Source organism: Typha angustifolia, chromosome 14 (genome assembly GCF_048772165.1).
Source record: "Typha angustifolia cultivar Huaian chromosome 14, ASM4877216v1, whole genome shotgun sequence".
NCBI classification, from domain to species: domain Eukaryota; kingdom Viridiplantae; phylum Streptophyta; class Magnoliopsida; order Poales; family Typhaceae; genus Typha; species Typha angustifolia.
Window position 1 is genome coordinate 402,678 of NC_133252.1, and position 218,625 is coordinate 621,302.

The 218,625-nt window shown below is 38.2% G+C and overlaps 39 protein-coding genes and 1 long non-coding RNA gene across 70 annotated transcripts; 20 read left to right on the forward strand and 20 right to left on the reverse strand.

Annotated features, from left to right (window-relative positions):
• The first annotated feature begins 3,497 nt into the window (after positions 1 to 3,497).
• LOC140776749 (uncharacterized) lies at positions 3,498 to 8,507 on the forward strand. 12 transcript variants are annotated; one of them, XM_073120582.1, is made up of 11 exons: positions 3,498 to 4,033; positions 4,130 to 4,264; positions 4,399 to 4,465; positions 4,818 to 4,914; positions 5,006 to 5,102; positions 5,200 to 5,283; positions 6,023 to 6,063; positions 6,708 to 6,773; positions 7,536 to 7,595; positions 7,681 to 7,745; positions 7,848 to 8,507. In XM_073120582.1, the coding sequence occupies exons 1-10, from the start codon at positions 3,874 to 3,876 to the stop codon at positions 7,714 to 7,716; spliced, it is 843 nt and encodes a 280-aa protein (XP_072976683.1). In that variant the 5' UTR covers positions 3,498 to 3,873; the 3' UTR covers positions 7,717 to 7,745; positions 7,848 to 8,507. The 12 variants fall into 12 exon arrangements, with proteins under 12 accessions (XP_072976683.1, XP_072976680.1, XP_072976682.1 ...); XM_073120579.1 differs by having other exon boundaries at positions 7,536 to 7,591; positions 7,848 to 8,313; XM_073120581.1 differs by having other exon boundaries at positions 7,839 to 8,312.
• A 275-nt stretch (positions 8,508 to 8,782) lies between these two features.
• On the reverse strand, positions 8,783 to 11,573 carry LOC140776748 (probable clathrin assembly protein At4g32285). Its single transcript, XM_073120576.1, has 2 exons — positions 11,234 to 11,573; positions 8,783 to 11,071 (listed from the first exon to the last, which is right to left on the reverse strand). The coding sequence occupies exon 2, from the start codon at positions 10,897 to 10,899 to the stop codon at positions 8,953 to 8,955; it is 1,947 nt and encodes a 648-aa protein (XP_072976677.1). The 5' UTR covers positions 10,900 to 11,071; positions 11,234 to 11,573; the 3' UTR covers positions 8,783 to 8,952.
• Positions 11,574 to 17,359: 5,786 nt separating this feature from the next.
• Positions 17,360 to 22,950, forward strand: LOC140775890 (protein spotted leaf 11-like). The gene is made up of 4 exons (XM_073119373.1): positions 17,360 to 17,885; positions 20,542 to 20,658; positions 20,789 to 21,220; positions 21,298 to 22,950. Exons 1-4 carry the CDS (start codon positions 17,550 to 17,552, stop codon positions 22,456 to 22,458), a joined length of 2,046 nt encoding a protein of 681 aa, XP_072975474.1. The 5' UTR covers positions 17,360 to 17,549; the 3' UTR covers positions 22,459 to 22,950.
• A 6,337-nt stretch (positions 22,951 to 29,287) lies between these two features.
• On the reverse strand, positions 29,288 to 30,760 carry LOC140776064 (dof zinc finger protein DOF3.6-like). Its single transcript, XM_073119622.1, has one exon. The coding sequence runs from the start codon at positions 30,624 to 30,626 to the stop codon at positions 29,742 to 29,744; it is 885 nt and encodes a 294-aa protein (XP_072975723.1). The 5' UTR covers positions 30,627 to 30,760; the 3' UTR covers positions 29,288 to 29,741.
• A 4,459-nt stretch (positions 30,761 to 35,219) lies between these two features.
• On the reverse strand, positions 35,220 to 37,939 carry LOC140776452 (uncharacterized). Its single transcript, XR_012106888.1, has 3 exons — positions 37,581 to 37,939; positions 35,928 to 36,725; positions 35,220 to 35,778 (listed from the first exon to the last, which is right to left on the reverse strand). It is a non-coding gene; the product is annotated as an uncharacterized lncRNA (long non-coding RNA).
• A 3,399-nt stretch (positions 37,940 to 41,338) lies between these two features.
• LOC140776611 (heat shock cognate 70 kDa protein 2-like) lies at positions 41,339 to 44,507 on the forward strand. The gene is made up of 2 exons (XM_073120362.1): positions 41,339 to 41,642; positions 42,596 to 44,507. Exons 1-2 carry the CDS (start codon positions 41,429 to 41,431, stop codon positions 44,329 to 44,331), a joined length of 1,950 nt encoding a protein of 649 aa, XP_072976463.1. The 5' UTR covers positions 41,339 to 41,428; the 3' UTR covers positions 44,332 to 44,507.
• A 261-nt stretch (positions 44,508 to 44,768) lies between these two features.
• On the reverse strand, positions 44,769 to 48,448 carry LOC140776612 (beta-glucuronosyltransferase GlcAT14A-like). The gene is made up of 4 exons (XM_073120363.1): positions 47,767 to 48,448; positions 46,929 to 47,004; positions 46,647 to 46,762; positions 44,769 to 45,484 (listed from the first exon to the last, which is right to left on the reverse strand). The coding sequence occupies exons 1-4, from the start codon at positions 48,278 to 48,280 to the stop codon at positions 44,976 to 44,978; spliced, it is 1,215 nt and encodes a 404-aa protein (XP_072976464.1). The 5' UTR covers positions 48,281 to 48,448; the 3' UTR covers positions 44,769 to 44,975.
• Positions 48,449 to 50,089: 1,641 nt separating this feature from the next.
• LOC140776745 (vacuolar protein sorting-associated protein 2 homolog 1-like) lies at positions 50,090 to 52,761 on the forward strand. Its single transcript, XM_073120572.1, has 5 exons — positions 50,090 to 50,260; positions 50,504 to 50,634; positions 50,963 to 51,067; positions 52,087 to 52,347; positions 52,459 to 52,761. The coding sequence occupies exons 1-5, from the start codon at positions 50,224 to 50,226 to the stop codon at positions 52,594 to 52,596; spliced, it is 672 nt and encodes a 223-aa protein (XP_072976673.1). The 5' UTR covers positions 50,090 to 50,223; the 3' UTR covers positions 52,597 to 52,761.
• A 2,426-nt stretch (positions 52,762 to 55,187) lies between these two features.
• Positions 55,188 to 63,137, forward strand: LOC140776499 (uncharacterized). The gene is made up of 6 exons (XM_073120227.1): positions 55,188 to 57,177; positions 57,953 to 58,094; positions 58,812 to 59,046; positions 59,445 to 59,554; positions 59,921 to 59,995; positions 60,122 to 63,137. Exon 1 carries the CDS (start codon positions 55,444 to 55,446, stop codon positions 56,971 to 56,973), a length of 1,530 nt encoding a protein of 509 aa, XP_072976328.1. The 5' UTR covers positions 55,188 to 55,443; the 3' UTR covers positions 56,974 to 57,177; positions 57,953 to 58,094; positions 58,812 to 59,046; positions 59,445 to 59,554; positions 59,921 to 59,995; positions 60,122 to 63,137.
• Positions 63,138 to 65,077: 1,940 nt separating this feature from the next.
• On the forward strand, positions 65,078 to 69,011 carry LOC140776500 (ubiquitin-conjugating enzyme E2 13-like). Its single transcript, XM_073120229.1, has 6 exons — positions 65,078 to 65,298; positions 65,399 to 65,501; positions 66,664 to 66,761; positions 66,848 to 66,948; positions 67,804 to 67,881; positions 68,787 to 69,011. The coding sequence occupies exons 1-6, from the start codon at positions 65,250 to 65,252 to the stop codon at positions 68,862 to 68,864; spliced, it is 507 nt and encodes a 168-aa protein (XP_072976330.1). The 5' UTR covers positions 65,078 to 65,249; the 3' UTR covers positions 68,865 to 69,011.
• Positions 69,012 to 69,239: 228 nt separating this feature from the next.
• Positions 69,240 to 70,059, reverse strand: LOC140775609 (uncharacterized). The gene is made up of 2 exons (XM_073118990.1): positions 69,935 to 70,059; positions 69,240 to 69,543 (listed from the first exon to the last, which is right to left on the reverse strand). Exons 1-2 carry the CDS (start codon positions 70,057 to 70,059, stop codon positions 69,240 to 69,242), a joined length of 429 nt encoding a protein of 142 aa, XP_072975091.1.
• A 607-nt stretch (positions 70,060 to 70,666) lies between these two features.
• Positions 70,667 to 75,724, forward strand: LOC140776604 (uncharacterized). Of its 5 annotated transcripts, XM_073120355.1 has the most exons (6): positions 70,869 to 71,009; positions 71,454 to 71,656; positions 72,231 to 72,444; positions 72,896 to 73,232; positions 73,648 to 74,571; positions 74,659 to 75,724. In XM_073120355.1, the coding sequence occupies exons 3-6, from the start codon at positions 72,367 to 72,369 to the stop codon at positions 74,799 to 74,801; spliced, it is 1,482 nt and encodes a 493-aa protein (XP_072976456.1). In that variant the 5' UTR covers positions 70,869 to 71,009; positions 71,454 to 71,656; positions 72,231 to 72,366; the 3' UTR covers positions 74,802 to 75,724. The 5 variants fall into 5 exon arrangements, with proteins under 5 accessions (XP_072976455.1, XP_072976454.1, XP_072976452.1 ...); XM_073120354.1 differs by lacking the exon at positions 70,869 to 71,009 and adding an exon at positions 70,667 to 70,780 and having other exon boundaries at positions 71,454 to 72,444; XM_073120353.1 differs by lacking the exons at positions 70,869 to 71,009; positions 71,454 to 71,656 and adding an exon at positions 70,722 to 70,780.
• LOC140776606 (cysteine-rich repeat secretory protein 55) lies at positions 75,588 to 76,619 on the reverse strand. Its single transcript, XM_073120357.1, has 2 exons — positions 76,267 to 76,619; positions 75,588 to 76,175 (listed from the first exon to the last, which is right to left on the reverse strand). The coding sequence occupies exons 1-2, from the start codon at positions 76,590 to 76,592 to the stop codon at positions 75,734 to 75,736; spliced, it is 768 nt and encodes a 255-aa protein (XP_072976458.1). The 5' UTR covers positions 76,593 to 76,619; the 3' UTR covers positions 75,588 to 75,733.
• Positions 76,620 to 78,466: 1,847 nt separating this feature from the next.
• On the forward strand, positions 78,467 to 83,911 carry LOC140776177 (UDP-glucuronic acid decarboxylase 6-like). Of its 3 annotated transcripts, none has more exons than XM_073119793.1 (13): positions 78,467 to 78,611; positions 79,018 to 79,118; positions 79,328 to 79,414; positions 80,036 to 80,123; positions 80,721 to 80,812; positions 81,556 to 81,620; positions 81,698 to 81,786; positions 82,201 to 82,278; positions 82,403 to 82,496; positions 82,666 to 82,732; positions 82,827 to 82,890; positions 83,003 to 83,043; positions 83,334 to 83,911. In XM_073119793.1, the coding sequence occupies exons 2-13, from the start codon at positions 79,029 to 79,031 to the stop codon at positions 83,523 to 83,525; spliced, it is 1,047 nt and encodes a 348-aa protein (XP_072975894.1). In that variant the 5' UTR covers positions 78,467 to 78,611; positions 79,018 to 79,028; the 3' UTR covers positions 83,526 to 83,911. The 3 variants fall into 3 exon arrangements, with proteins under 3 accessions (XP_072975894.1, XP_072975896.1, XP_072975897.1); XM_073119795.1 differs by having other exon boundaries at positions 78,566 to 78,716; XM_073119796.1 differs by lacking the exon at positions 78,467 to 78,611 and adding an exon at positions 78,738 to 78,881.
• Positions 83,912 to 84,353: 442 nt separating this feature from the next.
• On the forward strand, positions 84,354 to 88,473 carry LOC140776175 (glutathione hydrolase 3-like). Of its 3 annotated transcripts, XM_073119788.1 has the most exons (7): positions 84,356 to 84,565; positions 84,630 to 84,952; positions 85,992 to 86,510; positions 86,798 to 87,033; positions 87,199 to 87,463; positions 87,841 to 87,978; positions 88,097 to 88,473. In XM_073119788.1, the coding sequence occupies exons 1-7, from the start codon at positions 84,460 to 84,462 to the stop codon at positions 88,379 to 88,381; spliced, it is 1,872 nt and encodes a 623-aa protein (XP_072975889.1). In that variant the 5' UTR covers positions 84,356 to 84,459; the 3' UTR covers positions 88,382 to 88,473. The 3 variants fall into 3 exon arrangements, with proteins under 3 accessions (XP_072975891.1, XP_072975889.1, XP_072975892.1); XM_073119790.1 differs by lacking the exon at positions 88,097 to 88,473 and having other exon boundaries at positions 84,354 to 84,565; positions 87,713 to 87,851; XM_073119791.1 differs by lacking the exon at positions 84,356 to 84,565 and having other exon boundaries at positions 84,812 to 84,952; positions 86,009 to 86,510.
• A 385-nt stretch (positions 88,474 to 88,858) lies between these two features.
• Positions 88,859 to 90,593, reverse strand: LOC140776178 (ATP synthase small subunit 6-A, mitochondrial-like). Of its 2 annotated transcripts, XR_012106845.1 has the most exons (3): positions 90,384 to 90,479; positions 90,249 to 90,291; positions 88,859 to 89,079 (listed from the first exon to the last, which is right to left on the reverse strand). XR_012106845.1 is itself a non-coding variant. In XM_073119797.1 (2 exons), the coding sequence occupies exons 1-2, from the start codon at positions 90,502 to 90,504 to the stop codon at positions 90,245 to 90,247; spliced, it is 168 nt and encodes a 55-aa protein (XP_072975898.1). In that variant the 5' UTR covers positions 90,505 to 90,593. The 2 variants fall into 2 exon arrangements, 1 of the variants encoding a protein (XP_072975898.1); XM_073119797.1 differs by lacking the exon at positions 88,859 to 89,079 and having other exon boundaries at positions 90,245 to 90,291; positions 90,384 to 90,593.
• Positions 90,594 to 91,668: 1,075 nt separating this feature from the next.
• LOC140776176 (ACT domain-containing protein ACR9-like) lies at positions 91,669 to 95,333 on the forward strand. The gene is made up of 6 exons (XM_073119792.1): positions 91,669 to 92,368; positions 92,695 to 92,907; positions 93,008 to 93,113; positions 93,548 to 93,887; positions 94,537 to 94,821; positions 94,921 to 95,333. The coding sequence occupies exons 1-6, from the start codon at positions 92,164 to 92,166 to the stop codon at positions 95,068 to 95,070; spliced, it is 1,299 nt and encodes a 432-aa protein (XP_072975893.1). The 5' UTR covers positions 91,669 to 92,163; the 3' UTR covers positions 95,071 to 95,333.
• Positions 95,334 to 96,366: 1,033 nt separating this feature from the next.
• Positions 96,367 to 100,787, forward strand: LOC140775596 (serine carboxypeptidase-like). Of its 2 annotated transcripts, XM_073118977.1 has the most exons (9): positions 96,367 to 96,706; positions 97,563 to 97,731; positions 98,223 to 98,342; positions 98,430 to 98,573; positions 98,865 to 99,015; positions 99,166 to 99,254; positions 99,333 to 99,591; positions 99,916 to 100,049; positions 100,345 to 100,787. In XM_073118977.1, the coding sequence occupies exons 1-9, from the start codon at positions 96,384 to 96,386 to the stop codon at positions 100,465 to 100,467; spliced, it is 1,512 nt and encodes a 503-aa protein (XP_072975078.1). In that variant the 5' UTR covers positions 96,367 to 96,383; the 3' UTR covers positions 100,468 to 100,787. The 2 variants fall into 2 exon arrangements, with proteins under 2 accessions (XP_072975078.1, XP_072975079.1); XM_073118978.1 differs by lacking the exons at positions 99,916 to 100,049; positions 100,345 to 100,787 and adding an exon at positions 99,719 to 99,891.
• A 1,460-nt stretch (positions 100,788 to 102,247) lies between these two features.
• Positions 102,248 to 105,713, reverse strand: LOC140775597 (THO complex subunit 4B-like). Its single transcript, XM_073118979.1, has 5 exons — positions 105,386 to 105,713; positions 105,116 to 105,250; positions 104,302 to 104,370; positions 104,039 to 104,223; positions 102,248 to 102,590 (listed from the first exon to the last, which is right to left on the reverse strand). Exons 1-5 carry the CDS (start codon positions 105,584 to 105,586, stop codon positions 102,434 to 102,436), a joined length of 747 nt encoding a protein of 248 aa, XP_072975080.1. The 5' UTR covers positions 105,587 to 105,713; the 3' UTR covers positions 102,248 to 102,433.
• A 1,095-nt stretch (positions 105,714 to 106,808) lies between these two features.
• LOC140775910 (ADP-ribosylation factor GTPase-activating protein AGD7-like) lies at positions 106,809 to 110,286 on the reverse strand. Its single transcript, XM_073119402.1, has 3 exons — positions 109,401 to 110,286; positions 108,715 to 108,804; positions 106,809 to 107,502 (listed from the first exon to the last, which is right to left on the reverse strand). Exons 1-3 carry the CDS (start codon positions 110,175 to 110,177, stop codon positions 107,035 to 107,037), a joined length of 1,335 nt encoding a protein of 444 aa, XP_072975503.1. The 5' UTR covers positions 110,178 to 110,286; the 3' UTR covers positions 106,809 to 107,034.
• Positions 110,287 to 111,644: 1,358 nt separating this feature from the next.
• LOC140775821 (elongator complex protein 1) lies at positions 111,645 to 117,863 on the forward strand. 2 transcript variants are annotated; one of them, XR_012106817.1, is made up of 7 exons: positions 111,645 to 111,915; positions 112,385 to 112,708; positions 113,137 to 116,237; positions 116,801 to 116,896; positions 117,089 to 117,404; positions 117,485 to 117,654; positions 117,765 to 117,863. XR_012106817.1 is itself a non-coding variant. In XM_073119266.1 (6 exons), exons 1-6 carry the CDS (start codon positions 111,754 to 111,756, stop codon positions 117,500 to 117,502), a joined length of 4,017 nt encoding a protein of 1,338 aa, XP_072975367.1. In that variant the 5' UTR covers positions 111,645 to 111,753; the 3' UTR covers positions 117,503 to 117,741. The 2 variants fall into 2 exon arrangements, 1 of the variants encoding a protein (XP_072975367.1); XM_073119266.1 differs by lacking the exon at positions 117,765 to 117,863 and having other exon boundaries at positions 117,485 to 117,741.
• Positions 117,852 to 118,564, reverse strand: LOC140775822 (probable histone H2B.1). The gene has a single exon (XM_073119267.1). The coding sequence runs from the start codon at positions 118,497 to 118,499 to the stop codon at positions 118,032 to 118,034; it is 468 nt and encodes a 155-aa protein (XP_072975368.1). The 5' UTR covers positions 118,500 to 118,564; the 3' UTR covers positions 117,852 to 118,031.
• Positions 118,565 to 119,191: 627 nt separating this feature from the next.
• LOC140775823 (actin-depolymerizing factor 7-like) lies at positions 119,192 to 122,015 on the forward strand. Of its 2 annotated transcripts, XM_073119269.1 has the most exons (4): positions 119,192 to 119,351; positions 119,981 to 120,246; positions 120,343 to 120,527; positions 121,780 to 122,015. In XM_073119269.1, the coding sequence occupies exons 1-3, from the start codon at positions 119,349 to 119,351 to the stop codon at positions 120,491 to 120,493; spliced, it is 420 nt and encodes a 139-aa protein (XP_072975370.1). In that variant the 5' UTR covers positions 119,192 to 119,348; the 3' UTR covers positions 120,494 to 120,527; positions 121,780 to 122,015. The 2 variants fall into 2 exon arrangements, with proteins under 2 accessions (XP_072975370.1, XP_072975369.1); XM_073119268.1 differs by lacking the exon at positions 119,192 to 119,351 and having other exon boundaries at positions 119,945 to 120,246.
• A 1,551-nt stretch (positions 122,016 to 123,566) lies between these two features.
• On the forward strand, positions 123,567 to 132,360 carry LOC140776397 (uncharacterized). 2 transcript variants are annotated; one of them, XM_073120099.1, is made up of 22 exons: positions 123,567 to 123,787; positions 123,898 to 123,969; positions 124,059 to 124,354; positions 125,383 to 125,527; positions 125,643 to 125,711; positions 125,813 to 126,011; positions 126,097 to 126,190; positions 127,119 to 127,301; positions 127,501 to 127,575; positions 127,652 to 127,733; positions 127,822 to 127,881; positions 127,981 to 128,033; positions 128,154 to 128,320; positions 129,133 to 129,310; positions 129,437 to 129,497; positions 129,597 to 129,653; positions 129,745 to 129,984; positions 130,694 to 130,752; positions 130,852 to 130,920; positions 131,133 to 131,226; positions 131,724 to 131,864; positions 132,007 to 132,360. In XM_073120099.1, the coding sequence occupies exons 1-22, from the start codon at positions 123,608 to 123,610 to the stop codon at positions 132,085 to 132,087; spliced, it is 2,655 nt and encodes an 884-aa protein (XP_072976200.1). In that variant the 5' UTR covers positions 123,567 to 123,607; the 3' UTR covers positions 132,088 to 132,360. The 2 variants fall into 2 exon arrangements, with proteins under 2 accessions (XP_072976200.1, XP_072976201.1); XM_073120100.1 differs by lacking the exon at positions 129,597 to 129,653.
• A 1,470-nt stretch (positions 132,361 to 133,830) lies between these two features.
• LOC140775930 (arginine biosynthesis bifunctional protein ArgJ, chloroplastic) lies at positions 133,831 to 138,650 on the forward strand. Its single transcript, XM_073119429.1, has 17 exons — positions 133,831 to 134,036; positions 134,117 to 134,245; positions 134,391 to 134,514; positions 134,716 to 134,789; positions 134,931 to 134,975; positions 135,094 to 135,144; positions 135,225 to 135,293; positions 135,477 to 135,535; positions 135,637 to 135,706; positions 135,813 to 135,893; positions 135,987 to 136,073; positions 136,464 to 136,586; positions 136,886 to 136,948; positions 137,236 to 137,313; positions 137,442 to 137,587; positions 137,896 to 137,966; positions 138,222 to 138,650. The coding sequence occupies exons 1-17, from the start codon at positions 133,980 to 133,982 to the stop codon at positions 138,302 to 138,304; spliced, it is 1,410 nt and encodes a 469-aa protein (XP_072975530.1). The 5' UTR covers positions 133,831 to 133,979; the 3' UTR covers positions 138,305 to 138,650.
• Positions 138,651 to 139,294: 644 nt separating this feature from the next.
• LOC140776292 (probable histone H2A.5) lies at positions 139,295 to 139,991 on the forward strand. Its single transcript, XM_073119953.1, has 2 exons — positions 139,295 to 139,558; positions 139,643 to 139,991. The coding sequence occupies exons 1-2, from the start codon at positions 139,346 to 139,348 to the stop codon at positions 139,883 to 139,885; spliced, it is 456 nt and encodes a 151-aa protein (XP_072976054.1). The 5' UTR covers positions 139,295 to 139,345; the 3' UTR covers positions 139,886 to 139,991.
• Positions 139,992 to 140,406: 415 nt separating this feature from the next.
• On the reverse strand, positions 140,407 to 142,323 carry LOC140775687 (small RNA-binding protein 11, chloroplastic-like). The gene is made up of 4 exons (XM_073119093.1): positions 142,184 to 142,323; positions 141,995 to 142,063; positions 141,816 to 141,922; positions 140,407 to 140,718 (listed from the first exon to the last, which is right to left on the reverse strand). Exons 1-4 carry the CDS (start codon positions 142,257 to 142,259, stop codon positions 140,665 to 140,667), a joined length of 306 nt encoding a protein of 101 aa, XP_072975194.1. The 5' UTR covers positions 142,260 to 142,323; the 3' UTR covers positions 140,407 to 140,664.
• A 50-nt stretch (positions 142,324 to 142,373) lies between these two features.
• Positions 142,374 to 143,093, reverse strand: LOC140775686 (histone H2B.9-like). The gene has a single exon (XM_073119092.1). It carries the CDS (start codon positions 143,025 to 143,027, stop codon positions 142,560 to 142,562), a length of 468 nt encoding a protein of 155 aa, XP_072975193.1. The 5' UTR covers positions 143,028 to 143,093; the 3' UTR covers positions 142,374 to 142,559.
• A 676-nt stretch (positions 143,094 to 143,769) lies between these two features.
• LOC140775684 (uncharacterized) lies at positions 143,770 to 148,221 on the reverse strand. Of its 3 annotated transcripts, XM_073119090.1 has the most exons (10): positions 146,002 to 148,213; positions 145,834 to 145,925; positions 145,681 to 145,738; positions 145,491 to 145,579; positions 145,345 to 145,403; positions 145,141 to 145,263; positions 144,968 to 145,042; positions 144,792 to 144,857; positions 144,630 to 144,677; positions 143,770 to 144,132 (listed from the first exon to the last, which is right to left on the reverse strand). In XM_073119090.1, exons 2-10 carry the CDS (start codon positions 145,910 to 145,912, stop codon positions 143,989 to 143,991), a joined length of 741 nt encoding a protein of 246 aa, XP_072975191.1. In that variant the 5' UTR covers positions 145,913 to 145,925; positions 146,002 to 148,213; the 3' UTR covers positions 143,770 to 143,988. The 3 variants fall into 3 exon arrangements, with proteins under 3 accessions (XP_072975191.1, XP_072975190.1, XP_072975189.1); XM_073119089.1 differs by having other exon boundaries at positions 145,345 to 145,579; positions 146,331 to 148,221; XM_073119088.1 differs by having other exon boundaries at positions 145,345 to 145,579; positions 146,002 to 148,221.
• A 3,424-nt stretch (positions 148,222 to 151,645) lies between these two features.
• On the reverse strand, positions 151,646 to 152,499 carry LOC140775685 (uncharacterized). The gene has a single exon (XM_073119091.1). The coding sequence runs from the start codon at positions 152,445 to 152,447 to the stop codon at positions 151,779 to 151,781; it is 669 nt and encodes a 222-aa protein (XP_072975192.1). The 5' UTR covers positions 152,448 to 152,499; the 3' UTR covers positions 151,646 to 151,778.
• Positions 152,500 to 154,414: 1,915 nt separating this feature from the next.
• LOC140775499 (uncharacterized) lies at positions 154,415 to 160,099 on the forward strand. Its single transcript, XM_073118841.1, has 9 exons — positions 154,415 to 154,572; positions 154,744 to 156,333; positions 156,664 to 156,890; positions 156,986 to 157,318; positions 157,924 to 158,170; positions 158,624 to 158,752; positions 158,830 to 159,045; positions 159,166 to 159,289; positions 159,528 to 160,099. Exons 2-9 carry the CDS (start codon positions 154,771 to 154,773, stop codon positions 159,764 to 159,766), a joined length of 3,078 nt encoding a protein of 1,025 aa, XP_072974942.1. The 5' UTR covers positions 154,415 to 154,572; positions 154,744 to 154,770; the 3' UTR covers positions 159,767 to 160,099.
• A 176-nt stretch (positions 160,100 to 160,275) lies between these two features.
• Positions 160,276 to 164,903, reverse strand: LOC140775500 (type I inositol polyphosphate 5-phosphatase 8). The gene is made up of 11 exons (XM_073118842.1): positions 164,652 to 164,903; positions 164,002 to 164,072; positions 163,813 to 163,888; positions 163,650 to 163,733; positions 163,435 to 163,528; positions 163,213 to 163,320; positions 162,337 to 162,820; positions 162,036 to 162,235; positions 161,837 to 161,945; positions 161,593 to 161,741; positions 160,276 to 161,194 (listed from the first exon to the last, which is right to left on the reverse strand). The coding sequence occupies exons 2-11, from the start codon at positions 164,038 to 164,040 to the stop codon at positions 160,888 to 160,890; spliced, it is 1,650 nt and encodes a 549-aa protein (XP_072974943.1). The 5' UTR covers positions 164,041 to 164,072; positions 164,652 to 164,903; the 3' UTR covers positions 160,276 to 160,887.
• A 3,620-nt stretch (positions 164,904 to 168,523) lies between these two features.
• Positions 168,524 to 169,466, reverse strand: LOC140776453 (zinc finger protein ZAT4-like). Its single transcript, XM_073120165.1, has one exon. The coding sequence runs from the start codon at positions 169,336 to 169,338 to the stop codon at positions 168,769 to 168,771; it is 570 nt and encodes a 189-aa protein (XP_072976266.1). The 5' UTR covers positions 169,339 to 169,466; the 3' UTR covers positions 168,524 to 168,768.
• Positions 169,467 to 176,070: 6,604 nt separating this feature from the next.
• LOC140776269 (transcription factor MYB59-like) lies at positions 176,071 to 177,382 on the forward strand. 2 transcript variants are annotated; one of them, XM_073119917.1, is made up of 3 exons: positions 176,071 to 176,331; positions 176,450 to 176,579; positions 176,692 to 177,382. In XM_073119917.1, exons 1-3 carry the CDS (start codon positions 176,208 to 176,210, stop codon positions 177,059 to 177,061), a joined length of 624 nt encoding a protein of 207 aa, XP_072976018.1. In that variant the 5' UTR covers positions 176,071 to 176,207; the 3' UTR covers positions 177,062 to 177,382. The 2 variants fall into 2 exon arrangements, with proteins under 2 accessions (XP_072976018.1, XP_072976019.1); XM_073119918.1 differs by having other exon boundaries at positions 176,096 to 176,273.
• A 120-nt stretch (positions 177,383 to 177,502) lies between these two features.
• On the reverse strand, positions 177,503 to 183,441 carry LOC140776268 (receptor-like protein kinase THESEUS 1). Of its 2 annotated transcripts, XM_073119916.1 has the most exons (3): positions 180,614 to 183,441; positions 179,011 to 179,761; positions 177,503 to 177,736 (listed from the first exon to the last, which is right to left on the reverse strand). In XM_073119916.1, exon 1 carries the CDS (start codon positions 183,123 to 183,125, stop codon positions 180,627 to 180,629), a length of 2,499 nt encoding a protein of 832 aa, XP_072976017.1. In that variant the 5' UTR covers positions 183,126 to 183,441; the 3' UTR covers positions 177,503 to 177,736; positions 179,011 to 179,761; positions 180,614 to 180,626. The 2 variants fall into 2 exon arrangements, with proteins under 2 accessions (XP_072976017.1, XP_072976016.1); XM_073119915.1 differs by having other exon boundaries at positions 179,011 to 183,441.
• Positions 183,442 to 184,153: 712 nt separating this feature from the next.
• On the forward strand, positions 184,154 to 187,425 carry LOC140775413 (E3 ubiquitin-protein ligase CSU1). The gene is made up of 2 exons (XM_073118689.1): positions 184,154 to 184,498; positions 186,472 to 187,425. The coding sequence occupies exons 1-2, from the start codon at positions 184,260 to 184,262 to the stop codon at positions 187,145 to 187,147; spliced, it is 915 nt and encodes a 304-aa protein (XP_072974790.1). The 5' UTR covers positions 184,154 to 184,259; the 3' UTR covers positions 187,148 to 187,425.
• A 202-nt stretch (positions 187,426 to 187,627) lies between these two features.
• LOC140775412 (vacuolar fusion protein MON1 homolog) lies at positions 187,628 to 195,656 on the reverse strand. The gene is made up of 14 exons (XM_073118688.1): positions 195,027 to 195,656; positions 193,829 to 193,908; positions 193,602 to 193,673; positions 193,446 to 193,485; positions 193,074 to 193,175; positions 192,793 to 192,914; positions 192,189 to 192,321; positions 191,363 to 191,454; positions 190,328 to 190,409; positions 190,085 to 190,149; positions 189,649 to 189,939; positions 189,474 to 189,565; positions 188,243 to 188,307; positions 187,628 to 187,924 (listed from the first exon to the last, which is right to left on the reverse strand). Exons 1-14 carry the CDS (start codon positions 195,462 to 195,464, stop codon positions 187,829 to 187,831), a joined length of 1,770 nt encoding a protein of 589 aa, XP_072974789.1. The 5' UTR covers positions 195,465 to 195,656; the 3' UTR covers positions 187,628 to 187,828.
• Positions 195,657 to 196,096: 440 nt separating this feature from the next.
• LOC140776039 (photosynthetic NDH subunit of lumenal location 1, chloroplastic) lies at positions 196,097 to 199,277 on the forward strand. The gene is made up of 8 exons (XM_073119584.1): positions 196,097 to 196,315; positions 196,405 to 196,501; positions 196,848 to 196,931; positions 197,106 to 197,179; positions 197,296 to 197,418; positions 197,692 to 197,763; positions 198,204 to 198,300; positions 199,027 to 199,277. The coding sequence occupies exons 1-8, from the start codon at positions 196,274 to 196,276 to the stop codon at positions 199,128 to 199,130; spliced, it is 693 nt and encodes a 230-aa protein (XP_072975685.1). The 5' UTR covers positions 196,097 to 196,273; the 3' UTR covers positions 199,131 to 199,277.
• A 422-nt stretch (positions 199,278 to 199,699) lies between these two features.
• On the reverse strand, positions 199,700 to 207,738 carry LOC140775315 (ABC transporter B family member 20-like). Its single transcript, XM_073118535.1, has 11 exons — positions 206,892 to 207,738; positions 205,827 to 205,881; positions 205,569 to 205,744; positions 205,232 to 205,432; positions 204,810 to 205,069; positions 204,428 to 204,738; positions 204,100 to 204,320; positions 203,676 to 204,016; positions 201,942 to 202,732; positions 201,600 to 201,841; positions 199,700 to 201,308 (listed from the first exon to the last, which is right to left on the reverse strand). Exons 1-11 carry the CDS (start codon positions 207,279 to 207,281, stop codon positions 200,079 to 200,081), a joined length of 4,218 nt encoding a protein of 1,405 aa, XP_072974636.1. The 5' UTR covers positions 207,282 to 207,738; the 3' UTR covers positions 199,700 to 200,078.
• Positions 207,739 to 210,281: 2,543 nt separating this feature from the next.
• On the reverse strand, positions 210,282 to 215,683 carry LOC140775672 (protein-tyrosine-phosphatase MKP1-like). Of its 3 annotated transcripts, XM_073119064.1 has the most exons (5): positions 215,537 to 215,683; positions 213,394 to 215,467; positions 213,087 to 213,261; positions 210,806 to 210,986; positions 210,282 to 210,684 (listed from the first exon to the last, which is right to left on the reverse strand). In XM_073119064.1, the coding sequence occupies exons 2-4, from the start codon at positions 215,412 to 215,414 to the stop codon at positions 210,921 to 210,923; spliced, it is 2,262 nt and encodes a 753-aa protein (XP_072975165.1). In that variant the 5' UTR covers positions 215,415 to 215,467; positions 215,537 to 215,683; the 3' UTR covers positions 210,282 to 210,684; positions 210,806 to 210,920. The 3 variants fall into 3 exon arrangements, with proteins under 3 accessions (XP_072975165.1, XP_072975163.1, XP_072975164.1); XM_073119062.1 differs by having other exon boundaries at positions 213,087 to 215,467; XM_073119063.1 differs by having other exon boundaries at positions 210,770 to 210,986; positions 213,087 to 215,467.
• Between the last annotated feature and the right edge of the window lie 2,942 nt (positions 215,684 to 218,625).

Below are 218,625 nucleotides of genomic sequence, written 5' to 3' on the forward strand. Positions count from 1 at the left end.
TAGCTCATCGACTCCCGATCCCTTGTGCTCACCGGAAGGTGACCCTATGGCACCTAATAGTGTGGCTTCTCTTCGAAGACCCCAACCCAGTCGGTCAGCCAGCCCGGGCGGGCAGCTGGGAATCGGGCAGGCGTCAGAAAATTTAGGAGAATAATTTTTTCAGGGTCTCCTCCTGAAGTCCAATGTCTCTATTGGCGTTTCCCTCACTCGATTCTCTCGCTATCAATATTTTAACAGATATTACCTTTTATTCTTTTTATTATATCTTTATTTATTTATTTGTCATCTTACTCGTTTTTTGAGAGTATATCTAAACCTTCTTTTATAAAATTTAATCAAACTAAAAATCGAATTTGAAGTCGTAGGATATTTGATAGAAAATTTCAACACATCTAAAATTATACTTATTAATTTTTAGATAACAAATGTATATATATTTATTAAATATAATTATTAGATCGATATTATTTTACATGCGTTAAATAATTTATTCAATCATTTGATATGTGAGTCGGTTAAATAGGATAAAAAAAAAATAACAATTGTACTCTTGTTTAGGCTGGAAAGGAGTAAAGTAATACAATTAGGAGGAAATAAAGTAAATTTAAACTTAACCTAGGGGAGTAAAAATATATTCCCTAATATTTTAGCAAAAGAGATGTTTAATTTCATCTCCCTCGCCATCATTCCAATGTGGGCATAGAATTAAATAGATTATAGGGAGGATCTTTTGTCTTACAACTAATCCACCCAATCACCAAAGAATAAGTTATCTCCCAAAAGAATAGTGTTCCTTCTATTATTGAAAAATAATTTCTTAGCTGCTTAGAAAGCTCTTATAGGTATTGGATGCTGATAGAGAGCGTTAATGTGTAGATCATGCATGTTTGATAGTCACGATTATATTATTTATCTCTAATGCATGTTGTGAGACTCATGTATTTAATTTTGGGCATGATCTATAGATTGACATGACTTATTTATTCAATCAATATAAAATTTTATTTAATATATTGATTGAATAAATAAGTCAATACTATTAAAAAAATAAGCTTTAAAAAAATCAAATTGTGCATATAGGATAGTACAAAGTGAAGAGACAAATTATTAAATATCAATACTAATATCTACTTGAGAACTTAAGGGAACACTAAAATGTATACATATCATTTATCATCTAGGACGTAGAATTAGACTTATAGTACTCAGCGCTGAAACCATCAACCTCTGCACCCCCAGAACTCCAGAAGAGATGAAAAATGAGAGGAGAAAACTTTTGACTCTCTCTCTCTCTCTTGTATGATCCAATAAAGGTCCAAGTTGCAGAGATGCATCCAAGTTGTGAACAGTATACTTCTCTGAGGCCGAAGCATTGAAGATTAAAAATGTCGGTGGCTGCTGCAAAGCTATTAGATGGACATTCTTTGCACTCATCCATGCATAAGTCTTCAGCTTTGGGCTTTGTGGCTGCCCATCACCTTCTGCTTCAAGGAAGACCCCACTGTGAGGATGTCAAGATCTTCAAACATTTAAATATATATATTCTTCTAATATTGATATATCTTTTAGTAAAGTGAGAATGTAATCATATTCTCTTAAATATCGATACCAATAGAATTAGAACTCGAAAACTCTTATACAACATGAGCCTTAATCTTTAACCAACTAAGCACTATTCTATATATTGACTCCTTACGAGTTATATGTCAAAGCATGGGATACATCATGGATCCGCTAAAGCTTTTTAAATTTGTTAGAGTATATAAAAAAAAAACTAAAATTATGTTAAGTTTTTTCAATAAAAAAATAATCATTAGTTTATACCTGCGTTGGAGTTCAATGAGACATATTTTGTCATTCCAAGTCACTTGCTGAGCATATCAAAATGTCTTCATTTCTCTAACAACTTAAGTTATGTAGAAACAAAGGTTAGTTAGCAGAATAAAAATGATAGAGATTATTTAACTGATACACAAATGAAATACAAAATTGGAGGGCGTATAATTTCTTGAATAGTTGGTGCAGTTGATATATAAAATATATATATACAACAAGCAAGCATTACCCAAAGGTGCAGTGCACATGGACATGCATGGTCTTCAAAAAACAATACAAGATAAGTCTGGACTTATTTAAACTTTTCTTCTCATATTTTAATAATACGTGCAGAGAAATAATGAATAATTGTATGTATACAACTGGACGAAGATGAAATAACTATGACTATAACTATATATATATATATATTGAACTTGAGAGTACTTCCTACTCTTATCCATATATTTCAGTGAAAAAAAGCCCCTCAATGGTGCATTAGACTCATCTTTAATGACCTATCTTATATGCTTAATAGCTTATCTCATACTCCCACTCACTATTACAGGAAGCTAACTGATATGCAAATTGGCTAACTACTTCAGAAACTTTTTTTTCATCATTTTCATTCTTCTGGGTGGATTCTATGTCCTTAGCTTTACTTGAATTTATGTAGATAGATAACTCTGGTGTCCTTAAGAGGCCTTTTGGCCCTCTTTTGAGGTAATATAGTTGTTATCTTTTTAAACAAAAAGGAAAACTTGAGAACTTTTATTGGGCCAGGCTTAGAGGAGAACTTTCATACTTGGTAAGCTTACTAGATGGTCTCAAAGTTTATGTCCCAAGAATGAGAATGGTATTGATTCTTAAAAAGAAAAGGTTAATTAAACTTAAATTAATTATGAGAGTACTAATCCTTGCTTGTTTAAAAGACTAGGAAGCCTTAGCCTTTAATAAAGTACTAAGAGCTGGGCAACAATTTATGCCTTTCTTGTTGGAGATCAATATTTTATTGATGAAGCTAAAAGAGGAAACTTTTAGGCGTTGAGTATAATGTGATACTTGTGATCTTATAAGTCCTCTTAAAAATAATGTGATATTACTTTATCCTTTAGAGAAAGCATAGAATGATAGACATACAAGTACAAGAATATCTTTAAATATCCTCTTTCTTATATTCTCCACAGATTACAAAAACTTGCACAAATATCATATCATATTATTCCCAATATATACATCTAACTTTAATCTATAGATAATTATATTCAAACCCACTAAAGTATTCCCATTTTCAATGCACCCCTTATTTATTAAGAAATATCTTTCACTTTCTGATTGACTGAATTAATAGGAAAAATTAAATAATTTATTTTTAATTATTAAAATAGTAATTATAGGACGTGATGTGAGACTCACATAATATATTTAATGGAAAAACAAATTTAGAGGTCACTGCAAAATAAATGAGCAACTGAATTAATTTATTCCTTAATTTTAGTTACTAATATTTTGGCAAGAATTATAGTTGTATTGGGCCGGATTTCTATTGGCCCGTATAAGGAGTCGGAGTGGGCCAAACCCCAAGAGATCTAAAGCAGAGAAAAGCCCATATAATCTAAAATATAGGGTGTAAATTATAAAATTACGCGGTATATAGTAATCGGAGAATTAACTTTAAACAGGTCAAACTTTTGGACCGATGAACAGTAGCAGAGAGACGCAAAGAAGATCCCTTCGACTTCGCCGCGCATCCCTTGTTCGACGAAATGCTTCTCTTAATCCTAACCAACCTCTCCGTTTGTTAGGATACGTGCTTACCTCATCTGGGAGATTGAGGAGAAGAGCTTAGTCCATATCGCTGAGTAGAAGTAGTCGCCGATGTGTTTTTTTTACTTCTCGGTCGTTTCTTTTTCTGGTTGTTGTTTGAAGCTGGCGAAGATCTCGTGAGTTGGCTAGATCGGGATCTGATGTTGCTGTTACTTATTAGTCGGGTTTAGAAGGAGAGAGGAGTACCTTTTTATTTGATCGTGGGATTTGGTCTCTGTTTAGAAGAGGAGGATGCTCGGATTAGGGTTTCAGAGATCTCGGAGATCTCCATGGGAGGTCTTGTATTCTGCACTCTTCTCTTGCGTCCTCGTGCTCTTCTCGCAGTTAGCTCTTGCCATGGTTCCTCGAGTTTTCCAGTCCATTTCCCTCCTCGCTATGCTCCCCATCTCCGGTATCTCTCTCCCTCCGTAATTGTTTCCATGTCATTAGATTTCTTTTTTTTTTCTTTTCATAATCTTTATCTTATTTTGATGATCTTTTTATGCAGGTTTTGTATTCATTGCCACTATTATTGCCGGTAGATGGTGGCGGCGGCTCCTTGGTGTTTCTTTGTCGGCTCCGGTTTTTGTTCTCTTCAATATATTGTTTCTATGGGGAGTTTACATTTTTGTAATTCGAAAAGGTACTTTTGTTCAATAATACATAGATCACACATCCAGCACATTGAGTGAGATTATGAGAGAAGTGTTTATTGCTCTTTTGGATGTTATTTGCTGCCATTACTGATGTCTTGTGAATTTGTCTTTGTTGTTGCAGCAATTTCTTCTTTATTGGACGCTATTCTCAATGGTGAATGTGCTCTACTTTTGTTTGGTCTTTATAGGTAGCAACGTTTCCTTTGCCTTCCTTTAATCTCTACATCTCATTGTATATCAAATAAACTCATTGTGCTCCATCAATTTAAGCTGCCATGCTATTTCTTATGACAAACCTTTTGTTCCCTAATTTATTTTGTCTTTGACACTTTAGTACATTCATCTAGTACCGATCTCTCTGTTAGGATTTATTTTGTCCCTCAATCAAGCTTTTTTGGCCACTTTATGATGGTTGATGCTTGCTCAGTTGTATATCGGTGATTCATGAGAATGTGACATGCTTCACTTCCTTTGATAGTTTGACTTGCAGGAGAAGATGTTAACTAGTATTTAACAGATGTACCTTCCTTCTGATTGCAGGATTTTTTCTTGTGATCCTGGAATTGTTTCATATGACTCTTCATATTCAATTGAAGCTAGCTGCAAAGATTTTTCCATGCTCAATTCTCGCTGTGAGGTTAGAAATTGTGTTTGTAAGTTAGAGAAATATGCTTCTTTTTCTTTCCTTTGGACTACATATGTTGCTTAATTCTTAAATTTTTTGGCAGGACCCTCCAATATTTCCAAGGGTTAGGTACTGCAACAACTGTAAGACAAGTATTAGGGGATTTGATCACCATTGTCCTGCTTTTGGGAACTGTATAGGTACTTCACCCATTTCAGTATGTGATATAATAAATTGTTCCTCTTTTGCCTCAGATTACATGGTCCAATTTGGTGACAACAAGTTGAAATATTCCAGGTCAGAAGAATCATCGCCTATTTATGGCGCTTTTAACTGGATTTGTTATTGCTGAGTCGACATATACGATGTGTTCAACCCAATGTATGTGATTGAATTCCTTACTTGATGGATGATCTTTTATTGACATTCTGTAATTTGGATAATGATAATTAAGTAATTACCAGTTCATTGGAGTTAGGACATTCCTAATTCCTCAGTTCAGATTTGCGGACAGTATATCATCGTTCTTAGTACATACACTAATTGATTACCTTGTTCTACATTTAGAAGTAATACTTTTGTGTAATGGCTAGTAGATAGATTGTTATAGCCTAATGAAGTTCAACAGCTTTCTCGTTCTTGCACAGAAATGCATGCTCATTGTTTTTTAATATGCATTTCTATTTCTTAGACGTGTATTCTATAGAGCTTTTCCTGAAATCATAATTAGTCGTGCACTCTATTTCTTAGACGTGCATCACTCTTGCATGGGAACACTTAATGATGCTTTGTGATTTCATGTTCTGTTTAACTACTTCCAGATTCTGATATTCTGTGAAACAAATAGAACTTTTCGTGCTTTATCATTGTCTCCTATAAACAAACCCGGGCACCAAAAACTATAGAACAATTATCCTTTTCATACTTCTTTGATCATGACTACTTTAACTCCTGCTCAGGTACCAAATCCCTTACAAATTTAAAACCTAGCTTGTACTAGGCCGTGCTATCTATCTGAACTTAAAAACCTTGTTCATAGTGATGTTCATTAGAAATATTAAAATATGTATATAGCTTGCATCATATGATTGCTAATCACTTTCAAATTCTTAATTTGCAGTTATCACAAGATTTATAAGCACTCCAAAAATAGGATCAGAGGTATGTCCTGCATCTCATACTTTCTTCATAACATGTATATATGAATATGCTCAGATATATCTCATTATTATTTGCTATAGTATTCATCTTTAATTATTGGAGGATATTGATATGCAGACTCAAAAATTAGTAGATAATCAGGTAGGAGATGTAGTATTGTTTCTTACATGCATCATGCTTCTCTGCGCTATGTAGCTATATATTTGATGATACTAGGCAAGCTTGTAATTGAAAGTTTTACTGCTATATTGAATCCATTCAATTAGCACAAGAGTACTATTTGTATTCAACAGTAGCTGGAACCATTAACAAATATCTCTACGACAACATGTACTTTCTTATAACCAAGTTGGAGATTTGCATACTTCTTGCCATCCTACATCCCAAGTTGGTGAGAACCTTTTATACGAAGAATTTTTTTGGGGGGGGGATACTATTTACAATCAATATTTTTGCTCAAAAAGGAGATGTCTTTTATTTCCTTTAGAAAATTTGTGTTCTTGAAACACTTTTCATGCAAAACCTTGCTGGTATATACATAATATGTTATGGAAAATTTTACATTAGATAATTATTTTATGATTTTTCATAACGAATGACAGATGTTGATGTAATTATTTCTTGAATATTGATATACTTTACAGGGCATCGTTTCTCTTAACATGGTAATCAGTACAATGCTTTTCTCTCTCCTCCAAGTGTTGTGGCAGGTATGCTCATGCCTATGCTCCATTTTTCATGACTTTGTGCATCAAATTGCAGGAGCTTTACTTATACATAGTTCCACTATGTATTAATATTTTACAAACATCATGTACTACTGCATTAGTCTATTAGATGGAGAGAGTTGCAACAGCTGCTTCTAATTTAACCATATTGGAAACTCATTTATACTAGTCCTGCCAAAGTTTATCATATTTATGATGATGAGATATTTTGTTTGTAAGTTTTACTGTATTTTCTTGGTAGAAAATTGTGAGGGTGGAAGGCTATCAAGGAGATCTTGGTGTGAGAGAGAATCTCTAGAAAAAATCACAAAAAAGCCCATGATTAATTTGTATTTGTTACACTAAAACAATATGTCCATGCAATTGATCTCCAGTGTATTTGTGTCAGAATTTTTTCTGTTATATGTATCAACCAAGTTTCATCTGTGGCACTTATTTCGGAGTGTCCAATTAAGAACAAATCTTTGTGGATCTTGCATTATAGATGGGCTATGAGAAGTTTGGACAAACTTAAGAGAAAGGACAAACCTATCACATGTTAATTTGACAGCTGCTGGGATCTCAGGACCTCTTTTAAGCTGTTTGGGGCTGATATATATATTGATATAGAACTTGAGTTAATACATGTTCTTCAGCTTAGGAGGTCTCTTAGATCAGTTTTATGTGAATGTTATATCTATGTCTAGTACTTAATGATGGTTTTCAGCTACTCACGCAATATTGCTAATTCTGTATCTTTACTAGGTAGTGTTTTTGATATGGCACATTTATTGCATATGCTTCAACATCAAGACAGAGGAGTGGGTAACTTCAGATCTCCCATGCTTTAGAGTTTTGCTTCATTAGTTTCAGGTCTCCTTCCCCTCACACATCGCTCATAGATTAGCAGTGCAAATTTTCAGATAAACTGGAAGAGATATCCTGAATTCCAGCTCAAGCAGCAGCCTCAACCTGGTACTTTTAATTGGATCTTTTCTAAGCTCTGCGATTGCTGCACTTGGTGTACCTGTCAGTTACTAACATGATTTTTGTGTGCATTCATGTCAGGGAGTTCAGTTTCTGATATCAAGTTTATAAATCCATATGACAAGGGTGTCATTGGCAATTTAAAAGAATTCTTCAGACCAAGATATTAGAAGCCAAAATTTCAGAAGAAAAAACAGGTGGTATGCAAGAGAGCAGAGCAGGGCATAATCGATCTGACAAAATCTTCCAGTCATAGATGGCAAATTTGCATTAAACAATTAGCATAAATCTTATTACTTACATACGTTCCAGAATTACTTCCACATGTCATTAAAGAATAGGGGAAGGATTTGCATGTCTTTCTTTTTTACTTTTTTGAAAGGTCCCATGCGTGCCTCATGCAGTACCCAGATATTACTCCCATTTATTAGTCTAGCATCAAATCGAATCACTCATTTTTCAAATTATATGTATGATACTTGCCATTTTGCTTTTTCACTTGGAATGCTTCGCACCAGCTGCCTCAAGGGTCAAATATATCGTGTGATGTTGGCAAAGGATCCATCAAGTATTCAAGTCTTCCGATGAGTTCTGCCTAAATCCTCTCCGAGTTATCAACAGCAAATTGGTGGGTCTCTGCAATTTATGATGTCGCTGCATCCTAATGGTGTCGATGCGACCGATAGAACATCTCTTCGTAGGTGATGCAAAAGATTTGCTCACTATTCTGTCGTATTCGACACGCATGATCATTTATTTTTCCTCTTCTCTTTCCCGTTTACTAATTGGTACCACTTTGGGAATTTCCACACTAGAATGTACACTGCTACCAGACCACCGCGTTGACTCCCGTAACAGGAAAAGATTTAAATAGTGTAATAAAGGGAATCAAAAGTTCATAATGCATCATCAATGACATGCGAAAAGAGTAGAGAATTATGGTTCGGGAACATAGAAGAGCTATCCTGAAGAACTAACTCAATGAGTAACAATCCAGACAGGTAGTTGAATATCAAAAGCAATAGTATCCTCCAACAAGTCGCTCTTAGTGGTGAATTAGGTCCCAAATAGTATCCACGTACATATATATAAACCAAACGGTTTGGATCTCAGAGACAGAGAGCAACACAAGGCACACACACTAAGTACAACCAAAAAAATCACAGAAGAAAAGGAATGAGAACAACAAAAAAGCTCAATAAGTTGGATAATAATACCCACCATTTCCAGAGATTGGCATTCCATAAGGCATGGCTGGGTTTGGAACAAAGCCATAGTTGTTGTTGAGCTTGGCCAAGCTAGATTGGCCCTGCATTCCCTCCCTCTGGTAATGCTGCCACAGCTGCTGCTCCTGCACCAGAAGCTGCTGCTTCTTCTCCATGTCGGACATCTGCACGTAGGAAGGAGGAGGAACACTGAGAGATGCTGCGAATGGGTCGCCGCCAATGGTTTGCACTGTGCCATCAGGCGCAGGCAAGGCGAGCACTGGAGTGGCATTTCTTCCGGGCCCAGGCAGCGCTACGCTACTGGCGCTCCCTCCGCTGATTTGGGCATTGACTTGCTGCTTCACAGCACCTTGGTCGTACATTCCGTTCAAGAGCAGTGGATCGAATCCACCTGCTAATGTGGCTTTCTGCTTGGAGAGGTTACTCGCAGTCTCAACAAGGGCGAGTTCCCAATCTGCTTTCCCCGGATCTGCCGCAGGTGTTTGCCAAGCTGAGGTCACTTCGGATTGTCCATTGGCAGGGAAAGCCTCCCATGAGCCATTGGTGCCATTGGCGGCAGGTGGTCCAGAGAAAAGAGCCAATGCAAGCTTGTTTCCCTGCTCATCTGCGGTCACAGTGTCTTCCCGGAGATCCAGCAATGGCTGCTCCGGTGGTGGCGGCTTCTTGACTTCCACCTCTACTTTCACTGGCTCAGGTTGCTCCTCTTTGTAATCCTCAGGTGCCGGGAGAGCCTTAATGCTATTCATATCCTCCACCGGCTCTTCCTCTTTAACAGGCTCAGGAGCTGGCTCTCTCGGCGGGGTCTTGGGCCGCCTCGCTCTGTCCCTCATGAACTCCTCCAATGTCTCCAATAGCTTATCGGTGATCCGCTGCACTTCAGGGTACTCTGACGACCGTGCCACTCCCGTGTCTTTGCACCAAGCATAGAACGAACACAGCTCATCAATCTGCTTTGCAGCACTGGCATAGGCCTCAAACGCCTTGACGCATTCAGGGTACTCCATATCGAAGAATTGGTCAAGAAGCACAGCCAAGACCTCGCAGATATCTGCGTAAAGCTGGAAGCTTTCCCTTACGATTGGGTACAATGCAATCAGAATCATCCTGCTGTGCTTTGCGGCACCAGTGGGGCGGCAAGCGAGGAACCGATCAAGCAGCTGCTGCAGTTGGTGCATCCGACCCAACACCCTCTCCGGCTTCATGTCCCTCAAAGGAGTCGGTGGCTTCCGTTCTTCTCCATTGTTGTTGTTGCTGTTGTTGTTCCGGCGATCATCATAGCCATAATTTCCATTCCCATTCTCCGGGGGAGAAGAGTATGGCGACCGTCCATAGCTTCCATACTCACGGGGAGAAGGAGACCTCCACTGGTCTCGATCCCGCGGAGATTGATACGCACGACCGCCGCCTCCACTGGTGCTGCCGCCACCGCTGATGCTACTACCGCCGCCCTGTTTGCGCTCATAGAGGATGCATTCAAGGCGTTGATCGAGATATAGTGCGTACGTGCGAACAAAGGCAGAGTGATCCCAAGAATGCGAGTGTGCCTCGTCGCGGAAGTCGGACATGTTCAAGAGGCGAGTGCCACGGCGAGTCGCGTACATGACCTCGTGTTGGAAGGCGAGATCACCATCGGAGAGGAGTCGGTGGACGAGCATGAGAGCTTTCAGGGCTACGATCCAATCTCGAGTTTTGCTCAGGCGGCGGGAGATGGCCGCGATGCAGGCGCTCACGTAGCCGCGGGAGTAGGAGGTCAGATTCAAGATCTCGCGGAAGTACTTCTCATCGGCCGGCTCGTCGTCGTGGCTCGTCGCCTTCACAATCGCCACGTCGAGCTCCGGGGCCATGTTGCTCGATACCTTCGCGATCCCTATGCTCGTTTGATCCTTCACCGCCCCAAGCGCTTTCCGGATCGACATTTCTCCCGGTCTAAATCTCTTCCTTTTACCCTTCGATTTGATTTACGCCGCTCAAAGAGGAAAATCCCTGCTCCTTTAATCCAGATCTCTGCTGCTCTATACTTTAATTCGACCTGTTCCACTAGAAAACGAAGAAATTCTCCTCCTCCAATCCGGATCTCTGCCGCTAAACCTAATGATAACATCTTTAAAGTTACAGATCTAACCAAAACCAGATCTAATCGAAACTAAGACGAAACAGATCTCGACCTATAGCTCACGACCTATAACATCTAAAGGACTTGAATTAAAACCCTAAAAAGATGAAAGCATAGTAGTAGAGACGAGTGCGTACCTGCTTAGCTATAGCTATGGATCCGAGCTCCAAAGCTTCTTCTATTGACTCCTCTGACTCTTTGACGTAGAGATCTCGCTCTCTCTCCTCCAAAACAGAAAGGGAAGCAGCTCGGAATGGATCAAACGGATCGGATAGTATCGAGGCCTCCGAGATTAGCGGAGAGCAACAGCCATAGGCGGAGATCGACGAGAGCTTAGAGAGAGAAACCAGAGGAGAGAGAAAAAACCAGTTAGAGAGATCGCTTTCTCGCCGTCCCTCCACCGACTCTTCGTCTCTTCGATCGATCGCGTGGTTGATCTCTCACGCCCTTAAAGAATGGTTTTAGTGCTTTCACCTGTGATTCTACGGACGCCCGTACCAAAACTGCGGCCGAATTTATTTAGGATACTTTTACAAATTACCACCCATACTTTAATCTTATTGCGCAATGCCTCTTTTACCGTGAAAGAATATAAGGTTAAATAACAAAAATACTGTTATTCGTACCTAAAATTATTTTACTTTTTATATTTTAAAAGGTCTTAAATATAAAACTGTTATTTTTCAGTCAATAACAAAAATACCTCCTCCTACGAAAAATATGCGGATATCAAGCAGCTAAATGACTAAAATAATCACATTTTATATTATTATTCTATCCATTATATTATTAGATTTAATCATAATTATCATATAGTTGCACAACCTAAAAATCTTCTCCTCGTTTTACATATAAGTTATCAATGTATCTCTTGTTAATATTAGCCTAATTTTGGCATACCACCCGTAGCATAAAAAAATAGTTAAAAAGAGATGAGAAAATAAAAATTATGAAGAAGAAATAATCATTCCCTGGCATCCAAAAATATAACAAAATGAAGGATTTCTCTTGATATTGGGCTAGCTATTATTTTTTTTTTTTTCAGACGAGCTGTGTTTCAGTATATTTTTACTTTAAATTTTAGCTGTATAACATTAAACATACTTTACAAATAACTCCTCTTCTTTCATGTTTATTAGCAAAAAGGATACTTTTGAGGTCAAGACTCAAGAGGGGGCATACCGCATACGTCGGTCGGTCGGATACCATGGAAATCATATCGATACGATACGCATAGAAGAAAATATGCGGGAGTTGGGAGGAGAGGGTGGGTGGGTTGTGATGGCCAGCAGAGACACGCCGAGTTGTGGGTTGTGTGGACGTGAATAACGCGACGAAGACTTCCATAATACGTGATTATTAATTAACTAATTAATTAATCGACGATAATAGGGAAACATGCAAATTATTACACTTTAATTTAATCCTTAATCCTTAATCGCAGACATTTTTTTCTAAAAAAAATCTAACACATTAACTATAGATACAAAGTTTAAGGTCAAATTTTTCAAGAATTTTATGTTAAAAGGTAATATAATATTTTATATTCCCTCAGTTGGTATTATGTGAAAACTAACTCAACTTGAATGTGACTGATAATAAAAAGAAAACGGAGGGTGTCTTTATAAATTTCCGTAAGTCATATTAGTCCCTAATGTTAGAATATAATGTACGACCAAGTCCGAGAGGACTAACTTCTTAGCGTAAATATCTAGTAATCTATATTTAATACTTGGTCGTATTCAAATTAGACCCGGTAAAATTCCTTCCAAATTTGACTCGCATGTAATCTTCTACTTGCAAGTAGACAAACAGAGCTGTGGATAAATCATTTGAAATACGAGTTGAAAAATACTGAAACATCTTAGTATTGGTCAACCCACAATGATGATGTAGTGTGACTGTTTAATCTTTGCAAAACAAAGCTTAAACAAAGTTTCAGTATAAAGTATGCAAAAAGATCCTGTCACTTTCACAAATTACCCCTTGGTGTGATTCCTTTTCTTTATTACTAAGAATCTCTCTCTCTCTCTCTCTCTCTCTCTCTCTCTCTCCCTCCCCTTTTGCTCCTTTTGCTGCTTTTAATCATGATATAATTTGCAAAATAGTGTAAGAATAATAGCATCTTATCTTACTCAGATAAACTACTATAAAAATATTTGATGTGATGGAAATTAGAAAACATAAATTTAAAAGGAATACAACTTAAAATATTATTTCAATATATATATATATATACACACACATGAAATCATACTTGCATTATTTCTATCTTTGATTTTTTTATTGATCTTGAAAGTGAGAGTAGTAGGTTTTCCTAACATAACTAACGGGTTTATCTACTATGGGCTTATAGTGTATCCAATAAATTATACATTGAGTCACCTGATAATATCAGAAAATAATAAGTGCTCCTAAACTTAATTAAAAAATATTTAGCGAATTGACTTAATCATATTTTAAGATTAATTTTGTTTAAATTTTCTAATTCTATATTTAAATCAGTTAATGAACAGTGAAATTTGTAGATTCTAGCATGCAAGAGAGACAAGGTATCTAATTTGAGTATAATCATTAACAAACTAAAAGCAAAAGGCAGTTCTAGAGAATGGCATCTCTTAGTGACTAAGCAAATGCACTTATTGGTTTACTCTCTACTTTCTTAAGAGAAAGATCTATGATAGCAAGCAATTCGATATAATGTTGTTGTTTTTATAGGAATAATTATACTTAGATCTTTTAAACTATTGCTTACTTTTATATAACTTTTTTTAAAGTATTACTTATTTTTTGTGACATACTTAGTTATCCATTAAAATTTTCTATCATGAAACATCACCTAATTAATTTTAGGTCATTCGAGACCCATTTTATTATTATTGGACGAGGAAATAATATATAGAAAGATTGAGAATCTTTGGGGGTCATTTGTAGACGATGAGAAATAACTATAATTGAGGCGATCAAAATATCATTAAAATAAAAGAGAATCTGTATAGAAATAGGCTATAGTTTAGAGATATGTAATTAGCTCTTATTAATATACAAAAGAGGACCATAAGCCATTGATATGAGCATCTATTATTAGATGTTAGTCTTTTAAACTAGTGTTGGATAGCTAAGCCCATGAAGGCCTAGCCTTCATGTATAAGGATTCAAAGGAGGGAAGCCACTAATCACCATGCATATGAAAAGGCCCATGAAGGCCTTCATAGGCTTTAATCTCTATATCTACATGCATACCCTTTTAAACTATTTGATTTACATATATAGTTTTCTAAATTTAATGTTTAATTATGTATCCATTAAAATTTATAGTTTTTGTATAGATATTTTTTTGACCTTCAAGTTACCTTTGACAGTTGTAAACTAATAAAATCTTTTATTAAATTTAACAAATGAAAAGATGTAGGTGTTATTTTAAATAATTTCTATTTTCTTTTTATAATTAACTTGATAAAAATCTAGTTGGATTTGGGAAAACTTATTTGTTATAATTCGAATATTATCTTATATATTTAATTATAACAAAATATGCACAATTGTAATTAATATATATAGACTTCTACAATTTCTATGTGGATAAATAATTCAAAAAAGAAATAAATTTCTATGTGGATAAAAGTTTGGCGACTGTCCATTCAGATGCACCTCTCTCGGCGGGACCCGTCGTACAACAAACCTCCACAAGAGATCGCACCAATAGCAGTACTCGACCAGTCATCGCTCGCCACGTTGAGCAAGCACTGTGTATTCCATTGACCATGCACGTGTTCACCATCGCCCTTCGCTTCGAGTGATCCGCCTGTGAACCTTCCACTAGCTGATTGGTGGGATTCGTGACCGTCGGATCGAGCTGGGAGGGCGGTGGTTGTGGTGGAGGGTCCACGTCATCTCGGGAACCACGTCACCCCATGTGCGGGCTCGTTTCGTCCCGCTCCATGGCGGGGCCCGCATTGGCGGCTACGGCTCGTACTGGCCGCAGCCAGCTACGAGTTAAGCCGATCCGAGAGGAAGTGGTCCTGGTCGGCTTCTTGAGCGTGGTACGTTGCTTCGTATAAGATTATAGATGACAACTAACACATGAAGGTCTGCATTCAGACTTCTTCGTATATTCAAAATTATTTCTCTTCACGAGTCTTTGACCTTTGACCCAACTGAGCTGCCATTTTATTAATTAAGCTTATTATCTTTATTTATGATTTATTATTCTTGAAAGCCTATGAAATTATTTATTTTCCTTTACTTCGTTTGGATTTAGTATAAGGAATCGGTCAATTTTGGACTGCATTTTATTTTATTATTGCTAGATTGTTTTGCAATTTTTATATAGGAGTCTATTCTTCCTACTTTTCTTATTTTTTATACTTGTATTATTACGTGTTATATATTTATTTTTCAAAGAAGTAAGAACTTAATAGTGTTATCATGGGACGTACAATGCGAGTCATTTTTAACAATTTGAATGCCGTCCAGTTAGCTATTATTATATGCTATTATAATATAATTGTTTCAATTATTTCTCCAAAAATTATTTTAGAACTATTAAGCGAATATATTACATTAGCTTTATAAGACCCTTGTACTTAGGAAATGGGATTGAGTGTGGCTAATTTTCCTTTAAATCTATTTGAGCACGCTCTTGAACACACATTAATATATCTATCGTGTATATCCAGACTATTTCAATTGCACTCACCATAATCTTTTGACTTGACCGCTGCAAGTTAGTAACATGTTATTTGAAGAAGACAAAGTCGATCAGAACTAGAAGACGGCGACAACTACACGATAAAAGAAGAAAAGGGAGACATGAGAGGAATATAGGAGAAAAGGAGAGAAAATTAGGGAAGAAAGAATTTCACCGCTAGACAATGAGGAAGAAGCCACCATCAATGATAAATGGACCTCAACTTAAGGGGAGAAAAGATGTCATAACCTTATATCTCTTTAAACTACATTTTTCTACGTTGCTCTCACTCTCCTTGTCACTGCTTATTTTCTAAGATTATCGATAGTTAAAGTGGAACTGGGTTTGTCGATGAAGAGAAAAGTGAAGGGATGGAAGATCTTTTCACCCCCACATCTATTGTTGTTGTATTCTTCTCTTCCCTATGCTATTAGTAAGCCTTTTATTTCTGCTAAGTACTTAATGTCATCACTAGATTTATCGTGGTCTGAATTTACTGACGAAGTCAAGCCAAAACCACAACATTATAAAAATACATATAATATAAATAAAATAAATGCACTCAGTTTGGATGCCTTAATTTAACTGTTATCAAATTCTAAAAGTCTTTTCTTTTTTTAAAAAAAAAAATGCAAATAGCCCGATCTATCTCAAACCAAATTTGACTATAATTCACATTAATATCTACCATTTTTCAAACCACTTCAATAACATAAAAATTATAAATAGATTATTGTTCTTCTATTACATGAACCCTATCTTGACTTGTTCATGAAACACACTACTTTCTCACCCGTCGAAACCGAATCCGTGAACCGTAGAATCCAATAGGAATTGACTTTTGATTGTGAAAATTAGTGACCTAAATTAAATGCTTGAAAGGCCCTTTTTACTAATTTATGGTACCAAGTCTATAGACCAATCACATTGGTTAGGAATTCATCCTTTTTAGAATATCTTTTGGTATTATAAAATTATTAATCCATTACCAACCGAGATATATATCTTATACCCTATAAAAATCATCAAACTAATACTTAGAAGAAGTAGAAGTTCTTTTGATTTAATTATTATTATTATTATGACAAATAAAAGTCCAAACCAACCATTACTCTTCTTATCCTCAACTACCTTATCATGTCCGCTATTCCTAAGTTAGGAACGCATCCCTTTTGGTATCCGAGCATTATATATATATATATATATATATATGTATATAATAGAGAAAATTTTATTTTATCCCTTATATTTTATATTATTTCTAATAGACCTTTTAGTTTTTTAGCCCGTCTAATTTGACCCCTTATTGAAGGGTGTTGTAGATAATAAAATAGAAATAAGAAAAAGAAGAAGGGGTTTGAAATGTAAAAGGAAGCCATAAAGCAAAATCCAGTCACGCTCCAGCTCGGCTATACGCGGGAATAAGGTATCCTCTCTTATTCGTGCGAATAAATATTTATCTATCCGAGCTAAGCCACAGCTCAAGCTGCGGAGAAGAAAATATTCTTAAAATTAGTATTTTTGGAAAGATAAAAAATAAAAAATAAATAAAATAAAATAGAGAAGTCCGCAACTATTGCTTCTACCTCACCGCTGCCCCTTTCTTCCTCTTCCTCTTCGTCTCTCTTAAACGTAAACGCTCGCGATTTCTGGCGACGATTTCTTGAGGGAGTTCCCAATTTTGAAATAGAGCCTCGTCCGAAACCTAGATCTCTCTTATTTTCTCATCGATCCCGGCCTTGATTGGTTCTCCGAGGATTAGGATGGAGGAGGAGGCGAAGGGAGCGGAAGCGGAGGCGGCGGCGGCGGCGGCGGCGCCGGTTCCGATGGCGGAAGATGGGGTGAAGGTGGTTGTACAAGGGTTGACCGTGGCGGTGGAGGAGATCGCGGCCATATCGGAGTTTAGGAATGCGTACAAGAAGCAGTTCTGTAACCTATCGCGGCGGATCAAATTACTGGCTCCGATGCTCGAGGATCTGAAGGAGAGCAAGGTCCCGATCCCCGAGAAAGCGGTGGAGACCCTAGCTCCGCTGAAGGAGGCGCTAGATTCCGCCAAGGAGCTGCTTCGACTGGGAAGCGAGGGGAGCAAATTCTTCCTGGTATGATTTTCTCGGATCGCTTTCTTTTGTTCCTCTTATTTTTCATATAATTCTACTATTAAATGTTGATTGAGATAAAATTAGTGATGATTGTTGATGCTAATGCTTCTCTCTATTCTAATCCCAATCAAGTGCAAAGGGGTGTTAGAGTTCTTGTAATTTTTATGGGTATGTGCTTCATAGGGTTTTCAATCTGGTGCTAAATGTTTTTGGATTTGTACATGAAGTTATTTTATTTCAGTTCCTAGGTAGATAGGTGAAAGCTTGTATCTTGATTCAGCTTTTTGGTGTTCTTCCATGATGTTCGAAGCAACAACGTTATGATATATATTGTTCATTTCATTAGTTATAAAAATTGTTGACTGAAACTGTGATAGTAAGTAAAAAAAGCACGAGCTCTCATAACTGAAAAATGAAAATACAGGGACTTTATAGGAAAAATATAAAAGCTGATTCTTTCTATATCTACCTAAAGTGGTTTTGGATTTTCTGGCCTTCTAAATTGTCCAACTTTTTGAAGAAATTTTACGTTGCCCATGAAATAAGATTTTTTTTCTTTCTTCTAAGCTTCTTCCTTGCAAGCTTAGTTAGATTTCATAGATAGATTCATATTAAGTTTCAAACCTTTTCTTGTTCAATAGTTCATAGCTCACTCAATAAGGACTGCACTTGTCAGAGTAATTACCTGTTAACAATTAAGCCTTTGAATCTCGACCTGCCTTCAGTCTCAGATATTGCTGATCAGCTGGTGTATGTTATTGACTTGCTGGAATAAGATGGCAAAAAGCTCTGTAGAACTTTGAAGTTTAATTCCTAGATGTTTGTCTTCTGTGCAATTGGATACTTTTTAATTTCATTTTGAAGACTAGTGTTCATCTTTCTTGGCTAGTTGACTCTCTTCTTGTATCTGACTATTCTGCCACCCTCATGTATTAAAAGTCTTGTTGATAAAAGAAAATTTCTAGAGTTGATTAATAGGAAGCCGCTATATATTTGGCAGTTGAGGCGGCCGTATGTTGAATGTGTCTACTCAAGGACCTTTTTTTCTTCTTCTGGAAGTAATCATCTGTGCTATTTATTAGGGCACACATGCTTTTTGGACTATAAAGTAGTTTTCTTCAGATAATTAGTCAGTATCGTAATAAAAGGCAGAGCCACGTTCATGGTAAGGGGGCCATGGCTCCTCCGAAAGTTCCAAAATTACTGGCATTAAAGTAGGAAATTTGTGTAATTTATGATTTGGCCTCTTTAATTTATGTAATTTTGCCCTTAATTTATTTAATTTTGCTATTTTGCCCCCTCTTAATCTCTCATTAACTCAATGTGGCCCCACCTAACCCATATATGGTTAAGATTGCAAAACATTAAGAGTTTAGAAAGAGAGTGGCAACTTTACAGAATGGTAGCATATGTGGATTATGGAATATTTCGAATAGGTTTCCTATTAATTAAAAACTATAAGAACTTCCTAAGTCTTTGTGATTGGTTTTCTAAAAAAAAAAACAGAAAACGTGGACAAGAAGCATAATGATAGGATATAATCTAATCTAATCCCTCCTCTCACATTCAATATTTTGTCCCATCGACTTTGCTACTTTTCAATTAAGAAAAAAATGACAAGCAAATTGATTAATCTCATTTCTTTCATGTTTAAGTGTTCTCTCTCTCATATTAATTTATCGTCCTCTTTATTATCTAATGTTTGAGCATCTCATGTGATCGCAATAATATATATAATTACCTTTTGTTTTCTTGATTTTTGTTAATTGTTAATAAAAATTATTACTTCTATTGAGGTGTGTATTTCGATATAACTCCTTAAGATGTAGCGATTTGAATTTAAAATTTTGATATAACTTAAAATGATAAAATTTCATCCAACGCTTTCAAAATATGAAGCCTGAATCAGTTATTACTAATTAGTTTTTTAAAGATTGCATCTTCTTTCTATGATTTTTTCCCCTTAGAGTTTGCATGTCCCCTCCAATTGAAAAATCCTGGCTCTGCCACTGATAGTAATCATTCTGGCCATTCTGAACTATCTTGTCATACTTAGAGAACAAAAGGATTTCAGAGTGACGTCATTGTTAATGTGCAAATCCTGCTCATCATAGATTCATTTTGTAGGATACTGCAGAAAAAAGCATTTCTCAGTTGTATTTTACCACATTTCTAAGAGGGTGTAACTGTGTAAGATATATTTATCTTTTAACTTGAAGAATTAAAAATGTTAAAAGGGCCTATTTCCCATGTACTTGACCTATGAAGGTCAGACTTCTCCACTTCCATCAGAAACACTCACTTTTGGATTTTGATTTGCAAATCTTCTTCTTCTTCTTCTTCTTCTTTTTTTTTTGGTTTTGTTTTGTGCAAGTAGCTGCTTTCTGAAGTGTTCTAGAGACTTGCAAGACAGTTTCTATCAGGAAGAAAAAGAAGTTATCACACTGTCTTATGGTATTTCTAATTTGTGCTATCTAATCTTAAAACTGTCTGGTGAGCCAAATTTTTTTTTTTTTTTTTTGGGGGAGTTTGTAAAGAATGCGTCCCATTGATTCTTGTTTGTTTTCTTTGGCTGCTTCATGTATACTAGTGATCAAGTATGTATTGAATTCTTGCTATGTCATTTCACTGATTCCTGCCTTTTCTTTTTCTTCAGGTTCTGGAGAGGGATAGTATAATGAAGAGATTTCAGGAAGTCACTTCTCAACTTGAACAAGCTTTGGCTGGAATTTCTTTGGAGGATCTTGACATATCGGATGAAGTTAGAGAACAGGTAGGACAACACGTTTTAGGTGTTCCTCTGAAAAGTACCATCTTTTTTCTTAAGTTGTTCAATGTTGTGGAAGTTCCTTCGTACTTCATTTTCTTAGTACAGAAATTATAAAACCTATAACTTTGTACAGGTTGAGCTTGTGCATTCTCAGTTTAAAAGGGCAAAAGAACGTGTGGATACATCTGACACTGAGCTCTTTGATGATCTTTTAACTGTTTATAGTAGTAATAGCGATGCCAATCTTGATCCAGCCCTTCTTCGAAGATTGGCAGAGAAGTTACAGTTAATTACCATTTCTGACCTCAAACAAGAATCACTATCTTTGCATGAGATGGCTGTAAACAGTGCTGGAGATCCTGGCAAAATCATTGAAAGGATGTCAATGTTGTTGAAGAAGATTAAGGATTTCATGCAGACTCAAGACCTTGAAATGGGCTCACCAACAAATCCAAAGGCTTCTTCTCCCATTGGGAAGTCCATATCTCCTGTAATACCAGATGATTTTCGTTGCCCAATATCCTTGGAGTTGATGAAGGATCCTGTTATTGTGGCCACCGGACAGGTATAACTTTTGCTTTTGTAGTCTATTGTTCTCTTGGTCCTTCAAGGTTCCAATAATCATTTAGTCTACTTTTGCAGACTTATGAGCGAGTTTGTATAGAGAAATGGCTGGAGGCTGGACATGATACATGCCCAAAGACGCAACAAAGGCTTTCTAGTACATCTCTAACCCCAAATTTTGTCCTCCGCAGCCTCATAGCTCAGTGGTGTGAGGAAAATGGTGTGGAGCCACCAAAACGCCCTGTTAATCCTAACAAGACACCCTCACCCTGCTCTGCAAGTGAGCATGCTAAAATTATTGAGCTTCTGCAGAAATTGTCATCCCAAAACCTTGAAGACCAAAGATCAGCTGCTGGAGAGCTCCGTCTCCTTGCCAAAAGGAATGCTGAAAATCGTGCTTGCATTGCTGAGGCTGGTGCTATTCCTCTTCTTGTGAGTCTTCTATCGACGCTTGATGTACGCACCCAGGAGCATGCAGTCACTGCTCTCCTGAACCTCTCCATCTATGAGGAGAACAAGGGTAGAATAATTATATCAGGAGCTGTTCCTGGAATAGTCCATGTGTTAAAGAGGGGCAGCATGGAAGCCCGGGAGAATGCTGCAGCCACACTCTTCAGCCTCTCGGTGGTTGATGCGAACAAGGTAACAATTGGGGGTTCTGGGGCAATACCTCCTCTTGTCTCATTGCTGCATAATGGCAGTCAACGAGGCAAAAAGGATGCTGCTACAGCACTTTTCAACCTGTGTATATTTCAGGGTAACAAGGGAAAAGCTGTGAGAGCAGGGGCGATCCCAATACTAATGGAACTTCTGTCACAACCAGAAGAAGGGATGGTAGATGAGGCCCTCGCTATATTGGCAATACTCTCCAGTCACCCTGAGGGAAAGGCAGCCATTGGTGCAGCAACAGCAATACCTGTTCTAGTTGAGGTGATCAGAAGTGGCTCTCCAAGAAACAAGGAGAATGCAGCAGCTGTTCTGGTGCATCTTTGCAATGGGGAGCATCAGCATCAGCACCTTGCTGAAGCACAGGAGCAAGGCGTGATATCCTTATTGCAGGAGCTTGCTCAAAGTGGCACAGATCGGGGAAAAAGAAAGGCAATACAACTGCTTGAGCGCATGAATAGATTCCTCGAACAACAGAAACAAGCTCAAGCTGATGCTCATGCTCACAGTCATGTTCAGGGTCAAGCTCAGGCTCAGGCTCAGGCTCAGTCACAAGCAAATATTGAGCAGTAATGGCTTTCACTTTTGGAAGCTTTTCTTGACTGATGAGGTTTTTGATTGTTGGCTTGTTTGAGGTAAAGGGGATTCAAGGGAATGATGGTTTAACTATAAAGCTTGCAGGTGGAAGATCACCAGCAATGCTACTTTGTAAGTCCGGTGTTTGTTGTGAGGTTTGCATGTGGGACTTTCATTGGATTGTTTTTAATTCGACATTGCCATGAGTTAGGAAGTGCGGGAGAAGTCTCGAACAGTTGACTTGCGCGTAGTGTTGTACAATTACCATGATTCAAGGTATCATCCTCAATTTTTACAGAAGGATTTGTATTCTTGTGCCTAGACTGAGACATATGTGAGACTTCTGCAATGTGACATTATATGTATCCTCATGGAAAAACGGCAACAGAATAGTTAATTTGGTTATTTATTCAGTAACATTTTCTGTATCTGGTTGTACATCTTTTATATCTATTTTATGAAACCCTGGATGTGATTCATAAGCTAGTCAATCTAGCAGTGCCAACAAGCTGCAAGAGATGTCAGTTTTCTCTTTGAATTTGCAAAATCTTATATTGATTATGATGGGAAAACAGCTCTACTATATTTATCAGGTGAGATTGGCCAATACTGATCCTTGTTTATAGGATGTGTGAAGAAGCCTTGGAGTAGGCCTGATTACTTTAGCCAATTCTCTGCAGTCCCAACTGCAGAAATTTCCCTCGGCAGTCTATAACAGGCTCTCTAATATGTTTGCTGCACATGAATTTGGCCACACTGCCAAGTATCCTGACTAGGAATATCCTGCAGACCCGGCTGCAATTCTGCAAATAGTCCACTTTGCCAAGTATCCTGACTGTAGGAATATCCTGCAGACCCGGCTGCAATTCTGCAAACAGTCCACTTCCCCTGATTAATGGTGTGATTTGAAGTGTGTGTGATGACCCAAACTCCTCAGGCCAAACTGACACTGATTTCACCAGATGAGGTTGGAGCAATTCATTGGAAGGGCAACGTTTCTAGTTTCAGCTTATGGATTCTTAGCAGTCCAAGGTAAATTTGTTTTCCGACATAATTTGTGAAGTCGATTTGCCACAAATTTTCTTTTTCTTCCCTTTTTCTTGTTCTTGTTAATGCATAACATGGAAACTTTTGGAGTTCTTGCTATGCTTGTGTATCTGGAATTCAAATGTTTAGAGCCTCTCTTTTCTCTGTCCTACACCTAGGTGGCTTACAAAAACGCATATAATGCTATGAGCACACCCTTCTATCATCTATGATGGCATGGTTGGGCCTGGGCTGTGAGGCCCTCAAGCTAATAAAGTAATAATTCATCTTGAAGGCCGAACAAGAGGAATAGGCACTCAGGGATGATCTATATAGTATTAACAGTTTTCAGCCTTTGTGGATTGTTGTTTGATCATGTGTAAATTTTAACTATTTTATCAATCCTTAAAGTTCTTTTGATGCTGGTAAAATTAGGAAGAGATATATTTGTATAGTTGTGAGTGGCAGGACTCTGTCACCAGAAATTAAGGCTAAATCACATCTGAATTAAGAGTCACAATATATATAAGTGGCTTCACACTTGAATCCAGACATTTATATACAACTATCTGAAGTTTTACTTTCCGTTGGATGTTAATTGAACTAGACCCCACATATGCCCACTCAATAATGAAGGATTCAATGATGGGTGGATCTATAGTTTCATTTATAGACAAATTGTGTCTCCAAAACCACATGAGCTTCACACTACCTTTTCTTCTACCTTAAGGTAGCCACTAAGCAGTCGTCTTTTCTGATGACAGTGGGCTATCATGTTCATTGCTAGACAGCAAAAGCTCACCCCACAGGAGGGAGGAGGCCCACACGGACTTCTTTTCTCCTTCTCTACAGGCTCCATGAGAGGGAGAGGAGCAAGTAATGTGAAGCACGAGGCGCCATAAGCGCACACGCATGGCAATAAGAACCTTAGATGATGAATTAGCTACATCATGACACACCTTTTAGTCACCAGGGCTCATCACTAGTTGTGTATTCAGTGGACCAACTAACTTTAAGTCCAGTTCAATGAACAATGGCCAAATGCCAAGCATTATTTTAACAAACTGTACACCAGTTACTGCTCCATCTTGATTCTTCACTGGCCTTGCTACTGCCTACTGATTGCAGTAAAGGAATTGATTACGAGGATTGGGAGAGATGATCTGAGATATATGCCATCAATATCTTTGGGTGAAAGGGAAAGAGCAAAGTTTATAGCAAGGACAGGTGCCAAGCCATATACTTATGTTACTTTAGCTTTTGGGCAGGAGAGAGGGAATTTGGCAATCAGTAGTAACAACTCATAATAATGGTATAGGCTACTCTTTCCTCTACTTTGATCTTTTTGACTCAAAAGTGGTGAGATTTTCCTGAAGATCCCTTGTTGACTGTTGACTGGATTAGAGATTTATTCCATCGACTTGAATGCTTAATCTGCGGTGCTGAGTGTTTTCACAGATAAAGTTTCTCAAATAAGCTGCAAGCTCCATTTAGTTGCTGACCTCTTTTGCTAGATGACTGGAATTTTCCAGTTCTTATCCATTTTCAAGATCAAGGCCAGACCATTAGTGTTGTTGGTGTAGACATCCTAGTTATTCTTCACATCTATAGCATTTTCTTTTTGGACCAAACAGGCCTTCACATCTATAGCATTATGAATCTAGACATCCAACTACAGATGTTGCAGTTCAGTGTCCTTCCAGTTTAGACAGTGTGATGATAAGAATTAAAGAGAAGAATATTATCAAGTACAATATGCCACTAATTTAGCTAGATCTCATCCAACTTGAATCACATGAATGACACCAAAAGTTAAGGTTTGGACAGAATCATTTAACATGCATGCCCACAATGACTTTCACAGGATTACTGACTGCTTAATTATTTCCAATAATAACTGACAAATTAAAAAAGTATTTTGGTTTATTTTCTTCTTAGAGCTGACATATCTCATCCTAAGTGTTTGAACTTTATGAAGTGCATGCGGGATTGGGAGTGCCTTTGGCCTGACCTAATCGACGATAAGAATGTTCTCATATGGCTGATTAGTGGGTGATGATGCAAACAAAACCAAAATCTCGTGCAAATAAACAACAGCTCGTCTTCCCCAATCAACTCAACTATGCCAAGATTCCACCACTAACATATCAATGACATCAAAGAACACATTAATCTGTTCTTCTTCCACCCATGTTTGTTAATTCCATTCTCTCCTTTTCTGATAGTCTTATCTCCTTCTATAGTTTATTCCAGTCTAGTCTTTTCAGATAAGCCTGGATTCGTTAGTAAGGTATGTTGCAGTATAGCTTCAATTCTCCATTGTTATTGCAAAATCTAGTATTATTGCATACATCTGTCTTCTTCCTATAGTATCCATTTGCATTAAGATCTCCAAAAGTCCAAACTAGTTAAGGCTAGCTCTTAAATTGTCCACCATCACCATTAATCATGACATCATATTTTATATGATGTAATCTTCTTCTAATTATTGTCTAACTAAAATTAATATAGTGGCTACATATCTGGCAAGCATCATTGCAGTGTTCGCAATTCCTAGCATCATTATTCTGTCTACTACAAAGAAAATTGTTCAAAATTATCAACTCCTTTGCATGATAAATTTATTAAATTTTGTTTACCATCTAATTCATTCGTAGATGTACAGATGATAATAAATATTATGGTCATTCGATATCCTACGCCATTCTTCGTACTTGGTCACTCATTGGACCTAGAAGATATGGAGTATTAATAAGGGAAGGCATATAATATAGTCCAAGATGCATTGCATGTAGCATAAGAACCTGGAAAGGTTGGAGAGGAAGGATTTGAATTGAAATAGAAACATAGGAAATTAGTGTTGGCTCTTAACGTAGGACTCAGCTTATAATATGAATGTTGTTGTTGCTGATCATGATGGTAAGTATAAAACTAATCCTTTTGTCAATTGATTAAGACTTCCATGATAAATCTCACATACTGGCTATTGAGGTTGACTGTGTAAATATTATTTCTTGCAGGTACCTAAACCACCCTCGTTTTCAAGCTCCATTTGCTCTCTCTATCTCTTTCCCATTTCTTTATCCTTCTTCGACTTAGCTTTATATTGTAGTGGGATAGTTAATTAATGACCAGGAAAGTCCTTACGAACCATTGGAGAGTAGGATATTGATTGAAGCACCTGCAAAATTAATAGTAAAAGATAGATAAATTAAAGAAAAAAAAGTACAGCAGATCAATGTCACATGCATGCCTGAAATAAAATGATATCAATAATACATGATACTTATATTATATATTATTTATATCTTTAAATTTATGGATCATCAAATTTTCTTATTTCACAACCGCCACACCGAGATGGTAAAAATAACAAAAAAAAATAATAATTAAAATAATAATAATTATTATTATTATCTCTGTCACATCATATATCAGTACAATATCGTAGGAATATAGAATATTTTTCTTAAAAGAATACTTCTCTATGTAGGATGCCTGAGCAGTAGGTGCATAATTGCTCAAATTAAACTATATAATTAGGCACGTGCAGAATTAAATTTTTTTTAAGAAAAAAGTATGGTGATGGAGGGTGTAGTAAATATCCTGCATCGAGGCCTGCAGAGGATCCACGCTTACATTGCATAAGGATTAAGGGTACACTCTAGTCTCTGCTACTACGACTGGTCCGGTGGACCATAGTATCAAAGGGCTGGGTTTTTATTAATTAGTGCTGATGATCAACAAATTCTTTGTTGGCATAAGAGCAAGATCTTCTACCTCGTCGACAATAATTTAGACTAAACCACATACTTAAGCATCTTCCAGTCTATTAACTTTATCCTGGAGATCGAATTAGATTTCGTAGATTACGACCATGATTGACATCATGTGACCCAACGTGAGGCCACACCACTGCTATACTACTTTAGATTCTTAGCTGTGGTGCCCCCCCTCTTAATTCACTTTAATCTCTCTCTCTCTCTCTCTCTCTCTCTCTCTCTCTCTCTCTCTCTCTCTCTCTCTCTCTCTCTCTCTCTCTCTCGTGTTTCTATCTAAGGAGGAAGATGGCCAAGTCATAAAGCTAAAGCTGCCCACTCTGCTCCCTTAACAGCAGAAGAGCCCATATCACCCCTCTCTCCTATCTCACTATCTCATGTCTCATGCATACCACTCCAACAGAACAAGAGTACCAATGTACATAACCCTCTCTCTCTCTCTCTCTAGAACACATGCATGTGGAGCGAAAACAAGGACATACACCCATAGCTTTAGCTTGGCATAACACTTTCTTTGCCTTGCTTTGCTTTCTTCCCTCTCTCTCTCTCTCTCTCTCTCTCTCTCTCTCTTTCTCTCATGATATCTTCACATTTCTCACTCATGTTCCTATAACTATCACCTCCTCTCCTGACAGGTTAAAACAAGAGAGGGTTCCCTCTCTCTCTCTCTCTCTCTCTCTCTCTCTCCCCTTTATCTTCTCTATATTTGTACATGGCCAGGCTCCCTTTATTCTCTTTATGGCAGTAGCGAAGACTGTTCCCTTGGTCCTCGGGAAAGAAGACTATAACAAGGATTCCCTCTGCAGACATGGACCCATTAACTAATGAAGAGCTAGGCTATACAGCTTTCCTGCATATGGTTATTATTATTATCATTATTATTATTATTTATTTTTAATCTTCTTCACCCTCTTCTCCTCTTTGTTTCAGTGCATTTATGTCTGAGGTTTGCTATTATTATTCTAACGAATTCAATGGTGCACGCTAGCTGCATGGATTTTAGTGAGATTTTGGCTTCTCTTAGTTTGCTCTACGATATAAACTGGAGGGGTGGGGGTGTTGTTCTTTGGATGTACAATCTAGCTAGGTGCATAAATATGTGGAGTCTAAGATGACGGGTCAGAATAAAGAGGAAAAGAGAGGATAAGTGGTCGGTTCGTTGGATTCGAGGCACAGCCCAAATCAAATCCAACAACACACTGGGCAAATAAAGTGGTTGTCTCCTCTCTGTCTCTCTTGTATATATATATGTGTGTGTGTGTGTGTGTGTGTGTGTGTGTGTGTGTGTGTGTGTGTCTGTGTTCATGGGCCATGAAAGCACATGCAAAGAGAAAATATTTATATATATGAAAGCAAATTAATCACTACAACTCCTGAGATCAAAGTTACAAGACGAAGATTACACCAAATTAATGCATCAAACTATATAGCACGTTATGATCAAACTTTCTTATTCAATTTAGAAGGATTTTAATTGAGGAATATGATACAGCCATCTTAGACATGGCGATTAATGCATGGGAAGAGAGGAAGGTGAGCATGCATGTATATTTGCATGGAGAGCTGGTCAAAGGTTGTTCTACAAAGCCATCTCTTAAAAGATGAGAAGCCATAGCAGACGTGAGCTTTAATCTGCATGCTGTACCAAAATAACAGAAAAAGCTCCACATTGGAGCATTTTGCTCGATCTCTAGTGCATCAATCGGCAAGCTTTTTTAATTCATTTCTTATTGATGAAACACCTAACACCAGTAGCTTTACCTTCTTCAGAAAAAAAAACACATACACAGAGAGAGAGAGAGAGAGAGAGAGAGAGAGAGAGAGAGAGAGAGAGAGAGAGAGAGAGAGAGAGAGAGAAGTGGAGACTGCCTCTAAAGTGGCAAGATCATGAAATGATAAAGGCTCAGCAACTTTTCTGGGACTAGTTCAAGGAAGAAAGAAATATTCCAATCATACCCAAATAATTAATGCCCTCACAAAGCCTTCTCATTTCGAAATGGAAATTGGACATTAATTGTAGATATAAACTTTGCTATAATCCTTTAATGAACTGTAGCGTCACATAGATCTACACATCAAGAAGCTAACGATAATGGCAATTAATGAGAAACAATTCACCAAGACAAGAAAACTAATTAAGATCGATACAATGCTCCTTAATTTCATGTCTCTAAATTAAACTAAGTTCTTTAATTATATCGGATATATATATATATATATATAAACCCATGCACCAAGTTTCTCTGACGATTGTTCTACAGCACACACACAAAGAGGAAAGAAATTAAAGATAAAAATAAGCACATCAATTTCAAGTAATTGGAACCCTACCTATGTTCTAATCTTCAACTTGATGCTGAAAAGAAACGCCTCTCCCTCCATATTGAATTCTATCGATCCTTGCAAGTTATCTTGCCTACTTCCTTTTTTGAAGCCATCCGCAAAAATTGATCAGCTTCCAAGAAATGGTAGAAACTACAAGAGATTTCCAGTGGATGAAGAGTTGAAGCCTGAGAGATCCGGAATCCATCCGCCGCCATTACCGCCGACGACACTACCACCGGTGCTGCCACCCCAAATACTATCATTAATATTCCTAGGGATATCCATGTACAATCTCGGCAAGCTTAGGGTTTGAGAGTTGTCCTCCATCTTAACTGAAGCTAGATGTGATATGATCTCCGAGCTCAACGTCTTCGCCGTCGGCATCTGCCCACCGAACGCACTTCCGTCAATCCTGCAGCCTTCCAAATCTAAATGGTACATCCCCGTCAACGCCGGCGGCGGCGGAGGAGGAGGAGGCGGCGGCTCCAATCCACTTAAGAAAGGGAACTGCTGGATCTGCTGCACCCTCCATTGCTCCAACCCGACGGTGGTACCCACCTGGTAGTCCGCTGGGTCGACCGGGTGGACGCCGGAGAACCCTAACCCTAAATTCTGCACGCTAAAGTTCTCCAACGGGTGCAACGAGGTTACGAAGGGAAGGTGGGAAATACTCGAAATATGTGAACTGATGCCACTCCCTTTGCCGACCGAGGCGGCGGTGGAGGCGGTGGAGGAAGAGGTGCCAGACTGGCGATCGGTGGTGGGGGCGGCGGCGGAAGTAGTCGTCGTCTTAGAGGAGCTACCGGTGGCGGATGATTTGGTGCGCTTGTTACGGCGGCAGCCGCCGCCGACAGGGACGTTCCGAAGGGCCCCTCCGCGTGTCCAGTAGCGACGGCAGGTCTTGCAGAAGTGGCGGGGCTGCGATAAGGAATAATTGTTGAAGTAGCAAAACTTGGTGTTGGTGGAGTCGCAGCGGGGACAATTCAGCGCCTGCTCCGGCTGCGGGATCTTCGCCAGCCGGGCCCTCTCGCTCATCGACGCCGGCCGGATCGAGCTCGAGTTCGTGTTCGAGTTCGATGCCAGCGAGCCAAGGGGAAGGTGAGAAGACTCATTTGCAACATCACCGCTGTGACCTCCTCCTCCTCCTCCCGCTCCTCCTCCCGCTCCTCCTCCTCCTCCTCCTCCTCCTCCTCCTCCTCCTCCTCCTCCTCCTCCATGATGATGATGAGTAGCTTGTAGCTATCATAAGTAAAACAAAAAAGGAAAAAAGAAGAAAAAATTATGCTACTGGTGTATTTATTCAAGAGGAGATCTTGGGGAGAAAGTAGCGGAAGGTGAGAATAATTAAATTACCTGGTTCCAGTTAGGTGGATCTAAGTAGACAGGAACAGAAGGGAAAACCATGGTGGCGGCTTAATTTCTTCTCTTTTCCTCTTTTCCTTTGTTGGACTTGTTCTCTTTTTCTTGCCAAAAAAGGTTGTTGGGCTCTTGGAGAGATATGGTGAAGGATCACATCCACTTAAGGAGTTGCAGAGGGAACAAGAATTTAAGCTTCTTTCCTCTATAGTAGTAGAATTTCCTTGGAAGTTGTTAGAATGTTTGAGAGTGAGAGAGAGAGAGAAAGAGAGGGAGAGAGAGAGAGAGAGAGAGTTCCTTAGGCTTTAAGTTGTGAAAATAGCTAAGCAGTGGGAGAGGACTAGGTGGCTTCTCATGCATAGAAAGTTTCATATGGAGAAAAAAAAAAGATAGGAAAGGGGGCTCCAGGAGGGGCCATGGAAGCCTACTACCTCACTATTTAAAGAGCAAAATGGTAGAAAAATAAATAGTAGAACTAAATGTAACAGAGGTAAATTTTGTGCCTATGTGTGTGTATCTCTCTCTCTCTCTCTCTCTCTCTCTCTCTCTCTCTCTCTCTCTCTCTCTCTATATATATATATATATATATACTCCTATGCATATATATCTTAATGATTCTAATGTTTTGTCCGTATTATTAGTTTGTTACAGGATAGCTTCATATATTAAGTAGCCTAACATGAAATCAATGAGGTTTAATTACACAAACAAATTAGTATTGCATGATCTTTGAGTTCATGATCACTATCTTAAAAACACTTGCAAGCAATATTTCCTTATTTTATTCAACTACTTGCAACAAATACCTCCACATATACTTTTGACCTTCAAACAGAAATTTCAGCAGAAAAGGAGAGGAAATATTTCCATATTTTTATTCTTCGAAAGTTTCATTAGTTCTTGGAACCCTTTAACCTCTTACCCAATCTGTCTAAATTAACGAACTAAGTTCCGAAGCTCTGTCAGTAACTACTACTATTTTTTAACTACCTTGTCAGGAAAAATCTATCAACGTACTCACCAACCTCCACTATCGACTCGACCGTCGAGTCTTCTGTAGATCGATCTTTGATGAGCTAAGCATATATCTGAAAAATGGCATAAAGAATGTTGTCTAGATCAACGAGGGATGCAGTACTGTTCAAGCTAATTGAGTCAGCGGCAAAAAAAAAATTCTCATAGAGAAGAATGTTTAAGTATCATATGGTCAGAATTTAGAAAGAAGGAGCTAAAGTGAATAAGTGAAAGAGAAAAGAAAAAAAAAGAGAGAGAGAGAGAGAGAAAAGAGTAATTTAGAATACTTAAACAAAATTAAAGTTGGTGTCTAATGAATTGTTGAGGGTTGGAAGTTAAAATTCTTCAACATTTTAATTTGCTTTTCCTTTTTCCATGCACTGCTCTTGATAGATTTTTACAAATTGTGCTGTCCATATGTTGAGATATGATCCAATTAAAAATTAGTTCGCTTATATCACTCCTAAATTTAAAAAGGAAATAGTTCACTGCCTGGAGTTAACTAAAATTTAAAAAAAAAATTAAATATTTACAATTTCTAGTTTTCATACATCTTTTAGTTAAGGGCATCTTTATCTTTTCTATTAAATAATTGGGGCTTAAACATACAAAAATTAACTCTTGATGAACATATAAACAAATAATTTTTTTTAAGGGTATATAGATAGAAAACGTAAATTACATAAAATGATATTATACCCAGATCTTTGAATTGCTGGCTTGTTGACTATTTTCACATAAACACTTTTTTTTAAATGATACATTGATCCTCTTTTAATTATAAAAAACCTCCTCAGTTCTCTTCTTGTTAGTTACATGTTAAATTCTTTTTAATGATATGTGAATATCAGGTAATTAATATTGTTAGACTTTCTAGGGACCATTCTACTCTAATTTTAGAGGAAAAGAAAATAAGAAAGTGGAGGAGAGTAGAATAATTATTTGATGTTTTTAGTTAACACTCTCACAAGGGTGAGATGTTTTCTTATAAATTAGGGGGTCAATATGTAGATATTAAAAAGAAGAAGAAGAAGAAGAAGAAGAAGAGGAGGAGGAGAGGTGCATATGAAAATGGGTGATAATTCATAAGTTCTTAATGCCATTATCTGTTAAATAAATAACTGTACAAGGAAATTTAGGGAGAAACCAACCAAATAAGCCCTTTCCAAATTCTTTTTATTTTTTCCATTGCTGAAAGAAAGTTTCTGCTCTTCGGGAGAGCTCGAATGCTAAAAAGAAGGATTATAAAAAGGAAAAGGAAAAGGAAAAGGAGAAGAAGAAAGAAGAAGAAGTGCATTATATAGGCCTCTGACTAACTGGCCCATTTATGGGCCCATCAATCAAATAGATGCTGCCGGTCGGAAGTCCCCAACATTTCTAATCACGTGGGCCCACGTGAATATGTATGGGCCGCCGACGCCCTAACTTGCACCGCCCCGCTGCGGTGCGCCAGGGGTGCACACGTTTGAAGCTTCTAACTGGTAACCAGTGCTGCCACGTGGACCCCTAGCCCTTACTGGGCTCCACCAGGGAAATGCCATTGGTCCTCCCCCCGTTACTTCGGCCCCTTGCTGTCTTCGAGGCTTTGTCGGGTTCCTCTTCCTTTACTGCGGGCCCCCCCACCCCCCAAAGAATTACCGGTGGGCCCCGCTCTGTGGGCCTATTCTGAGGCGGGTTCGTCTCATGGGTCATGGATGCTGCCTCTACGGCGGTTTAACGAGGTCCACTAAGCCACGTTCTTTTTTTTTTCTTTCTTTTTTAACTACCCCTAGTGCCCTTTTTATCGTACGTAGGATTTGTAATAAATTGGCAATAGTGGATGAAAAAGGACGTGATTTTATCCTCATTATTGCAAGATCACTATCTCAACGCAGTCTACACTTGGCTCGATGAAATGAACCGGTGCTAAACAACAGAAGCCAACTGGAATTTGTATTCCATGACTGCGATTTTTGCATGAAGCTGCTGCTACTCCACAAAACGCTCGATACTCCACAAAACGTACACAGAAACACTAATGGACATCTCTCTCTCTCTCTCTCTCTATATATATATATATACACGTATTAACGGGAAGGCTATTTCCAAAAGAAAACAACTTGGCAATCGATACATCGCACTCCATGATTGTAAGCAAGAATCAAATGTTGTTGAATTAAGGAAAAGCATGCATGCACACAGATTTACCCATATTTACGTGTTTTGGGATTTCATATGTCCATGTACGTAGATCTAGAGGGAGAGAGAAAGAGAGAGGTAGTGGGAAATGGGTCCAGTTGGTTTCCTCTTCCATCCCTTTCTTCACCAACATGAGAGTTTCCGATCGACCGCGTTGCATGGTAAAAACTATATTTTTTAAAAGAAAAGAAAAGAAAAGGAAAAAAAAAGGCATGAGGTTTGCAGCAGCTAGAGGAAGAGGACGTACGTACTGAATCCACTTGCTTCTTGTTCTTATTCTTTGTTTCGATCCTTGTCCTACGAACTTTTTTGGGGATAATAATGTGATGTGTAGTAGTCAGAAAGAAAAGAAGGAGCCAAGTGGGCTTCGTTCGACATGTGCATGAGCTCAGAGCTCAGGAATCTATTGGAAATATTCCAAAGCAACATCCAGTTGAGGTGACACTTAGATTTGGCCGTTTCCCATCGATCTCGACTTGTCTTAACTAAAGTTGTAGTAGTGAAAAGAAAGGAAGCGAAAGAAGATCGCTTTGCATAGGAAAGAAGATTGCGGTAAAATGAGCTACCAGGCGACAAACGTGTCATCTTCCAAATTAGAGGGTCGTTAGTTTCTGAGAAAGAGATTTGATCGAATCCTCCGAGTTATATAGCTTCTTAAGATAGGCAGTCAAAAATGTATTTTGCTGTGAGAGTGAGTAGCAGCCAATCACGTACCACCAAGTAAACCGGACTGCAGGAGATTCCTACGATAAGGAAAGCAACGAATCATTTTCCACCAACACCAGCTTCATTATTGACTTGTAAAGGAAGCCAAGTTGCACAAGCTTCTTCTTCTCTGATAGCTTGCTTTTGATCAGAATAAGTTCCCGGTACGTTTCGAAGACTACTATATTCCTCTTAGGGAGGATTTAATAATTGCCTCGAAGGATAAATCATATGTGAGCTCCAAAGATTAGCATGCCTTATACCTGTCTAAAGAAGGAATAAGTGCTTCTATCAAACATGACAGTATAAAGTAACTAATTTTCTTCAAAGCACAAGCGACAAAATTAGTTTTCAAATTCACAGAATTGGGCCCAACAAGCAATTGATATGATTGCTACAATACAAAATGGAAACATCGACAAACAGTAAATTACAATCTTGATGCTGTCCTTCATAGTTGGTAGTGAGCCTTCACTCTTTACAATGGCCAAAAGTACAAAAGGAAGCTAACCGAAACAAATCAAGGAACAAAAGGCTGCAAAATTTTATGCTGATTTCTTTCATACCAATCTCTCTCTATCTCTCCTTACTGTCTCTTCAAGAATTTAATTAATAAAGATCATCAAGACAAGATCAAGACTAGACAAATGAGAAATAGAATATAATCTTTGCATCCATGATCCTGTACTTCTGGGCCGACAGGTTTGTTGTAGTTGAAATGTAGGATGAAGCATGAGTTAGAGCAAGTAGTGTAGGAGGAATGGAACATAATCTAGATACTGGTCCTCATGAGATTGGCCGGTACACAGTTCTTGATACCACGGCCACCTTCCTATCATTGTTTTCGTACCATAAAAGAGGCTCTGCCAGATCCACAATGTACCGCGGCAACTATCTCATGATCTGTCTCTCTTCAGATTCTTTATGTTGCTTTCTACGAGATACAGAGAAACAGGCGAGAAGTAAAAAATCAGCATAAGTGAATTTACTATATAGTCTTTGGTGACACTATTATTATATACAGATCGAGCAATCATATAAGAACATGATAACTGTCAAATGTTAACAGCTTAATGCGACTACCTGCAGAAATGAGGTGTTTGCAATAATTATATATCAAATATACTTTGGCCAAGAGACCCAGTTTTATGCTTGTGGTCAATAGATTCTGTACTCCGTAGTGCAGTCTAACTCCAAAACCCCAACACTAATTTATTGGATAGATAAACGATCTCCTGTAAAATGCATATTGTTATTATGCAGATATTATGCAGTGAACAGAGGTAAAGGACACTCTGCATATGTTGCTCTGGGGAAAGCTAAGCTTTCTAGGGAAATAGAAGAGAATAATAGGTCCTTCAAGCAACAAATAATTGATTAACATCCAAAAGACAGGCTTCATAACTACCAAGCAGAGGCAAAGATGTCATCATCAAATGAAAAAGGAAACAGAATGTCTGAGCATCCTATCATTCAGAAAAAAAAAAAAAGAAACACATCGAGCTTATAAGAACTTTCAACATAACTTCACTAGCACACAAAACGAAATGGGTAAAGTTGTAAAATTGTCTAATATCTTCTTGCATAAGTAGATAGCAGGGACTAAGCATGAAATAGTAATTTAAAATTTTAGATGGATTCTAGGATAAAAGGTGACTACAAACTTATAAACTAATCCAAATAGTTCAGTAAACTAAAGATCTGATGAGCAACACCGTGTCCAAATAATATTAGGATGTCTTGTAACCATGGGGAACACATGACTAATGGAACTTTTGGCTCAATTCAGATTAGCATTGATATCTTCCTTCTGCTGCGTACTTTCTGGTGCCAGATGGTGGAAAAAAAGTTTTGGCAGTGTTGAGCACAAAAATGATATACCTGAAATTGAACCGAGATGCCCACATTAAGTGGAATGTTACTCCAGATTTCAAATCAAGAGGTAGTTCAGGAGTCAGGGCAAGGCCAAGTCAGGAAGTCAGATATGCATATAAAAAAATGCTATTATTTAGGTTGTTCTACAAGTGCCTTATTTCCTTGGAGCTTAGTTATCATCAAAGTAACAATGTAAAGGCAACTCAGTAAAGGGCTGTGTCCACAATACAAATTCCACACCACTTATGTGCTTCCACTTGACTCATAAATAGTGCTATCAGAGCTGTCGTGCAGAGTAATTACATGGGCCTTGTTCTGATGAACACTCCATGAGGCCAAATTAGCGCAATGGTGCAGTTCAAGGAGTCCTGGAAACTATGCTTCATGCCTCCTCATTGCAAAAAGCCTTCCTACCTTATTTCTTTTTTCGATACTATCATCTACATCTTATAACTTGAAGGCCCATTCTGGTTTGAGTTTTGACAATCAAAGTAATCAAATTGTATCACTGATGGTATTTTTTTTTTTATTCCTAGAATACCACAAACTGACAACTTTCGAAAATCCTGATCACTCTATTAGTCAATTCTTGTTGGACTAATTAATGTATTTCCAAAAAGATGGATCACAAATTCTCAGAACTCAAATCCAGAAGTTAAACAAAAAAGTTCCTTTCTGTAGGAATAGAAACAAATGACGGACGTGGAGTTCTCCAATAAACCCCATGCACATCTGGAAAACAAAAAAGTCTAGCATCTGAAAATTCCACACAAAAAAACAAGAGTATGTAACTATTTCACCTAATATCTATAAATTAATATAAAAATTAACAAAAGGAATAATAAAGAATAGAGTTCCTACCTTCTCTTTGAAATCTCGGCCTTTTCTTACGGTAATCCAATTCCCAATTCCTATGTTCTAATCCTCCTTAATTCTCTACCTTTGCATCGCATGCTTGCAGACGCCATGAGAGAAGATGATCGCATCCTTTGCAGACGCGGAGGGAAGATATCGATGGAGGCATTCCAAGTAAGGGGATCTGGATCGGTGATTGGTAACACCGGCTGATTGGTTTAGTACAATAAAACGAACTTAGGGGTCTATTATGTTTTCGGGTGACCATTTGTCTCCTTTTTTTTTTTCTTTTTTTTTCTTAATTTTTAAAATAGCAGCTAGTCATCATTTACTATTCCAATCTCTTTGTTTATTATGTATATATACGGAAGACTAGCAGGCAGATAGTTTCGTTCCTTCTTATACACGGAATGAGAGGGTTTTGACCAAAGCTAGTGAAAAGCGCCCGCCACCAACATACAATGATACAAGGAATAATTGAAAATATATTTAGAAGATAGCATTTAGATTTAACTCTTGAATAGCTTGCCCGAATGCAACATACGAAGAAGAATCCCAAGACGTATAGAGCCTCAAACCGATCTCGAAGCGAATTACCTCCTTCCTCACATCGCCTCGGTTGTGACATTTGGAGAGAAGGGTGAAAAGAAGAGGAGAGAAGAGTCCGAACAAATAAAGAAGGGGAGAGGAGGGGGGAAGAATGGAGATACAAGTGAGAGGACAACAAAATTCATTTACCAATTCTTGCATGGGCTTCAAGCCCGTCCTACCAAATCTGCTAAGGATTTGCTCATTTTACGTGGAAAGTCTTTTGGAATAGAGTTAGTTCTTTTATGGGCCGAGGACTCTCAAGACAACTTTTATTGTTGCTATTTGGGCTATTTGAAAGGAGCCACGATCTTCCAGAATAGTACCAGCATTTAATAAGTATATTGTTTTTTTTAAATTAAACTTTTAATTTAATTATTTTGATTAATTTTTAACTTTTTATTGTTTTATGTAACCTTGAATAGGGCGTATGTTTCAATAAAAAATTCTTTGTATGTTCTGTACCTATCCAAGGAGGTACTTGAGCTTTGATATCAATTATTGTGGAGCAAGCTTCGGGTGGGGTAGATATGTGATTTAGAAAGAAAGGAGGAGATGATAGTTAGTTTTTAAGGAAGAAAAAAAGAGAGATCGATGTATGAGGAGAAAGGAGCTAATTGACGGCTAAGGTTTGAGGGAATGGGAAGAAGATAGTCGACCCTACTAGAATAAAAATAAAAAGATTGCTAGTCCAAGAGGAAAGGGTTAGCATCGGCTTGAGTAGGCATGTGATAGATATATGATTTGAAGCTATATTATATCATTTTTTTTTCACTTCTTACCACATTAAATTTTGAGTTGCATAGTGTGTTATGGTATTGAATAAATACATATGATAATCTCATTAATATGACAGTTATAAAATGTGAATGTACCAGAGTGGGCGCTAGGGTTAGAGTGCTTGGAGGTAGATTGATCGTTAAATATTTGTAATATTATAGTCTTACATCTGAGATTAATAGCCTCTGTGTGTAAGAGACATTTAGACATTCGCTGTTTGTTAGAATACATATGGTGAATTATCCTTATGTGAGTTCTATTAGTTATATGTGTATTCATTTTAGATGAAGGTTGATACCTTTAGTGGATGGCATAGTATAATTATATTAAAATACTCTTAATGGATGACATAGTACTTTGAGCTTTCAGATATGATGATGAGATTATGTACCAAGTGTTGATCGTGCGGGGTGATATAGTATAATGACGTTATTCAGATTCGACATTAATAATTGAGATATTTACACATACATTAAATTTTTTTTCTTATGTTAATATATGTGATAATCAAGTAGTCATCATGCAGCATATGTGGTTGCATCTTAAATTGTTATAACATGGTCATGGTCGATATACATTATATGTTAATATATTTAAGAAAATTATAATATGATTATATCACTAAAGACATATATATATATATATATATATATATATATATGTTATTGAGAATATATGTAAATGTTTGTTTATGACATAATATATTATTTATTTATATACTTATTCATGGCATGATACTTTTTATTTATTTATATTATTCAGTATATGATTTACTTTCTGTTTGCCATCATTGATTTAGGGTAAGGCTGATTCATTGAGCTTTTAGATCATGATATTTAGTACCTAATAGCGAATTTAGATATCGTGAAAAAATATTTTAAAGTGAAAGTAAGGTGACTAAATGTGAGATAGTATAGAAGATATCTTATTAAATATATTTGTGGACAATAGTGCGTTGGGTAAGGTTTCATACCCGTTCGAGACCATGAACATCATTTTGTATAATACATGTTGAATTATATTTTACTTGTGCATTAATTGTATCTTGATAGTTTGTCGTGACTTATGTGAATCATGCCAAATTATATAGTGGTCTAGTATATCTTAATAAGGACTTGAATATTTATATGTTTAACATGTTTACTTGGATGATAGTATAATTTATCTTAGGATAAATTATCTTAAGCAAATGTATATTTGAAGGTGCCGACTCTTTCCGTCTGTGTTATGTGCATCGCTTATGCTGTGTGACACATAAGTGTCAAACTGTAGCAGTCATTATTTGTGCAATTAAGTTGGTGATCATTCTTAAAAGGTTTGTGGTGGGCAGTGCTTTCGTTTCCTTATTGTATTTGCTAGAGGTGTAAGCAAGCTCAGCTCGAAATTAATTTCGAGTCTCTTTATTGAGCCTAAAATGAGTCTATTATCAAACCCCATTCAAATCAAATTGGACCAAGCCAATTCAAGCCTCTTGTCGGTTGATGGAGGAGGACGACCCGACGGCTGCTTGGAAAAGGAGGACGAGGTAGAGCTTAGAGGATGAGGCGACACTGTGGATCTATGGCAGCTTGACAAGGCAGCACCACGACAGCTCGAGGAGATGGCGGTAGCTTGGCGTCTTCTCGAAGGAAGAGGACACGATGGTTGCTTGGAGAAGGAGGGTGAGGCAAAGCTTAGAGGATGAGGCGGCACCGTAGATCCGTGGCAGCTTGACGAGGCGGCACCACGACAGCTCAAGAAGATGGCAACAACTTGGTGTCTTCTTGGAGGAGGAGGAGACGACGACAACTTGAGAAGACAAGCACGAGGGGATATGGGGTGGGATTAGATTTGGGGATTAGGGTTTTAATGTTTTATGACTTATTGCTCATAACCGAGCCTATCGAGCTGAGCCTAAGCGAGTCAGCTCTAGCTCAAGCTTAGCTCGATATTAATTTCGAGCCTCTATTAGTGGTTCGGGCTCGGCTCAACTCTAACCAAGCTGAGATGGACTTGAGTTTTAACCGAGGCTGAGCTACTCATTAAGCTTGACACCCTTAGTATTCCCTCTTTGGATCCTCGGTTCACTACACTTATAATTTCACACCCATCGTTATGTATGTTCCTCTATGGTTGAGGGAATTTGTACTTGAATTTAAATCCAAAGAGGTTTTTTTTTTTTTTCCCTTCACGAAGAGTAGTTCAATATTTCTTTTAACACGATCTAAATATAAATAATCTTGAAATATCAGCCATCCAATCGCTGGCAATTAGAAGCTTCTCGCGCCATCTAGAACTCAAATTGAGTTCCCGATCTTTCGCATCACCGTCATTTCAGAACAGATCCAACGACTGGTATTCCTCCGAAGATTCTAGAAAATCTCGTGAAGCTATATATACATCGTCATACCCTCCTATCCTTCTCCACATAATTTAGGTTAACTCGTTCTTCCTTTAGCCGCCGTTTCAATCTCTTCTACTCTCGTTGAGTTCTTCGTAGTTCTACCATGTCAGGAAAGGGTGAAGGTCCTGCGATCGGAATCGATCTCGGCACAACCTACTCGTGTGTTGGAGTTTGGCAACATGATCGCGTTGAGATCATCGCGAACGACCAGGGGAATCGTACCACTCCCTCCTATGTCGCCTTCACCGACACGGAGCGGCTTATCGGCGATGCGGCCAAGAACCAGGTCGCCATGAACCCCATCAACACTGTCTTCGGTGAGTTATCTCTTATTTCCGATCTCATATCGTCAGATCTAGTGGATCCATTAATTAGTAGATATTTGATAGTCTATCTGCGAGTTCCTTTTCGTTCACAATACCATTCTTGTTTGGATCTATCTCTGCTGTAGATTTATCTGTTCTTTTAGTGTTTTATAAGACATTTCTCTGTAGATCTGAGACTGGAGAAATTAACTCATTCATGTACGGTAGTCTATCTGAGCTTAACGGGTGGATTCATTCTTTTGGTAGATTTGACCGTTCCTGTATCTATTTTGATATTTATTTTTGTTATATCTACTTGTTCCTGTTGTGGATTTTGAGTTGGAGGAGTTTTGATCTTTGATTCATTGTTATTATGTTGTTGATGGGTTTTTATTTTGATCTCGCTTTGGAAAAGCGAACTCATTGGGATTAGACAGACCGTCTGAGCTTTTCCTGGCATAATTTTGTTGTTGAAGTATTTCTAGCAGACATTGATCGTGCTGTGAGGTTTTCGTGGTACTTCTTTTATAAGTTGGATGTTTTTCCATTATAAATTTCAAGTTGTAAAAGTCTTATTCCTGTTCGAATTTTTTTACCCGCTGCTTCTATGTTTTATTCTGTAGATCTGTTAGTTTGTGGGAGCTTACCTGTGTAATATTTGATACTTTTTACTATTTGTTTCTGGATCTGCTCGTCTAGTTGGAATATTTCGTCATTTTGAAGTGATCAGACAACAGTGCCTTTATATTAGACAACTGTGATTGCGATGCATTGTTCGCACGCCGCAGTACATTTAAATACTTAATGGCCAGCATCTACAGTTCAATCTAATGATTTTGTTTAAATTCTATAACCTCCGAAACTTTATGGTGCTCAACTTCTATATCAATATCGGGTTCTAGTTAGTGGCAGTAAAATGTATTCTAGCATCTAACTAATATAGTCTATACATCCGTATATTTCAGACGCAAAACGGTTGATTGGTAGGCGGTTCAGTGATGCCTCTGTACAGAGTGACATCAAGCTGTGGCCTTTCAAGCTAATCCCTGGCCCTGCAGACAAGCCCATGATTTGTGTCCAATACAAGGGAGAAGAGAAACAATTTGCTGCCGAGGAGATCTCCTCCATGGTGTTGATAAAGATGCGGGAGATTGCCGAGGCGTATCTCGGCTCCACCATCAAAAACGCTGTGGTCACTGTCCCCGCTTACTTCAACGACTCCCAACGCCAGGCCACCAAGGATGCTGGCGTCATCGCTGGCCTCAACGTCATGCGGATCATCAATGAGCCCACGGCTGCCGCCATCGCCTACGGTCTTGACAAGAAGGCGACCAGCGTCGGCGAGAAGAATGTCCTTATCTTCGATTTGGGTGGTGGAACATTCGATGTCTCCCTCCTCACCATTGAAGAGGGTATCTTCGAGGTGAAGGCAACTGCTGGAGACACCCACTTGGGAGGTGAGGACTTCGACAACCGGATGGTGAACCACTTCGTCCAAGAATTTAAGAGGAAGAACAAGAAGGACATCAGCGGCAATCCGAGAGCTCTCAGGAGGTTGAGGACCTCATGCGAGAGAGCGAAGAGGACTCTCTCATCCACCGCGCAGACCACGATCGAGATTGACTCACTCTTCGAGGGCATCGATTTCTATTCGACAATTACTCGTGCCAGGTTCGAGGAATTGAACATGGACCTATTCAGGAAGTGCATGGAGCCAGTGGAAAAGTGCCTGAGGGATGCTAAGATGGACAAGAGCTCTGTCCACGACGTTGTTCTCGTCGGTGGATCCACCAGAATTCCTAGAGTGCAGCAGCTTCTGCAAGACTTCTTCAATGGGAAGGAGCTCTGCAAGAGCATCAACCCCGACGAGGCCGTCGCATATGGTGCAGCCGTCCAAGCCGCCATTCTCAGTGGCGAGGGCAACGAGAAAGTCCAGGACTTGCTACTGTTAGATGTCACTCCCCTCTCCCTTGGCCTGGAGACTGCAGGTGGTGTTATGACCGTCCTGATTCCAAGAAACACCACCATCCCCACCAAGAAGGAGCAGGTCTTCTCCACCTACTCCGACAACCAGCCTGGTGTCCTCATTCAGGTTTACGAGGGCGAGAGGGCGAGGACGCGAGACAACAACTTGTTGGGTAAGTTCGAGCTCTCCGGCATCCCCCCAGCCCCGCGTGGTGTGCCTCAGATCACGGTGTGTTTCGACATCGACGCGAATGGCATCCTGAACGTGTCGGCAGAGGACAAGACTACTGGCCAGAAGAACAAGATCACCATCACCAACGACAAGGGGCGGCTAAGTAAGGAAGAGATCGAGAAGATGGTGCAAGAGGCGGAAAAGTACAAGTCGGAGGACGAGGAGCACAAGAAGAAGGTCGAGGCGAAGAACGCACTCGAGAACTACTCGTACAATATGAGGAACACCATCAAGGACGATAAGATTGCGTCCAAGTTGTCTGCCGATGATAAGAAGAAGATCGAGGATGCCATCGAGCAGGCGATCCACTGGCTCGACGGCAACCAGATGGCCGAGGCTGATGAGTTCGAGGATAAGATGAAGGAGCTGGAAGGCATCTGCAACCCGATCATCGCCAAGATGTACCAGGGTGCGGGTGCTGATATGGGCGGTGGCATGGAAGAGGATGGGCCTGCGACTGGGGCTAGCAGCGGCGCTGGTCCGAAGATTGAGGAGGTCGATTAAGGAGAAGAAGATGCTTCATCAGCAAGTTAATCCCTTGCTTGCTTAAATTACTGCCCTGTTTTTTGTTGTTCTAGTAGCAAGTTTGATCGGATTCTGTTTAGGATTATTTTTGGCCTTCGGGTATTATGTTTAGGCCTTTTGATTTCGAATATAGCTATATCCTTTCTTTTCCAATATTTTCTACCGAGCAATATCGTGAATTGTGATTTAGGGGTTCCTCTTTTGAGCAAGGTCTGGGCATTACTCGAATATCCTATATGTTGGGTTACCAATAATACCATTAACTCATCTAGCTTAAGCCGCTAAGGCTTCTTTTATGCCGCCATTTGTTTTCATTTACAAAAATTACAGTAGGAAGGGAGATGTTAATCTTTCAGAGACTCGATCAGAGAAGTTATCGAGGTCACCCATCGTAGCCAACAAAGATGAGAGCTGAGTAATGAATATAAGCATCTTAATTAATTAACGAAAATAAAAAGGTTTTCAACAATACAGGCACACAGATGGAAGCCATTTTTAACACCCACCTGTATGCAAGAATAGACTGAGCCCTTAGTAAAAACCAAAAAAAGAATAGATTGGGCCGGCAGCCCGATACAGCAACATTTTCTTTAATTACCAAAATTGGATGTAAAACAATTGAGCTATTTACACTGACTTGGCCTAAAGTTATCTGGATCAAGAGGCTTCATCAAGAACAACTCTAGCCTTCTTGACCTCCGCGTTGGCCTCAGCGGTCCATACTTCCCATAAACACTACACGGATCTTTACCAAATTGTGAGCTACCCAAGCACCATCCACCTGGAGTGAAGCGGCCGGCCCTACTCAATATCTCAAGATCAATCCTGTCTAAGACTGGATCGTCATTGACAAAATGTGCGAATGGTGCACCACTATCGGCCATAAGATTGAAATGCTCCAATGTCAAGTTAATGGGGTTTTGCCGAGGAGGGTCGTCCCACATCATGAATCGCAGATCACTGTTGACAGTGGTGTTCTGGAAGTACTTGGAATTGCATATGACAGTGTGGAAGTAACCCTCCGTAGATGACAAGAAGTTGGTGTAGTACATGAGTAGTGTCCGAGGAAGATTATCCCACCCCCAGATGCAAAACTCAAGAAATGATCGGGTTAGAACCACCCAAGAGGAACCTAGGTCAAGATCATGGAGAGTTAGTAACAGGAGCAGCACTCAGAAATTTTCAGGACCATCATACTGAAGATAAAACTAAAACATACTCCATATGCATCCAGGTGGTGCTTGTAATGCAAAAGTGGAAAAGGACCTATTCAGATTTCAGATATCATTACTTAAAGGTGAGAGATCGTAACATTATGCTGCATATTGATATATATCGCCTTATGTAAAAAGATGTATACAGGGGTTTCATTTGAAGCTTATAAATCTAAAAGAAACAAATCTACTCAGACAATTTTTTCAAAAAGGTGGGCCACTGTCACACTGTGCTACATATTGATATATCTCAGCTCACCAAGATGAAGTAAAACCGTACACAGAAAATGGTGATTAGTTGTTCATAGGGCTAAAAGAAAAGGATCTATTGAGACACCTGTGCCAAAAGAGTGAGCTACTAATAACACCATGCTGAACATGGATGTATATTGCCTTACCAAAATAATAAATGATGTATACAGATTTTCATTTTAAGCTTTAGATACTTGAGATAGAAAAAGAAATGAAATATGGTTGCTTTTCTACACCAGGTTCATTGTCAAGAAAATAAGCCAAATGGAGGCCCAGTCAACATCCCAACTTTCTAAAGCTGCAAAGTAGATAACTAAAAGGGGCAACAAATAAAGAGCAATAATCTCAAACAAATTTGGATCACTGCACTGCAACATCCAAAACCAGTACACCGAGGAAGACATAATGTGCAAGGTAAGACAGGTGGCCTAGTTATGCTATATAAATAGAGATCAGAATAACATTTACAGGAGAAGGAAAATTTTATATATTGAAATGGATATGTAAGGTCTAAGTCTCTACGTGAAAGCACGAATTAACAATGGCAGCATTAGTAGGAACAATAGCACGAAATCCTCATCTGACAAAGTACTGTCAGCTGCATGAATCCTTGTGTGCAGCAGCAGCAGCAAGATAACAACAAAAAATTATATGTCCAAGTCCACTTCCAGTTTGGTCACATCTTCATATTATGAAGGATTTTATAGAGATACACTATGATTTGACGCAGCATTATGTATGAGATCAGTTCATGTAATGGTTTAACAGGAACTTAATCAATTGATAAACAACTGAGTCAGTGGAAAATCTTATATAGTAAAGCAATACCTGCAAATAGTTTGAAAGAAGCAGGCATGCTTCTTTTCTCCTTTGTCCAGAATACATCAGTTATATTTGAGATATACAATCCTGGATCTACAATCATTGGCCTAGCCCTTTGATACCTACATGCATAAAATGAAATGTTAAGAGACCTTCCGGAGTTTGAAAAGCATTTGGAATCATTATAGGCATGAAAACACTAAATAGGTTGAAGCATAGAAGGATAGAGTAGTCATAACCATGAAATTTACAACTTGTTGGAAGAAAATAAGGAGGGGATAAGCTTACTCTTTCAAACCAATATTGCTTGTGTGCTCAATAAAGTTTAAATCCCTCGGCACGTATGAAAAAATGTGAAGAATGTCTGTCAAACATAAGGGTAAAAAGGTAGATGAGCTTCATAGCTTACAGTATTGATGCCCAATGGCACCGATTACTAAAAAATGAAAAAGAAGATACACTAATCAACATTATCTATTCTTCATACCACCAGAATCAAATAAACTGGCTTCAACAACTCTAAAAATATGCATTTGAAGACTAAATATGAAGTTTGCATTTATAGGAAGATAACTCAGAAAGTTCCAAAATATTTGTTATAGTCCAAAACTTTTATGTTGTCGATTGACATGGAACTTTAACTCAGATATATTGGTCTATAGACTATAGTGAAGAAGCTGATCGGGAGAACGCTAGTCCATTGTGCATTTAAAAAATAACAGACAGCCTCTTATATTAGGTGAGAGGATTTCTTGATGCTTCAAGGGCTTGACATTAGAAAGATAACTGCTTTAGATTCTAAATCAATCATGTTTATAAGCTACACAGAAAATGATACCGACTTTTAGTTACTAACAAAGGATCCTCTCACTATTCAGAAAATTACTCTTACACTCACTCGTGTAGCATGTCAAACATCAGAATTTGACAACAATTGGCAAACTCTAAAATCTAATGAATATATTCAACTCAACTTACTTAACAAACTCACAAAGGCATTTTATCAATTCCTTAATCCTATTAAGCAACTTAACTATTCTAACGAAATCACTAACATGAAAAGTAGAAAGTCAAGCATTACTCAATAAATCCTCATTAAATGAAATAAATGTAACAATAGAAATACCATCTTGTGACATGAGGGGGTAATCCGAGGCACTAAGATTAATAAACCAGCTCCAACCCTCAAACTCCTTCAATAGAATCGCCACCCCATGGAGCGTACAAGCAATCATCGTCGGGCCCCTATTCGACACCGGATTGCTCCTCTCCACCACCCGCACGTTTCCGAACTCCCGGAACACCGCCTCCTCCCGCACGAACTCCGCCAGATCCGCCGCCTCCGCCGACGATGCAGCGAAGTCGAGATGGAGTAGGTAGAAATTCCACGGATGGTAGATAGCCAATAGGAGCCGCCGGACCCGCGCCCCGTCCCCGGCGCCGCCGGATATCATGTAGGCGAGCCTCGGAGGCCTCGGAGGCCGCCGATCGCCGGAGTCGGGGTCAAGGTAAGGCGATCTACCAGGAGCTAGTGTTGCGAAGAGGAGGGGGAGGGTGAGGAGGGGGACGAAGAGGAAGAGGGCGAGCCATTTCCCTTGGAGAGGGAAGCCGTCGACGAGGCGACGATGGGACTTCCTCATTATCTCGGGTTAGGTTTAGAGTTAGGGTTCCGACAAGATGCCGACGATGATCCCATGGGTACCGTACGGTAGAGAGAGAGAGAGAGAGAGATAGAGAGAAGAGGGTTCCTTTTTAAATTAAAAAAATAAAAAATAAGTAGATAAATTGCGGAAGAAGGAAAAGGACATGGGACTGGTTACTGGTAGGAGGAGAACGTCTCAACTGTTGGATATCTACAAGCTGGAGTTTTCTATTTTGCAATTTCGCCCCAAATTTTTTCCCTCTCTACCAAACGTTTTAACTTGTTTGGTTCGTGTATAAAAAATACATTTTAAATATAAATTAAATATATATCTATTTATATATTTTTTATTTAGTTGTAAACCGTAATAATTGTCTTGAATAAAATTATATATTAATTTATAAAATATCAAACTATGAATAATAGGTTAAATATAATAAAATTTTAATTAAAAAAATGAGTTTAATTTTATCGTAAAACTTGTCGTGACTTACCTTTTGACTAAAATACATATAAATAAATATTTAATTATAAAATTATATAATTAATATGCAAATAAATATTATCTATGCACAGTATTTATCTCAGGATAAATGCCCTCTTGTCCAAGACTTCCTACTAAATTTAATCCCTTCGGAAATAAGTCGTACATCAGTATTGTGTCATAGATAGTAAAAAGAGTTTTAAGTAGTTCATCGTACAAAAATACCCATATATTTTTAAATAGAAATCCAAAAGTTATTGTCTTTTTAATATGTGTCTCACTTTAGGTTTATTTTAGTGCCGCCACTGATATAGAATTGGTTGCTTAGTTTCTATAATGGTTTCCAATAAGAACACTAGCTGTATCCAGCAAAGATGGAGCAGATAATTTCACTAATTTGCTGTAACATTCCAAATCCATTTAAATTAAAATTAGGTGAACAAATTTTCTAAGTCATCGATCGAGTTGGTAGGATGCTTCAGGTGTTAAATTAAATGCAAGAGATGTTGACTATGAACATGGCCACTACTTAAATACCTTTCCTTTTGATTTTTTTAGAGTTAAAATATGTAAATTTCTTAAAAAAAATAATCTTATTGCGCAATATATGTTCCATAATTTCTCACATATATTATAAAAATTTGCAGGATTTTAATTATGCAGCAGCTGTGTTGTGGTTGCCGCCTCCTCCTCCTTCGACAGCAAGTCGCTGCCTCCTTCTTCGGTAACAGCAAGCTGCAGTGGTGCCGCTACCTCCTTCTTCGGCAGCGGCGACTTCGGCTGACGCCTCCTCCTCCTCCTCCTTTTGCATCAACGGTGTCGCGGTTGACGCCTCCTCCTCCTTTAGTAGCGACAAGCCGCAGCGATGCCACCACCTCCTCCTTCAGCAGCGACAAGTCGCTGCGTGCCACCACGATGCCTCCTCCTCCTCCTTCGGTAGCGACAAGTCGCTGCGTGCCACCGCGGTGTCGCCTCTTCTTTCAGCAATAGCAAGCCGTCGTAGTGCCCCGCCAGCCTGTCTCCTCCTCCTCCTCCTTCTTTTTCTTCTTTAACTTGGCTTGGGCTCGATTTGACTTAACCCATCTTGATTCGGCTCGGCTTAAATAAGGCTTGATGATAGGCTCATTTTAAGCTCAAGCTCGGTCTGATTTGGCTCACGCTCAGCTCGAGTTGAATTGAGCCAAACCTAAGCTTAAAGCTTAGCCAAAGCTGGTTTGCTCAGGCTCGAATCGGTTACACCCTAGAGGTAAATCTTAATCAAAATATCGGAGTCTGAACCCGAATTCAACCTAGACTCGATCATCGGATCCGGATTTCCTAGTAGTCGGCGCCGTTTTCCTCAAGGAGTCGGTGATCCGTCCACGGCATGCTCCCACTACGAATTAAAAAGTGAAGGCATCGATCTGATAAAAGGAAGAAACGGATCTAAGAAATCTTAGCGATCTCTGCAATCCACCATGAGTTTTCTCTTCGGCAGCCGTAAAACTCCCGCAGGTAAGTTTTTGTTCAGGTTTCGAATTGAAAGCTATCGCTTTTGATCTATGGCGATATTGAACCTTAATTTTCTTCTTTTTCCCCAATATTTTGGGGTTTAATTGGTCATTGGGATGTTAAGAATCGGATCTGATTTTAAAATTTCATGAGAAAAACTTTGGTTTTTATGATTTTTTTGAGATATTTTTTGCTGGAATTGTTAGCTTAGATGTCAAGAAAGGGGTTTTTTCAAAATTTTGGCAGAGTTATTGCGGGAGAACAAGAGAATGCTTGACAAATCTATCAGGGAGATAGAGAGGGAGAGGCAAGGATTGCAAACTCAGGAGAAGAAGCTTATCGCGGAGATCAAGAAGACGGCTAAGCAGGGTCAAATGGTAATTCCCTTAAATAATGGTATAGCTTAGTAAATTTTGAGTTTAATTGTTGTAATGTGTTGCATAGTTTTTATGATACTCACGTTGCCTTTGATGATATGGTTTATCTAGAAGTGAGATAATGTTTGGTTTGAACAGGTAATCTTTGAATTGGAGTATAATTGTGATGTATTGGTGCTTTAGAGTTGAAGTAGTTTATAAAATGCAAGCCCAAACTAGATTATTTGGTTATATTGTCCAGTAAAGTAAAGTGCATCTTGTCTATTTCTCTTTTGTCTTTGTAATTGTCAAAATAATGTTTCTCTGTTGGTGTCTGTAATTGTGACAGGCAGCTGTAAAAGTGATGGCAAAGGACCTTATTCGGACGAGACATCAGATTACAAAGTTTTATGCGCTCAAATCACAGCTTCAAGGAGTTTCTCTTAGAGTCCAGGTGTTCTAATTTTTTTTTTGTCACTTGTCCTTTCTCATAGTGATTGTGATGTGGCAATCCTCATTCATTCTATACTAAACTTTGGTTTTCTGGCACAAATTACTGTTTGCAGTTAGGTGCTTTTCAAAAAGGAGAACATTGCAAGTTCAATATTTTTTCTTGTTCTCATCCCCTATCGGAGAAAGTAGATATATGGTAGACCTTTTGGAGGTCTATTTATTGCAGAACTGATATTAAAGTGGTTCTTCACTCTTATGAGAGAAAGAATGAAACCCCTTTCAATGGGCCAGTGATCAGCAAGCAAAGGCATCAGTAGTTTATCAGAAACCTGTGGAATATTCTAAGCAATTCGTAGTATATCATATTCACTTGGAGTTCACTATTCATACTTGATATCTTTATACTCGATTTGAGAATGAAGCTTTTTAAGATACATGCGCTGTTGTCATTAATTTTGAGATTAGTTCCTTGAATGCCTTCATTACTTTTTTCTTGCCTTCTATAGACTGACAAGGTGCTGGTTAACACCTTATTCTGAATTGGCCACCACCTGATCTCCAATTTGAAAAGATTGAATAAAAGATAAAGCAAACAAATTTAAAATCCACATCTGCATGGCAAATCTCGGCCTACCTGACAAAGCTGTCAAGTTGGTCATGATATAGAGAATGGGTTTGATGTACTTACAAGCTTGCAAGTATCTTTCTTTTTTCGAAAGAACTAGTTACAATGAAATGGATGAAACTTCTTTTTACAATTAGTTGTGCTAATGGAGCATATATGAGCACTTCCATGACAGAGACCTCTGTAGAGTGCAGTCTTTGGGAGTAGGCTGGCATATGGGGAAATTGTTAACAATGCTATGTGATTAGATGAATAGTTAGAATTCTAGATTAGTGCTCGACAGTGTAAGAATAAGAATCACGAGTGGAGATCATTAGTAGTATGTTCTGCATCATTTGGTGTATATATTTCCTGGGCACTAATTTTCTAATTAAGTGAATTTTTTAACAATGCAGACACTTAAGTCAACACAAGCAATGGGTGATGCTATGAGAGGTGTCACTAAGGCCATGGGACAAATGAACAGGCAGATGAATTTACCAGCATTGCAGCGAATAATGCTAGAGTTTGAGAGACAGAATGAGAGGATGGAAATGGTAAGTGAGGTCATGGGAGATGCTATAGATGATGCCTTGGAAGGGGATGAGGAAGAGGAAGAAACAGAAGAGCTAGTGAGCCAGGTTCTTGATGAGATTGGTATTGATATCAATAATGAGGTGACTTCTCCTTTTCTTTTCCTTAAATATTTCAGCTCATTAAATTAAATCTATTTTAGTATTTTCTTTCCATAAAGACTGTACTGATGTGTATTTGTTGTGTTCGTAAAGCTTGTCAAGGTGCCCTCAGCTGGCATTTCTGCTCCAGCAGCACCGCAAAAGGTTGCCCAAGCTGAAGCAAGTGGGCACGAAGATGGTGGGATAGATGATGACCTACAGGCAAGGTTAGACAATCTTAGGAAAATGTAATTAAAATAGAGAAGCTGAAGAAGTCTACGAGAACGAATGTTCCATGTACATGGGTGATATATAGTTAATTTATGAATCTTGGTGTTTTATTTTCTGGAAATAATTTGGGCTTGTCAACAATCTGCCATCCGGCTCCAATAATATTTGCTGTCATCATTTTCAGTATGTACCCTTACTAACATGGTTTTCTGATTGCCGTTTCAAGTATATTGAAATACTTCTTATTTAGTACCTTTCAGCCTGACAGCAACCTCCAGCTATTAGATGGTTATTGAATGAACGACTTCTTGACCGTTGATATTCAGCGGATATGTTTTATCTATTTATCCAAGGAGGAACAATTTGCATCTTTTTTTTTAACTTTATTCTCTGTACATTCAAGATATCAGATATATGTCAAGCATCAATATGTAGGGACACCTTATTGATCACAGGTTCTTGAACAACTGAAAATGACCTCCCAAGTTCATGAATCCTTCAGCTTGTGTTGCTTCTGTATGATTACCTCTCACCGGCTATTGCAACTGTTGAACCAGCTATGCCTCCTGATTCTGTTTGGCGTTGTCCTCTGCCCTCCTGACTCCACGGAAGGACATCCCGAATGAGAGTAGAGCCACACATTAATGCAAGAGAGTGTGGAATTTCTGCAATCAGGAAGCTGCAAAAGAATCCTTCACAATTGAGTTTCACGACAACGAGCCTCCAGGACTGAGATTCTCATAGTGGCCTCACTCTCGTGCTTTGGAGCATCAGAAGATGAAGTCAAAATAAGATGATGTACTTGCATGATGCTGAAAGCATCAGTTCTGATTTTATACTGATTTTAACTGTTGCAGATATGGACTAAATGCAGTCTATACTAGTTGAGGAACCATAAATCCAATGAATTTGATAGCTCTTTGGTTAATGGGCACTTGGTTAGCGTGGAATCTGTGGATAGGAGCTCAGACAGGGCTTCTTGTGAACAAAGCCAGAGGTGTCATGGAGAAGAAAGATGTGGATAATCTGAGACAGGAGACTTGAATTTGTTAGGCAAGAAAGGTGCAGTAGGACTTCATTTGTTGAGGTAACAAGATCAACGGAGACAACAGCAATAAGCTGTTAATTCCAGATATTTATTATATCTGTATCTGATGTAAGGTATCTTTCTTCATTCAGTCATTCAGCTTTATATCTCTATCTGATGTAAGGTATCTTTCTGCTGCAAGGATCTATTTTCACAGTTTTCTTGACAATTTTTTTTTCCCCTTATGTTTGAGCCATGGATTCTTATAACCTCAATGCTAGTGAAACAATTGGACGGCTTTTGTAATGCGATGAGGCCAGCATCAAGAGCTTCCAACTCAATAAGTGGGACTGGTTTGTGAACACTGAATCAGGTAAAAGAGATTTTGATGAGGTCAGATGCATTATAATTGATTGTGTTCCCAACTTAAAACTTCTTCACATCCAAAAGTGGAAAAAGGTGAAAGGCTTAGGTGTGAGTGCTCCACTCTAACCCTCTCTAAAAACAGCTGCAGTGCACTACTGAACCAATCATGCACTTAGGTCTAGTAAAGATGATGGATACCTCCACTCCTTAATTTGCACTTTTTTTATTGTCTTAGAATGCAGTAATGTACAAGATAGTCCATTTTGAAGTGCTTTATATGTATATATATATATAATGATGACATACTTTGTGTTGATGGAGTAGTTCACTATAAAATTCTCTCTTTTGATGCTATGTCATGCAGCATTCTTGTTTGAACAACAAAGCTGATGATAAGTGTACCATGCTGCCAAACTTTGAATGGGTTGCCCTTTGACATTCTCATTCCCCACCTTCTATTTATGATCTGATAAGGATGAACTCTTTCTCCCAACCTTTGTGATCTTTGACTCGGACTCCTTTGCTTCAAAAGCTAACGAAGTAGGGAAAAACCTAAGAAGAAATATTAAATAAATGAGTCTACTTATCACTCTCGTGGGTATGTTCTATGACTAAATTTAACCTCTTTTATATAATAAATATGTTTATAATTTCTAACTCTTTAATAATAATTATATGGTTAAAATAGTCTTTTTCCAAAGACTAATTTTAGTTTTTATCATGATTAGATAAGTTTTACCTAATCATGATATTTCTTAAAGTACAGTAGTAACTATGATATTTAAATTGTACTTCATAATTTGTATTAATTTTTTTTTAATTTACTATCCATCCCTATATTATTTTGGGTTAGTCAAAGGAGTCAATTTAACCTCTTCTATGTTATTGCTATCTTAACAAATTTATTCTCATAATCCTTAAAAAAGAGTTAACAAATTTATCAACAACTTTTGCTTTATGATTAATTTAATGCAAGATCTCAAGATCAATGTCTCTGTCAGTGTAGAATAGAGGCGGGGTAGCTCCCTCAAGACAACCTACCGCTTTTTGACCGATTCCTCCATGATTGAGGAGATACGAGATCAGACACCGCGTTTTTAATACGCCGTCACCGTCATCTAACGGCAGAGGCCGGCTCCATCTGGTGGAGGTTGTTCCAATTAACGGTAACAACCGTTACCGTTTTCCCCTCTTCCTCTCTTCTCTCTCTCTCTTCCGCTGTTATCTCTGACGGAAACGGAAACGCTCGAGATGGGGACGACACATTTCCTCCTCGCTTGGATTCGAACCAAAAAAGGCAATCCTTTAACGAGATCCTTCCCCTAATCAAATCTCTGGTGTTGTTAATCTTAGAGGTCGGAAAAAATCTCGCCTTTTTTCGCCATTGGATTCGTCGATTTTGGAATCCTTAGATGGATCTAGGGTTTCCTGTGCGATGCTATTGGTGATTTGTGAGGTAGATTTGAGATCGAGCCATGGGGGAATCCCTTATCACCACCTTATCCATGGAGAACCACCACCCTTCCACCCACCTCTCCATGGATCCCACCGGTGGAGTCAACTCCTACGAGGACTGCGACCGTGAGCTCTTGATTCAGCTCCAGCCGAGCACGCTTTCCGGCGCCCCTGACATCAACCTTCCTCTCTCCGCGGAGAGATCTCCGCCGTCGCAGCCGTGGGGATCAGATGCCTGCGAGATGCTGGACGTAAGTCTCGGGACGCAAGTCTTTGATTCCGACGCTGCCGTTGCCTTTCCGAAGGTAGGCAGTGGCAGCCGCAAGTGCGCGAAGAGGGGGGATAGCATCTGGGGCGCTTGGTTCTTCTTCAATTTCTATTTCAAGCCTGCCTTGTCGGAGAAATCAAAGGCGAAGGTAATCCAGGACGCGAATGGGGTGTCAGGTTTCGACAAGTCAGACCTCCGGCTTGATGTGTTCTTAGTCCAGCATGACATGGAGAATATGTATATGTGGGTATTTAAGGAGAGGCCTGAGAATGCTCTTGGTAAGATGCAGCTGCGGAGCTACATGAATGGGCATTCTCGCCTTGGTGAGCCGCAGTTCCCATTTAGTGCGGAAAAAGGTTTTGTGCGATCTCATAGGATGCAGCGAAAGCATTATAGAGGTTTGTCGAATCCGCAGTGCCTTCATGGGATCGAACTAGTTAGGTCACCCAATTTGTCGGTGGTTCCTGAGGTTGATCGCAAGAAGTGGGTGGAGCTCACTGGACGGGAGCTTAATTTCTCCATCCCACTTGAGGCTAGCGATTTTGGGTCGTGGAGAAATCTTCCGAGCACGGATTTTGAGCTCGAGAGACCATCCCTCCCATCGAAGAGCACCTTGAATCCCTATCAGAAGAAACTTCTTAATGGTTCTGGTCTCAATTTGTCAACACAACCATCAAATCATAATTCTGGGGATGGAACAGACAATTCCTCTATGTCCAGCAAACGCAGGAAGGATTTCTTCCCCCATGCAATGGATGAGGATTGTTGCTTAGCTGGTAACTCTTATTTAGACAGGGCTCAAGATATGGACGTTCACACATCTGAACTGTCATGGATAAATGAATTTACCGGTGTGATGAGGCATGCATCTGGTCCTGTGACTGCTGCGAAGACGATATATGAGGACGATGAGGGTTACTTGATAGTGGTTAGCTTACCTTTCTGTGATTTACAGAGGGTGAAGGTGTCTTGGAGGAATACCCTTACTCATGGAATAGTTAAGGTATCATGTCTCAGTGTTGCTCGCATGCCCTATATTAAACGACACGATAGGACGTTCAAGCTGACAGACCCTTCTCCTGAGCATTGTCCTCCAGGGGAATTCATAAGGGAAATTCCATTGGCTACACGGATTCCTGAAGATGCTAAGCTGGAGGCATACTATGATGAATCTGGAACAGGGTTGGAGATAATGGTCCCTAAACACAGCATTGGACCAGAGGAACATGAAGTTCGTGTGTGCATGCGGCCCCCTCATCTAGAGCCAATGAACTTATGTTAACCTTAAAAAGGCATCATTGTTCACTAACTTTGTATGATGAAAAGATATTAATGGAATGAAGTTGAATTGCTCCACTGATGCTTCTTTTGCAACTCAGCTTTGCTGACTACCCATATCTGCTGCCATGATTGGTTCGAATAATTTCCGAGATCACTCAACTGGTACACACTTGGAAGTTCTCAAGAAAATGGTACAGGTTACACAGTATGTTTCTCGGATATTTTCCTTTTCTTTTATTTTAGATATGAATAGCCTAGATGGAGGTCACATTTTCCCACTTACCACCAATTTTTATAGGCGAGCTTTTGCTCTTAAAAGCTCATGGATATGTTTGCAGTCCCTCCCACCTGCTTTTAAGTAAGAATCTAGCAAGTTTGTTCAGACAGACATTGCCAATTAATATCTGTTGCTAGGGGTCTTGTTAATGTTTTGTTGGAGTTCTTGAGCATATGTATTACTATTTCATTAGATGGAATTTGGCAATGGATGGTCTGGAATATGTAGTTATTATTCGAGTGGAATGAGCAATCCATACTTGACCTAGATTTTTTGTGGTTCATCTATTTTGGTTATTTGTTCGATTTGTTAATAGCCATCCTTTCCGTGCACTTACTGCACTTATTTATATCTAAGAAAACCAATATGCCATTATTTCATATTTCTGCTTTTACTTGCGTAGCGAGCATGTTGTGTATTATTGTTCCGTTGTCGGCTAAAATTTTATTGAGATTATTTGCTAAATTGGCCAAGCAATATGTCATCTTTACCTTGTTACATTTTTTTTTACCTTCCCTGTCTTACACTGTTAAGTGTTATTTAGTTCCTAGCTTTACCTGAAGCTTACACATTATTTAGAATGTCTTGCGTTAAAAACTTAAAATGCACTGGCACTGAGAGTCTGTGAAATCTATTTGGTGCTTATGTTACCGTTGTCTATCATCTGATACCTCTAATATGTCTACACTTGTCAATTTGACAGTTGACATGGTTCAGTATGTCGTTAATGTGCTGCTTTCTGGTAGTTGTGGAAGGTCAACTAATTTGAGTTTGCTTCTATGGTGTCTTCACTTCTTAGTTGAAGTATAAGTATCCAGTTGCGGAGCCACATGCTATTGGCCTTTGTTAGTACCTCCATTCTTTGTTTTCTATTTGTTGGAACTAAATTAGAGAAGTACTTATTTTGTGACACGTTGTTAACTTGTTATGTAAGTATATGATGTGATTTTTTTTTAATTACTGCTGCTAGGAATAGTAATGATCTAGTTGGTTGGATGACATTGATAATTGAATTTTGTTTGTTGTGTTTTATTCACACTGCAAACCAGTCATTGAACAGCTTTACAAATTTTGTAAATTCGCATGGTCATGACAAATATATGTATGTTTTCAGGTAGTATAGCATACATATTCTTTAGATATAGGAACTGTCATATAAATAGCAATTCCCACTTTATGCAGCATTATTGGCGCAGATTCCTGAATTTTGGTATATTGAGATTTTTGTATGAGAAATTTAGGAAATACATCACGACTGATGCACTGTTGCTTTTAGTAGCATAAGGCATAGACATCAACATACTCTCATTTGATATCATATATTTGATGTTCCATTGCTTTGGTATCTTAAGAGTTAGAACATTTCAGGGCCCATTTCTTTTTCCGCACTTTGCTATCCTTATTTTTATTTTTGTATTTGTTCAGAAAAGGAATTAAGTGTAATGATTATAGATGATAATGAATGCTTATTCCTAATAAGTTATTGATAGTATTTTAATTTTTGGTATATTTGACGTACCCATGCATTGTTCATACGGATAACAGCACTCAAATGACCACAGAGGCCTATTGCTGCAATGGATTTCCACTCAACAGACGTCAGAGGTCTGTAGACACCAGGATCAAGCTAATCTTCCAGGAGATACCTCTGCTCAACCGTCGATTCCTTGGTGGATTTACATGGATCTGTCTCAGCAACCAAGGGGCTCCTGGACATGCTTGCCGATTCTGTCATCGTCTCTGCTAACACTTTTACTTCTGTCAGAGCAGGTGCCACTACGGTGGTTCAAAAGAATGGTGGGTGATTTGCGTTCATATTGGAGGCCATGGAAGTTGTCCTCAAGTTATTTCTTACTATAATTTTGTTGTGCTTTTAAGAATTTGGAGGTTTTTGAATCATAAGATTAGAAAAAAAAAATTGGAGGACTGATTTTTCTTTCTCTAGATTACATATTTAGTTTTTGTGTAGATTTGTCTCCTTGGGGTTTGGAATATGTTCGGGCAGTAGATTTTGCATCCAATCTGGTTTTGAATTCTTGAGGATTAGTAAGAATCTTTTCACATCAGCTGTACATTTCTTCTTCAAGTGGTAGCTTAGTTAATACTTCGCATGAATTGGATTTTACTGCTAAGCATGTATGTAAATCCATTGATTCCTAGAGGATTATGCTAACATGATATATTTTCGACTGCAGGTGTTAAATGATGGTCTTACAGCTATACATATGTCGTATGCTTATGGTTTTGCCATTATTCTTCTCATGTTGGTGTAAAGATTGCAACCCTTACGTTGACGACAAAGCAAGTGGGTAGTTGTACTGTTCTTTCTCATGTGAAAAGAAGTTGTCCTGATTGTGTTCTTGGATTTCTGTACTATTTAGCTGCACCTTTCGAAATTAATTTAGAAAGTCTACCAGCTGGAGAGACAAACAACAGTGTCCAGAATTTCAATCTTTGTGCAATTTCTTGCTTGTGGAAGATGTTTATTGCATGGCCATTAAAGTTAGAAGTCATTATTAGAACTTCACATCCTATTACGCATTCATCATTCAATTACCTTTTATTTGTGAAATTATTTTCCTGTGGACTTTTCAAAAGAAAAAAAGTCCATCTCTAGCAAGCAGCTTATGTTGTACAACTTTTTGGTTGACAATTTTTGTTGATTCTGTAGGTAGAATTGACTTTGGTAATGCAAAATTTGCAACCAAAGATCAAGGCAATTCAAGAGAAGCACAAAGGCAATCAGGTTTACTCTAATTTCTTATCTCAAACTTCAAAAATACCATGCAAAATAGAGTTCTTAACTTACAGGAAACATTAACGTTCACTAATCTTGTAATATGGGTATCTTTCTCTTGTTTGTTATGCCCAGCCACAATAGATGGATCTTGCAATATGGGTATCTTTCTATTGTTTGTTATGCTCAGCCACAATGCAGTTTTATTTTGACGGAGGGAAACCGAGTCAAAGCACTCCCTTGTTGTCAGCATAGCTGAAGATGGTGACCTCAAGCTAGTAGTGATGTACTACAATTTTTTAACTTGCTTAATTTACCTACTTTTCTTTTTGTTGGAAAAGAATCTTTGTATGATTTATTGTGTTTTTTCTTCTCTTGTTAGGACAGAATACAACTTGAGACTGCTCGTTTATATAAGCACTGGTATCTTCATATTATATCTCCCTCATGTTGTTTAATTTGCTTTTATTTTTACTCTCCTTTCAGTGTTCATATTTTAATCCTTTTGGACCTATGCACTTTCTGCTATTTTTAATGTGGTTTCTGGTTTCTACAGTACTCTCCATTTAATAACAAAAGGACATTTAAGTGGCACCTCTCCTCTTTATGCTTTATCCTCTTAGAAGGGTTGCTTGACTGTGCTGGGCTAATTGAATGTAGTACTTGCACTCTAGTAATTTCCAGCTTAAGAAACTGTGTTAGATCTGGTCAATTTGTTTCTAACTATGTCCAAAAGAAACTTCTTTCATGCCTATGTTTAGTTAATTACTTAATTGGTTCTTTCTACATATTGACCTTACAAATACATTTCTTTATCCTACCTTTCTTTTGTTGGTCTTATTAATGATTAACTGTTATGGTCATCGATCTTGCTCTTTCTTCTATCACAAAAAATTATTTTATGTTTACTTGGGTAAAATTATTGTTAACCAACGGTTTTCATGCTATGGCTTTCAAAGGAGCAGGGTGTTCAAGTATATATGACTGCAGAGGACACTTAACACTCATCTTACTGTGTCACAAAAGTTCATTTCCACTGAATGCTTTGTTTAGTAGTACTTCAGCTTAGTAAGCTTTTATCTTCTGATCTAATGGTCATCCTCTGAAAGTGTAATCAGATGGGCGATTTTTTTTCTTAATCATTTTGCAATTTCTTCCCCCAAGATAGTAAGTACAGTACAAGATAATTTTCCATCTTCTTTTGCAGCTCTTACCGGATTATGATATTTTTTTTCTGCTCAATTATTGTCTCTATGGGCATTTTTTTGGTGCATCTTCTTAAGATGTTAATTTATTGCCTTAAAGCTGCCTGTAGTCATTGATAGGTTGTTTCCCTACTTTGGCGACAATACCTGTATGGATTGGTCCATATCAAGCTCTTTCAAATGTGGCAAATGAGGCCCATCACTGAATTGTTTATTTTATGACTTGGGATGTTTTTTTCCTAGTAACTGTACATGTTGACCTGTCAAGTTGTTTTAGGGAAGGGGTTGCTGACAGAAGGGATTTTCTGGATTTCTTCTTTGGGAGACCCAACTACATGCTGCTAGGCAAAGTGGTGCCAGCATTTCCTGGCTCATTCCTTTTGTTTTAATGAAGTATTTCCATGTTGAGACACGAACACTTATTTTACTGTAGAATATGCACCAATTTGCTGCCATCCCTTAGATTTACTCATCATCTTAAGGTGAGATGAAGGGGCAGGAGGCCAATCATTCTGCCAGACGTCCCTGCCTGGGAGCCCCTTCACCTTTACCGAAGTCTTTAGTTTTTTTATTTATTTTTTCATTAAGCTAAGCTAAGGTGTCTTCAAATTGCTACACTACCATCATAAGTTTTATTTTGTTCTTTTTGAAGAATTCAGAAAGCCTGTCATATTTATGTTTGTTTCAAGGTAGACCTGTTGAAGAACTGAAGAATGCTAAATCCAATGAACTTCTTGATTATCAATATCCTTAGTGACAGTCTGACAGATGTTAACATCCTCCATTAGGTTGGTCTGACACCATTGCATACCTTGTTTCACCTGTGCTTCTGGTTGTTTCTGAGTGCAGGTCCATGGAAATTCACCTTTTGCAAAGTTTTGTTTGCTATTGTTGTTTTATATTTCTTTTCCTTTTTTCCCCTTATATTGGTTAAACATTTTAACTTGTATCATGTTTAACTGCAGTGTGACGATCCATCTGCAAAGAACTCACTGCTTGTACTCAAGTTTTTTCCTTTTATGATTGGTTACTTCTCTTTGTCCATGCCTTTAGGGTTGTCAATTTATTGGTAGGTAACTTGGTGTTTACTTTTGGTGACAATAGTGTTCTTTTTCTATAATTACAGCTGGCAAGGCTCTTGGTACTTAGTTACGGGAAATAGAACTCATGTGAAGTTATCTTCAAGTAGAATTTTCTTATTGCACAAAACTAAGAGGATATGTGAAGTTGAGTCCCACTTAACTTCGGCTATGCAGAATTATTTTTTCCCTTTGTCAAATGATGGTGCACATTGCCCCTTTTAACTCATTTAGTGTGCAGTCTATGGACTTTTTCCTTAAAAATAAATGAACTAGTAAATGAACTCATTGAGTGTGTGCTTGTATTGCTTTCTTGTTGTGAAGTTGGCACACTATTGTGCACCTCATTCCTCATTTCCATGGAGTTCACTTGGTTACAATCTGAATGAACTACTTTTTTCTTAAAAGAACATCAATTGTATATATAATGCTTACTTGTCTCACTCCTCATGGCAGTGATGTCTGAGAGGAGGCTTACAGTTCCAGCCGGCGGCAAACAAGTTCCAGATTATCCTGGGCCAAGGAAAGGCGAAAGACAAAAAAAAGGAAGCGCACAGTGCAGTAGTCTCAAGACCAAATGTGACGATTTCTAAAATCTGGTGAGTAATATGCATCCTACGCAGTTGAATCATCACAAGTCCCAGCTGAGAGAGGAGCAAAATTTGTTAGCTTTCGCCTTTTGGAGAAATATTTGTAAATTTATCCTAATGCTTCGCACGGTCCCATTATTGTTGGCAGTCAGTTGTACCATATTGTTTTCTACTTACCATTTACCACCACACATATTCATATTAACTGTAATCATGCCATCATAAGTTTGCCATTTGAGGCCCATAATATTAGATTTTTTTCTGGCTGACATCTCTTATCAAGCAAGCAAACTGCCTTGACTTCTACCGAGTTCCAGATCAAACTACATTTTGCGGACAAAAGAAGGTTGCAGGATTCCATCTTTGCTGTGAGATGCCACCAGGAATTCCTTTCCTTTACAGATGCTTATTGCATTGCTACTAACAGATGTCCATCAGAACTGCGACGATTACGTAGGCATCTAAAATTGGATTCTGTTTCTTTTCTCGTCACACAGGTTGACTCATAACTCTTTTCACCTCAGCATATCAATTCACTTTCTTTCTCCCAGTCAATCTCTCATCCTTATGGCTCAGCTGTATAGTTTTATCTCCAATTGGTGTGAGTGGTAGTGTCTGTATCTCATTCTGCTTTCTTTATTTTTTTCTCTGTAGATTGAGATAGACACCAGCGGATTTCTGGTGGATGGTTCTTCTTTTGGCAAACGGTAAGTGTGAAGTGTGAACCAATCTCCATCCATCTCTGCCACTATGAAGGTCGAGCAAGTTTGCCTTTCTCCTTTTCTTTTCCTAGTAGGCCCCACGACAACCATACTGCTGTACTATGGCAAACAGGTGTTGACGTGGATGATAAAGATATAACCGGGCTATTAATTAGCACTAATTAGTGGTAAAAGCCACTTTATTTGATTAGTTTCTTCAATGTCTAGGCTTAATTGGGTTACTATTTATCAATTAATAATTTACGCTCATCCAAACATACGATTGGTGCATACGAACATCTAAGTTTCATTTCGTAATTTGAAAACTGAGCTGATAAGGATGGAGGCATCAAACCAATCTGGGAATTGGTGGACCCTTGTCTTGTGACTGACTTGCCGAGTTATCATCTTGCTATTGGACAAGATTCTGAGCTAGCCTACTAAAAAGATCATCAAAAAGGGACTTTATATTTTAAAGAAAAAATAATCATTAAAATGAGTGCTAAATTTGATGCCTAGCCGAGCGTGAGTTGGATAAAGAATGGTCAAGATTTACTGGGAATGATAGTTGTCAACTCTTGAGTTTGCTTAGAAATGGGTGGACTGGACCCTAAAAGACATCATGATTCGATGATGAGACTCGTGAATGCCATATTTACTCCACATGCAGCATTATAGGAATTCGTTCCTCCCCTCAAAAGAAAAACAAAGAAATGAAAAAGAAAATAAAACAATGCTCAAATATAGTATGGGTTCCACTTCTTAGAAGAGATGACCTAGTTATCTATTGTATAATTAATATACTGGCTCATGATTACTAAAGGAAAATTTTAATGTATTAGAGTCATCTATCATTTTGCGAAAAACCCTAGTTATTTTTTGAGTACTTAGTGTGGTGAGATGTAGGGTGGGTAGAGATTTCTCTCTTTTATAGGGAGCTCAAGCTATACTCCTTTCAACTTATTGGTTTCAGCCCACGGGAATAGGTTCTAGAGAGAGGGTGAGAGATTTAGGATGTTTTGCTACCATCTATATCGGGATCTAACGAATGGAGGTTCTTTTTTGCCCATCCGAGCATATTAATTATTGTTTCCTTCCCGATTTGTCTCCAAGCTTGTTGCTTTTTTAGTTTACTTAGTTATCTTATCGTAATTAATTGTTGGTGGCCAATGTTCATGCTGGCAGTATTCATTATTGAAGCTTCCTCCTAGTGTCCTACCGATTGCAGGACTGTAGTGTTCGAATTTACAGTGAACACGATAGAACTAGCATTTCTTTTTTGTCTTTGTAATATCTTCTGGATGCCCCCACTTAGGTTGTTACTATGGCATTTTCTTTGTTATGCCATAAAAGATTATCAAGTTGTAGTTGTGTATCAAGCTTATATCAATTTTATTGATATTAATAAAGTGTTCTTTGCCTAAGAAAAAGAAAAAAAAATTTCCTATGATGGAGTTGTACTAAAGAAATTTACCAAAAGCCACTTACCGTATATTTCTCTATTTATAAGTTGCATACTTTCATTTCTCCTCCTCCTCGGTCTCTCCTCTCATCCTCTGTAGACTACCCATTTCCAATCCTTGTATAGCCCACGACCGTGTCGGCTTCAAAGGTCGCTCTCTTACTCTTCTACACGGTCGTTGGGATTCGAGGACGTTCTTCTCTCTCCTTGCGTTTCCTCCTCTGCCATGGCGGCCAACAGCCAAGCGAGTCTCCTCCTTCAGAAGCAGCTCAAAGGTGCCGAATTCTTGAACCAACTGGCTTCGATCTCTAGGGTTTTCTGCGGATTGTGGTCGATCCGTGGTTGAGGTTTTTTTTTCCTTTGTTGTTGGATCAGATCTTACCAAGAATCCGGTGGATGGCTTCTCCGCTGGGTTGGTTGACGACAGCAACATCTTCGAGTGGAGCGTGACCATAATCGGGCCCCCGGATACGCTATAGTGAGTGAATCCCTCTCGTAGTTTGGATTATGGATTGATGCTCTTGGCTCTAGTTGTCATATTGGATCATCTTTCTTGTTATTGGAGATTTGGACTGTTTGTAGATCAATTCGTTGTATTGTTTGGGTGGTGTTTTATTGACATGTTCTGCAATATAGGGCTTTTTTTCTTGCTAAAGTTGGAACCTTTATTTCCTTTCTTGGGGCTTTAACGGGGTACACTCAGGAGAAGAGGAGTTTGTGTTTATGCCCCTGAAACTTGCTTTCTTTCTTCATAAATTTCTCAAATCTTGATAGTTGTTACATAGTTATATGTACCTTTTCTGCTTTCTTTTTAAAAAACTGGAAATTATTCTGCTTTTAATGCTTGATGGCATCTGCCTCAGAGGAGATTTCCCTGAGGATGGTTTCCTTATTTCTGTCTATGTGATCAATTGTGTCCAAATTTTCTTTCTTCGTTTCCTTCCTTGTTATTTACAACTTTCAGTTGTTAGGTTGCATAAGATCTGCCTCTTATTTTGACTTATACAGACTGTGAAGTTATGGTGTCTTTCATGACTCATTGCTAAAGCATGATAAGATCCTTTTTAAGTGATCAAATGATAACTGAATAGAGAGGAGAAGGAGAAGGCACCGTATCATGGTCAGGAATCCATTTGGTTAACTTTCAATAAACTTTTTAAAACTATTTTTTTCTCATAGCTTCTTGGACATGATTAAAGCGAGGAGAAAGTAGATGAAAGTGTGCAGGAAGGAGAAAATGAAGAAAAACAATTGGGATTTTAAGGGGGTCGAAGGAGTTTCGTGCATTGCGATGATTATTTATGAGAAAATTCAATGAGTATTGTTATTCATAGTTTGCAGTTGAGATTTTTCTGTATGTTTGATGGTTCGTAGAAGTCGAACATGTATCATTCAAATGTTAACTTCAGGCTTTTATGTTGAGCTGTTCTTGTAGTTAGAACCCAAGAAAGTTGTTATTTTAGATCATTTAAAAGATTGCTAGATCACAGCTTCACCATCTTATTCTGCTCTTGATTTGTTGTTTCCGAGACAAAGCTTGAAAAGATTTATGTACTTTATTGTCAGTTGCATTGTGCAGACTTGTTTCTTGCTTTGGTTCTTACAGCGTTTTAACTCCAATTTTATGATCCTGGTTGCAGTGAAGGAGGCTTTTTCAATGCTATTATGAGCTTTCCAAAAAATTATCCTAATAGTCCACCTGCGGTTAGGTTTACATCAGAGATGTGGCATCCTAATGGTTAGTTATGAGTTTGTCTTCCTGTTTTTATCTAGCTAATCTCATTATTGAGGTCTTCATATTGCTCGGTCGTCACACTCTTTCAGTTTATCCCGATGGGCGAGTTTGCATATCTATTCTTCATGCACCTGGGGACGATCCAAATGGTTATGAGCTTGCAAGTGAACGCTGGACGCCTGTGCACACAGTAATAATTAAACTTTTCTGGTGTTCAAGTTTTTTGCTTCTCTGCTTGCTGTCTCTATAGCCTTTCTTGTAGGTCATAAAAGTTATATCTTTCTGTAAGGAGAGAAATATGGTACACTAGATATGTGATTCAGTTAATGAAATAATCAAAATTCTTGGTAAACAAATATGAAGAATCTATGTTCAGAATGATGTATAAAATGTTATGGCCCATCAAACTCAAACTAGTCAATTATTTAAACTTAATTTAGGAGGAAAAGATTGTGATTTGCCTTGTCCATTAGTTGGCATATCAGGCAAGAGAACTCAAAATAAATGGAAAAGCTATCAAGATTTTCTATGATAGCTAAAGTACTCTTGCAAATGGAGCTGTAGCAATAAGGTGGGATTACGAGGTAAACAGAGCTCATGACAAGCTAGCTGGGTCATGTAGGGAATAGGTCTACTATTGTCGTAAGAGAATACGTGCTAAAGTTTGTTAAGCGGAAGCCTTAATATGACCTGGGCTCTTGTGAAACCCTACTACTGATGCTAAATAGATTAGGACTACTATCTTAGTATAAGTTCTAATACTACAGAAAGTAGGGTTCAATGGTCTTGTATCCCTGGAAACATTTTTGTACTTTTCTTTTCCTTTTCAGACTGTTTTTTATGTTGCCAATCATCTTTAACACTATAAATAGAAGTAGCCATTCATTTCTCCAGTTTTATAAGTTGTTCTGACATAGATAGCTTAGATTTGTTACGGTGATAGAACCGCTCTGAACTTCTTGTGTCGATGATATTTGTTGGTGGTCACAACTTGGATGAGATTTTAATCGTTCTATATGTTAAATTTTTTTTACTATTAATGCAGGTTGAGAGCATTGTGTTGAGCATCATTTCCATGCTTTCAAGCCCCAATGATGAATCTCCTGCAAATGTTGAAGCAGCTGTAAGTAGAACACTTGTCTTATCTTTGCAATTTCTCTCTTCACTTCGATTCAGTTTATTTATCAGAGACACCTTTTGGATGAATCTGATACTTAGAATGTATAACAAGCCTTGGACAGATAAATTCGAAAGTCAGGCCATTAGACAATCGACATACCTTAAGTTTATTTGACCTGCTATTATATGTCACTTATATCGAACTATTACCCCTGAAGTTTCTTTCGGTTTTTAATTGTCAACCATTATTAATAATGCATAAAATCGAATATATGACAGCATTATAATTTAAACGTAGTTAAGGTAACTCAACTACTTCCAGGATACTCCTGATGCCCTGTATCTTGTCCATTGTCATAGATAAACCTATTGATGCTCTGCAAAGTCTTAGTCAAGGTTGGAAAATAAGCAATTGTATGATAGAGAAGCTGCAATGTTCACAACTAATACTTGCTTTGAGAACTGATAAATACTCTTTAAGCATAAACATCCTCTAAATTTTACGATCTGTTTTAATTTCTATGGGTTGAGAAATCCAATTTGAATTCTAAATAATTTATTGTTCGAAGGCGAAAGGATGACATGGGAGAGTTATCCGTGCCTGGTGTATTTCTTCCTTCAGTTGGTGCGTAGAAACTATTAAGCTAACAGAGAAAGGTCAAAGAATAGACAAAAACATAAAACAAGCCAATTTTTCCTATGCTCGATTTGTTTTGTTGGTTTGCTGAGAAGAAATGATGTAACTTGTTGTGATGGAAAGCTCGAATGATCATATGTTTCTATTATTCTATATAATTATCGACATATCTCTGATTTATTCTTCTCAGCGTCATTATCTCTCTTCATATTTCACCAAATCTTCTCTAACCCAAACTCTTTTTTAAACCCCCTCTTAATTGCTTGTTGCAGAAGGAATGGAGAGAGAGAAGGGCTGAGTTCAAGAAGAGAGTCAGCCGTCTTGTGAGAAGATCACAAGAGATGCTCTGAGTGAGAGAGAGCTTTTGAGTTAATGTTCCAAGGAAAATATTAATGCAAAACTTTGTACTCCTTTTGCCTTGAAAGGATATTTATGAGGGGAGAACCTTTTTAGTAGCTGCTTCTATAATAAACCATTCGTCCCATTTTAGATCATTAGATCTAACATCTTTAGAGAAGTAGACTGAGTGATGGTCACTTTTGTTAAAATTACTTCCCCAATATATAGGTTATAGCCTGGCTACACAATACGTAGGCATTTTATTAATTATAGCGAAAAAATTCAACTTGTTTATATTAAGTAGAAACGGAAACTCTAATTAACTTTTTCACTTTATTAGTCATAAGTAAAAGAACTTATTTGGTGCATCTAAATCCAGAAATTTACTATGGAGTCTGACGTGGCTCGTTGACGTGGCTCCCCAACCTTACCACGATCCCATCGATGTCTCTAACGTACCCGACCTTTTGCCCCCAATTCTTCGCCTCCGGTGCGCTTACCGGGATTGCGCCGTTCTCCACCGCTCTTCGGTACGCCGCGTCCACGTCCGGGTAATCGAAGCAGATCTCGACTGGGCCCCTCTCCCAACCCGACTCCGGTAACTGCACTGCCCCAGTTATCGCATCCGTCTCCCTTTGGTGCACCGGTGTGAACGCGATTGTAGTCGGTCCACTCTCCAACTCGGCCCACCTAACTCACCACCAACGAACAAATTACAAATTACAAATAACAACCCTACATTTCGACCATATTACAAATAAAACCTCTCTTTTCATAGTTTACAATCTTTTTTATAAAATAAGATAAATTAAGTTAGTAAAACACTAAAAAGACATGAATCTCACAACATTTACCAATTGAAAATGCGCTATTAATTCAATCTCTAATCTCAAATTTTATATTAGATGAATGTGGTAAAGATTAATTTAAGACATATAAAAATATTATTTGAATTGAACAAACGATGCTTGTTAAACTAATTGAGCTTAACTTAAGAGTATTTGTTTATTTGCAATTTAATTAAAACATAGGGAGTTACTAAACTAACTAATTAACAAGAAAGCCAAAGAGGAAGAGATACTTGTGGGACTCATCAACGCGACGGACGTTGTAGCCAAAAGCGGTGGAGTAGAAGGCGACGGACTTGGCTACGTCTCTAACGTACACCACTATGTACGCTAACGCAGGGCTAAGGTTACGTGCCATCTCTCTCTCTCTCTCTCTGACTCTAAACTTGGATGACAATTGATATGAGTGAGAGGAAATATGAAGTAAAGATGGAGGGGGGGAGATGAATGGGACGAAGGCAAGAAAGGTGGCGGCCATGCACGCGGTAGCCATCTCACTTGCTTCCACGTCGACTATTGACTCCATCCTAAATACTACTAAACCCGTATGGCCATGCCCATGGCCATGATTGCCGGCGATTTCCGGGCTTTGCTGCCTCACCATGGGGGCCCAAGATGGTCTCGTAACCCATGGCCTTTTATATTTATACCCTCCGAAGATTTTTATTCGTATTTCTTTCGATAGTCGTGGGATTTTTATAAATACTCTTTAAGTTCTTTTTTAATTGTTGGAAGTTAAAATATTTAGTGATTTAACACGTGAGAAGAAGTGGATATTTGCCCTCCTAATAAAAAATTATGAAATATTTGTTCCATCTACCAGTAGACCAGTAGACCGGAGGTTCACCGTAACGGAGTGCTTGCTTCATCAAATCAGAACCGTCCGTTACCACGCATTATGTACCGCACTTGCTGTTTACTACTGCACCGCCAGATCAGCTAACACGCACAATAGACAGTGTGGGAAGTGAAAACTCTTGCCTTCTCAAGTGCAGAAATGTTTATTTTTGGGTACTTGGCACCAGTGTAGTGGAAGATATGCGGATGAAAGAATTAATAATTTCCTACACTCGTTACTGGTAAGGGATCCTCCCGTTAAGTAATAATTAGTGTCCTCTTTCTTCTTCTAGTACGCGTACACAGAGAGAGACAGAGCGAGCGATCATGGCTTCTGCTTCTACGTTTCATCTCTCTCTTACTTCGATTTGTTGAGTCGAGAGCTCTCATGGCTTCAATCTCGGTGGAGTCCATGGAGCTCGAAGGGAAGCGCAAGGACGGCTCGTGGCACCCTTGTCGCGTCTCCTTGAGGTCATCTTTTGTCTAATCTTCAATGCTAGCTGAGACGATTACTAGGTTTTTGTTTGATTCCTAGTGATTCTACCGATTGGCTCTGTGTTTTACTTCGAATGCATGCCTTTGCCATCGATGAGAACGGCGTCGACTTTGTTAGGTTTTCCTCGCATTTCTTCGTTCTATTTTCTCTTATATGCATTTGGTCTGCCTTCATTCTTCATGATATGACGGCTTTCGTATATCTAAAGCAAGAATGTGGTACTCCAATATCCCTTTATGGTCCACACTTACTTATGTACCTGGTCGGAAAGGAGGAGTGATTTAAGAATTAAGATTGAGTTGGAGGTTAATTTTTTTCTTGCGAGTTTCGTGTATTAAGTGAAAATGTTCCCAATCGCTTACTCTTGTCTTGATTTATTGCGCTTCGTTTTCATGATTTTTGCTTCAATTAAATGTCAGAATGTTATAATTTTTGCTGAGGGCTTGATGTGGGAACTTGAGGGATTGATGGAGGAATCCGTGACCTTGAAGCTCATGCAATCGAAGAATTTACTGGACATCTTGGATGCACGTGAAGATATTAAGTGCAATCTCTTTCAGAAAAGGGAGTTTTTGCAACTTTGGGCCAGGCCCTTGATTAAACCTCCTTGAGTCTGATGGAAGTACATATTTGAGTTGTTCAATTACTTGTATACGATTCTCTATGCCCTTTTAAGTTTTTATTTAGGCACATTGGTACTACTCTTGTGGTTGGAACAAGGAATTTGAAAAATGGATACAAGATTTCCATTTCTAAATCAAGGGATCTAATAACCATACAAAAGTCTGATGATTTGCATAAACAAGTGTGGAAGTTTAATTGCCGGTTCATATTTACCTCTTTGGACTATCAATGCTTGATAATTCAGTGGAACAATTGACATATGAAATTTTAGCAGTGTTAAGGCCCTCATGAAATGGCAATGGTTGAGTAAGTTCTTGTCATCAAGCAACTTGCATGCATGTTTATATGCGCATAAGGGTAACAGCTAGTATGCCAGCAAAAATTGCATTCATTTTGGTTTCTCTTGAATCTCTCTAGCTAAGAGAAATGTGTAGACAAAAGTTTATTTGCAATTTGATAGATACTGCTTATGTATCAGAAGATCTTTGCATGTACGTTATCTTTGTCACCTATAACAGCTTCATTTGGCATACCACACCTATATGCTGAAGAGATAGCTGTTTCCTCTGCAGTTCCAGTAGTGCTACTTTGGGTGTTATTCTGGACTTTGTGAATTGCAACGAGGAGGATATTATATCCACCAGAGAAGATGCTTTAGCACGCTTGCGTTTCCGCTCCACTCCTCTCCAAGGCACTAAGTGTTCAGAGATGAAAGAGGGTGAACTTGTCCTCGCAATGCATGAGGGGCAATCTAGGATCCTGTTCTATGATGCTGTTGTTGAGAAGGTATGCTTCTCGATGAACTATTTATGTACTGCAATATTTATCAAATCCTCTTCTCCACCCTTTTGACCTCTTTATGACATCTTAGAAATAGGAGGAACTTGTGAACTCTTACAGTTGTTGTGTGAATTCTAGGCTGAATTTTGCTTTATTTCTGGGTTAACTTGCTAATTTTGATTTTTAATGTGGCATCTTCCCTCTGTTGAGAGATTATAGCATGTAAAATGTAGTAACTCGATTGGTGTAAGTTGTTCAAAGTGCTGAAAGTTGAGACACAGGAGGAGCAAAAATAAATAACCTTCTTTCCTGGTTTTTCTTCTTGTCTTCATCGAAATCCATTTTGTCTTTTAAGGGCTGCAGTTAAACCCTCATTGTCCAAGCTCATTGCATTTGCTTCCTTGTATACAGCTTTACTGTCTATGCCAATTACAGATATTGGTCTGTTTGTTTGCAGATACACAGAGTAAAACACTCAAATAGAGTTTATTGCAGATGTACTTTTAAACTCAAATGGCATAATACCAAGCTGAAGGAGGATACAGTGACTGTTCCATCTAAGTCAATCATGAAGCTCTCTGATAAGGACATTGACAGTCACCCAGTAGTTGCTGCATTCTTGACTGCTTTAAATCCTGACGTTGATGTCGAGTTTCCCTCGTCCTGTTCTCTTTTAGAAGAAACTAACTGTGAATTTGAGCTTCATGGAATGTTGGAAAAGCAAGTAGAAGAGATAAGCAAATTAGCTGATGGATTGGAATGCTCAGAAGACACTATTTTAGGACTTATGAAAGGTATGACACTGCAACTAAACTTTTATTGATTGATAGAGGGAAAAAAGGACAGGCAGGGAGATCATTATAGGACTCTAAATTTATCAGAGAAATAAGCAGTAAGCAGCTTAATCTGTTATTCACCTATCTTTAGCACAAAATAAATAGTATCAATACTGTGCATGCTATAGTAATCCCATTGTGTGTTAGTGAGACTTTAGATCTTTTGCTTTTAATTACCACAGAGTACTAGAAGGTTTTATTTTTAATATTTGGACGACCGAAAGAGTATGCAGTAAATTTTCCACTTGATTTATATATCTCATCAGTTTCAAGTTAGAACTTTAATGGATGTTATTGAAGCTGCATTCTTATATTTATTTTTCATAGATTGATAAGCAATTTATACATTTACTAAACTATTTCTTGTGTACAGCTAAGCTGAGCGGGCATGGACAGAGCAAAGCGACTCTTGCTTCCCACTTAACTTCATTAAGTAGACCCAATGGATTGAGAAGATCCACTAGAAGCCTGAATAAACAATCTGAGGTGGAAGTCAAAGAACACATGGATGTGCCTCTTCTCAGTCCTCTTGCTGCTCGTGCAGCTCTAGCCTCCTTAGTACATGAACTGCCAGTGGAATCAGAATTTCCCATCTATAAAATAGAAAAGGAATTTCACAAGGTTCCGCTCTCAACAGATCTCAGGGATCAATCTTTGAATGGGAAAGGGATATCTCTGATGTCCAAGTCCTCTTTGAAGGACAACTCTTTTGAAATTCTACATCCATTGGAAAAGTCAATTAGTGATTCACTTTCAGAAACTAGGGACCTATCTATATCATGTGTTTCAAGCAGCAGGGAGGAGGCAAAGAATTCTGACTTTGAGAAATGTTCAAATATGTCCACTTCACAGGAGAAAGCAGCAGAAGCATCCAAGGAGCTAGAAGACAAGAAACTGTGTAAACTAACAGTCTCAAAGCATTCTAGAAATTTAGTTGCAGATGACAAGAGTTGTCCCAAGGCAGCTACTAGAAGGTTAACTCGTTCCGCAGCACAGAGAGAAATGCTAAATTCAACTGTTGAACAACAAGGGGCTGCAAATGGCGAAGTTGCTAGTTCTGTTAGCACATGGTGCACACAATCTGTAGATGAAAAGGAAAGGCACGAAGGAAACACCAAACAGGACTTGTTGATGAGCAACTTGACTCAAAATGTACAAGATCTTTATACAACTGAAGGGAACGAGAACAAGAAAAATTTGTCGGTTTCCTCATCTGCTGATACAAGTTCCAATGTGATGCCAGAGAGCAAAAGGATTAGAGCATTCAGTAAAATTGCTGTTAATGAAGAGAATGAAGGTGTTTATTAATTTATTAATGTTGCTTTGAACTAATATAAATACCTTTGATTTTTGATAAACTAATATGCATATTGCTTCTTGGTAGGTATTACTTCTCTGGATGCTGAAAGTCAACCCTCTCTAAAAAGGAAAGCATCTGCTCCTAAAAACACTGCACCACGATTTTCACCACGGCTTAGGTTCCTCCCAAGAACACGTTCACAAGTGAAGAGGTCACCAGTTTGTTGAGCAAACATTAATTTAACATAACTAGAAGAATGGAGATGATATAGGTATCAAATGCATTCCTCATGTACAGGCGTCTGCGAGCTATTGGATGTTAATGTCAAGCTGTATGTTTTGTTTTAATTTTTGTAGCGCTGACTGGCCATGAACTTGTATAGATGAATGACAGTGGAGTGGTAATAGCAAGCATTCCTCTTGTATATGCATTTTGCTAGATTCTGGATGCTACTCTAATTTTTCTCCTTTCCTCTATTTAAATTCACACACCATGATACATAGGGGCAACCATTTGCGCCTGGTAATTACCTGTATCAAAAATGGACGAATCTGGTAAGAAATAAACATGGTATGGCAGAGAAAATTTTGTGAACTCCCCTCACAGCATCATATGGATCTGGGCAGTCCGGGAATTTTGCGTTACCATGCATTTCTGATGCAAGAACTAAGAAATAGATCCTACTTGGGAATTGACTCAGAATTTTTATTTGTATATATATATATATATATATATATATATAGATAGATAGATAGATATAGACATATGGATATCTGTTTTGCTGATAGTGAATGCTTTGAGTTGCTGAAGAAGAATCAATTCTGCAAGGGCTGCTCTGACTAGTAGTTGGTTCTCTCTCCATTTGCAGCCATTGACTTACTTTTCCTAAAAAGAAAAGGTTTTCCATTTTATGGATCTCAAATGAAGTGCATAAAGATAACCTTAAAATCCACAGTACTAAAGTAGACAACATGGAATCACATATATTATTCTCCACTAAGGATATATCACTATGCACCAGCCCAAGTCATCATTTATTTAAGACACACACACACACACACACACACACACACACACACACACACACACACACACACACACACACACACACACACACACACACACACACACACACACACACACACAGAGATTGATATTCTTATGGGTGCCAGATGAACTTGGAATACTCTCCCTGTGAAGTGACAACCCCATCAAGAGGAAAATAAAACGGATAGATCTCATAACGCACGGTGCAGCTGCTATAAAGAACCCGACACCCTTTCCTAAACCGGCAGTAGTCGGGAAACAGCTCCACCGCCGCCGACAGGCACTGTGCGCAAGTCAACGGCTGGAGATCCCTCGTACACTGTGCAAGTCCATAAATGGTAATGTACGGCGTGAACTTGGCCTCCTCCCTCCCTAGTCCACCGTTCCCGGGAACCACTGCATCTGCCTCGACTTTCCTCATCAGCTTCCCCACGGCCTTGTCGAACGCCTCGGGATTCGTGGCGTTCTCGACGTTGATGAGAATTAGAGCATAGCTTGTGTCAGACTGCCCGACAAAGTTGTCGGTGTCATACCGCATGAAGCAGTAGTCATACCTGTTATAACGTAAAATGAGTAAAACTATCGACCTCAGCCAGAGTTCTACTATTATATCAACTTAAGCCTTCAGAGAAATTAGTGAGTTACCAGATCCTCGCATCTGACTTTCCTGGACAAACCAGAGGGAGCTGCTTAGCCGCGTCAGTGAGGCAAGTCGAGCAGTCGCCCTCACTGACGTCTCCTCTGCATTGCGCGAGCCCGTAGATTGTATTGTTACCTTTACCGTAGGAAGAGATTGCGAAGCCGCCGCCAACTGAAGCCTTGGCAACAAGATCGGAGAGGACATAGTTGATGTTCGACCTTATTTGGCCGCCGTTGTAGCTATCGCTGCAGTACTGACCATTCGGGTCGGCGGCCAAGCAAAGAGGAAGCAAGAGGGAGAGAAGGAGGAGGTGATATACTAGTGGTGCCATTGCTTGGTAATATGATGTTTTTTAAGTTTGAGGTATACTTCCTGTGTCATATATAGATGATCATTGCAGTCTTATTTGACCATCAATTAGTTCCACTTAGCTGTTGCAATTACTGAAGGCTGACCATTCGAGTGTCTAGATATGCATCACTAAGTCAGCTTCTAGATTTCCTCAACAAAGAAAATAAGAAGTCAACTTCTAGATTGAGATATTGCTCTCCTCTTATCTCCTATGGTCAGTGGATGTGTGCATGATCCATTATTGGGCCCTCATAAATTAGGTACATTTGCATTATTTATTCTTCAGAGTTTGAGAATACTTTTCTAATACTGAGGTAGCCTAACTCCAAAGTGATCATGGTTGATTTGTTCATCATCATCATATGACAGTTTCTTCCTAGATCTGTTGTTCTGTGAATATTTCAATGGCTTGAAGGGATTTAATATACTGATTGGAAGCACCACAAAAGAATGTGACCCAGTTTTCAAACTCTTCAGTTTTAAATTAAGATGAAGGATGTCAGAGAAAACAAAGTAGGTTTAACAGTTATATTAATAACAATAATACTAATTAATAAAGGGTATGAAATCGTCTCAATCAGATTGTAGGAACTTCCTACAGCCTAGGTAGGTGTGTGATCTAAATTATTTTGGCTGGCAGGCCTACGTTGGAAAGTTTATTTTAATAATGTTATCTGATGATAAGATTGGGTGCTTCAATTAAGCCATACGTGATTGGCGTAGGTGGGCCCTTACTTCCTTAGTTAAATGATTACTTTTCAACCTTATTTGGGGACAATGAAACCTAATCAATTTTACCAAATATTATGCTGAATTGTCCCAATTGGTTAATTCTTCTCAAAAGAAAGAAAAGAAAAAGGCCCAATTGGCTAAGTGGGCTCTGACCCCATACTATTGATTCAATCTAATATTGGGCTCATCCAAGTAGTTAGGAGAAGCCCACCATTTCCATTTCCTACAATTGGATCATGGGCCTCCTTAGGTTTAATTTTATATTTTTACAAATTAAAAAAAAAATTGGGATTCTCAACAAAATTATACAAATAGTTTTCTATCTACTATATTCTTATACTTGGTTATATCCACCATTTAATAATTTTTTAAGAATATTCTTTTTTTTTTATCATTCATGAGCCTGAAGATTATATATGGACTCGACAAAAGGCCACTCTCCCTAAATACAGAGGCATTGCGTTGCCAAACAATTGCTTTGAATCTAATGCCGCCGAGACTTTCTCTAAGTCGTTGCGTTGTCAAGCTGTTTTTCCAAACTAATCACATCGTCGAGCCATCAACCGAATCAAACTAAGCCACTATCTATCAATTCTACTAGAGTTGGTTGGTTTTTAGAATAGTATATTGGTATAAAGTTAGCATTATAATATCTTATAATAAAATTGGGCCACATGAGCTACCATTCTAGTTCGTTGTTTTAATAAAAATAAAAAATTCCATTCATAGGCGACCACGGTTAGTTGTTTTAATAAAAATAAAAAATTCCATTAATAGGCAACCACTTTTAGCTCAAGTAATGTGTAAACAAAAGAAAATAAAAATTAAGGGTAAATTATATAATTTGTTTTGATTTCAATTTATATATTCTCGCAAAATAATTTAAGTAGTTTAGTCATTTGTATTATTAGTTCTTTATAAGCTGTAATTTGCCTAAAAATAAATATACTAAGAATTTGTTAAATAACAAATAATTGTTACAATGTGGGTAACGGTAACACAAATATTTGATATAGCTCTCATCCAACGGTTTACGATCGAAAGCACGAATCTTGGTATGTGTCGGTGAGACAATGTTCTTACCTGGCGCCAGCTCAGCTACGGTACACTGGCAAGTGTAAATGAAATGATAAATACTCGCGAATTAAACCGCTTCCTTGTTTTCCTTTGAAAAATAATCCCCAATCCCTTCTTCTACTCCTTCCTCTTCCTATTTTAATCGCTCGAATCGCACTCGTAAACCCTAGATTTCTCCTCCTCCAGTAAGGTAACTCTCCTTTTCTTCGTTAAGTCCGGTAGTTTCGGATCTGGCGTCGAGATCAGAGATCGTTGAGGCATCGTTCTCGAGTGCACCTTAGCGTGAATCCGAAGTGTAGTATATTCTACCGACCTGAATTGAATTTCTAGGAATTTTATTTTACCTAACGTCTGGTGTTTGTTAATTTCGGTTGGTTGGATCTATATAAAGTCTTGGATCTAGAGGGCAATTCTGTCGGTAGAGTAACGTGTTCTATTGTTTTTGGAGTAGAAGAAAGAGGTTTTTAAATTTATATTTTTTTATTGTTGCATATGTTTTAGTATGGTGTTTGCTACGATCTTTTTGGATGTGAAATATATTTCTTGAATGGAATTAGATCTAAAGAGATCTGGGTGTTGTTGCCTTGTTCGAGCAGAGACCGCATCAATGGCGAAGGAATCTGCAAATGGTGAGCAGAACAAGATCACGAGGCCGCCACCGACGCCATCTCCTCTTCGGTTTTCTAAATTCTTTCAAGTAAGTTAAGTTTACTTGATCTACTCCCAATGAGAGCCCTCTAGTTTCTTCTGTGTATAGGTTCTTCTTTCATGTTTCGGTTAATTGGCTTTGTGCATCTATTTATCTCGGAATTTTTTAGATCTTTATATGAGCTGAACAGATCTTTGATCCCTGATATCTTATCTTTGAATCAGCACACTTAGTTTACATGTTTTTACATGTTACAGGCTAATTTACGGATATTGGTTACCGGGGGAGCTGGATTCATCGGGTCCCATTTGGTAGACAAGTTGATGGAAAATGAAAAAAACGAGGTAATGATTAGATAGACCTTTTGTTTCATGCGGGTGTCAACTGTAATGCGCATGGCTGTATAGCATTGATTATATAATTAATGTACTTACTTCATTAGCATCAACTGTCGCCAAAAAAATAAAAGGTTAATTGTCCTCTGTAAGTTTGCTAATTACAGCCGAGATCTATCTTATGTAATTGCCCTTAGGCACTTTTGTCCAAAAAGAAAAAGAGAAAAAAAGAAAGAAAGGTATATATATCACTTGAGGTGCTATAGTATGGTACATCTTTTACACCATGTTTGGATGGTGAGAATAGGAGAGAAAATAAGAAGAAATAAGAGGAGAAGAAAAAAAAAATTCTTTGTTTGGATAGAAATTTTAGGAGAGATTTGAAAATAAAAGGAGAGAATTTTTTTTGCTTCTAATGGCCACTTCTTTTTCTCTCTCCAGAAGTGGAGAGAGAGAGATAAAAGAAGATAAATATTAAATTCATTATCTGAATCTCTTTTCTCCTTTTCTCTTCTTTTTTCTCCTGTTCTTTCCATCCAAACATAGCCTTAGTCTTCTTTTTTTTCCTGAGAAGTCCTTTGTACTGCAGTATTTTTGTGTTGCCTAATCTTTTCATGTTTAATTGTCCAGGTCATTGTTGCGGACAATTTTTTCACTGGCTCAAAGGACAACCTTAAGAAATGGATTGGTCATCCAAGATTTGAGCTCATTCGTCATGGTAACTTTCTTTGCTCAAACATTTACTGATGTTTGCAGTGATATTACTTAACATACTTCAACTTTGATACCCCTCAAGAGGCTACTCTACCCGGTGCACTATCTGAACCAAGTAGTTTACAAATAGAAGAAGCTAGCTAAAACTGTGACACTTGCAAACTTATGTTATTTGAAAAGAAAAAATATATAATGTATGGGTTAAATGGCCTGCCAAAGCTGGTGTGAATTAGTAGAGGACTGCAGAGGACAGATAACACATTGAAAATATGTTTAATAAGTTGAAGCAGTTATTATGTGAAATATAATTTTGGTGTTGGTAAACATAAAAGGGGACTGATTAAATGATTAGTTGAATGAGATTGTAGGATTCAAGTTATTTCATATTTGTTCCCAGCCATTTGGAAGATATCAATAACCAAGCCGTTTACTACCCTTAGCTGAACAATAGGAGCAAACCACTTGAATAAGAAAGATTCAATCTTCTCGTTGGGATACTTTTTGGGGAAATTGTTAAAAGTGCCCTTTAATATTAGTCAATGTCCAATGAATTTCTTGTCTATATGTAAGTGCTAATATTTTTTCTCTATTTTGCTTTCAGATGTTACGGAACCATTGCTGGTAGAGGTTGATCAAATATATCATCTTGCTTGTCCTGCTTCTCCAATATTCTATAAATACAACCCTGTAAAGGTATGCTCATTTTAGATAGCATAACCAAGACGTCTTTGTGAGTAGTGTGTGATTCCTAATTACTTGATATCCTTATGTTCTCTATCTCAGATGGAAAATTAATGACTCGTTATAATGGAAATCTTTCATTTTTTCACCAAATTTACTATACCATTGTTGTTCACTTGAGCTATTTCATTTGCAAATTTTACTTAATACTATTTATTCATGACATGATAAAGCTACAAAATTGTGGCTTTGGTAGCAGAGAACAGGAATATTGGTAACCTAGCTCATTATTTATTTGTCTAAGCTGACTCTGCCCTTTATTTACCTAGTCCTAGTGTCTATCTTCCTAATTGAATTTTGTTGTGGATCATAACTGAACAGAAGATTGAACCAAAGTATCAAACATTTTCCACCTTTATTACAAATGTTGCTCAGGATCTCTGCTTTAATATACTGATCTGTGACAACACTCTTTCATTCTTTAACTATTGATATTTCAAGTTCTTTCCTAGAGTCTAATCTGGAAAAGATATTGATAAAATCATTTATCTTCTAAATATCTAAATTTTTGTTGTTTTCTCGCGAAAAGGATATATTTGTCCAATGCCAAAAGATCCTTTGTGAAAATAAGTCGACACTTGTGACTGTTCAGCGGCTCATTTATTATATATTCACTCTAAAACCTATGATAACTTGCTTTCTATTAGTGGTTAGTGATGAAGCTGGAATTGATCATGTGCAAATTGATTTTATAGACTATAAAGACAAATGTGATTGGCACATTAAACATGCTGGGGCTTGCGAAGAGGGTTGGAGCTAGGTAAGTTATTAATTTTATTTATTTCTTCAATATGTCAAAAATGCTACTTTGGACACTGATTCTACATTTTCTTATAGGATCTTGTTGACATCAACCTCAGAGGTCTACGGTGATCCCCTTGAACATCCTCAGACGGAAGAGTACTGGGGCAATGTCAACCCCATTGGTATGTCACATTCATCTGAGTAACTCATTAATATCTTTTTTCGCTGTTGAGGACGGTGGAAAATTATAGCCTAATATATTTCTATGTTTTGGGAAATTTCTGCCCTTGTCAGTTTATAGAATTGAGAATCAGTTGATATCATTCAGTCATTCCTCTATAATATAAGCTAATCTGTTTAAAGCGAATAAGCCTATGCACATTCTCTTCCTCATCAGACTATAGGCATCTTGCAAACTTTAACATACATAACATGGCATTTTATTTCTTACTTTTATATATGATACTAAAGACTGCTCAAGAAATTCTCTTACATACACTGACACAATAAATTAATATATATTTTACTTATGTATTCTTGAGTTTGGCGTTATCCTTTCAGTAGCTCTAATTCTAGAGACTCTTCCCTGTTCTTAGGAGTCAGGAGCTGCTATGATGAGGGGAAACGAGTGGCTGAGACTTTGATGTTTGATTATCATAGGCAGCATGGCATTGGTAAAATTTGTTCTGTACTTCTGTCAATTGGAACTTATGAGTTTGCATCTATAGCACATGTCACTTGTTTCTTTTAGGAATAAATAGGAAGTTTCTAGTCAATAACAATCTTCTTCTGTGACAGAAATCCGAATTGCAAGAATTTTCAACACCTATGGACCACGTATGAACATTGATGATGGTCGTGTTGTGAGTAACTTCATAGCTCAAGCACTTCGGTAATTCTCAATGTCTTTTCTGTCTGACCTTGTTGTGTACATCTCTTCTGTCAGATAACTTCTGCATTCTTCTTGTTAGACATAGCATAATCTCATTTGCTGGAACTTTCTCATGCAATCTCTTTATGTTCATCATCCTTATGTTTTGCACTGCACTGTCATTGTATAGCGGTGAACCCTTGACTGTTCAAGCACCAGGAACACAAACACGAAGTTTCTGCTATGTTTCTGACATGGTATCTTTTTCCTTTTCTGCATATCTCACTACTACAAATCTCAAGTTTGGCCCTGTTTTTGGAGTCCATATCACTTAACCTTTTCAGTCTATAGGTTGATGGTCTTATTCGACTGATGGGAGGGGACAACACTGGGCCCATTAACTTAGGAAATCCAGGTAATTGTAGCATTATTGAATATGAGGGACCTTTATTTGCTCATTGAGATTTTAACCACTATTCTTTTGTAATAATTCATCTCTAATAATAACCTGTTCTCTGACCCTGTAGGTGAATTCACTATGATGGAGCTTGCTGAAACAGTCAAGGAGGTTAATACACTATTTCTTTCCTCCTGCATTTGCAATTAGTCAATTAGAAAAGGATTTGCCATGCATACTGTGACTGACCATAGACTTTGTATGTTATGATTATGACCTATTAACAGTCAAACAGTATCTCACTGCTACAACTGATGGATTTTCAAATATGTTTACATTCTTGAAGTTGATACTTCGTGTAGATTGTGCCAATAAGCAAACTAAAGAGCCCAATAGTGGAAATTATGAAACTACTATAAGAATAACAAAATCTGATTAAACTTCACTGCTGTTATTTTCAGTTGATTGATCCAAACGTACCTCTGAAGATGGTAGACAATACACCTGATGATCCACGACAAAGAAAGCCAAACATTACAAAGGCCAAGGAGATTCTTGGTTGGGAGCCAAAGATTAAGCTTCGTGACGGCTTACCACTGATGGAAGATGATTTCCGGCAGCGTTTGGGAGTTCCCAAGAAGCAAGACAAATGAACCCAGTTTTATCTATGCTCTGAATCTTGTTCGGTTGCATTTGGTCCTTCATCTACGCCGCGGTATGCCCATTGGACTTCCTCACAATAAGTTGTTGCATAGTGCTCTACAGCAATAAAGTGATACAGTATAAGGACTTCATTGATTATGTAAAAGTTGTACTAGGGTTACAAACCTTGTTATTAGTAGCTTAAAATCGTTTACTTTATTTTTTTTTTTTCTTTTCCTTTTTTGTGTTGGGGGGGTGCTTCGTTTTCATTTTTCGCCATGAATGGCATTTTGAGTTGATTACAGTAGTACGTTTGGAATTCTGTGTAAGCTTGTGGATTTTGCGGTGCTACCCAAATAGTCATAAGTCATATGGGATTTCCTTTTTTCTTTTAAAATCGTTGGAGTTTTTAATGGGGATGTATTCCATTCCACAAAGATCTGTATCAGTTGAAGTGTAGACCAAGTGAAACGAAAGAGCCCAGTGAACCAAACTAGCCTAGAGTCTTTCCTTTTGATGAGTTATCAGATGGAATGCATCGCAATGCAAAATAATATTTTATCTCATCCATCTATCTCACCTTTCTTTTTCTTCTTTTTTGTAACAAATGCAAAATATATTATCTAAAAAAGACACAAAAATAGGAGATACCTGAATTATCTCCGATTCTCCCCACAACTGAGGTTGAGGATGTTGACCAAGCTCGCAGCCTCTCTTCTCCTAACCTGGTGATTAGATTGAAGTGGACTGGTTCACTTTTTTTCAAAAAAAAAAGACTGGCTCACTTTTTATCCCCATATTTTCCAAGAGCCTTTTTTTTTTTTCTCCGTTAAAATTATTCACGAGTTCTCCTCCAATCCCTGTTTAAAGTTCCCCACTACGCTCACTTCCAAATCCTGTGGCCAAAAAAATTAATAAGTAAAATTTCGCGCTACGCCATCTCCGATGGCGGCGCACGACGACCTCGAATCCTCCCTCCTCGGATATCGTGCGCTGCCTCGGGATTCCTCCGCTCGCCGGCGAATCTGGACCTTCTACGCCGCTCTCCTCGGTAATATGTCCTCCCCCTCTTTCTCCTCTCGCGATCTCTTCCATCTGACGCGATCCCTCCGCAGCTGTGGGGATTCTCCTCGTCGTCTTTCTCCGGATCGGCGACAACCGCAGCAGCGCGGAGATCGCGGGAGATCCGGCGTCAGTGGAGTCGGAGATAGGGGTGGTGGCGGCGGACGACGGGAGGTGCTCGGAGGTAGGCGCTGCGGCACTGAGGAGAGGAGGGCATGCGGTGGACGCGGCGGTGGCGGCGGCGCTCTGCCTCGGCGTCGTACATCCAATGTCGAGCGGGATAGGAGGCGGTGCATTCATGATCGTCCGGTCTGCGGATTCCGGCGAGGCACTCGCCTTCGATTCCAGAGAGACGGCGCCCGCCGCAGCCTTCCAAGTAATCTCTCTCTTCCCTCATTCATTCGTCGATGCTATTTCCTTTGTTTTGCCGAAGTTGCCCTTGGACGTTATTTTAATGGCGACTGTATCCATAGCATAACTAGCGGATGCAATAGGATGGATTAATGATTTAATAGTTTATTCTGGTTTCTTTAACCACTTGCTCATTTGTTACAAGTGGTTCTTTCTGCCACCAATTGGAAAAATATATATATAGAAAAGATGCGATTAAATATGATGTAAAGAATAATAGGGATAATTTTTTAATTCCAGGTTAAATATCATTAACAGAGAAATAAATTATCCCTATTAAAAGAGTACTCTAAAAAACATCATGAAAAGAGAGACGAAAACAAGATTTGGGTATTCATATATTTTTAGCTAATCTCACCATGATATCTCAATTTGGCAGAAGTTATCAAGATTTTGCATATATTAAAATTATTTGGCTTAGAAGGAGTGATAAATGGGATAAACTAACCAAGTGTCTTTTTTATTAAAATTCTATAGAAGAGTATTATTTAGAACAGATAAGCTAATGTTTGGTTTAATACAAATAGTTGCATTAAATATAGATGAACGGAGAAGAATGATTTAGTGTTAATTACTTCTAAACTATAACTCATTTTCACATATCTCTTACATTTTTTTTAGATATATAATCCCCATAACTATCTATATAAAAAAATATTTTTCTTCCCGGACGATGCTACCAAAAAATGGCCAGTTATTACATTACCTTAAACTTTTTTCTCTTTCTTTTCTTTTAAAATTAGGATAAAATGATCGCATAAAATTAATTATGTAATAGTCAAATAATATTTTAAAATAATCTAATGGATAACTAATGGAAGATGGGTTAATGTGTCACAAAATATAAAAAAAAGGAGATTTATGTGAAAATAATTATCTCAATAATTTATACTGCCACTCCTAAATAGTTGAGACTAAAGGTCTGATGCTATTGTTGTATTGAAATGAATATAAATGCTTATTCAATATATTTCTGATTTTGTTTTCCACTTACACTGAAACAGAACATGTATGAAAACAGACCATCATCTAAGGCCAAGGGTGCACTCTCTATGGGAATCCCTGGGGAGCTAGCAGGCCTTCATGCAGCTTGGGTGAAGTATGGGAGGCTCCCATGGAAAGATCTCTTCGAACCAGCCATAAGACTTGCAAGAGAAGGATTTGTTGTTGTGTCTTATGCAGCGGAAGCCATTGAATCAAAAGGTGATGATATTTTAGCTGATCCTGGATTGGGAGGGGTTTTTGCGCCAAATGGGAAGTTACTGCAAACCAATGACACTTGCTACAATCCTGCACTTGCTGAAACATTGGAGATTATATCAACTCAGGGACCAGAAGCATTCTACAATGGAAGCGTTGGAGAGAGTTTCATCAATGATGTGAGAAATGTTGGTGGGATTGCAACAATGGATGATATCAGAAAATACAGAATAGAAGTCAAGGAGGCAATGGCTGCAAATAGCATGGGATATACAATACTCGGTATGCCACCTCCATCCAGTGGAACTGTTGGAATTGCACTTGTAAGTTCTTTTTGCCTTGTGATCCTGACAGCATTATTTTGTAGTCTTCAACTTTCATTCTATCACTCAGTTATAGTATGTACCATGTAGTAGTTGTGAGTTGTGACATGTTTAGTTCATTCATACATGCTGGATGTGCTTTTTAGTTTACTTTAATGGGTTGTTCTTTATACTGCCTGTTGATTTTAGAATAAAAGAGAATTTTCTGATATGCAAACTTGTTACTTAGATGTATGATCAATCTCCTTATAAACTCTTAACCAGAGATTTTCTGGTGCCTTAATTAGGTCCTGAACATTTTTGATAGCTACAAGTCATCGGATGCTGCAAAAGGATTTCTTGGCCTGCATCGACTTATTGAAGCACTGAAGCACATGTTTGCAGTAAGGATGGATCTCGGCGACCCTGATTTTGTCAATGTCACAGAGCACGTTGCTGACATGCTTTCTCCTTCTTTTGCTGAGAAACTTCAGCAAAAGATTTTTGACAACACCACTTTTAGCCCAGATTACTACATGGCAAAGTGAGTTTTCTTACTGCTGTCTTCTCTCACTTCTAGTATTCTTGTGGCTAATCACCATATCTTTGATGAGCAAACTCTATATCTTTACCTGCCGATATCATCTATATTTCTTCACAAAATATTGTTACCGGATATGCTGCATGACCCTGTGTAGATGATTTCCAGATGGAGTCAGTTAAGAGATCATGGAACCAGTCACCTTTGCATAGTGGATGCTGATCGCAATGCTGTGTCAATGACGACCACTATTAACTCATATTTCGGAGCTAAAGTTCTCTCTCCGTCAACCGGAATTGTTCTGAATAACGAGATGGACGATTTCTCTACACCAGATGATGCAACTCCTGATCATCTTCCGCCGTCACCGGCAAACTTCATCGAGCCAAAGAAAAGGCCTTTGTCTTCTATGGCACCGCTCATTGTTCTCAAGGTAGCAATCCCTTTTCCTGGCACTTTATAACTAACAAGAAGATCTACAACTTTTTGCGCCGAACTTATCATTAGCAAATTCCACTCCCCAATAGAACTTAATCCCCATCTAACTAGTAGAAACTTATTTTGTTGCTTTACGCTGTGAATTATGCATTTATGTACGTCAGACTAGTTCACCATTAGGCTTTTGTTGCACTTGAGAGCTTTACAAGTATACATTTTATAGCAATTATTCATCATATTCCAGGAGTGGATGGCATAAAATTTTTATAGTGATTTCGGCTGTAGCAGAGTCGTAGTCTTGCAGTGAAAGATGAAAACTTGGTCACGATCCGATGTGTCCAAGTAATATCAATTCTTGAAATATTCATGCAGGACAATCAGCTTGCAGGAGCTGTTGGTGCTAGTGGAGGAATGAAAATAATTCCTGCAGTTCTTGAAGTTTTCTTGAACCATTTTATTCTGGGCATGCATCCAGCAGATGCTGTTCGACATCCGAGGGTTTACCACCAGGTAAATACATCATCATCTTTCGCGTTCTTCTTCGAGTAAATCACTCAAAAACACTTCATCACAGATTTAATTCGCGGTCGTACTAAATGTATTACCTGTAACTATGTACCCGGTACAGCTGATACCAAACGAAGTGCTTTATGAAAACTGGACTATGGTAGATGGGGAACGTTTCGAAGTGCCAGAGGAGGCAAAAGCATTCCTGGAGCAGAGAGGTCACCAACTCTCGAGTGTAGGATTAGCTGCTGTCGTCCAGCTCGTCGCACAGGACTTACGGTACCCGGTTTTAAGCAAGCACACAAGAGATAAGAAGCTGGGAAAGAAAATTAGTAATGGTGTCTTCCATGGGATGCTCACTGCAGTCAGTGATCCAAGGAAAGAGGGGGTCCCTGCTGGATTGTAACGTTCAAAAAAAAAATAAAACATCCTCAGATAATTGTGATGCAATTTATGCTAATCTCTTTGATTATTATTAATTTTTCTACTTTACCAAAAGGAGATCCAGACTGGAAAAAGGCACAGAAGGTAAACAAGGGCCGAATGCGGCAGATTAACGTTATTACTGATGCTAAGCAACAAATACTCATGTATTCATATTAAGTCGTAACAGTACCAGCAGAACAGAACACCAAGGTTGCTTCACTATTACAAATATTACATGCTCAGGTGTACCTTCAAAACGATCAAGTTCACCAACAAGCATTAAATAAATCAAACTATATCTTGCACTGTTACTTCAAGAGAATCATATATAAATATGGCTTGGACTACATAATCCCTTTTCACTAACATTTTAAGTTCAAATGACAAAGAAACTTTGGCAAATATGTGGCATGATAGGAATAATAAAAAAGGAGCAGGCTAATAAATGAATAAGATATAATGAGAATCTTAGCTTGGATGATGGCAAGCTTATAAAGCACATAGAGTAATCCCAATTTTGGAAGGTCAATTTATTCCAATACAATGTATTGTATTAAGATTCAAACATCAAATCAAAAAGAGCCAAAATAAGTTCATCCTAATAACATCAGGATAATGGCCGACTGCGTTGCAAGAAGAAGGCTGCAGCAGCTACAGAAGCAGCCCTTAGAAGTTCACCTAACAAATAAGAGGAAAAAAGAAGGACAAACTTAGTCTAATTATAGTTGATTAATTTTGAAAAGCAATAGTGTTCAATATGTGTACTCAAATAAAGAAAATATAGAACTTCAAAATGCCTACCAGACGATGTCTCCTTGACAGGAAACCACGACAAAATGCACACCAATCGATCACAAACCCTACAATTTTAATTTGCTAACATAGGACTCCTATATAATGCAGACTTAAGTATAGTTTCAAAACTATGCTACCTCAGTATAATAACGATTAGAACTTACAACTTAAGTGGCCCATAACAGTAGTATAGCTCTAGGAATTACACGAGAGGCAACACTGACAATAAAATAAAAAAGGGAAGAATTTGATGAATAAATTATGGAGGCTTTTGCAGTTTAATTACAGAAGTTATTTAATTTGCAAGATTGAGCTTTTGAAACTGAGGACATATATTTTTTATAGTCGATTCATATTTTGCTATAATGAAATGCAAATTAGACGCCTTTATTGCCAACTAAAAAATTACATGCAATTAAGTTGCAAAATGCCCTAAACTATGGGGCGCAGTTAATAAGTTAGATCAGTGATGATAAAGTGGCAGCTTCATAAGTTCATGAAAGAATAAAGGGAAAATAAGGAGGTCCACTTGGCACAGGAGGTACCAATTATGTTTTGATGTGTAGAAGAAATATTCCTCTTAGATAGAGATGATCAAAGATTTACTAATACTTCAACTAACTAAAAGATTTCACTGATATGAGCAACTGAACTGGAGGTCATCGTTATGACATACTTCACAAAATATGCTAGATTTGCATTTCATTGTTTAAATATTTCATCTTTCAACACCAAAAGTTTAAAGAGATTGTCATGTTACACCCAGAGTTATGCCGCCCAAGTGTTATCCCAATTTATCCTTCCCACGGTCATGAATCACTGCCCTCTTCTGCCTAAATTCCATTAAGCCACCTCAAACCCCTAATTGACCGGAGAAACCTCTCTTTGTACTTACTCCATACAAGTCCTTCCATCGAACATTTAACCAAAATCTCGTTACAAAACTTAGATCTAGATCAAATCAACCAATTATAATATGCAATGCCACAACAAATCTAAAAAGCAAAATAGGGTTAGGGTTTGATCGGAAAGAGGGAAAAGATCCAAATCACCTGTTGTGCTCCTGGACGAAGCGAGAATTCTTGGCGTCCTCCTCTGCCAACCAATCGAGAAGAATAAGATCCAAATCCTAATACTAACAAAAAAACCGAAAAAGATAACAAAGTGAAAAGGAGAACAGAATTGACCGGTGAGTCCAGCAGTAAACTTGGTGATCAGGGCTCCGGTGATGGCGAAGCCCACGAGGAACGGCCACGTGCGATGAAACTCCCGCTTGAAGAACACCGGCCACGGATCGAACTTTCTCATCTCTTCTCCTTCTAACTCCAAATCCCACCGACGGCTCGCTCGATTAGAACAAAGACGAGACGGAAAGAGACACACTTAAATCATACCTCTCTTCGGCCTTCGGAGGTAGTTGATAGGGTTCCAAATTGGGCCTCTTCTTTTAGTTGGGCTCAAGCTTCACTAGCCCAACCTTTAAACTAAGCTAAATTTATTTAATCCAAAGAAATAATATGATAAAGATTCTAACAATTCTTTTCTCTAGAAAAACTAAAACATAATAGTGTCTCTCTAATACATAAATAAGTTAATCCTTCTCATATTTATATGATCTTTAGTTTGAAAATTATTACTATTATTTTTTGGGGGGTTGAAAAATAGTGCTTAATTATTCGCTCTAATAGTCGTCAGGAGATGACAACTAAGTGTGATGGCAATCTATAGAGATTAGGTTCTTTGGATTAGAAAGGGGGATGTAGATAATGCAACCGTCTTAGTTTTGTGGAGGTACTTTTTTTGATGCATTATCTCTAACTCTCTTAGTCCAATGGTCATAATAACATCAGGACTTGTCTCATCCTCAAGCCTTACCCCTTAATCGCTGTGAAAGGTCACAGCCATCGACGATCACACTGGCATAGCTTCAGATTAATATGCAACTCACAAAAGAAAACAAGAAGGAAAACCAACAAAGTGGCATTTCGTGGATCTAAATAGAGATACTAGATATGAAACTATACCTCTTTAGAGGGGGACATAGAGGGACCTCTTTCCTTTCAATTGGAAAATGACCGGACTAACTCTCCATTTAAACCCGTTTGATTGCAGATTGAGATAAAATGAAACTTAATTTTAGAATAAAAATAAGTTCTTTTTTTAAAAAAAAAATGATATCTGATTAGAAAAGGAAAGATAAGTACTGAGTTAATGGGTTACCAATCTTTTTCTTTTCTAACGAAATGATCGTATGGTGATATACGATTAAGATTCAAAGATTCGTCATATAGATTTAAAAAGAGAATACAGTAAAGTCCAAAGTCTAATAATACTATATTGGTTTCCCTGTGGCTTTTCCGCAGGTACATCTCTAAAATCAACATCACAACCTACAGCAGAGTGGTAGAAGAAAGACGGATTTGAGGTACGAAAATGGAGCAAAAAGAATCCTCTCCGTCTAGTGGAGTAGACATAAATAGAGAGGAAAAGTAAGAGTAGCATTTTGATTGGCCTCACAAATACTATGTTAAAAATCCAATAGAGTAGATGCTCCTCTACCTCAGAGTCGTGGTGGTGGTACTACTACTCATAAGGAGAGAGGTGAAGAGGACGACCACACGAACCTGAGCCACTGCGAGAGGAATGAGTTATTGCTAGTAGGAATCATCCTCACGATTAAATCGCAAAACAAATATTTTGGGGAAAAAATTGGAAAGGAATCGATCGTTCTTTCGGTTTTTACACGTGGTGGCCAAACGAGAGGGACGAGGCACTGACGTGGCACAGCTGACGTTGCGGGGTCCACTGCGTATGATAATTATAAGAGTAGTAGTAGGACATATGAGCGCAAGTCCCAAGAGGAGAGGAAGGGCGAGGCGAGGCGAGGCGAGAGGAGGCACAGGGCATGCCAACTGAAGTACCCTCTGTCTACGGCGCCGAGTAGCCGCAATTCTAATCATCTCGTTGATGCCCTCCGGGGCATCGAGGGCCGTCGGATCGAGATCGGACGGCGGAAGAATGGGCGTGGGGTGCGACGACGCGGTGGTTATCAAGGTGGGGAAGCTCGCCGGTGAGCCGACCGTCGTCACCGTCAATTGCAACGACGAGACCGGACTCGGATGCGATATCTGCCATATAATCCTCGAGTTCGGCCTCTGCATCACCCGAGCCGGTATAAGAAAGAGATCTTTCTTTCGCTCTGTTTTGTTTCTTCTTGGTCTAATCTGTGCTGATTTCATTTCCTTTCTAGGGTTTTAGTTTCGCCAATGGGTGCGTTGTTTAATCTCTTTTTGCACTCCGCCTACTCAGTTTTGATACAATTTAACATTACTGGCATTGTTCAATTACTAGTTAGTTAGTTGAAATTTCCTTATGAGAAGAAAATTTTGACCCCTAGCGTGCAATAGGATCCGAATTTTTTCCGTCTCTAGGGACAAAAGCTGAAACTTTTGGATCTAATAGCGGCTGAGGTTTGACGGTTTGTTATCTTTCTTGTAGATGTCTCAACGGATGGGCCTTGGTGCTACTTAGTGTACTGGGTCATTCCCTTCTTGCCTTCTATAAGCATTCAATGGACGAGCTTGAAGAATCGGCTGCTCTCGGCATGCCCAGCTTGTTCTATCCCATTCTATGTCGATTTGAGTCGGTCAGGAACTTCGCAATTTTACCTTTTGAAGCTGTTCTCTGCCGATCGGAAGGGACTTTTGCATGGTAATCTAATTCTTCTTAGTTGTTTAACCTTTTGGATTGGAAAGAGAGAGAGAGAGAGAGGTGGATAAGAAATTTGAGTGGTCTGTGCAATGTGATGCAGATGTAACTCAAATTCTTTCTGAGCTTGAGCTTTTGATTCATAGAGTGAAGGTCTCAACGACACCAGATGGTAGAGTCGTCGATCTCTTCTTTATTACGGATTGCATGTGAGTGCACTGAGAAGAACTATTTTATATTGTTGTATTTTAATTTTCATCAGTACTGCTACAAAATTGCTATGTAAGTCTTCCTGTTATAGCTGTATTCTTGCAAGTTGGTCTACCAGTTGTTGTTGTTCATTAGGTATTCAATTTGGTACTTGATTTAGTGACTGTGCATATTAGAATGAAATGTTTGTTCCTTTCACTATAATACTCCTTTGCTTGAAGTGGCAAGATTCTTATGAGAATGTTAAATGCTGTCAGATTTAGAGCTCCTTTCATTTTACTGATTTTGTAACCGATCTCCTCATTGTTTCCTGAACAAAAGAAGAGCCAGTCAAGGATCGTTTTTCTGATGTAAAGGAATGAAGATCTTATGCTTATAGGGGAACTGTAGGTTCCATATTTATCTACTTGACTCTTCTTACTTTTCGGTGTAGGGATCTCTTGCACACTAAGAAGAGACAGGATGACACATGCGAAAGGCTGACCAACACTTTAGGATCTTGTGTCAGCTGTGAGATACTCCTGGCTGAAGGTTTTCAACAGGGATTCTCTTCGCTTCCACCAGTAGTTGCAGAGGAACTATTTAGGCTGGAACTGTCAGACGGTGAGATCTGTTCGCGATCACTTAGTCCAGATATGAGAAAGCTGAAGAAGGCTAATGTGAACTTTGACAATTCAATGAGCCCTGCTCACACCCTACTCCAGATCCGTTGTGTTGATCAAAAAGGTCTTCTCTATGACATCTTGAGGACATTGAAGGACTGTGGCATTCAGGTACACTGCAGATCTACATTCACTGCAAATAACAGAATTTGGCCTTATTATCTCATCATGTCATGTGATTGATTAAGAAGTTGTTGTGGGACCAAAGTCATTAGAGTCTGTGATATTTGCTGGCATTTGTTGAAAGAGGACCACAAGAGTGACATATTAATTAATATGATCCAGAATTAAACATACGAACATACATGAATATGAGCATGCACAAGTGTTATTGGGACCAGCTACAGCTTTTTCCATCATTTGATACATGTATTATACACAAGGACAAACTTTTAAGATTCTTGGTGTAGGACCTACCAATGTTGTGATCTCACATTTAATGAAATTATGAAGGTTAAATTCTTCAATCTTAGATGATCGCGTGAAATATTTTCTTGTTGTATATAGTAGTTTTTTTACAGCCTTCTTAGTTAGTTACTAATTATCTGTGGCCGTATCTCCTGTACTTCATTTTATCCTTCCTTACTTGACAGTCTTACATCTAATCCTCTTCCATAATTAAGATTTTGTCCTCAATGTCACATGTTTAAATTTTGAGAATACATTATAATAATAATTGTAGGCATTTATTATTACAATCAATATCGTTTAGACTGTACATAGGCATGCCTGACGCAATAATTTTTTTGCTTACCTGCAGATAAATTACGGGCGATTCCTGTCAGACATGAAAGGCTTCCGAGAGGTGGATCTTTTTATTCGTCAAACTGATGGAAAGAAGATAACAGATTCTGGAAAGCAGGGTGCCCTCTCTTCTCAGTTAAGACTGGAGATGCTCCATCCGCTGCGAGTAATGTTTGTGAATCGCGGCCCAGACACTGAACTCCTTGTAGCTAACCCAGTTGAATCATCTGGGAAGGGTCGGCCTCGCGTATTCTACGATGTTACATTTGCTCTTAAAGTTCTTCAGATTTGCATTTTCTCAGTAAGCTACTATGACTCATATTCATCTGCTCCTTTTTATCCAGGGATTACTAGTTATAGATTCCAAATCCTCATCACCAACTTTATGATTCATCTGTAGGCTGAGATTGGCAGGCAAACAGCATCCGGGAGGCAGTGGGAAGTCTACAGATTTCTCTTGGATGAAAGCCGAACACTCCCTCTAGCAAATAGCCGAGATGATAGGAACCAAATTGTGGATTTCGTAAGGAGAACACTAATGGGTTGGTAAACTAGTAGAATTGTATAAATCCCACAAGAGTTAGAAGAACTGGGCAGCTTTATGTGTGCTTTTGACGAAGAATTGTAAGTTTTGACTTAGTTTTAGATTTATGTTTGCGTATAAGCCTTTTTAAGATGACTTAATGGGTAGTCTGCTTTCCATGTTTATGGACATCATTAACTGATAGTTTACTTGCAGCATCATCAGTGAATGTTCCTGATGCTGGTTACATCTTCTCATGAAAATATTCTACTCGCCTCATTTGAATGATAGTGATATATTCTGTTCTCTTTTTTCGCTAAAATAAAATTGTTAACCCTCCTTGTTCTATATCTAATATTATATTACAACTCCGAAGAATATAATTGGTTGGTGCATAACTCTCTCTTATTCACGGATTAATCCTCTCTTATTTATAAATAACACTTAAAACTCTTGTCTTTATAGAAGTAATTATCTTACGGAATTGTGTATAAATTATTTATTTGTGTTTGAGTTTAAGTTATAACGAACGGCTCAAACTTTTTAGACATAATCATATAAAGGTTGGAAAATGACAATTGAAACCGATCACCATGCCAATAATTGAGCATATGCTGCAACTCGTTGTTGCCTTGTTGGTGAGGTGTACTCCTCTATCCTCTATATCCTCTTCCTTATACTAAAATCCTATATATATATATTCTTTTAAAAAGAAAGAATAGTAAAGATTGCTTATAATATGAAGTAGTGTTGAAAAAAAAGAAGACAAAATCCTTAAAAAGTATAGACCTCCTTTCAGAGATCAATCTCAAAAAATTATCAATTGAATAGCTGTTAGATAATGTTGCATGATACAACACCGATTTAATTAGAACACCGTTAAATTCCCTCTTCTTTAAGATTATAGCAATAATAAATAATCACTCAAATATTAGTTTATTTATAAATTTATCGTCTAATAGACGCTATTAAATTTTCACTTCTCTTGAAAGAAAATTTCAAACTTTCAATTTATGTAGAAGATTATACAAAAATCAAAGACCAAAAATTTGAGTTCTCTCCGGACTCTGGATCCTCTTTTTATGGTTAATTACTTTGACCAAACACTAACTTTTAATAATTTTTCCTCCACACAAGCGAGAATGAAAAAAGAAAAAGAAAATAAAAACCTTAATCATTATTTATATATATATTTTTTTGGTCAACTAAGCCCAAATATTAAGCCCATATTATATCCAATGGGCCACTAATTAAAAAGCCCATTAAGCTCATACTTACCTTATAACTATCTCTAAACCCAATACCAATTTTGTCCTCACTCCATTTCCGGTACCTTCGCGATGGTCGTGCGCCGAATCGTTTCCCTATCGTTTCTCCTCGTCTTCCTCCTCCCTTATAGGATAAGCGCTTCCCCTTATCCTCGCCGGACTTATTCTCGAAGCCCTATCCGGTTCGCGGAGGAACTTATCCGCGATCTCAACCTCCTTCCGGGGATACGAGAAGCTGAAGCAGATGGCGAAGTCGGCGAAGACCCCTCGAGCCCTCGCCTCGTGGAGCGGCGGCTTGATCTCCGGATTCTCGGAGATATGGGATCGGAGATACCGATCGAGCAGCTAGGGCATCATGCCGGATACTATCGCCTCGAGCACTCGCACGCTGCTAAGTATTAGCTTCATCCTTGATCTCTCTTGTTTAATTCCGAAGATAATTGGATTAGATTCATCCATTGTGGTCCAAATTTGTCTGTTATAGATGAAATAAGTACGGACTTCGTATAGATTTCCTTTTTTGGTACGTTACAGGAAAAGGGTAGCGGTTGTCTGTGCCTCGAATCTTTTGGTTTGAATAATCGAGTTGAATTCTAGTAGAAATTCCTATTGTGTAATATTATTCGACAGAGTAGAAAGATACTGGATAAATCATGTGTTCATGTGTAAATATATCTTTTAGAGCATAGATGTGGTGAATTTTAGGTGGAAGATATGACGATACCGGGTGTTAAGAATAGTACGTTAGTCTGTTTGCAATTTAGGATATACGTTTGCTGTGCACCTAGAGTACAATTTTATTCGTTCACATCAACGCTTGAAGACCAACTTCTCTCTTGGAGGGCCCTGAAGTAGCGACATGATTGTTCTTTTTTATTATTTCCTAATAGATTTTGGCATTTCCATTTCGTTAGACATCTTGTTCATTTTGTAAGTAATAAAGAATTTCTCATCAGCTTCAATGCTCAAATGGTTTCATTTTAGCTTATCGTAACTGGAAAGAGTATATGCTCATTGGTAGCACTGACTAGTTTCCCTAGTTTTATTGTGCGTAGAGATGTGATCTTGTGGCTGACATGACTCACATTTCACTACAACCCTGATTTGTCTGTTCTATCTATAACCAGAAGCAATTTGATTGTCTTTTGAGAGGATGATACTATGCACCTACTTTGATCAGTAAATATTTTGCTTTTAAGGCATCATGGATGGCATTATTAGTGTTGTAAAGTGGTTTCTGACTATCTGCAGGATGTTCTACTTCTTCTTCGAATCCCGAGGAAAAAGTAGTGATCCAGTAGTTATTTGGCTCACTGGAGGTCCTGGATGCAGCAGTGAATTGGCCCTGTTTTATGAAAATGGTCCTTTTAAAATTGCAGATAACATGTCACTTATTTGGAACGATTATGGATGGGACAAGGTATCGATTTTGCTACAAGTTCTTTTTTGGTGCTTCTAATATTTGCCACATCAAGGACCAAACTCTTTCATTCATAGGTAGGTAGTGAAATTCTGACATAGAGAGAATTGTATTTACTTTAAGATAGGAAAATCCCAACGGAACACAATCCATGTAGCAGCATGAATGAGATATCGCTTATTGATGACAAATTTTCTTTCACATGATCAGTGAACTAAATTTGTAGCCTTCTGATGTCTACCAAAATGCTATAGTTGGAGAATTCAGTTTACAGATTTATAGTGTACATCCTTATATGTACATGGTGCTGAAATGCCTCAGCTACAAGACCTCTGTCTTTGACTCTTGTTGGTGTATAAATTTCATCTGATTTTTGTATAATTAGAATCTCGTATTCTCCGTATAATATTTGTGCCATATCTGAATGCATCTACTGACAATTAGATTTGTATATTGCACCAGAGGATAATTAAATTTCATCTGTTCTCCAGGCATCAAATCTCATTTTTGTTGACCAGCCCACTGGAACTGGCTTTAGTTATAGTACAGATTTACGTGACATCCGATACGGGGAGAAGCGTATAGCAGATGATTTATATGACTTTTTACAGGTAACAGTTCATTTTCAATTGCTACCTGCGTTTAGTCTTAGACTGCCCATTAAGATTTAGCTACTTAACATTCTTGTACATCTCCAGGCTTTCTTTAAAGAGCATCAAGATTACTTGAAGAATGACTTCTACATAACTGGAGAATCATATGCAGGGCACTATATTCCTGCTGCTGCTGAAAGAGTATACAGAGGAAACAAGGAGATGCAGGGGTATCATATAAATCTAAAGGTGAACTACAACATTATTATGTGTGGGACATCTCTTAAAATAATAGCTTAGCACTTCAGCTACTGAACTTCCACCTTATAATTATCTTATAACTTCAGCTAGTGGACTTCCACCTTATAATTTCTTTAGAGTGTATTCTGAATTTCCAAAATTCCATCATTTCCTCTATATATAGAAAAAGAGAGAGATGGAGATATGAACTGGTTACTGCTCCTCTCTCAGGAGCGAAGAAGAAAACAAATAAAATTTCAGATTGTAACTAGTGTCTGTTTCGTTTTCCTTTTTGTGTAGGGTTTTGCTATTGGTAATGGATTGACTGATCCTGCAATTCAATATGGTGCATATGGTGACTATGCACTAGATATGGGCATTATTGGCAAACAAGCATACACCAGCATTAACAAAATATATCCTCTCTGCAATCTTGGAATTAAACTATGTGGTAATCATTCTCCTTATCACTATTTGATATCTCACTACATTGCATGGCATGACATAAAACTTTGACTTGATAAAGAATCAAGACATATTTAATCTGACATGAATTACATCTTCTAGTGAATAACTAATATAGTCAAACGGACTGTTGCAGGTTCTTCTGGGATAATACCATGCATTGCTTCTTATATTGTTTGTAATTCCATCTTTACTTCCATTTTGCTTCTCGCTGGAGACATCAATGTACGTGGTCCACTTCTTTCAGGGTTGACTCTTGCATATTAATTAGCATCTTCATTTTCTAATACAAGCCCTCTTCAGTATTATGATATTAGGAGAAAATGTGAGGGTAGCCTCTGTTATGATTTCTCAAACATGGAGAAATTTTTAAATGACAAGTCTGTGAGGAAAGCTCTTGGTGTTGGTGATAGAAAGTTTGTATCATGCAATCCTCTCGTTTATGAAGCAATGCTGACGGACTGGATGAAAAATTTGGAAGTGGGCATCCCCGCGCTAGTTGATGATGGTATCAAACTGCTTGTGTATGCTGGTGAATATGACCTAATATGCAACTGGCTGGGTAAGTTGTAACTTGATCTTCCATTTAGTTGTAATTTCTACATAAATGGAAATTTTTATCAGCTAGCTCTTGTGGCACTTCTTCTGTAGAAACATTTAGTGAGAAAACAAAAATTATGAGATTGCAGAAAGGTCAGGTTAGACTTGTAACTCAGGAAGAAAAAGACAACCAATTTCAAGCGCATTGGGCACTTTAATTTCTCGCTATTGAAAAGTCTACCTATATTGTTCTAGGTACCATATATTTGGAAGCTAATGATATGTTTGACAGTGCCTATACGTTATAATAGGTTAGATAATTAATTGGCACCTTCCTTTTGTACAGGAAATTTTAGGTGGGTCAACTCCATGGAGTGGTCAGGTCACCAGATATTTGCTAAAGCTCCAATGTTGCCATTCACTGTCGATCGCAAGGAGGCAGGACTGCTTAAAGCATATGGCTCCCTGAGTTTCCTCAAGGTGAGTACTTCCCTAGATGTGGGGGAAATTTTATCCTCTTATGTCGTTCCTTAGCTCCTTTGGAGTTCTTCATTTTCTTGGCTTGTATGAGCCGGAGATGACAATTGGTTAAGAGGTCATAACTGTAAATCAGGAGAATATGTGGTCCTTGGGGGGAATGGGGAATATATGATGGGTTATTTATATATATACTTACTGCATCTATTTCCATATATGAGGCTCTTCTAGATCAATAATTCCAGGGTTGTTAGCAGTTTTTTCAGTGAGGGTATTGATTTAATGAGTATCTCGCCAGGTACATGATGCTGGCCACATGGTTCCGATGGATCAGCCCAAGGCAGCATTGGAGATGCTGAGGAGATGGATGAACGGGAGTTTAAGTGAAGAAAGGAAATCCTCTGTCGTTGCTGATGCATAATAAAATATCGTGTGCTTTAAAGCAGAGTATTTGGCGGATGAGACCTGAGAAGTCGTGCCATGTACCTAGGGCTGTATCTAAAATCTAGTTCCTTGTGTGTATATTTCTACTTCCCTGGCTCGTAGCTTCTTAAACTTATCTGGCGTACAGTTTCATCATTCCTACCTCAAAATGATGCTTTTAAAGTGGCTTAAACAAAACTCTCTCCAGCGCAAATTGCCCCAGTAAAACCTGTAGAGACGAGTTCAAACGTTTGGGGGCTGATTCCGTTTTTTATTATTTTATTTGTGGTGGCCGAAAATACTTGTACTTGTTCTAAAGATAGCCTTGGACCATATTGCGAGATGTATTTGTTATATTTTTCTTCGTACCGGTGCCATTCCCGACACAGCTTAAGCACATTAGAATGATATGAATGATTTATCCGAGCAAATCTAAATTCGAATAAAACAGATAATTATTTATGCTGTTTATATCATCCAGATCTATGCACCGATCCATTTCAATAAATATCACAAGTACTCAAAACCCCATAAATCTCATTCTATTTCATAGTAGTTCAGGCAATCATTTCACAAGGAACTTTACGAATTGCCAAAGATTCCATTGCCCCCACATTTCGCTCAGAAGGAACCTCACGAATTCTGCTCTTCCAACATTGTTTCCTACATGATTCACGTATGATATATTACCGTAAAATATAACCGGGAACAGAACGGACAGCGAAAAGGCTTGCCAAACTTTTGTATGAAGTAAGTAGGAAAACAGAAAACAAGCCAAGATTTAATTATATCTAACAGTTTAATGCTACTCCCGTTGAGGACTGCGTCCTGTCTTACGAAAATAAAGGTATAGCCTGAAATAGTCACTGAATGCCACATACCAGAGTATATAAAACCAGAAAGGTAACGACTTAATGCAGCAGCCTTGCGGAATGGATAGTGGATACTAACTTTAACTACCAAGGCAGGAAGACCAGCGGAGCCATCAAATAGTCCCCACCATGACCGAGGCATAGAATTGGCATATGAAAAGATAACTGGCAAAAAGATGTCACTGATCACATCCATAAGCTCATTTAGATGATCCATCTTCAGTGCTAGTTAGTGATGTGCAAGGCTTCAGATAGCAAAAAAATACCATGAACCTTCCCACAATATTTATGCATCACGGAAGCCACAAATTCAAAGTGGAGAAAGGTAAACAGAAGAGTTCCTCCTCTGGTGCATGCATAATGCATCAGTCCTCTTCAAAGACTGACCCGTTAACTGTGGGCCCAAGAAAAAAGTCCAGTCATCGTTTACCTCACAAAAGATGGAGTTATTGCAAAGTAACTCAGTATGACAAGTGTTAGTCCATATATCACTTCTGTAATAGTCGATAAGGATGTCGCTGGCTATTGGTTCTGGAGGTTGCAAAATACAAAAAATGTGAGAAGATCCACTCACTAGACATTCAGTTGCACCCACCTGCTAAATAACAAATAGGAAACACATTTTGTCAGGATAATAATCCTTCAAAGTGCTAGGCAAAAAACATGTCCGAAACAAACTACAAAAACAATGAAATACAGCATCTGCAAGGGAAAAGAAGAACTGAAAAAGTGCATACCTTCAACTAGTGATAGTTGTCGGGCCGATATAATGACATCTTGACATGTATGTGCACTGACACTGCATTCCCACTTGGACGCCAACTTTAACTGGGTTGGAACACCAGTATATAATCGTCTCGCAGTAAGAAAGGAAAGAGAAACTAAAAATAACCAGGCGAAAAGATCGATAAGGCAGTTGCCAGGTACCCACTGAATCCAAGCACTATGTCGAAACAAAGGTGCATTAACAGTAAGAAAACCAAGCTTGATAAATTAGAATTCTGTCTTCCCTTCCCTATAGTAGCACAGCTTTAGAACTAAACAAACTATTGAACACCATCAAGCAAGATAGTAGTGCAATATAAGTACTCCTTAATTGGTCTGCATTGCTTCAGCATGGTACTTTTCCAAGTCAGCATCAAGATCTGTAGTTGATACTGGCGGGGCACGGTCTTTTCCTCGTCCACCACGTCTCCCCCTTCCACGGCCACCACGTCGTGCCAATCCTGCTGTGTTGCTTCTAGGTCCACTGTTACATTGCAATGTCAGAACAAGAAAGTCAGGACAATCTGTTTCATCAACAAACAGAAGCGCAAAGCCAACAACGGTGATTCGAGTCATGTTACACTATATAAGATAAGGCACCTAAGATGTTAGGTACAAATAAATCATCATACATATAGAAAATATGCACTACTACAAGGAAGTCATTGTAACAACCAAGCCCGAAATAAAACAAATCAGGGAGCTCTAATTAAATAGGAACTTAACAGTAGGGGTTCAATGAAATAAATATATATATATATATATATATATATATAACACCTAAACTATAAAGCACGGCTATAGAAATGGATACGGATACGGATATGGAGATACGACAACACAGATATGGGGATATGACAAATTCTCAAAAAATAGCCCTAAATAGAGAGGATTTAATTGTACTTTATCAACTCAGCCTACCAACAGGTATCTCCATTTTTTATGTCTCTTGATCATGTGCCTCTCTCTTCTGGTAAGTCGAGAAGCCATCAGGTGGAAACTCCAGAACAGACTGTTCTAGACATTATTCTCGAGAATCAGAAGATTTTTGAAAGCTTGTTGTCTTTATCCAAGTATAACATGCAATAACAATATATGCAATCCTAACCAAATATTGATACAGTTTAAAATATTTCACATTTAACAGTATAATCCTCTCTTCTTTTCTAATTTCCACCTTTCCTATTCCTTATTTATCTTATTCTGTGCTCTACCAAGGTGCCAAGAAATAATTTGCAGAACATTTCACTCTCAACAAATTGTACAGTACAAGCTGGTCTCTCATTGTCTTTTATTGGCACTATTACCTATGGGTAGCATTAAAGCCATCTCTGAAATTAGATAGAATCTACTAAACTCACTATGAGAAATAACAGATAAGACTGAATAATGTGCAAAAAGAGGCCTTTCCAGGAAAGCAAGAATGACATTAAGATAGAATAGTGTGTTAATGCAGCAAAAAAAAAAATTCTTACAAAAATCATGTTAAAAATATTTTGTTGCCCAACGCATCCAGCAACCTATAGATCAACATAATACCGTCTGGATTGAGGGAACTGGAGAGAGAAAATAAAAAACAAAATTTCCTATTCATTCTCTCCTTTTCTCTTCTTTCATTTATCTTCTTGCCTTCTTGATTCTCCCATCCTCTCCATCCAAAATATAAGTAAAAAATCAAAATAAGAAAAAAGGTGAAAGTAATCATTACCAAAGAAATCATTTCATCACATTCACCTACAAAATCCTGTCTTCCTAATAAATAATTTTAATTTGGAATGTGCAAATTCTCAACCACTTACGAGCCTACTACATCAAATTTAAATCTCATGACACATCAATGGTTATTAAAAATTTTACGTAACTTAGGCGTAACATCTGCACTCATATTAGAAACACTAACCATGCATATACATAAGGGCTAAAACTACAAACCTCATGGGAGCCCCATTCAAATTCCTATGGACCCCATTTGATGCTGGAGGCACAGCAGATGGAGCTGGAATAGTTCTTCCTACAATTTCTATTTGCATTCGCTTGCCATCAAGTTGCACACTGTTGTACCTCTTCACAGCTGCTAAAGCATCAGCACGCCTTGCAAATACTACTTCAGCCGTTCCCTTACAAAGAACAAGTATTCAAAAATAAGAAAGAGACAGTGTAACAAACAAATGAATCAGAGACAGAATATTAAATACCTTAGATCTTCCACTCCTATCATAATGAATCGTGTAGCGCTTCAGATCACCAACCTCTGAAAAAAGTTCCTGCACAAAATTACCAATGGCATTACAATCAAACAGAATGTACACCACCAGATAGGGGAAAGTAACTGCATCTGGAGGTAGAAAAGAAAGACAGGACAAATAAAAAAGGGAAAAAGCAAATTCTTGAGAAACTTATGCCAGGTAACTTATGAAGTAAACAAGTAGTGGTTGACAATTTGACTAGCTACAAACATGATATACTATATAAAATTGAATACATGCACTGTATCTAGATTTTATTTGCACAATGGTGACTAGAAGATCAACTAGTATAAGAACTCAAAAAACGTTTTAGAGATCCCATGCATTTCCTTGTGGATTCATGAAGTAAACTTACAAAGCAAGACAAAGGCATAGATGACACAGTATGTTTTGTACAATGAGAGAGAATTAAGCACCATGTGAAAAGCTGCTAAAAAAAGTACTTGGGTCTTACAAAGCGAAACTTCTAGATCCATCAAGCAATCACAACAACCATAAACTCCACCCTAAAATAGCTTCTAAGAGAACACAAGATGCGGAATTTTAGCATGTCGTACAAACTAAAAACTTGTGGATAGACCTTTTACATTAATATTCTCCAGCGAGAAGATGTTATGCATCCATTGATAACGAACATACATCAAGGATGAAATACTATCTCCAAATACCATTCGTATAAACTATTCCAAGGTCTAAAGTGACGTTGAAAACAAAAGATTATATATAAAATAAAATAAAAGTATGCGAAGGTAAAGCTAAAAACCTTGATGTCTTCGTTGGAGACTCCATAATCCAAATTCGAGATGTAAAGCTTGGTCCCCGTCTCGATCGCCGACGCCCTACCCGCAGGAGCAGGATGATCCGTATACATGTCATGCTGCCACGCTGACTCCGGAGCCTGGATCGGTACATCAAGTGAGAAAACCCTAGATCGAAGAGGAGGAGGCAAGAGATGAGCCCCGACGAGATCAATCGGCGGAGATCGATATCGGACTTTTAAGGATCGGATCCGATCGAAGCCCTAAAACGATACCTTCCCCACGGAGTAAGGAGCGGGGCGATTCCCAGATCGGTTGGGGAACCGGCGTGTGGGACCTGATCCGGCAGACCGGCGGCGGTCCCGAGGGATTCCGCCGCCGCCGCCACCACTACCGGCGGCAGAGACGGTGGAGGAGGAGGACTTCTTGTTGCTCTTGATGATGTCGTCGAGGGACATATCCAAGGCACTCGACATCGCGGACCGATAGAACTGGGGGAAGGAGATGGAAATCTAGGGTTTCGACAGAGGAGAAGTGGAGAGGGGTTTGGGGTTCGAGGAGAGGTGGGGTAAGGGAAGAGAAAATGGAATTGATAAATAAATAAATAAATAAAAGGACAGAAGAAGATGGAAAGCGCGTATTGATGATAAACGTTGTAATGGTATATACTCGTTGCATCGCTGTGTCGGCGTGAGGCCGACGCGGACGCGGACGGTTGTGATTAGGCCAAGATCAGATGGAAGCGCGGAAACTTAGTGATAGATATTATTGATTCGGCTAGGATTGGGGCCAGGCCAGACCAACTCAAGCCCAAACTTGTACTCGCATTCAACTCATCAACTGGCCGGCCTCTTTTATCGAAACCACGTCGATAACCATCGCCAATTTTCACATTATTTTTGGTGGCATATTAGTTCTCTTTAGTTAAGTAAAACCTTCGTAATATTCTGATTCCGTCTAATTGCCATACGAACAATTTGAGATACCATTTTACCTTTATTTTATAAAAAAAATTATTACTAGGAGTAAGATGACCCTTTAATATTTTTATGGTATTTATATTAGATAGCTCCAGGAGCTTTTAAGATATGGAAGCCACTAAGGGGCCTGCATAGCTTATGGTTACCAATTTTTTCCTGTGTGCCCCTAAACCCCATACAATTATTACCCTTTTTAATTATTATTATTATCTTCTTCTTTTTTTAAGCTCTCATGCAGTTACGATTTTTTTTTATATATAAAGAATCTTGCGAGATTATAAATTCGCATGTAAAGTTTTTTTAATTAAAAAAAAAAAAAAAAGCTTTCGATATTGCAAACTTTAGTACAAAAGGTAAAGTTATTACTAGCTCACAACAGTTTATAGACTTAGAAGCACTCAAGCATACAATCTCATGAACACCATATAAGATATTTCAGATTTAGTAAGTTTTATTTATTTTTTAAATGTATTTATTTTGAAGACAGATTAAATATATATATATATAAGAAATGACTTAAATTATGGATATTCTTATTACTTTGGTGTTATATGAAAAAATAAAAATGTTTACTATTATTAAATTTGTTAAAATATAAACTAAGAGTCCCTAAGCAAGTTCAGAGAGGCCAGCCCCGAACTCAAAGTAAATGCCATCATATAGATTTCCAACCAGTAAAATAAGGTGGAAGAAAAAGCATTACTCAAACAAGCAGACAGTAAAGAATAGGATACAATTAGCTATAAAAATTGTTTTCTAAATTAACATCATAATTCGACAACAGAAATGTATAACTGAGCATCACAGTTGCAAAAATAATACAGTACCAAATATTGAGAAAAAGTTTAGTGTTGAATTATCAATAATAGAGCCAGCATAAACACACAAGAATCTTGTCATAAGAATACTTTAGAATCGAAATGAGATTTAGAAGGCAACCAACTTCAAAGGAAGCCACCCTCAGTCCATCCAGAGCCAGATTTTCCACTCTGGTTGTTCCCCTTACTGGAAGAATAGTGGCTGTAGTTGTCATAGCTATCGTCTTTTGCATCGTCCCACCCGGCCCAGCTTTCGCTGCTCTGGCTTGCCTTGCTGGGCTCTTCCTTCCTCCCTTTGTCATCCCAATCATCCCAGGAGTTGACAGAATTGTAATTTCTCTGAGAATTATCATCAGAGTTGTTCCAACCATCTTGTCTAAATTCTTGATAGTGTCCATTTCTCTCGGTCTCTTTGGGTTGCCAGTCGTCGCCCTTCCAGCTGATGCCCTCTTTGGTATATTCCTCAACCTTCTGCGACGCGATTGCCATTACACCTTTCATTATCCCCCACGTCTTCTGCCCAATCTCAGTAGTTTTTGAAGCAACCACATTTACGGTTTCATTGACCTTCTGGTCATAGCCACCTTCTTTCATCTGCATCAAGCCATGCATCGGTTCTGAAATGCATTCCAGTGGTAAAACAAAATGATTTTAAGAAGAAAAGAAATGTAAAAGTAATCCCACCTGCAGGTATTTTCCCCCACATTTTTTAGGGTATCTACAAAATGCTACCCAGAATTTCTATTAAGGACTATTGCATACCCAATTTTAGAGAAGATTATTAGCAGGATCAAATCTCAACTATCGCAAACCTCACATAAGTTGTATGCAACATGAAAGTAAAGCAGGAAATGAACAGATATTGTAAGAAATAAGCTGGCCATCCTGCTCAACAAGGGGAAAAAAATTATCCTATCACACTTCTGCAATTGGAGGAGCTAATAATAAGAAAACTATCAGTTAAGCATACTCACAATTAGAAGAAAGATTCTACTTGAGCTTCACCAAAAAACAAATAAAAAACAGTATTTAATATGCAGCATTTTAATCTTTTTAAAGGTCCAAATTATCCTGGCGTAAACTCAAGGACAACATCAGGTTTACAGCTTGTTTCTTTGTTATCATCTTTACCATAGGACTGATGGGGTATTAATCCTAATTTGATGGAAAATGGAGCCCAAACGAATTAGATTGAACTTGCTAGACAAATGAGCTGAAACTTACAAGCTAGGCTCAGGTCAAGAGTACAAGATGGAACTTTCTAGCTAGCCCTAGGTCAAGGGTAAAATCTCTCATTTCTAGCAAGTCACGGTCGCATGCAAGAGCAAAATTACAATTTCTGGAGAGAGAAAAACTTCAAATCAATATTCTTTGCTGAATCACATATTTAAAGAAGGATCTCTCCCTATCACTGTTATAAAAAATTCGATATAAAAAGGAAAGAATGAAACTTACATCTGCTCAAAATGAATTCCAAGCTAGCTTAAAATGCAAGTATGAACTCGATAAACATATCTAAGATACCGGATGCGATCTATAGTGTCTACAATGCTTACATTTCAAGTGTCATATTCAAGCACTATAGCTTAAGCATCAAAATATCTCAAATATATAATCCTAGAGAATAGAACAACTCATTGCAATTATAGTTGTTTGATATATGGGAGAAGATACTTCAATATATGGTTCTTTATAATTAGGCATTTTAGGACATGCCGAGACATGAAACAATTCAGATTCTGATGCTATGAAATAACATTAATTTCAAAACTACTGTAGGATTAATAATAAGTAAACTCCAAGTACCTTAGACTGCAGCTCCTTTGTGCCTACTTGGACAACATTTGCAGCAGATTGAGCAGCAGAGGCCGCTACAAGTGAAAGACGGCCAAACCCCTAGCAGAAAAGATGATAGTAAGCAGTTTTCTTCCATGGGTTAATAATTGGTTAAATAAAGTTCCATGCGATACAGATGTTAGCATGGCCAACCAATAAAAGTAACAGAACTCGACTTTAGAAATACGAAAATAAGATTTTGTGTGAAACAAATATATACAGTTACTCTCACAATTGATAATTTGATAGTCATAGAATAAGTACGGCAAAATCAGTCTAAGTCATTCATCCTGAGAAATAGAAGAGCTCTATCTGACCATTGTCATGGGCCCTAATTTCTGACTATGATCAGTATTCCGCCTCTAATAAACAAACAGAGATGCAGAGATCCTATATCGGTAGGTTACATTAGATATGTTCACCTCATTCCCTAAAGCGGTAACAATTCCAACACAATCCCCAACATTGGGGCAAGGGAAAACTCCCCTGCATATCTACAGATCCTCTAATATGATATCATAGTCAGAAATGAGAATTTAATAAACTCATCTTCTCATTAATCTAAATCCCAATCTTATAGAAATTTGACTGAATGTCATTTCCTTATCTGATTTGAATAAACTCAACTGCACTCAAAGCTATTTGCAAAAATTCACCTGAGAAACGACTTGCAGCACATCGCCCTGCGGATTGCTCTGCTGCATAGCCGGAGCTGGCGTCGATCCAAATCCAACATACTTCCCGCCCTGTGAGGGCGGCAGCCCCTCTGGCCGCGAGTCATTCTCCGCCATCTTCCTCGCGAAGAAACTCTCCTTATTCGCCGCAGATGCCTCCAACTGCGTCCGCGAGTAGATATCCTCCGTCGATCTGGATCTTGGCGGCTGCTGCCCTGATCTCCCCGCCCTAAAATCCCCTGTCGACTGGTTCCTCCTTATATCTGACGAGGTCGGCTGCGATGGCCGGAACTCATCGCTGTCCCAGCTGTCCCACCCGGAGCTCTTGCCCGATCCGGCAGCCAAGGGCGGCTTCCGCGAGGAATTCAAGCTCTCCTTAACGACTGGGGGGTCGCGCCAGGACCGGCCGTCAGCAAGGGCTTGGATCCGGTCGCGGTACACGGCGGCAGCGTTGGAGTTATACTTGGCGACGATGTCGGTCTCCTTGGATATGCCATACTGGGAGAGGAAGGAATTGAGGCGGTCGTTGCCGCCGGACTCCATCTTCTTGAGTTGGATCTCGGACCACGAGTCCATGGTGACGGAGCGGACGAAGCTGATGTGCACGCCGAGGCCGCGGTGCTTTCCGGAGCACTCGAGGCACATGAAGACGCCGTAGGAGACGGAGGCCCATTGGGGGTTCTTCTGGTTGCAGTCCACGCACGTCTTGTTCCCCGCCTGGGATTGGAGATCGCGGAGCCGGCGAGAGGCCGCGGCCATCGGATCTGGATCTCACGAGATCGGGAAAATTTTTCTTTTTCGGGATAGGGAGATGGAAGAGGAGGGGGGAGGGAGCCGAAGAAAAATAGGGGATTCGCCGACACGAGGTATGGAAAGGAAACGTGTTTGAACACGGGTTCAGGCGTGTGAAATAACGGAGTATGACGAAAATACCCCTACTAATTTATGAGAATGACGAGGAATAAGATGAAGTTGGGAGATCCGCAGAAGTGGTTAGTGGGATGTCGTCTCGTCTCTGCCGGTGGTGGTGGTAGTCTGACCTGGATCTTGATTGGGACAGCTGGCGCTTTTTGGAACCGCCAGAGATTTTGTTTAACAAACCATAGTTGGATTCGTAAACTTAATTGCGATTAGAAATTTTCATTGGCTCAAACGAAGAATTACATAGTTCGAAGAAACTGCACTTTATCATAGAGCTGCCAAAAAAATAAACGAGCGGCTCTGCTAAAACTTGAGTTTAATTCGATTAGGTTAGAGATGAGTCAAGCTTGAGCCATCGAATTTGATTCAAAATTAATATCGAGCAAAATTGAAGCCGACTTGTTTTTGCTCAACTCGATAGACTCAATATATATAATGATAAACTCTAATTCTTAAATTACAATCCCTTTCATTAGCTCAGACTCTACCTCCTCCTCCTTAGCTAGCCACCTTTGACTCCTCCTCTGAGTCTAAGTCCTTCTTATCGAGACTCAAGCTATCATCCTGAGTCACATTACATTACATTAAAAATTAATATATAAGTTAAAAAAAAGTTAAATTACGTATATATATATAATTTAAAAAATAATTAAAGAAGTAAAATTTAATTAAACTTTTATCAAATTAACTATAAAAAATAAAAATACATTTGTTCCGTTATATATGTAGTCTTAGTTAAGAGTATATATGTATTTTATTTGATAAATTACTAAATAATATAATTATAAAAGTATAAAATAATATAATTATAAAATGAGGATTTATATGCTAAAAAAACTAAGAAATAAATAATCACCTATTTAACCGGTTACAAAACTTAAATTTTGAGTGCTTCCTAATATACTTAAGACTTAGACTATTGGTTCAATAACATAGACTATTGGTTCAATAACATTTGGCTTAGATAAATAATTTAGTTGTACAACGGCTCAACGCAATAATAAACCTTTATATACCTAGATTGAATAGGGCCGAACAAGTTGTAAACTTATTATCTAATATACCATGAGGCCTTAAATATTTTTACATCAAGGAATTCTCCAAACTATTTATAACTTATAGACTTCTTGAACAATAAAATTTGTTTAAAAAAAAATATAATGATATTTGGGGGAAAAAGATATCCTAATTGGATCTATCAATTATCGGATCTTATTTTCTGCCCGGCCCATAACAAGAGGATTGGACTGCACGCGAATGGGCCGAGTGGGTGGGAATACCCGTTAGTATTCGATCCTCCTAAACCCTACTCCCGACTCCCGAGCACGAAAACCTTTTCTTCTTCCTCTGCTCTTCGCCTCTTCCCTTCTTCTCCAAAGCTCTTCTATCGCTCTCCTCCACAGCCAAGGCGGGGATGAAGAACCTAAAGCTCGTGAGCGAGCTCTCGCTCCAGCTCGATCTCCAGTTCGAGGGCGAAACCATTATCCTCTCTGCCTTCGACATCGAGCGCAGCCGTGTATTCTTCGCTTCCTCGGCTAATCTCATCTACACCCTTCACCTCCCTTCGTCGTCGGAAGTAAGCATAGTGTTTTTCTGAATTTTTTATTCTTTGTTTAATTTTTGTTGTTTCTGTGTTATAAATATTAGAATATGAATTATCGTTGGTGGTACGCAAGAGAGAGAATTTTAAATACATAACTAACAACAAATGCCATGAAATGCACACAAAAAAAGAAGGCTATTAAGAAGGGTGGGAGAATCGTGCTAGATTTAGTGACAAAGAACGAATATATGGAGATAATTTCAAGTTTTTGGAAAATTGTAGTTTTTGATAGTCTATTATCACACAAATAAAAACAGTGTGAATACACGAGTTAAATTTATATGGTCCAACATTTGAATTTTCCCCGCAAGAATTAGGCCCTAGGTAACAAATTTTCTGAAAAGATATTGCTTTGTATCGAAATGCTTACAGGCTTGTTTCTGGGTGACAATTTTAACTACAGAACAACCATGTTCTTTGTCTGACTGTTTTGTCTGTACAGAAAAGAACTCCTTGGAGCAATGCTCTTTTAGCTTCAGAAGCTGAGGAAGTTACTTTAGAACCTGGTGAAAACATCGTTGCGATGGATTATCTAATGGAGAAGGAGGCATTAATAATCGGATCTTCAAGTGGTTGCCTAATACTGTATAATGTGGATGATAAAGCAACTGAAGTTGTTGGGAGAGTTGAGGGTGGTGTTACGGGCATTGCTTCTAGCCCAGATGGAGCTCTTCTTTCTGTAACCGCTGGGTTAGGGCAATTATTGGTCATGACACATGATTGGGAAGTATTGTATGAAGCTGGTCTTGATGCCCAAATTTCTAATGTAAGTCAAGTCTTATCACCCGTTTTTCTATAATTGTTTTTGTCTTCATAACTGGGGAATCAGGATTTGATCTCCACCAAGCATGGCCACAGTCATGCAAGCATGTTTACCAGCCAAATTTTCATCATGGTAAAACTACTCATCTTCTTTTAGTACTTAACAATCCTTACCTTTTCTAGTGGAGTATGTAGTTGTATAGTTGCATTTCTAAGAAACATAGTTCATGTTGTTGTTTTGTATTTGCTGGTGAGAAACCATATCATACCCCTCCAAGGTTTTTAGTTCCAAGTGTTTTAATGTTCTTACGTGTGAGTTAGTGAATTTAATTGCACATAGTTACCTCATTGGATGAATAACAGTATCAATATCTGGTGGAAACATTAATTCGTTATTCTGCAAAATGCATATCTGAATATGTTTGTTCATAGGGTGTGCTCGCAGATGACCCTGATGGTCCTTCCAGTAGTCAGACACAAAGCCCCATATCTTGGCGAGGTGATGGAAAGTACTTTGCCACTCTTGGTGGAGTTGACAATTCTGCTTGCCTGAAAAAGCTTATGATATGGGAACGTGAATCTGGAATGTTGCTTTCTACTTCAGAGCCCAAGGCTTTTATGGGAGCATCATTAGATTGGATGCCAAGTGGGGCTAAGGTGGCTGCTGCTTATGACCAGAAGGCAGAAAGCAAATGTCCTCTTGTGGTTTTCTTTGAGAAAAACGGTCTGGAGAGAAGTTCTTTTCCCATTGGCGAGCCAGTGGAAGCAGCAATTGAGATCTTAAAATGGAATTGCAATTCAGAACTTCTAGCTGCTTCTGTTACTTGTTCACAGTATGATGCTATCAAAATTTGGTGTTGTAGCAACAACCATTGGTACTTAAAACAAGAAATAAAATACTCAAAGAAAGAGGGAGTGAAGTTCACTTGGGACCCAACAAAGCCACTACATCTGGTTTGTTGGACACTAGGCGGGCATATCATGAACTACAAGTTCGCTTGGACTTCTGCTGTCACTGAGACTTCAACTGCATTAGTTATTGATGACTCCAACATACTAGTGACTCCTCTAGCTCTATCTCTCATTCCACCTCCAATGGCTTTGTTTAACCTCAAATTTCAGAGTTCTGTTAGGGATATATCTTTTGTTTCTAAGAGCTCAAAAAGTCATTTGGCTGCATTTCTCTCTGATGGCAGTTTGTGTGTGGTGGAACTTCCTGAGACAGATACTTGGGACCAATTTGAAGGCAGCCAGTTCAGCATAGAAGTTTGTCATTCTGATTCAAGAATGGAGAGCTTTACACATCTCACTTGGTTAGATTCACATCTTCTGCTTAGTGTATCTTGTTGTTGTGCTGATTATTGTTCAACAGCATCAATGATTGATACTGTGGTTGATCATCAACAGAAGAAAAGGACCTCTTGCTTTTCTTTGCATGAGATTGAACTTGTATGCTCCGAGGACTCTTTGCCTGGTTCAGTGAGTTCTTCAGGTTGGCAAGCAAAAGTGACCAAGACAGTCTCTCTAGATGGCCCAGTAATTTGTATTGTTCCTAACCCTGCAAAGAGATGTTCAGCCTTTATTCAGTTTAGTGGAGGAAATGTTGTGGAATACTCTTCAAATACGGGTTCCTTGAGAATACCTACAGGCTTGCAATTTAGTGAGCTTGATTCTGAATATAAATTTCCATCCTCATGCCCTTCGATGAAAGCAGTTCTTTGTCATGCTAAAGGTGTTGCTAGACCTCTGCTTTTTGGGCTTGATGACAATGGTAGGTTGCATGTGGGCAAGAGAACATTGACCAGCAGTTGCAGCAGCTTTGCATTTTATTGTAACACAATTGGATCTGCTGAGCAAGTGGTGGCACACTTGCTTTTTACCAGTAAACAGGATCTTTTGTTTATTATTAATATAAATGACATCTTATGTGGAAATATGGAAGTAAAAATTGATAGCTACAGTAGTAATCATAATAAAGAAGAAGAAGGCAAAGACCATGTGACTATATGGGAGAAAGGTGCAAAGTTGATTGGTGTTCTCCATGGGGATGAAGCTGCGGCCTTATTGCAAACTTGTAGGGGTAACCTAGAATGTATCTACCCCAGAAAACTAGTTCTTGTGTCAATTATTAATGCTTTGGTCCAGAGACGTTTTAGAGATGCAATGGTCATGGTAAGACGACAAAGGATAGATTTTAATGTCCTTGTTGACTATTGTGGATGGAGAGCTTTTGTTAAATCAGCTGCAGAGTTTGTTAGTCAAGTTAATAATCTTGGCCATATCACAGAATTCATTTGTGCAGTCAAGAAGGAGAATGTCATTAATACATTGTACAAGACTTATATATCTCTGCCTAATGAAACCTCAACTGAATATGCAGATAACTCTCCCAGTGATTGCAAAGAGAGCAAGGTTTCTTCTGTGCTGACAGCAGTTCGTAAGGCTCTCGAGGAACAAGTACAGGAAACTCCAGCAAGAGAACTCTGCATATTGACCACTCTAGCTCGTACTGAGCCTCCTGCATTGGAGGAAGCACTTAACAGAATAAAAGTCATTCGTGAATTGGAACTTCTGGGTGCAGATGATGCTAGGAGAAAACTATATCCCTCTGCTGAAGAATCTCTAAAGCATCTATTATGGTTGACAGACCCAGAAGCTGTTTATGATGCTGCTTTAGGATTGTATGATCTGAATCTTGCAGCTATTGTTGCTTTGAACTCTCAGAAAGATCCAAAAGAGTTCCTTCCTTTTCTCAAAGGACTGGAATGCTTGTCTCCTGTGATTATGAGGTATAAGATTGATCTAAGACTGAACAGATATGATAGTGCCCTTAAACATATTGTTTCAGCAGGTGATGATTATCACGAAGATTGCATGAATCTGTTGAATAGTAATCCTGAACTTTTTTCCCTCGGCCTTCAACTGTTCACTGACCCTGCCAAGAAGAGGCAGATTCTGGAGGCATGGGGTGACCATCTTTATGCTGCAAAATGCTTTGAAGATGCTGCTACAACTTATTTATGTTGTTCCTCGTATCAGAAATCTTTGAAGGCATATCGTTCTTGTGGTGATTGGAAATGTGTTCTTACAGTAGCTGCAATTCTAAAGCTAGGAAAAGAAGAAATTCTTCAACTAGCAAATGAACTCTGTGAAGAATTTCAAGAACTTGGGAAGCCAGCAGAGGCTGCCACAATTGCACTTGAGTATTGCAAGGATTTTGTTAGAGGTGTTCGTTATTATATAATGGCACGCAAATGGGAAGAGGCTCTTAGAATTGCCTATATGCATGGAAGGGAGGATCTAGTCACTGATGTCAGAGATGCAGCCTTGGAGTGCGCGTCCACATTGATATCTGAATACCAGGAAGGATCAGAAAAGTTAGGAAAATACTTGGCCCGCTATTTGGCTGTGCGTCAGAGAAGGCTGGTGCTTACTGCTAAAATTCAGTTGGAGGACAAGTCAATGAGTGATGCTGAGTATGATATTGTTTCAGAAACAAGTAGTTTCAGTGGAATGAGTGCATATACTACAAGGTATAATCTCCCATTCCTAATTATTTATTTCTAATGCAGTCCTTGTAGAGAATATATTAAGAATCAAAGCAAAAATCAGGTGAACTGTATACAAGACAAGGGATGGAGAGAGGGGCATGAGTGTACAAACCCACAATATATGTTTATCCTTTCGCTGCTTTCAACTTTCTCATCTTTGTGAACAAAAGAGCCAATTCAATTGCTGAACAATCTATTTTTTTTATTATAGTCGGAAACTAACTTTGTACCTAAAAATCACTTCCTGCCTTCTCCATGTGGAACCCTTTACTTACCTGACTCTATGCACTACAATTGGTTTAGATATAGTCAAAGAAGTTGTTTGCGTAACAGCTGTTGTTATTTAAGTGCTGCTCTTATAAATCTCTAAAAGAACTATTGTTAAAGTTTCTTGCATAGCAGGACTCAGATCTAAAGTAGCATAACTTCTGTTAGAAGTAAATCGGTATTCTTGCTGCATCAATAGTTATGCCATTCTTATAATAGTCGGTTGTTTGTTATATTCACTGGATAGCCTCACATTCGATTGTCTTCTAACTCAACAGGACATTGAGGACCTCTCGTTCTTCCCTCACCTCAAGCAAAGCCAGTAAAGCACATGCAGCGAGAGGACAGAAGGGTGGAAAAATACGCGCAGGAAGGTAATATGTGAAAACCCTCTTTCTTTCTATAGAATTTTCTTGCACATCCACCTATTGGGACCATAGTAAAATGAAAGAGGAATTTGTCGAATGATCCCAGAGAGAGAGTTTAGAATTGACTTGATTATTACATTTGATATCCTTTTTCTTCTTTATTTTCCTTATCCAATATGAAACTTATGAATGCTGCAGCCCTGGAGAGGAGATGGCACTTGTGGAGCATATGAAGGGAATGTCTCTAACTGCCGGTGCTCAATGTGAACTCAAGTCCCTGATTATTGCTCTTTTATCGCTTGGAAAGGAAGACACTGCTCGGCAGCTGCAGTACGCCGGAGATAAGTTTGAGCTGTCTCATAAGGCAGCAATAAAACTGGCTGAAGATACAATGGCCAGTGAAAAGATAGACGAGAATTCGCAAACTCTGGAGCATTATCTACAAAAGCTGAGATCTTTGCCCCATCCTGAGAACCACTCTTGGCAAATCAAAGTGCTATTGCCACCTCCACAGGTAATTTAGTACTCATTGTAAATCACATACTACTCTTTTGTGTTGAAGTATGTATGCATTACCTAGATTCCTGTTCCCAGTTTCACTCAAGCAATTAGTTGGTAGAAAGGACTTGATTACAATTGCACACGGATCATTGAGACTCAGCTTGGAGATGGAATTAAAAGTGAAGATATCCATCGAGAGGTTCTTTCTAGTGATCAAGACCAGGCAGCATTTAGCAGCCCAACTTTTCCATAAGATCTAACTGGTAATGGAGATTTTGTTTTCTTTTTGATAATTTAAGAACATTTGTACCAGATTTATTTACAGCATGTATACTAGCATATAATTCGTGCACTTTTCCTTTTTGAGTATTAGACGAGGATATTTGTGTTAGCTTACAAGTCGCAATAAGAACACCAACAACGCAACGCTTAGGTGAGATGATACACTTCACCAACCATATCCAGGTCAAGAGTTTTCTTGCTTGCAATGCAATTTAAATTATGGTCAAGATTACAAAAGGATAGCATACTTCTATGTTACATCCGACTCTATCCTGTAACCAAGCTACTAAACTATATCAAAATACCCCCAAATTAACCCTAGATTTTCAGATACAGGTCAGGAAAGAACCCCATCGAACTAAGAGCTTGTAAACTTGGTCACCGCCTTGGTGCCCTCGGAGACAGCGTGCTTCGCGAGCTCTCCTGGGAGGACGAGGCGCACCGAGGTCTGGATCTCGCGGGAGGTAATGGTCGGCTTCTTGTTGTACCGCGCGAGGCGAGAAGCCTCCTGGGCGAGCTTCTCGAAGATGTCATTAATGAAGGAGTTCATGATGCCCATGGCTTTGCTGCTGATGCCGATGTCCGGGTGGACTTGCTTGAGAACCTTGAAGATGTAGATCTTGTACGTCTCCACGCTCTTCTTCGCCTTCTTCTTCCTCCCCTTCTTGTCTCCGCCGCCTTCCTTAGAAGCAGGGAGGCGCTTCTCCGCCTTGGGCTTCTTCTCCGCGGGAGCCTTCTCGGCGACGGTCTTCTTCTCCTTCTCCTCCGCTGGCTTTTCGGACGCGGGCTTCTTTTCCGCCGGCTTCTTCTCGGCCTTGGGCGCCATGGGAGAGGGAATAGAGATCGAGTGGTTTTGAAGAAAAAAAGAGACGATAGCAACGAAGAAGATATTGGAAATCAGGGAAGGTATTGGTTCTTATTTATAGAAGATGCTGGTCGATTCTGATTGGTTCTGGTAAGAGGCCTCGGATCGATGAAATGGGACAATCAAGTCCGTTAAATCTCGAAGTGAATCGACGGCTAAGAATACGCTCGGTGACTTGGATATAGAAATACGAAACCCATTTGCTTGACTTAAATCAAATGTTCGGAAGCGAAATAACACAAATTAATCGAATTCTAATTTAATTATGTAAACTGCTCCAATTTATTACAAATTATAATCCATCAATCTCTAGAATAATAAACCCATATTGATAAGAATAAATGGAAATTTGTACATATAATTAGCTAGCAACAGTACTACAGTATACATGCTTAAAGTTGGCCAGCTGCAACTCAATAATCCAACCACGGCCACCAGGCTGGTCCACTATCGCACCAAACCAAAATGGCACATATCGTAAATTATCTTAACAACTGCAGGCAATTTCGTAACATCAGACCCAAGCAAGCCCGCTACCTCACGGAGGTGGCGCGTATGACTGACGACGTTCCACGTGGCGTCGTATGACTGGCTCTCTGTTACTTTACAACCGGGCCCGGAAACGATGACCAACGCGCTTAGCTTTTTTTTTTTTTTTAGCTATATCAGAAGGAAGACAGCCACCACCCGCAACTCCATAGACCGATCAAAAAGGGGGGGCTCCTTTCCGATCTTGGAGCCCTAGATTTTCTCCGCCGATCTCGCTGCCGCATCCTTCGCGTTCTTCCTTCCGATCGTAGACATCCAAAAATGGTATGGTACACCTCTTCTCTACTCCGCTAGGGTTTGTGAGCTGCTTCCGTGTTTCTCTCCACTTTTTGGTGCTCTTTTTTCTTTCCTAATTTCGGTGGTATCCGTTTCGGTCGACTCCGCGAATCCGTTTCATCGGAATGGATTTAGCTCTCGGTATCGGCTTGGTTATTGTTTTTATGGGGGTTTTGTTTGAGGATTTCTTTTCGTTTGGCCACCGTTGGCTTCTGTGTGCTAGCTGATTAATTCGCTTAAAAAGGGATATTTTTTCCGATATCATGACTGGATTAATTGAGTTATTTGTGCCGTTTATTCGGGGAGAAGGAAGGTAAAATTTTGATCTACACTATGCTGCCAATTAGATTCGTGCAGGAGTTTTGGGTAATAATGGGCTGGCTCTGGTAATCTTCTACTATGTTATTTTAGATCTACGATTTTTCTGTTTTCATGGAGATCTCGAGTTGACTTGATCTTACTGTCTCCTTGTTTTCTATTTCTTCTGAAATTACATTTATCAGTCTGTAGTTGAATGTATGCTGTTATCCAAAATTGTTTTTTTGCAGTTAGTTGTCTCGATTTAGATCTCTTATGGAAGTGATGTCATCTTATTTATGTGCGTTTGCATTTTACAGGCCAACGCAGCTTCAGGAATGGCTGTTGATGATGATTGCAAGCTGAAATTCTTGGAATTGAAGGCAAAAAGGACTTATCGCTACATAATTTACAAGATTGATGAGAAGTCAAAGCATGTTGTCGTGGAGAAGCTCGGTGAGCCAACTTTGAGCTACGATGATTTCACTGCTGGCCTTCCTTCCAATGAATGCAGATACGCCATCTATGACTTTGATTTTGTGACTGAAGAGAATTGCCAGAAAAGCAAGATCTTCTTCATTGCATGGTAATTCTTTTTATTTTTCCATTAGTTTGATTGAAATTTTTAGGCTTTTGGCACATTGAATGTAGAACATTTGATTTCCATCATTTTCTTGTGAAGGTCCCCTGATATTGCAAGAGTGAGGAGTAAGATGCTTTATGCGAGCTCGAAGGAGCGGTTCAAGAGGGAGCTGGATGGTATCCAAGTGGAATTGCAAGCTACTGATCCAACTGAAATGGGCCTTGATGTCATAAGAGGCCGTGCCAATTGATTATTCTTACTTGGTTCTGTTGAGGACTGAGGAGGTACTCTACATGCACTTTGGTTGCTTTTTAGTGAATGCTTATAGTTGAAGGATGGTGGATTGGGTAGGTTTAAGCTTGTTGTCCGGGTTGTTTTATACTTTTTGCCCTCGGGTGTATCAGATGATCTGTGGAAGTTATGTGATGAGTGTCTGCTTGTAGCCTCATATCTGCAAGCTAATATATGCAAAAGTTTGCAGCTCTAGACGATTAGGCAAAACTTTTTAGCCTGTTTCTATTGACTGCAATGTATGCTTAACTGTGTTATTTTGTTTTGTACTTAGTACATGTTGAGTCTCTCTCTCTCTCTCTCTCTCTCTCTCTCTCTCTCTCTCTCATGAATCTTCCTGTTGTTTTTTCCATTTGTTTCTTGTCCTTGAATTAGATTGATCATCATTAGTGGTACTATTGAAAAACATTCAGATTAGTTTGTAGCTTTCTGGTTTTGTTCTGCCTTATCCATTATTCTCTCTCTATAAAAGTGTCCTTACTATTTGGTTTTTAAAGTGCTTGTCATATCTTCAAAAAGATAATGCTAAGTTGTCATTGGAAGTTAGAACTTGGTTATAAGGTGGCAGTGGGCTGGAAAGATGAAGAGCATGGATGTTTGCTTTCCATTATCATGTATTTATTGTTTCCTGACTTCACTGGATAGTTATTAATTGTAAAAGGTCAATAGGGAGTTGTCAACAACATATGTTCATCCGGATGATTATAAGTTTCTAGTTGTTATAGAGGGAATCAGTCTGCTTTCCAAGAGAGAGTAATGACCTTTCTATTGAAGAATTATATTCTAGCACAACATGAAAACTGTAGAATTGGATAAATATCTTTTGAGAAGCTTACGATTAAATAACTTCACAAAGGCATCATAGTTGTTGATGATAATATCTTTCATGGGGAGGGTGTAAAAGGTTAGACCAAGTGTATCAGTTGGTTTGATGGGGTTAAGTTCATTTTTAGGTTTGAAGACATTTTTCCAGCATTTCTGCTCCTTACCGTCTTCTTCTTCCTTGTTTATGCCCTATATTTATGGGCATGATTATGAAGAATACGACAGTGAATATTTCATCTCCTCTAAGGTACTTATCCTACTTTAAAAGTTTGGGGCTTAATGCAGAAGACCACAATCCTTTATTAGAGTTTCTTACTTGTAATGTGTTAATCCTCGAATACAGAATAAGCAGCATTTCATTGTTTTCTGCTAGCTGGCCAAGATAATGTTGGGAGTTGAGAATCTGCTTGTTTTCTGCAGAATTGATGAGGACAAGAAGCTTGAATTCGCTTATCATATGCTGGTAGTTGACACTTGAAAATTCTATCAACTTCTGGGAAGCTAGATTGAGCTTGCTTTTGTAACATAATCGCTGTAGCGTAGCTTCTCGATGCATATAATATTCTAGTCATGGTACAGTTGCTTGTAAGAAGACACCTGATGTTCTTTGTGGCATCAAACTATTACTAGTTGAATAAGCCCTCCTTCATTCCAAAGTGTTCTTACCTTTGGCCATTGGATATTTTGCTGCTTTTTCTATTGTAGGGAGCTGAATGGAGAAGGAACCATAAAGGCAACAAAGAGTATTTGGATCTGTCCTTTAAGGATTGATAATTGCATGAGTTACTTTTGCTTGAATGCCTCACAGAAGTTATTCATTACTTGCAATTGTCTTCGATGTGGTAATCTTGTTGTTAGTGTGGTGATTGCTTCACAACTTCAAGCAAGGTGATTCTGAGTCTTTGACTTGAAACACACTTTGCCTGCAGAAATGCAATTCCTATTGTCATTGTGGCAAAGCTGTGATAGATGATAGCAAACAGATAGATCTCAGATATAAGAGTGGCTTTGTAAGCTACTTCTCCTATCTACAGAATAACATCTGAGTTTGCATTGCTTCTTTACCCTATTTTAACTCTCGACTTAAAGCATGCAGGGTGATGATTTTGTGAGAAATCCTGGGCGATGATTATAATGAGCATAGTCGATAAAAACAAATAATAAAATAAAAAATTCCATCACGACCACTGCCATTGTGCATTTGCGCCTGTAGGAGCAATAAATTTTTTTTGTGGAAAAATAGGTTTCATTCATTTGTGGCTCTAATATATGGTTCACATTGGGAATAGAGATAGAGGTGAAATAAAAATTATTACTATCAAAATAAGAGATTTATTTTATTACTCTATTAATATGTAGATTGATGTAATAGATGATAAATAAATTAATATTTTTTATGTATGTAATGCTTAGGAGTTACTCTTGCAACTAAGGAGATAAATGTGCAAAGCTATGCTTATACAATTTTATTATTTTAATATATATATATATATATTTATTTATATTTTATAGTCTAACATAATGAAATTTTATTTTACATGGAATATATATTTTTTGATATATCTTTGCAATATGACATTATTAATATTACTAAAATATTTACACTTTTATATGTTTTATTTTATTTAAAACACTAGATTATTAATAATATTATATTAATGTTTTACCATTTTTTGTTTCATTATTTAAAAAAAGAAAGATCTGATTAGGTTAATATTTAGTTTAAATAGTAACTATATATTTTATCTACGAGTAAATATTTATTTGATAAAATACTAGTTTATTAATATTATATTTTTGATGTTATTAGAATATATAGAAATTATTTTATTAATAAGATAGCTTATAAAAAATATTATATCAATTAAATACTATATTATCAATCATTTATAATATTTACATTAATTTGTAGATAAATACGGAGAAGATAGTATTGATAACAAATGAAAAAAATAAATAAAACTCGATAAAATCAGGCCAGTACAATGTGAGAAGAGTCTTAATACTACTCAAACTCTTATTATAGTTAATTTGCAAGAGTAACGATTGTGCTCTCTCTCTCTCTCTCTCTCTCTCTCTCTCTCTTCTCACCATTGTATCATATTAAAGCTCTTGCTTAATATTTCTATTTTGCATCTTCTCTTTCTAGTGCATTGATCGTCTGCATTGTTCCTTGTTCGAAGGTAATAAAAAAGAGGGGAGACAAATTGCTGATGAAATTAGTGATAGATAAATAGTAGAAGCAATCATGGTGAAGAAGTCATCCAGATCAAGAAAAAAGTCATCAGTTGTTGTCAACGATGGATGCAAGAGAGGCAAAGGTGAAGAAGCTTTCAATAATGGCGTCCAGATCTTAAGCGTTAAGGATCTCCTCGGAACTCGATTACTCGAAGGAGAGCCAATCACATACGTCTCCAGGAAACACCAAGTGATATCATCTATCTACTCGTCTCTTTTACTTCTCTGCATGCATGCATAATTACATATGGATAATATACAAAGCTACTGCATTAATTTTTTACGTACTTGCATGCGTAGGTAGAGCTTCGAGGATTCATTAGAGGCAATGGATATCAATGCGGCTGTACGTCATGCAACTATAATGATCAAGTAAGTGAATTCTTTTTTTACTTTTTAACTGGAAGAGTTAGATCGATGCAAGTATAAATTGAATTAAAATTAATTATTATAAATTGCAGGTACTAACAGCAGTGGAATTCGAGAAGCATGCAGGGATGAGAACTCACAACCAGAACAATCACATACTTCTGAGCAATGGAAGAAGCCTCTACCAAGTCGTCAAGCATCTCGAAAATGTTCCCAGAAAGCTTTGTTACGATGAAATCTTCAAGGTTACTGGAGTCGTAAGAAAGATCAACCTCGAAGGTTCTAACTCCTCATCCATGGCTACCAATGGACCCAATAGACTAATGGAGAAGGTTGAAGAAACTAGCGAAGCTCCAACAGAGTGCACCAAATCGTTCTCTCATACAAGGTATATAATTTATCTTAAATTAATATATATATATATATATATATATATATATAATAAAAATTATTGTGTTTTGCCTTTATTGTAATTTTGCAGTTCAACCCCTGTCTTTTGATTTATATTGCTTAAAGAAAAATCGAAGCCCTACCTTTATTCTTCAACGAAACAAATTAATTATATAATATTTTGTTTCTTTTATTTGACAAATAGAGTGGATCTATTATCTATAGCACGTGTATTTTTTTTTCCTGAGCTGATAAAAGGGTAAAACCGTAAAAGTAGGGATCGAAATATGAAAGATCCGAGAAGACGAGGGGGTAAATAATAATTAAACAAATTAAAAGGTGTTATTTGTAAATTTTACCGTCATAATATACTCCTGCTCGTCTCGTCATGTTTTCCCGCCATCCTTCCAACCGCCATGGCAACTCCTGCTCATCTCCTTTCCCGCCGGCTGGGAGAAACCCTTATTGACCCCCTCCCTCCTATTTCAACCCCTCATCCTCGTCTCATTTCGTTCTATCTTCGCCTTACCAATTGAAATCAGTGTAAATCCTAGCCCTATTCTTCCCAAGATTTGGATCTTTTCCCCCAATCTGTTCTTTAAACCGTTTCTTATTTGATCGAAATCGATTGGTTTCTTCGATAAGTCCGGTCGATTTTTTGTCACTTCTTGTTCGAATTTGTCCTCGATTCGATGCTTTTTGCTGTTTGCTTCGTTGCATGCTGCTCCATTCATTGAAATCAAGGAGCTGCGCTTCTGTCAAGAACGAGGATTTTGTTCTTGTTTCGGATTAATCTCGATTTTTTTTTTGTTGTGTGAAGCTTTAGATAATCTGGTACTTTTCTTGGTTCTTGCTCGGACTTGTCCTCGATTCGATTTTTGTTTTTGTTTTTGTTTTTTGTTTGCTAGGTTTTATTGTAGGCTGCTTCATTTATTGAAGCGCAGAGCTGCGATTCTGTCGTGAACCAGCAATTCATTCTTGTTTTGCGTCAATCTGACCTTCTTATTCTTCTTTTTCGTTTTGCAGCGTAGATTTTTCGTCTTGCACGAGAAATACAAAGGAATCGAAGGTTTTAACGAGGTATACTCCGAGAAGCCTCCTCGTGGATGTGAGAGGCTTGTTGTCCACTGGACTTCTTGAAGGATTGACAGTTAGGTACAAGAAGGATGAGGTGAAGTTTTTACCTTTTTCTTTCTGAACCAGTAAGGTTTTTTTATATAATTTTATGTTGTTAAGCATAAAAGAATTTCCCCGGTTTTCTTTGTTGGATTTGGTGAATTTTACAGGTAGAAGTTCATGGAATCATAAGAGATCTTGGTATACTTTGTGGCTGTTCATCCTGTAACTGCACTAAAGTGAGTCATTTTCTCTCTTGCATTTAGATTCTCTTCTTGAAAGTTGGAATTATCCTGAGAGAACAAATTAAAATTCATGTTCTTTTCACGATGAATTGCAGGTTGTTTCTGCATACCAATTTGAAAAGCACGCAGGGGTGACATCAAGCAACCAAAACAATCACATATTCTTGGAGAGTGGGATAAGTCTTTATAATCTAGTGAAAGAACTGAAAAATAATCCACTGTACTTGCTCGGAGACATGGTCAAAGAAAAGATCGGACGCCCTCCCAATCTGAAATCTTTTGAGGATTGGAAAGGTGGCATGGGTTCTTGATGCTTCGCCTCTGCAGCTCTTCTGGATTCTTTAGTTTTGTTCTCATGGGATCGATTGGTTTCTTATAGGTTTGTTTCGAATGGGTGATGATAATCCGAACATTAGCACAAATGCTGAGAAGATCCAACCAGAAGTTGATAGCAAGCGTCATTCAGCTCAAAGGTGAGTTTGACATTGGAAACTAACAGACTATTTTCTGAAATAAGATTGGTCCCATTTATTTGTAAAAGATGATAATGTCCAAGAGAAACAATAGATGTTTCTTTAAGTATTCTGTTCATTATTTTCCTTGCCCCTCAAGACATATTTTATGATTTTTCTGAAGGTAGACATGATAGATATATGTGTAGATATATGTGATCAGGATGAAAAGCATGAGTGCAATGTTCACCAAATAGTATTTGTGTTGTCAGATTAGTTTTGCCAAAATGAGGCAATAATCTTTATAGAGCAGCAAATTTGTGTTCTGCCCAAAGGTAAATCAAAAGAGTGTCAGCAACTTTTAATACACACAGTATCTAGCATTGGTAGATTACTAAACTAGAATGAATGATTTAATGATAGACTCACTTGGAGGAGCATCGGTAGAAACATTGTTATTAAACATCTTAAAGATGGATCCTTTGTTTATCAAGTAGACGTGGATCCTGAGGAGATTTAATTACGTGGGGAGAAGTCTAAAGATCAATGTTATAACAATAGTTTGAAGACATTGTACATCTTGACAGATCTGGAGTGAGAAAGCAATGCAGATTTAACATTTGGTTATGGGCTCTAGTAAATATATGCGATTGAAGATGACTATCCTTGTGTATTGTACTTCTCTGGTTCTCCCATAGCAAATCATACCACTGGAGACCTTCTATTTATGTTTCTATTAAAGTATTATTTTTTCGGTAAAAACACTACCTCAGTTTTTTTTCTTTTAATGTCATTTTCTCCTGAAAAATTACAGATCTTATTTTAGCACCATGTTTTCTCCGAGAGTGCTTTTATGTCATGCGTGCGAAGTTAGCTAACTTTGTTGTTGGAGGTCTAGGAATGATTAAAAACCTTGATAGAATTCTAAACTATGCTGATGTAAATCTAGCTCCCAAGGGTCAGTCGCAGAAGGCATTGCTGATCCAGCGAGAGGAGGCAGTCTAGATTCAGCTTTAAGTGCGAACTGTCCATGCACCTCAATGGCAGTTGCAGAGGGCAACAAACTTACGGCCTCAAATCTCTTCACAACTAATTGCTCCAAGAAGGAAGACACATCAGAATTGGATAAAAGGTAAACCAGAACCTTTGTAAGCTTCTTATTCTTTTATTCCTTTTCTCTTCTAATTTTCGCTTTCAAAGTTATAACTAGTGAAACTTCAATATGTACTCAAATTGGAAAAGAATTCTTTATACTTGATACAGCTTATATTGCTGAGTGCAGATCTTTTATATTCACTGATGAGTTGTACGCTTTCTAATAAAATATCCAGGGTGCTGTATTTCTCACAATCATCTGGCAACTCTGTCCAACAGAAACCTGCTAGTCAAAGTGATCCAATAAAAAAGTCAGTTACAGTGTGCCAAAAAATTCTATTGGAGATCATTAGGTTTTTAAGTTTTTTGATCTCGTTCTTTGTTTAGGGACATTTTGTTGCACCAATTGGTTTTCCAAGAAAACGGTCTTCCTGATGGAACTGAATTGACTTACCGTATAAGGGGAAAGGTCTCCTATTTATATCTCTTTGAAGTGGTTAATTTTCTTTTGGGCTGTGCCATCTCAATCTCTCAATCTTCTCATACTCTTCGTACAGATTCAACTCACAGGTTATAAACGTGGAAATTGTATAGTGTGTGATTGTCACAAAGAAGAGGTAATTTCTTTGATGAAAAGGAATCTGAAAAGCTTAATGTGTACGTTTCCCTGTTCAAAGCTTAATGTCTACTATCTTAATATGTTCTCCTGTGATCAGCTTAGCCCTTCTCAGTTTGAAGCTCATGCTGGGATGGCCCAAAGGCGTCAACCGTGAGTATTTCTATTTAGTGTTCTTTTGAGTTTGACTATCAAATAACCTAGTTATTAAGATTCTTTTATTGGCAAACTAAATGAATAGTTCATCTCAACAGAGGTTTTGTCTCCTTGCAGCTATCATAACATATACACTTCTGATGGAAAGACACTACATGAATTGTCAATAAATTTGTTCAGTGGTCAAAAGTCAGCTGCAATTGGCACTGAGGATCTGTGCTCAGTCTGTGGAGATGGAGGGGAACTGGTATACTGTGATGGATGCCCTAAGCTCTTTCATTCAGGTAAATGTTTACGACAGGATAACAAACTTCTGCTTCATATTTTACCAGTTCCCATCAGATTATTTGCATAATATAACATGTTTATTTGCAAATGTTCTGAAATTATGGCTCTCTTCTTGATGGTCATTTCATATATAAAATCCTTAAACAGATCGATTATTTTAGAAGATGATCTTTTTTGGCATCTTCGATATATAACCATAATTTTTTAAAAGGTGCCTATTATTTATAAATTTTAAGAATCACAAAACCTCAAAGCTACCAGTTATTAGGAAGCACAAGGTAAAGTGCAGGACAAAATGAAAGCTGGTTATATAGTTGGATTAAAAAAGGTAAAGAAAATGGACAACAGGTTATGGAGTTGGGAACTTACTAGATGTACATTCATTTTACAATCTTTTACTTATCTTTCATCAGTATCGTAATACCAATATACAATTACAAAACATAGTAGAGTGCCTCTCAGCATCCAAACATTCTCGCCATGGATAGAATTAGAAATTTTGTACTTCAACTTACAATATCAAGAAGTCTGAGATAAATAGATCCCGTTGACAAAGCATATATGAGCCACATAAGAGTGTGTATAGGCAGAAACTCTCTGGACTACACTAGTAGGAGTCAGTTTTCATGCTTCTATTATGAAAAAGCTTGATTCTCGCATAGATTTTTTTCTTTCTTAACAATTTACATGCAATAGATTAATAAACAATATTCTTCTCTACTATGTGTTAGATATCATTTATTGGTTTCTAGCCTTCTATTTTGACATCATACTCATTTGAGTTTATTCTACTACTTCGACACTACAGGTTGTTTGCAATTACATATTGGCCCTAATGATGAACGGCTTTGTTCCTATTGTGTCAACCGTTTCGAATCTCGAGTAGCTTCCAACATTGCAGCTCCAAGTGCTGTTGGACCAATCAACCCTCGGTTAAGACGTGTATTAACTCGAGTAATAGAAGATGGTTGCTGCACCATCTGCAAGTAGGATTCGTACATTCACATAATTCACTGAATAGAGTTACTCTTGATTTAAGTCTTCTGGTAATGCTTATGTATCAAATTGCACACATTTTTCTTAATGCCTTTATGTGACTGTAACATGTATAGGTCGAATGTTGCTGATACATCGGGAGTAATTACTCGAGCAACAATAATATTCTGTAATCAAGTAAGGTGTTGGCCTGGCTTATTTTTCTTCTTAGAATTCATTTTTCCTACTAATATATTGTCTTTTGGAACTCATGGCATGATTTTTTTTCCTTTCTAGTGTGACAAAGCGTATCATATTTGTTGTTTAGAGAGTCCTGAATCTCTAAACGTTCAGGTGACAATGGGCTATTTCTGGCCTTCTTTTAGTTGATAGAATAATTTGAAGATAGAAATTATTCATCTGTCTCGCTCATTCTTCCTTACAGGAAGTCCGCAGATTCACTTGGGTTTGTGGTGCAAACTGTAGTGCAATTCGCTGTGCTTTGGAAATTATAGTCCATGTTGGGAAAAAAGTTATTCCTGGTCCATTGCTTAGTATACTGAAGAACAATTTCAGAGAGAGAGGTTTGATTAGTGATGCAGAAGCTGATATAGATTGGCAACTTTTAAGTGGCAAAGCTGCTCAAAATGATATGCTGCTTTCCGATGCTGTTAAGGTTTTTCAAGTAAGTTTCACTTGTGAACAGTTATATCTTTTTTGTTTTTCTTCTTTTTGGGTGTGGAGAAGCTGTCTTCAATTTTGCAAACCTGAGTTTTCTGGAAGCAGAGCTTTTATTGGAATTTGCTTAATGGGCTCTGGGCTTTTAAGTTATATTTCTTTACAGACCTTTCTCCTGTCTTCCTAATATTTTGCTTGGTTTCAGAAGAAATCCAGATACTTCAATTGTCACTAAACTCTAACAGTATTGTAGTTCTATTCTTGTTTGCATGAGAAGGCAGGTAATCCGTGCAATTTCATTAAGATGACGAGGAAAAAAGCAGAATTAGGGAATTGGGAGGAGGTGGCTGCAAGTTTAGAGGGAATAGTAGAGACCAAAGGAATCTTTAGTTGTCCCTTATAAACGTCTGACAGAGCTTGAACATGGATAAGATGTGTCTCTGTAGAATTAGGTTGATAATAGAACATTAGATGACATCACAGTTCATCGGTAATCTTTATCTACTTTTACCACTAAATTACCTTGACAGTGTTACTAATTTCTTGTACCATTCAATCAATGCTGCTAAATTGTTGTAGGATAACTCACTAGCGATAGCCAAATTGCTTAGCACTGTTGAGGAATAATTGTGAACTACACATCTATCTGCATCTATTCTGTAGAATGCTGACAGCTGCTTTTAGCAATCATTCAACTTTAATAAATCTGTCTTCAGGGTGCATTTGATGTTATAGTTGCAGAAGGCGATTTTTGGACATACGCAATGGTTTATGGGTATGTTCTATAGTATGAAAACCTTATATTAGTTGCAACTCTTTGCTTGGTTGCTACATCATGATCTGCTAAATAACCAGTCAAACTTCATGTTTGCAGTAAACAGGTTGACACAGGAAAACGTTACGTGGATTTTCGAGGAATGCATTGTGCAGTAATAAAAGTGAAGTATGCTCCTTTACAATAAAAGCACTTCCCTTGTTATAGACATTTCTACTAGTGACCATTAAAAGCTCTGTTGGCTTTCTGATGTTTCTTGCACAACAATGGAGTTAATTATTCGCCACTATGCAATATGGACAAACCCAAATAAGTGGGTCAATGTTTGTCCACAATATTTTTGTAAATGTAGATTATCACAACCAATGTGATGAATGCAGGTCAGTCGTTGTGTCAGCTGCAATCATCAGAATATTTGGCCGAAATGTTGCAGAGCTTCCTCTGATCGCCACACGTAAAGAATGGCAGGGGCTGGTGAGCATGCTTTTCAAATAATATTTTTCCTGACTTAATTAAATATCAAGATCTAATGACATTTTTGCAGCCTTCCTCAAATTCTCTCATCCACTTTGAAGTGTTAGTTAGGTTAGAGATTGAGGAGGGTCATTTCTGCACCGTGAGAAATAAAGAGAAGGCCTGAATGATTATATGTTAATGACTTAATCCTTTTAAAATCTCAAGCTCCCTGCAACGATAGGCAAATGCTTGAACGAAAATCATGATGAAGTAGGAAAGCCAGGAGCTGATTAGTTTAACCTTTTTTTTTTTTCCTACTTATCATCTATACCTGAAGGACCAGTGACTGAAAATCTTACAATTGCAAGAAGGCGCTTTTGCGGCTATCACTCTTTGTCCTAACAAGTACATGAGCCTTTTGAATACATGCCATTAAATTTAATAAAATCTCCGTGGAACTAGAAACATTTGAATTAAGAAGCATTGGTAAGAAAAGAAAAATACTTCTCTTGCAGGGTCTTTGTCGGACTCTCCTTTCGTTGATTGAGCAATTAGTGAGACATCTAAATGTAGAGCTTCTTATAACTCCTGTTGATGACGAGAAGCAATCCATCTGGATGAATAAGTTTGGATTTGTAAAAGCGACAGATCAAAAGGTCGGTTCATCATCTTTTCAATTCCAATGGCTATATTGCACTTCTTTTGTTTTCGACTACTGGAAAAAAAAAATGCATTATTTCAACTTGCACTTTTCACATTATTTGACATTAGATTTTTTTTTTTTTTTGGGGTGATCAGATGGAGACGCTAAAGGAACACTCAATACTGAGATTTCAGAACACCACCATTATGGAGAAAAAGGTAAATAACAGTCGATGAATAGTTATATCTTTCTTTTTCCTAGTTGATGTAAGATTTGAGATCTTAGATTGAGTATTTTGTGGATGATAAGACGCAGAGTTTGTTGGACTCTATCATGGATTTCTTCTCACTTGTACCTTCTTTGAACTCGATGAATTAGTGTTGTCATAATAACTGTTCATTGGAGAAATCCAAATGCAGACAACTTGCTTTATAAGTTCGGTTATCATAATTCAGGTTGTGATTGAAAGAATAATTCACTAAGTTGGGTTTGATGTTCACCTAGCTCCAGTTAAGTGGAATACAAGTAGTCTTATTCTATAATAAATCTTTTTATTATGGTATAGTAACTAAATAATAATTTAGTTTATTCACGTATATTAATTCATCATTCTTAGTCATCTTATTACATACATAATTTTTAAAAAATAATTTAATAATAATATATAATTATTATATTATTTAATTATATATCTTCTTAGCAATTGAAATTTCTTCACTATCTCAATTTTTGTTTTTGAAAAGTAACTGAGTCATATAAATACACTACAATATCTATACTCTGACGTACTGTCATTCACCACATAGCCATTTCGAATTGCTACGCATTATATAACTATATATCTGTAATATGACATAAAATATGGCTATATGTTAGCATTTGTCTTAATATGTATATATTTTCGTACTAACACATAATTGTTGTAATACAAATTTACTGAGCATTTTAAATCCACATTTATAATAAAAATATAATTATATATATATATATATTATTACTACTACTTTACATACCATCAATAATATTTTTTAATTTTAAACATTACCAATTCTCAATATAAATTTACTATTCTTTAATATTTTAATATCAACTTTATATCACATCAAATATAATTATAATTTTTTATATTAATATTAAACTAAATATTAAAATAATTTATACTGATATAAATTATTTTATTTTAATATTAAAAATTAAAATACTTATGCTAGAATAAGCAGGTGAACAACACCTACGTCTTTGGTTCTAACTGTGCTCAGTTCATTCTTCTTCCATTCTTATAGATTAGTTCTATGTCTAAACACTTTCCTGAGTGGGCTTCTTGGTTAGATAAGCCTAAATTTGCAACCAAGAAAGTGTTATCATTTTATCCGTCTCTTGATTAATATAATTAATTTCTATGATAGATCTCTTTTCGTGTCTGATTTTGCTCCTGTTGGAGTCGGGCATCAATTTTAGAGAGTTGAGAGCAAACAATTTCACATACGATACTTTGCATTAAAGAAATCTAACTATTTTGAATTGGAAGGTTATCGACCCAGAAATATTCTACTAGAATATCAAAAATAAATAAATAAATAAATAAATAATGTTAGTGGGACACATTAACTTCTCACTTCTTAAGAGAAGCTATATTTCTAACCATGTTGTGATTTTAATAAGAAGAAATATTAGTCCATGCATATATTTAATTATTATTATTGTTAATTATTAGTTAGTTTAACTAAGCCAAACCCTACTCTACAGAAGGAGACAAAAGGGCACAACCATGAATTTTATGATATTTACTTATTATCCTAAAATAAAAAAGTTAAATTTTAGAATTTCGAAATCCTTCTTAAACTGATTCAGTGATTAAATATTTTTTATATCTAATTAAATTTATGCTCTAAAAAATTAAAACTAAGAAATACGACTTAGAGCTTAAAGTTAAACGAGGGCTAACGACTGGCGTTAAAACTTAAAACATAAGGTGTTATTTTAATTTTAATTTAAAATAAAGAAACTTAAACCTCACCAATTTCTCCAAAACACACTCCTCGACTCGAGAGTCTCTTCTGCCGCCGCTCCACTCCACTGCCACTGCCACTGCCACTGCCACTGCTTAGTGCGCGCGCGAGTACTTCCGATGGCTCTCCTCAATCACTCTCTCTCCATTCGACTTCCCGAATTCCACCGCGCTAAGGTGATGCGATTCCTAGCCCTCTCCTCGATTCCATCTCCTCTTTTTTTTTCTTATATTTCTTTCTCGATTTGGTATTCCAGCGGTGGAATCCTCGATTACCTTCTTCCCTTCGATATAAGATCTCCGCAGTTACCGGGTTGGAAGCCGATATGTCCTCAGGATACATCCCGCCGGCGCCGATCTTACTGCCGGAGGGTCCGTGGAAGAAGGTAAATATTTAGTTTAATTTCCAAAACGAATGGACGTTACTGAGGAGAACAAGTTAGCTACTAGTTTGTTAATTATCCGTATACGTATTATAACATACATTGTAATTTTTTAGCTTATTTTAGTGCCCATTTCAATTTGTTTTAGATACCAGGTGGTGTCACTGCTGCCAAAGGATTCAAAGCTGCTGGTTTATATGGTGGATTGCGAGCAAAGGGAGAGAAACCTGATCTGGCTCTTGTGACATGCGACGTTGATGCAGTTGTTGCAGGCAAGGACCTCAATTTTTTGGCATCAAAGGTTTATCTCATTTAGGAGAATATATTACTATATCCTCACATTAAGAACTAGCACTTGATCATGTGGAGAATTTTGTGCTCAGGTTAACTTTTTAGTATATGACAAGGAAGGTACTCTGTGTTATCATAGTTACATAGGGAAGTTTAATCATGTTACGGCTTTGTTAATCCAGGATCTTTTACGACAAATATTGTCACAGCTGCACCAGTATTATACTGCAAACATGTGCTTGGCACATCAACAATGGTATGTGGGTTCTCCTTATGCTTTCGCTCACTCTCTTATTCATAAACATAGTCATTGTCTAGTATTGCAGTATCTTAAACTAGTTGATCATAAGTTGTCTTCTTTATATGATTTCACTCTACAAGTTTGCAAATTTTCCAGGCACGTGCAGTACTAATTAATGCTGGTCAAGCAAATGCTGCGACTGTAAGTGCACACAATGACTTTCTTAGATTTCATGCTTGATATGTACATTAAGTATGTCTTGGCAAGTATACTATTAAGAGAGAATTATTGTCATGACTCATAATTGTTATTATCACAGGGTGATGCAGGCTACCAGGATGCCGTTGAAAGTGCAGATGCTGTTGCTGAGGTTCTACTTTGAAACCTCTCTCTCTGCTTTGCATACAGTATGTGTGATCCTTGCCAGATTTTTTTTTCTTGTTGTTGCAGCTTCTCAAAATGAGCTCAAATGCTGTATTGATCCAATCAACTGGTGTTATTGGTCAAAGAATAAAGAAGGTACAGAAGCATAATTTTTATACAATTTACTTCCATGCATTTCCAAAGCTGCAGGTCAAAGCCAGTACATATTAACTCTTAACTTCGTCAAGCAATGCATGATGAATCCTTTTTTGGTTTTCTGTTTAAAATTCTACTTCATTTACACCTTTTTTTTAGTAATACTTGATTGCATCTAAACAGGAAGCTCTTCTTAATTCACTCCCAAGGCTTGTTGGTTCATTATCGTCAGCCATCAAGAGGTATAACTTATATCTATCAATATTAATTGTCTCGTGTTTTAAATCCAATTTGTTATAGTGTTTGTGAGGTTTTAAGCTTATAAGGTTCTCCACATTTGCAGTGCAGATTCTGCCGCTATTGCTATTACTACAACTGATCTTGTTAGCAAGAGTGTTGCTGTTGAGACTGAGGTCTGAATTATTGGTTTTCTTCCATGACTCAATTCTTATCTGTTAAAATAGTTAGTTCAAGTTAACAGAGTCTTAATTCTAATCATTGAACACTTTGGATGGAAAGATTGGAGGAATGCCTGTTAGAATAGGCGGAATGGCAAAAGGTTCTGGAATGATTCATCCCAACATGGCAACCATGCTTGGTGTATGTTTCTCTCTTTTGCACTTTCTTTGCATATATCTATTTATTGATGCTTGTGTTTTCGAAATCTAGCTAATAGTTGTTAGCTGATCTTAGGTTATAACCACTGATGCTCTGGTAAAGAGCAGTATCTGGAGAGAAATGGTCAAGACATCAGTGAACAGAAGTTTCAACCAGATTACTGTGAGTAATGATGCTTCCGTTTTTAATGACATCATATAGTCAGCTTCGGAAGGCTGTTGAAAAAACTCTTCCAGATTTAGTTAGACCAGCTATCTTGCTTGACCTTTCTGGAAAGACAAAGAATTCTTGTGACAGTAAACAAATTATTATGTCGCCCTAATATAATATCATGTTGGTTTACACGGCACCTTTACTTTTTCATGAGATATCAGCTTTTCTGAAATCACCACTGGACTTACCATGGAACAACTAAATTAAGATTTGGTTTAACCAATATAGATATTAAAGATGTCCATTTCATAAGGGTCTCATTGGTCTAATTATATGCCATCTATTGATTAAATAGTGAAGTTTACCACGTAACTCACTTCACTGATGTAATTCTCAAAGGTAGACGGAGATACAAGTACCAATGATTGCGTTATTGCCTTGGCCAGTGGGTTATCTGGTGCAGCCCATATATCTACCCTTGACAGCAATGAGTTCCTTCAACTTCAAGCATGCCTGGATGCAGTGAGTTTTCTGTACTGTTTTTTTTTCTCCATCTTGGCTGTCATTACGAGATGATGGAATCTCTATAACATGTTTATGCACTTATCACCGTATTTGCCCCTGAACAAGAAAATCATGATGGTTTTCTTGTTGATAACTTGATACTGCAAATTCCCATGTTTGCTGATGGGTTTCTCGCCATCTAACTTGTAGAGTGATTTTCTTCATGATCTCCATTTCTGTTGTTTAATGCTTAATTGAAAATGCACATATGCATCAATTACATCAAGATCATTGCTAATTCCTAATGTCATTCCCAGGTAATGCAAGGTCTTGCAAAATCTGTAGCATGGGATGGCGAGGGTGCAACATGCTTGATTGAGGTTTAGTAATGTGACTTTTGAAGAACTTTTTGCACATATATATATATATATATATATATATATATATATATATATATATATATATATTGTACAAAATAGAGTAGATGTTGTACTTTGTAGGATGACATTACAAGCCTGTCATAGAGAAGTATCTCAAGCCTAAAGTTCTCATAGTGTGTTCATGGACTTCATGCATGCCACCTAATGTTCTCTTTTGCTTGCAAAATTATAATCTAAGAGAAAATAAAAGAAAATAATGCCACAATTTCGCATTATCTCTGGTGTAGGTTACTGTGACCGGCACTAGTGGTGAGGCTGAAGCAGCCAAAATTGCTCGTGCAGTGGCATCTTCTTCTCTTGTAAAAGTATGCTACTTTTATCTTATTGAATCCAACTCATAATTCAAAAGAGAGAAGATAGATGGTTGAGTTTGGCATCTAGTTGTGCATTTACTCGCTGCAAATTGGAATTTAATATGACAAAATTGTGTCAGGCTGCTGTATATGGCAGAGATCCAAATTGGGGGCGCATTGCTTGTGCTGCTGGCTATGCAGGCATTCATTTTGATGCAAACAAGCTCAATATATCACTTGGAGATATTCAGCTCATGAAAAATGGCCAACCACTTTCCTTTGACAGGTTTTAGAGAAGCTTAATAATCTTTCCCCCCTTTGTATGAATTTCTATAGAGATTTACAAACAAGGCTTGCTAGTTACGTTCTTAGTGTCATTCTAACTAAATGGAAAGAAAAATGAGCTGACAACTTGAAATAAAGCTGATGTTATCATGTTATATATATGTTTACTACACAGTGTTCTTATTTTGATATTTATGCATAAATACCAATGTGCAGTGCAAAGTTCTTTCCAGGATATTCGTGATTTTATTATTTTTTGGTACCTCTACTCCCCTACCAACTGTTTGGAACCGATTGTTTTTTCTTCAGGTCTGCAGCTAGTAACTATCTCACTCTTGCTGGAGAGCAACATGGGACCGTTGAAATCCGCATATCAGTTGGTAAGTTTTCACATTCCTGACTGCTGCATCACTCAGTCCGTGTGCTCTTTCACCTTGTAGAATTATATTTCATCCTTCAATTTGCCATCTTGATCTGCTCTTGAAGTTCTTCCTCACCCTGTACTACTCTGACGACCAGGAATGCATCCTAGTTTCATGCTTCTTGATTCCTTTTAACATATAATTCCGCTAATTTGAAGTCTTTCCTCATGAGAAGTGCTGATTTGATTTACTGCTACATATTTTATGTAACAGGGGCTGGGCAAGGCAGTGGAAAAGCATGGGGTTGTGATCTAAGTTATGATTATGTCAAAATAAATGCAGAATATACAACTTAGGATCTGACATTGTTGGGAAAAAAGAACTTTCCCTATAAGGTGGAAAAATGGCACCGCCGTCATGGAAGGGAAAGCCGTTATTGCCCTCTTGCTGCAACTATCCTGGGCATAAGAGGGACAAATTTCCCCATATTGCTGGAAATCTGTATTATCTAAACTTATTGTGCATCATTCAACAACATGTACTTCTTCTGTGAAAGAAAACGAAACACTACTTAGTGCTGGAAGTATAACAAACTGGTCTTTCTAATGAGAACAATTCTGTACTATAGTTTCTCTCTAGAAAAGAGAAGCAGAAATCTGTACCGAACTATCTGTGTTTAGTTTCCATTTTTTTTTTCTTAAATCATGACCAAGGAAGAATCACACTTTATATTTATTTATTTATTTATATTAAGATTATAAGCATGTACTTTAATATTTATTTAGACAAAGAGGATAATTTTTGTTTTTGATGAATAGGATTGATAACTGGGTCAATCTTTTCAAAGAAAAATTTATTAAATATCAAACTTAATGTTTATAAGAGGATTTAAACATACCACCTTTCCTCATGGACTAGTGAGGCTCAATTATTTGACTACAATGATCTACTCCTGCATTAAATTTTATTTCACCTTGTATAATTAGTAGATTTTCTGCACATTTTTTCACTTGAATATTGAAGATATTTCTTGATATTAAATAGGCATGAAATGTTACTCCAGCGATATTTACTTCTTTATCCCACAGTGCGGAGGAATGTTAAAAAGTGGCGCATATCAACGCCAGCACATACTATACTATTCTCATACCACTAAAGCTCTCTCTCTCTCTCTCTCTCTCTCTCTCCCCATTGGTCGATTTCGTTTCCCACGGATCGCCCATCCATCCGTTCATATTCCAACCGATCCAACGGCCAGTGCCCTTCCGTCCCAGGATCCACCCGTCCACCCCAACTCCTATAAAACCGAAACCTTCGTCTCCCCCCCTTCTCCAAAACCACTTCGTATTTCTTCCAAAGCAAACACCAACCCACGCTAAAGCTTAGTAGAGATCGACATGGAAGCCGGCGGCGGAAAGGTCAAGAAGGGAGCCGGCGGCCGCAAGGGTGGCGGTCCGAAGAAGAAGCCCGTTTCCCGTTCCGTTAAGGCTGGCCTCCAGTTCCCCGTCGGGCGTATTGGCCGATACCTTAAAAAGGGCCGATACGCCCAGCGAGTCGGCACTGGCGCCCCCGTCTACCTCGCCGCCGTCCTCGAGTACCTGGCCGCCGAGGTAAGACCGTGGACCTGGGGATCTAAATCTATACATTTTCTCGGTTCATTCTGTAAAATTTCGGTTCCTTATTTCTCACTATAGGTTCTCGAGTTGGCTGGGAATGCGGCGAGGGACAACAAGAAGAACCGGATCATACCGCGCCACGTGTTGCTCGCTATTCGGAACGACGAGGAGCTCGGGAAGCTGTTGTCTGGGGTTACGATCGCGCACGGCGGTGTGCTTCCCAACATCAACCCGGTGTTGCTGCCCAAGAAGACGGATAAGGCCGGGAAGGAGCCCAAGTCGCCTTCCAAGGCTGCTACCAAGTCTCCTAAGAAAGCTTAGGATTTGAGATCCGAGACTTCCTTGTATGTAATTTGTGATGGTAGATGGATAGGACTTAATGTACCAGGTTTTCTTAGTAATGGAGAAAAGAAACGCTTCTCTTTTTTGTTCCCTCTGAAATGATTTCAAAAATCATTTCAACTTTTGGCGGGATTTTTAAAAATTTCGGAAGAAGCGGTTGCTTTTCTAGTAATAAATATTTTATTATAATGAAATATATATAATTTATATACACGTTAAATGCTGAAATATATTATTATAAATTAAAAAATTAATACGATTTAAGTTACAAAATTAGATGTAATTAATTCCCTATCATTGCATAGTAATTTTTTTTTTGGGGGGCCTCTTTTATTCTCTTTATTATTCATCCAAAAAGGGGCAGCAGTTGTTGAGGTCTCTCACCGTCTTGTTTAAGGATACGACTTCTAATTGAAGAATACCTTCTTACAAGCTACATAACTGGAGTGAACAATGTAGCGTTGTTTTCCAAATACCACATATACTGAGGTTTTCCAAAAGAGAAGAAGAGTTCCTTGTTTTGCTTTGATTTGCTCACACAAAAGTTGTTTTTTCTCACAATAAGCGAACCGATTCAAGATTACAGATTTTCCTCATATTTTGCATCGAAAGCGACGGGATACACTTTAGAAAACGGAGGGTTAAGAACACTTCGACGTGAATCAATGGATCCAGCAGTCCTCACTTACAGGCTGAGCATCAGGAGTTTAAGATAAGGGTTGATAGAAGAGGAGGAAGCAAATAATTGCGAGCGGATACTACTCAGAACTAGGTTTTGTCGGTTCCACAAAAATCAGTCTTCCACCAAAGATCTGCACAAGATAAAGGATCCAAGTGAGTTGCAAAACATAGCCTCCCTTCGTCATCTAAGTTTGCAGCAAAATATAGATCCATCATATTGCCAAAACATTGCCATCTATGCTTTAGAGATGTCACATAACGAAAGAGATGGGCCACCTGGATAAGTATGAGTTGAAAATAGACGCTAAATCTTTCAGAAACATGAACGCTTTATTACCTACCTACCCCACATATCATTCAGCATTCAGCAAAGACTATTAAGTTGGGAGATGAGCAGAGTTATCAGAAATAAAGGCCATTATTCTAGTGACTATGCTGTCATCATAGACCACCTTAGCAATATTGACATGTTCAGACAGTGTTAAGATTCAAGTTCATACATCAAATTGCATGTATTGATCAATGAGATTCCTCAGGGAGAGCATACACATCATTTGGAGATACATCAGAACAATCTAGAGTTTACTGCAGACTCAGCAGGAATTGGTACCTCCACCCTATTACTCCAGTCATCAGTCCATTTAAGTAACATTTTGAAAAGTACAACAATTAACGCAAATGCGTGTTTGCCGTCAACTTTTGATATTAAAGACATACACATTAGTAGATTAAAGTAAAACACAATCAGAAACTACATCGCGATCAGCAAATGTTGTACATACTTTGCGGATTAAGAGTTGTAGTAGATATGGGACTTAAATTACAGTAAATACTAGGTAAAATAAATGAACCAAATGGCAGAAAAAAAATTAAATCTGACAACTAAAACTAGCTCTGAGAGCTACTAATTCTTATTTATCTCACTGTTAACAACTTAACCAAGAGGCAGAAAAAGTGCAGAACTCCAGGTCTTTGAAGAAAATGAAGTATGAAAGGAGTACATGCACATAGTCGAATAAGTGAATAAGATCAATCATAACTTACCCTTTTCTACTATTTGATGGAAAAAAGAAACATGCATACAACTCACTTGTGGACCTTGAATGCTACTTCCAAAATATCATGTATTAAAATTAAGCATTTTAAGGATATTGTTATAATGCATAATATTTTAACTTCTAACATAATTGGAATACCAAGAGAACAAAGATTTAAGGAGGTGTCATACCCTTCCATCCATGGCCTTTATTGCCTTCTGTGCCTCAGCTTCGGAGGCATAAGCTATAAAGCCAAATCCTTTTGGTCTTTGTGTCTTTCCATCTCTAATTAATCTAGCTAAGCATATAACAACCAAGCAAAACGATCAGATTAAAGATCTCTTGCAATAATTAGATTAGAGTACAATACCTTCTTTGATCGTCCCAAAAGGTGAAAAGGCCCCTCGGAATTCCTCATCCGTGATGTAATGCGATAGCCCTTCAAAACAAACACCGAAGCAGCTTGGATCAACCAGAATCCCTCCACAAGATCATAATACCTCACAAGAACTTGGATCAAAACGAGGTCTATTATAAGATTTAGAGGAAGAACACTTACTACTAACAAATATCTCCGAGCTAAAACCCCTTCGAAGAAGTAGCTTTTGAGGAGTAGCAGTCCTTAAAGCCAACATCTTTTCCCTTTTCCAAACCCTAGATCACTTCATCGAAGTGCACGTATATATCACCCGGGATAAGTTAAGCCTGCAGAACATCCATCTGAATAATATATCACAGCATATACAATATACTCGGAAGTCTAAATATCTCATTCATCTCCAATTTATTTATACAACACAAAAAGAAACCAAAACAAAAAAAAAAGCAAGATTTCCGCCTCCAAAAAGAAGGTTATAAACACTATCTTAGCAACTCTTAACCCTAACGAAACCCTAGAAAACGATCTAATCGACCACCGCATAACGATCGAAACCCTAAGAGCTGGTAAACTTGGTCACCGCCTTGGTGCCCTCGGAGACGGCGTGCTTGGCGAGCTCCCCCGGGAGGACTAGCCGCACCGAGGTCTGGATCTCGCGGGAGGTGATAGTCGGCTTCTTGTTGTACCGCGCGAGGCGAGAAGCCTCCTGGGCGAGCTTCTCGAAGATATCGTTGATGAAGGAGTTCATGATGCCCATGGCTTTGCTGCTGATGCCGATGTCGGGGTGGACTTGCTTGAGAACCTTGAAGATGTAGATCTTGTACGTCTCCACGCTCTTCTTCCCCTTCTTCTTCCTCCCCTTCTTGTCTCCGCCGCCTTCTTTGGAAGCAGGTAGGCGCTTCTCCGCCTTCGGTTTCTTCTCCGCGGGGGCCTTCTCGGCGACGGACTTCTTCTCCTTCTCCTCCGCTGGCTTCTCAGCCGCGGGCTTCTTCTCCGCCGGCTTCTTATCGGCCTTCGGCGCCATTGCAATCGAGATCGATGAAATGTAACGGAGGCGGGAGAGAGGAGTAATGAGCGAAATTTGTGAAGAGGACGGAAAGGGCGTAGGAGCGATTATAAAGGACGACCAAAATGCTGTGATTGGAGGATCTGGTTTCTCCCGGATCGATGACGTGGGAAGCTCCTTTTCCGTTAGATTAGTACGGTGCACCGCTTAGGCTATTCCAACAAAGCCATTTGAGCCAGGCCCAAATTATTTATGGGCCGGCCCAGTTAACCCCCCTCACCTTAATATTATTGAACATAATTGCAATAATCTCCAAATAAAATTATAGAATCCTCATTGATATATGAGTAGACATATATTAAGCAATGGAAATGGACATATTAAAATATCTTTAGCCATCACAATCTCATGTCATTTACTTCCCCTTGTAAGCATTTCCTCATTTATAGATTATATATCTATATTTCATTTCTAGTTGTATGGAGGACATTGGTACTATAGAATTAATTGAATGCAAAGTTGTCAAAACAGAGGTTTTAAGTTCAACTACTCCTAAGCCCTGGCAATCAAAGTTTAGCCAGCTTGTCTCCTAATAATGGAAGTGATATCTGATGGTATTATTGTTATGGAAATAGGGTTGTTCCAGAAACAAACAACCCAATTAAATGAGTTGAAGATGAAATGAAAAAACTAGCAGGACAAGAAAGTAAAAATGCATAAGCAATAAAGCAAGTTACAATCACCCATCATCTCATTCGACTGGTCTGTAAAGCCTCTGAATTATAGCAAGGCTTATATTTTACCATGACAAACATTAATTACCAACATATGATGTTGTTCGATAACTCAATCATTGAGTGAAGAGAATATAAAGCAGATTAACACTGGAAATTTGGCACTAGGTAATTTAGGCTATCGGATGGATGAGTAAAAAGGTTAGTAATCATGGCTGAATAATGCATGTTGGTTGTCGGTCACACTATAAATGGAAACCGGTTCTTCTAGGCGTTATCTCTGGCGTGCAGCGATCGACTGCAGCTTGACTAGTTAGGTTAATAATGGCAGGCGATACTGGAACCAGACACAATCCCCTGCTACGCAAGCCAAGTCCTTCTCCATAGGTCTGTTCATGTATTAAGATCAGATATCAGAATAATCAAACTTATTATAATTCAAATGAGAATTAATGCTAGGGTATCACAAATAGTTGTACAGCGAGTTATACTGTGTTGCTTGTGATGTTTTTATTATAATTGTATTAGAAATATTATGAGCAGGGTGTTTCCCTTGAGTGGTAAACTACTAATGCACAACAATGGAAGTACTTGTGCAGAGTGCGACCAATATCTATCATGGGATGAAGAGTAGCATTTATTAAGCTGGCCAGCAAAACTTCACACATGCATAATGTGGACAGCAGATATGTGACAGATTGCTTATATATATTCTGATAGTGACTAGGAGTTGATGATGACTATGTTGTTGCAAAATGGGGCTGGCTGAAAATTTTCATCATGAAAGAAAGAAAAGAGTTCATCTGACCAACTTCTTTTTTTCTTCTTTGTGTGAATCTCTTTGTGTAACTACAACATATACTTATTAATTATCTTGGCAATATACCTGTTGAGGAGCTGAAGATTTTATTCCACAGTAAGGAGCAGTCATAATCTGTGATGTTAAAAGTAAATCATGTCTTAGTTGTGCACGCAACGTTGAAACTAGATCGTGCAAATATTCATAGAAGGGAAGAAAGAAACAATGAATATGTATAAGGTTGCAAACCTGGATCTGCTGATGAAGGAATTTAATGCAAATACTTGCTTCATGTAGCACGGATGCAGTGTCAGTCTGCAATTTTAAGTTCATTATTCAATCTTATCGTAATAATTCTTCCTTTTTTTTTAATCTTTAATTTAAAGTCGAAGATCAAATGATGCAAATATCTAACAAAGAATTACCTTCCCAAAAGGAGAAACAAGCTGCTGAAGAGCTGTGATCTTATCTCCTAGCTTCTGGCTCCTTCTCACAGGTGCCTTACCAATTGATTCAACAATAACACATCCAGTTTAAGCCAAATAAGATAACACGTATACATCCTAACAACAAGTAAGTTCTTTCATATCAAACCTACCTTCATCAACTGCGTTCTTTTAGCAGTGGGCTCATCGGATGCTGATCGGCATTGCAGTTTCTCACCGTGGGTTTTCTTCAGCCTCTTTGTGCCCCGTAAGCTACTCTTTCCTTTGCTCATATCCTTAAAGAAGGCCATTATAAGCATAAAAAGAACAAGCCATATATATAATAAATATGAAGCATGCATGAGAATTGAACTAACTTGAGATGCTCCCGAGATGTCATCAGCAGTGCCCATAAAAGAATCTCCTTCTCCTTCTACTGCATTAATCCCAACAAAGAAAAGATGACATAGTAACAAAAAATCCAGAAATAAAGTTATAAAGATTTTATTGGACTTGTAATAACCTGGCAGTGGAAGAGATGAAGAGAAGTTCTCCAACTGATGCTGGAAACCATCGAAGTCGTGGGAGGCGGAGAAGAGATCACTCACGAAGCTGCACAACGAGAGATTTCCTCAGTCAACTTAAATTTACAAAACTGCCCCTGTAGTAGCAAGGGCAAAACGGTAAATGTACGCAAAAACTCCGGGACTCACAGTCTCTCGAGCTCTACGGCCGCGTTGGAGTACCGCAAGCGAGCGGATTCGCTGCTTCCTTCTCCCATAGGAAAACAATGGCAGTAGCCAATCACTAAAGACCTCTTAAATTCTATACATATGAGGAAAAATAAAAAGAATAGATAACTATACCGAAGTCGTCGCCGAGAGCCCCCGAGAGCGATGAGAACACGGCGTCGTTCCACATTCCCGAGCCAACGTAACCAAGCATATGTTACTATCTCCTACATAAACCCAAAATTTAACATCAAATTAAATAGAGAAAAAGGAGAGAATAAGAGGCAGTCTCAGAAGACCAACCTGGGGAAAAAAAAACTATGGTCGTAGCTTGAGAAGAATAAGGCTACAAGAGGGAGACTTATAGTAAGGCTTTCTATATACTTGGTGAGATGAAATGCGGCGTTTGGTGTTGCTTTAATGCTAATTTGAGGCAGTTTTATGTTTGCAAGGCATCGGATAAGAAGGAAGAGATGAAATATATAGATGGGTATATATCATCATTGGCATGGAAATGGCAAAGGGAAGGAAGGAATTAATTAGCATGGGAGGGGATGAGAAGTTAGGGGGTTGCTTTAAGTGGAGATGAGAGTTGGAATGAGTAAAGGCTTCTTCGATCAAAGGAGGGTTACCGTTTCATATCTCTTTCACTCTCCCTTGACTTAAAGATCCACATGATTTAAGCCATAAATAAGAGAGAGAGAGAGAGAGAGAGAGAGAGAGAGAGAGAGAGAGATGAGGCACTTCTAATTTGGGTTTAGGTGCTTGTCTCGTCTCACTTCGAATCCAGTTGACTGTTTTGCTTCCTAAAAATCTCATATCTCCTGCAAAAGAGTGGAAAAATGGAGAGTTAGTAGTCGATCGTGTGAAGCCCCAGCAGTAGGAAAATTCATGCATTAGGCACTCTCGGCAGCTCTTAATTGGCCGCCAACACATCTGTTACACGCTGCTTAAGCCTTACGCTAAAAGAGATTAAAACTCGACTTAAATTGGATTAATTTTAGATCGAATTCCAACTTAATGAGCTAATTTGGTATGACTTATGGAGTCCAAACTAAGGGGGCACAAAAAAAAAAAAAAAAAAAAAATCGAAACCGGAGCTCAAATTAGGCCCATTTGCCTATCTTTATAGTTGAGTAGTTTGAAAACAGAGTAAACTTTTTAGCTTTCCCAGGTAGCATAAAACTAGGTATAACAGATATAGAATCTGGAGTTTCTCAAACTCATAGTTTTCCACATGTAACATTTTCCTATTAGAAAAGTGAAAGCCAAACAAAAGTTAGACGCAACTGATAACATTACCAGATGCTGATATTTTGATTGATCACTAAGATTAGCAGGTTAGATATTACCATATATAATTCGTTCTTTACGTCGTATATACTTTATTGTACATAAATGAAGATCCACAGAGTTCTAAAAATGTAGGTATTATAGTGCAGTTTCAGGTTCTGATCAAGAGAAATTTTCACAACCACTCGTAATAAATATAGAAACCACAATTATAAATGGTTGGTGGTGTTATTACTCTTGAACTGGCTTAAGAGACTTCTCTCTGGACCTATAAAGGGATTACCAAATAGAACAAGCTATCAACCAGCTGGAATTTAAGGATAACAATTAGATAGCAAACAATCATCTTTTGGACTTTGGGTTTGCTATATTCACATGGTATCATGTTCACCATTGATCTACCTGTCACACTTGGCATTAGTTTAATTAATGGTTGACAAACTTGGGAAGGGGAAGGTCAAACGCAAGTAGCTGTTGTCTTGTAAGATGCTTGTATGAAAAGGTACTAGCTTTCTCACTCGAGTCCAAATGATCAGTCTCAGAAGAACTATATAATATCTACAAGTTAGTCTTTGAAATGTTTCCTCAAGACAAATCAAAGAAAAAAAATGCATAGAGTGGGGCATCTTTGACTTAATTCATCTTCTGGTCATGTAAAAACAATAATAAAGATCAATTGAGATCATGAGGACCCAAAAGAGCAGGTGGACTTTTATTATAATCTGTCATTCAATATTCTTCTAAGCAATTCAAACAATAGTATATCCTAATATCCTTGGTTGGCTGAGCAATGCTATATTGTAATATTGATGGACAAAGAAGAGCACCAGTGTCATGTTCTCCATCAGATGGGCTATGTTCTTCCCACTGTGCTTACAATTGGGATTCACTAATGGAGTCACGCATGGTAGTAGTAGACTGATACTTAATTAATGATCAAGTCTAAAAGTCTCATATAATACTAGTGTTAGACACAAGCAATTTCTACCCCACTAAAATGGAATAAATGTTCCAAGAATATCATCAGTTAGAAGGAATCAAGAGCTAAATACTAGAAGACTAGGCTTAGAACTTAAAAAAAAGTTTTTTAATTCTCGGAGAGCTTTCTCATAAGCATGGTTTCACCTACTCTAGAACAGTCTTAACTGATTTAGAAAATCATATAACCCTGCTGGAACAAAGTTCATGCAAGAGTCAACTATTATAAACAAGTTATCTATTCATTATATGGAACAAATGGAAATAGCAATTGACAAACAAACTATTTTTTCGACGATAATACTAACCTTGATGTGACATGAGAGCAGAGTGGCATCTGAGATAGGTGCAGGCTTCTACTGCAAAATGTAGATCTACTATCTATATGCAGGAAACTATAGAGAATAAGAGAAAAAGAATTACAACCATACAAGCAGTTAGTGTTAGATCTCACCATGTAATTTGTTGATCTGGACATGCAAAATAGCAGTCACCAAATCAAGCCTAGATGTTTGGACGAAATGACGCATTATGCAGAAGTTATCAATAGCGTCTACCTCACAATCCATTTTGGTTGTAAAGTAGGATAAGCACTGTTAGGACCAAACAGCCTTTCCTATATGCAACAGCTTGAAATACAGCGAAACCTACCTCAAACATTACTCACGTAACAAGCAGAAATTAAGTTCAGCAGTAAAATGATAATCCTACAGTCCGGTGTTGGTAGAGAGTACAAGATCCAGACTGATACCAAATTGCTCAATTCATATAATACAGATTGTAGGACTTATAATTAAAACAACACATTACCATGAGGTGGTGCTTATAGAGAAAGCTGATGCATTCAACAGTTGTGCGAATCGAGACAACCAAAAAGTTCTATCCTGTACTTAAAATGGAAAAGGAGGGACAAGAAAAGATCTATAAAGTGGTGTATGTTATTCCATAATCAAAGATTCCATATTATTTAAATTGTCTTTGGAAGAATACTACACTTTAAAAGATGCTCATCAAAAGAATAATGGATTCAAAGAAAATGAAGCTTGCAAAGTACACAGAATAGAATTTCAAATCAAGTATCTCAACCAAGAACTGCCTTATTTCTTGTTGTTTCAGAATCATTTGACAAAATCAGCAAAAGTGCGGAAGCCTCTTTTACCAGAATGGTTCTTTATTGTTGGTAATGCAACTTAAAGTATAAATCTAATGATATTGCCCTTTATCTAGAAATATTACAAATGTGGGCAAACATCTCTAAGAGGAACTTCTAGCAGAGATTTGGCAACTAGAGTAGCAACCCAGCAAATATCTTGTAACACAAATTTCGTAAAAAGAATTATAGAAGTCTAGAATGGGCTTGACCACATAAAAATTGAAACTCTAGACACATCTCCATTGCTAATAAAAGTTTGTTATGCTTTTGGCACCAAAGCATAAATAAAATGTCATTTGACTTCTATCTTCAGGGTAGAACCATATTGCAACACTAAACTCTATTGAGAAGATTGGAGTATCAATTTATGAGAGTTCACCATAGATTTCAATGAAAAACGTTATCCTGTATATCAACCATTTCTTTATTGCCCTGATTACAACAATTTGCATCTTCACTGATTCACAAAATCAAAGAAAATTTTGATTATCAGTAGCGAGCCAAAGTGTACTTAGCAGTGATTTGCACTTGGTTGATTGTTCAGGAGAAGGATCTGATCACAAGAGGAACTTGCATCATGTTCAAAATGAATAAGGTGTCCAAAATGACTGAGATGATCCTGCAGTTCATCTGCAGTCTTGATATTGAAAAGTCTAGGTAGATCTATAAACAAATGACTCCATAATTCAACAGTCAAGATATTATATAACATGGACTTTGGTGGATCCATGTACATAGACAGTTCTATGTCCCTGAGGGCATTGCAACTTCACAGCATACAATAGATCCTACTTAAAATGGAACCCAAAATATGCCGTATTTACTTTAATTATATAACATCATATATCCTAGCAAAAGGAATAGGTCTACTAACAAGAGATTTTCGGCAATGTTTTTTTTTTTCTTTTATCAAATTTTAGCTCTATGCAGACATAATGACACATTATTTAGATTTCAAGAGTCACATGCCTCGTGATAGAAGCCCCAAAGAGAATGAAAAAGTTCATACATTATGTTACTCTAGCGGAGCTTTTCTTTTAAAACGTGTACATAGACAATTCTATGTCCTTGAGGGCATCACTAAACAAGGTAACCAACTTTAAGGTCTCATTTACTTTGGGAATAAGGTTAATTCTATAATAAATAGTCTATTATGTTATTCTCAAAATAAAATCTTTATTTCAAAAATAACTATTATGATGTTCACTTATATTCTAAAATAATTGTACAATAATTACCTTTGATGTGATATAACGTGAAAAAAAATGGAAAAAAATATTTTATTTTTTATAAAATTACTATGAAAACTTTTTGATTTAATAGAAAGTAGATTGATGAGATAGATATCATGAGTAAATTAATAATTGAGTTATTTTATGGTATACAATGTAATTTTGATTAATAGTGTTTGTATTTTAGAATAAGATTATTAAGATGTTTAGCAGTTATTTAAAATGATGAGTTATAATCAAAATAAGAAAAAAATTATTTCTGAAGTGAATGAAGGCTAAGCTTTCTCCCGTGGGTTTCCCTGCCAAATTGCTAAAAAGTAAAAAGTTGCTATATTTGTCCAATAGTTCTAAAGTACACGGTAATACCATCAACATATACATGAATATCTAATATTGAACTTCTTATCCTAGATAAGCATTCTTAAAGTATTAGAGACAATGCAGCTTGAGGAAACTCTTATTTATAAAAAAAATAGGTTTTACATTAGAAAGTAAATAGCTACATTGCATGATTATTTTCTGAAAAAAGGTACAAAAAACATGAGCAACAATCTTACTTGAGATGATCTATTTTCCTCATATACTTTTCTTCAAGGCTTCCAAGTTCCCACCTTCCACTGGGCCTTTGGCCACTAGCCCACAATAGATGCATCTAAGTTTCTCAGCTGCTAATAATTCCTATAGTTTCAGCCATCATCACTACTCCAAGTATTACAAAATTTATACTTCTGCTTCCCAACTGCGAAAAGCATGTCTTGTATGCATCACCATTAATTTGAGCCAAAATATCCACTGGCCAAAAGCATATCTTGTGAGCATCACCCTTAATTTGAGCCAAAAATATCAACCACACAGGTACTGACCGCTCATCATAATACAGTTCTTCCCCAAAAGGTTTAACAGTCTTAAGTTTCTGACAAATTAAGGAGAACACATCGAAGTACAGATGTAGATGTATGAATACTTTCTGCACCAACAGAACTGAAAAATAGATGATGAAGGAACATTTTCGTTCGCCATTAACCTTTAAAATGCTAAGGTAAAATGTGATACATGTCACATATACTCTGCTATTCACCTTTAAGAATGTTAGTATACTTGGGGAACAAAGAGAAGCACAAAGATTATGCTGCTGATTAGCTTAGATGAACCAAAACATATTAGTTTCTATAGTACAGAGACCATTGATGTGAGGCAGCTAGCAAAAGCTACCAATAACCACAGTAACGTAGTACAGGCTCAAGAATTCCCACATATCAAAATAAAACAACCATGCTCTTTTCTGCACTAATATAGCAAAAGTAAACCCTGATACCAGACAAGCAATTGTCAATACATCATTCAGAATAAACACTTCAAATACCATCATTTCTTATCTTATCGCTCTCCTTCACTGACTAAAGTACAACGAAACCAAAGTACAATTACCTCGCAGCCGAACCCGACCCAGGACTGATCGAATTCCGATGCAAAACCCTACCTCCCCCATTTCCAGCAGAACTCTTCGAATCACCGATCAAATCCCTCAACCCCGAGCTCCCATCCTTCTCTTCCTTCCTCCCCTTCCCCCCTCCTCCCTTCTTGCCCACCAACTTCTCGAAGTAATTCCCGTATATATACTCCGCCGAGTACCCCTCCTCCTCGTCAAATAGCATAACATGACCATGCCACTCCCAAACTCTATACTCCGAGTCAGCATCCTCGTGGAATCCAACACAGATATTGTGATCACCGATTGACACTGATTGCCCCGAGTTAGGTTTAAGTGCGTCAACGAAGTCACCAGAGTGGACTATACGAATGATTTCCTTCTCGAGCTTCGCCTCCTCTTTGGCGAGGATCCGGCGTTGCTTCTCCTCTTTGTTGCCTAGGTTCGGGGAGAAGTCAGCGTCGGGGTCGGAGTCAGCGTCGGAGTCCTCTGGGTCGTGGAGGAGGAAGTCATCGAGGGTTTGGGTGAGGAAGGAGTTGGTGTCGAGGAACGGGGGCCGGAGCTGGACGCGGCTCATTAGGGTTTGGAGGAAGAGGGTGTCGATGGGGGAGGAGGAGGAGACGTTATTGGAGGCCGGGGGAGGAGGTGGAGGAGAAGAAGACATGGGGATATTTTTCGGGGTTTTAGGATGAGGGACGAGGGTTCTATCTTTTTGCGGCTTTGCGGAGGAAAGTGTATATATGTATATATATAGGTTAGGGAGCCGAAACGGGTCGGGTCCGGGTTAATGGGCAATGTTTTGGACGACCCGTTAATAAAAAGTCCATTGATATTTGTCCTTATCTTGGCCCATATCCTTTTTAGCCCATATAACCTTTCTTTTAATATAATAAGCTTATGTAAATATGTTCATCCAAATATCTTAAACATGAATAAAATGTTTACCTACATTTTGGTCATGAATGAAGGATAATAACTCTATCATTCCCATTCATCCGAGATAGAAAAATGTGCATTAATTTAAAGTTATGCAATTTAACCATATCTCACAATTTCTAAATAGAGAACATGGTGTCTTATGTTATTTATAAATAAAAAGAGGTAATTCATATATAAGAAAAGCTTAAGCACCGACTAGATTAGACATCAACTTTCATATGTTGAATCAAGATAAATTTATTATTAATTAAAAAATAATCACGTTCTAATATAACTTGATACGTGAAAGAATACAAAGAGATAGGACACAAGTTTTACACTTAGTTGAATACAGACTAAATAATAATAATATGTAGACTTAAGCAAATAATTATAATAAGAAGCACTCAAGCACTACTAAAAATAAATGAGGTAGAGCGACTGTTATAGAAACAAGCCTCCACTTAGTCATCATTGACAACACTACAAAAATAGCACAGTAAGAGGTTTGATACAGAGGCAAAGAGTCAGAGTTAAATAGCCTATTCAAAAACTTATACAGAAGCCTATAATAATAATAACAATAAATGAGACTACTAAAAAAAAAAAGGATGGTTGAGGTGAAGCAAAGCATACACATCCATTATTCATCCACAAACACAGCACAAGAAAAAAAATTCAGAGTTAGATAGGTCTCAACTTAGTGGAGATTACCAAGCTTACAGGGGTACTCTAAAAGTGGTGACCTAGTAGTGGAGGGATAAGAGATCAATTGAAGTGGTGGGCATGAGGGGAAAGGAGTGGAAGTGTGTAAAAGAGAATGGGAGGGAAGAATAAAGCATTCATTTCAACCATTATAATTATTATGTTCACTTACAAAGGTTGAGGATAGAACTAGGATATACTATTCTCTAACAGTATTCATATGAGATATATATTTAAATGTTTATATATATTCACACTACATTCATGACCAACACATTACAAGCATTATTCATACTTTTGATTAAAATTTTTCAGAGCACAACCTGTCATCAAATTTTTCTAAAAAATTAAAATAAATAAAAAACAATCAACCATATAATTATTATCATGGAATTGTTACTAGGGGTTCTCTTAGATAATTGACACTGAGGGGCATATTTTTTAAATATCATAATTATTAACTCAAATATTTTTGACTCTTTTATATTAGTTCTTTAAAGCTATTATTTTTTCTTGATATATTAGAGTGTAAAATATTTGTTCTATCAAAAGATTAGATTTTCTTTTTATTGTATTATGATATTAATTAAATTATATTAGATAGCTTTTGAATCATTTTTATAAAAGGGTTAAAATAGTATTTTCTTAAACTAAACTCACTTTTAACTGATAAAAGCTCAATAAGTTTGGTGGCAATAATGATATTTTGAAGATTAAGTGTTCAATGGCAATTATGTAAATATCTTTATTACTGATGTCAATTCGTGAAAGAAAACTGTGAAGCCAAATCTAATACTCTTTTTTGGGCCAAGCTCTGTCTGGATTCAGGCCCAACAGTGGGGCGCGCCGGTCACCGGCCACGTATACAGTTTTCGCACTAAAATAGCGTCAGAGAGCACGGGCATCAACCTAGTCAGCTTTCTTGATATACGCCAACCTTTTATTCCTCGTCATACCTTCCTTTCTCAATTCTGTGAGAGCGAGAGACAGCGTGCATCTTAGAAAATATGGGGAGTTAAATAGAAGCCTCAGATTAGAGAAACGAAGCTTTGAACGTAAAAAAGAAAGAAGGCGAGAGAGGCGGCGCCGCGTCCCCTTTCTCTGACTCCGGCGATTCTCAAGACTAGGATTAGGGTTTCCTTCTGCTCCCTCTTCGATTCTTTCAGGTACGATCTCATCACCATCGCAATGTCGTCGATAATTTCGGGTCGTCGTCTTCTCTGCTTGATTTCCACATTTTTTCCCCCTCATTTTTTTGCGTTATTGTTCGTTGGGCATGTTTTTTTTTTATGTGAAGTACTGTAGAATACGTTTGTAAGATAAATCTGTGGATTTAGGTCGTTTTGAAGCAAAGATCGATCGCCATGGCTTGGTTTCGGGCCGCGTCGAGCCTAGCTCGTGTCGCGATGAGAAGAAACCTGGCTCGTGCTCCTCACCATGCCAGTAGGATTCATGCCCTTCCTCCCCCACCAACGTCTCGCTGCTTTCACTCCTCTGCTCTCCGTCCCATGGCCGAGTCGGCGGCGCCTGTGCCCCGCGCCGTGCCGCTCTCGAGGCTAAGTGATAGCTTCCTCGATGGCACCAGTAGCGTCTACTTGGAGGAGCTGCAAAGGGCTTGGGAAGCCGATCCCAGTAGCGTCGATGAATCGTGGGATAACTTCTTCAGGAATTTTGTAGGCCAAGCCTCCAGTTCGCCAGGGATCTCTGGCCAGACCATTCAAGAAAGCATGAGGCTTTTGCTCCTTCTTAGGGCATATCAAGTTAATGGCCACATGAGGGCAAAGTTGGATCCTTTGGGATTGGAGGAGCGGGAGATCCCGGAAGATCTTGACTTGGGTTTTTATGGATTCACGGAGGCCGATCTGGATAGGGAGTTCTTCCTGGGGGTTTGGAGGATGGCTGGGTTCTTGTCGGAGAATCGACCCGTTCAGACTCTCCGGGAGATTTTGAACAGGCTCGAGCAGGCATACTGTGGGACGATTGGTTATGAGTATATGCACATTGCTGACAGGGAGAAGTGTAATTGGCTGAGGGACAAGATTGAGACCGTGAAAGAGAGGGAGTACAATCGGGAACGCCGTGAAGTTATACTTGATAGGCTTATTTGGAGCACACAATTTGAGAATTTCTTGGCTACCAAGTGGACTGCTGCGAAGAGGTTCGGGCTTGAAGGTGGTGAGACACTAATTCCAGGCATGAAGGAGATGTTTGATCGAGCGGCCGACATGGGTGTGGAGAGCATTGTCATTGGAATGTCTCACAGAGGAAGACTGAATGTGTTGGGTAATGTTGTCCGCAAGCCCTTGCGCCAGATTTTTAGTGAGTTTAGTGGCGGAACAAAGCCTGTAGATGGGGAAATTGGGTTATATACTGGAACTGGTGATGTGAAGTACCATTTGGGTACTTCTTATGATAGACCCACTAGGGGTGGGAAGAGAATTCATCTGTCTTTAGTTGCGAATCCCAGTCATTTGGAAGCCGTTGATCCAGTGGTGGTAGGTAAAACACGGGCGAAGCAATTTTACTCTAATGATACTGATAGGACAAAGAATCTGAGCGTGCTGATCCATGGAGATGGAAGCTTTGCTGGCCAGGGTGTGGTTTATGAGACTCTCCATCTAAGTGCCCTTCCAAATTACACAACTGGTGGAACAATTCATATTGTGGTTAACAATCAGGTTGCTTTCACAACTGATCCAAGATCTGGGAGGTCTTCTCAGTATTGCACAGATGTTGCCAAAGCATTAAGTGCTCCAATATTTCATGTAAATGGTGATGATATGGAAGCAGTGGTGCATGCTTGTGAACTTGCAGCAGAGTGGCGGCAGAAGTTCCATTCTGATGTGGTAGTGGATCTAGTTTGCTACCGCAGATTTGGGCACAATGAAATAGATGAACCCTCATTTACGCAGCCTAAAATGTATAAGGTGATCTTCCCTTGCACTTCTTGTTGTCCTTTTATGGCTAATATTGTGAATTGGATTATGGCTTTGGCCTTGCCACAAGTATGAATTTGAATTTTGAAGGAATATTTCTGCTATCTTTTTGTTATGCAATTTCATATCTTCAACTTTTATAACTCCCTCTATTAGCTATGCTGCTTTTCTCTTCAGCTAAGTAGCCTACTACAACTAAGAAAAGAAAATCCACAGGGTTGAAGTAACACAAACTCATCTGAACTTATGTTTTTGTTAACTTGGCCATCTTTTAGTGCTTTTGGAAGTTTCATCACCACACTAACTCTTTATGCTGAATAGGTCATTCGAAACCATCCAAGTTCACTTGAAATTTACCAGAAAAGACTTTTGGAATCAGGAGATATCTCGAAAGAAGATATTGAGAGGATCCACAACAAAGTCAATACCATCCTTAATGAAGAGTTCGTGAATAGCAAAGATTACATCCCCAAGCGACGGGACTGGCTTTCAGCTTATTGGACTGGATTCAAGTCACCTGAACAGATTTCACGTGTTCGAAACACTGGGTAGGAACAAATCTTAATGCTAGTTTTACGTTTTTCTATCCTCTCCACCGCATTTGCATTCCTTTTTTTACTGCAGCCACTGTGTTATTCTGCAGAGTCAATCCTGAGATACTGAAACGTGTTGGGCAAGCCATTACAAGCCTTCCTGAAAATTTCAAGCCCCACAGAGCAGTCAAGAAGATATTTGAACAGCGAGCTCAGATGATTGAAACTGGGGAAGGCATTGACTGGGCACTTGGAGAGGCACTGGCTTTTGCGACCCTTTTAGTGGAAGGTAATCATGTTAGATTGAGCGGCCAGGATGTTGAAAGAGGTACATTTAGTCACCGGCATTCTGTCCTTCATAACCAAGAAACTGGGGAGAAGTACTGTCCCCTGGACAACATTGTGATGAACCAAAATGAGGAGTTATTTACTGTTAGCAACAGGTATGTCATATTTCTTCTCATTTTCGTGTGCTTGCATTTACTAAGCTTCATCATCTCCACATTATGTTACATTGTACTAACTACTAAGGGAAGAAGTTTGGCCAACTGTAGGTGTTACCTTTACTCATAGCAATGATTCTCTAATGTAGGATCGGACCACATTCTTCTTCTTTGGTTACCTTTCACCTTCTTATCATGAGTTTTGATATGTCACTGCTCCAAGCTCACAAAGTCTTGCTTGCTATTATGAACTAAGAACAACAATGAAGAGTAGAAATTTGGTTAGCTTTCCAAAATTTCTTTCACTTACCTTTGAATCTGTCTTTTGCTGCAGTGATGGGTGTATAGATCTTTTGTTATGTAGCCAATCTAGACACTAAATTGTGCTCAGAAACTGTTTCTCTTGGCTTTTATTGTTCTCTATCACATTTTATTGGAACATTAGTATCATTGATCATGAATGTTTTTCTATGTAAAACTCTTTCTACGATGGTCCTTGCTATAACTTATTGCTGTAAGGAGAAAAAAAATGCTTTTGCAACTTCTTTGATCTATCAAGATTGGGATGAATCTTTTGACCTTATGTTGTGTGATATCATATACAGTTCCCTTTCGGAGTTTGCTGTTCTCGGATTTGAAATGGGTTACTCGATGGAAAATCCTAATTCTCTAGTGCTTTGGGAAGCTCAGTTTGGTGACTTTTCAAATGGTGCTCAAGTAATGTTTGACCAGTTTTTGAGTAGTGGGGAGTCTAAATGGTTGCGCCAAATAGGCCTTGTTGTTTTATTGCCACATGGATATGATGGCCAAGGACCTGAACATTCAAGTTCACGTTTGGAACGTTTCCTTCAGGTATTATTGGATAACTAGATTATGTCATTCATTATACTTAGAAATTCTTTCCGATCAACCTCAATTTTGTTGCTGGCTAGACTCATGATTTTATTTATCCATCATCATTTGTGAAGTTTGATGAATTCAGGACAGTCACTGGAATCTTGATTATGGATTTGGTTACTAATGAAAGGAATAACTGTGTTCTTCTGTTGAGTTTGTTCTTTTTGAACGTCCACTGTCTACTGTTGCTAGAGCTGTTAATATGACTTTAGTTGTAGTAATTTGATTCTGACATTCTGTGTACTTGTGGTTTTTATGTAATGATGTTGTTATCCTAGAGAATTGCACATACTTTCATGAGTTAGAAAATCCTTTTAGTAAATCATGTTTTGCCTTTGTGTATCTTTGTGGCTGTTGTTGAGAGTTACTAGTGGACTGTGTATGGGACTGATAAGTTGCTGTAAACAGATGAGTGATGATAATTGTTATGTGATACCTGAGATGGAGCCAACACTCCGGAAACAAATTCAGGAATGCAATTGGCAAGTTGTGAACGTGACAACGCCTGCAAATTATTTCCATGTTCTACGACGTCAGGTTAGCATTTCTGAAGTTTTATCTATATGCTTCACTCTCGAAGATTTCAGCTCACATATTCTCTGACGGATGACTAGATACATAGAGAATTTCGGAAGCCTCTAATTGTCATGTCTCCGAAGAACCTGCTTCGGCACAAGGATTGCAAATCACATCTTTCTGAGTTTGACGATGTTGAAGGACACCCAGGATTTGACAAGCAAGGAACACGCTTCAAACGTCTCATAAAGGACCGAAACGATCACAAAGAGGTTGAGGAGGGTATTAGCCGTTTAGTATTGTGTTCAGGGAAGGTATGGGAATATGCGATCTGTGCTCTTGTACTTTTTTTTATCATTAGTTTAGCCAACTGAGCTAATAAAGTTGATTTTCTATTGAAGAAATATTTATTCTAAGAAATGGTTTCCTTGCAGGTGTATTACGAACTTGATGAAGAGCGGAAGAAGAGGGACCGTACAGATGTTGCAATCTGCAGGGTTGAACAGCTTTGCCCATTCCCCTATGATCTCATTCAGAGAGAACTAAAACGATATCCAAGTACGAATTACTTGCACAAGAAACACATAAGCATGCATCATTAATTTGAAAGTTTGAAACCACATTTTGTGGTATCTAGCTTCCTTTTGCGGACATGTTTGAGAGATCAACTACTAGTCTCCTACTACTGTGCCATGCTTAGCATTCATTCTTGTAGTTGTTATTATCACTGCTGGAGGTAATATTGTTCTGAGAATTACCATAGCTGAGCTCTGTTCTTTTGGTTTTGTTCTCTCAGATGCAGAGATTGTCTGGTGCCAAGAAGAGCCAATGAACATGGGCCCTTACAGTTATATAAACCCTCGCCTGTTTACTGCCATGAAGGCACTAGGCAGGGGATCTATTGAGGACATCAAATATGTTGGTAGGGCACCTTCAGCTGCTACAGCCACTGGTTTCTTGTCTGTTCATGTGCAGGAGCAGGCTGAGCTGGTACAGAAGGCAATGCAGCCAGACCCAATTAAGTATCCCTATTAAAGCTTCTTCAGGTGACAGAATATTTACGAAAATAAAATGGGACTACGAGTTGCTTGTATTTTACTATCCTTTTTTCAGGCATTAGTGTCTACGAACCCATCCGCCGTTGTTTCACGTTGCGGCAATTTACGTTTTGTTGTGAGGAATTTGAATACCTCTTCCTAGCAGCTGATGTCAATTTTGGAGAGGCAATGCATAATATGTCAATGTTTCACATTGCGGCAATTATACTCTTGTAATTTTTTTTGTACTTGTTATATTCTCCGTGGTGCACAATTGTCTGATATTCTTGGTGATGGTAATGCTTCGAAATATGCGTTTTGATCGTGTGAATGGTTTGATCTCATGAGTTATGTCAAAAATAAAATAAAATAAATTAAAGATTTGCCCTATTCTATCTCTATGGATTGAATCATAAATTTCATAGCAGGCGCCAGTTTATGGCCTCTTTTCTATCTCTACGAATATTTAGATCTTGTAGATTGGCTGGCCCACTCTCCCTCAACTTGTATTAGAATGTTGCCATGCTTGAATCTTATAAGACAATCTGAATTAGATGACAGAATAAAGAACAAAAAAAAGTATGCTACTGCTACAGCTGCAGCTTTCTCTCCCTTGCCCCAAAATAAGAAAACTACAAGGGGGGTAAAGTGTCTTATAAGATTGTAAACATCTGAGCCCCCTCCTCATTACAATCATTACACTTCCCTTTGATCCCTGACTTCAAGAACTCTCTCCTTTCTTGTTCCCCATGGCTTTCTCAGCTCAACCATGTGATCAAAGGCTGCAAAGCTACCCTTTGAAGGCTGCTCCACTTAGCATGCATCTGTACAATAGTTGTTAGTTAACAGAAATTAATCACACTCCAAGTAGAAGGAAACAAGAAGTTCTTGTTGTTTAGTTGCAGGCTGCTGCTGCTGCTCCTGCTCCTCTTTCTTTTCCTTTTTTTTTTTTTTTCCCTTTTTCCTTTTTCTTTTCCCTTTTATGGGGATTGTGAAAGCTTGTCTTTTTTCTCTTTCTCATTCCATTTGTTAGTTTTCTAAGAAAATAAAGATCACAACCAAAAAATTGTTGCTGTTTTTGGATCAAACATTTCCAGAAAGGGGAATGCAGGCTTTTGTTCAGAATCTGGAGGCATTGAGACAGCTCTGTGTTCTTGTCAGGAGGAGCATCTCCTCCGCCTGCACTTTGCTGTATGATGAGTTACAGGCGTTGCTGCTACTGCTATTATAATTATTCGCCGCCGCTACCGAGGCGGTCGAAGTGGGACCGGCTGCGACTGCAACCGGCCCGCGGTTGTAATCGTCATGGTCGTCGAGTTGCACTGCGAAGAGAGAGTACACCGGCCGGTGGTCGGAGAAGCGGCATTCTCCGCGAACATACCACATTTGCTTCATCCCCTTCCCTCGCCACAATATCCGATCGCACCTGCGAATTAAACCAAATTGTTTATAACTTTATATACATATAATTATAGCTGCAGCAGAGCATCTGGGTCATTTAAAATGAAGCATGTGGCTTCCTGCTACAGTCCATTGCTTCATAGATACTTAACCCATTACTTATATATATATATATATATAGGAGAGGTCGGCAAGTTTGTGGTGATATGAACTCGATACAAAGAGCAAAGAGATAATGCTCTACTAGTAAAAGACTGCAAGAAAAAATGATGCCAGTGAGAAGCATATGTGCTGCATTCCCGGCAAAAGAGTTATCATGGATTCCTCATCCTTTGGCTAGATCTGACTTAATTATGAACTAGTCATAGAGTTTGCTAATGTAATTAAAGAGGTAGATTAGAGAGAGGGGCCTTAGTTAATTACCAAGCCGGATTTCTCTTCTTTTCTCTTGATTTTGCCGGATTAACGGCGTAAACGTCGGAATTAGCGAGGTATTTGTAAGTAGGAGGGAAATATATCTTCCCTTCTTCCCATCCCGTAAACACTCGCCCAGCTCTTTGCTCCATTCGAAGCTGCAACAAGAGTTAGTCCAGTCTCATTAATTTGCAAATTATTGATTAGTACCTGATAAGAATAAATGTATAACTAATTAGATAACATCCACTACCTGATCCTTCTCTAACAATGCTTGCCAGTCATTCTTCTGCAGCAGCTCATGCGTGTCGCTGCAAGTGGCTGCCAGTCGATAGTTCAGATCCCCAAGCCATATAACTTTGCTGCATATTGGATAATATTCTTTTTATTAGCAATTCAAACCTCCAAATATATATATGTATATAAGAAATTAAAAATGATAAAAGACTTACTCATGCTGCAGAATGGTCTCCGGCGATAGCGCCGCCGGGCGAGAGAACCTATGGGACTGCAAAAACCTCGTCCTCTTCAAGATCTCGACGACGTCGGCATTCCTCCGGACCTCGTCGCCGTCCTTCTCCCCGGACGCCAAGTGCGTGCAAACGAAGCAGAACGTCGTCCTCCTCAACGTCATGCTGATCGAGATCGATCCCTACACTCAAAACTCATGCACATATGAGGAAACCATGCACGAGTTTTCCCAACAAACGTATAGGAGGAGCATTCTGGGAAGAGACTCGATCGAGAATGTACCTTGTTTCCCATGTATCCCATAATGCCCCTCCCCACGCACGAGACTTTGAGGCTCGTCACGTGCCGCATCAGCCCCGCCCGGACCCACACGCATAGGAAGATCCCCACCATCTGCTTGCTCGCCGCCAAGCAGTACCCTCCTCGGCGGCGGGCCGCCGACGTGGAGGAGGACGGCCAGCAGTCCGGCGATTCCTCCCCGCTGCTCGTCTCGGGGTTCGATCCCGTCGGCTCGCCTTCCTCTTCCTCGTCCGCTAACTCCTCTTCCTCCTCCTCCTCCTCCTCCTCCATCGCGAGGAGATCCGAGAAGCTAACCCTCGGCTTCTGACTCGGCTCCGTGGCATTCTCGTAATTCCGTCCGACCTTGGGTCCTTTCGTTGTGCATGTGTTGAGGGCCTGGCGAACCAGATTGAGCCACCTGTAAGCGGGCCCCTTGTCCTCCGCTCCCAAGACGTTCCCGGCATTTAACGGCACGATCTCCTGGAACCTGAACCAGTCCGAGGACGTCGTTATATTACGAAACTGCCATCGTCCCCACTTGTCCCTTTTATGGCTAAATTAACTATCCAGTGGCACCGAATGGAGTTAACAAAATCTTTTGAAATGGAAAGAAATAATAATTAAACCCCAGATTACTATTTATAGGGTCATTTTCCTTATATATGGCCATCACACAAGGAATTAATTAACATCTAATCATTACAAGCTCCCGCTCCCGCTCCCAAAGCCAAGCGAGGGAATAATCATGATTATTAACATCACCAAAGCTCAATCTCAATCAAAACTATAGCCATAGAGCTACAGCTAAGAGAGCTATATATTATTAGTTAAATTAACTATATATTTCTACAGATTTTATTAGGTATTAGTAAAACGTACCCGAGAACATAGATATCGGCCGGAGAAGGCGTGCTCATAAGCCAGTCTTTAAGGTTGATTCCCCCGTGAGGGGCACGCCCTCCCACGTTCCACGTCCCCACGAACATCCTACTCGCACCATCATTAACCACAAACCCAGGAGATTAATTAACGTCTTAATGATGATTAAAAGATTAATCATAGGTCACAACCCCCGAGATATTCTTCCACACTCTTAATTACCCGAGTTTTTTAGGAACGGGAGAAGAAGGCGTTGGTGGATCGGAACCTAACCGAGGTGGTTTAAGGTTCTCAGAGCTCTCCACTAACCACCCACCTGTAATTAAGCACCCAGAGGAGAGTAATAATAATTAGCAAGACTAATCCATGTTTAAGTACCCATCTCCTTCCATAAATGCCTCATTTATCAATAGTACAGGAGCAGTTGAAGAGAGTACCCGAAATATCCCTTCGCATGAGAAGGCTGCCGTCCTTATCGGAGCAGCTCTTACGCCTCTCCTGCACTCCTGCGAACACTTCTCCTGTTCGAATTTGAAACAAAGTTAGGTGCTAAATTGCAAAGTATAATTTTGATCACAGAGAAGAAGTTGTTGTTCTCACTGCTGCAGTCAGAGTGGAACTCCTCATTCTTCAAGTTTAGCCATTTCTTCACCACCGTCTTCGGCCATGAAGAAGTCTGCAAAGAGAAGGGGAGCGAAATTGCAATAAAACAAAATTATCTGGGTTAATTTTTTTTTTTTTGTTGTTGTTGCAAAAGAGTCCAATTTGTGAGACAAAAAAAGGTCTCACCTTGGGAATAGGAGGAGGAGGAGGCTCTCTTCCTCTCATGCTTGCAATTGACTCCTGGTAATGCCGTCGAGCTGTTGAATGGAACAGAGCAGAGCATTAGGTGATTAAAGAGAAGTTTGGGGGAAAGGAGAGGAAGGAAAAGCTCCTTTTTATGCGATGCATTTATTGCAGAAAGAGGAGGAAAGTGTGGAAAAGTTTGATAAATTTTAATTAGGATGAATCCCTTTCTCTACACCGCTAATGCTTTGCTAAGCTGGACAAGGAAAAGGTGGTAGGAGAAAGAACTGGACACGAGATATCATATCGCTATATGCTTTTCTTATGGGCTTACAAGGTGAATAAAAAAAGATTCAACTCTTTCGTCCTCTCCAAGCTCTTTTTATATATATATATATATATATATATATACAACAATATCAAATAGCCATATTTGGATCGGAATGGAGTGTTTTAGATCCAAATGGGGGAAGGCAGCCCAATAAGATTTGAACGAGATCTTAGCGAGCAATGCGAAAGAGAAGAACCCCAATGAAGAAATCCCAAAAGTAGCACCAAAAAGGTCCCACCTTTTTCCCATGGAAGACCAAACAAGAGCAGAGCATTCAATATGAGTGAGCAGAGGAAGAGAGACCCAAGTTGGGTTAGCTTACCTTCTCGCCTCTTGGCTTCTTCTCTCCTTTTCCCTGTGCTTGGGAGCAATCCAAGAATGGGTAATGGGAATAAGAAGAGAGACAGACAGAGAATGGAAGAGTGGATGGAGGATAAAGCTTGGAGAGGAGGGCCGGGTAATGGCTTAATAGAGCGAAGGAGAGAGAAAAGGGTAAGGTGTGGTGGTAGGGACAGAACTCTCCTTCTTCATGTGACGGCTACTTTGCCTCTCTCAAACTTTCTCTCTGTAGAACTATTTCTCTCTCTCTCTCTCTCCAGGAATTTCTTTAATTTCGGTCAAAAATGGTCCCTCTGGAATCCGGGAGGGTACACTGCTATGAAGATGGAAGCGGGCCCATGTTTTTTTTTCCTATGCTTTGGATCTAACAAAAAGTTAAATAAGAGAGAGAGAGTTTATAACTTTATATGTGTGTAACGAAATCTAAAATGGAGATAAAATAGTTTGGGTGACGGATAAGAAAATTATATCTACAAATTTGCACAAAAAATACGTCTGTTTTTAATGCATTTTTCTCAATGAAAATATTTATAGTTTGTTATTGCACCCTTCTTAATTATATATTTCTTTTTCATAGTTAGCAATTGAAATTGAAAGATGTATTAAAATTTAATATGAGTTAGATACACAATAATCACGCGCGTTTGACAGCTATGGTAATATACGATCTAATCTTGTTAACTTTTAGTATAATTTTGATTATTTTGATGCACTCAAAACAACACACTAGCGTGTATGTGACGGCGTGATGAGAGAGTGACATTGAATGACTACGAAATAAAAGTATTTAATCATACGATCGATCAAAAAGTGAGAAATTATTGATGGAATTGGACGGCCGAGATCGACTAGCCAAAGCATCAAAGAAGTAAAATCCAATCCTGCTTCTTAATTCAATAATAAGTCAGTAGCACACAGCTGGTGAATAAGACCTAGCGATGATGAGGGAATATGGACCGTCCATCTGGACGGGCCCCACGTTCTTTAAGATTGTTTGGACCGTCCATTTCATCCCAGCCATTTGGCGGCTAAAACCGTTTAACACTAACAGCCATTAGAAGTAGCAAATTAATTAGCATAGCCACTGGTTTTAACTAAAACCTTTTAGTTGACAATGACATAAAAATTAGATCTTAATAGCACTCTTAATCTAATAAAACTGCAAATTGGCCAGAGAATCTAGAAAAGAAATCAGGAACACTGAGTGCCCTCTTTTGCTCCTTTATATTATTTTCTTTTTCTTAAAGATGTCTTTGGTGAAGAGATCTATCTAACAAGACATCAATATGGCTTTAGAATGGAATGGAATAATAAGTCAAACCCCTTAAGAAAGAATCACTTCATTTCATAGTAAAGAATGGTCCTTAACAATTCAACTCAATGAAAAAGCCATGGGAGGAAAGGCATAGGTTTGATGCTTAGAGTTTAGATACTTTGATTCTTCTCCATCTTCCACATGGGAATTTAATTTAAACTCTGCTGATTAAGAGAAGTTTATCTACTTGCTTAGTATAATTCAAAATCTCACATGCATGCATTCCAATGATTTGCCCACGACTCCATCACTACAAATTGTTCATGATCTTTTAGTGGGTCTTTCTTTTAAAAAAAAATATATATGTTCCATGATTAATTAACATCCAAATTAATTAGAGTTTGCATGCCTTAAACTAGCATGATTTGTTTGATGAATATCATATGTAGTTCTTCAATTGTAGCCCAAATTATTTTTCACTGTTATGATCAATATAACTCAAAAGAAAGTTATGATAAATATAATATAAAATTAGTGGTCCCATTATTTTATGGGATTTATTTTATTAATTTCTTCGCAACACGTGGCCGTGTTTTATAATAGAAGGTTAGCATAAATAAATATTAGATTAAGAGATCCAACTATTACTCCTTTTAATTAGATTAGTGGATTAGGGTGGCATGCCCTTTATCATATGCTCCAATTATAACCAATGAAGGAGGATGGGGAGTCTTCCCTAATAATTTGTGCTATAAGACTGCATGATCTCTAATCAAGAACCTTTCCCTAGATTTTATTGTTAATTTTTCTAAGTAAGTTAGTGATCTCGTCGTGGCAAATTAATAATGTTTTGAGACTAGAACATTTATATAGTTAATCCTTATGAAACAATTTCCCCTATTATGAATAAAATTAAGAAGGCAAACCAACCCTTAATATCATTTGCAGTGATGCAATCACAGACTTAATTAATGAAAGATTTGATAGTGGAGATTAGTTTTTTATTTACCCTTTTGATTGAAAGAAAATATAAATATAATTGCAGTAGCTATTAAGATGATCCAATTAGTAAGATGTGTTTTGCTTAAGGAGTCAAACTAATACCTCTGTCTAGTTATCTCTAGGCCTTCTTAAGAGTTAAGAAACTACTAACAAATTGTTAATTAGTAATTTAATGTCGATATGTTTAAAGCATGACGATAGCTTGAGGGGAATTATTACAAGGAGTTCGACCAGTGTGGTGCATTGGGTGGCTTAATGAAGACATTGATTAGTACTTTTCCACACTTAAAAAAAAATAAGGATTAGTGTGATTCACACTAGAAGACAATGAAAACGAAATTAATTAGTGAGATAACAGTGGATCACTGTCTAATGACATCTAGTACATTGTCGGATTTGCGGAAAACGAGGCTCCGATCCACCGTCCGACCAATCGGTTGATGAGATCCTAGGTTTGAAAAACATTTGAGTACCAATACCATCCATGCTTGCTTCTTAGAAATATTGTTTCTATTCTTTTTAATTATCTTTTGCATCTTTAATTTTATTGTTAATCTTTTTATTATATATACGAAGCTTTGATCGAGATTTAATCCCAAACTCTTTTCTATAAGCATTTTTAAGGGCACTATGTAGTCCCCTAGTGCGTTAGCCATTAAGGCCCAGCCCAATCTAAAGAAGGAGAGCCCTAGAGTTGGCCCAATCTTGCAACATTTAATCATTTAATCCTTGGCAAGTATGCCCCTATATTTGTTAGCAAACCTAATCAAACGGCTAAGCCCGGCCTATACCTGATTTAGGCTTGGTCCGACTTGGAAGCCTGTCTATCCACTCGAGCCGAAAGCCTAGTCTCGCACGATAGCTCACCCGTTCAGCCCACAACTAAGTCTGTCCATATTGCTATAGTAAAAAACAGCAGGATTTTGGTACTCTGTATCGTTAACATTTTTCTAAAACTCAACTCTTCCATTGGTGATCGGCCCAGCTAGCAAGTACTCTATACTGTTTAAATTTTTTTAACATATTATTTTTTTATAAAAAATAATGATAATATTTTTAAAAAAATAGCTTAAAACTTCTAAAGTTCACAAGCATGGCTCTCTCATGGGCCGACGGAATATAACGAGCTAGACTATTCTAACCTAGACGGAATATAACAAGCATGTCTATTTGTTAGCCAATTAATAATTTTAAAATTGCCTTCACAAAAAATATAAGTAATTTTATAAAAAATATACTTTCAGAGAAGAAGGTGGATTGTTATACAAAATAGTTTGAATGTCCCAAGTAGAATGAGTGGATACATTCAGCACATCAGCCAGCAGAAATGAGTCCGTCTTAATCCATAGGCCATAGCCAATGAACGATCATAGTTTTCATAGGTGAGGGAAGAAAACTTAATCTAATCTACCACAATAAATATTAATCTTAGAAATCTAAATTTACTATGAGCTCCTTAATTGACTTTTGATGCCTTCCCCATCTCTTTTTGGTATTTTAAAGGAGAAAAATAAATCCTCCTCGTCTTTGCTAAAGCTTTGAAAAGATGAAGAACAAATGATCATAAAAATTGCATAATAATTATCACAATTCTCTTCTATAAATAATAGTTAAATACAATTACATAATTACATTTACCAAAACTGTCGCTCTAATTACCAATTACCAGGAGCAGTCATAAAAATAATAATAAAAACTCCATGGCAATATGCAACACCATTAACAAACCCACAAACATTCTTTCTTTCTTTTTAAAAATAATAATAATAATAATCCAAATTCACAACATCAAATTTGCCACAGAAAAAAAAAAAAAAGAAGAAGAAGAAGAGAAAACTTCAAATTAATGGAAGCAATCCACCACTAATGGTCCTTTGTCCATGAACTCGAACGTCTTGAATCCCACCTTCCGGCACTCGACCACCTCTTCCTCCGGCGGCGGCGAGAGGTTCAAATCCAACCACGCCTCCCTCTTGGAGATCTCATCCTCATCCTTGGCGGTGTTACACTTCTGCTCTCCAAGCACTACTACTCCGTGCCGGAACCCCTCGGTGGCGGCGCGGTGGCGCCGCATGTGCCCGCCGAGGGCCTGGCCGATGGCGAACTCGAGGCCGCAGACGGAGCACTCGTGCACCTTCGGCTTAGCCAGCGCCTGGTCGCCGCCGCCGCCCCCGCCGCCGTCCGCCGCGAGGCGAGGTTTCTTGTGGCTCGCGCGGTGGCCGCCGAGGGCCTGGAAGGAGGGGAACTCGCGGCTGCACGTCTTGCACGCGAAGACCCTCGTCGGCGACGAAGACCGGCTTCCGCCGTCATCCACGCCGTCCCCGCCGCGGGAGAGGAGGATGAGTACGTTCGCCATGGTCTTGACGCTATCCATCATCTCAACGCCTTCCTCCACGAGCCTAAACCTCTTCATCCCTTACACCCACTACCAAATTATCCAGAAACAGGAGGCGGATAAGCGCGAATATCGAAGCAAGGAGAGGCGATTTACACTTATATATCTATATACTTAGAGGAGGAGATGAAACTTGAAAGCTAATGAATGGAAGAAGGTAGGTGGTGAAGGGGTGAGTATTTATAGCTCTCTATCTAGAGATGTTTTATTATTCTGTTGGTTTTATGATCTCTATACTAATACTACTAGTACTTCGGAATTAGTCTCTCTTTTCTTTTCTTTTCTTTTCTTTTGATCCTGTTGGAATATTCTTTGAAATATGATAATTATCTTAGATAATGTTGTTGTTGTTGTAAAGTAAACTATGAAACATGACAACTTTTGCTACAATTTGTACTCCACTTTGCAAGTGTAAAAGCTCTCTTTCGCAAAGTAGGCGTTGACCCAATTTAGTATATGTATATATGTATTAGCTGCTATTAGTTTCTCCGTTTATTTTAGTTTTGTTCACCGTCTCTCTCTCTCTCTCTCTCTCGAGTTGACTTTTTTTTTAAAAATTTTTTTTGTCTCTCTTGACAAGGAAAACGAAGGAGAGGATTACACGTTTCGAGGGAATTAAATTTGTACATTATTCTGGTGTGTGTGTGTGTGTGTGTGTGTGTGTGTTCTTTGTTCTGACTTTCCTGCGAATCTCCTCCGGCGTGCATTAAAAATCGTGCGGCATTGGAGCCGAAAACGGAAAGTCAAAAGGAGATGTGCCTGTGGATTGTATCAGCGGGGATGAATCTCGCAAGCTAGTGGTGCTGCCGCTGTTCGTAAGATGGGACCCACAAGCCCACCAACCAAATGGCGACACGTCGTTGTCATTAATCCCTACAGAAGATTAAATTAAAACAATAGCTTTAATCACTTAGCACGAACTCAAACGATGCACCCCAAAAGTAATTTTTATCAAACTTTTTCTTACATATATATATATATATATATATATATATATGCAAAAACTCGACTCAAAAATCAACCGGGTGGAGTCAAGTCTGAGACTAGTATATTAAGCCTCCATGATACCATGTAATTAAATGTATAATTACTACTACTACTCTTGCTAAGTTTCCACTAATTACTCGGATTATAAAAATGTAATTGAATCTTAGTACTAATAGTAAGTAGAAATAGAGAAAGACGTATGCAATGACGCATTCTATACAACAAATGAGCTACCTCTTATGAAATGGTATCAAGATGCTTATGGTACCTCATATATATATATATATATACATGATCCCTTCCAAGTTGATAATTATTTTTTGTCAACCTAATGACAAAATTAATTACAAATAAATCCACGTTAGGTTCCGCTGATTTGTGTAGTTAGAGCAGTATTATTGGTGTTAGTTTTCTTCTTCTTCTTTTACGGCATATTTTTATTAGTCAATCTTGACTAATTATTATTCATTTATTTACTTATTTTTGTTTTAGTCTACTATATTTTAAATGTCAATATACATCACGTATGAGTAGAATAAGATAAATGTCCCTTTTTGCTGACTAAATTAACTTAAGATTACAGCCTCTAATCTCCACAAAGCTACCGAATTAAATATCTGTTTAGAGGATTAATATATGGATGCTTGGTCCACTTAACTACTTCAGAATGATATGGATTAATGTATAAATTGCAATAATATATAGAGGAATGGAAAAGAAAGCAAACTATACGAGTCATAAATAAATAAAAATGTCATTATTATATTAATTTGACTTCAAGTTAGTGGTTATTGTTTTTAGAATTTAAATCTATAATCTCTTAAATGCAAAGAATGAGTTTTATCGGCAAAGTTATCTGAAAGTATCAACACTATAAAATAAAGATATCATTGTTCTCTAACGGCTTAAGTGTTAGAAGATACTAAAACTTAAAGTTTTTAGAATGGTTAATAAGTAAGCGAGCTATCAAAGCAAATCTAGGTCTTAAGTTTAAATCTTATCATTTCTATATATTATTTATAATTATAAAAATCTCTCTCCGTTTAAGTCAAACTCATCTTTATCCTTAAAGTTTTTATGCGGTTGATTATGAGTTAACATCATATTAGAATTAGAACAGAGGTCCTAAGTTCGAATTCTGTTATCAAAGTAATCTCCACGCCGTTATGCCAAGTCTTTACCAAGTAGTATTTTGTTGAGAAAGACTTGGGCTTTATTTTTTTTGGATTAAAGGTTGTTAATGGAATCAGAAGTAACCTATAAGAAAGCAAAAGGAAGTTATAGTAAAAGTCAGAAGAGAGAGAGAGAGAGAGAGTTTTGGATTAAAGGTTGTTAATGGAATCAGAAGTAACCTGTATGAAGGCAAAGAGGAAGTAATAGTAAAAGTCAGAAGAGAGAGAGAGAGAGGAGAATTATTCTCTATAATTTTTAATTATTTTAAGACTGAAACTACGACGGTTTTCTTTCACAGCTTCTGCGGCTGTTGGACCAATCGTTGATGCTTCTCCAATTATTTTTAGATTTATTTTAGTATTAATCTCCACGGCAAGAATCGTATTTATTTATTGTATCTTTTAGAAGAGACAACGTTCTTGTCTTAACTTAGATACTTAATCATTTAACTTAGTTAGCAATTAGCATAACTAATCGTAACCAGGGAGCCAGGATTTCGATGCAATGTCAACGCTACGGATAGAAAGTTATTCTAATCATGTTTGTTAGTCAATAGGAAGGAGATGGAAGAAATCTTTGATAATTTATAATTTGGGTTTAAATGGGCCTAATTGGGCCCAAACAAACTTATGGAATTTTTTTTACTATACGCATCGTTAACTATGCGGGCTCACTTGGGCCAAACCTTTCGAAATCTCTACAAGAAAGAGTTGCACGGGCCGACCCTGCTATACGTCGACACGTGTGCCTCATCGAATGTGTCCTAATTCATCGATCACATGCATCTGATACCCCCATGTATTTCTTTTTGAGTGTTATCAAAACTATCGGATGTGTACCATTGATGGTAAGTTACATCCTTAATATAATTGAATGCAAATTTGTAGTGCGAACTGATTTGGTATACATTGACATAGGTGTCACGTCGAATGAATCTTAATGTATCAATCACGTGCATCCGGTGACCTCATGTATTTTCTTTCGAGTGTTATCAGAACTATCGGATGTGCACCATTGATGCTCGGTTACATCCATGCTGTAGATGAATGCTACCCAAAAAAAAAAAAAAAGTGAAGTTAGCCGATATTTATAATATAGCCTATTTAAGTTATAAACCTAAAAAATTTTCTCATCTAAAATTAGGGAAAAAAAAGAAAGAAAAATCGGGTAAGATAAGTGGTAAATTTTCAAGAAAAATAGGAGAATGCCACTTATAATAAGTTCACCTTCAAAATTTAAGGTAATATGAAATTAATTTCATTCAGTGGAGAATATTTGATGAATAGTAGATAAGATGTGGTCCGATTTCCTTCAGGCTCTCATCTGTTATTCCAACAGGGGAGTATTGACTAAATGGCTGTGGAATAGTTTGTGAGGGCAATGTTGCACTCCAAAAACAGTTCAAACTCTAAGTGGATGGTGGAAATTTGACTTGGAAATTTTTGTTTTTATTTTTGACCCAATCATATCTTTCTCATTTCATTTCATGTTTAAATAATAAAGCGCTTAACTTTTCAACATTCTATATGTATCATCATTTTCTACTTAGATATTCGAATTATTCAACAATTTTTCTTCCAACAAAGGTGTTAATTATATCAGTATTTTATTTTGAAGAAATATTGATTTAAAAACAGATCTAAGGTTATTATATCCTAAATTTAGTAAAGCTAAGTCTTTTAATTTTAGTTTTGAGGAGCAAAAGGGTTCCAAGAAGCCCTTTTCATGGCGAAGAACAGAACAAACATTAGTAATAATATCATTATTATCTATCAATATACAAAAACTAAATAAAATTATCTCATCACCGACTAAGGAATAGGAGTACCTCTCTCCAATGCTTTATGATCAAAAATCCATTTGATTTGATCTTAAACTTGGTGACATATAGAAGGCAAAGTGATCTCATGGATCCAAACAAAACTATAATGAAAAAGAAAAGAACAAGAAAAACAAAGGAAAAGGAAAGGAAAGGAAAGGAAGGACCAATGAGATAGAGAATTGGTGAGCTACAATAAAATTTAAATTTAAAATTTTTTAAAATAAAATTAAAAAAAAAAAAGTAGTAGGAGGTACACAAGATAAATTTCCCAAGTGGGCTTTCCAGGAATTAGTGGTATCCACCTCATTTTAATTTTGGCATGTTGCTACTCTGGACTTTTATGAATATTTATCTTAAAATATTTCTCAAGGTGCTTATTTGAGACCATAGTCGTATCTAATGCATCATCATCACCGGTTTTTAGTACAATTGCTAAGTATTGTTTAGTCTTCAGATTAGTGTTTAATATTGCCGGCTAGTTTGCCACTTTCATCGAGGATAATGATAATAAACCCTACTAACGTAAGATAAAGAGAGATATAATTAATAAATAACCTCCTAATTTAGTCTTCTTGTGGTGGCAATAGGACCACATAAGATTGGTCCCAAGATTGTGATGTAGATATATCATATGTATGTGTTATTGCCAAGCACTGTTGATGCTAATTTGCCTCACTTTCTCATGCATAAGGAATCTTTCACCTATGCAGAGAGTTTGCAGGTCAATGATGCTGCTCTTATTCCATGTGATTTTAATTTTGCCCAGAGTGCTCTAAAAACTTAAGCTGATTGAAGAATAAATACAAACAATTAAAGTTTTGTTACGTTAATAAAATCACCGATTCGAGTAATGGCTTTCAACTATAAGACGATTTCAGGTTCAGTGACTTATATAAAACTTTAAATTTGGTAAATAAATTATAAATTCTGCCTCCATAAGATTTGGCGTCCTTTCTCGTCCTCTATCCATTTCTACCTACTAGGTCTCGTTGGAAGCGAGCGTCCGTTCTAGCACGTCTACGGAAAGCAACCAACCACTTCCTAGACCTGCTTTGGTAGGTCTTTTGAAATAACTGTAATCTGCAAATCTTCGACAAAGAAGATTCGGTGTCAAATCTTTTGATGAATTGCTCTTTTTGTCTATTTCGTTAGAAGCCCTCATCACCTGAGATCTCTAAATCTCGAATAAGCTTCGACATCTTTGCCCTAGTTTTTTTAAAAAAAAACTATTAAATTCTTAGGAGGGGAAGATTTAAGTCTTTTTCTTGTTCAACGACTTTCAAATATAAAATGTTGAATAAGAAAATAATTTCTATGAAAAAAAATTTCCTAATTTTTTCGATTCAATAATTTATTTTCATATCTAAGTTTTAAAATGAATTAGAGAAAGTTAAAAAAAAAATGGTGGCAGACTTAAGATTGACAAAAACTCCAACACATTGCGGGCTATATGATATGAATCATTGGCTTTAGAAATTTAGTGCTGATGTACGGTTGTTGATGTGGTGTTCATGTCAGTGGTCACATCGAGATTCCCACATCGCTCACTTCCAGGATGATAGAGATTAGATTGAGTGGAGACAACTGTACAAGATAGAGGGAGGGATAGAGAGATAGATAGATAGATAATAGTGATGGATAAAAGTGATAGATAGATAGATAGATAGATAGATAGATTGATAGTGTGTTGCATTTCCCATTCAGGACGCAGCTTCCTCTGCTTCTAGAAAAGCTTATTATGTATTACATCTTACTAAGAAGCCAACACCTGAAGTGCAACTAAGTCAACTGAGATTAGATCTAAGAATCTATGACATAAAAGTGGTAAGAATAGTAAGTAATCTGCCACACAGATCTATTCATTCTTGTATCAATCCAATCCAACTTCTCTTATCGCATTAATATTACAAATTAGAATAATCCTATGTTTGTAAAAAATATTATATATCTATATATATTATTGATTTGTTACTTAATAATTTAAGTTTCTATGTCGACCTGCTACCTAATAGCTAAGTTTTTAGAGTAATTAATTAGTTATTAATTAACTAGTAAAGAGAAAAGCTCTAATGACTCTATAGGGGAAGTGAAGTTTGTTTTGGTTGGCTTTCAAACTACAAACTAAAAATGGATTAGAAGAAATGTGGAACGTTGGCTGGATACCACTTATAGGTTATGGTATACATAAATGGAGACAATGAGTCATCTCAAAATAAGCCCCACTTGGATTGGTGCAAAAAGTGCAAAAGTAAATATTTTTGTATTCACTTGGATTAGCTTATACATGGATCACTTTCTTATATTCATCCAATTAGATATCACCATTGCAATTATGTAATAAATCCAAGACATATACTATGCCCCCCGCCCCCCCCCCGCCAAAAAAATAAAAAAATCTACCATGTAATCTAAAAGCTCGTAATGAAAGAGGATAATTAGTCGGTTAATACTGTATAAGAGCAGAAGTAAAGTAGGTCATATTTTATAGCCTAATGATCCGGTCCTATCAGCCCATAACAGAGGTCATCGGTTAGAATTCTTCGGTGAACATTACGAGTAATATTTTTTCATCCGAGTGTTATATCTATATATTTTAGATAAGTTGTAGCCGTCTTTTATAGGGGGTTAGTCTAATTATCCAACCTATTTATTACGGAAAGAAGGATCAGACCGCTTTCTATTAAGAAAAGAAGGAAAAAAAAGGATTAAACTTAAACATGACATCCCCAGCCCACTGTTGTGGTGCCTATAAAATGCAAGCAGTGGGCAGAAAGGCCAGCACAAAAGTGGTAGCCAAATTTACTAGTTTTCTTTCTTTCTTTCTTCTTTCTTTTCTCCAAGCAGGCAGCAGAGGAGATCAAAATCAAAAGGGAGGGGGAGAAGAACACAACTGAATCTCTTGGTGATGGTTGCTACAAAGGAAGCAGAGATCCGCAAAGGGCAGTGGAGCGAGCAAGAAGATCTCCAACTGGTACGGTTTGTGGGGTTGTTCGGTGAACGTCGTTGGGATTTCTTAGCAAAGGTCTCAGGTTTGAGCGGTGGCGGGGGAATAAAATATCCGGATATGAACTTAATTCATATCCGGAGACTTATCCTTTAACCTTAACCTCTCTCTCTTTGCATTGCCTTCTTAACTTCTCCTCGCAGGTCTCAATAGAACAGGCAAGAGCTGCCGTCTTCGTTGGGTCAACTACCTCCATCCTGGTCTCAAACGTGGCCGCATGACTCCCCAAGAAGAGCAACTCGTCCTCCAGCTCCATGCCTTGCACGGGAATAGGTTCGATCCCTCCCCATCCATCCATCCATCCATACTCATAGCTCTGTAAGCTTTTAAGTTGATAGAGAACGGTTGATTTTATTCTTTCCGTTTGTTTGTTTGTTCGTTTCAGATGGTCTCAGATCGCGCGAAGCCTCCCCGGTCGCACCGACAACGAGATCAAGAACTACTGGAGGACCCACATGAGAAAGAAGGCGCAGGAGAGGAAGAGGAGCTCCTCGCCCTCGTCCTCAGGCTCGACAACGTCGTCGAGTAATGAGTGCGAGAGCAGCAGCAATAGAGGAGAGGGAGAGGGAGAGGGAGAGGGGGAGGGGGAGATCAAGGTGTACCCTATGGATCAGCTCTGGAATGAGATTGCTGCAACTGAGACTGTCACAGAGTTGAGCAGTTGCAACATTTCATGCCCTTCAATGCCTTCTCCTATGTGGGACTACCCATCCTTGTGGGGGATGGATGAAGAAGAGTACAAGATTGCTTACTAATCCTGACCTGCCAAGCTCTAGCAACAAAAATCATGGCACTGGGAAGCTCCTTACCTTTCTACCCATGTCTATAATTATTACTTGTACTTAAAGAGAAGGCCACCGTCGAGTTAAGTGATGCAAACTATATGATACATAGAGACAGTTCCCTGTCTTTGTACATCTATCTACATGTGTAGTTCTAGAGTATGACAGAGATCATATCATGTCTTGCTTTGAAGTATCTTGTTTTAGAGTAATGTAACATGTTTAGGACTGTAATTATCATCTCCTCTGGTTCTCTTCCTGAGCAGAATCAAAGTATCTCTGTCTAATGAATCAGTCTGTTTCTAGGTACAACCATATCTTTGTCTAACAAAAAGAATTAATTTCAGACCACTCCATCAGATTCTCAGACATGGTACACCTATGAGCCTAATCAAAAGAGAACTAAGCTTGTGCTTAACTAAGATATTTGTTATAATATTGTCTTCTAAAGGGAACACAAAAACTTTCTTGTCATAGAAATACAAAAACTATGGTACTATCACTCTCCTCTTTTTCTCCCATGATTTGGCTTTAGAAAAGGGGAGAGAATTAGTGGGAGTGTAGGTATTCTTTTTCTTCTTCTTCTTCTTTTTTCTCTTCTCTTGATAATTTCAGTGATAGGATTGGTGGTCTGCCATGAAATGAGACCTAGCAAAAGAAAAGGATGAAGTAAATCTGTTGGTTAGCACAGTAGTAGTCTTATGAATCATGTAGATTGGAATGAAGTAAGTAGTGGTTGTGATAAGGCAATTAAAAAGAAGTAGAAAGTTGGTGACAAGGAAGTGGTCTGCTTTGACTTTAATTAAGGACCACAAACCTAGCAATAGTTTTTGATGTTGTTGTCCTATTCTAATTTCTTTAGCATTATCTTCTGATAAAAATAATTACATGCTCCATCAGCATATCTTGTCCTAATCGAACGGTAAATGCACGTGCTTGATGCGTTAATAGGCTGTAATCAAATAGCATGAGTACATGGAAATGGTTATGAACATTCAACATGTAATATTGTTATGAGAAGGAAAAAAAGAAAAAGAAGAAAAGAAAACAGAATCCTTCTATGATAACTTATGCTTTTCCTTTTTCTCATTAACTTATTTTTGTTTGATTCTTTTAGCTCTGAAAATTTCCTTTTGGTAAGTACAAACTAATATTGCAATCATTTAGCATAACATCAATATAATAGAATGCATCAGTGAAAAGAGTATGTGACAGTTGTGACACAATATCAACACCTCCCTACCTCTTTAAGGAAATGATGCATATCTTATTCCAAATCTAAGAACTTTGTCTGCTGCAACATTTCCCTTAATGTTCTAAGCTTAGTGGATTGATTTGTGACAGCATGATAAAGTATTATATCCTCCTGTTATATGCCCAAGTGGGTCGCAGAAATTTCATGCATGCGTATGCACCATAGGTTTTAATAAATTCATGTCACTAGAACTTATCTCATGGATTAAAAGCTTGTGCAAATACAGATCTTTCATGCACCACCATTGATCCTTTAGAACCTTTATCTGCAAAGATATGTATCTTTATAGATAGAGAACACATCATCCAAAACAACTTTTGACAAGTGATCCTTCATTTGGGTTACTGTCAGACAGGATTATCTGCAGCTTAGCTTGTACGAATTTACTACAACCTGAACTAGTACCATTTGAGCATAAATTAGAAAATAATTTTCAAGATGGTTGACATCCACTGTGCAAGACTAATAATCCTCTATTAGCATATTATTAGGACACTGTGCAAGACATGCAAGAACAAAAATAAAAAAAAATGCTGCGTAAGAGAAGAGGGAAGACTAATAATATTATTGACAGACGCAATGCAAAAAAGATGCAGTTACTCTGAGGGATCGATTCAAGCAAGAACTGAATGAAGAAAAAAGATAGTCCAAATAAAAGAAGGCATACAAGTAAAGCACAGCTTATCTGGAGCATCGGTGTAACATTATCTGGCAGCTTATTTGAAGGTCCAAATCACCAATCTTATGCTTCTTCTGATGATCTTTTCTCTTATTGTTTCTTGGATATTGTTTCAATGATATCCTCATTAAACATTGGTAAATAAAATCATGCTTGTTCTCCAATTGATCAACTTGCAATGCAGTACTGAAAATTATTACAGAGGCAAGCAAGCTGCTGTAGACACACAGTGGCCAGACAACTTCCAAGATAGCACAATTCTCCACCTCTGCAACCATTTACAGCTCATCGTGTGTCGATGCCTTCCAGAACTCCAACTTTCAAGCTCATGAGGGATAAAAATGGAGGTCAAACTCCTGCTTCACCAATTTTCAGTTTCCCAATGTATCAAGTGTTTAACCCTGTGGAAGTGGACAAGGTCTGATTTTTCCTTCTTTTTTGCTTTTTTTCTCTGTTGTAGCTTTCTCTCTTTCTAGCAGTTGCCAACAAAGATCATATTTAAGTTCCATTTGCAATTCTTTCCAATGCAAAGGATATAGAACATTGTTGTTGATTTATGATTTGCAGCACACCTTCATCATTTCTATTTTGGAACAGTTAGCGCAAAAGGAAAGGTAGCAGATGAATACTGCAGTCCCCAACTGTATCTTGATTCTTTTATCTTCCCTGATTATGCATTAGTGTATTACAGATTTCTATGCTGTTCCACTTTGAACTGCTTCACATCCTTCTACAGTATCTGATAATTTCGCAGGAGTAATAAGCAAAAAAGTACCAGGACATGTATACTTTCTCGACTGACATAAGAAACAAACAAAAAAGAATATTCCCCTACGAGAACTAAAGCACATCAGTCTTGCTTACTAATCATAAAAATGCTTATGATTTCATCTAAAAATTCCTTTTCCACTGACTGATCATCCTAGTGAAACAGTTTTCAGACCACAGTCAGTAGCCTAACACCATTTAGTAGGATATATGGTATTGGATTCATGTAGAAAAGAAAAACTAGAGGGTAACCAAAAACTAATATGCTGACAATATTTTTGTGTAAATGTTGCATAGAACAAAACTAGAGGTGCTTAACATCATCATGATTGATGAGGATATGGAGAAAAAACTAAAGATACTTCCATATTAAGTAGGTTTGAAACTGTATATACATATATATTCCAAGTTTAAGGCATAATGAAGAGATATAACTTAGTTGCAAAGTACATAAAAAGGGAGAATTTCTCTAATATTGGATTGAGAGTTATCTTGGGTGATTGCATCTGAATATACATCATTAGTATTTCCCAGCCAATGAGTCTTATGCTTGTTGTGAACGATATAGATGAATTGTCAGAGTTAGTCAAGCTCTTTTATGTAACCACAAAAACAGCATAATACTTCTATCAGGCTTTATTTATGCTCAAGCTAAAAAGTAAATGAACTATCAAATGAAGTCAAAGTCTATATAAAAGCAAAGTTGATTCCAGAAGCGGATGGCAGAGAGATTTATGAGAATCTGATCTATCTAATAATTCATTGGGTGCTTGATCATCAGCTATTTTCTACAAAACTGAGTAGTAGAGAGGTATCAGCTTACCCCTATTAACTTCCTATCTTCCCCTTGGATCTATTAATTGTGAGAACACCCTAGTTGTTGTTGCATCAGTCCCCTCACTGACAGCACTTAATGTATCATTGTCTATAATCTCCATTAGTGGAATCCATTCAGGAAGGGCCTGGACACAATGTGTGCTACTTCCATCACAAACCGCTCCTGTAAATGACTCTTGCAGTTGAAGAGCGTATTCCAAGTTCCACAACACATCACCCATTGTTGGCCTCTCAATGCCATACTCTGCCAAGCACTTCTCTGCCGTTTCACCAAATTTCCTCAGAGAATTAATGCTGACAGTACCCACCAAATTAGGATCAACTATCCTCTCTAATTCACTACGCTTCTGCCAGTTTAATGCCCACTCCACTATGTTTACTTGATCTCTAGGAAGTGACGGATTGATTGCAGGTCTAGCACATAAAACCTCTAACAGGACAACCCCAAAAGAATACACATCTGACTTGTCTGTCAATCTCTGCCTTCTGTAATACTCAGGATCAAGGTAGCCAAAACTTCCCTTCACTGCAGTACTCACGTGTGTCTGGTCCAAAGCTGGACCTGACTTGGACAAACCAAAATCAGCTACCTTAGCAGTTAAATTCTCATCAAGGAGAATGTTTGTTGTTTTAACATCTCGGTGAATGATAGTCTCAGCAGCTCCTGTGTGGAGGTAATGCAGACCTTTAGCAGCTCCAATGCAGATATCCAGTCTTTGCTTCCAAGAGAGGGTTGGGAGGTCTGAGTCATACAAATGTCTCCGAAGCGGACCCCCTGCCATAAACTCATAGACTAGCACCATCTCATTGGGCTCATGGCAGTATCCTATGAGAGAAACTAGGTGGCGGTGGCGTAGCTTGGATAACATTTCTATTTCTGTCCTAAACTCCACCAAGCCTTGCTGAGACTGAGGGTTTCCCCGTTTCACTGCCACCACAACGCCATTCTCTAGCACTCCCTTGTATACCTTGCCAAAGCCACCAACACCAATAACCAAGCCCTCATCAAAGTTTTTAGTAGCCTGTCGAATATCTGAGAATGCCAACAACTGGCCTAAACCTAGAAAAGGCCCTGACGAAGGATAGCTACGGACAGACACTTTTGTTTCTGAATGACCAGTCTGAGTATGACCAACAGAGGACGGTAACAAGCTTAATGCAGGGTTATTTGCCTTCTTTTGACACCTAAAGTACAGTACTAGCACCACCACAATGAAACCCAGAAGTGTCATTCCCACAAGAATTGACACTATTACAAATGCTAACTTCTTATTCTCCTTCGGTTCCCTGACGTTAAGATTGTTCACGCTATGAAATGCACCAAAATGATATTCAGGATTGCTGAGCTTCATAATCTCAATTCCATTAAGAATAGCATTAGGTGGTACATTTGTCATCTGGGGCGGCCCTACTTGAACCAAAATTCTGTCTGATCCCATCTGAACATTCACAACGAAATCCACAAAATAAGCAGTCGACAGTTCAGTCTTGCTTGATATATCAAATGAGCTCAGGGCAGATTGATTGTTAATGTAGACATTAAACAAAAGATTACTTGCTGAAGTATTCATAAAATCACAAAAATGCAACCGGACTAGATATCGAGAATCAGAATCAACTTTAAACACCCAGGAGATGTTAAACTTCTGGTTACCAACATTAGCATCTGCCATTTCTTGCACAGTGGCATAAACCAAATTTGGTGCAGTATAGGGTGGAACTCCAGGTGGGAATCTAATGGTATCTGGGTTGGTGGAAACAGTGTGAGCTGATGCAGAATTGATCAAGAATGGCCTGTCAGTCTCCCAAACCCTCCAAAAAGTGTCATTTTTGGAGTCAATAACTGGACCGCCAGCATTAATCCTATAGACTGTCTCAAATGCTAAATGGTTAGATATTTCAACATCAGGTCCTGGAGGAACAACTCCGGCTGAGGCCGGATACAAGCCATCCGGAATTGATATAACCTCGATTGCGTTGATGAATGCAATGGAACCATTTGAAGGAGAGATCCTCAAAGTGAATGGCTTTGAATCCAGACCCAATACCATTATGTACTCTTTATAATGAACAGATGAACTAATAGCCCACTCCGTGCAAGAAAACCTGTCAAGTAAGGTAAACCCATTTGCTACAACTGAAAAAACTGCAGATTTCAACTCATTATTCATGGGATAGAAATGTAGCCTCAAGAAATGTCTACCCATTCGCCCAATTCGAAATTTATACTCCACTGCCTCAGTAAAAACCCGAGCACTTCCATAGAGATTAGTGGAGTTGGTGCGAACCACCTCACGGGTAACGGGCGAAAAGCTAAAAGAAGAAGAATCACCTGAACCATCCGGCTCAAAGACTCTCCCATCCCCGAGTGATACATCCGCGACTCCTCCACAGTTGATAAAAAACCTATCTTTGGGTAGAAATGCTCCCGAGAGAAGCCGAAGCAGGAGAACGCGGTGCAGGAGAAGAACTAGGAAGCAGGTCTTGGCGAGACCCATGTCAGGATTCGTGGGTTTGGATTGGATTGGAGTGATGGGCTTAGATTTGCTCAGGGGAAGATTGGAAAGTAGAAGAGAGAGGGAGAGAGAGGTGGGTCTTGTAGTGGTCAGAGATGGGGCAATGGAGAGGAGACAAGTACAGGGAAAGAGGCTTCCTGGGAGAGGTTGGAAGTGGCGTTCTTGGTAGCAGTGGGAGAGCTTTGGGAGGCGTGGTGATGGTGGTGGTGATGCTGCAGACTAGTGTTAAAGCAGAAGGCTCCATTTCCAAGAGAGAGATTCAGAAAGAGAGAGCCGATGAGAGCTCATGAATCCTACTAAAGATTGCATATAAGAAAAAGGTTAAATATATATATATATATATATATATTTTGGATAACTTTATTTAAATTAAATAAAAATATATCTGCATATTTTCTTATTAACTTCGGATGGAAATATTCAGGCGAGGAAAATAGCTTTTTTTTTTAAAAAAAAAATCTAAATTATAGGTATATTTAGCACTATTTATCTATTGAAAATTTCAATATTGTCAATGCAACACTACTAGATCTGATATCTAGAATTTAGTCAATATCTCTTTTACTTTTCCCCCCTCACATGCTTGTGTCCTTCTCAATGTTTAAAATGTTTGAGCCGAGGAAGGTGAGGAGATGCATCTGGTTGTATTCTTTTTCTGAGCTGAATAAAGTTTTTTCTTATAATTATAATGCAGAGATTATGAATTCAATTTTTTTTCATAAAACATTAAGATTATATTTGATGAATCTTCTTGATTTAGACTAATTATATATCTATTGTGATTCTTTTTTTTTTTAATAAAGTTGACTTGGTTATTCACCATAAATTTATATATATATATGGGTTTGGATCTTAAAGCACAATCCGAACTATTTCATATGAGAATCGGCAACTGGGCCGGATTCGGATCGAGCGGGTAGATGGGGGGAGCTGGACCGATAAGGCCGTGCTAATATCGGGTCGGATTCGGATAGTACACGTTTAAGTATCCTATATACTGTCACCTTCCTCCTCGCATTACTGGCGATACGGATACCGCCTTCGTCTTCTTGCTTGCTCCTTGGATCTAGGGTTTCGACTTCGATCGGTCGAGAGGCGGGGGAGAGGAGGTGAAGGATGCCGCAGAGGCACTCGAAGAACAACAATGACCTCGCCTTCTTCACGTACGAGGAGAAGCGTAAGCTAGGGTATGGAACGCAGCGTGAGCGGCTGGGGAAGGACTCGATCAAACCCTTCGATGCTTGCTGCCTTTGCCTTAAGCCATTTATAGATCCGCTTTGCTGCCAAAAGGGGCATGTCTTTTGTAAAGAATGCATCCTCGAGTGCCTCCTCGCTCAGAAGAAGGACATCAAGAGGTAGGGTTTCGATCTGTGTTAGATTTGGTTGACAAGTCCGAATATGATTTAAATTTGGAATGATGAAGGATAGTAATTGTTTTGACCTAATTTAATCTGGTTGAACGTGCCCTTCTGCTCTGCTCTTGTGCATAATTTTGAGGTTAAGGAAAATTCTAAATGGAGATTGAGAAGTTAAGGGAAAGTAGACTTTCCCTCTTCTCTCTTATGCCCCTTCCCTACAGCATAAAACTTAGAGGAGAAGGAAGCGAGGGTAGCAAATAACGTGAGAGATTGTAAGTATGAGTGGTAGAGAATGATATGAGAGAACGAGAAGGGGTATACAGCGGAGTGGTGGTTCTGAGCAGTTGTAGGTGGCGGGAGTGGACTTGCCAAATGCATTTCACTTTCGGGAGGGCTCTGGGGGCTCTTCCAATCAGACAATCTATCTAGAGATACCAACAGATGTCTTTAGATTATAAATCATCGAGGAAGACCATAGTCACTGTGAAAGTTATCAAAGCATTCTAACCTACGACTCCTCTAATTTTGGTAGAGTCACTCTGAAAGTTGCCACAATTTATGACAAGAATCTCTTCCCTGGAATTCCCACATTGTTTTCTGGTTCTCCTTCAAAGATGTTGACTCATTTTATAGTTCTCTTTGCAAGTTGGTATAACTTATTTCATGCAGTAATAGCAGAGAATTTCTTATCAGAATTTAACATTTGTGGGTATAAGTAAACGCGGATAAAATTACTATTAGAAGGTTAGCATTTCTTAGTCATGATTATTCGTTTGAATTGTATTTCCTTCTATTTAGATGAACAATATTGCAAAATTCTAACTTGTTATTACGCGTTAGGACACTTCATATTGATAATATGTTTGATCTATCACAGGTGATAGTTCATCCAATACATATGCTCTACTCATGCTATTTTCTTCCTTTTTGGAAAACACAAGTGAGTCTCAAGTTTAATTAAATTATCAGGATTCTGTGTTTTGCTAATATTTTCTTGCTTATCTTCTTTTATAATTTATACATACCTAATTTGAAGAAGATGACAATGCATACCATTCCCCCTGTAAATTGATGTTGCTATGAAGCTAGAATACTTTGCAAAAAAATTATTTTATCATTGGAGGAGTTTCTTATCAACCTCCATAGCAAGTTTTTTTTTTTTTTTTGTCTCTCTATGTAGTCCTTGTGTCTTAGTAATTTTACATACAATCAGTGCATGCTAAATTAAGAGCTTCTTTGATCGATGCGGTGATCCTGACATGAAGCTTAGCCATTATCAACTAGGGGTGATTCATATATGAGACCATGTGGAAGTGAACCTTAGCATTGGCAAAGATGTTTTACTTATTCTCAAAGTGCACTGTTGAACTTCCCTCTTTTTAGTGTTTTGTGTAGGTTTTTTTAGTGCTGCAATTTTCCTTGTGGATTTATGATTATTGGCATATATCTCATGCCATTGGATGTGGCACAAGAGTTTCTCTTAGCATCTATGCTTTCATCCATTCTTTATTTGATTGCTTTCTTCCTTTTGTCAAGGTGGTATTTTAGTTTCTTGTGCCCCTAGCGTTAATATTGGTGTCTGGATTTTCTTTCATACACTATATAGGAAATGCAAATTCCCCACGTTGTGTTAGCTTATCTTACAGTTGACCTGATGCCAATCTTCGAGCAAGGCATGGTACTGGAGCATGAAATGCCACTGCAGTCTACACAACGCTGTCAATGAACAAATGTGGTACCATGGGTGGCATGATATAGTCCTTGGTCTAGAGGACATGACATTTTGGGGGAAAATTGGGAATACAGGAAAATGATTTGTTGTATCAATTTTATTTTCTTCAATTTGGACCACATGCAGGAGCTCAATTTCTTTTTTTCGAAGTGCTTGATATTGTTGGTTTTGGGCTTATAACAGACTATAACGCCTTCCTATTATTCTGTTTACCTAGTCTGTTTTCTTAATATCACAGGAAGCTTGCTGCCCATGCTGCTCAACAAAAGCAAGAGAGAGAGGAGGAAGAAGAAAAGTTCATTGTGCAAAAAGCTCGAGAGTTAGATGCTTTCGATCAGCAGAACCATGGAGCTATTCCCCAGTACCATGATCGGAGCAGCATGCATGACAAGAATAATTTTCATGGAGCAAACAGTGTAAAGGTAACTTCCTATGAAGAGGAAGCCCTTCGCAACATGAAAGCATTTTGGCTTCCATCAGCTACCCCTGAAGCGCCTGCTAAAGTAGATGCCCCATCTACAGAAACGACTTGTCCAGAAGGAAATGAGAAGCTCAAGCTAAAAACCCTCTTTCCAATCTACTTCACTGAAGACAGTAGCAACCAGAAAAAACCCAAGTCTCTTGAGACCAACTATATATGCCCCAGCTGCAAGGTTACCCTTACAAACACACTATCGCTTGTGGTTATAAGCACTTGCGGTCACGTTTTCTGCAAGAAGTGTTCCGATAAGTTTGTAGCTACAGACAAGGTTTGTTTGGCGTGCAATAAGGCATGCAAGGAGCGGAATTTAGTTCCCTTGGAGAAAGGAGGTACTGGATTTGCTGGACATGACAACCATTTGGAGGCCACTGATTTCAAACATTTGGGGAGTGGTACTGGACTGGGATTGGTGAGGCCAGCTACCAAGACTTGAATCTTGGGTATGGCTCTTCATTCAGGTACTAATTATTAGAATGCACAAAGGGTGATTTGGATGCATATCCTGACATGTACTATAAGTATATATGCCCATACTGCATCATGGAACCTTGTGCTCAGTTGTGCTTGACTGAAAAAATGGATATTTTTATTTCTGTGATGACAAAAATGCAAAGAGCGATAAGCTGTTGTTAAAACATGAAAATCCAAATGCATTTATGTTGCCTATGTACACACTGCTGTGTGTGTGTGAAGACCTTGGAAGTTATATTCTGTCATGTTTTTCAGATACTAATGTGATTTTCTCTGGTTACATGCACAAAACAAGAATGACAAATCGACCCTGCTTTTGCTTCCGAGATGCTTCAGTACAATGCTTGCTGTGAAAGAGGATATAATATATAATATGAAGGAAAGTTTACAGAGCTTTGCAAACCATTCATTGAATTACAAAGGGAACCTTATCGAACGATGCTTACTGTGGAAGAGGATAATATATAATATGAAGAACATTTACAGAGTTTTGCGAACCATTTAAAGAGAATTACAAAAGGAACCTCATCTCATATACTGATCACAATGACCTGAGACTTGTATCTCATAAAAAAAGAATAGATTATGGAAAATTTTGTAAAATGGGTACCAAAATACAAGAGTGCACACACAGGATAAAGGATCACCAGGAAAAGGGGCTTGCTCCCAACAAGAATATCTCATTTTCCAAATCTCTCACCCACTGGCAGACTCTGTTGCATATCTTTATCGCCAGAGCCTGTAGATATAGAGCCTGTCAGGTCTCAAATTTTTATAGTAAATCAATATTTGACGCTTTCACTCAATAATATAACTGGCATTTTTGAGTTGCGGGAACAATCTGAGTCAAATGGGCAGAAATTATAAGATTCTGCCATTAGAATCAGATCTAATCTTCTGTCAGGCTGATAAAAGGAACCAAATGAGCATATTCTACCAGGCTTGTGATGACAAGGAGAAGGATGTGGAAAGGCCAATTTTGCGGCTGCCGTAAGGTCACTAATAAGACAAACATTTGGGACAGGAAAACACAGTTGAAAATTTAAGGGGGCAATACCTTGTCAGCAAGTGGATCAAATGCTGCGTAGAGTTCAAAATCTTGAGTTATCCAGCATAGTAGAACTGGCAACACAAGAATTTTCAGTTAGTGATGAATGAACTTAGAATAAGGAGAAAAACAACTCAGCTAGAACAATAAGAGAAAGCTCTGGTGTATGAGAAAAGGGCATGGATAAGGAATGCACAGTTTATACCGACCAAATTTGTTCAATGGACAAAAGGTAAATAAAAGTGACTTCTGATAAAAGTGATCACTGGAGACAGCGGGCCAAGTCCTTGAATTCACAGATGTAGTAACCAGTAGGAGTAATACAATAAACATAACATAAGACATGAAAAGTAATGACCTATATGCCCAACAACATTTCTTACTATCAAGCATATCCCAAAATCATTTCTAACTCTTAACATGGTCCTTCATTTAACAAAGTAGGCTTTGCAAAGATTTCTGTTTCTTACAAGGAGGAATAAGTAATTCTCAACAAAACAATCCTAAAAGCAAGAAAATATCAGATATAAATTCCCTGTTATCTCAAATACATCCAATGAGCTATCGAGCTTGTCAGCACTGGTCACAAATTTTCACGATAACAGATACTCACATGAAGCATCGATAATAAAAAATTATTCTGTTGAAAGTGGTCTACACTCTACAGAATTTTAAATATGACGAAGCCAGAGGATACAAGCTTGTCAGCAGTGCATCAACACCAAAGATAGGCCTACCATTGTGATAAAATGTTTTGATATTATCTATTCTTCGTCCACATTTATTTTTGTCCCATACTTGCTTTACAATTTGCAATCATAATAATAACAAGTTGAATCTTAATTACCTAGGAATATCAAGTGTGCATATAATCTCTCTTCTTCTCAAGTACATAAGTTAACACCCCAAGCTGATATAAACACTGTGTGGCAGCATACAATACACTGTTTCAGTGCATGATACCAGTGTCTATCAAAGTGGAGGCATAAAGTGAGCATGTCAAGCGTCTAGGAGCTTTAGATGACACTAACAATGAGCATGAGGCAAAACAACTCTCAAGTTTTTAAAAGTATTATACCATATCATGTCAAATCAAATAACATCATGTTATCCACCAACTATTAATCAGCCTCAACTTTAACTTTCAAATTCTTATAGCACTAGTAACAAAGACAGATCTTACAAGCAAATAGATCTATCAATTTTGAGATGGAAACTGAATTCTTGCTACATGACTCACCATAATCTTCATCTCTTCTAAACTGTGTTTTGTGTGGGCCAGTTCCTTTATCATGCATGGAAACATATAATTTCTGATATGCCCTATACAACCTGCAAATGAGTAATTGTATCAGGTAAAAAGCTAGAGAAAAATGATTTAAGTCTATCTTATGACCACCAGGCACCAGCAGTACCTTTTCTGTTGACTAGCAGTGCTTATGGGAGAGGAGAACTCCGATGATACATACTGGTCAAGGAAGATACTCTTATATATGAAATGCCAAAGTCCAGCAGGGCCACCAATGCCTATGCTAGGAGGCAATGATCCAGAAGTCATTTGGTCCACACCTAATTGAGGAGACAGTGATCCAAATTGAAGAGAAGAATCAACAGGAAGATCCTCAACACGCAAACCACCGTCAAACATGGATTTCTGAACTTCAGCGAGAACATTTGACTTCAAAAGTACATTTTCAATTTGGTTCCTAAATATCATTTAGTAGAAGAGAAATTAATCCATATTTGGGTAAAAATTATAATAAAAAAACCCTCTGGTGATTGTCACATGCATCATTGAATGCTATGCTAAAATACAATTAGTGGAATCTTAATCAGCTTGTAACCACTTACTCGCACTCTTTTAGATGGTAGAAGGCATCCGAACTGGTAGTGATCAATGTTAAGTACGTATCCACCTGCAAAAGAATGAGTTGATGATAGCCTCTGTCAGCATTAGACAATGGATAGCCTACTATTGGGAACAATCTGTATATCTATTTACAGAGCAAGATATTTCCTTATACAAGTCTTCCCACAAGACTCAATAAATAAGATACCAGTGTATTGAGGTATTATTGATGCATGTCTACTCACATCAAGAAAATGAACATAAGCATAAAGAAATGCCATGGAGTTATATCTTGGTAGGCATATTGGTGAGAATGATTCAGAAGTCCTGCATAGAGAACACACACATGTAAGAAGATGGCCTTTTCAAAACTCATTGAACATCATTCTGAGATTCTTAAAGACTAAAACATTCCGTAACTTTATAAATGCCATTATATGTCTTCAGCCACAAAACATCAATCAATACAGGAGAAAACAATATATATTTAATTATATGCTGCTCTCTAATAAAATGATCATTGAAGTGCACATGCAATTCAAATTCTTCTATATCCTGGTTCACAATCTCTATTGATTCTGCCAATACAGTAAGAATCTTACTTGTTTAACTTTAATCTTCGTAAACTTATTGATTACTACATTCTCCTTTTGTCCCCATCAAACAACAAATAGCATCAAAATAGATGGACAGGTCATGATCATATTAGGCTCCACACTATAATACACAGTTTCAATATGGTCCTTGTTACAAATATACTACTCCATATGAATATTTCAATTCTTAATTTCTTACAGCTAATAGATTTTCTAAAAGTTATTCAACTTAGGAATTTATCAAAAACACCCTACGTTTTACTTTTATTATTATCTACACCCTAATGTGTGGATATTTATTATTTGACCCTTACATTTTAATTTTAATGTCTTGAAAGCGCCCTTAATTAATTTTAACCTACAAAACAGCTAACGAGATAAAGAATATTCCTTTGCTTTTGAAAATAATATTTTAAAATACCAAAAATACCCCTCACTTTTAGTTTAAGATTTAGTCCCTCTTTTATCTATACATTAACCTTCAAAAACTTACTCAAGGGTATTAAGGTCATTCTACAACTATAATTAAGAAAACTAACGGCATGGTATTTTGGAGACATTAAAAACAAAATCCAGGGTTCAATCGTAAATATCCATACGGTAGGATGTTAGTGATAATAAAAGCAAAACATAGGGTGTTTTTGATATATTTCTCTTAAACTTAATAGAAAAGGTTAGTATTACCTAAATGATTCAGAAGACAATATGAAATTGGCAAGTAGGAGCATATCATCAGGATGAAGAGATGCCTTTTGTGCTCCAACAAGGCTAATTACCTGCAGGTTCAAGAAACAGTTTTGTAGGCAGAAACATGTAAAAGGGATGAAAACCAATAGAACCAACTGATGGAAACGACAGACAAGCAGAATAAACCACTTTATGTCATTGCAATGGTTTTATAGCTATCCCAAGAAAAAAATGGCAAGTAATAGTTTTAAGGTGTAAAGGTTAGCGTATATATTGTCATGTAGGAAAGAAAGGTTTTTTAAAGATATGGAAGATGCAGATAAGAGAATATACACCTATTGGGGCATTCCCACTCAGTCTTCTATTGACTTAAAACATAGATCAAGAACTGAAGAAACATCAACCATATGGCAGCAGCACAAGCTGATACCAACTAATCCATTATGAGAACTCATTGAACCATCGAAACAAGTGCATCCATATAAAACCAACAGTTATTCCTCAACTTCCAAAGAATTGTCTTACAGCTTGTAAATCACTAGTCTTTTTGTTATGAACTTATGATAAAATGAAGAAGCCAATGCAGGTACAGAGACCAGATTAGAGATTTTGCATGTCCTAGTATGCATATGCAGATGATCATTCAAATGCCAAGTGCAACTGTTCATGTTATTATCCATGTGTTCAGATATTGGATGTTATCATGAGACAATAACTATTTTGCAGGACATATCTGCTCAAACACTTCAAATGCACAAAATCTTGAGATAAATTTCTCGACGGCTCATTCATCTTGATAACCAATAAGAAAAATCAGAGAAACCTTGTGCTTGCACATTAATATTGCAAACAGAACTCCAGAATCAGCAACATCTTGCAAAATGGCACCAGCTGCTTGTCTTGTTGCATAAGCAAGAGGAAGGCATGTATATGCATGAAGAAACGTGGCAGGATTCCTTGAGAAAAGGGAACAAATGTCAGTTGGTAACATGTCAAAAAAATTATGTCATTGTATTGTGGCTTCTTTTGCATAATTCACTAATCGTTATAACATCTACTCAGATATGCTTGACCTATTTTAATCCATTAGGAAAAACAACTGCAACTTTGCACCTATCCAGATTACACAGTTGCACCTTTCATTGTGATGGAAAAAATTGCTTTGGAAAGTGCAACTACTGCATATCATGAATTTTTCTTATATCCTTGTATATTGCAACATAAAGTCAACTTGATTGTGCATCCTTTGTAAAAAACATTTACATTTACTTGAAAACCTAAATGATGAAAATTCATGAAGTTAATGTGATTATCGGAATGCTAAACTGAAGTAGTTTTCTAAGAAAAAGTAAGGTGAGTCAAAAATAAACATAATATTGCAAATTTATAGTACTTATCTACCCTTAATAATTTGTGAAGAAGCATACCAGCTGAAGGCATGTATGAGAGCAGAGAAAACAATATCTGTTCCTCCAAGCAAGGAAGTCATATCAAATTTTGGATTCTTCTCAAAGCACCTATTAACTGACTTTGTCAAGATAAGTAGCATCTGCAACCATGTCATCATGTAAAGACAATAAATCAGAAAGAAAATGGTTACATCGGATGTCATGGAGAACAAATTGTACACAAGCATACAAGGAGAAAATTAATGCCTATGGCTAATTAAGTTTGTAATACGCTGATAGAAATACAGTTATCAAAGTACCTGACCATATATGAGCTCTAACTGTCCCTTTAATGCTTCATATGGCTCTTCTGTACAGCTTATGCAAACTAAATATATTGGACCTTTCACCATAAATATTACCTGAAAGTACAATTTCACAAATAGCTCGTAAAAGAATAATATAATACTACATAAATCACACCCTTTCCTGTCAACTTAACTCTGTCACACTGAATGATTCAAGTTAGACATTTTAGCAGTAATAAGGAAAACATACATAAACTGACAGAGAGTAACCGAGATATTCTATGCCAAAGATTTCCGAAAAAATTAGATACTATAACTCATGAACAAATTAGTAATGTAAGCAATATCTGATCGAATAACTTATGAAAAAAAAATCTAGCTGACCTGATGTTTGCCAGATCTGACAAATTTGATACGATCCCCACTGAACATATGATAGGAAACATTTTTAACACAGTGCAGAGCAGTAATAGGTTCCCTAGTGTGGAAATGTGATAAAACTTGCTCATGAATAGGCATTAAGGAAGTAACATGGCATACCTATTCTCAACAAAGGAAATAATAGCTTGCAATGTTGCTGAAAATCCTGCTAATTTATGTTCATCTCCATACCTGAAAGTGCAAAAGATGTAAAGATGCCATAAATTGAACTTGAAAAAAAATATCCTAAAAAGAATCCTTTGCTTCTTTCTGACCAGCCATTTTGTTCTTAATTCATATCAATCAAGGCCAAACCAAATGGATAGACAACTACATCTAAGGGGTACCTGGAATAGATTGGTTTGCCAGAGTGACTCAAAATAAAAAAGTGCTTCTTCCGCTTTCTCCATGAAGCTGAAGCATCATCCTGTACATCAGTTAGAGATCCAAGTACTTATGACCAGCAGAAAGCCAACTTGATAACATGAGTGTACATATATATGCATATGACTAAGTGTCTGCTTAGTTTGTATGCATGTGCTTTCCTAAACATACTTTTCATATGCACAGATAAAAAGAAAAGATAGAAAGATACATATCTCAACAGTATGGAGTCTGCTACAGAATGAGTCTAAGTTTGGAAGACAAAAGATTTATAAAAATGCAAAGTTGGTGCCAAATTCCAATAGGAGACAAGATCAGTTTAGAGACAAGCCGTGAGACTTACATTAAGTTGGTGAAAAGATATAACAGGAAATAAAATCAGGTAGGCTGTATGCAAAGAGACATATATACTAGCGGACAGGTGAAGAATTTTTTGCCATACCAGTTGCGACATATGCTCATGCAACTAGCAGCAACCTCATGAAGATCCTCTGAAAATATCATTAATGTAACAGATATTTATATTGCTTCATCTGTCTGGGTCTCTGAAAGTTTTAATTTTACTGTTCTTTGATCAGACTATCATTGATCCAATTGACAAATCTATGTATTTATCTGGGTGGAGGACAGTGTAGCTAGTTCCCTGCATTCAAACTACCTTAAATGGCACAAGGACACTACCTTAATTTGCAAGATCAGAAAAACAAAATATATGATGATAGACAATGGCAACAAACCTGTGCTTGAGATTAGGTAGTGAACAACAAGCCTATAGTTGACATTGACAAATTGATTCCGTATTTCCACAAATTGTACATAGTTAAAGTAGCTTTACTAATCCTTGACCTCGAAGGTCAAGGTTCACGATTCGTTATATGTCCAGTGCATGAAAGCCGTTACCTATCAACAAATTTATTTGTTACATTTATTGCATGGTTGAAAACTCTAGTTCACCGTAAACCAATTTATCTCTTTGACACTTTTGAGTGATACTAAACTTGAATTTGCTACCTATAGATACATACATCAATCTTTTCCGATCATAAAGCACCAAAACTGCACTCCTCTTTTACAATTAAAACTTAAATTGCGTACCACATTGCAAATCGCAAAGAAATTAACGAATTCCAGAGACCCTAAAAAAAAAATCCTAAGACCCACCTCATCAAGATGCTGTTTCCCAGGACTCGAACGATCAGACAAAGATCGTCCATCATCAACCTCTTCGATCCCACTCGACGCGACACTACTCCCCCTCTCTCCAGCATATCCACTACTACTAGGGCTACCAAAACCCTCTCCATCCTGCTCCCAGGTCTCCCCACGCCCAACACCGTGAGACGAACTGGGATCTGGTGCAATTCCCTCCTCCTCCTCCTCAGTTACGATCTCATTGGTTCCATAACAATCCCCGTGCAACGATCCATTGCTCACATGTTCTCGCTCGCCGTCCGCATTGCTCGATTCATCCAAAGTCAAATAATTCATCCCATCCACTTCAGTTTGTTCTGACGGATCCGTCTCAAGAACGGAAACAGAGTTACGGTTCGGATCAGCGGAATCGTCGCCGCATGGAGATTGCTTGGGATCGGGATCCATGGTAGAGAGAAGAGGAAGACGAGGGTGGACAAGAGGAGAAGAGGGATTAGGGTTTTTGAGATGGGATTTAGGGTTTTGGTGGCAATTTGGCCAGAATTGGGGAAGGAGAGAGAGAGAGAAACAGAGAGGTGAACGTCTTCTACCGGTCGTTGGGTTCTCGGAGTGAGGACGGCTTTAGAAAATGGCGACTGGTCTTAGAATTTTGACCGGTAGATGGGGGTAAAGGGGGTAGTTCTCGATTACTCCTCGAGGTAAATGGGCTTCAATGGGCTCTCAAAGCCAAGCCCAATAGAACCCAATTAACAAAGATAAATTAGTTTATTTTATTTTATTTTTACACATTTTTCTACGATGATGATGATGATACGTATTAAAAAATAAAACTAAAATTCCATCATTGACTAGGATGTCCTAAATCACATTTTTTTTTGCACGTATATCCTTCTAAAATTTATTATTTACATGTACACCCTTCAAAATTCACTAATTTTCTACGTATAATACTGTCACCCTGTTGCAAATAAATACCACTTTTCTAGATATATTATAAATTGGAATATATATATATATATATATATATATATATATTTTGTGGGTATAATTGGAAGTCCATTAAAGCTATAAGCTTAAACATGAGGAGAAAGATAAGGGTGAGGCTGAGCTGGCCACCTTGCCTTCACTCACAAAGGCGAACACGTCCTAGAAAGCGCGCGAATAGATAACGCCGGCCATCTTCTTCTCTCTACTTCAAAATTACTGCATTAGTAAATCGTTATATCGATTTCTTCTCCTTCCCTTCCTCCAACTCCATGGCGACTCTGCCGAGCTGGGTTTGTTCTCTTCCCAACCAAGTGCGATCATCTATCTCCCTTGTCTCATCTTTTGTCATCAGGAAGCATACAGCTGGAGAACGCATTCTAATTCGTGATTTTTCTCGTAGTTGGTGGCCAAAAATTCCGGTGTGGCTGCCCGATTCAATGTAATACCTTCGTCTTCCATCAGGGGGGCTGCAAGAGAAGTGTCTACGGATGAAAAGGGTATCTTTTGATTCATTCTTTATCGCTGATTTGGGTTAAATTTGCAATTTTTCTTATAGAACTTGGTTTAAGTTGCACAGGTGAATTGAATTGGTTATGGTTCGAGTTGTTACTCAAATGGTATATTGTTCTTATTAATTGATGAACAATGGCTTCTCATTTATATGCTTGTTTGTGAAGACATTAGATTTTTGCCTAGCAGTGCAGCCTTGCCTTCCTCTCTTTTATTCGGAGAAATGTTATATATGTAGCAAAAAGGGAATAGCTCATTAGTGCTCCAGTATATATTTGGACTTTCCATATGCTAAGCATTTCAAATTCTTGTTGTTGTTGTTGTTGCTTACAGCCTCTATGAAAAGAAGATGGACACTAGTTGGAATTGGGGCATTGATCACCAGCTTATCTCATTCAAGCTCTGCATTCGCTGAAGGTATCATGTGTCCTTTTCTCTTTCCTGTAGTCATTTCCTCAAGTATCTCTAACTGTTCTGCCTATAACTAAATCAAAGGACTTGATATGATGAGCTCTCAGGGCATTCATGTTGATGGCTTGGAAATTTCCTGTCTCCTCATATAAGCTGATATCATTAATTTAATGGTTGCAGGAGTACCAGACAAATATCGAGACTTCGTTGATTTCACAGATGGATATACTTATTACTATCCATCAGATTGGAGGGTATGCCATTAGATTGATCTGAAAGTATATTGCTTTATATTGTCAGACAAATTCTAAAAAGTATAGAATTGAATATTGGAATCCAATTTTTGTGCCTCATTTTTGTGTCATGATAGGATTTTGACTTCCTAGGGCATGATTCTGCATTCAAAGATCGTTTTGCAGCATTGCAACACGTGAGAGTAGGTTTCATTCCAACTGATAAAAAAGATGTCCACGATTTGGGCCCAATGGAGGAGGTAAGCTTTATCGTCCTTGATATTTCTCGATGATGCAAACAGAGGAAACTTGCTGAAAATTATCTCTACTTTCTTTCTTTAAAAATTAAAAGAAAACCATCATTAGTAAGGTACAAGTTGAATAACATCTACTTGGAGTTGGAGCTATTTTCACTTAGATAATGCAAGAATATCATTCTTAGAACTGTGAATTAATTTGTATAATTCAGTATAACTCTTGATAATGACCATCTTGCAGATAATTTGTTTATGACTTGAATTTTTGCCTAGCAGGTGATCTTCAATTTGGTAAAGAATGTCTATGCTGCGCCAACCCAAGTACCAACAATCTATGACATGCAGGAGGTTTGTTGTCTTTTTCAGTCTTATTACATGTATCTACTTTATATGCAGTTCATCTCTTGCAGACCAGATTAATTTTACTTTGCTGTTGGCATTTATATCAGCTAGTCTTTTATAGTGCTATTGTATCACTATCAATAACAATTAGATCCCCACGTTTAGTTCTTCTTTCAATCTGTGTAATTACTTCCTATGAGAAAAGGAAGCTATACACAACATACACATCTAATATCAATATGACCACCCTTGAAGTAACTTTCTTCTTCAAGCATCTCCTGAGTTGATGAGATTTTTTTACTTTGACGACCTGGTCATGTTCTTCATATGCAACTCAAGTTGATTTTGATATTTCAAATTTAAAGATAAATGGAAGTGGACCTTCTCTCCTTCCTCTATATAATGACTCTGACATAAGGATACTAATAAAGATGAACTAAATGCAGCGTACCGTTGATGGCAAGAATTACTGGACATTTGAATATGAACTTGCATCGCCGAATTTCTCCAGAACCGCATTTGCCACCGTAGCAATTGGCAATGGTACGCAGAACTCTTAACTTCCTCATTTTAATCTCAGTAATCCATATGAACTGGTATTTCTGACCTAAGCTTATGATTCAAGTAGCTTGTAACAGAAACATCTTCCAAGGAGAAAAATCAAACATCCATTTAGCCTTTTTGGAACGTTCTAATATTCTGTTGTTGTGATGACCGTTTTACTGTGAAATCGAACATCAACATGGGACCATTAAGAAAGATACTTTTTTCTTTGTCTTTTATTAAAGTCACTTTACCTGTTATATTCCCACGATTTGGAAAATAGTATCGCATCAATTTATGTTACTAAGAAGCCATGTGTTTGCACTTGATTTGGATTGAGATGTACTTCACAGAACAATTTGCATATAATCTGTAGAACCGTCGCATACATTACTGAACTGATTTATTATCATATTACTGATTAATGTTGGATAACAGACTCATGGGAGCAGATCATCTGCAGCATCAAATGCAGGAACTTTCTGCAGTTGACCAACAGGCCAGGTTGCAGATGATCTGTTCCTAAGTTTTAAGGCAAATCAAAGTGAAATTATTAATATAAAAGCATTTTAAAATGCTACTAATATTTGGCAATTCTTACATTCATATGTGTTGTCTTTCAGCAATTTATCTTTTACTGAATAATAACCTCTTGTAAGCCCTTGGCTCTGGTAATACTGCAAATATTTTACCTTCCTTTTGTTTTCCATCTACGCGTTTTTGAAGGGCGCTACTACACGCTGATTGTGGGGGCAAATGAGAGGAGATGGAGTAGAGTCCGCAACAAGCTCAAAGTGGTTGCAGACTCTTTCAAGATTTTAGACATATGAGTTAGAATGGAGAGTATTTATTATATTCTTTCAAGTTTATTCTAATGTATATATATGTCCCTTCTCTTTTTCCGTTTTTAAAAGACTACTTGCATATATGTTGTAACTTTTTCCCCATTAATCGTACGTGCTCTTTTGTCCGGTCTATATTGGATTCTCGAGTAACTTATGATACTGTAGCTTCATCTATTTAGATGAATATATTCCCTACTTTATAAAGTACTACGGAAGAACAGCAGGAAGAATTTTTTTTTTTTTTCTTTGCTGATATGGTATTTTTCAGCACTCCAATATTGGTATCATTTCGTTTAAGCAGCCCATCAAAATAAGGTCCACAATTTTTGTTCTTATTTTCTAGCAAAAGATGCCTCATAAGATTGTAATCCTTCATTGCCAAAATCATCCACCTGAGGATATCTTCAAGGTAGCACTGGAACGCAGCAGGTATGAGAAACAATGTAAAGGAGTAGAAAAGGTCCAAACTATGTTGCATCACAGAACGCAGATACGAGAAACAATGTAAAGGAGACAACCCAAACAGCCTCAGACGGTGGCAAACTCGCATTCTATAGAGGTATAAACAGATTGAATTTAATACAAATGGAGACAGAAGTAATTTGATGACGAGGATGCAGACCTCCAAAAGAATGCATTACACAAGACATAATTATGCACCTCAATTGCTTATCCTCCAAACCCTTTTTAACTATTTCCAATCTATCACTCCTAGCAAATGGACATGTCAACTATAACTAACCAGCAGAACTGATCATGTCACGACCCGTTAGGTTCCCCATTTCACCCATAATGCACACCACACCGAAAAATGCATTGCCCCCATCTAGCAATAGAGCGCGCAGGGTACCCATGTCACCGGCGACTAGGGCGGGTGAGAGAGAACTTTGATGAATGCACTAATAATTTACACACGATATCACCTCAAGCTGACTACATTAGTCGATGCTGACGAAGGCCCTTAGAGAAATGAGGTTGCATCAGCCTGACATATAAACCATTCATTTGCACCAGGGAATCGTGTGTACCCTGCTCAACAATCCTACCACAATTCAAGACAACTATGTTATCAACATGCCTCATCATTGCTGCTCTGTGAGCAATGAGAATTGTTGTCTTATTTCCCATGATCAAAGTGTCGAGAGCCTCCTGCACCACTCTACTCGATTCTGACTCGATCGCAGAGCTGGCCTCATCCAACAATAAGATGGGTGCATTCTTCAATACTACTCGAGCAATTGCAATCCGCTGCTTCTGCCCAGGTGTCAAATCAACCCCCCTCATTCCCACGTGAGTATCGTAGCCGTGCGGCAAGCTGCTTATGAAATGGTGCGCATTTGCTATTCTTGCTGCCTCTTTTATCTCAGCCTCAGTTGCATTGTGCCTTGCATATATAATGTTCTCCCTTATAGTTGTCGAGAAGATGATTGGTTCCTGCTGAACTAAACCCATGTGGCTCCGCAACCATCTTAAGTTAAACAGCTTCAGATCCCGACCATCCAACAAAACTTGGCCAGCGGCTGGGTCATAAAATCTCTCTATTAAAGAAATTATTGTGCTCTTCCCTGAACCAGATACACCTACCACTGCTATTGTTTGCCCCCCACTGACTTTAAGACTGAAATTGCTTAGTACCATTAACTCAGGGCGAGCTGGATAGAAAAAATCAATATTCCTGAGTTCAATGCTTCCGTACACATTTGGGGGTTTCAAGCCACCATTGTCATCTGGGTCAATCTTAGGCACACGGTCAATAATTTCAAATACTGAAATAAGCGACTTCCTTCGTTTAAGTATATATGGAGCAAGGCCAAATGGCTCCACCAGTGCAAAGGTTGCAAATGAGAAAACCATGTACTCTTTAAGCGCTGTGGCTATTGTGAGACGGCCTTTGTTGACAGAAACAGCAGTGTACCAAAGAAGAAGAGCATTGCAGGCAAAAAGGAGAAACTGAGAGAAGCCAAAGGCGAAACCAATAGCCAACCCATGAACAAAACTTTGTGTGAGTATCTTCTTGAGCTGCAGTCGATAAAGTTCCATTACCTTATTGCCAGCACAGAATGCTACAACAGTATAAATGTTTCTGACTGCATCTTCGAGGACCAAAGAGGCCTTCCTGTGCATCTCCTGGATTCCCCTCGAGAACCCAGCAAGCCACATTTTCTGCAAGATGGTTTCCAGTAAGCTTATACGGAGGGAAACTTAAAAGGAAGTAACATGATTCCAATTGAAATGTTTACTTTAGAAATTAAAAGTAAAGGAACTAGAAAAATGCTACCACCATGCGATGCATGCACACCAGAAAACATGGACATCAGAAGGTGCGAGAGAGATAGAGAGAGAGAAGGAGGAGGAGGGGGGAGGGAGGGAGGAAGGGAGGGAGGGAGGGGGGGAGAGAGAGAGAGCTCAGAACTCACATCAAAATGCATATAGGTTTAAGGATATTATGCTAACCTGTGCAATGGCAGAAATTATAAGTATGGGTAAAGTTGCCAGTGCAACAAGTGCCACCCGCCATTCTAGCAACATGCCAATAAGAAGAGCAACAGCAACTGCAGCTGTGTCCTGTATGAATATTGAGAGTCGGTTGCTAAAGGCAGCACGAACAAATGTTGCATCATTCGCCAAACGCATGGACAACATATCAGCACTGTTCTCTTCTTCATCAAACCAGCCAACTTCATTGCGTAAAATTGCTGAAACACATTGTAAATCAGTTGGGATGCATGCATCTAACTATAATATTACAGATTACAGATTCCACAAACTTACGGCAATATGAAAAATATTAATTACCTGAGAACATCATCCTCCTCACTCGCTCAGTCATCTTTTCCCCCATTATACCAAAATAGAAGTGCTGCAAGAAGTTGGCAACTACTGTTATGATACCCATACATCCAATAATCAAGCACCATTTATTCACTTCGTGGTGAATGTCACGGACATCTATTCTATAGTATGCTGCCACTATCAAAGCTATGGTGTAAGCAAGAAGGGGATTAAATGAACCAAAAATTGCAGCACCAATGCTCCCTAAAAGAGCATAAAGCCATTCTGCAATACTGAGCTCCGCAAGCCTCCAAAAAGATGGAGGTTTCTGGTGCTGGAGGTCCTTAGCTTCCTTCTGTTTTGCATGGACATCATCAAACTGATTGAGTGGACGGCTAAAAGTCTTTGAATGTGACCGCTCATTCTTTGGATCAGAAGTCAAAAGTGGAGATATAGGTGATTCTGGGTCCGAAGCATTCGAAGATTGTCGATTTATGGGGTGGACATCAATTTTGGGAAGATCAGGCAGTCTCATTTCGAAACTATCCTGCCTTTTGATGGATGGAGCTCTTTCAGCTGCAACTAAGGGCAGCCCATTGTCCACAGTTTGCTCTGAAGGTGGGCTTTGGTCCTTCGGTGATTCATGTGAGTTATAATTGACATCTGACTGCCGAAACGCAAGAAAACCATGTCCTCTCTGAAGTGAGGGTGATTTTGTCATCTTTGGAGATGATGACTCTTGAAAGCTACGACTTGCTGAGGAATCCTTCTCAACTTGAAATGTTGTTGGCTGTTTGTAATTCCTAATAGGTGTCCTGAGAAAGTTTTAGAAAAATAAGATCACAAGCTATCCTGAGATCACTTTATTTACAGAGAAGTTATGCCAACAGTATATGTGCCAAAATTCGACGGAAGGAGATTTTCAGAAAGTTCAAAATGTTTTTCTGACATTATAAATACAATTGATGCTAAAGAACCAGATACAAGCAACTGAACATCCTACAGGGAGAAAAAATGGCAGAAATAATAGTTGCTAATATAACAGTAAAAGATTTCTGATTGTTTTCTGATACTCTAAGAATAATTTTTAAAGAATAATTAGCAAATAGGCACAAATAGTATACATAGTAACAATGGGATATGTTGAAAGTAGAATGTTGGGAGTAATACCATTGCATATTCTCTTTTCACTAAAGACATGCTTAATCAACCATTATGGCAGAAAGATAACTCGATCATCACAAATATCTTTGTGGTACTGGAACATGTAAAGGCTCGTAATTAGTAATACCTAGGAATGACATAAACTGATTTCATCTCAATGATATACTAGAATAATATGTTGGGCATGCAACACCATTGAATAAAAAAGAGAAGGCACAACCTACTGCTCGAGGCTCTGGCTAGTCTGGGCACTGGGAGGCTAGTTATATGCAACCTAATCCCATCAGTGGAGACATTTCTTTATTCAAAATTTCAAACCAAAAACTACAAAAGGAAGGACGACAAGTCTTACTGTCGCACAAGGTGACACTCCCTGATATAACTCCATATTGAGTGACATTAAATTTGTGGCATGAAATAAAACAATACTCAATGCTAATAAACAGTAAAAGACACCTACTATATAACTCAAAACAAACAGGATACCAAAGACTGACTATAGTACAATCAACAAGTGCAATGAATACTGGAGTACAACATATGACATGTTAGCAAAATTCAAGACAATAAAATCTTGTCTAGCATGAACTTTACCTCTTAGGAAGCTTTGCTGCTTCCTCGCATCTAAGAAGTTCAGCATAAAGGCCATCTAGGTTCAGCAATTCATCATGTGTACCCATCTCAACAAGTTGACCCTCCTCCATTACTGCTATATAATCAGCATTCCTTATGAGACTAAGGCGCCTAGCTATTATAATTGTGGACCTGCCCAACATAAGGATATCTAGTGCTTCTTGAACAGCTTTTTCAGCTTCAAAATCAAGGCCACCTGTGACCTCATCAAGTAGAAGAATGGACGGATTTGAAAGCACAGCCCGAGCAATTGAGAGCTTTATCTTTTGCTCATCAGTCAATGCTAAACCAGCCCGACCAACCTAGAATGATTCAATTAGTTTGGAAAGGAGAAAATCATAGAGGAGCCTTATTCTCTTAACTTAATACATTTTATGCACCTTACCTGTGTTTCATATCCCTTTTCAAGTGAAGTGATGAATGTATGTGCATGTGCTGTTTTAGCAGCCTCTTCAATCTGATCAAATGTTGCAGATCTTCCATAGGCAATGTTCTCCCTGATGCTCAGGCTCAATAAAGCTGGTTCCTGGGTCACTAGTCCTATTTGGCTTCTTAACCATTCTAGCTTCAGACTCTTTATATTTTCCCCATCCAAGAGGACTTCACCTGCACCAAAATGTTTTTTTTGAAAAAAAAAAACTTCAAGTTAACATTCATGAGAGATGCAGATGAACTTTGGTGGCAAGTAGTAACAGTCATTGTGATAATGATACCTAATGTAGGATCATAGAAACGCTCCATCAGAGGAATTATGCTGCTCTTTCCTGAACCATTTCTACCAACAAGGGCCACAGTTTTTCTAGCAGGTACAGTAAGGTAGAAACCACTTAGTATAGGTATTTCAGGACGTGAGAGGTAGCTGAAATAAACATTTCTGAACTCTATATTTCCTTGTACTGAAGCTAATGTATTCCCTTCCTGATTGACAGTAGAGGTTGATCGGCTTATCATTTCATATAGTCTGTAAGCTGCAATTCTTCCTTGCTCAAAGGAATAGAAGTTTGTCGCTGCTTGATTCAGACCACTGCAAATAGAAAAACTAAATGAAAAAATGACAGGATTGAGAAAACAATTAACTACCAAAAAGGTGCTTACAGTCCACTCAGGATCACAGCAAACAGAGCTGCTATAATTTCACCACCATTGGCTTTTCCATGTGAAATCAGGAACCTCCCAACCCAAAGCTGTAAAGCACAAGAACATATGGCAAGTCCATATGTGAATCCAAGTCCAAGCCCTTGAACAAGACTAATCAGTATCCCATATCGCAATGTTGCTTGAAGTGATGTAGCATAAGAGTACTTTGCAAGAGTTTCATTTGTGAAAGCATATAAAGTCCTAATATATGAGATTGCCTGCACAACCAAAACAACATATTTCCTTAGCAGCATTAAACTAGAAGGTCATGAAATAAATAGGTAATACTAATGATGACGATGATGATGATGTTCCTTAAAACTTCAGCTCGGACTAGAACGTGAAGTTGATAATATATGTCTATGGTACAAAAAGAAGACCTGTTCAGCAATGCTAGCTGCCTCAGCATATGCATCTTGAATATTTTCCGCAAGCCTATGAAGAAAGATATTTGATATTCCTCCTGCCGCAACAATGAAGGGACCAGTGGCTAGCGTTAGCAGTGCTATTTGCCAACAGTTGATCAAACCAATGATAAGACCACCAACAAATGTAGCCATGTTGTGTATGTAGTTCCCAACCTGCACATAGACATCTGATTACTACAGATTTCCAGATATGAGATTGCATGAAACAAATCCTCAGTGCTAGAGCAGAAAAAAGGGTATTTGATGTTTTCTTGCTGCATAGAAATAACAGTTTTGTCTTAAAACTTACTTTCTCACTTAGAGCAGACTGAATTAGCAACACATCACTTAGAACTTGACTAACAATATCTCCATTGTTCCCATAGGTATCAAAGAAACTCATATCTTGGTTTAGCAACACTTGGACATACTTTGACCGGATGACTGCAGTCTGTCTCTCTCCAGTAAGAATCCAGCACGAGACCTCTACAAATGCAGACTGATCAGCAAAATGGGTCTATATTCAATGCTTATAGAATAAAAAAAATAGATATTACTTCCACCTTACCTATCCACCCCGCAGCAAAAACACCAGCAGCAATGTAGACAATATATAGAGCATGCTGAAAGTGACATTGACCAGAAAATTATAAGATAAGATACAAACTTAAAAAATGATCAACTTTGGATTCAAAAATTATAAGAGATGTGTCAGAAACAATGAATAATTTCCTATTGCTAAAGAAACAAGATATAAGAAGTAATCAAAATGTATACCGCAAATATCATAAGAACAGATCTATAACATAAACACACAGTGAAAAATTCTAGCATTGTAATGCACAAAAAGCAATAGCAGAATAATAAAACAATATACTATAACTGGAAAAAAATTAAGAAGAGTGAGGATACCAAAGTAGTAACTAGTTAGTACAATTGAACAAGAAGCTTCAAGAAAGTAAAATAACAAACGGCAACTACATGCCCTAGCTATCTTCCCAAATCTCAAACCGACCCTTCCCTTATAGAAAAATAGGTCCATCTGGATGAAAACCCACTTGTCCGCGTCTTATTACATTCACCCATCTTCCAACTGCAGCGTTAGAATCTAGTGTTGACCAAAAATAGCACCTTTTTGAGGTAAAAAACATTGGAAAAAAAACAAATAGCAGAAAGAAGTGATATTTGGGGTGATCAAAGAAGTTTCTCCCTGGGTAGGTCTTGAGCAACATCGACATATGGGCCTACTCAAAGTTGTTAATAGGTTATCCAAAGAGCTTCTGGTCATCCGATGGATTCACTACCTTTATAAACCTTTAGGGTTAATTCCTCTCTAAATCATTTGTCGTACACCATGACTCCATAAGACAAAACATATCCTTATCTTCCCAATTGCGTATCTCCAACACTATATATGCAGATTTACTTGCCAATACGGTTGTCCTATTTCAGAATATTGTAAGCTAGAGGAACCGTGGAACAGTTTAGCATCAACTCTTAAAGATCAGGAAACAGAAGCTAAGTTATTTTTGTCAAGCATTCCTTCTTGACAAGCAATAATAAAACCAGATAAGATGAGGAGGCTCTCATTAGAAGATATTAACATACCACTTATTCTAACTTTTCATCTTACCTCCTTGAATTGGTGCAATAGCTCATCAGCATGGCCATGGATTGCAGAGTGGATATTCTGCGAATCGAGCAAATTGATTGCTCTGCCGAAGAAATGCAAGTAAACGACAAGCGCCATCCCGTGCGCAGCAGCCGCGATCGCCCCGACCGCCATGAGCACCCAATCAAGCCTATCGGCACACGCGAACAGCCTCGAGAACGGCACTGCGGCCGGCGCCGGCTCGATCTCCTCCGCCTCATCCACTGGCCCCTCGTCCTCCACCGGCACAGCCTCCACGCCGGAGTCCATGTACGGCGACGGCGACTCCGGCGGCTCCGACACCTCCGACACCGGCGTAAGGGGCTGCATGTGGGGCGGCGACCACCCGAACAACCCTCTCGAAACCATCATCTCCCCTCTCCTTTAACCTCCTGCTCTTCTTCCTCCTCCTCCTCCAAACCGTAACCCTAACTCTAGAAACCCATCGAAACCCTAGAAATCGTCGGATCTAGGGTTTCCCTTTCTCCCTCTCTTCAAATCCTTCGCTCCCAGTCTCCTGCGGCGGCGAGCGATGGCGTGCTTTTCTTGGCTCGACTTTATAAAAGAAAAGATCTTTTTTTCTCCCTCTCTCTCTCTCTCTCTCTATATATATCGTTTAATAAATGGATCGGGCGAACTCGGTCAAAGGAGGCAGGAGAAACTAGAAGAGAGTGAGAAGGAGAAGAAGAAGAAGACGGCGTCGTATCATGAAAGGAAGAGAGCGTCAAGGAGGAAGTCGGCGACGAGTCCTTCTCTGAGGGTTTGCGATGCGGAAGAAGGGGAAAGGAGAGAGGAGAGGAGACCGAGAGGGAGAAGGAGAAGGGGGGCGTCTTTTTGATCTCCCAGTGAGAGCTGTCATTACGGTGAACAGCTCCCTTCTTGGGCCCACTTTAGTCCACGAACGTGGGCCCCCTTTCTCTTTTAGTCATTGAGGACATATATATATTGGGCCCTGGATCTCATCCAGGCCAGAGTGTACAAATTTGAACTTTGTGTAAATATCTTCGTATATGCCGCTATCTATTTATTTTTCCATCGTAAAGAGTAACGGAGAGATAATTAGGGATAAATAAATTATTCTCTTAAATAATTTACTTAGTGCAGTTGTGGAATAAAAGGGATACGATTTCTTTATCCTCTACTTTTTAGAGTATCCACCCCCTTAAGATTAAACATTTATACTCTTAATTTTAGAGGGAGTGAATCGTAATTGTCAGTATAAACCAAAGGTTTACAAACAGCTGGCGTTATAGGAAATTCCTACAGTCGCGGACTGCAGGAGATCCGATCCCGAGAAATTGGTTTGGTGGACGAGTTGGAACGGCGGAGATGGGGTTGCTGTGAATCGAATCGGCGATGGGATTAAAATAGTCGGCCCGACTTGGTGGAAAATTCTCGTGGGTTTCGAGAAGGCGGGACCCTCCAACGGGGACCAAACCCAAAGTTCACCGGTTGCTGTATCCGACGTGGCGGTCGAACTGGCCACGGGGGTAGTTCCGGTAGAAAAAAAAAAGCCATACTTGGCCATCAGATCCATCACGCTGTTTGCCACGTTGACTGAAGACCACACTGGAGATGGCAACGGTCGTCTTCGGTTCGGAGACCAACGAGGGCTTTTCTGGAATTTGATATGATTCTACCCTTTTATTTTTCTTTCACAAGTTTGTATAGATTATAGGTTGGATAATTAAATTCATATTTTAAAATATTGGGTTAATTCTAAAGTTCAAATTTGATATGTTAGTTTCTAAATATTAAACATTTTTTTTGCACAAAATTTTAAAATTATTTCTTATTACATGAAAGCCCTTGGGTGACTTTACAATATTAATGAGTAGAATATCCTATTCCTTAATAATTACATGCATGATGTGTACCGATCCAATTTATTTAATATGAGGGGTATATTTGTAAACAAGGGACTCCAAAGCATTGATTGTTTACTACAAAGTGTGCTTAGACTAAAGCAAGGGACAGATCATATGCAAAGGATCGTAATTATTACGGCTTTAGGATTCCAGACTTTTATCCATTTATTTTAAAAAAAAATCTCTCTAATCTAATCTAATCTGGAGTTGATTGAAAGAGAGGGATATTTATGAATTAGTCCTCATTTATCTACAAATTACATCTCGAATGTTATTTTTTTATGAATGGAAATAGAACCGAAGGGTTAATTAGCTATTCATGATATGTATAGTTAGGGGTGAGTTGACCTTTCTGCCCTTATGCCTTCTGGAACGAATTCCCTCGTAGTTCATTCGGTTGCATCCCTCTTGACTAAGCATTGCGTCTCTTCGTGACACAAAAATAACTGCCATAACCGCCCGTGTTCCTGTACCTATAAATCTAACGTCTCGATGACACAATGCTTCAACTTTGGTCTCTCTGTAGAGAGACGAGAGTGAGAAGTTGCCAATGTTAGCAGTAGTGCTAGCGAGTTGGCAGAACGCCGACGGCACCTTCCCTCCCACTGAACCGTTGTACCAGGAAGTTCGTGGCCCTCCAGGTTGCAGCCTTGTCGTCCTCCACGCATGGCGGCGCAGCATTCCTCAAGGCGGATATTATTTTGAGGGTTTTGCACGCATTTATCGTATACCTAACACTGGAATTTATGACTACTCTCTATTAAATTTTATTGCCACGCCTTGCCCGGTCACGAGCAGACTGGATTGGAATCTCAACTGCGGTTTTCGAGGCGGTGATGACGGTGAAGGGCGTGGAATTCAGAGGGCTCTTTTGGGCAGCGGCAATGGTGGTGAAAGAGGTGAGGAGGAGCAAAAGAGGGCACATGATCATCGGAGAGTACGTCTAAGGAGTGGAAATAGTGGCTTTTTTGGTGATGAAAGGGACGAAGAGGATCAAAAGAGAGTGCAAGATCATGGAAGAGTACGCCGTAGGAGTGGAAACAGTGACGGTGGCGGTGGTTGCGGTGAATTGGAGGATACTGCTGATAGTGGCAGTGTACGCAGTCGTGCTCGCTAAGGCCCTGATTCAGTAGTGAAGCAAAAAATTGAGAAAATAAAATAGAGATAACTTTATGAAGAGATTGTTTTTGAACCCAATATTTATATTTCTTTAATTCCTGGTTACATCCTCATTTTGTACCGGTTGTTATCTCTTGCATGCAAATAATGCAATTGATGATGGGCATATCCTATTATATGCTGGATTAATATGCTTTATGCACCAGAAATTCACATATTTCATTGATGGATGAAGTCCAATATATAGTCACGGGATATCTCGGTGTGGAAGCCCAAAAGGCTGTATTGGGTCTACAATAAAATCTAGTGTCCAGGGGCAAGAATGTTACTTACAACATGGTGATTGATATTAACTATATTGTGTTCACAATTTTAGCCCTGCACATAGAGGAAATTCTAGTAATTTTCTGGATCTAAAGATTACATTAGTATCATTCCTTGAGCTTATCCCTTGAAGAAATAGCGAAACAAAATTTTCTAAAAACACATCTGAACAGTAGAAAATGGCTGGAAATTTTCAGATGATCTTGAAGAGCAAGAGAAAATATACGACCTTTTTCTCCAAAGGATAAGCTCAGACATGACCATCATGCACATAAGCCAAATGGCAGAATAGTGGCTAAATTCGGCTCGTTGTCTGGGGGGCAAAGAAGCTTATAAATATCTGTCTATGATAATGTACAAGAGGTCCTAGAAAATAGAATTTTGTGATTACAGGGGAGCGGATATTATACATCCATGCGTGCCAAAACCTGAAACAGCCACAAATGCAACGTCCTGGCAACCTCCTGCAATTTGAAAGAAGAGCTGTAAAAATTGAGATCATAAACTGTATAATGTTCAAAATAGACTTAAGAACATTTGGCATCTGACATGATTTACAGATCACAGAATTGTGGTAGCTCACACCTCGCTGATTGTGACAGGATAATGGCATCGGAATTTTGTCCGCTTGGTGAAAACTAAGAGGAGAAGAGGGCATTCCAGTGCTCCCAATTGTAAGGCTCTTGAATGACTCGGACACCTATAGAGAACATCTAGTAGTATTCAACAATTCTAGGAGATTATCCGTTTCCTGCTCCTTGACAACCTGTCATCATTCAGATACCAGAAAAGTTTAAACAATGCATGTTAGAAAACAAGTATTTTCGTGTGATGAAAAGCGCAATCTATTGCAAAATAGAAACATGAAGCAAGTAGAAATATTGCTCATAGTGATGTGAAAGTTGTTCTACTTATGTGAGATACATATGTGGTGCTAGAAGTCTTACTTTATGAAAATGCTCTATTAGTAAAGATTAATGGAGTCTATAAACTGACCTCCATCACTCCTATAGTTAAGAGTGGCACTATCAGGTCCATCATAACGTCTTTTATGATGTTATTATGATTAGGATGCCTGGCATGGTAGGGGTGACAGTGTGATACATGGAAAGATGGTGACTATTAGTTAGGTAGGTTTGTAATACATGGGAGGTGTTAATTAAGCTATGTTTACCATTTTGATCTTATTACGTAAGACATCCTACTGATAGGCAACATTAAGGAGGAAGTTGTGAAGGAAAGTCCCGGTGCTAGTTAAAATTTACTCAAGCAAGGTCACACTTGCAAGCAGGTCTTACGCTTTCTGTGCAAAACATTAGAAAAATTGCAAAATCAAATGGTTATGCACACTATGATACCAGAAAAACTAAAGGCATCTTGACACTAATTGAACTGATAAGCGTCGCAAGAAAACTAGCTCCTAACAATCTACGGCCATATATATTTTGACCAGCATAGTTTAACTAGGACTATCAAAGAGTTTGTTTCCTATCTCAGAGAACAAAACTTGTAACAAAAGTAGAATACTTTGCAATTTATACACCACTATTTTATTACAATTTTGTTGACCTACAAACACTATAGTTGTTCCATAGTCCAAGACAATAAACATGTATTGTGCATCAGATTCTTCTTTATGCTTGCTTGAAGAAGTTGGCCTTCTTTTTGTTTTCACGTGCTATAACCTCAAAAGTCAAATCATGTTCTAAAGAGGAACAAACAAATCATGTTCTAAAGAGGAACAAACAGGATTCCACTGGGACGCAATTTATCGACTTCCCTAATTATCTTACATCTCTAATTTAAGATGAGTTCAATTAATTGAGATAGTTTTAAAGGGAAAAGGCACTTGTGGTGCCCAATTGCAAAGTCTCCGATGATTTGTCATCCAATTATCTGTTGGGATGAAACGAAGAGGAAGTTTGCGAGGAAGTCCAAAAGACAACAATCAAGAACGATAAGCAATAAATATAACAGTTGAGATCTGAAAGAATGCCCACAAGATGCCCACAACCAGCAATAAATATAATACTCATGCTCAGCAAGAATGTCCAAAAAGTCCAAAAGAATACCCTTTTACTATGAGAGAGATATCCGTTTACTATATGAGAGATTCTTTCATATCCCCAATGACAAGCAAGCATTAATGAATGAAGAGATAACCTGAATGCTAACCAGTCACTTCACTCTATTGGGTTGATCAATTCACTCTGACGGATTATAAAAAAGAACATCTAAGAGCCTCTGAAATTTCTTGCTTACATTTACAGCTCATATAGAAAATAGAAAAGACCAAAATCCAAGTGCATTTTTAAGTGACAAACATCATGGATCACATGTAACAGAAGGGTAGTCCCCCTTGGCTGGCAGGAAATGACAGCAATTGATGTGGGAACCATAACTAGCATGGCAGACTTGCATCTCTTTCCATCCCCATACATGTTCATAGAATTATTGTTCCTTCTAATGTGTTCTCCAGTCTTTCCAGGATGGCTATATGCCTATATTTGACAGACAACTATACGTACATAGTAAGATAGACCAAAGTATGTTTCCTTTGTTACCTCAAAGAGACAAAGCAGAAATTTCTACAGTGATCAATTACCATATAAAATAGTAAAACAGGCAATGACAGAATGTCCAGTTTGATGATTTAATAATTCAGAACAGCAGTCAGCATCTTCTAAATTCCCCAGAAATATGCAGTATATAGTAAGTAATAATACGAACCGTGCTTGGAAACTATCATTAATGATTCTCGCGCAATCACCAATACAACAGAAAAAAAATTATGAATGTGATGTAGGCAGCTAAACACATTTATTCAGGAAAAAAATAACGACGACGAAATATTACGTATGAGTACCTTAACAGGAAGATCCTTCGGCAGACCCACTAAATCAAGAAAATCACGACCCATTAGGTGCCAGTTAATCGTAGTAACTTCTTCTACCTCCTTGCTGCTCTTTGATTGAGTTTTTCCTCCAGGCTGTTCAAAGCCACTCCCTATCCAAAAGTATAGCATCCTACCTGTCTCTCCACTTTTAGCAGTACTAGGAGTTAGGAAAAGGAAAACAGACCTCGGATCGAGATCCTCCCGAGTAAATGTTGCTAACTTTTCCATATTAGGCCAACGGTAAACTAAGAGTCGTGTAGTACTTAGAGTCTCTGACCTGACATCAACTGGTTTATTTGAACAAGGCAATAATTGATCATCCTGGGTTGCGTGATGTTTCCGGGAGTCGACATCAGAAAATGTACTATGAACAGCTAATTCGTCTAAGCACTCTACAACTGGCAATCGTTCTGCAGAGCTTGCACTGTCAAAACGCTCACCAGTAGGTAATTGACCGTCAGTACTCCCATCTAACACTGCTTCTGCTCGTTCAGCAGAACAAGAAGAATCATCGCACGCCTTCCGAGACGATATTGAGAAATCTTTGCTCAGTGTTGGCAGCTTCAGTGGCAAAAAGCTTCCTCTCCTTTCCGCAATGGAGCTAGAAGGAGAACGACCTGAACAGGAACGAGGCTTTAACAGCTCCAGGCTACTTGCTTGTTGGAGCGGAGACCTAGAAGATGGTGGCAAATGATTGGAGAAGTTAGATGAGGCAAGGGTCGGCATAATTGTTGGAGAGGGGACTGCTGAAGGTGACAATGAAGGTGAGTCTGAACTACTTTTTGAACTACTACTCGATTCCGATGATAGAGAACTAGGAGAAAGAAAAGGAGGTGATGTGGATGATTCTGCCATCAGTAGTTGTATCCGGTTTACGCGTGGATCCATATTCCTTGTCAATGCAGAATCTGAATGAACTCGGCAAATTGTACCGGATATGAATTTGCGCCTCAATATGCTCCAATTGCTTTCTCTTGCTGGAAGATGGGTTTCCTGCCCAAGTCCAGAAGAAGAGAATGGTGGCACCACACCACCAGTAATCGCCTTATAAAAAACTTCAAAATCTCTATCATAGGAGTTCACGTTCCTTTTACCTGCACTAGTCTTCACTGCCAATTCATTCTGCTCCTTGTTGGTCTCTGCGGCGCTATCTGAATCAGATGGTGCACTTGAGAAGGCGTCCCAAAAATCTGACCGTTCCTCTCCTTCTTCAACAGTAATAATTGGCCCCTGAACCCTTTCATACCTCACCACCTGATAGGCCGCATCATATGCATCCCTTGCCATCACCGGATGACAAATATTACCAATCCATACATAGATCGATGAAAGGACATGGACAATGAAGGCCCCCCTAGAATCCAAAGCAGCCGGTGAAGGATCATTCAACAGCTTAGGTACAAGATGCAATGGATCGTACGGCGAGTGAGGTGCCATCCTGTATATCCTAAGCACCGAATTCGGGCTCAATGGAATCGCATGGACCCTCTTTTGGCACTGAAGCAACTGGCAAGCAAAGCCCATGTTCGGATTGGCAATCCCCCTCGCAGCCTTCACGAATTGGAACGCATCATCAAAGCTTTGCCCTTCCCTCCACATAAGGTAAGCTATAACCAGCGACGTAGACCTCGACACACCCTGACAACAATGCACAAACACCCTCCCGCGCTGCCCTCTGACATCCTCAAAGTAATCAAACACATCATACAATATACTAGTAATGTCCTCCGTCGGACTGTCCTGCAACCAGAGGGTCTTGTACACAAGATCAGATTTAAAGTACTCCGGGCAAACAAAACCAACACAATTTAGAACATGAGTAATCCCATTCTTGCGAAGAATCTCTCTGTTCCTCGCAACAGAGTCCCCGCCGAGGTAGATATGGTCGGCGACCTTGGAACACTCCTTATCGAAGAAGGCGATCTGGTCTTTCTTGCCCTGGGCACCGATTGATGGTATATCCAGCTTAAGCCGCTCGGATTTCCCGCTCGGGGTGGACGGCTGGGGCCACTCGCCGAGGTCATCGGATCCGGCTTTGGGCCACTCGTCCAAGCTACGCCGAGCAATCGCCAGCGGCTGGAGTGGCGGGAGGGAAGACCTCGCCTTCGAACTCATGGATCTGGGGGTGAGAGGAGGAGCCGGGCATCTCCGGAGCTTGCCGTTTCCGGACGAGCTCTTCTCTTCCTCCTTCGAGCTCTCCACCCCCGACGTCCGGGAAGAAGACCACGACGCCGACCTCCAGAAGGTTTTCCGTCCGCCCGACAGGCCACCTCCAGCGAGCTCCTCCTCACCGCCCATTCCTCTCTCGATCCGATCTACCAAACCCTAGATTGCAGCAGACAAGGACGCAGCTATTGCCAAGAAACCGATCAGCGACCTACCGACAAGCAAATTTTACAAGAGAATCGAATCAGACTTACAGAGGTCACGAGAGATCGAGGAGCCTCCGCATCGAGAGCAATCCAGAGTTTAACCCTAAAAAAAATCTAGAGAGAGAGAGAGAGAGAGAGAGAAAGAGACACGAGGGTATTGAAGAGGATAGAGAAAGAGAGAAGAGAAAGAGATAGAAGGGGGGATTTTAACAATATTTTTTAATGTCAATTTCAATTTTAATTTAAACCGCGGCGGTGTACACCGTATCTTACGGCGTCGACGAATCATCAGGGCCCGATCTCCACCGTCGTCTTTGAGTATATCAAAAACGGACGGTTAATGATGGGCGAGTAGTTTGACTGGAGTTGCGGATAGCGTTAGGAGTAGAGTAGGAGGTGAGTGGTTTGGACAAGGACTGGACCGAGTCGGGTCGGGTTGGGTGGCGGTCAAATTGGTCCAAAGTAGTTAGTCAGAGTGGCTAGAGTGGCTAGAGATTAGTTGTGATTGGGTCCACGAGTGACGTGATCCAAGTTGATTAGGGAGTGGGTCAGGTAGGTTGGAAGAAAGATCTCCAATGATGCGCCCATCACCTGACACGTGCCCTTGATTATGACTATAGAGATCATCCGGTCAAATAGTTGGCCATCTCTAAATCATTATAATATGTTTGGATGTTAGTATAAGTCCGTTTTAGTTAGCTACACTCATTTTGTCAGATATTTTGTCAAACGACTAAATTCCACTTTATAATGGATAAAATGAAAAGAAGAGAGAAAGATTTATTCCTCTTCTTCTTCTTCTTTTTAAATAATAGTTAATTAAAATGGTACCTTTGAATTCAAAGGCAAAATATTAATTAAATTTTGTTAGTAAGTATAAGATATTAGATGGATAAGGGAGGAGAGGAGAGGAGAGAATAAATTATTTAAGGATAAACTGTTGTTTAGATACTAAACTAGTTTAAAGTTATGCATTATATATATATATATATATATATATATATATATTAAGTGCTTCCTTTATAGAAGCAAAGGTGAATATAGAAATTATATATGATAATAACTTAACCACCATGTTTCAATTATATGTGTGTATATATATATATATATATACATTATTTATGTTTTGAGTGGATCTGAGAGTCGTGGAGATAGATTTTGTAATCAATCTTATGTCCTGGAGATCGACCTTCTAATCGAAAGAGTCGCCCTTTATGGTAAGGTTTTGTAGTCTTTAGCAGGAATAAAGGAAATTAAATAAAAATCCTCACCTATATTGTTGTTTCAACCATAGATTAATTCACTAAATTATTACTTATTTTTATATACATTTTTTATTTATTTTCTGCCATATTTCTTAATTATCTAATATTTAAGAAGAATAGTTAACAAAAGAGACAATTTAAAAGTTTTACATAGCTACAAGCCATCTAAAGCTCTGTTGAGGTTGAGGGAGAATTCTCGAGAGAGGAACTTAGCTAATTGGATAGGTGAGATATACACTTAAAATTTGGTTATATTCATATTACAAGCATTTGTTTAATAGTATAAATATATTTTACTCTTTTATACTTATATTTAAAATTATTTTACTTTTTATATTTTAATTTTTTTTAAACTAATTCTTTATATTTAAGATTAAAATCAAACCGTTAGTCTTTTTATCAAAATTAATGGAGCATATAATTTTTTTTTAACAAAGGCTGAATTCCCTCGATTCTTATTCTTTTATAGATAAAAATATCATTTTCCTCATATATAAAAATTTATTTCTGTTGAAAATATCCTCATGTATATAGAAAAAAATATCCACATATTTTTTTTTACTTTCTAAATTGTGCCAAATATATAGTAATTTTATTAATCTAAATTTTTATGAAGTTTAATAATTATATCATATCTAAAAATAAAATAAATATGGATTTAAAAGTTAGATAAAAAAACTTATCTATTTTACCTAATAAATATGAAGGATTATTTTAGTCATCTGGACGCTTTATATTAAATTTGATAGAATAACTGACGATGTTTTAAAGTACATAAAGTAAAATAATTTTAGACACAAATATACGAGGATAAAATATATTTAACATGTATCTTTAAACTAAGGTTTTTAAATCACTTTTAATCTAAAGCTAATGGAAGCAGTCTTACATAGTTGAGAGGATAAATATTCCACATGATACATATTGGAAGAACTCATATGGATCTATGTAAAAAAAAAAAGGACAACAGTTTAGGAACAAGTGTACCTAACCATAATTCATTAATAAGACACCACATGTATATTTATATATAATGGACTATGTACTTTGGAAAGCAACTTGTTAAAGTTGGCAATGGTGTATGAATATATTTATATAGATGATAACAAATAAAATGACATCATGGCTTGGCGAGATGTTTTTGTTTTGCCTTGCTTTTAGGCTATAAATAATAAAAACTAACTATGCACACATGACACGTCATTTAGGCTGAGTTCAAATAATACGAGCAAAATTATCGCAAAGGCCCAATAAACTACACTGTGACTCTGTGAGTGAAAAATCCACTTGGATCTCCAAACCTCTCACATGTCATTCGTTTGTTGGCTTATATTAGCCAGAAATGCCTACGTGGACTCTAACGCCGTGCCAAAGTTTGGTCCTACGTGGAGGATAAAATAGCATGATGAATACTCTACGTACCTTTGTAGTATTTACAAGTTTTATTTTGAAAATCCTATTTTTGTCAAAAAATAAACCTGATTTAAAAAAAAAAGAAATACTCTCTCATCTTTTAAGGGGTAATTGTTGGCTCGAATTTTTTTTATTTTAATTTTTGGTTATAAAATTTAAATTAAGGAAATAAATTTGGTATTTTATTAATTTATATTTTAATAAAATACATATATCTTTAGAGCGGCAAAAGAACAACTATAATGCTACAGCGAATAGCGAGTTGACGCGACCGAGTGTGGCGAGGAAGAAAGAGACAAGGAGGTGGGCGCGATGGGAACGGTGCGATGGATGCAAGTGAGAGCGGCGAGTGCGATAGAGTGAGGAAGGTAGGTGAGGAGGAGGAGGAGGAGATGACAGAGTGGATAACAAAGGAAGAGACAACCGGCAAAAAGATCGGGACTCCACCGTCGACGGAGG

What these genes read in the sequence shown, in the direction of transcription:
- LOC140775821 (XM_073119266.1), top strand. Translation starts at nt 111,754, where the DNA reads ATGAAGAACCTAAAGCTCGTGAGCGAGCTCTCGCTCCAGCTCGATCTC. An exon ending in ATGAGTGCATATACTACAAG is followed by an intron (nt 116,238 to 116,800) that starts GTATAATCTCCC and finishes CTAACTCAACAG; the next exon opens with GACATTGAGGACCTCTCGTT. An exon ending in GGAAAAATACGCGCAGGAAG is followed by an intron (nt 116,897 to 117,088) that starts GTAATATGTGAA and finishes TGAATGCTGCAG; the next exon opens with CCCTGGAGAGGAGATGGCAC.
- LOC140775413 (XM_073118689.1), top strand. Translation starts at nt 184,260, where the DNA reads ATGCCGCAGAGGCACTCGAAGAACAACAATGACCTCGCCTTCTTCACG. An exon ending in CAGAAGAAGGACATCAAGAG is followed by an intron (nt 184,499 to 186,471) that starts GTAGGGTTTCGA and finishes TTAATATCACAG; the next exon opens with GAAGCTTGCTGCCCATGCTG.
- LOC140775672 (XM_073119062.1), bottom strand. Translation starts at nt 215,414, where the DNA reads ATGGGCGGTGAGGAGGAGCTCGCTGGAGGTGGCCTGTCGGGCGGACGG. An exon ending in CGAAGGATCTTCCTGTTAAG is followed by an intron (nt 210,987 to 213,086) that starts GTACTCATACGT and finishes GAATGATGACAG; the next exon opens with GTTGTCAAGGAGCAGGAAAC.
- LOC140775684 (XM_073119089.1), bottom strand. Translation starts at nt 145,912, where the DNA reads ATGCTTGGTTACGTTGGCTCGGGAATGTGGAACGACGCCGTGTTCTCA. An exon ending in GCCGTAGAGCTCGAGAGACT is followed by an intron (nt 145,580 to 145,680) that starts GTGAGTCCCGGA and finishes CTCGTTGTGCAG; the next exon opens with CTTCGTGAGTGATCTCTTCT. An exon ending in AATCTTCAGCTCCTCAACAG is followed by an intron (nt 144,133 to 144,629) that starts GTATATTGCCAA and finishes ATACATGAACAG; the next exon opens with ACCTATGGAGAAGGACTTGG.
- LOC140776611 (XM_073120362.1), top strand. Translation starts at nt 41,429, where the DNA reads ATGTCAGGAAAGGGTGAAGGTCCTGCGATCGGAATCGATCTCGGCACA. An exon ending in CCCCATCAACACTGTCTTCG is followed by an intron (nt 41,643 to 42,595) that starts GTGAGTTATCTC and finishes CGTATATTTCAG; the next exon opens with ACGCAAAACGGTTGATTGGT.
- LOC140776749 (XM_073120577.1), top strand. Translation starts at nt 3,874, where the DNA reads ATGCTCGGATTAGGGTTTCAGAGATCTCGGAGATCTCCATGGGAGGTC. An exon ending in CATTTTTGTAATTCGAAAAG is followed by an intron (nt 4,265 to 4,398) that starts GTACTTTTGTTC and finishes TTGTTGTTGCAG; the next exon opens with CAATTTCTTCTTTATTGGAC. An exon ending in CAAGCAGCAGCCTCAACCTG is followed by an intron (nt 7,746 to 7,838) that starts GTACTTTTAATT and finishes CATTCATGTCAG; the next exon opens with GGAGTTCAGTTTCTGATATC.
- LOC140776612 (XM_073120363.1), bottom strand. Translation starts at nt 48,280, where the DNA reads ATGAGGAAGTCCCATCGTCGCCTCGTCGACGGCTTCCCTCTCCAAGGG. An exon ending in CCCCCTCATGTCACAAGATG is followed by an intron (nt 47,005 to 47,766) that starts GTATTTCTATTG and finishes TATGTTTGACAG; the next exon opens with ACATTCTTCACATTTTTTCA. An exon ending in AGCAATATTGGTTTGAAAGA is followed by an intron (nt 46,763 to 46,928) that starts GTAAGCTTATCC and finishes TTATGCATGTAG; the next exon opens with GTATCAAAGGGCTAGGCCAA.
- LOC140776269 (XM_073119917.1), top strand. Translation starts at nt 176,208, where the DNA reads ATGGTTGCTACAAAGGAAGCAGAGATCCGCAAAGGGCAGTGGAGCGAG. An exon ending in TTTCTTAGCAAAGGTCTCAG is followed by an intron (nt 176,332 to 176,449) that starts GTTTGAGCGGTG and finishes TTCTCCTCGCAG; the next exon opens with GTCTCAATAGAACAGGCAAG. An exon ending in CATGCCTTGCACGGGAATAG is followed by an intron (nt 176,580 to 176,691) that starts GTTCGATCCCTC and finishes TGTTCGTTTCAG; the next exon opens with ATGGTCTCAGATCGCGCGAA.
- LOC140775315 (XM_073118535.1), bottom strand. Translation starts at nt 207,281, where the DNA reads ATGATGGTTTCGAGAGGGTTGTTCGGGTGGTCGCCGCCCCACATGCAG. An exon ending in AGTCTGCTCTAAGTGAGAAA is followed by an intron (nt 205,433 to 205,568) that starts GTAAGTTTTAAG and finishes GTCTATGTGCAG; the next exon opens with GTTGGGAACTACATACACAA. An exon ending in TAATTTCTGCCATTGCACAG is followed by an intron (nt 201,309 to 201,599) that starts GTTAGCATAATA and finishes ACCATCTTGCAG; the next exon opens with AAAATGTGGCTTGCTGGGTT.
- LOC140776292 (XM_073119953.1), top strand. Translation starts at nt 139,346, where the DNA reads ATGGAAGCCGGCGGCGGAAAGGTCAAGAAGGGAGCCGGCGGCCGCAAG. An exon ending in TCGAGTACCTGGCCGCCGAG is followed by an intron (nt 139,559 to 139,642) that starts GTAAGACCGTGG and finishes TTCTCACTATAG; the next exon opens with GTTCTCGAGTTGGCTGGGAA.
- LOC140776500 (XM_073120229.1), top strand. Translation starts at nt 65,250, where the DNA reads ATGGCGGCCAACAGCCAAGCGAGTCTCCTCCTTCAGAAGCAGCTCAAA. An exon ending in GGGCCCCCGGATACGCTATA is followed by an intron (nt 65,502 to 66,663) that starts GTGAGTGAATCC and finishes TCCTGGTTGCAG; the next exon opens with TGAAGGAGGCTTTTTCAATG. An exon ending in GCTGGACGCCTGTGCACACA is followed by an intron (nt 66,949 to 67,803) that starts GTAATAATTAAA and finishes CTATTAATGCAG; the next exon opens with GTTGAGAGCATTGTGTTGAG.
- LOC140775609 (XM_073118990.1), bottom strand. Translation starts at nt 70,059, where the DNA reads ATGGCACGTAACCTTAGCCCTGCGTTAGCGTACATAGTGGTGTACGTT. An exon ending in CGCGTTGATGAGTCCCACAA is followed by an intron (nt 69,544 to 69,934) that starts GTATCTCTTCCT and finishes GTGGTGAGTTAG; the next exon opens with GTGGGCCGAGTTGGAGAGTG.
- LOC140775890 (XM_073119373.1), top strand. Translation starts at nt 17,550, where the DNA reads ATGGAGGAGGAGGCGAAGGGAGCGGAAGCGGAGGCGGCGGCGGCGGCG. An exon ending in AGGGGAGCAAATTCTTCCTG is followed by an intron (nt 17,886 to 20,541) that starts GTATGATTTTCT and finishes CTTTTTCTTCAG; the next exon opens with GTTCTGGAGAGGGATAGTAT. An exon ending in CGGATGAAGTTAGAGAACAG is followed by an intron (nt 20,659 to 20,788) that starts GTAGGACAACAC and finishes AACTTTGTACAG; the next exon opens with GTTGAGCTTGTGCATTCTCA.
- LOC140776604 (XM_073120351.1), top strand. Translation starts at nt 70,927, where the DNA reads ATGGCTTCAATCTCGGTGGAGTCCATGGAGCTCGAAGGGAAGCGCAAG. An exon ending in ATGATGCTGTTGTTGAGAAG is followed by an intron (nt 72,445 to 72,895) that starts GTATGCTTCTCG and finishes GTTTGTTTGCAG; the next exon opens with ATACACAGAGTAAAACACTC. An exon ending in TGTTAATGAAGAGAATGAAG is followed by an intron (nt 74,572 to 74,658) that starts GTGTTTATTAAT and finishes GCTTCTTGGTAG; the next exon opens with GTATTACTTCTCTGGATGCT.
- LOC140775412 (XM_073118688.1), bottom strand. Translation starts at nt 195,464, where the DNA reads ATGGATCCCGATCCCAAGCAATCTCCATGCGGCGACGATTCCGCTGAT. An exon ending in TCAGATCTGGCAAACATCAG is followed by an intron (nt 193,176 to 193,445) that starts GTCAGCTAGATT and finishes TTGTACTTTCAG; the next exon opens with GTAATATTTATGGTGAAAGG. An exon ending in TAGAAGAGATGAAGATTATG is followed by an intron (nt 188,308 to 189,473) that starts GTGAGTCATGTA and finishes TTGTGTTGCCAG; the next exon opens with TTCTACTATGCTGGATAACT.
- LOC140775686 (XM_073119092.1), bottom strand. Translation starts at nt 143,027, where the DNA reads ATGGCGCCGAAGGCCGATAAGAAGCCGGCGGAGAAGAAGCCCGCGGCT.
- LOC140775930 (XM_073119429.1), top strand. Translation starts at nt 133,980, where the DNA reads ATGGCTCTCCTCAATCACTCTCTCTCCATTCGACTTCCCGAATTCCAC. An exon ending in TTATCGTCAGCCATCAAGAG is followed by an intron (nt 135,536 to 135,636) that starts GTATAACTTATA and finishes CCACATTTGCAG; the next exon opens with TGCAGATTCTGCCGCTATTG. An exon ending in GTGCAACATGCTTGATTGAG is followed by an intron (nt 136,949 to 137,235) that starts GTTTAGTAATGT and finishes TCTCTGGTGTAG; the next exon opens with GTTACTGTGACCGGCACTAG.
- LOC140776268 (XM_073119916.1), bottom strand. Translation starts at nt 183,125, where the DNA reads ATGGGTCTCGCCAAGACCTGCTTCCTAGTTCTTCTCCTGCACCGCGTT.
- LOC140776064 (XM_073119622.1), bottom strand. Translation starts at nt 30,626, where the DNA reads ATGAGCGAGAGGGCCCGGCTGGCGAAGATCCCGCAGCCGGAGCAGGCG.
- LOC140776606 (XM_073120357.1), bottom strand. Translation starts at nt 76,592, where the DNA reads ATGGCACCACTAGTATATCACCTCCTCCTTCTCTCCCTCTTGCTTCCT. An exon ending in AAGTCAGATGCGAGGATCTG is followed by an intron (nt 76,176 to 76,266) that starts GTAACTCACTAA and finishes ACGTTATAACAG; the next exon opens with GTATGACTACTGCTTCATGC.
- LOC140776453 (XM_073120165.1), bottom strand. Translation starts at nt 169,338, where the DNA reads ATGAAGAGGTTTAGGCTCGTGGAGGAAGGCGTTGAGATGATGGATAGC.
- LOC140775596 (XM_073118977.1), top strand. Translation starts at nt 96,384, where the DNA reads ATGGTCGTGCGCCGAATCGTTTCCCTATCGTTTCTCCTCGTCTTCCTC. An exon ending in TCTTGGAATTAAACTATGTG is followed by an intron (nt 99,016 to 99,165) that starts GTAATCATTCTC and finishes GGACTGTTGCAG; the next exon opens with GTTCTTCTGGGATAATACCA. An exon ending in GCTCCCTGAGTTTCCTCAAG is followed by an intron (nt 100,050 to 100,344) that starts GTGAGTACTTCC and finishes GTATCTCGCCAG; the next exon opens with GTACATGATGCTGGCCACAT.
- LOC140775499 (XM_073118841.1), top strand. Translation starts at nt 154,771, where the DNA reads ATGGCTTGGTTTCGGGCCGCGTCGAGCCTAGCTCGTGTCGCGATGAGA. An exon ending in CGCAGCCTAAAATGTATAAG is followed by an intron (nt 156,334 to 156,663) that starts GTGATCTTCCCT and finishes TATGCTGAATAG; the next exon opens with GTCATTCGAAACCATCCAAG. An exon ending in AGAACTAAAACGATATCCAA is followed by an intron (nt 159,290 to 159,527) that starts GTACGAATTACT and finishes TTGTTCTCTCAG; the next exon opens with ATGCAGAGATTGTCTGGTGC.
- LOC140775597 (XM_073118979.1), bottom strand. Translation starts at nt 105,586, where the DNA reads ATGTCGAGTGCCTTGGATATGTCCCTCGACGACATCATCAAGAGCAAC. An exon ending in CTCCTTACTCCGTGGGGAAG is followed by an intron (nt 105,251 to 105,385) that starts GTATCGTTTTAG and finishes GTACCGATCCAG; the next exon opens with GCTCCGGAGTCAGCGTGGCA. An exon ending in TTGAATGGGGCTCCCATGAG is followed by an intron (nt 102,591 to 104,038) that starts GTTTGTAGTTTT and finishes GCAATGTAACAG; the next exon opens with TGGACCTAGAAGCAACACAG.
- LOC140775822 (XM_073119267.1), bottom strand. Translation starts at nt 118,499, where the DNA reads ATGGCGCCCAAGGCCGAGAAGAAGCCGGCGGAAAAGAAGCCCGCGTCC.
- LOC140775685 (XM_073119091.1), bottom strand. Translation starts at nt 152,447, where the DNA reads ATGTCTTCTTCTCCTCCACCTCCTCCCCCGGCCTCCAATAACGTCTCC.
- LOC140776499 (XM_073120227.1), top strand. Translation starts at nt 55,444, where the DNA reads ATGGGGGAATCCCTTATCACCACCTTATCCATGGAGAACCACCACCCT.
- LOC140776397 (XM_073120099.1), top strand. Translation starts at nt 123,608, where the DNA reads ATGGTGAAGAAGTCATCCAGATCAAGAAAAAAGTCATCAGTTGTTGTC. An exon ending in ATGGCCCAAAGGCGTCAACC is followed by an intron (nt 128,034 to 128,153) that starts GTGAGTATTTCT and finishes GTCTCCTTGCAG; the next exon opens with CTATCATAACATATACACTT. An exon ending in ACATACGCAATGGTTTATGG is followed by an intron (nt 130,753 to 130,851) that starts GTATGTTCTATA and finishes TCATGTTTGCAG; the next exon opens with TAAACAGGTTGACACAGGAA.
- LOC140776039 (XM_073119584.1), top strand. Translation starts at nt 196,274, where the DNA reads ATGGCGACTCTGCCGAGCTGGGTTTGTTCTCTTCCCAACCAA. An exon ending in ACTATCCATCAGATTGGAGG is followed by an intron (nt 197,180 to 197,295) that starts GTATGCCATTAG and finishes GTGTCATGATAG; the next exon opens with GATTTTGACTTCCTAGGGCA. An exon ending in CAATCTATGACATGCAGGAG is followed by an intron (nt 197,764 to 198,203) that starts GTTTGTTGTCTT and finishes AACTAAATGCAG; the next exon opens with CGTACCGTTGATGGCAAGAA.
- LOC140776748 (XM_073120576.1), bottom strand. Translation starts at nt 10,899, where the DNA reads ATGTCGATCCGGAAAGCGCTTGGGGCGGTGAAGGATCAAACGAGCATA.
- LOC140775823 (XM_073119268.1), top strand. Translation starts at nt 119,960, where the DNA reads ATGTGCGTTTGCATTTTACAGGCCAACGCAGCTTCAGGAATGGCTGTT. An exon ending in AAGATCTTCTTCATTGCATG is followed by an intron (nt 120,247 to 120,342) that starts GTAATTCTTTTT and finishes TTTCTTGTGAAG; the next exon opens with GTCCCCTGATATTGCAAGAG.
- LOC140776177 (XM_073119793.1), top strand. Translation starts at nt 79,029, where the DNA reads ATGGCGAAGGAATCTGCAAATGGTGAGCAGAACAAGATCACGAGGCCG. An exon ending in GGTTTTCTAAATTCTTTCAA is followed by an intron (nt 79,119 to 79,327) that starts GTAAGTTAAGTT and finishes TACATGTTACAG; the next exon opens with GCTAATTTACGGATATTGGT. An exon ending in TTGCTGAAACAGTCAAGGAG is followed by an intron (nt 83,044 to 83,333) that starts GTTAATACACTA and finishes TGTTATTTTCAG; the next exon opens with TTGATTGATCCAAACGTACC.
- LOC140775910 (XM_073119402.1), bottom strand. Translation starts at nt 110,177, where the DNA reads ATGGCCGCGGCCTCTCGCCGGCTCCGCGATCTCCAATCCCAGGCGGGG. An exon ending in TGCTGCAAGTCGTTTCTCAG is followed by an intron (nt 108,805 to 109,400) that starts GTGAATTTTTGC and finishes CTTTTCTGCTAG; the next exon opens with GGGTTTGGCCGTCTTTCACT. An exon ending in CAAAGGAGCTGCAGTCTAAG is followed by an intron (nt 107,503 to 108,714) that starts GTACTTGGAGTT and finishes GGCTTGATGCAG; the next exon opens with ATGAAAGAAGGTGGCTATGA.
- LOC140776178 (XM_073119797.1), bottom strand. Translation starts at nt 90,504, where the DNA reads ATGAGAAAGTTCGATCCGTGGCCGGTGTTCTTCAAGCGGGAGTTTCAT. An exon ending in GTTTACTGCTGGACTCACCG is followed by an intron (nt 90,292 to 90,383) that starts GTCAATTCTGTT and finishes ATTGGTTGGCAG; the next exon opens with AGGAGGACGCCAAGAATTCT.
- LOC140776176 (XM_073119792.1), top strand. Translation starts at nt 92,164, where the DNA reads ATGCCCTCCGGGGCATCGAGGGCCGTCGGATCGAGATCGGACGGCGGA. An exon ending in TTCTTTATTACGGATTGCAT is followed by an intron (nt 93,114 to 93,547) that starts GTGAGTGCACTG and finishes TTTTCGGTGTAG; the next exon opens with GGATCTCTTGCACACTAAGA. An exon ending in TGAAGGACTGTGGCATTCAG is followed by an intron (nt 93,888 to 94,536) that starts GTACACTGCAGA and finishes GCTTACCTGCAG; the next exon opens with ATAAATTACGGGCGATTCCT.
- LOC140776175 (XM_073119788.1), top strand. Translation starts at nt 84,460, where the DNA reads ATGGCGGCGCACGACGACCTCGAATCCTCCCTCCTCGGATATCGTGCG. An exon ending in GAACTGTTGGAATTGCACTT is followed by an intron (nt 86,511 to 86,797) that starts GTAAGTTCTTTT and finishes TGCCTTAATTAG; the next exon opens with GTCCTGAACATTTTTGATAG. An exon ending in CACCGCTCATTGTTCTCAAG is followed by an intron (nt 87,464 to 87,840) that starts GTAGCAATCCCT and finishes ATATTCATGCAG; the next exon opens with GACAATCAGCTTGCAGGAGC.
- LOC140775687 (XM_073119093.1), bottom strand. Translation starts at nt 142,259, where the DNA reads ATGTTGGCTTTAAGGACTGCTACTCCTCAAAAGCTACTTCTTCGAAGG. An exon ending in CTCGGAGATATTTGTTAGTA is followed by an intron (nt 142,064 to 142,183) that starts GTAAGTGTTCTT and finishes TTTGTTTTGAAG; the next exon opens with GGCTATCGCATTACATCACG. An exon ending in TTTTGGGACGATCAAAGAAG is followed by an intron (nt 141,923 to 141,994) that starts GTATTGTACTCT and finishes TTATATGCTTAG; the next exon opens with CTAGATTAATTAGAGATGGA.
- LOC140775500 (XM_073118842.1), bottom strand. Translation starts at nt 164,040, where the DNA reads ATGAGAGGAAGAGAGCCTCCTCCTCCTCCTATTCCCAAG. An exon ending in CATGCGAAGGGATATTTCGG is followed by an intron (nt 163,529 to 163,649) that starts GTACTCTCTTCA and finishes GCTTAATTACAG; the next exon opens with GTGGGTGGTTAGTGGAGAGC. An exon ending in GAGACCATTCTGCAGCATGA is followed by an intron (nt 161,946 to 162,035) that starts GTAAGTCTTTTA and finishes TCCAATATGCAG; the next exon opens with CAAAGTTATATGGCTTGGGG.
- LOC140776745 (XM_073120572.1), top strand. Translation starts at nt 50,224, where the DNA reads ATGAGTTTTCTCTTCGGCAGCCGTAAAACTCCCGCAG. An exon ending in GAGTTTCTCTTAGAGTCCAG is followed by an intron (nt 51,068 to 52,086) that starts GTGTTCTAATTT and finishes TTAACAATGCAG; the next exon opens with ACACTTAAGTCAACACAAGC. An exon ending in GTATTGATATCAATAATGAG is followed by an intron (nt 52,348 to 52,458) that starts GTGACTTCTCCT and finishes GTGTTCGTAAAG; the next exon opens with CTTGTCAAGGTGCCCTCAGC.